Raw genomic sequence first — 256,823 nt, forward strand, 5'->3', positions numbered from 1 at the left:
GCTGACATCAAAAATGCAGTTTTTGAGGCAAAACCAAAAAATGCAGAGGAACTGTGGTCTGTAGTGCGATCGTCCTGGGCTGGAATACCTGTTCACAGGTGCCAGAAGTTGGTCGACTCCATGCAACACAGATGTGAAGCAGTTCTCAGAAACCATGGTTATACAACTAAATATTAGTTCAGTGATTCACAAGAAAGCTAAATCTTCAAGTATTTTTCAGTTTATACAGTAAATGTTTGACTTTGTAAGGAAAAATGCAGACACTGCTATTTTTTTGAACAGCCTAATTTACCTTTTTCTACACTTTCTATAAAGTAAAAACAAATTTCATAAATTTTTCTTTATGTTTTGATCTTGAATAGAATGTGCAGTGTTCCCAATGCATTTTTGTGTATTGAAATAAAAGTTGTTTTTAGGATTTTGAGCTTTACTCATTTTTTTTGAACACACTGCTATTATTTTGAACATAACTGTACATCCAGCTGCAGAACTGCAGCTCCAGCCATTTCAAACCAGTATACAAGAGCTTATGCAGTTAATGATTTCGCCAATCTCCGATTGCGCAAACATACACATCGTTCTTTTGTTAAATGAGTCATTTTCACGTTTTACTGTAAGTTCTGCCTCTCACTTCTGTCCTGTGGCTGCTGGTCTGGTGCTGTCGTTCTGCAGCTGGATAATAGAGGGCTATGGTAAAATGCGTAATTTGTGCTATGTATCAATCTTTTGCTTGACGAAGATAAGTTTAGATGAGAGGAAGGAACTACAGCTGTGTTGATCTGCTTTCATCTGGACTGGAAACAAAAAACAGGGACTGTTTTATGTATAAATGGTAAAAAGTAGCCTGCTTAAAACATTTGTGGTATATTTGTGCTGCCCACCATACACTAGGTCTATGCTGCAAATGTTATGGGTCATTCTGTGAAATTCAATTTAGTGCCTTTTGAAAAGGTGCTCTTAAATTAAGATTTCAAGAAATCTATCAGACAGTGTTGGGAAACAGTACGGTGGGTTTATTTTATTTGTTTACATATTAGCATTTCCCATGCTAAAATTATTTATCAGCCGTTTACTGTGCAAAAATAGGACAATAAGTGAACTAAATTTTCACCTAATATCTTTGTGGCATGATGTATAGCAAAAAAAATTGCATAGAGTAAGCAAAAGTTTACACAAAAAAAATGGTATTACTAATTTACATTGTTGTAATTTTTATATATATATATATATATATATATATATATATATATATGTGTGTGTGTGTGTGTGTGTATATATACACACACACAAATATATATATTTGTGTGTTTATATATATATAGAAAACAGTGCCATCTGGCACCAACAACCATGAGTTTGAAAGAGGCATGGTTGTTGGTGCCAGATGGGCTGATCGGAGTATGGCAGAAACTGCTGTTATACTGGGTTTTTTATGTAAATAAATTTCTAGTTTGTCTGAAATTGTCAGAAAAAGAGAAAAGATCCAGTGAGGGGTAGTTCTGTGGGTGAAAATGCCTGATGGTGTCAGAGGAGAATGGCTGGACTGGATTGTTCTGATAACTCAAATAGCCACTCGTTACCACCAAGGTGAACACACACGTCGAAAGTTTTCTTATTTTTTTATTATTATAGTTTTCTTATCAAGAAAGTATTTTCTTGAAACTCTTTGGGTTCCTTCGTACTGTATAATGGAGCATTGTTTAAAAATCCCACAGCCCATATATATATTTATACAATTTCAACTTGGCTTTAAGCCAAATTGTCGGTAGAGACAAGGTTCAGATCCTCTAACAAGTTATTTTAAACCACAGCCTACCCTTGAGACAAGACTAGCTTATTACACTTTTTCCATGTATCACATGCACAGTAGTCGTGGCTTCTGACTGCTGCTGAATTAAAGATTTTCTCTTCCTCCAACTGTGCTAAAAGGAACATCGCATTGTGGTCATAGCTTCTCAGCCTTGAAATGTTGAGGTTTTAATGCCCTTACAGCACTGGCAAATTGATGTATCATTGTCAGAGCAAGATGGCAAATCCATGTGCTGTTCAATAGTCTGCTCGATATAAAGGAAAGCATTAATTCAGAATGTGCTTTCCTAAGCTTATGTTTAGGAAGCCATATAAGCTTATTATTAAACCATTGTCCATGGGGTGAATAACATGTTTTCCATTATATTATCTCAGGTGCTACTGACTGCATTATAAGTGACAAGATGATAAGTTCTTAACCCAGAGAATGAAGATGTATTGAAACATCATCATAGATATGGCAGTCAGTTTAAACATTCATTGCTTAACCTTCAAATGGTCTTCGTTTCTTGTTTATATTTCTGGGCTTCGGGGTCTGTACTACCCCAACAATTGAGTAATTGTACAAAAAATATACATTTTTAATCATACAAATAATGCATCTTTTTTTTTTCTTTTTTTTTACTTCTCATCTATTCATTAATGCTGTGTTTTTGGAGATATTACGTACTTTTGTATCCATGAACCACACAATTCCTCAACTACACCATTAGCTTGCATATGAAATATAATTTTTTTATGATACATTGCATTTATGCTCTAGTACTAGGCTTTCATTTTTGTGTAAAAATATTCAGATTTATGCCTGATTTGGGTTGTTGTTGTTTTTTTGACACATGAAGAAAATATATTTAGTTTTCTTCACATTTCCCATTCATTTCAATGTGGGGTCATATTGACCCCGAAGACCAGAAGTGTAAACATTTTTTTTTTCATACCTTCAGAACAACCGAATCAACCCCAGTTTTTGAAAACTCGATTGAGGGCTACAATATGTCTTATTAGGTAATCCAATAGTGACAAGTGTTTTAATAAGTCTGAGTCTCGATAACAATTGTTGTATCTAAAGTTAGTCACTTAGGCCTATCTATTAAGTAACCATAATTTCACATAGGAAGTCCCCCTTATGAACAACAACTTCTGGCACACGATAAAAACTCCTTGTGGTTTGATCGATTCAACTAACCATAAATGACTCAAAACTCAGACATTTAGAGTTTGTTATAGTGCTTTCTAAATGCAGAAAATCTCTTCCTGCCCTCCATCTGTATTTTGCATGGTATTTTGCGCCATGGCAATGCAGTGGCGTGACATCACATGAAAATAAGCTGTGACCCTGTCCCAAATGGCATGTCGTGTTGACTTGTGGACAAGAGCTGCCGTCAGAGACTTGTCATTTTAGGTTTCAGAACATCAGAAGGGTGCTGGGTATAAATGTTAAGACGGCTTGCCATACAAGTTGCACTCATCGCTCAGGCTCTGTGTGCACGAGACTGTGTCTTTAAGAGAGCCGCATTACAGGTGGGATGACGCTGTCTGAGAGATTCGGTGTGCTGGGGACGATGTGTTTCGTGGGTTAACAGCAGCACTAATTTTTGCCCCTGTCTCTGATGCTCAAGAAAAGGTGGTGTCTATTATTCACTGCCGAAGAAACACGGCTCCGCGATTCTTCTCTTCAGACCCAATACTAATGCTGTATCCATGTGCAATGCTTCTGACAGCTTTACCCCAACTAAATCTAAAGGTACGTGTGGATTCTAAGTCAAATGCTCATCGATGCTCGCTCGCACCATCAATGTTTACGGTTTTTGGTTACTGCAATGCATGTGTGGTTGCGTTGGTTGGTATTGCTGAGATCGCAATAGGCCGTCATGTAATGCGTGAATTATATCACTGCTCGCCTGTTGCCAGGAAACAAACGCGTAGAGTTCTGTTGCTTTACTGTTGTTTATGAAAATGACCTGCTCGTCAATCAAGCAGTCAATTTTCCGGCCGCTAATGGACTTCGGGTCTTGTGTCCTGCCGTGTCTCCCTCAGTTCTGTGATGGGGTTCATTTATCAGGGCCTGATCCGTCACCTTAAAACGTTTGATTATCCGCAAAATAACTAACACGTTAACACTGTCGTGCACGGGCTTTATAGACACAGATGGCCATTTCAGATCACTGCATTCGTATAGAATGATGCCACTTTGGTAGCCTATGCAGAATGTAACAGTTTGAGGGAAAAATCAAATCGAACCAACCAAATCACAATAAACCCTAGTAGCTCGGATACAGCGGCACATTTCACAGAGCTGTGCCTGCGTGTTGTGCATGGTCAATGGGAATTAATGATGCTCAGGGACAGATGGTTCACGGGTTACCTGTTGCTATAACGACCGGTCCTTATTATATTGCGTTAACTGCATTGTGTTGCTTTCCATTATTGAGCTCAGGTGGCCCATTTTATGCGTTCTCCTTCACTGCAACTACATTTTCTGTTGCAATTGCTGCAATACATTTGACCTTACAAGGCTAATTATGTTTAGGCAACATATTTATTTCATTTACAGACAGGCTACTGCTCGCTCGAGATGCTGCAGCTCATTTTTAGATTTAAAACAAATCTCATTGCACGAGCTCGTTCCCTCTATGACATATCGGTGTGTTATTTTTTTTTTTACTGCTTATTGTAGGTCCTGTATAGCCAATTCAGACTAATTATTATGGCATTGATTATATAATCATAAAATAATTTTGACAGTACCAAGATATACCATGTTTTTTGTTTGTTTTGGACAGGTATCATGGTATGTTTTTTTTTTTTTTTTTAATTATTTTTATGATATAAGTACCGTGTTATATTTTAAGGAAATGTACTTGCAGGTAACTGTTACCATACTAATACTTTGTTTCTAGATAGTGCCATGTATTGGAGTAAAGTAAAGTAAAGTATGTTGCTTTTGTATTGGAATTGTACCTTGGTTTTTGGACAGCATCATGGTAAACTATCATAACGCAACTGACAATTAGAATAAGCACATTCTTAATAATATTAGGATAGAGGATACCATGCTTTATTGTACATGTAGGCTCTGAAAGTAGAATCATGTATTATTCTTACCACAGGGCTTCCAACTTTTGGTTACTGCTGGGGAATAAGTTGGGATTAGATATCGATTCATTAGGACATGTACTTAATGAAAAAAAACAAAAAAACTTTCTCAACAAATCTTGTAAATGATACAGGGAACCCTTATGAAAATTGGTGAAAGGTGAAAATTAACAACTGATTTGTATACAATTGCATACAAGACCGTTTTTATAATAACATTGCTAATTATATATATTTTTAAAAATAATAATTATAATAATTATACATATAATTTTTTTTTACAAAATGCTAAAATAACTATAGATTATGGTCACTAAATGACTTTTCTGAGGTAAATTTAACATTACGTATTGTTTACAAGTTGTTTCATTGACGTCTTTTCGCACTGATTAAGCAATTACATGAGACATGAATGATTCAGTAAGTTGTACAGTTTCTTTTAAAATGAACATTGTTGTTCGGATGATCATTCATGTTTATTTCGTGCTATAACTAGTAATAAAGAGGAAGAGATGATCAGTTACACGCTCCTGCTTTGCTTGAACTGAGGGGCTACAGCAATCGTTCACGCCACATTAAAGAGCTGAATTTAAATTTGCATTACTAAAACTGTATTTCTGTCAGGACCAATATCGTCAAATACGATTGACAATTAGCATACAGTTAGGATTGGCGGTATGGTTCTGTTCTGGGCAAGAGGATCTATTCTCCTTGAATAAGAGCAGGGAGAGCAGCACCTTAGGTTAAACAGAACCAACATGAATGTGTATTGCAGATATCATTAATTCAAGATTTTAAAGTACAACATGATTCGAGAATTTATTCTAATTTAAGGGGAATCAAAATGCCATACTGAATGACGAGAGGAGGAGCTGGGGATGGAGGAGGGTAATTAGCTCATGAGAAACGTGATAATGCTGATGATAATACTGAAGGAGCTCATATGAGTACAGTGAAAGGCGTCGTATTCCTATAGGTAGACGTGGATCAGCTGAGAGTCACTGATGCGTGCTTGTCTAACGTGACGCTACGCTTAATTTATCGTTTGAATTTTGTAATAAATCTTACAAAACTTAAAAGCTGAGACTTTGTTCATATCAAAATCACCCTGTGCTGTCTTGTCTGTCAGTGTGTTATCTGTGTCCTCTTTGCTCCGCAATGTTTTTCACTGCATGAGAAAATAGGAGAATAGATGTTTTGGCTTGAGAGTGTGAGAAAAGTGTCAATTGCGTGAGTTGGCACTGGCAGCCCTGTTTACCATGTTTCTGTGTTTCTGGATGTAGTGCCATGGTAATAACATGTTTATTTTTTATTGTTTTATTCAAGTAACTTGAATATAGTACTGAAACCTTGTTTTTGTTAATTTTGGACATGTATCATGGTCTTGATTGCTTTTTTTGGATGTAGTGCCATGGTAATACCATGTTATTTTTTGTAGGACACCATGTTTTTTAGGTCTGTATAATGTACTATTCTAATATTATGTTTCTGGACAGTGGTAATACCATGTTTGGTTCTTCTTTTTTTGTATGTTTTGTGGTAATTCAACACTTTTTGGACAAAGTACCATTGTAAAATGCCAAAAGTGTGTCTGGGGATTTTATTTTTAATTGTCCTGAAGCTCTTGGAAGGCTGAATGACATGATGAGCAGAGTGAGTGTTACTCAGTGCCATGGTACTGAATCATTACCATATCAAAATACCATGGTATTATCATATGATAACAGTCTAATGACGTAAAATGAGCCCAAATCTTGTGGTTTAAGCTTAATTGACCTCATTATGATATCCGTGGCCCGTTTCTGTCTCTCTCTGCTGTGACGACTAACCCCAAATCACGCAGAAATTTTTGACCCACATACGGCACTAAAAAATGGCAGGCAGTTGGTGGCTCTGCAAATCTTCTTTATTGGCAACTTTTCTTACGGGCTTTAGCGGACAATCTGTCTTAAGCTTATCTACCTTCGTCCTAGACATTGACGTCGGGCATTTGCATGTCAGAACCACCTGTGTGATTAATTTTAGGGTGGATATATCTTAAATGCTGCATGTTATGCCTGGCACCGTGGCCTACTTTTGTGTTGGTGGTTTTATGTATCCTTTATCTCACCTGATTATTTGAAAATGGCAACTGGATCTGTGTTGCTGAAAGGTTTGCAGTACAAGGACTACAAATAGCCGCCTCATCTCCCATCAGACACATCAGTTCTCTTTTTAAACCAATGGATGTCACTTGTCAATTCAGATTTCCATCATGTAAACCATTAAAGTCAAATGCCAGAGGTCATAAGCCCCCAGCTGTGGCCAGATTTATTTATTTTTTTATCATCTTGAGGGCTGCAGGCTAATATTATCTGACATGGCAGCGAATGCTGTTTGCAAATTAACAAGCCACAAAATAGGCTTGATCGGCCAAATATGTCTGAGCCATCAGCTGCTTAGATTATTAATGCAACAGTGTGGCTGATCTCTCACAGAACCATTTGAACAGCCCACGCACCTAACATATGCTTCAGCTTGAAGTGCAAGTGAATTGTCAAAGGGTTAATTGTGGATTTGGCATCTGATTCTGAGGCGGAGCTTGAGTCTGCACTGACTTTAGAGCCTTTACATTCATGTGGAGCTCTTGTAGCTTGGTATTCGTGTCTTGACTGGAAAACTTAGCCTTCTTAATGTGTACATTCATACAGCAAGAGAGACATGGCAGGAGTCATAGGGTAAGAGAACCAATTGGTGGGGGTATTGGAACCAATCCAATTTATGGGGGTATTTGCTATGTTGACAATAATTTCCAACCGGGGCGCACATATTGTTCCCCAGTGGGTATTTTAGCAGAATACAAGGGACACTTAGAAAGTAATAGTGAGTTTGTTTATTCACCCACCACTGTATTGATTTTTTAAGGCAGGTTATATACTATATATATATATATAATAACATATCAGTGTCACATGATCCTTCAGAAATCATTCTGATATAATGATTTTCTGCTTAAGAAACATTTCTTAGCTATCTTTAAATTACAGGAATGTGTGTGTGTGTCTGTTATTCACATATCTCTCGAACCGTTAGTCCGATGGATATCAAACTTGACAGGTGTCTTGCTACGGGCATGAGTAAGTGCAGGGCCAAGTTTGACGTTGTTTGGATTAGAAATGCAAAAGATATCGTTAAATATATCGGTAAAAGAAGCACACGTTGAAGATGTTTAGATGATGTTTAGAGGGTTGCGGCTTAGAAATAAACATTCTGACATAAACACTGTTAGCTAACCATTAAGTCAGCGTCGCTTCTGAATATACTTCTGGCCATCATTTGTTGTAGCCTATTCACAAACTGTTTTTTCAGAGATCATTGGGTAGCCTGCTCCCTGAATCGTCATTCATTTGTGGATGTTAACTGAATCTGTAAGTCAGCTACGCTGTTTACTTCTGAATATTATATTTCATTCTGGTGCGCTTAACGTTATCGCACGCTGTTTAATAGCAGCCTATGCTATTCACCAGCTAAACATATCTTATTCAATACGTTCACAGTCTCTTTTACGGCCATCATTTGTGGTAGCCTGTTCACAAACTCACGTACAGCCTGGTCTTCAATGCTAAGTTAACACTGTGTCATGCGCGTTGAAGTTACTCTGTAACTATGTGATGTTGAATATGCTGTTAAATTGATGTTATCTAATGTAAATTCCTGCTACTTGTACACAGATACCCAAATACATGTCGCCTAATATCACCATTATAAATAGTTATGCAAACATTAGTTCAATTTTCCATATTTATTGTATGTCATTATGTCAGTAAGTATTAGTATTTGCTTTCTACTATGCACAACTGAACTTTTGCTGTGTAATTTTGACAATGAGCACTCAAACACACCAAACCAACAATTACTTAAAACACACACACAATACACTAGTTATTATCCATTTTGAAATCAGTTAATGAATAGAAAGTTCAAAAGAACAGCATTTATTTGAAATAGAAATATTTTGTAAGGCAAAATAATGAAAGACCAAACATGAATGAAACATTTTACCACTTCTTCCATTTTGTCTTTGACCTTGCTTTCTCAGGTTGATGACCCTATTGATATGCTCCCCAAGTCAAGAAAAGCTCTTAGCATCCAGGAAATTGCAGCTCTGGCTAGATCATCATTTAATGGTAAGGATTTAAATACCTGTAGCTTCATTCATTATAAGCCTTTATGCATGTTAGCAACACTGCGTTAATTAGTCTTTACCATCAATCCCCTGTGTTTTCCCTACCAGGCATCTCACAGGTGGTGAAGGATCACGTGACCAAACCCACGGCCATGGCTCAGGGTCGGGTGGCTCATCTGATTGAGTGGAAGGGCTGGTCTAGGCCTTTAGACCCTCCATCTGCTACACTGCAGTCCCACTTTAACTCCTACTCCCATCTCAGCGAGGGCGAACAGGAGGCCCGGTTTGCAGCAGGTGGGTGTTTTACGGCTGTGTATCTCTCACTGCTGATAAAGTGTTTTTTTTATAACTCTAAATGTACAAAGAGATTGCTGCCTGGGTTTTTATACATGAGCTGTTGCCAAATAATGTGGATTTTAAAATGTATTACTCAACATCAAGATTTTAACATTTGTATGAATGTATAAGGCAAACTTTATATCATATGGATTATCTAAGCATCTAAGTCTGCATTATTAATTATGAAAATGGTTAATGTTATTCTTCTTATTATTAATTAATGTAATTACTGCAATAATTGTAACAATGACTACAACATAATATTCTTCATTCTCTTCCATAATTTTAAAAGTTTGGTAAATAAAATAGTTGTACAAAATGAACCTTTGGTCTAATAACACATTGGTACCTAGTCAACCGTTCTCTGAGATTTGTTTTCATGATAATCAAATGTAAAGAGTTTTATCTCTAAAAACGGTTACACGCTAGTATATGAGGGCATAGAAAAAGTAAAGAGAAATTGCTAGTTAATACCACCAACAAGGCTCAAAATAGCCCCACACTAACACAGTAACATAATGAGGGTCCCTACATGCAAAATGAAGCATTAAGAACTTTGTAAGTGTACAGCCCGTTTAATAAGAAGATATTTTATAAAGACAGTCCACTTCGTGTATACAGGCTGGAACCATCTTGGAAAACAGTCTCGATAAGTCGAACCACGAACCGCAAAACACGTTACAGTTGTCTAATTTTGAGCTAATAAAAGCATGAATAGCTTTCTCAAGATCTGAATGATTTAAAAATGGTTTGACCTTGGCCAATAGACGTAGCTGAAAAAAACTTGGAGAAAACTTGATTGATATTATTAATGCAATTATCATATATATATATATATATATAAATTAATAAGTGAAGAGTTCAGATGCAAAAGCCTCTAAATGCCATTTGAAATTTTCTTCTTTAATGATGATTTTTTATCAAACTTGTGTATTTAAGTTCAGTAATTTCACTTAAATGGCAATGATAATTACCTATTAATTGTTATTTAAGTGAAATTACTGAACTTAAATATACAAGTTTGATAAAAAATCATCATTAAAGAAGAAAATTTCAAATGGCATTTAGAGGCTTTTGCATCTAAACTCTTCAAGTGCAAATATATTTATAGTAAGCATAAAACAGAAAATATATTTAATGCAACAGGAATTTGATCAGGTGTCAGTCAACTTTGGCCCCTGTGCCAGCTAAAGGCTTTAAGACTCAGCAGATGGTGTTAAATAAGATTACACAGTCACACAGTTCCACCTTCTGCTGATCCTGCATGTCAGTTTACTTCATTCCTCTAGCTCTCCTCCTTTTACTTTACTTTTCCCCGCAGCTTTATACTCTGATACATCAGTTTCCTGACTGCAGTGAATTGGGCCACTGAGATAGGATGGCATTTAGCACAGCAAAACTCGAGTCTCAACAAAGAGCCTCACCACAAAACTTTGTCAAAATGCGTCATCGCTGTGTCAAAAGAGATTTTGTTGCACTGTCGTCTGTTTAATTAGCGCCTTTTTGTAATGTCCAGTGTCATTCGATACGATTCTTCTCCTTTTCTTTAGGTGTGGCTGAGCAGTTTGCTATTGCAGAGGCGAAGCTCCGTGCCTGGACCTCTGTAGATGAGGAGGAGATGGACGAAGAGTCTTATGAAGAAGATCCTCCTCTATATGACCAGCCAATCACAACTCTGAACTCAGGTGAGCGTCACCCTCAAAGTGGCCCTTGCCACAAATACACATCTACACTCTAAAAATGCTGGGTTGTTTTAACCCAACTTTATGGACAAACCCAAACGTTGGGTTAAAATTTCATTAAATGTAACCCAATGGCTGGGTTTGTCCATATTTGACCCAAAGTTGGGTTAAAACAACCCAGCAATTTAGAGTGTATGAACAAATTAAAATATCAAAGCGAATGTTTATACTGTAACATTCAAAAACTTTTTTTTTTTTTTCAGCAAGGATTTACTACATTAATCAAAAGTGAAAGTTAAGACATTTATAATCTTACAAATTATTTCTGATTAAAATAAATACTGTTCTTTTGAACTTTTGGGTCTGGGTATATATCCTGGGTTTCTCAAAAAATATTAAGCAGCACAACTTTCTTCAACATGGATGATACTAAGAAATGTTTTTTTTTGTGTGGCAAATCTGCTTATTAGAATGATTTCTGAAGGATCATGTGACACTGAAAACTAGAGTTTTGGTCTGGACTTTTCCATCACAGGAATAAATTCCATTTTAGAATATATTTATGCTTCTAAAGCATAAAACTAATTAAGAACCCCAAATTTGTATAACATTTCAAATAATGAACTACACCAAGCTCACTTCATACTTCTGTATGCAAGAAATGCATTTCAATTAATCATACATTTTCCCTGATATGTCACCAGACATTAAGAAATCATGTTCATTTCATGTATTTTCATAAGCCACTTTTAGTATTTTCTATGTTATGCAGCGAAGTGCCAAAAAGTGTCTATACAGTTTGCAAACTTTGTATATTTGCATTTCCTTAGATGTCACATGCTTTTTATTGAGCATAACTTTTAAGTCTTGTCTTTTCATGACTCTCTTGTCTGTTTTTTCTGCTTAATTTATTCTTTTTTAGTACCATTTTGTCCTTCATGTCTTGTTTCTGTCCGTGTCCGTCTTCTTTTCCACTTCTGTCCTCTCCGACCTGTATCTATAGGCTATACTTACACTTTGCTCCTCCCTCAGACGCTGTATTATCCAATCAAAGCTGCCCAGTGCCAAGTCAGGCTGAGACAGATGTCGCTGAAATCCCGCTCAATCAGTCAGACACCGAGCGGAGTGTGAAGGGACCCTGCTACGCCCAAACAGACACCGACGACCTGCTCTTCTCAGAAGAAGTGCCACCACATGCCCAAGAACTCCTGCTTTCAGAAGGGGAGGGCGACAGGGCGATGTGTGCGGTTCACAAACCAGACCGCAGGCCTTTGTGGAGCAAGGGAGACTCCTGCTACTACTCCACCTCCTACTCCGAGTCTGGCCTCTCACCCGAGGAGGAGGATGGAAGAGATGTGGAGGAAGGGGAGGACAACGTCTTTCAGGAAGTCATCCGCTGGTACAGACACTGCCGAAGCATCTCTGATACCTCTGGAGCCGTGTCTTTTGACGAGGAAGAGGAGGAGGAGGAGGAGGAAGAGCAGGAAGACGGCTCCAAGCAGTGACGCTTGTGCTCTCGCTCGCCCTTTTGTCTCGGTCCCTTTGTAGTAACCCTTCTGTGAAGTGTTTGTCTAGTCTGTTACGCATTCAGACACGATGGCTTGTTTTTCTTCTCCATACTTTTAAAGGTATAGTCTATCTAAAAATGAGAATTCAGTCACCATTTACTCTCCCTCTTAAACATGTCCACTTAAATATGGAAAATTCTGCCTTGGCAACTAGCCATGGTTCAAGGTAATTTCAAGCAATTAAAATGAGTGTATGGTTTTAATGATAACAACTGCTGAAAGTGAATGGTGACTATGGCTGTCAAGCAAAAAATTTTAGCAAACAATGACTTAAATTTTAGTCTGTTTGTCGCATAAAGATCCATTGGACAACTTATGATACTTTTATGGTGCTTATTTGAAGGTCACCGTTGACTTTCATTGTATAGAAAAGAGCAGCGTGGACATTCGTCGAAACGTCTTCTTTTGTGTTCCACTGAGGATAAAAACTGCAAGTAACTGAGGACAGAATTTCTATTTTAGAGAGAACCGCCCCTTTAATCTGTTCCTCTCTTTCCCTGCTTCTTCGTTTGAAATGAGCGTTCGAGAAATCTACGGTACTGTTTCCTCATTCAAGCGGCGAGTAGGATGATAGTGACATTATGATGACAGTTTCCAGTGAAACGCTCATTACCTGTGCTCTTGGTGTATTCAGCAGCTTCGCCGTTTGTCGCATATCTGTGACGACACATGCATCAAGAGACTGGAATATCTCTGTGAGGAACATGGTTTTAAACGTTTTTCTTCTGTGACCATTCAAAAGTGACATAATGCTCATGGTAAGATGTCTTTAAAACTTCAGGGCCGCAGGTTTCCTAGGGGACATACAAAGCCCACTTCTTTATTTTTTTGGGGGGGTTTAGATGTGTCTCGGCTTATTGCTCCAGAACGGTTGAGGTGCAGGAAGGTGTCTGCTTTGATGCAGCGTTGTAACTATGAATAGAATGTGCCTGTTATTATGATCACTGTGTGATGTATATTACCAAACTATGGAAGGCTGTTTCTGCCACAAATGGAAAAAAAGACATGCTTTGGTAAATCGTGCCATTAGAAGTTAAAATTATGACATTATGACAGACTAATTATGTACAAATTTACCGAAGTTGAAATTGAGTCGGAATCATGACATCATTTATGAGATGAAAAGTCAAATTATTACAAAAATCCTAATTATGAGACATAAACTAAATTATAAAAAGAGACTAAAATCATGTCATTATGACATTGGCATATATTTTTGTCATAATTATTCTAATTTAGACTTTTTATCTCATAATAATGCCTTAGTATCTTACTTAGTAACTTATTTTATAATTATGTTTTTATGTCGCAGTTGATTTGCCAAAGCATTATTCTTTTCTTATGTGGCAGAAATGGCCTTGCATACCAAAATGAGTGAGAATCCTCTACCATATTTCTTTTCCTTTTTTTGCCTTCCCTTTCCTCCCTATCTGCACTTCATGTTTGATTTGTGATTGGCTGCTAAATGAACAGGTTTTTTTGAAGATAGTAGTTTAACCTTGACATGCAGCTACAGTAAAAGAGTAGACAGAAAGTATATGTTGCCTTTCCGAACTGCATTCATTCATTGCAGAAGCATGTGGAAGGGCAGTGTAAATTCATAACCAACCACGTTTTTGTCATCTTTATCCCATATATGGACCGGTAATGTCATGATGTTCATTGATGTGAATGTGTGAATCTCCCCAAAACGTTTTATTATTATTATTATTATTTTTTATTAATGTTTGTACAGAAAATGTCTGAGGTCAAATGTGAGAATTATGATTGCATTAAAGTTATGTGTATATTCATACGTTTCACTGCTGAATCCTTACATACTGCAGCTACATCTGCTGCAAACCTTAAAACTGAAAATAAAAGTATTTTTTGTCATGTTTTCTAGTAGAAAATATCACCCCTAACAAAAAAGCAGCAAAAAAGCAGCAAAAAAAAAAAAAAAAAAAACGATTTCAAAGATTGTTCATTATTAATATCCTTGTTTATATGCTGGTTATGGTTATATAGTACAATCCTAACAATATGAATGGAAAAAAATAATTTAAAAAGTCCACTCACTCTATTGGCTGTACAGCTGCAGAAAAGTTGACCAATGTAAGCTGTCTGACTGGACAGCTTACATTGGTCAACTGCTCTCATCCAATCACCAGCTCCACTTGAAACTCCACCTGGCGCTTGCATCTCCAACCCAACCGCACCCGACCCCGCCCCCTCCTTGCGTGAGCAAACAGCTGACATACAGTGTATGGTAGCTAGCTAAGTCAGATCAGCAATGGCTAAAGCAATGGATAAAAATATAAACAACAGCAGCAAGCGGCCACTGCTTGCCCCTACTGTAAAGTTTGGACGAAAGAGAAAGTATGTAGAGGAAAGAGCAGAGATAAAAAATAAAATAAAAAAAATGTAACGCCGGAGTCCCGCCCACAGCCGGTGCCGGAATTCAATACAATTTATCCATTGACATTTGAGATATAAGCCATAAAAACATAACCATACATGGTAGACTTAAAACCAGCTACGGCTGTACTAAGCGATTGTATGTGCTCATAAACGCCAAAAGTTCATGGGGCACTAACATTGTTTTAAGATAAATCCCTTTTATTCGCGATGTATTGGATAAGTACTTCATTACCCAAAATCCTGAAAAATCCCACAATCCAACAGTGATGCATCTGATTGGTGGAAGTCGTGTCACGTGTCTGAAACCCCCGCGAAGGTACGTGAAGACTGAAGATCGCGTGATGACGTAGGGCTAAGTTCATTGGTCGCACTTCTGAGACGCCCGCGCGCCATTGGATGTGCAGTTGCCACAGCTTAGCTAATGAGCGAGCCAGAAACTTACAATGTTTTTGCATGTTGAGCTGCAAATGCGTTTGCTTCAGTAATTCGAGGAAAAGGGGTTTCCCTATACATTCACTGTATAGAATTCACTGGAGGAAAAAGTTCACGTGCCCGTCGTCAGATTTGGAAGTCGCTCAAAAGGCTCTTTCACTGTGGTTTTCAGACGACTTCAGTGAGGCGCGGTGGTTTATGGGAGGAGTAGTTGCTTTGCTCGGAAATGAAAACATGTACACAGGTTTGTACTTTGTACCCTCGACTTTTTTTGTATTTTCTCTTCGTTTTTTCACTCGAAATGATGTGTTGTATGCTTATGAGTTCAGCCGTAGCTGATTATCCTCTGACATGCTCTAATACTCTTTAGATATGGATTTTACAAAATGTCAATGGGAGAAATGAATGGGAAATTTACTTCCGGCACCAGCGCTCTCGCGGGCTGTGGGCGGGACTGTGATGCTCCACCATTGACCGTTGGAGGAAGCTTCAGGGAGATCTGGGACTGAAAACCGACGCTGACACGGGCACGGCTGACTTTTGGTTGAGCAGGTAAACATTTATTTATACTTTTATGGTGTGACGTGTTACATAAATAGCTTTTGTTGTACTGTACAATGGGCTTTATGCACAGCTGCACTACTTCCTGGACTTCAGCCAGCTCCTTGTTTCCTGTCTGCCATTATTGGGCAAAATTGATTAATTCAGGTGTGTCTGATTATTGTTGCCGTGACTACTGAGGTCAAGCACACCTGAATTAATCAATATGTCCAATAATGGCAGACAGGAAACAGGGACCTGGCTGAAATTCAGGAAGTAGTGAAGCTGTGCATAAAGCCAAATTTCCTCAGTGTATGGCCAGCAATATTGTAATAATGACATGAAATGAAGATAATGTCTGTTCTATGTTATTATTGTACTGTACAATTAAATACAATAGTTGCTGAGTCTGCCGTCTGAAAACTTTAACTTACCTCAGAGCATCCGTTAACTGAATGAATTGAGAATCTCACCTGAAAAATCCAATAACATAAGCAATTGTCATTCAAGCATTCAAATGTATATTGCAGCATAGGGCGAAGTCGATTTTTTTAGCACTTCCGTCCCTGACGCGCAGACTCAAACAGAGCTTGACGACGTAGTGTGACGAGAGCAACCCGACTGTCTTCTTCTACTAGTGGCTGTGGCATGAGAAATCTGAATCATTCCCTTCTGAAACTTGCAGAGGCGGAGAGTGTGAGTAGGAACTGTCCATGAGCTAGGAGAAGGAGACAATTTTGCTAGGTATTCTGATTAATTATTTTGTCATTTTGCCTCCACGTTTCCCCGATTGTGTGTGAGCTTCTTCTCCTGTTCATACGGTAATCTCTCTACTGTGCGACAGAGAGTCACGTGGGTATGACGCAATCGTTAGCATACTTTTACTAAAACTGCTTCTATGGGGCCATGACATAAGCTACAAGGTAATGGAGCATTTTATACATTGTCGTGTTTCTTTAGAAATAAATAAAGGACAAATGGGGTCTTCAAACACCTCATATGTAAAGTTATTCGCTGTCAAAGTGACGCCAAAATAAATGGGAATGCTAACGCAAGTGAAGTTCTGCTACAAGATGGCAGCTCCTGCCAGGCTTCAACTTCCGGTCGATGGATTTCCCCCTTGGGTGTGTTGCTAATCTTGCGTTGACGTGAACTCAAAAGTGACATAGGTCAGGGATCAGGTAGCACAGAGGGGAGGGGTGTGTGTGGACGGGCGGGATGAGTTTTTTAAAACTTCCCTACCGTCTCAGGCTTTCTCGACCGATTTTTAACATCGTATACCATAGCTTTAAAGGGATAGTTCTTTTTGAAATTAATTTTTGATATGTTTTAGCTTACCTCAGCAGTATTTTCAATTTTGATATTTTTAGGTCAAACCGTTCTTGTCTGTCAGTCATATAATGCAGGTCTATGGTCACCACCAAGAGCATGCACAGAGAAGTCCAAATTAAACATTATTTAATGACTCGTAAATGTAAGTACGTATTGATGGCCTAAGACATGAAACGAGCGGATTGTGTGAGAAAATGAACAGTATTTATATCGTTTTTACTTCTTGGAATCACAGTCACGTCCAAGTACTCTGGGGGGAGGGCGCTTCTATCTGCACAAGCGCGACGGCAAGCGCCGGAAGTGATCTCTCGTGCGTGCGTCACTCATTGTTTACACAGAGATTTCAGAAGTGTTATCATTCACTGTGAAGATCTAAAGATATTTAGATGCAATGGAAGACGATTTCGATATTTCGATCTTCAATATTTTACTTCAGTATTTATTAAGCATAAATCGAACAAAAAATTTAGCTTAATTGTTTTTTGAGAGTTTCAACATTTTACTGGAGAACAAGACAAAAATATTTATTTAAAAAAATAAATTCCAGCTTAACCACACACAACAAAGTATTTCCCTCACAAATGAGAAGCATAAAACAAAGCTTTAAAGTTGAAATATTTATTGATGTACAAAACAATTCCATGTTTTCTGAAAAATAATGGTAACAGCTGATTCAGTATGCTTATCTCTATATGTACAGGGTATGTGAGTCGAGTTCATATACATACCGCTTTACCCTGTATTCTGTACAAGCAAACGATTTATAAAAACCATTTACGGACATGGGAGCAGATTTATTGCTTAACTCTACACTGAATGTGCGGCATATTAGCAGACACTTTACACATCGTGGGCTGGACCTAAACTGCACAAGAGGCAAACAGAGACAGAACATGACACAACATATCTAAAGATCATTAGCTTAAGTTATTCCTGTCCCACAACAGGACTGGTTAATAAAACAGCTGATTGGTGCATGGCGAGGCAGAACCCAATGCAGGCGTTTCTGAGAGAGTGAGAAAAGGCTGTGTCAGGAAGTCAGTGTCATGGTTATGGGTTTGGTCCACTCTCCTTGATCAGTTTAAATCAAACCCGTGGCCTCCCATTTCTGCAGTGCACAAGAAAAAAAAAAAAACTCATTCTCTTTTGAGCTCTTCTCATAGGCTGTGTCTGGGGTAGTTGTGCTGTTCTTGACCATATTCTGCATAGCGTCGTTCAGCCACAGTTTTGATGCAAACAGAACAATACAACATCATTTCTCAGGCTGAAACTAGAGAAAAGTCCACCGCTGAGGTCTAGTAAACACTTTGCAGGCTGTGAAAGCGAAATTTAAAGGCATTAAAAATATTAACTCGTGTTTGTTTCAGTACATGTCCTATTCATGATGTGCAAACAGTTTTAAAACAATAGTAGGCTATGCACTGTAGAAACAGAGCCAGTGTTTAGTAAAATAACTCTATTCGGCAAGCAGTAATTCTAATATTGCACAGTTGACAGCTCAAAATCAAATGTAAAAAGCTTCACACACACACACACACATATATATATATAGCCTATAAAACAATTCAGATATGACACGATTGCAGGTACACAGAATATCCATCATTGTAATGATTTACATTTTAATACTTTGATGATTCAAATTTGAACATTACTCGATGAGATCTGCACACTTGACTACAAACTCCCTGCAATGGTATTTATACAAAGGCTGATTCTAACACGTTATCATTCAATCTACACTGGTGTCGTACATGTCTGCGACGTGTAACACCTCGTGAGCACGTGCATAAAAAGTATTGCGCTCTGGACTTGAAAAAGCAAAAGGGCGTGTAAGTAAATCTGATGAAGAAACGTACTTGAAACAGGCATATGCAGTCTTTTTAAATGGCTGTATTTAAGCTGGCTGGAAAGCAATACAAATCGTATTGTTTAATGCGAGTGTGTGAGCATGCAAATGATTGCGTCGGGGTGCATGCATATAATTAAGAATTTAAGAGGCTCCGAGTCTCTCGGGGTATTTCGAGCTTCTAGGGAAGATGCTTTGATACATTTTAAATGGCCAGGCAGATATGCTGCAAACAGGTCCTGATTTGTGCATGCTTAACGTACGTGCCTACATATCGTGGGATATCATTACTCATAATTACAGGCAACACTATCCAAACCATGTGCTGTCAGTATGGAAAACTCTGTGTTGTTCGAATGATAATTACAATGTGCTTCAAAACTACCCTGGTTGGAAACTCCACTGTGAGACTGTGAATCAGTGTTGGGTTTGTATGGGAGAGTGGCGTAAGATGTGCCAGCAAACTGTGAACATTTTTCAACATATGACCATATATTTTGAAAAGGTGTATACAGAAGCATGTTTGCATGTTAAAATAAATTTCCCACATGGCAGGTCAAATGTTCAAATTGTCAAAAGTCTTAGGTACCCCCCAAGGTTTTAAGGCAGTTATTTATATCTTTTGCTGTAGTGTGTCAATAGGAAATATCAGTTTACATTTCTAAATACTCATTTTGCCGATCATTGTAATAATCCAGAGAGATTTTTGTATGCACAAGGAGTCTGACAACAGCCGGTGCTCCACACAGAGATCTGATCTCACCATCATCAAGTCTGTCAGTGATTATGTGAAGAAACAAACTAAAAAACCCTGACAGACTAAATCCAGAAAAACTGTGGCAACATCTCTTAGAAACCTAGCTCCGTTTTTTCTATTTCTTCATCACAGATAGACTCCATGATGGTGAGATCAGATTATACTGGTTTGTGCATACAAAAATCTCACTGGATTATTACAATTAATTGCAAACGGAATGTTCAGATATATGAACCGAACTGAATTTCCTACTGACTCACTACAGCAAAAGATCTGAATAACTGTCTTAAAATAGTTTTTATTTATTTTTGAGTAGTTCACTTTTTAAAAAAAAAAACATTTGCTGATAATTTACATCCAAGATGTCCATGTCTTTCTTTCTTCAGTTGAAAAGAAATTACGATTTTTTATGAAAACATTCCAGGATTTTTTCTCCATAATGCACTTTACTGGGTATCAAACGGTTCAAGGTCCAGATGAGAGTTTCAGTCCAAACTGCAAACTGTTCAAAGGGCTTTAAACGATTCCAGACGACGAATAAGGGCCTTATCAAGCGAAACAATCGCTCATTTAAAAAATAAATAAGAAAGTTTAAGTTTTATAAGCACAAATGCTCGCCTTGCTCTGTTCTGTGATACGCGTTTGTGACTCTCCTTTTCGAACTCGTGAAATGTTCAGAAATTAACTAATCCTTTTTCGAGTCATTTCGTTCGTTGAGTTAACCAAATGACTCGAAAAAAGTTTAGTTCATTTTGATGAAGAGTTCGAGCAGGAGAGTCACGAACGCACATCACAGAACAGAGCAAGGCGAGCATTTGTGCTCATAAAACTTAAACTTTATTTATTTTTGAAATTATCGATCGTTTCGCTTGATAAGACCCTTATTCATCGTCTGGTGTCGATTAAAGCCCTTTGAACATTTTGCAGTTTGCACTGAAACGCTCATTTGGACCTTTAACCGTTTGATACCCAGTAAAGTCCATTATATGGAGAAAATGTCTGTAATGTTTTTATCAAAAACCTTAATTTCTTTTCGACTGAAGAAAGAAAGACATGGACATCTTGGATGACATGGGGGTGAGTAAACTATCAGCAAAAGTTTTTTTTTTTAGTGAGCTACTCCTTAAAAGTGCCCAAGACTATTGGACAGTACTGTCCATACATCACACATTTTGATGAATTGCGAATGTATAAAATAAAAGCTGGAATGAATTATTAAATCATGTCATGAATAATAACTATATAGATGTTGTTTCCCCCAAAATCTTAGCTTTGGGGGAAAGTGTGTCAGGTGCTTCATGGTAAAGGGTGACAGTGGGATTGAAAATACATTAAGGATGAATTTTGCATCCAAAGCATGAAAAAACAAATAGTATGATAAAATGTTGATTATTGTTCTACTACATGCAAATACACGTTTTCTAGTTATTTTATGAAAATGTGAATCCCATTCCGCAAAATAAAAATTTGAATGAAATAATATAAAATTTTCAAAATATATAATGAATATAGTTCAAACGTTCCCTAATGGTTCAACTTACCCCTTATTATGACGCATCTTACTCCTCATGTGGGGTAAGTTGTGCCAATGGATAATTTTTCTTGAGAAGTCATATTTCTGTGCCCCTACTGTATGTATTCTGAAATATAATCAGGCATATTCATTTGCCTGATTACTTGTTTCTTCTTTCCTAGCTGACAAACTTAGTAAAAAGCACCACAGTTTTACCCCACTCTCCCATCGTTCTCCTGCCTTTCCACGACTCTTTCTTTCTTACTTTCTTTCTCTCATTTTGCATCATGTTCTTGTTCTCTCCATGTCTTCTGTGTACTCTCTTGCCGACCCGCTCCCTTTCTTTTCCCCCCACTCTCTCCCTCCGTGTTTCCTTGCAGTGTGGGTTATTAAGGGCTATATTTAGAGCAAAATTGTAGTTTGGCTCTCGGAGACAATTTTATTTGGATTTAAAGTGTCGGCACCAGATGGGTGCGTTGGCTAGGTGCAGCTGAGTCACTCTCGCACACACACTCGGCTTTTCTTACGCACACTCTGTCGCTTGCGTAAAGAAGGGAAAAAACACACACACAAACAAATGTGGCGTGAAGCCACAAATCAACGAACAAACACACTTATGATGAAAACCCGCACGAGCAACAAAAAGCTAGAACATAAACTGGTTTAAATTAATCTAACCCAATGAAATCAACTCACAGACACAAACAGAAATGACCCACAAGGCCATAAACGAACAAACACGCAAATTTATGAACACACGCGTACGAACAGACAATCGCTCATGAGTCCCGAACATATCCAAAGCCACACGGCACTCAAACTGCAGCGCGTATCTATGGCACCCCACACACGGCGTGTTTCGTGTGAAGGCAGGACCAGCGATTGGGGTTGGTTTGATTGGTACGGAGCAGAGAGTGTGCTTCACTGCGTAAAAACTCCCTCCAGGTTCTCCTCAACCTGACTTCACAATCCCGCTTATGGTGTAAATGGAGTGTGCGTTACCAACCGCAAGCAGCTGTCATTCCGGCTGACCGGCTGACGGCGAGGGGTCTCCCTCTTTCTCCGCTTCCTCATTGGGAGCTGGGCACTGCTCGCTGACCGCCTCCGAGTCTCCGTCCTCCATCGGGAGGGTACAGTCACAGGGGAGCCGCGGTAGCTGCTCCTCTTGGGGCGTAGCATCGGTGTAGGGCAGCTCTGATTGGTCGTCTGTGTGAGAGGGGCTGTTCTGACTGGACAGCTCTGTGCACTCCGTCTCATTCACAAAGCTGGCCTCAGACGGCTGCTCCGTTTGGTCTTCCAGGTCGGGGAGGTTGGGTTCCCGCGGCAGTGACAGGCTCTTGTGGCGACTCCAGAACTTGTGGAGCTCTGTGACCTCCGAGACGCTGCTGCTGTTGCCGCTGTCGCGAAAGCTGGCCAGCGGGGGACGGACTTTCACTCCGGTCACAGTTACAGAGCCCTCGATCGCCTTACGCAGCTGCAGACAGACACAATTTTTTTTTGAAAAGTAAGCATTTTTACAGGATCTAAAGAAGAGCTATACAATCACGCACCTCCTTCAAAGAGACGACGCCTACTAGACGTCCGGTGCTGGTGACGTAGGCATGATCCAGGCCAAGCAGTGAGAAAATGGTGTGTGTCTGTAATGCAAAAAGGGACAGAGAAAAGGACTGATGTACACTTTTCATTAAGAGGCAAGCCTTAGGCAGCCTATGTAGCAGTGATCCACCTCTCAAATTTAATCAAAAACATCTTCATTTGTGTTCCGAAGATGAACGAAGGTCTTACGGGGTTGGTACAGCATGGGGGTGAGTAACTAATTAATGACTTAATTTTCATTTTTGGGTGAACTAACCCTTTAAGCCCTTTCTGGAAAAATGTCAGTGAGTCAAAAGCTTAACAGTGGTGATGTTGAAGTTATGCAACCGTTGTGTAGTTCATTTATAGCTTTTTACTTCTGGCTGTTGTATTTAAGCTTCAAAATTCATAAAAGATCAAACTTTTGCTGGTCTCAAAGCCATTTTCTTAATTTTCTTCAACAATCCAGAAGCCAAATGAAAAAATCCTATTGGCAGATACAGCAGATGCAGATTTTACCTTATGCAAAGATGTTCGTTCCACCAGCTGAAAGGGGGCGGGGTCTATTTTACAGTTGTTGAAATTAATAGCCTCATCCAACTGTTGCTCCTCCCACTCTGTTATCTGGAAGAAAAAAAACCAAAACAAAACATTTTTTAAAAGGCAAAATTTAAGTACTAAAGTTCAGAGAACAAATATAATTTAAACTGAGAAGGGGAAGTATCCTCCTAGGTTTTATACTATGACTTGAGAATGTCCACTTTTATGCTCTTTTTCATACAATAATGAGAGGTGACCACAGTCACCTTTCAAGGGTGATTTTCAAGGTCAGCTTTTCAGTGAATAATATCTTAATTTTCAGTCTTCCTCATAAAAATTACGATTGTATGAAAGAGAACCATGTGTACATAATTCAGAACTTCTCCTTTTGTGTTCCATGACTGAATGTTTTTTTTAAGAAGCTACAAAATTCGCTTTATTACACATTATCCAAACCAGGAGCAACACAGTTAAATGTATATATAAAAAATCTCTTCCATGTACTCGAATAAGCAAAATTACATTTTGGCAGTGATTTGGTGTCCCGCGTCACAGTGAAATCTCATCTGCTCCACATAAATGTATATTAAACATCAATTTATTTATTTTTTGAAAGATGGCTTTGTAACTGACTAATTGTTGCATGTCATGTAAGCATAAGAGAGAAGCAAAAAATATGAAAACAAATATACCTGACTGTCTGTACAAAGAGTCACATGATCAGTCACAAATTGACTTTTTGTTGTTTTCATATTTGTTTTATCCCAATAGTTTTCATATTTCAACATTATAAAATGATTAATTTCCACATTATAGAACACACCTTAGTTACAATAAAATGGGAAGAAAAAAAAACTCGCCGCATGAATCATGATACAATTACAACATAATTATGCTACAATATTTATACCTCTGCAGTTGACATGTCATCTTCTACATCAGGTGTATCCTGAAAACATTAAGTCGAGAATTAGACACAGAAACGCACAAATGTCCCTTTCATACGTTCTCGTCCTCACAAACTTCATGCATTTACATTCAGTTCACAAGACAAGCTACACATACTAATGTAATCTACCGAAGCTAAACATCAGCAAGCTTAAGCAATAGATTTAACGCAGCCTAGGGGAGGGTGAGGTAGATTGGATGCCATTACGATAGCAATAAAGAACTAAAACAGGGAATAGCTTTTCGAAAGGTCCTTAATTTGATTGGAGAGTTTATGGCTAGAGTTGAAAATTGGACTTGAATCAACTTTGTGAAGCTTTGTTCAAAAGAAATGGGTCCAATTACAACATGCCTTGACGTCTCTCCGTTGGTTTACGAGCATGCCCGTTCTGAATCTGAACCTCAAAACCAAACCATGAGTGCGTCACACAAACGCACTCATCCCGCGAGAGACAAAAATATGCTTCATAACTTGGCACGATTCATCTTGTGACTCAGCTTGTTCCCCGTTCCCTAGAGGGGAAGTACTAAGCAGGAGGATTGTATCAATACAGCACACAGGCAGAAAGCAATAAGGCCTCTGAGATGCCAAGGCCCTATTGGCTGTGCCACTGCCACCCCCGTTGATACGTGTTTGTGGGCGAGGGTCCCTGCGGCAGCGTGCTTACCATCATGGGTATCTTCACACGCTTGGGCCTCCTGCTCCTCTTATGAGCCTTGGGGCCAGCATTACTCTTCCAGACATAACAGATAGAAAAGGGAGGAGCATAAAGCGTTAATGCAAATCTAACGAAAGGCTCCCTCAACATCGACTATTATCAAGGGACACTGTTAGAGCCATCAGTCCTCCAAGGAGCAAGGCAGAAAGGGGTGTTTAACAGTAAATATTATATTTGGGCTTTGAATCAACAATTGTTCAAACAGACAACAACACAGAATACAGCCTGTCTGATCAAAGCCTAAGACAAACATTGAAACATTAAAAATAAAAGTCAAAACAGACGCTTAGGCTAATTGTGATGCTGGTTTGGCAAATGGTTTCTCGTGTCGCTCGTCACATATTCAGCCTCTGGGCACCTGTAAAATCTACAGCTACATAAGTGCTGCGTATCACCCACAATCCCCCCAGAGAGCCATCATACCTCTACTTGCTCCTTCACAGGTTCCCCAGAGGAGAGATTTGGAGAGCCTGCAGAAGAGGAGTGATTAGATTAGCACAAGATGGGTGCGTACCAGGGGGTCGCAGACAGTTCGCAACACGACATACATGAGTAGGAGTTGAAATGTGTGAGTAAGTGTTATATACACACTGTTCAGTGACTCTGTGTTGCTGATTGCAGACACTGTCTTCAGAGCAGACTTGAGGGGGATCTGGGAGTTAGTCAGCGTGGGGCTGTATGAGGACTCTTCAGTGGAGATCTGGGAAAAAACAGTATTAGATAGATTTATCAGTATGGTTGATTACTAAAACAGACTTCACGTACTCCCAGATGTATTAGTTAGCGCAAAGATGACAGCTTGTCGGGAAGGAATTCTTTGGGATAAAACAAAAAACATGAAGACGAAAAAAATCGCCTGATGGTGATCTGACAATCCTTTGTTGTTCTTGAGAAATACAGGCAAGCTGGGAATCACAAACTCCAAAAACAATGGCACACCAACATTGAACATAATTAAAGAAATACTTCACTTGGAATTGAAAATTATTTATAACGCTGCCCGTGTCATTCCAAGCCTGTTTTCACTTGAACTATTTATAATTACCAGTATAGCTCAATGTGATCACTAAACACTTAAAATACAATAAAAAGAGCCATTAATGGAGACCATGAGACTCATACAGTGCATTTAATCTTCTAAATCCATACTAAACAGACTGAACATCAATAACAATCTTATTCTCCACAAATCGTTTTCTTTATCCCACATTCTCAATAACAGTACCATGTTTTTTTACAAGCACAGGATCAATCTGTACCGTACTGGTTAGATTTTTGATTTATCGATATAGGTTGAAAATTGCATTATTAATTCTAATCATTTAAAATTTAAACCACATTTGCTGTATACTCACTAAAAGTTAATCTGTAAAATAATAATAATTACATACAAATAATAAATAAATACAAATAATTACACTTAACAATCACAAGAAAATTGAACATGATTAAATTATAAATAGAAAAAAATTAAAATTGTATTTTACAATAAAAAAATAATAAAAAAATAATTTTAGGGATATACTTTTTTTGTATTTAGATGAATATAGTATAGAAATAAATAAATATCACAGATCTTTATAAGAATTTATTTGCCATAATATAAAAATTATTATCAGCTTATTGTTATTGACTATAATGTTAATAGCAGTGCACCCTAACTGGTTTTTGCCGTCAATAACGTTAAACCTGGTGCAATTTAAAAATTATTGCTAAGTTTATTATTATTATTGCTAAGAAAATTATTAAGCTGCACAGAAAAATATTATTCAGGTTTAGAACATCATGCGGACGAGTAAATAATAACAATAATGGTTGAACCAATCCTATAACCTGGTGTTGTTTAAGTCTGTGTTTAAATATATGTCATCTAATTTAATATTAGCTGCTGCTTCAGATTCCTGTCTTGTAATTAACACTAGAGCCAGACTGATTTATCGGCAGGCCGATATTATCGGCCGATATTAGGCATTTTCCGAACTATCGGTATTGGCAGTTATAATGGCCGATAAATGAATATTTGAGAAATAAAATAAAAACGGACAAAACGCGCTTCAACCATGTCACGAGTGTTGGAGTTTTATAGTTTGTCCACCAGAGGGCACTCTACACCGTCCTTGTTGTCTCGTTGGTGTGGTCACGAGACACACATTGCTTGAATAACAATTAAAAGAACATCCCCATCAGTTCTCTTAACTCAAATAAGCATGACAAAATTTGTGACCATTCCAGTTTTGCTGCTGTTAAATAAGCAGAGAGTGAAGCGGAATTTAGCTAGTAATAAGCTAGTAACCTAGTAATAATTACGTTAGTAGATTATTACTAGAAGCTACTAATAATTACATTACGTTGTTACAGGTTAGTTGACTGACTGTCGTGTAACAGTTATACTGAAAATGTATTTTTTTTACAATTTGCAGTATGACGTTATCCATTACTAAATTATGGCTCATCATAGACTAGCTAACCACAAAGCTAGCTAATGCCACTATCATCAGTCTTTTCTGTTGTGACAATAAAAGAAACAAGTTTCTTTTTAAAATGCATTATCAGATTATTTTAGTTAAAACTCATAAATAACTACAAATAACTAATGTTAGGGAAATCTGTTAATGTTTTGTTGCGCGTTCCTGAAAATAAAATATCGGCCGATATATCGGAATATCGGATTTTAAAACCAACAAATATTTGTATCGGTATCGGCCTTCAAAATCCTTTATCGGTCGGGCTCTAATTAACACTAGCATTTTATCTCCGAGGTTCATACCAGGAAACGTACGCCATGCCCAGTCTTGGGGGGAGAGTCTTGGGGGAAGTTGGGCACATGGGTGCCGTTGTCCTGAGCGCGTTCTCTCAAGAAGTCCATCCTGCGAGGTTGGCCGAGCTGCAGCGAGAGCAGCGACTGTAGCTGGGAGCGCTCTATAGAACCCAGCAGGATCATGGACTCTGGATCCAGGTGGTGACACGGGCAAGGGAGACAGCAGAGAGGGAAAGAGAAGTGAGAGAGACACAGCGGGATAGCTGGAGGAATGGGGGATAGCAAAGGTCGGGAAAGGAGATGGAGAAGGTAAAGAATGTGTCTGTCACAGGGAATGAGGTGGAATTGTGGGAAAATACAGTATTTCCAACTGTGAGCTTTCATTTGGGAACTTCAAGAAAATGGCAGGAAAGGAAACTTTACTGAAATGAAACATCAAAAAGTGTTTTCATCCTTATTTTTACACACTTATCTGGTTAACTTCAAATTCAAGGACCTTTCAAGGACATTCCAGGTCCAATACCATCAAATTCAAGGACTTAATATCGGGACACATTTCAAGTGAGAGCAAGCTTACATCGTTTCAGCAGTTTCAGATTGTTTTTGCAATTTTTCACGGCGTGAGGTATCATCGTAATAGTTTCGTGCATATGTGAATGTCATGCCAAAAAACAACACAAAGTACCTCACACGGGAAACACTTAACGAAACGCGAACTAATGTAAACCAAGCAAGCTAGTATGCTAAGGCCAGGAAGTGTTGGCGAAATAACAGGTTTGCGGACCGGAGGGAATAAAATGTAATAATAATAGTTTTTTTGCAGAAAGCTTCTGGCACAAAATAAATCCAAGCGCTTTCAAGGACCTGTAAACATGCATGTTTATTTTCAAAAACTTTCCAGGGCCTTGAATTTTTGTGTTCAGAATCAGATTCATAAACTTTTAAGGATTTCAAGGACCAGTGGGAACCCTGATATGCATGATTTTTTTTACGATATTGAAAAATATGAAATGCATAAAAGATTAAATAATTCAGAAATATTTCAGATTCTGCACTACTCAAATGATCATGTGACTCTTTGAGATGATCAGATGCTCTTTGGATAATCTCAAATCATACTCCAGTATTATTATAAATGTTTAAACCAGTGCAGCTTATTTTTTTATTTATTTTTTGTTGAAACAGTTATTAATTTTTTCAGGATTCTTTGATTAAAGGTGCTATATGGATTTTTTAGTGGCCTCTATCGGTGATGTTTCAGATTGCAACTAATTTTTACAAGAGCGCTCGTGCTCTTGCTCGAACACAAGAACAATCACTCATGGTACCGGCCACACTGAGACTTTCAACACACCGGAGAAAGCATTACACAACATGCTGGAAACTCATGTAAACTCCCTCTGCAACGTTACAATAATAGACTACTTTTATAGGCTTGACGTTGAACTAATGCTCCATGATCAAAAGCTCTGCCGATGTTGATCCGTGTTTTCATCCGAAGTCGATCCGATTCACATTTGGCCTGACGAGCTTCAGCAGATACTGAGATTTTAGTTTCATTTTGTTTTTAATATTTATGTGGACTTTGTATTAGTCTGGTAATAGAGGTGAACCTCTAGAGGTGTTTTTTTTTTTGGCGTTAGGCATTTTTTTGAGGCAGTTTCCCAGACAAAGATTAAGCCTATTCCTGGATTAAAGTGACCTTTTAAACCAGATTAAAAGAAATAAACTTCACTTCCCTGGCCTCAAGAGTTGCACTAGTGACTGACACTGGAGACTAGCATCCTTGTTAGCGAGTCTGTTTTCAATGCTGGACACCCTGGTTCGAATCCTGCTCGGAAAGTTGCATAAGTATATCGGAAGAACACAAAGCATTTGTCGGCCTTAGGGGCTTCGTAGATTCCACAAGTGATGTGTTCAATTTTTCGTTGCTATTTGCTTTAAAATAATTGTCTCTTGTTCAGTAATTTTTGATTGCAGTCTCGTTTTCTGTTGTCATTGTTTTCCTTGGATTTGCTTCTCGGTTCCATACAATTTTAAGCTTTTCTTGGTTCGTACCATGTTTTCTAGGCAACCTTGGTCATGCTAATTCATATTAGCACAGTTTATCCAAAACTTCATAGTCCAGGTGTTAGTAATATTTACTTAATCTGTGTTTGAGAAAGACATTTTTTAAGCCATGATTAACTATTCTAGATTAATAGCTTAATTTAGACCCTGTCCAGGAAACCGCCCCATATAGTTAAATATATACTTCGCTCTCTGGATATTGGCATCAGCCATTGAAAACCCATTTTGATGAAAACCTCATTTCTTGGCAAAAATGATTCAGCAATCAAAGACTGACATTGCAGAGACATTTCATCAGAATTGCTTTTCCAAACTGAGAAAAATGAGGAAAAAAGACACTTTGGGTTAAAGATTGCCCGAAAATTCCCAATGTGAGATTGTGATAGTGGTAAGATGGATGTGTAGAAGGTGGACTAACAACTTTTTTTTGCGCAAAATATAGTTATTTTATGCATGTCTCACCTTTGGACTCCACCAGGGCCAGGGTTTTAAGATGGCCTGTTACGAGAGCTTCCTGCAGATCCCGGTAAGAGGAGGAGAGCGTGATATACCGCACGTCTCTCACCATTATGTCCTCCACACGGATATTATATTTTCTACAGGCAAAAAAACAAAAAAAAAAACAAGATGGGAGTGAGCATTCAAAAAGCCAGGGGAATAATATGAGAGTGATAATTTGAAAAGGAAGGAACGTAATGGCCCTCACTCCTGTCCCCAGCCCAGCTCTGGCAGGTAGGGAAGTTTCTGGATCCGGATGATGGAATCATAGAGGGAAGGCTGTAGACTCTGAGCCACGGCATTGGCCAATATCACAGCGATCATCACGGGCAGGATGTGGGAGATTTGACCGGTCAGTTCGAACACAATGACGGCGGTGGACACGGTGTGAGTGACTGCGCCAGAAAGAGCCGCCGCCCCTGTGGGAATCACCATTTGGTCCCGCATCAAATTACAGTAGCAGTCACCCGCCTCAAGCCATCTGATTTCCTATTGTGCTCCTGACAAGCTTTCTGCTCCACTGCACAATGCAGCGCTACCGCTGAAGCCATTTCCAAAGGCAAGATCTAATTTGGCTGTTGGTTTGTGTGGGTTAATGAAAAATGTATGACTCTTGCATACAACACCCTGCAGGTTCAATTACGTGTGTGAATAAGATACAGCCACGACGGGTTGAAACTGATGGCTTTTGAAAGAAAACAAATGGACATCCACGAGAAGGCATGCACAATGGTTACTCTCACCAACGACCGCGTATCCGCCGGGAACTATGGGATATACAGTGTTGTCGGCGTGTATCCCTTCGGGGAAGACAGCGGCCATACTCTCGCCGACCAGTCGACCGAATGCAGCCCCTGTGTGACACACAGAATTCAGATTTTAGTTTTGATGACATTTTGGGGCTGACAAAAAAAAAACTGTCAAATTTGTAACACCTGATTGACGTATACTTACATGAGGCCACACACATTGATTCCAGAATAAAGCTGCAGTGATTTCACAAGTTTACACACACAGGCTTTAGTGACTCAGACAGTGATGAGGGATGGAAATGGAGAACATGATTGCGGGAAAAGGAAAACAACCATTAAAAACAAACTCAAATATGATGGCTGGTATGAATGCATAAGCAAAATAATGTTCAAACGTGCTCGCTCATACACTGCCAGACAAAAGTTTGGAATAATTAAGATTTTTGAAATAAGTTTCGTATTTTAGAATTGAATGATAGCATATTCAAATGATTTCTGAAAGATGTAAAGATGCTGAAAATTCAGCTTTGACATCACAGAAATAAATTGCATTTTAAAACATATACAACAATTCACCATGACGTCACAACAGTAATAGACGTTTTTCCGGGTGGCAAAATCCGAAGTGTTCCTATGGCAGCGCTAGTAAATTGCTTGGAAGGGAGACCTACCGTCAAATGTAAAAATTTAACATTTTTTTTAAATTAAATATAATGGTTTTTTTTATCATAATAACAACTGTTTTTAATGATATATGTAAAAAATATAATAAATAGGTAATATAGTAGACCTACACATAATTAGAAAAATACTCTCTAGCTCATATTTCTTGCCAAAATAACGTGCTATATAGCCTATCATGGTCATTAAATGGCTTTCCTGAGGTAAATGTTATGTGACAATTGTTCTCCAGCTGTTACATTAACCTGTTTGCGCGGTTGAAAACACTGATTGGTCGATATTATATATGAGGAATATACATTTCGGTAAGTTGCGTGAGAAAATGAATGTGAAAAGTGACAATTGCGTGAGTCTCACAGTCAATGTGTGAGAGTGGGCAGCTCTCTTTTACTTCAGGCAGTGACTGGCAATGGGTCTGATCTTCAAAAGAGACAAGTTTACTAATATTAGTCTCGAATGATAGTCCCGGCTGAAGATATTGGTACTATGATATTGTAGATGGACCGTTTTGAGAATACACAAAGCAGAGTTGAAGGGGTTGGCAGCAGAAATAAACATTGGATGAATGAATCATATAATTTAGGACATCATTAAGATTTCCTACTTTTGACGACACAACCTCCTCACCCACAAGAAATCGATACAACCCCTAGACCTTTTGCTGTAAATCTGGCAGCGCAACCCCAAACACAAGACGTTTTCATCATCGATTCAACTTTGATCAACAACAATGCGTTTCACTATGTAACTGTTACAGAAGCCGGCTGGATCTCTTCAGTTAGTCAGTAGAAGCCGCTCGCGTTCTGCCACCCGAAGTATCGCGGCACCTATTGTTTAAAAACATTTTGAAATGCCGTATTAAAATAACAGTTAAATATTATTATTTTATTGTATTTTCAATTACATAAATGAAAGCTTGGTGAGCATGAAAGAGTCTTATTTCTTATCATTATCTTATAAATTGTAATTATATCAAACTTTTGACTGGTAGACCACAATAATGGCTTGAAATGAAAAAAAAAAAACCTTTCCCACAGTGTTGACTTTTAAAAACAACACACGCACTATAAATCACATACCAATGAGGAAAACCGGCATGAAAGCCCCACAAGGCACAGGCATTGTTGTGGCCACAGCTGACATCCAGAACTGAAGAGAAACATTCAAGAGCCACAAGGTCACACACGAACAAAGGCACCCTTTAATAATTAAGCACCATCACACACGCAATTGTGATGCTGCACTGAAAATCAGGCCGAGTGTGATTTATCTGAAGCCGAATCGAAACTGTGCTGATTTTCAGCACAACAGCATGATGGCAACTTTTTATACAAGTTATAGTAATATAACAAGTTGAGTAATATTGATATTGAGTAACTGACATTTCAATATGACCAGATTTTTATTGATTTTTGCAGCAAGAAGCCAATCAAATAATGTTCACATATTGCCCATTGCTATTCACATTCATGGTCTTTATAATTTACAAAAACATGGTTAGACCCACCTTCATGACAATGAAGAGGAGGAGTGTGATGAACACACTGACTTGTGGGTGCTTCCAGGCCTGAGGTACATGAGTTGAGTATGCAAACTCCTCCGCAACACCTTGCTTGTACCAGGTCAGGTTGTCAAACAGTGCCACTAGAGACTCGTGTTGAGTAAGCTAAATGAGGAGGCAATGCAGTTTGTTACTGAATGCATGATTACTGATCCGGAACAAATTAATCTATCCCCATGAAGCACATGTGAAAGACTGAAAAAGTTTGGTTGTATAGAAAGTTATAAAGAAAGAAACAATTTTGATGAGACACACAATACATCTGAAACATCAGACCTGGCCTGCCATGAACTGTCCAAACCCTGGAGGAAAGGTCAGTGTAGAGATAAGAAGAGTGACCACTGCCGGATACACTAGTCTTCTATGGGAAGACAAACATGAGAGAGAAAAATGACTGAATATCTGAATATAATAATAAATAAACATTTTACTATTTAATATAACATTAATCATTTATTATTATTCATTTTTAAAAGTCCCAAAAACAGAAAATATATTCAATTTGTTACATTATTTAACAATTAAATAAAATAATCAGGGCTGTCAAACGATTAATCGCGATTAATCGCATCCAAAATAAAAGTTTGTGTTTACATAATATATGTGGGAGCATTGTGTAGAATTATTTTGTGTATATATATATATATAAATACACACACATGTATGTATATTTAAGAAGAAAAATTATTATTTATATATAAAATATTTATAAATATAAATTATATATAAATCGTAAATATATACAAGCATGTGTGTGTATTTATATATGTAAAATAATTATACGCAGTGCACCCACATATATTATGTAAACACAAACTTTTATTTTGGATGCGATTAATCGTTTGACAGCCCTAAAAATAATTCTTAGCTATTCCCTAAATAAAATACATGGTACAATAAGGAAGATATTTTGAAGAATGTCGGTAACCAGACTGTTGATGTAACAAAATAATATGCAAGTCAATGGGGTACATCAGGCGATTAAATGATGACCGAATTTTAATTTGGAAGTGAACTATTCCTTCAACATTGTAAAAGAAGCACTAGAAAAACTAACTTTTTCAGCAAAAATTTGTTGATGGTTTTCTGTTTTCTCATAGACTCCACGATGATCCTGTTGAGGTACACAAACAACGCCCCTCCAAAACCACTGGCAATTCTGAGGAAAAACATGAACAACATCTGAAACAGTAAGCGTGTCCATTGCACATTTATTTCACAGCAAAGAACTAAGATTCACAAACTAGTTGGATTTAAAGATTAGACACACAGTGTTCATATAAACAGTGCTAATGAGATTAGACATTTTAACACACATGTTCCTTGACAAGGATGTTAGTTTGCATAAAATCTTCAAATTATGCTAATAAAATTAGTTTTTGGTAGAAAGGGGAGACACAAACCCGAGCACAGCAAAAGCTGGAAGCTCTTGTAGGTCAAAGGGAAAGTCCAGACGAAAGCGTGTTTTAAAGAGAGCTGTGATCGTCTCTGCAATTTGGCGAAGAGATTGACAGTTAGAAATGTATGGCGACTGAATCATCTGACAGCATTGGCTATCATAACGGGTTCCTCCCTTACCCTCATCGTTATTCCACACTGCCAGCACCCTGAAGATAAAGGCACTGAAGGTTGCGGCAAAGAATCCTCTCCAGTAGTTCCTCACGGCAAAGAACGTAGATGTGACCTCAATACTAAACAGCACTCCTGCCACAACACAGCAGATCGTCAACAAACAACTTTGCTCAAAGCTGGAGGTATATAGGGAAACGTTACTGTCGTGAATGTGATATGGCGTTATCTCCAGTGGCCAGCTATGATCACAAAGTGTCTGGTCTTACCTCCAATAGGGGCCGCAAAGCAACAGCCCACCCCCACGGCACAGGCGGCTGACAGCATCTCTGTGTTTCTCAGCTCATTCTGTCAGATTAACGAGAAAACCGAATACATGCAAATCCTGTTTCAAATGACTGTCGCGGTGGCATTTTGCAGGCAGCCAAGAAACAGGGTAATTACACTGATGGATACATGGCAACGACATGCTGAACAAGGTATCGCTATGAACACAATTAAAAAATGGACAAACACTGCTCTTTCATTCACTATACGCTATCTTTGGGAACGGTTTTGCTATACGGCCAGGGAGGATGAAGTCCAGTGGACTCTAGATTGCAATGGAAAAATGGTAAACTTGAGAAATGAAAATTCACAAAATGGGAGAAGAAAATAAAACTGGCTTTTTCATTTATTTTAACACTTTTAATCAATCTGATCACATGGACACACCCAAACATAATAATACCTGCATCTTACCTTGTTTCCCTCAAAGGGCTCTTCCTTCAGCAGTAAATCAAAATAACACATATACATGTGAATATCGGAACTTGTTCAAAGGCTATCAATAATTTAAGTACTTACAGTGTTGTTTAGTTGTTTCAAGTCTGTATCTATAATTTTTTTTCACATTTATTGTAATGGGAATGAGATCTATCTACCTATCATCTATCATCTATACTCTGCCTCCTGAGGGCAGTACGTATATGGTGTTGATATGTGATTGGCGAGAGTCTTCATTAATTGATTGATTTTTGGCTAAAAGTATTGCCGTTTCTCATTTCACCTACTTATACTACGCTCTAAAAGTATTTACTCTTCACTCAAAAAAAATAAACAAGGAAGGTTGTGCACTTTACATAATATATTTATATTTAGTTTACTTATAATAATTGTGTTTTTTGACTTTAAAATTTTTTTTTTCTATTAAGGTCCACGTAATAATGTCTCAACTAAACAGTACAAAATACAATGCATTGCCTAAACACAAACGATTTATGTTAAAGGAGTAGTTCACTTTTAAAAAAACTTTTTACACTTTTTACCGTAGCTTTTTACTCGTGTTTGTAGTTCCTCAAGGCAATATTAGCCTTTAGAGTGTGCACAGATTCACACTTCGAAAATCTACTATTGACAATCTAAATTGACATACTCTTTTCAAAATAGGCTATATGCTTTGGGACACATTTATTATAATCTCACATTTTATTTAGGATGGATATGGACATTGGGATGCAGGGTATAAAAGTTTGTGGTGTCCTTTTCAACATCACCTCTGGAGAAAGAAGTACGGAGGTTTTCCAGAGAAGTAATTTGCTCTGCTTCTTTTCCTTTTGTTTAATACTCACCGATATTTGTCACACAAATGGATTATTATTTCCCCCTTTACTTTGTTACTTTTGAAATATATAGTTTATATATAGATAAATCTACATAAGAATAATCCAAACAGTTTGTTTGTGCGAGTGATCCTCTTTATGCGATGGTCAAAAATGAGCTGGCCGTGACACTATCTATCTATCTGGAAAAATGATCCCCTTTATACTTTTTTCTTTTACCCTGGCCCTAATTGGAGCTCAACATTGATATCCCACTATCAAAAGTGACACCCACAGGTATGAAGTGTCAGACAAATAATTATTTGCACGGCCCGTTACCCCGGACCTCCCTGCCTGATTGACTATGTAAACATGCCATTGACATTTGCCCAATTAAAGCGCATTAAATTACAGAGGAACAGTTAAGATGTGTCAGAATGTTTATGGCCTCCGATTTTCTGTCAGATTCACTCTGCGCTAACAACATGTTATTGATCCATTCCCCAGCATGCAGTGATTTCTCAGGTTACTTTGTGGGCAAAGTCCAGAGGGTTGATATGGAATCGCACAAAGGCCGTTCGACTCATTTTTAGCACGATTTACAAACAGTTCAATTCACTGTGGTTGCAAATCCCAAGAGAGCCGATACCTTACGCATTCTGACTAATCGCAGCCTAGCAAAAAGCCCTAGAGAACCCTCAGCTGCTTGTTTGTATGATACACGCAGATGAGACTAGAAGAACAAGGCCATGACGTTTCAAGTGCAGTGACATGTAAAGTGATAATACAAACAAGTCATTGGTAACGCTTTATGATATCTCTCATTAATAGGTGATTATTAATAGGACATTTCATTAAGAGGTCTTTAACAATCATTATATGATGCAATAGTTAAAGTCACATAGGCTCATTTCCTTTTGTTTATCACTAAGATGTCTGAAAATATCAGCTACGAACTTGATGTTGGAGCAAATTTGTTATCTAACCCAATAAAATTCATACATGTTTTAGTGTGACAGTGTACAAAATTGTTGTGTGTTGACCACTGTGTATGAAATTTCTAATTACTTGATTATAAATGATTTTATGTAAAGCATAATATGTTGTGATAATGTTTGTTAATGTTCTTAATGCAGGTTATTATAAAGCGTTACCAAAATTTGAAATGTCAGAAACTTATTGACACGAGACAGGATCACTAGAAAGCCTCTCACCATGTAGATTCCTCCAAACAAGGCCATGAATTTGCTTAACAGAGCAGCACACAGACTGGCAACATGAACAAATGGTCCCTAAAGGATGCAAGAGGAAAAAGAAATAACAGATGTGATCACGGTATTAGCATTAGAAGGCTTATCTAGGATCAGATATCCCCTCTCATTTACCTCTTTGCCCAGAGGCATGCCACTTCCAAGGGCACAAGTTAAGCCAATCACTTTGGCAACAAAGGTTTTGAAAGTGAGGTACTCTTTCAGCACAACACCTCGGAGGATGGTCTTCATCTCTGGGATCCCAGATCCTAGAGGAAGAAAAGAGGAAAGAGGTTACAAAGAGATCAGGGAACATGTAAAGGCCATTTGGCTTAAGTTGATTACGTGAGCATGGGTCAGTGTGTGTGCGTATCTCACCCACTGCCTGTGGTGCCAGTATCTGTGTGAATCCGGCAGAGAAGGTGATGAGAACTACTGGATAGGTGACCCAGGCCAGGTATTGCAGCAGAATGTTACTGTGCAGACCAACATACATCCACTTCTGTGCTGCAGACACCGACACACAACACATAATTACATCTCTGTAGACACATAAGGTGCGTCCCAAATTGCATACTTATGGACTATTCTGTGTTCGCATAGAAAATTACAAAAAGACCTGGATAATGCACTTAGTTCACCAAAAAGTGTGGAATTTTGGACACTTCATGCACTCAACATGCACTCAACTGTCTAAAATTCGTACACTTGATGGTACAGCACATAGCAGGGGCGTTGCAGGGGCTTCTATTTAAAGGGTTAGTTCACCAAAAAATGACCATTCTGTCAGTAATTACTCAACCTCATGTTGTTCCAATCCTGTAAGATTTTTGTTCATCTCCGCAAACACAAATGAAGATATTTTTGATGAAATCATTCCTTCATGCTGCTATGTAATTGCATCTGCCAATCTAGAAAAGTTAGTGAAGACATTGTTAAAATAGTCCAAGTGACTACAGTGGCTCAACCTTAAGTTCATCAAGCTACGAGAATACATTTTATGTGCAAAAAACACTCTAAGAACGACTTTATTCAACTATTCATTTTCTTCCGTGTGGGCCTCTGACGTGAGTTCACGAGAGCGCCACGACGCATGTCCGAGATCTGAGAAAATGATGATCATTTGATGGGAAAGTGTTTCCCCCCATGATTACAACCCATGTTTTAATAGTGTTTCCCCCTATGATTAAAACCCACGAGGCAACCACCATGAGATGGGCTACCTACTATTTGGCCCTGTCTTGTATGGCACCCTTGATGTGTACAAGTGCTCTGGTCATTGTTTGCCATTTGTCAATTTATGAGTCAATTTATGAAAGTGTGGATGGACTCAGAGGAGAAACAGACCCTGTGTAATAGAAAATAGGCCATTATTATCACTGAGGTCTTTATTTCATGTAAGTGTAAATAATTTTTGAACAAATCTGTCAAAAGAACTAGTTGACATATTTGTATATTTCTTGACCCTTCACTTCATGCTCCTTTAGCTAATGCTGCAACATAAAAATAGTCGCCCTTGATATGTGCCTTTTTGTTAATTGACTGAACTGCCATACCCCCAGTTCTTGTAAATAAACTCATTCTTTTGCAAAAAGAGGTCAGTGAGTTGGCACCAATTCGTTCAGGCATTAATGCACCTTCCATCCCAGAAAATATACATGATGATGATACCTCACTGAAAAAAACAATACATGACTAAATGACACCATCTGTACTTTCATGGGACCCTGTCAAGCAGAAAATTGTCTTTTTCTTTCTTTTCATTCTTTTCTCTCTCTCACCTTGCTGGCAGAAGGCAATAGTGTAGTCCATAGCCCAGCTGACCAATGCCATGAGAAGCCCCAGGAGGATGAGGAAGATCCAGTCTTCACCCACACGGGAAATCAGGAACTTCTTACATCGTGATGTACAGACTGCAGACAGAAATTAAAGGGATAGTTCACCCAAAAATGACAATTCGCCTTTGGCCAAGCCACGCCCTAGAATGTAGATTGACCAATCACAGTGCAGCCAAGAACGAGCTTCCACAGAGGTCCGACACTTTTTCAGAGCGCTCCATTGACTTTCAACACAGGCGTTTCAAAGTTTTGGTCTCGGCAGGCTATTACCGTCGTAGTTTTATCAAAAATATGGTTAAACGTTGTGCCTGGGCCATTTAACACAGATGCGCGTTTCCCAGAGAGGTTGGAGGGGGGTGTCCGTTTTTTTTCCTTCCCAAAAGCGAAGTCAAATCCTGACATGTGTCGTTTTTGGATTAAACTCTATGGACGTCCTCAGTCAGCTAAACCCCTCAAAGATCAACAAGCACATCTTTTTTGCTTTAGGTTGCAAAAATGTTTTAGGTTGTGATTTCGGTTCTCATACCGGTTGTTGATACGCTAGCTAGCACACGCTGCTAATAAATACAATGTTTGCTTTGTAATAACGATTATAGAAGTGAATAGAGACCTACACAGCTTTGCATGAACAGTGTTGCTCCCTGATAGTGTTAGTCCCAGCCTCCGTCTCGATTAGTAGGATATGCGGTGGTTCATTTTTGACTGTGACCGGTAACGTTATGGTTTTGCCTCTATTTTGGATGCCTTGTTGTTTCTTGCGTTTCACCTGTATATGTCTTGAATATAGCCTTCGAACGCATATTGCAGCCCCTTTTGCCTACTTCGGACACTTTATTTGCTGCTTTGTAAAAGTTTGATAACATTTCAGCAGGAAGAGCTGTCACAGCATAAGCCATGTTGATACCAAACCAGAGCCCAGATGAAGTTTGACGGATGTAGCAACCAGTAACTCATCTTTTGTGTTATTCCAAACTTGTATGACTTTCTTTTGAGGAACACAAAAGGTAAATTTATAATAATAATAATATGCTGTTTGATATTGTCCAAGTAGTTCTAAGTAATGAGCACCAAGCCACTGAAACTTAAAAAAAGATACAAAAGCAACATATAAAACAACGTATATGCTATACCGTATACACTATTGTTAAAAAGTTGTGTGGGTATGATTTTTTTGTTTAAAAAAAGCTCACCAAGGTTGCATTTATTTGACAAATACCGTGGAAAAAAAGGCTCGAAACATGAAAGTGTGCTGCCTGTGGGTTTCGTGATTTGCGCTCATCAATCTATACATGGGCTTTTTATGATGCATTTATGTAATTGCAAGAGCAAGCAGAAACATTCTTTAAAATGTCTTGATGTTTGACTATTTTGGTTTCGTGAGATTGAGTAGATCGATGTAAACAGAACTTTCTATTTTTTGAGTGATCTAATCCATTAAGCACCTATATTCTGCGTTTTTCCTTTTCTTTATAAGTCAGTCTGTTCACAACATAGAGATAGGTTGTATGAACAGGAAATGAACAACCCAGAGAAATTACCCGAACCCAGCAGTAGGTGCACAGTATGCTTTAATGAAGTGAACAATTGCTCATAAAAGAGCTTGTTTTCCTGGATTCCCACATTTCCAGACTCATGAGAGTGTGAACAATTGCGCTGTTGCATAGGTGGACCGGGGTTGCGGAGACCCAGACAGGAAATGGCTTGTGTGTGTGAAGATAAGACGCATCTGAAAGACAGCGGAAAGGGATGGGTCACGGGAAGTGATGGGACAGAGTCGCTGCCACGCCAGCCTCAGTACCTGCTAAGTGGCCCTTTGCCCGGTTCCTCTGAGCGGGAGTTGGCACGTGGGCCGATTTGTCCACTGAAGTGGCACAACAGATGCTTTGCTCTCAAAATAAACCCTGTAACAATCCACAACCGAGAAAGCAATAAGCCGAACCAAATTTATCGCAATTCAAGTTGCATTTTTGGACAAGCAAACCTGCAGTGCTTATCTCCGAACTGCACCAGACAGAAGTGCTGAGATGCAGCATATTTTTGAAACTTAATTGGAGTTTGAGGAATAACCGTATAAATATGCAGAGCCCATGCTTCCCCACACAGATTTTAGTGTCTTTGACAAGTGAGTCACAGGCCAGCAGTGGAAGTGACATCCTTATGTGGAATGCCTGCATAATATACCAATGTATTATACATCCAAGATCTATTTATATTCCCAGAGCGAGTAGAAAGGTGTAGGAGGTTTGGTGAAAGGCAGTAGTATCTGCCCTCACTCTGCCTGATATGACAACTTATGCGGGATTTTCTACACTGAGCAGTACTCACAATTTCCCACGAGGGCGAGCTGGTGGACTGCTGCCAGTTCTCTGTTTTCATCCACAGATCCAAAACAATTAGCACTGAAATAGACAGATTATGTCAGCTATGGAGGTAGGATTTCACTCTAAAGTTGCAGAAAGAACAAACTGCAGGATGCTGACAGCTTGTCGGCAAATCTACCCCCCTCTGTCATCTTAAAATTCACAAATAAAGTCTAATTACACCAGGGAGAGCAGTATGTGTTTATATACGCTATTCGGCATGGCTATATACACTCTTATGCCAGATCTCTCAAGACAAAACAAGCCCAAAAATATGCCAACTGAGAATAAGCTGATTTCAATATGTTATTTATTGTAGCATAAAGGCATAAAAATTATGAACTATTTTGCATTATATAGCATCATTTTTTTTAAAGTATTTTATGATAAGAGGGCATAACAACAATAATTTTTAAAACATCATAATCACAAAAAAATCCATCATTGTGGACATGGTGAGTGAAATTATTGTATCTACCTTTCTCAATACATAAAAGTGTTGACAAAATTATTAAGAGTGAATACAAATGTATTATCTATTTCTGTGTGCTATGTATTTTAATAGAGATGCACCAACATAAATTTTCTTGGCTGTTTCCGATTTCAATTTTTTTTATTTTTTTTATTTTGTGAATACCATTTTCCTTTAAAGAACTATAATTGACAGCGAATACAAACAAAAATCTAATTTTCTTCAACGCAATTTTTTTTTTCATAAAAAACAAGGAAAAAGACAATAATAAAATAAGACTGTAAAAATATACAGAAAATTAGTTACAAAAGTATTTCAGTCAAGAGCAGAGAGTGGTTTTCTTTGTCTTTTCTTCTTATTAAAGGGTTAGTTCATCCAAAAATTAAAATTCTCATTAATTACATGAAAAGTCATTAATTACTCACCCTCATGTTGTTCCAAACCTTCAAGAGCTTTGTTCATCTTCGAAAACACAAGTGAAGATATTTTCATTAGCTGCCAAACAAACCAAAATAACAACTTTATTCAACAATTTCTTCTTGCGCGTTTGGAACGACACGAGGGTGAGTAATTGATGACAGAAATTTCATTTTTGGGTGAAAAAACTAACCCTTTAACATGAGAGCAGCAGGAATAGTAGGCTGCTGTCACTTTAAGAGTTAACGCACGGACTCAATACCGCTACACATACACAAAAATTTGGTTCTAATACTCACCAAGATGGGCATTTTTACATAATTTTGTGTGTATTTGACAGTTTAAGTGCAGTAAGCAACTCATTTTGGTACTTGCGACCACTAGCGGTGCCAGGATTTTGATTGTAGGTGGGCCTCCAGAAAACTGGATGGGCCAGTAAAAATAAGCCACAAAAAAAAAAAAGTTTCAGCGCTTTTCTGTGTTTCTGTGGCACAAACAATCTGCTTCGCATTGCTTTGCGTTTCATATTAGCTAATAGTTAGCTACCGTCTGTCTCATTGAGCTTGCTTCAAAAGCTTGCGCACCAATGTCCTTCATTTCATTGGATCACTTTCTGGTGACGATGCAGCCTGTAGGCAGGCTTAAGAGTCCACAAGTGGGGTAGAAGCCACTGATTGGCTGAGAAGCGTTCACAGAAAGCGTTGCTCAGGTTGCTTTTTGAATGAGCTGCTAGAATGAAAATCACTCACCTGGGTCAAAATGCGTGGGCCCGGACCTAAAATGGGTCCCAATCACAGCGCCGCAGGTGCTTTCGACTCACAAGCTGCTTAAGGACCGAGACATTGCTTGTGCACACCACTTATAGGCTATAGATCAGGGATGCACATGCTTTTGGTGTGAGTGCAAAACCTGTGGGAATTAGGTAAAATGATGCGCAATATAAGCATTTAATCAAAGAAAATGAGACGAGAGACACGGGTGTGTGTCACTTTGCCGTCGGAGAGACGAGAGTGAGAACCCTCAGCCAAGGGCGCAGATGGCACTGGGGATGGGGGGGGGCATGACCCCCCCAGATTCATAGTGACCCGATCCGTCCCCCGCCCTCACCATCCCTACGAAAGTTGATAAAAATCGGTAAACCAGAGGATAACCAGTGTTATCGCTAGCCAAAGTTATTATTGTTCCCATTATTTACATTATTGCCTGTGCTGCTGGCAACAAAATGGACCAGCTTGGAATCTGAAAGACGTGAGACCAACCGTCCAGTTACCGGTCCTGGCCGAAAATGCAAAAATTACTCCGATACCGGTCCCTTGCCGCCCAGGTGATCGGTGCATCTCTGTATTTTAATGATTATTATTAGTGTGTCAAGCGCTTAGCTTAGCAACAAGCAAATAGCAAACTCTTATTTAGTCATAAGTCAAGTTCAATGCATTTCAAATCAGTCACTTATGAGGTTTAATGATGGAACACCGCAGCCTACAGTATGTAGGCAGAACCCGTGTGGCAGCTCGCTAGGTTTTGGAACGGTACTAGATGGAGGAATACAACAGAAATGAGACAGACACACACAGAGAGACATATGATGTAGATATCTGTAGACCAGTGTGTAGGTAGTGAGCTGACAACCCTCCAAACCCCTCAAACTCAGTCAAGGAGGATCAGAAGACCTCCGCTGCACGCTGTGCTGATAGATTTCTCATGCTTTTCACACTCAACAGGGAGGCGGGAAGGATGATATAGAGACAGATGCTGTGTGTCTTTGGAGATTACACAAGGCCAAAAGAGCAGTCTATTTATATGACAAGAAACCAATGAGATACCTCATTAGCACTAAAAACATTGGACTGTGAGACACTGTTGCCTATTTAACGAGGACCCGGCCGGCTTCTTTTAATAGTTTTCTATGAACTGCCACTGCTTTTGTTCAAAGCTCAAAGCTGTCGTACCATTAAACGGAAATAAATTGTTACTAACCGAATATAGATAATCTAACAGTCCATATAAGACATATCCTTTGGTGAACAGTGATGTATTTCTAGATACAGATGCACAGGCACACACAAGACACAGTGGCTCATTACAGATACACTGCACGTCTAAGTGTCTCATCTATCACCCCTAAACAGCACAGACTGATTATGCTCCCTGCTGGTGAATGGCGAGCACTGCACTGAGGTGCAGAGGGAATTGAACAGGCTGATAAATGCTGCAAGTTGTAGTTTACAGGCTAGACAACAGCAAACGTTCAGTGTCAATGCTTGAAAAATGATTGGGAGAAAATATCTCTGCCATTAATGTGAAGACCATCAAGACGCTTTTAAGATTCAGGTGATGGCCAAACCTGTGGAATGAGCGTGACAGATTGATAAACAACGGCAGCTACGCAAGCCAGGGACAATTAATCACCAGCAGAGGGCAATCTAGAAAGCAGTAGGTAAACCACCACATCTGCAGGCATCAGACCATATCCTGTCTCACTGAACTGCTTCAAATACATGAGCAGAGCCAGGCGGACCTTTCACGTTATATTTTCCAATTTTTTCATATTTTCGCAGAAAATATTTGGAATCGATTTCAATATGGATCTGAATATGATCAAATCTATGCTTTTTTAGGTAGGTGCTGATCTTGTCTTGCGTAGCCAGAAGGTCTGGTCTCCATCATAACATTCATTGGCCAAGGACTGTCCTAGAGGGTTTGACTGACATGTCAACTCTGATTTTGACATTTAGAACTTGGCTTTCCGAGGAAGGCTTGCTGCAAAATCTCTGATAAGTGTATCTTTATCCAGCGATCTCTTAACATAGTTTAATTGACATCTAGGCATGTGTAGACAGTCTTTCTTGCAGTATGGTGGAACGCAGGTAAGATTAAAATTTTTTTGAGTGCATGAGGGTGGAACAATAATACCTCTCTTCTAGCAACTTGTCACTCACATGAGATCGCAGCTAGAGGTCGACCGATATGGTTTTTTTCACGTTCATGCTGATACCGATCTTTTGAAATCCGGGTCGGCCGATGGCCGATTAATGCTGCCGATTTATTTTGGCCGATATTTGCTTGGTTTTTAACCTCTATTCGAAAGATAAAATGTAAAAGAAATAATAATTACTTAACATAGACAAACTTTCTCAACAAAAACATTTTATCCTGAAACGTGCATTTTTTGGTTTGTTTTGTTTGTTGACGGACAAAGACAAATGGACATAATTATTATCAAATAGACATAATTATCACAAAAAAAGGAGAAAAAAAAAACTTTAAATGATTTAATTTTTTATATATAAGATTTATTATATTTTATTTAATTTAACTTCTAACAATAACGTATTTCACTAGTAAACTGCTGTTGAACGACAAAAACAACCACCAGATGGGAACTTTAAATGCACCACAACGCACCGTTCGTCTGTTGTTCTTCAGACAACGGCATCCTGCTGTTAGACCTTTCAGTCTACAGTGAAATAAAGTCAAAATTTACACTGTTTGGCTAGCATTTTAACCATTTTTAATCCAGCTACTAACTAACGGTCAGTGTTGTGCCTGAACGTGTTAAATGAACGATAGTTCATTAATGCCTTCATATTTAGGTCTGCTGCTCACTCGACTGGAAAATGACTATAGCGGCAGCGTGCGTCAAACACGTGTTCCACGACAACACTAGGCTGCCCACAGATGCGCCTGCGCCTGCGCTCGGCTTCATATACTCGGATATTGGCCGATGCCGATTATGTTAAAAAATGCCAATAATAGGCAGATTATTTGGCTGACCGATTAATCGGTCTACCTCATATCGCAGGAATAGCAAATGCCAACAATCCAATCAATTCCTGATGGACAAAATGCTTCTGCCCAACATTTTTTCTTCTCAATATTGTTTTTATTGTTTTATTCTCACACTGACACCAGGATCCAAAAACAACATAATGCTATAACATTTGACATCAACAAATGATGCAGGAAAATGATGCAGGAAAGCTTCCAGAGGAGCCCCAATAAGTCTTAAAATGATTCAAATTTACGTGTCAAAATTAAGTTTTTTGGAATGACAACCGCATTTACTTACAAGTGTGAGTCTCAAAATATCCTTTATACACAGCAATTTACAGTTGTGTCTCGATCGAATACTGTATGCGTGAACGTGCAACAGGAGTCAAGCCCGAATTCTCTTACCATAACCTTAGCGACAATGATCGAAGTAATATCAAAGATGGGTGCATCCATAAAACTGAACATTTTCATCACTTTTGACACGACAAGAGTCTAAGCAAGTTAATTCGTCAAATCTTCATCAACCGACAACGGGGTTTATATCTGGGCGAAAGGCAGAGCATTTGAGTCACGCGTAGAACACAAAACTGATGGGAGCAGCTCCGGTGGAGAACACTGGTTGGATTTTTGAAAATGGAAAATTTACGGGTAATAGAATGCGGTTGTCATTCCATAAATAACTCAAATGTGTGTGAATGCAACTTCATTAAGGACTCAAATACAGGTCTGACAACCGTATTCTGCTGCTGTGTGAACGTGGCATTAACCATATTACCATAATCATAATTAAATTAAAGCTAAAAACTAAAAAAATAAAGATGTAAAACGTTAAACTGACATGCTTTTGGGTTACAGAATTACTACAGGTACACATATCAGCTTAGATAGGAGGGGCACTGAATATTGGCCTTGGAGTCAAGAAGGTTGAGAACCACTGTGTTAGAAGGAGAGGAAAGTACGACTGGTCCAGGTCTGCAGTAAAAATCTGAATCTTCGTGCAAATTTCTGCTGTCGCTAATTTCATGAGGGCCTGACCAAGAGTGTAGATGCATCACAGCAGCCAGAGTAAAGCTCTAATCTACAGTCTATTCGCCTCATCAATGGCCTCACCTAATCCCCAATTCCAGCACATTCAAACTCCATCGCTTCCTGGCCTTTGTGACCCTTCTCCTCTTTCAATCCCTGCTGCCCTTCATCATTGTCTATTTGCTGGCTCTGCTTTCATAGCTTTGCTCAGTAGCCATCACTGCAAATAGCAAGCTATGACTTTAGCAGAACAGCCAGCAAGCAGTTGGCACACACACATGTATTTACAGTATAACACACCCACCTTGACACTTGGCACATGGATTCTTCTCATACTCCAGGAGTTCTGGAGCCTGGCCGCGCACACTGGTGGTCCTTCGCAGTGCTCCATCCTCACGCAGACGAGCTGCCTCTTCTTTGGCATAGGCCCCCAACTCCTGTGTGTAGCGTCCATACATCTGAAAGTGAGACAGCAGTGAATGAAGATATTACTTGGGAAGGAAATGAAACGAAACCAAGCCGAGAAGTGCTTCGCTGAAATAATGTCAGACTTAACAGGCTGTTCAAAAACCCTTTAAATAAATTGAGGTAGTCTGTCAGTTTCCTGTCCCCGAGCAACATCCCTGCTTCACTGAAACGGTGCTATTTGTCAGATTTAAACTTAAGCATCCACATTTGGCCTAATTGGTCCATATTAACATCCTTTTGAGTGTTGGTTCACTTATTCCTTTGGGGAAAAAGTCCACCTGACTTAACAAGACTACAAGAGTTATGCATTGTTCATGGTGTTTTTGTCTCATGCACATGTTCTTCAATCTTTCATGGAGGGCTGTAACCCTTATATAGTTACTGAGAGCATTTTAGTGGTCTCCTTAACATACTTATTCACAGCTGTTACACGTTTTAAAGAAATACAGAGTTTATTTTTCTTCAAGGTATGTTCAATGCTTTGGAATGGTCCTACGTACTTGCCCCGACTGGTGTTTTATATGGACTTGGCGCAGTTCTGCTTTGAAAGTGCCTTTGCCCTGATGCAGATATGCTTTCTTTAGAACTGCACAGAGATGCTCCCACACACACCCAGGTGTGCTTTATTTTGATTCACGTACCTCATACCTCAGAGGCAGATACACAGATTCCAGTAAAGTTAATGTGCAATTTCTGGCTTGTTGTACTGGTTAGATTAACGATAAGTTACCAAAACAAGGCACTAAAATCTTATTTATTCAAACATCAGTTTAAAAAATCAGATTAAAAGTAGAAACTTTGCACATTCCAAACGAACTTTGCTGTAACTTTGTAAAGTAGGATTTTTTCAAAGACACAAACCGTCTCATTTCAAATGATGCGTCCTCCAGAGGTTGCATTTGTCAGCCACAGTCATTATTGAGGCTGCTTCATTTCAGAAAAGTAACCATTACACTCCAAAGTAATGGTTAATTTACAATACACGTGGAACTGGAACGATTTACATTACATTTATTCATTTAGCAGACACTTTTATCCGAAGTGACTTACATATGAGAACAATAGAAGCAGTGAAACTAACAATAGGCCAACAATATGCAAGTGCTATGACCCAATGGATACATTGAAAAACAAATAAGTTACGTTAGTGTGTCATTAAATCGTTTACTTAAAGCTGCAGTCTGGCGTTTTTCCTCTTTGTCGCCATCTCTGTTCGAAATCTGCAATTGCAGTCATTTGCGGAATTATCAACTTTATGTGAGTTGTAGTTCAACACCCTTGACACTGCACAGCGTGGATGAACACAATGTTTGAGGAGAGAGTGATGCTGGCAGTCGCCGAGCCGGTGTGGATACTGTCATTCACAATCACAGATTATTCTTTTTGGAAGTATAACCAACATAAGATTTTTTTTTTTACCAGAAAATGTCTGAACAAGTCAGAAACATCCACTTTTGTTCTGGTTCTGACATTGCAGTAAATTGCGCTGATTAAATCTAACAATCGCTTATAAGTTATCATATCACGCAAAACTGTGCAAATTATACTTTATTCTCAAATTGTTAATGTTAACAAGTCAGCAAGCATTGTCCACCAGTACCACTGGAATTAAAAACATTATTACAAGCTTACCACTTTGAATCAAGCTACGGCAAGCAGATAGTTTTGAAAACTGGTTGGTTATGTATTTTCTTAAATATGTATTTTGGATCATTTTTAACCCAAAAGAGCTACGGACTGCAGCTTTAACCACTACTGTGTGTTGCTTGGATATGCTCAACAGTTATTTCGGATTGTGTGACATTCTATCTAGACATACTAGTCAATAATGCAGTGCTTCAGGGATGAGAAATTAATTCCTTCAAGGCAAAAATGTGCATTTAGTGTTTGTGCCTTTTCTTTGCAATGTCTTGAAAATCACAGTTATTATTTTTAACATTTTTTTTTTTTGCTTGACAATTTGATTGGAATTTTAATAATTTTGACAGATTTTAGCAAGCTCACTCTTCTTATTTGTGAGTTACATGATTTTTTATGTCAATATAAGTATAATATAAATCTAAATATTTGTTAAAAATAAAAAAAAATATTAAGTTCAATGCTGTAATAAAAGTAAATGTTAAGAAAGTCAAATTCAGGTAAATTATCTCTAATAGAAAATAAGTGCTATACTGTGACTGCAGTTTTCAAGTAGAGAAGAATAGATGAAATGTAACCTTTTTCTAAGCAGCTGAAAAGGATGTGTTTCTAATCTCCTGGGGCTTTGCACATTAAAGCTAACAGTGTCAGAAACATTGCTGGTTGGCTGTTTCACAGAGATATAGGGACATAATACACCATCAGAATTTAAACTACTTTCTCATTTTGCTGCATTGAGCTGTGATTTGTGCTAATGTCAAATTGTGACAATACGCCTGAGCAAATCAAACACTTTAAAACAGTATGGTTTGTTCTGTGAATGATTTTCATTTTTTAAACTGAAATCAATACTTTTATCCTCAGACTGCCCAACACAAATTTTCTCAGGCGTTCTCGAGGAGAATGTGATTTAAATAAGCAGTGAAACTGTTCTTCTCCTCTAAACACAAATTATTGCTTTTTGTTAAAAAGATGATGTTTGTTATTTGTGTTGTTTCTCCAAAATCCACAATAAATGACAAAGTCTGGATAATAACTTTAGAGTTATAAGTTCTGTTCAATATACAGGGCTTTCAAGGACACCACCTGAGACATATTGAGGGCACTGCAAAAATATTATAAAGATAAATTTACAAAAAAAAAACTGATCTACAAAAGTACCTGTAATTTATGATTTTAGCCATAGAGCATAGCATTATTTGGGTCAAATATGGACAAACCCAAATGTTGGGTTAAAATGTAATTACATCTTTAACCCAACATTTGTGTTTGTTAATATTTGACCCAAGTTTGGGTTGAAACAACCCAGCAATTTTTAGAGTGCAGATTTGAATTTAGCAGTTCACCACGTGATGCACTGAATTTCCTAATACACCGATGTGTTTGGACACATCAAAGGGTTAATGGATAGGACAAAAAGCAAGAGCTTCAGTCTTACAACAGTTACTGAATTGGGGATTTTGCACTGCCAGACCTGACTTCTAGTAGTTGTGTTCAAGAATAGAAAAACGCACCCGGTAACTTTTACAGAGCCCTTCCTGGTTAATAAGCCGCAGGTCTGTTTGACCACTATCCTGAAGGGAAACACTTTAAAGTCTTATTGTATCGAGTAAGCGTGCTCTGAAGTGTTGACGGGGTTGAGCATGATGTGATGAGGCAGCATCTGTTGGGTAAACCTTGTTTTTCACAGCTTGTCGCCTAAACCCTTTTCCTATTTTCGAGGAGAGGTCAGGAGCTCACCTGTGATAGGAGCGTTGCACTTCGGACGTGCCATTTGATTGGTCACAGCAGCAGGTCATTGAATGTGACAGCTTGTGTTGCTAAGGTTAAATGTCACTGTTTGGAAATGGTGGGAGAGTTTAATTGGGCCAGACTAATATATCAAGCTGTCCAGGATGGACGGGTGCCAAGCTGATGAAGACGATGACTTGCGATTAGGCGTCGCGTGTCGGGCGATGGCTTCAGGTGGGAAGCTGTTTAGAACGAGTGACAAAGGGGTGCAAAGGTTGTGTGAAACGAGGCAGACGGAGCAGAGGAGGAAGAGGAGGCTAGGGATCAATCTGTGCTGGGCTGCTTTGCTTTTTCTGAGCTGCACCTGCTCATGCGAGCGAAGAGAGAGTCTGCTGAAATCGTGATGCTCATCTCAATGTGCCGCTGGCGGCAGAGCTCCTCAGATCAGAGTGCCGTGTGTTTATAGAACAGAGAGAGAGGGAGAAACAGGAGGAGGGAGTGGGAGAGAGGGATTGTGGCGCTACACAACGGACCTGCCAATATTCCCGTCTCTCCATCTTTAGCACCGTGGGCATGTGCCTGTGTGGGAGCAGCTGACTGTAAGAACGAGGGATGGGAGAAGAAAGGAATCGGGAAATGCAGAGGACAATGGGTGGGAAGGGCTGAAAATACCCCCTTACGTCACCCACACAAATATCGGAAGACAAAATCATGTCAGGATGATACAATATGAATCCAGCTGAAAGATAGCAAATTGTTGAAAGCATTGTTGGGTTGTTTTAACCCAACTTTGGGTCAAATATGGACATACCCAGCCATTGGGTTAAATGTTTTAATTGCATTTTTAACCCAATGTTTGGGTCTGTTCATATTTGACCCAAAGTTGGGTTAAAATGACCCAGCATTTTTCGAGTGTGCTTTGACTGAAGCTGAGCCAAAGACACTGAGCGTTTCTCATATCACGATTGTGCAGTGTTTTTCACACAATATTTATTTTAGGTTTCAGACCTAGTAGTCACATAGTACTAGCATAATAACATTTATAGTTTGTAAAATACACACTGATGTCGATGAAAGTGGCAATAATCATTTCAAACATAATTTGACGACACGTTTTTATGTGCACTGTGTGGATGACAAAAATTACGTCACAGGGTCTGTTGGTGAGCCAGAGTAGAACTAGTACACAGGAGTTATACTTTAGGCTTGATAATTAATGTTATTTGTTAAATAAACCAAATTGCTTTAAAATATTCTATTTATTCTAAAATATTTATTTTAAATTATTAATATTCTATTTATTTTAAAATATTCTAAATATTCTATTCAAGGCCTAAGGAAAATGTTAAAACAATTATAAAATATGCTATATAATTGAAATATGCTATACATGTGTCCTATTGGATGAGTGCTATGCTTTTTACATTTTCTACTTGAATTATAGTGCTGTTTGATCATGAAAAAGGTCTGCAATGTTACAAAGTACAAAGCACTTATTCTCTATATCAGTAAACACTAAATACATTTTAAATTTAAATAATTTCCACTGAAATCAAACACAAAAAAAGAGGGCGAGGTCTGGTTGAGATGTGTTAGTGTGTTAACTCACGATTATAAGGGACCTGACATTTCCAAAACACGCTTGAATTTGTTGACCAATCACAACACACTGCTCCAGCCAACCAATCAGAGCACAATACACTTTTCCAAAGAAGGGGCTGCTTCATAGAGACCAGAACTAAATGACAGACTAGGCAGAGGGGTGTTGCAATAGTGTTAAATATGTGGAAAATATTTTTTTAAACATCCAAGCAATTAAACCTTTAGTAGACCCAACAAGGGCATTATAGAGGTCCCCTTTAAATTTATTTTCTTGAAAATGGTGTAAATGTGATTTTTATACCACATGGAACCTACATTCATTTTAAAAGTGAGTTTCTAAGAACTTGTAACATATTTAAATTTTTCCTTAATTTGATCAAGAATATCATACTGACCTGTTAGCCTACATTTATTGGTACACAGCACGTATGCTAATCAAATAGACTCACAGGCACACAAGCTCAAGGAATATTTCAGGTGAAAATGAGTGGCCTGTGGCAAAGAGCTCTCTGAAGGGTTTTGGAGTGTAAATGGAACCTTTTACCACTTCTGCCTCAGAGCCTTTCGTCAGCCGTCTGAGAGCATCAAGTGCCATGTCCTGTGTCGCTAAGCCAGGTGCACCACTCCACTGCAAGCTAAATGAGATGTATTACCCACCGCAATTAAATATTGCTGTAGTGTATACTGCAAAATATTTGCTGTCCAATTTGATTGCTTCTTGTCAGACTGTGCAAGAGATCTTCCACAATGTTCACAGTAGACTGATTTTAAAAAAATGTTTTTTAACTGTACATTGTGCACCTTAACTCAAGACTGACAGGCATGACTGGGTGTTTTACAGTCCCTATCACATTCTGACATCCTTATTGACATGCAAAATTGAAATAGGCTGCTCAAGCCAGACTCAAGAGTCTGTGGCTAGACTAAACATGGCATTCTTCAAAGCAGACACAAGATAATTTTGACAAAAGATACCTTGAAGGCAAAAATACCTTTGTGTTAGCCCTTTCATATAAACAAGTATTTTCACCCAAACATCTCTATTCTGCTCTCTGTCTCTTTAGGTATATATTGGAAAAAACCAGGTACACACAAACGCGCAGATAACGTCATCAATTGCTGTGCTCCAGTTGGTTAGATGGGTGTCATAAGGGAAGTAAAACCAGAACAACCCCCACATATGAATGAAATATATGGCCACATAATATATCCCACATATTTCAGCCCATTCTCATCCCAAGGCGTCATTTATTGACGCTTTTGACAATGCGTATACATCCAACGCACATGGCACCCTTTAGCGTCAATAGGAGATGCAGTCATGCATATATGGGCCAAAAGGCGCCTCCTAGTGGTCTAACCCTTACCCTACCTCAGACCTGAACCTACCCATAACCGAAGCGTGTTATGTGCGTATAAAGGGTGCCATGTGCGTATTTCTTTGGAAAGTCCTGAAACAACTATCTTTAGCAAAATTACAGATGATGTACTGTCACTTTTGATCAGTTTTATTAAAAAAAGACTAAACAACTTCTGACCCCAAAGTTTTGAAAGGTAGTGTATACACAGCTCTAGTTTTATTTTGTAGTGAAAACAAGGCAGACACTCCTGAAGTTCATAAACAACATCTTACATAAGCTCTTGGTTTTAAAATACATTTTTGAAGACATTCTTGAAAGGATGCTATCAAGCCTTTTTGTACAAATTCCTTCCCCTATCAGGGCATTTGATGTCACTCTACAAGCAAGCTTATTAAGATGAGTTTTAGATCCGCCACGTCAGACCTTCTTTAATTTATATAATGGAAAGGATGTATTGGATTAGTATTTAACAGAGCCAGAAGATTCACGAAACCAACCCCTGTCAGCAACCAGAACTTTCCCCAAAACATCCATTGCAAGGAAAAAAAAGAGAATTAAGGCATTGATCCCATTACACTAATGACTCCACCGCACCTGATGTGAGGCGGTTTGACATTGAGCCAGAATGAAGAATATTAAAGAAATGTGTAATATCTTTACCTAAGGTGTTCTATTAAATTATAGTGGTTCAGGGCCAAAATGGTGTTTCCATTGCTTGGATGGTGATCATGCGACTAAAAGCTGATGTGGGATTAAACTGCCTTCTTTAATCCAATTTGCAATCAAGCAGGTATGGTTGTCATTAGAGCTGTTGCCTTGCCTGCTTAAGGTTATTCATCGCTTCATTTGTAGAAAAAAGTTATAAATGGGGTAGTCAAATCATCTTGGGGAGTGATGAATAGCATATCTCTTCAGCATATCATTCATCTAAGAACGTATGGACACTGCTGATCAATTTACATGCATGAATGACAAAACCACAGGCAGTACCACTGGCTATTAAAGACTTCCAGCTCCTACATCTCTCTCTTGCCATGGTTTGCAAGTAAAGTGTGATGTCATTACCATCTTCCTGCTTTAGTAAGTGCGCTGTAAAGATCCTCTAGCGATGCTAAAAGCATAATCACATGTCTGTGACTGTGGGCACCATGCTGGTTAAGTGTGTGGTGAGGCTGATGTCACACTGTAGGACTTGTGTCCTCAGGACATCTACACTCTTTGATCTGATCAGTGGCCGAAATCCTCCCCCTTTGGTAGAGGAAACTGGCAAGCTATCTTGAAACACACCCAGAAAGGTCAAAAACAGGGGTCACACACCTTCACTACTCAATCTGAGGCAGAGTTTTTAAGAGACAGTTCACACAATAATTAGAATCATCCTTTACTTGTCTTATATCTTATCATATCATCTCATTTCATTCCATGAAACACAAAGAAGATGTTAGGCAGAATTTCAAAGCTTAAACCCTTTCTGATTTCACCCGTGTGATTAGAACGTTCAGTGAATCATACAGACTATATAAATTGACACAATGTGTTTTATTCATGTCAGATTCACATTTTGTAGGTTTGTAGGGAACTATAAAACTCACTCTATTCTTCTCCTACTTCACAACGAGAACGAGACATCTCCATTCCCTCCATTCCCAACGTCTCGCCGGAGGAGTTTCCAACTAATTGGGATCCCTAATAACACGCAATGGTGCTGGCCCCTTCCAGCACCCAGCTTAGCTTCCCGCCAAAGCAGTTTCTTATAGTTTTCTTTTTACGGTGGGAGCTAGCTAGGAAGAATCATACAGCTGTTCCGCAAGACCCACTCAGTGGATTTGGAAAACACTGGGGAAGCGTGCCCAACCTGTAGGAGGGAACGCTGCGGAGCCCCTGCCCGCCCGAAGGGAGGTACTGGAATACACGTATGTAATAGCCCACAGAGTAGTGAAACATACGGCAGTCCTTGAGGTAGTCCCAGCCCGAGGGGTGGGAATGTACTCAGCAAGGACGACAGAACGGGTCTGTCGAGGGGAAGACACGGTGCTAACCCGGAGGGTAGCTGGAACGTGGAAGAAATGGGTCACCGTAGGGACCACTGTTAAGGCCACCCAGTCTAATAACAACTCCTACGAGAGGTAACAAACCTGGCGCCGGGTGATCCACCTCGCCTGGTGCCAGGGGTGATGAAGGAACTCACGAGGTTAGCCGTTTGTTGGGGAACCAACTGGCTGTAGAATCCAGACCTCATCTCGGCTGGAGGGACCGGTTCAATCGCGTCCTTCCTCAGCAGGGCGACGATATCCTTCCTCAAAAGAGAGGGATCGACACTCCGTACTTGGGTGAAGAGGACGCCCCTGTACCTGGGGGGGCGGCGGGCAAACTGAATCGCATAGCCGAGCCAGATGGTACGGATGAGCCAGTGGGACAGACTCGGAAGCGCTAGCCAGGCTTCGAGAGACAGTACCAACATGCCGACACGGACCACCGGCGTACCCGCGGAGGGGCAGCGATGTGGAAGGCAGGGACCAGACAGGACCAGAGTGGGTGGATGCACATTATCCCTTACTTACTCCATGTGGTTTTTGCATTATACTCCATGTGTTCTCCATGAGCCATATGATAGCAGATTTATATAATAAATCATGATGCATTTTTTTCAGTATTCTTTAAAGAATGATTTAATGAAATTTTATTAGCATTTTTTTTTTACTTTTGTGAGACTATAAATGTCTTCACTGTCGCTTTTCACTAATTTAATGCATCCTTGCAGGATAAAAGTATGTAATTAAAGTAAAATCTTACAGACTGCAAACTTTTGAATGCAGGTGTATAAACAAAACATTTGACACACTTCTTGTGTCATTTTGTAGTCACCAACCACTTTCTTTTTATGAAAAAAACCCCATCTCAGTTTGTTTCACATAAAAAAAAATGGAATGACATGATGACGAGTAAATAATGACAAAATGTATTTGTTATTTTTGGGTGCACTATTCTGTAACTGCTACTGCTCTTGTAGTCCTGACTAATGTCTTCTATGACTCAACCAGTTTCACCAGAACACTCAATCCCTATTTCCAATCCTTCGGCAGTACTATCAATTTTCCATTCTCTCAGCTAAGTAAACAGAAACTCTTATGATTTTCCCTTAAAATAAGGTACACCTGGTTTCTGCCTCTGCTTGCCTCCAGATGGACACCTGTCTGTAATCTTTAATCAGCTCATCTCATATCAGCTCTGCAAGGGCTGCAGCATTTCAGCTAGAAATACTGGATGGATATTTTGATGGACTGAATGCTGCCAATGATCAGACAGGGTGATAGCAGAGACTCTCCACCACTCCATGCAGAAGTGCCAGTGACATAGAGGAGTGATGTGTGCTAAAGCCAGGAGGAAAGTTTCCCCAGGCATGCTATTTTTGCTGAGAACTTGGGGAAAGCACATTTGACCTGGCTCTCTTGAGGAAGCAGAAATGTAAGCTTCATGGTTCTTTTCCTTCTTATATCGAAAAAATCTTTCAATTTTACTACCAGTGCAGATTAAAGGGTTTCGATAGAAATAGATTCTTTCCGCTGAAGGGAAGAACATCACAAATAGTGTGGGTATGTGCAATCGAGAGCTGCAAGATACAAAAGGCCACTAAAGAGCAGACTAACTGCCCTTGTGATGCCCTTACTTGCAAGACCATTTAAAAGGCTCTTTGTGGCGTTAATATCGCCAGTGCAATCATGAGTTTCAGTGCAAACATGAATCACTGAGCAAGATTTCTTAAAACTGACGGTACCTGCCAGATTTGAGCATTTAAACAAAAAGGGGAAAAAAAGAAAATATAGAGTGAGCTTGTGCCTCTACTGAAAGAAAAACAAAAATGGAATGTAAAAACACTCATCACAGTCTAATCCTCCTTTGGCCAAGAGTCTGGCAATGCAGCGAAGCACATCGTGAGGACAGTCAATGATAAAGATATCAATCAGAATGGGGTCCAACCCCTGGTCAAAGAGGAAAAAGGTGTTGAGGGAGGCAATGAAACCGTGAGTCTCCAGCCACCATTTTGTATAGCGCTGTATTGATCCTCTCGCTGATAAGGAAAGCAGGGCCAGAAAAAAATGTCCCAGTTTCATTCATCACACACATAGATGCTGTGGAACACATCGTCTGGCCCTGCAGGGAGAAAGGCTGCTCAGAAATAGCCTGAACTCAAAAAGACAAGACACGAACGCAACACATGGATCCGAGTGTGGCCACTTCACGCCTACCTTCATTATGCAAACACATTTGTCATAACAGTGCAAAAAAACTTGCTCAGATAGATGGATGTTAGTGGGAGGGGTGAAGCAGGGGATTTTGGTGCAGAATGAGAAGACTGTACCCCATACCAACCGTTTGAACGTGTCCTTCTACAGTTCTCCTCCTCTTCACATCTGCCTGAATATAGAGACATCCCTGTCAAGTGCTCCAGGGTTCAGCTGTCAATCATCATGTGACAGAGATGGGGGGGAAACTGGTGCATGAGTCAATTAATATGCAGAGTGGATGGATCTACATTTAGTCCACAAGAGCGAGAGCAGGAGGAGGGGCACTGAGGGGATGAAGTGAAATGAAGGGAGGACTTTGATGATGCCCTTAAACTTGAAACCTGTTAGAACTCAATGCAAATGATGCTATTAGTTGCTTCAAATGTTATTGTGGACTCCACAGAATTATTCTACCACCTATAGCCTATCAATATACAGTTGATAATTAGCTGGAAAAGGCATATGTCCTATGTTTGATATAAATGTTCAGCAACAGACAGTATTTTACACTCCTGGCCTTAAACAATTTTAATTGTTGATTGTGATTACATTCCAGCCATTCAACTTAGCCTGTATTATCCTCTACTTAAGCAATTCAATGGAAAATTTAATTCATAACTTGAATAAATCCACAGTTTTACACAATCATATTTCTAAGTCCCTCTAAGTTCATTCGTTTCGCGAGAAAACAAACAAACAAAAAACAATCACGTTGGCCAGAAATACTCACCAGAGTTTGCTGGTACTGAAGCACGCGATGTTGGACTCGGTCTCGCGCCATAACGTTGATTATAGCTAGAATTAAGTATTTAAAGGCGATACGGTATTCCAAACGCCACAAGATCACATCCGCATCACTGGCACGCTATTCAACAAGCTGCATGAACTGAGTAACAGGTCTTTCTCCGCAGAAAACAGCCCAGCTCATCCAGCTGTCGAATGAACACTTCCATGTGCCCGTGCGCGCGCAGCAATAAATGTCATAACGCGCCGAAAACCAATCTTTGTGTGGGAAGACAGGGGTTACACTCCATACCTGTTGACTCGACTGTCAAAAATCAATATTTTCTCCCGCTGTGTGACTAATCGCTATTTTGCACTACCGTGAACTCAAGCACTTATGCGTAGATTACGTAGGCTAAATCAGGCTGTTTTGTTGTTTTATGACTAAGTTTTAAACGAACCATGCAATCCAGTAAGGCAGAAAGAGAAGTAGCCTGTTTTCAGTTCATAGAAAGTTCATATTAAAATGTGTTATTTCAATGAATGAAAATAGCCTACTAAATGGTTTCAGTTAGCCCCTTTCTTTTGCCAATAAGGATAAATGAACTGATCTGTAATAACACAAAACATCCTCTCTTTAAAAACAGAGGAGAGCCATGTGGGCAGTTCATTACACTGCTCATTAACATTACTTGTGCTTACAGTAAATACTAAATATAGATGCATATAGGCTGCATTTCAAGCTCTGCCTACAAGCAGCTAAGGCTTCATGGGATGAAAGACAAAATTCCTTGGAGAGAGGGAAAGAAACCAATAGGTTGTTAAACAGATTTCCCTACAGAGATAGAAACTGGTAGGCTGCTTTTGGGCTCAGTAACAGGTCCACTGCCAGCTCAGGGAACAGCAGGAACACAGGCTGGGATGAAATATGAATGCATCACTGTGAATTCTGACAGTTTTCTTGCAACACTGCAGTGTTTTGTGTATTTCTTCAAGCTCTTTCTCTCTCTTCCATCTATGCACACTCATACACAACACAACTCTGGACTCTGCTGATAGAAACATGTCTTTGTTTGCGGTCTTTAAAAAGATGATTGCAAACACTGTTATATCTGGCAGTCACTGCTTAACAGTTTTTCACAGATATAAGCTATTTATTTTTAAAGGGACACTTCATGTAAAAATAAAAATTCTGTAATCCTTTACTCACCCTCGTGTCCTCTTTAAGTTCTCTTTTCTGTGAAACATAAAAGAAGATATTTTGAAAAATAAAAAAGGTTTTGGGTGGGTTCCAATGTTTAATCCATGTTATTGTGTCATGTTGTTTGAACCTCAACGTTCTTATATTAGGGCTGTCAAACGATTAATCGCGATTAATCGCATCCAAAATAAAAGTTTGTGTTTACACAATGTGGGTGCACTGCATATAATTATTGTAGATATATAAATACACACACATGCTTGTATATATTTAAGAAATATTTTCATATATACACTGTATATAGATTTATATATAATTTATATTATATATAAATATAAATATTTTATATATAAATGACATTTTTTTTCCTAAATATACATGCATGTGTGTATATATATATATATATATATATATATACACTAAATAATTATAGACAGTGCACCCACATATATTATGTAAACACAAACTTTTATTTTGGATGTGATTAATCGCAATTAATCGTTTGACAGACCTAATATATATATATATATATATATATAGAGAGAGAGAGAGAGAGAGAGAGAGAGAGTGTATAGTGTATGTGTTCCAAGAAAGAACGGTTTGGATATCAATCTTCATTTTTGGATGACCATAATCTTTTTCAGATTATTAAGTAAATAAACATGAGACGTTATTTCTTTCTTTATACCTGCACATCAGACTGCATTGTGCAAACCATCTTCAATTGGCTACACACATCATACAAATATGATTTGGACAGGTGAGCATCCTCACCCACAGCATATTTCTTTGAATTGGGTGTTCCAACGCCCTCAGCGCACACTGACCCAAATCGATGCATCTTCCACAAAACTTTCAGTAATGTTTTAATGAAACGTGGAAGCCCAGAAGAGTTAAAAAGAACATCTTCCTCATCGACTATTTAAATAAAGGGTATGGGTGAGAAACCGAGACGTCGATAGGGGGTGTGAAACAAGGGTCGATATTAGATTACATGCATGTACATTACCATCCCAGACAGGGAATAAGACGTGGTGTGCATTCAACTCAACAGCATGCTCAATACTGGCCTGCAATAAAATGGTTTTAGACCATTCAAAGTTAAGTGTGAATACATCTAGCATGGAACTGTGTTTGTTTTTTTTGTAATTTGAAGAAAAAAGAATGGATAAATGCTATAAATTGATTGTACATTTAATGTTTATTTGTCTTATATATTTTGATGAAAGGGGGCATTCCAAGCATTCCCTGCATGATCAATCACATTTGTTTTTGCTATTAGTTATGTGCATTGAGGTGTTTAAGTAGCTTGTTTTGTAATTTAGTTATAATGTTTACTTCATTACATTAGTGTCATGTTTCCTTTATGGTGTTTTGTGTTTGTGTGGGCAACACTGTTCTCTGTCTTTAAGTTATTATTAGTCACTGGTGCTGGAGAGGCCAATGTTGCTGAACTTCAAGTCATAATGTGTTATCTGAATCTTATCAGCAACATTTACTGTAAAAAAAAAATAAAAAATAATAGCTCAATTAGGCTGGTATAATAACATTATAACATTTAATGACACACACTTAGGAGTTGTGAAATATGGTCACCAAAATCAATGCCATCATGCTTGTAATATGGTCAAAAGTATTTTATGGTAAAGTTAGTAAACACAGCTGCCGTAGATTTGCTAAATTTAGTATCAAAATTGACTGATTGATTTATCAACTCTAAATGATGCCACATCAAACAAGTTAAGAAGATAAAGTTTCTCTCCAAGTTATGTGATTGTGCCCACTTCTGAACTGTGAAGTGAATTTGTCCTTTAAGATGAATGCAGAGGTGAAGGTATTGATTTCTGTTTTGAATGTGGATGCAATATCATTTTTTTTTACCATTTGCTCTTCAGATTCCTCCAACATAAGAAAGGACCTTGAAGGGACATTGGATCTAGAAGCATAAACGACTGATTCCACTGGGTTTCTTGAAAGAGATATTAAGACATCATCTTACATTAAGCCTATTTATCCTCGTTAGCGGATCTAGACAAGAAAATCAGACGTAGCCTAGGCTATTTTCAACTCCCTGCACGAATAACACTGTGCCCTTGAGCCCCACAAGATAACCACGTCGATTAAATGTCCTTCGGAATAAGAATGACAGGCAAAAGCTTTAAACAGATTGTTTTGATGGCAGTTGAATGACTTCTGGCGCGCTTTAACAGCGCAGTTTATCAGCAGCAATATTGGACACCTTAACAGGTTGCTATTTCGTCTGTGGCGTCTACTTACATTTTTCCGCGCCGGCTTTTAGTCTTGAGTAAGAGCTCCTTTCGAACGCAACAGTCCAAACGTCACCTACGCCGCTCCATTTAATGACGCAAAAAATGTTAAGAAATCTCCACACAATTAGAGCAACGCAATCAATATCCAGTAATGACGTCCGTGATGTTCGGTACCAATTGCTCGATTGATGATCGAGATACTTTCTGTGTAATTGTCCACGCCGGTGAATTGTCAGTGCCCTGTTGCTGATGCCTCTTGCTCGTCTTTGAATTCGCCTCAGACTGGAAGCTAAACTTAAAAGAAAAAAGAAAAAAAAAGAAACAGAAAAAAAGCGAGCGCTTTCCTTAACACATAGGCTACTTGACGGTGTTAATGCATCACTTAAACGGTTCCGATTAGTGTGCACAGCACGCGTTGAAAGGTAAAGGAGTAATTAAGCCGGCAGAGCCTGGGGCGCGTGCACTGGCCAGGAATTGATTCTGTGATGCAATGCGGGTTCCGTCACTGGTTCAGTTACAGCGGGTTTGACTCCACTTCTGTTTCTATTTCCCGTCATAAATGGCACATTTGATTGACAGAATGTTACATTTTTGAGCAAAATCTATCTATCTATCTATCTATCTATCTATCTATCTATCTATCTATCTATCTATCTATCTATCTATCTATCTATCTATCTATCTATCTATCTATCTATCTATCTATCTATCTATCTGTCTGTCTGTCTGTCTGTCTGTCTATCATCTGTTTGTCTGTCTGTCCATCATCTATCTGTCTGTCATCTATCTATCTATCTATCTATCTATCTATCTATCTATCTATCTATCTATCTATCTAATCTATCTATCTATCTATCTGACATTTTCCACATACGCCTATATGTGGTGTTGTAATCATTACTGATGCTGCTGTTCAGAGCTTGTCGTGATCACAGCGACTTCAAGGCTTTTAGCCCTATTCTGATTTTTCACAGCTGTGACTTGTGGGCTGCTGCAGGGTGACTGAGCGTAAGACTGTTTCGGCACTGGGAAAAAGAGAGGGTGGTGAGATCCTTTACAGTAATTTCACTGTGTGTTAATGTTCAGAACAAACACTCATAGCATTTAAACATCTAACTATCATCATTCTGGCTCAGCGTTCTCATTTGCAGCGAAGAAAGAGTGAATGCGCTATGATCTCCTCATGTTTACAACAATTCGCCAAATCCAAAGACAACAGGTGTGTTGTTAGGAAGATATACCCTGCTTTATTTCAGCACTGTGATGCATTTGAACATCAGGCAAACAGGTGATGTGCTAAGACTGAAAAATGTGAATTGAAATTACAGTTGAAGCTGGTCTTAAGTGGTGTGTGTGTGTAATATGGCAAAGAGATAGGCTATGTTGGAGGCTTGGCACTGAATAAAACAAATATTTAGGGTAACTCGCAAAGGGACAGAGACACAGGCTGGTCATGAAAGTAGGCCGTCTGAGCACTCTCATTCAGCTCTGATGATTCACCTGCTTTCTTTTAGCCCCTGACAATTAAAAATAGAGATCCTTCAACATATTTGCATTATTATAGGCTGTTACCGTCCAAACAGGCAGACTGACTACATCTCAAAATTTTATACAGTTTTTCTCAGTCGCCTTTTTGGCACGTTTTTCAAAACGGTCTTAACATTCTCTAAACTGTAAGTGCAAACGTTTGCCTGGACATTAGAACTCTTGCATGTCTGCAACATGTAGTTACTCACCTAAAACATTTAATCTGTTATAGTGTCAATGAAATGCATTTTTAGCATGGAAATATTTGCTAAATAAATGTCATGTTTTTTTAAATACTTTTTTTTTTGTCTGTATATCACATTGAGTATTTTAAATACAGATTCATTAAGTAGGTGAAAATTGACTGGGAAAAGTCAATACTGTCATACACAAAAGAATTAGTTTTTACATTTATTTTTGCAAAACTGTGTTACGTTGTAAACTGAATGCAGGCACATCAATTCTCTAACGATTCACCCCGAGTGGCGTTTATATCCCTGCTGTCCGGCAGAGCTCTCCAATGGGCCCAATCTCTCTGGAACTCAGATTCTCCTGCAATTAAATCCCTTTCAAGTTTCATTCAGCATTTCAAGGAAGTGTTTGGTCAGACAGTTTCCAATCTCCCTGTTCACGATCAGCTCTTCAACCTTCGTTAAGGAAAGTCTTCAGTGAGTACATATGCCCATCTATTTTGCCTGCTGACGGCTTCTAGTGGTTGGAATGAGACAGCTTTGACAGCTTTTTGACATGGTCTCAACCCTAACATCCGTCAGCTGGTGGTGGTGTATCAGGATTCCTTGGGAATTAAAAACCTCATTCAGAAAACCATTCGAGCATCTCAATGCTTATCTCTCTGTGATGTTTTAGAAACCGCTGTAAGTCCTCAGTCCTCGACTCCATCAGTCGCCCCTCCAGCACCCGAGCCCATGCAGATTGACTCCGCTCATCTTTCTTCTTCAGGGCGGCAGTGTAGAATTCAACAGCGTCTTTGTCTATAGCCTACTGTGGGGTGATAAACATTTCATCAACTCCTGCCCAATTCGACCTTGGTAAGCACCATTCAGATTCCTCATTAGATTTCAACCTTGAACTGCACAACTGTTCATTTATTAACCTCCAGTATATATGTCTCAGCACAAGCCCTCCTCGACTCCGGCTGGGCGGGGAACTTAATTTCCTCTCAACTCCTACATACATTTAACCTTAGATGGTCCAACATCAACCCATTATCGTCTGGAAATCCGCGGAGGTCATTCGCTGGGGAGAAGACTGCTCGCATTCCTGTCTAGCTTCGGTTGAGAAGGTCCAGAAAGCCTCCTCTTCATCTTCTGTGGGAAAGTCCGAGTTTCCTGTGTGTTCCACGTCCATTCAAAGTCCGGAGGTCCATCACCAGGAGATTCCTGTTGAGTATAACATAGGGCATTCCAGGATGTGTTTAGCAAGCAGTTGGCGACTTAACTAAGTTGGAGCAGTTCTATCACAGCGGCAGGGTGATCCTCCCAAACTCCATCCATGTAGCTGTCCCCGGTGGAGCGGATCTATGATATTGGGAATCGGGAGCTGCTCGCCATCAAGCTGATGTTAGAGAAATGGAGGAATTGGCTTGAGGGAGCTAATCACCATTTTGAGGTTATAACCAATCATTGCAAACTTGAATACCTCAAAGAAGCGAAAAGGCTGAATCCCTGTCAGGCTCGATGGGCTCTCTTCTTTACCCGCTTTGATTTTACCGTGTCATACCGACCTGCACTCTTAGAAGAAATGGTTCTATACAACCAGAAATGGTTCCATCCCCCGCTTCATATATGGAACTCCAAAATGGTTCTATATAGAACCATTTTTTTGGTAAAAGGTTCTATTGGCCAAGTATGGAACCCCAGGGTTCTATATAGAACCCAGAGGAACCCTTTTTTTTAAGAGTGTATAGAACCTTTTAGGGGTTCCAAATATGTAGCGCTGATAGAACCTTTTAAGGTTCTATATAGAACCTTTTCTTAAGAGTGTGGAAGCAAGAATTGCAAAGTGGATGCTCTCTCTCGTCTTCATCATGCTTCAACCGAAGATTCACTACCAGAGCCTAACACCCCCAGAAAACTCTCGGAGGGCAAGCCCGTGCCACTTCCTATCCCACAACGGCCATGGCCCCACCTCCGAACTGATTTCATCACGGACCTTCCCAGATCCAGTAACCACACTCGTCGTTGTGGATCGCTTTTCGTAGGCTTGCAAGCTGATCCCATTGCCTGGACTTCCAACTGCGTTTGAGGTCGCAGAGGCCCTCTCCAATCTTGTGTTTCGAAACTATGCCCTAGTAGGACATAGTGTGGACACTAGGACATAGTGTTGGACAGAGGTCCACGGTTCATTTCAAGGGTTTGGCAAGCCTTCTTCAGACTCCTCGGTGTTACTGTTAGCTCATCTTCTGGATACCAACCTCAGACAAACGGCCAGACTGAGCGGAAGATCCAGGAGATCGGACGACATCTCAGGACCTATTGCCACCAGTACCAGGACAGCTGGAGCCGGCTCCTTCCCTGGACAGAGTACGCCCAGAATTCCCTTTGGCAATCCACCACGGGCTCACCCCCTTTCAGTGTGTCTCTGGTTATAAACCTCCACTCTACCCTTGATCGGGTGAGCCCTCTGAGGTTCCAGCTGTCAATTACTGGTTCCATCAGAGCAAGAGGGAATGGGACTCGGCTCACGTGCACCTCCAGCAGGCAATGCGGAGGCACAAGGACCAAGCGGATCGTCGCCGTGTTCCCAGTGACTCTCCATCCACAACTGTAAACAAAGACTTTGGTTAACATTCAGCTAAGTTCCATCCTGAATATTGTCTGCTTGCATTCTTACCATATCTCTGTCTGGATCTGCAACCTGTAAACAAACACTATTTCACTTACCACCTGTCTGTCTCCTGTTCCATCCGTGACATGTTCATTACAACTGAAGGCCATTTGCCAATTTATAAAATTTTACAAACCTTCCATGTCATGAATATATATGGAATATGTCTGACAGATTTTCATCTGAGATTGTTTTGCATGTGAAGGCTCACACGATGAAAGAATGTTTAGAAGTTGTGAAGAGTTTGACAATTTCACTGAGAATCAACTCATCAGTATTAATAAACATGCTATGTGTATTGTGCAAATTAGACAATTGTACTTACTCTTTTGAAGATATGTGCCAAAACACATGCAATTTGCTCAAATCAAGAAATTTAAATTTGATTTGAACAAAAAAACGTATTGTGAATTGAGGAAAAAAACTGTAATAGATTACATAAAATACCCTTGATTATAGCCTATATTCATTTTTTTATATTTTACTACCTGATATCAGTAAGCACATTCAATGTGGTAAATCACTATCTAGGATGACCAATAGTCCTGTTTTCACCCATCTGAATTCGTGTCTTGTAATATAACAAATTTCTATCCATACAAGCATAGCGTACTTTAAACATATTGAAATGAATCAGGCATCTTTGAGTAAACTTCGAGTATCATTTGAGTATCTGTTTGCCGGGCCAATTGTCCTGGTTTTTGGTAATTAAAATATTTTCACCCTATCACTATTAATACAGATTGTGGCTGGTATAGCTCTTTGATTTTATTTACAAAAAGGCACAATTAATCTTAATGTTCAGTTTTGGTTGAATTTTTTAATGAATGGTCGGCGTTTATGTACAAGAAGTAGACAAGAACAATGGATCTTACATTCAGTAAAACAAGAAATATTTGATAGAACAAGATATTGTGTAAAATATGAAGTGTGCATAAGAATAAATAAGTATCCTGAACTTTTTTTGTGATAGCCTACATCTATCCCCTGTGAACTTTGTTCAATAAAGAAATAAAATAAATAATTATAGCGGAAGAATACATCCAAAAGTATGTCCTACTAAATGTGGATCACATAATAAAATATTAACCCGAGGAACTAAAATATGTGGGCTCTTTGTGTTTGTTCAGCCTACCTTTTTTTCTCTTTCCAAAAGCCGTGTTACTTGTTTATTTATTTAGAATTGCACAAGTATCCCCTACAAACTCAGGGTTAGCCTCTTTTATCCTGGCTTCAGTGCACAGTGACTCACTGAAGGGACGTCAGTGCATGCTCAGAGACGAGATAAAAAGCGTCCCAGCCGGGAAAGGAATATCTAGAAAAGGTCAGAAAGTGTGGGGGTGATGCACATGATTGGAAATATAGTGGAGAAGCGCACATCTCGGTGGGCGTTTTTTGCATTACTTCTTCAGAAAAGACGATCTCCAATGGAAAGAAACGCGACTGAAGTTCTTTTGTGGTCGTAGGGCATGGATTTAAGTAGTAAGTAAGGATGATTATTTTCATTATAACGGACTGATCAATGCAGCGCTGTGTTAAAAAAACGTAACTCTTTCTGTAAAGCATGTTGCCTACCTTTTCGCAGTTATTTTGAGAATACTGATAAATTTGAGTTTTGAGGTGCCTATAAAGCCATTCATAAAAACTTTATATAGCACGTGCGTGCGTGTAAAGGACAATTCAAAAGGGCGTTACTTAAATGACCAGCTGTTTGAATGATCTTGCTCGCCTAGGCAAATATACATGGATATAAAATAGCCTGTTGATTTTTCTTATTTGTAGATTATTTAAAAATATCCACTAGTGTAATTCAATATTATAGTCCCAAGAGTTACATAATACGGACAGGCGTTTTCTCACTGGACTGGTTGTCTTATAGGAGTTCTGGTAGTAGTCTTCAGCATGGTTGCCTCTGAACTGTCTTACGTTCACACTAGACCAATTGAATTTGTGTGTGACAGCGATGTCAGAAGAATGTTGAACAAGGTGAAGGACTTCCAAGAGGAAATGGTAAGACTGTGACATCTACTCCTGATTTAAATCGTTCTTTCACTTCGTTGTGTGTTTCTGTTTTTAGGATGATGTTGCCTACCACAATGTTTACATTCCTATCTTAGCCTACACCATAGCTAAGAGATAACTGTTAAAAGGGAACCGTTTAAATTTAGGCTCAAGGAGTTTCCATTCTTTCCAATCTAAAATGAGTTATGTGCTAAAATCAATCTTTTTTTTTTTTTTTTTTTTTTTTTTTGTCAGGTTATATAAATTCAATTAAATTCCTCAAGCCACCACCATTTATTGGTGTTCATTTATGTTTGTAAACTGCAAAGAAAAGAAATAAATCAGCCTCATTAGATGTTTGCATTCTACTCTTCACTTGACCGGTTATCTGTCAGTTTAAGTTACCTGTTTGCATGTTAACTGATTCTCTGCTGTCTGTCTCTGTCTTGGCGTCTCTGTTTGTTTTGACAGTTTGCCACTCTGACTCCTCAGTGTCTACATCTCTGCTTGTCTATCCACCGGTGAGACATTTTATAGGCTTTTCACTCCCTTTACAGAAAACCTGCAGTGCCGTAGATGCTCTACCCTTTTCTATTCAATTACCATGCGTCGGCATTCACAAACCAACCTGGGAGAGAAAATCAGTGAGTCGTTCAATGCAGCTCCCACTCCCTCCACTCCAATACAGCACCAACCCACTCACGCTGCTCTGGCACACACACTCATTGAGACACCTGTATGTGTGTGTTCCAGGTGCACGAGTGGAGGGCTGAGATCCTGCTGTCTTTGTGGACTCTAGCGCAGGATGTGCAGTCTGCCAGGACACTCAGCCAACCTGGCTGTAGATTCACTCTGCTGGAGCGCTTGGAGCACAATATCAACAACTACCTGCTTATAGTCAAACGGCTCCACATTGAGGTGAGAATAGACCAGTTCAACCTTGTGCTGCAGCTCAGATAGATATTGGCACAGAGACGAATGGCATCATTCTGTGTGTTTAAAAAAAAAAAAATATTACAAAAGTTTTGCATGCAAGCAAGAGTAATTTACATAGTAAATCATATATTAGGGCTGTCAAACGCGATTAATCGCATCCAAAATAAAGTTTGGGTTTACATAATATATGTGGATACACTGTGTATAATTATTTTGTATATATATACAGTATATGTAAATACACACACATGCATGTATATTTAAGAAAAAAAATATTATTTATATATAAAATCTTTATATTTATATAAAATATAATTTGTAGACACATATTATGTATTACTATATATATATATATATATATATATATATATATATATATATTCAGTATTAGTATTTCATATAGTAATATTAATTAGTAATATAATATTCAGCTAATATTACAAAAGTTTTGCATGCAAACAAGAGTAATTCACATAGTAAATCCTATATATATATCAGAGCTATCAAACGATTAATCGCGATTAATCGCATCCAAAATAAAATTTATATAAAAATTATTTATATAAAAAATATTTATATTTGTATATAATATAAATCTATATACAGCATATACATGAAAATATTTCTTAAATATATACAAGCATGTGTGTATTTATATATATATATATATAATAATTATGCAAAGTGCACCCACATATATTATGTAAACACAAACTTGTATTTTGGATGTGATTAATCGCAATTAATCGTTTGACAGCCCTAATATATATATATATATATATATATGTATGTATATATTCAGTATTACTATTTCATATAGTAGTAATATTAATTCACATAGTAATTTAATTACTAAAATGAAATGAAAGTGAAATAAAGATAAATATTCTACAATATAATAAAGACAATAGCTCTGACATAAATATAGTAAATAGTAAACACAATACAGTAGCATTAGTTAAATGACAGTATAAATACTGTATAAAAATATATTACATTTTAAGACTTGACTGCAACTGTTTCAAAATGAATAATTTAATGATGTAATAGCAATAATAATCTAATTTTGCAACATTTGTTAGATGTACTTTCATATTATTTTTAAATTCCTTTAAAAAAAGACGTGAATGGAAGTTTCCCCATATTTCCCATATACGTAGTTCTCAAGGAAAATATCCTGCCTTCCCGGAATCTTTGTTGATCCGTCACGTCATCTTGGTGACTTTGACTCCAGGTGACCTCTGCCTTCCTTCCCCAGGAAAGAAGGGGAGATAGCGACACATACTTGACCCGTGAGAAGGATGGGAACATGATGCTCTCTGAAGTGCATTACAGCCATGCCCTGCTGATAAAATATACATACCGCCACTCCTAAGCGCGTACTGTGGGGACTATGCTGGACTGTACTTTTGCTGATTTCAAAACATAATTATTATGATAACCAAAGAGTGTGTGTTTTTTATCTCAATGATGACCCACCATCTATCATAATAGAGCTTGTTAATTTCTATCACACAGTAAAAGTCGTTTCTTTTTGTCCCTCGTACACATGACTATTTTTAGCTTGAACACTGTTTTATTTTCTGTCCATCTTCGTCTCATCCACCAGGGGGAGCAAGTAGAGCACCAGGCAGAGGGATGCCAGGGTCAGCGCTCTACGGATTTGGGTTTGGTGTTGAAGAACTTTGGGCTTCTTCTCACAGGCAAGCTGGAGTGGCTCATTGCAGAGATGGAAAACGGGTGCTAGAGACTGAAAAAAACTGACTTCTAATCTCTGCCTTTCTTCAATCTTGTGTAATTGAACCAGACAGGCCAAATCAATTTTAACAATGGTCCACCTTCAAGACAATGGTGGGCCAAGCACTTTGCTGAGACCACAGATTTACATGCCGTGTAAATGACAAGACTCTGCCATCTACTGGATCATAGCTGAACTGACTCACCTGTTGACGCGCAACCACTAGAACTTTTAAAACAGACAAGAGTGATAACTGGTGAGTCGTAAAATTGGTTTATACCACAGATTATATTTATTTATTTTATAGTCTGCATGAAAGTGACTCTGCAGGGTGTGATGGCACATGGAAGGCAACCTGAAGTCAATAAGAAGGGCAGAATGTGTGACACAATGCAGTTCACACACAGGAAAGGTCACTTGATCTATACACTCCAAGTTATGGGATAACTATAGGATATGGGATATTTGTGCATATAATATATTTTGTATACAAATAGTATTTACAATATTTTGTGAACAAATAAACACCTATTTTAATATTTTATTAAATTGAAATGCTGATGCTTTAACACAAAACAATGTAAATAAACACAGTGAGCAATGTGAAAATATGTTATTTAAATCACTAAATATATTCTCTTTTTGATATGTGATGTCCCTCTCTCTTGAAATGTTCCCCCAGTTTTGTAAAATGTAAATTTACTAAGAGTTGTTAAATGAACATATCTATTTCCCTTTAATTTGTTGTGTGGATTAGAGTGTTTCATCTACACTGACTTTGAACATCACCTTTATATCTACTTTTAAATGGTTGTCTTTAACAAATGCAATATGCAGGCAATGGCTTGAATATAAAGTCTGAGGTCAGACACATTAAATTGATCAAAATTGACAGTAAAGATATTATATTAGAATTTATATTACAAATAAATGCTTCTTTTGAACTTGAACTATTCATCAAATAATCCTAAAAAATTCACCACATTATACAAAAATATTAAGCAGCATAACTGTTTTCAACCTTTATAATAAGAAATGTTTCTTGAGCATCAAATCGGGATATACGAATGATTTCTGAAGGATCATGTGACACTGAAAACTGAAAATTCAGATTTGCCATCACAGAAATATATTACATATTAAAAATGATAATTAAAAAAACAGTTAAAATGTATATATGTATTTCAACATATTACTGTTTTTACAGTTTTTTTCACTCTCAACATCTGAACAGTAGCAGCACACAAAAGAGTGGAAGAACAAATCTCAGCATTGTTTGAATGATTGAAGTCCCCCTGATAGCCTATTTGAAGGTGATATTTCAATAATTTAATAATACATTTTATATCTTAATAATTTTAATAATATATATTATTTTCTATCTTTATATTTACTGTTAAAGTGTTTTTTTTTTATTTTGACTGTTTTTTATTTTAAATTATTTATTCATTCATGATTTTTTTTGTTGATTGGGGAACCCTGGTGTAATGTAATGTTTAATGTATTTGATGATCTACAATAGTGGCCAAAATTTATGTCTGGTCACGGAAAATTGCAATTTTCAACAAATTCTGTAAGACTATTTCATACTTGTGCTTGGAGACAATTGTTTTATTTGTGATTACACAATTCTGTGAACGTATATTTTTGGCTAGACTATCATAGAAAGAATTATATTGATAATAAAAAAAAGAGAACCAGCAAAATGATGACAATAATTGACATAAAAATATATATATATATTTTTTGCATAGTTTTAAAACCATGACCATTGTTTGCCTTTTTGGTGCTATTTTTTAACTAATTTTGTCAGATAAATACTTTAACTATGCAAGTAATCAGAATAAATGACCTAAATTGCATAATCCAATACAGTTATATCCAAGTATGTAACTACATATAAAAGGTTTAATCTGTGTTAGGGCCAGCAAAATTTAGATTTACTATATGTCATTGTAAATCTTTGCTGATTTGAATGTAGTGACGTATCTGATTAATGCCATCTCTGCATCTGTCAGTGTTGTGTTCATGCTGCTTTTCCTTCTGCTCGTCTTCTTCTTCTGTCCCTCTAGCAGCTGGGGCTATATCTCGAAGGCTTTTTCATCAAGTATATACAGTATAGGCAGGCAATTACCTCCAACACTTTAATCAGTGTCGAACATGGCTCTTTAAACCCTGCTTCTATGGCAAACTTTGCTTGCTTTCATTTTTATTAGTTTAAAAGGGTCATTTTAGTTCAGTGGTCGTCATTGTAATTCTGGTAATTTCCACAAGATTGTGGACTAGGCTTTTCAGATTCTGGACTTAACATAACAGTCTGATAGCCTAGGTTATAGTGCCACCAAGTGACTACATTGCACACATACCTACTCCATAAGGAAACGGCATTGAAACGATTTTAATGAGTTTAATGGGTTTAAAAATGTTAAATAGTAAGCTAACAACGGCATAAATATGCGTAATATACATTTGACTGAACAAAAAAAAAAAACTTCTGCAGCATGCAGCTCATCCCAATGAACACTTGGTGTCGCACTTTAATCAGAGAGTGAGACCAGGGGAAATGAAACGAATGTTAATAGCTCATGAATATTAATAGTTTTAAGTTGAAGTTGCTTGGTAACCTTCCTGGAGCGTCCAATCAATTGATCAAATTATTATTAGAATAGCCTATTACAATATCATTGAGACAAGTAGCCGATTCCACATTACAGAAGGATTCTCTAAGGGTGGGGATGTATTTCTTCACCACAGAAATAATGTTTAATAACGTTTAATTTAGGCCGCATTACGCCTAGTTTCACTTTTGTATAAAGGAAATAAAACTGTTGATAAACCCTGCTTCAGGCCACTTTGTAGCCTATCCTTTCGGCCCACATGTGCCTAATAGTAAGACTCTTTAAAATACGTATTATAACGTTTTATATTTGAGAACTAAATGCTTGAGCCCACATGTTTGAATATTGAGAAACTGATGGCATGTCAGTAGGCTAGTAAAATAGCAGCAAGTGCAATTTCTTTATTTATTTTTCTCCAAAACATTCAGGATTTTAAAGTAGGCCTACCAATTCATTCAGCTCTTGAAGCTTAATTAACTCACGTAAAAACAAAGTGGGACAATAAAATAAAATATAATAAACTGTACAACTGAAAGTGACAGAGAAATTAATTCAGGAATTTTATCTACAATGACACATTTGCAGCAACTACTGATTCAGATATGATTAAAATGTATGAAATCTAAAGTCACACTGCCCAGTTTCACAAGATCTGTGAAAAAATGTTTATTCCTTACGAGTTTATTGCCAAATGCCAATGTGAATCTAAAAATCTAAAGATTATATATATATATATATATATATATATATATATATACACACACACACACACACACACACACACACAAATGTATCAAACAGTACCTACATGAGAAGAATTTGATAGCTAAATATAATACATTGTTGCGTTGTAACGACGTCACGCAGACTCGGGTGCCGCCCCGCGGTAATGCTTCTTCTAGCCTGAATCCAGAGCCACGGTGGTGTCACCCGCTGTGAAATGCTTAGCACACAAGGTTACGAAACAGACGCCATCTTGGCTCAACCGTAAGTTGCGAGCGTGGGAATCTCACGCCACTTCAGTGTAGCTTGAGCCAAGATGTCACACCCTTGCTGCAGTTCGTAGTAACCTTCTCCATTAAACCTTTGGGGGAGGGATATACGAGAGCTGTCGCGCAAACTACTTCTTCCTACACTTCTGTGGAACACAGGAAAATGGCCTAGCTGTTCCTGGAGATTTCCTGCAGATGTCAAATACATTATCTCTTGATTTATATGACGCGAAGTGTGTTGGATTGTACCCGTGGAGTGGAGTTAACGTTACATGGCTGAATCGTGCGTGAAGATGATGGTGATGGTGGTGATGATGATGATGATGGGGATTCCACCGGTGAGTAAACGATTAACCCACAAACTGTTATTCGCTGATGACATCTGTGGTGTGTTTACTATAGAAACCCAACGAATGCAGCATTTCATACTACTTGGGAGATTGAAGACGGAACATTTGCGAGATGTAAACTGAATCGTTAACGCGTGTTTCTTGCCAAATATTAATTTATCTCATGTGTTCACATTTAAATCACTACGATTATCCTCTGATGCTTGTGAAGCGTGTTCAAATAGCTGGTAAGCAGGTAAACGCATATATTGTTTGACAGGCTAATGTTAGTTAGCTAACGGTAATCAAGTCTTTAGACTGCAGAATGAACTTCAATACTCTGTCTGTAACGATACATGCGACTGTTGTTTGGTTTAATAATATCATATTACGGTAATGATGAGCTTAATTATTGATGAGTTAACACTTTATAACAATTAACATTAATATAAGTAATAAATATATAACTTACTGCTTAAGTAAGTGATATTGCGAAAACGAACCAACATGTCTAACCCACTCCAATAGCCTATGGATATGGCACTTAACTGAGTGATAAGCAGTTAAAAGTTTTGAAAGTGTTAACTATTTGTTTATATGGAGAGTTTACTTTTTTTCGTGGTAGGGCGGGAGTAGTCATCAGGGTTTGGTTCTTGCTTTGTCAGAGTGAATCAAACTTGCAATGCAGAAGTTAAAATGACTCATTCAGCTTTCTAATGTGTGACTTAAAGTAGTTGTTTGAGATGCACTTGGGAAGAGAGGGAATTATGCAGTGGAAGCTTTTGAAATCCAGTGACCGGTTGACAGATTCCTGCTTAGCAACAGATAGTCCTTTAGTTGGCCCTGCTGTCCTAGACATCTGAGCTACTTCTAATGCCTTTTCTCATAAATATGGCACTGATGTGGGAACAAAGGCTAGTTCCAATGCTGTTTTCATTCTTCTTCTTTAAGAGTAGATGAAAGTAAAATCCTGGAGTAGAAAGTAGAATCCTCTACTGTGATGTTCAAATTGTGAGAGACACATGGCAGCTGTGCGCTCTAGGATACCCTAGCTTTTGGAGCATCGCTGTATATTTCCTTCCTTTATGCAGCTTTTATGTTGATAAGCAAAGCATGGGTGAAATGCCACAGCAGTCAGTCGCAAGAAAGTGAAAACATTCCTGTAGTGTGGAAGCTTCACGTCAACAGTTAGCGGCACAGTGTGCTGCAGAAAAATGCTTTACATAATGAACAATAACAGGAAGAAAGTGAGTGAAAACTACAGTGAGATATCTCAACATTCCAGAGTCTTGCAAAAGTGATCAAGTCCAAACTGATCTAGTCACATGACACTATTTAAATTTTAGTGGTTACATGAGTGCCGATGTGTGGAAATATTGAAGCCTTCAGTACTGTGATGTGAATTTCTAAAAGGCCTCTAAATTATTAACATGATCCAAACTTTGCTGACAAACCTGTTAAAAACAATATTCTATATTTATTGTGCCTTCTGATTGATGGTTCTTACTTTTCTAGCAAGTAAAATTTTTAGGCCTTGTCCCAACTCTGAAATGGCACCCTAAACAATCTCAGTCTTCTTGTGAGTCTGCACTTTTGCGGCATAATGCTGCTGGCAGAAGTGTGCTGCGGAGCTCGCTTCAGTGAGGGCATATCGACCACAAAGGGTTGTGCTAGGAGTAGGTTTGAGTTTGTTTGAATTTTAGCGATTTTGATTCCACTTTCATTAAAATTGACCATTAGCTGTCTACAGTATGTATTTAGATCAGGATAACCATTGGTAAAACCATGCACATAGCACCTCACTATCATGGTAAAATGTAAAGTTAAAGTTCTAGATGGTATTTCTTATGAAAAACTATAACTTAAATAAATTTAATATAAATACAAATGCACAATAAGAAAATTAAATTCATGTTCTCGAGTCAGTATATGGTTTTTGGGTTTATATTGTGTCGCACATGTTCATGTGAAAAAATATCCACATGCTCAGGTGATTAAAACACGCCGCTGACATACGTTGCAGAGACATACGTTGCAGGTCTGTTAGAAACTGTTCTTTGTGAGAACTGTGAAGTTTCTAACAGACTTTGTGTTTTCTGTTCTTAAACCTTTACGATAACTGGCGGAGTCTGCTTTATTAGCGTTTTCCCGTTTGTGCTGTTTGAGCTTAAAGGCTTATGTTCTTTATATTTTTTTCAGTTTCCGGCTCTCATTGAAAATGAATGACTTCCGGCCACTTTTTTCACGCTCTTGCCGGCGGCGGTGTGAATGCACAGTTAGCGTTTTGAACGAATTGGTTAAATGAATCACTCAATGACTAATTTATTAAATGATTTGCTACCACCTACTGGTGGTTTAGTTTCATATTTAAAAGTATCATTGCATTTTTTCAACATTTCTTATGATTTATTCAAAAATGTATTTCATTTATTCAATAATGGATTATTTATTGTAGTTGTAATTTTGCAGCGTAAATTATTTTATTTGTTTGGTAACAGCCCTATAGTGTCTTATTAATAAAATTTAATTTATTGATCAAATGCAAGAATTTGGCATGAAAGATGGCACATACATTTAATAAGGTTAAAAAATTGGCTTTTATAAAGGAAAATAACAATGGAACACTGAAAATATTGCATCAGAATAAGTTATGTTTAAACCACCAAAATTGTTCCCCCAAGGCAAGTAACTTTTTTCCGGACAAGTGAATGACTGATTTACTTGTCTGAAGGATAAGCACATGAACAAGGCTTAATGTCGAGCATGAAGAGCAACTTTTCATAGCAGACCTACAAAACTGAAAGTGTATGAAAGTGTGGGATATATTGGGTCTCTCTCCTTATGGCTTAGTTGTGTAACAACACTCCTTATTTCTGATGGGAACCCATTTCTGTTTTCAGAAACTAAATGTTTACCTTGAGTAGGTATAAATGAAAAAGTTATATCAATGGAGCCACATGTTGCTTAAATATTATTGCACTATTTGGCAATCCCAAAAGGATTACAAATTGCTTTAGATTTAATATTGTATTACTCAGCACATGTGAAAAATACAACACCTTAGTTGACTCTGACTGTGCATGTATTATTTAAAGTGTCTACCAAGTAATTCAATCTAGATCAGGCATAGTCCCTGGTTTCTTGGTTGCAACCAGCTTGTCTCCAATACATTTTATGTTTATAGTTGCTTCAAAAAGCAATTAAAACATGCAAAGTTTAACTGTTTGCACCATGCATTCAGTCTATAGTGGATTGTGCAGTGCTCCTTGAACTTTGACTATTAGCTGTGAGTGTGAAAACAGCTCTTTGTATTTCAGCAGGGGTGGAGTCACTGTGCGGTTTAATGGAAACTTTGTTTTTTAAAGGGTTTGTTTCTGCGCTGCCAGTTATCTATAGCAACGGTTGCAGATTGTAATTAAAGACTTATAAACACAAGCACAACCCTATAGTTGGTTGTAGAGGCTTTGGGGATTTTACTCCTGATGCAAAGAGTTTAGTTGGCTGGCTTTAAAATATTGCATGATATCGTGTAAGTTTGGACAAGTCCAAAAACACAGCGGTGGCCAAAATTATTAGAACGGTAACATTTTTAAAATGTTTTAAAATAAGTCTCTTCTGCTCACCAAGGCTTCATTTATTTGATCCAAAATACAGCAAAAACTGTAATATTGTGATAAGTTAATAAGTTTTAATAATTCAAAATAAATGTTTTGAATTTGAATATTGAAAATTTGCAATTTGTTTCTATGTTGGTAAAGCTGATTTTTCTGCATCATTACTAGAGCCAGACCGATATATCGGCAGACCGATATTATCGGCCGATATTAGGTATTTTCCAAACTAATCGGTATCGGCAGTTATAATGGCCGATAAATGAATATTTCAAAAATAACATAAAAACAGACGAAACACGCTTGAACCATGTCATAAGTGTTGGAGTTGTATAGTTTGTCCACCAGAGGGCACTCTACACCGTTCCTGTTGGCAACACTCGTTGAATTGTTCACGATACATACATTGCTTGAATAACAATTAAAAGATCATCCCCATCAGTTCTCTTAACTCAAATAAGCATGACTAAATTTGTGACTATCATGCCCAGTTTAAAAAAATAAATTAAATAAAATATCGGCCGATATATCGGATTTTAAAACCCAAAAATAGTTGTATCAGTATCCGCCTTCAAAATCCTTTATCGGTCGGGCTCTAATCATTACTCCAGTATTTAGTGTCACATGATCCTTCAGAAATATTTCCTACAGTCTCCATCCAGAAATATCTCCTCCAGTTTAAATTGTAACAATTTCACAGTATTATAGTTTGTTGTTGCTGTATTTTGGATCAAATAAATGAAACCTTGGTGATGAGCAGAAGACTTCTTTAAAACAATCTTGCCATTCTAATAATTTTGGCCACCACTGTATATACAATTGAAAAGACCTCCAAAAGTCACACAATAGCATAAATGAACCAATCATGTATTTTTTTCTTATACTAAGAAAACAAAGGTTTTCCCTTTCTTTTAGTGTTTAAAAAGACCCGGTACTTCAGTACCAAGTCGGTACAAAAAAAATTAAACCGCTACGGTACCAGCTTTTCGGCAAATGTGGTTCTTGTTGTGCTGTCCGAAAAGTGCACTGTTGCGTCCTCTTCATTAAAACACTGAGACATTGCGACCTTTACTATTAGTTATATTCATGGAGATGAGAAATAAAAAGCCGTCCTGTACAGTTATGATTGATCAGCTTTTCAGCCGAGCTTTCGATGTTGTTATGGAAAGGCCGAAGCTGATCAGTTGGTTTTTGTCACATGACCATGTTTTCATAGTTACTTTCCTCTTTATTACCATTTTATCTAATGATGTTTTCTGGTCTAAAGCAATTTCAGATGCTATTCTAACACAGCAAAAAAGAGAGCAAATGCATAATCAGGTGTCCTGTTCCCCAACCTCACTTAAGCAGTTTGCGTGACTGGTGTTTCTTATTCCCCTCCTCCGTGTCTTCTTAGCTTTGTGCTGACAGTGTGGCAAAGCATGCATCTTTAACTAAGTGTAAAATGTGTCTAGTCTGCTACTTTCAGAGCCCTTTGCTTGGTGGAATATATTTTCTCTGGCGTAATCCTCGGCACACTCATTCTAATGTGAGATATCTAATGCAATGGAACAGAGGCAGCCACAACTTTGTGCTCCTGATTTTGTCCATCTTAAAAGTTCAGCAAATTATACTGGAAGTTGAAATGCTCTTATTTTAACAATATTTGGTTACCTGGAAGATGTTGGTTTTATTTGGACCACAAGGCATCCATTTAGCAAATTGCTGAATCAGACACGACAGGGTGAATTCAAACCAGTGGAGTTTGTATGTCATTAGTTTTCTTATCGTACTGTTCTGTTTCAGGTTTGGCTGTCCAATGTGTGTGAGACTGGATGAGGCAAAGGCTCTATCAGGAGCCTTTGTGCAAATTGACCTGCAATTCCTCAAGAGGACCTCTGGGCAGGTGAGAATTATCATTACTCTTGTATGTTTCTTGAATGTGATCTGAGTTTACCGATTGTTTCAGAGTGTTACACACCACTCTGCTGTCATTTCATGTGTGAAGCCAGTAACTTAATCTTGTGGTCTGTGATGAATCGCTTGTTGTATTCTTCATTTGTAAGTAGCTTTGGACAAAGTGCCTGAGTGATCTTTAAATATTTGCCATGATCTGTTGCTATCCCTAAGTTAGTAAAAGATGATGGCAAAGGTAATCCAAGTGTTAAAATAGATGAAGATTTAATTTGAAATGTAATTAAATATTTAATATCAGCTAATAAATAGTGAAAAAAAACCATCAACCACTAGGGGTGTGACGAGACACTTGTCTCACGAGACGAGACACGAGATTGGGTTCACGAGAACAAGATGAGACAAGATTTTTGCACAATATTGTATAGAAATCCTCAATGACAAGTCATGACTGGAAAAATACTCTGCAGGTACATTTTGAAGTGTTTTAACTAATAATCTTGTAATGAATGTCATTTCAGTTCTACTTTATGAATATGCATTATCAAATGCATTGAAAGACAAAAATATTTAAGCACTGTAAAAGGTTTTGCCATAAGCTCAACCGAAGGAGAAAACAAACTGGCTTCTCTCCTGTATGATTTAAAGGAGTAGTTCACTTTTAAAAAAACTTTTGCTGATAATTTACTCATTCCCATGTCATCCAAGATGTCTACGTCTTTCTTTCTTCAGTCGAAAAGAAATGGTTTTTGATGAAAACATTCCAGGATTTTCTCCATATAATGGACTTCAATGGGAACCAAATGGTTCAAGGTCCAAATGAGAGTTTCAGTGCTTTAAGGGCTTTAAACGACACCAGACGATGAATAAGGGTCTTACAATATCACTTTTTAATGAATCAGATCTACAACCAGACTCTGGAAGACTTTCACAGTTCACTCACTGTACTTTTAAAAGGTTTTTAATTTGTTAGCATTCTATGTTCCTGTGCATGTGATAATATTGTATTTATGTGCTTACAAAAAAAGAAACTTCCCTTTCAGGTTCACTCATCATTTGGCAGGGTGGAGTTTTTTGACCCATGGAGAATTACTTCCAGGCTGAGGCCTTTAACCTGGACAAGGTGCTGGATGAGTTTGAACAGAATGAAGGTAAGAGAACTGCTAACTTACAAAACCTTGAAAGAATAAAGCAGGAGCTCTGACATTCATCTTCTGAGACCATACAACAAAACAAAAGAAATTCTCTTAACTTGGCATGTTTACATTATCTTCAGATAACCCACTTTGTCAGGTGAATTATTAGAGCATAATGAACTATTTGGAAGTACAATAATGAGACATGTTTTTGAAACCAAAATGCCTGTTGAATTGCACTACTTGAAAAAAAATGTGCATTGCATTCACTCTGCTTTAATTTTAATGCATTTTATTTTTAGGGCGTGCATTTTTATGGGCTGCAATTCAACATGGTTGTATATTTAAGCCGTGAATATTTAAATTCAAAACATTTCACACACATTTACTTTTTTTAAATATTCAATAATCCATATATTCATCTTTCAGATTTCACTTCCAAAATATTCATTATGTTTAAAAATACAAACCATAATTTTCGACAGCCAATTGTCTTGTCCATTTTATTTTGCTTTACAAATTCGACAGAAATTTCAACATTTGACATCCAGAAACGACAGGAATATCAGTGGATTGCCTATTAATAATCTCCATGGCTAAAAAAAGCGAACTTTTTTAAAATAAATAGAACAAATGTTTGGCACTGTCGAGCCGCCCACAGCAGGGCTAGCACAAGCAGGTAACTGTGCTGGTGGTAGCAGTCTGTGGTGTAAATGGGGTCAACTGAATTAGCATTTCCCCTCAGGACTTCTGCCTCTCCCTGATTTTCCTGAACACGGTTTAATTGGTGTCACACAGTCAAGCACATGTAATTTACAAGGTTAAGCTTGTATGTGCGTTTTGAGTTATAGCAGGAAATTGCAATTAATATTATTTTGATTACGGTTCTGGGACATGCGCTGGGACAACAGCTCCTGGTGCACAGTCGTGTAAAATTGACATTGGGATTTATTGATTGCTTTGTCCTGTATGTCACAAAGAACATTAAAAGCCACACAAACTTGGCTCACACACAGCCACCCTCTTAGTGAAGCCATTGAACGGTTGAATGAATGAATATCCCCTCTCCGACACTAATCTTGACAGATTAATGGGGTGAAAGGAGACTTTAAACTATTAAATGGCCTCAGAACAAAGCTGAATAGTGAAGGAAAGCAGTGCGAGTATGTGTCTGCTTGATCACGCTTGGATGTAAGAAAATGTATGTAAGATAAAAAGGCAATGCCTGCCCACATACCAAAGCATTGATGTGTCAGTTTGACAGATGGATCCCAAGGCAATGGCCAGATTGGCCCACTTCCTCAACATTTTCCAATCTAGCCTGACCTAATTTCTCAATTTATCTGTTTGTTTCAATCTTCTCAGAAAGGAAGCTAATGAGCTCTTTTTTTTTCACCCTTTCAGATGAAACGGACACGCCGACTCTCTCTGATGCCAAGTGGACTCAGATTCTGGCTCCGCCATCACACCTCCTTTCCCTGAATCCAGCACTGACCCACTCTGACCTCAGTCCAAGGGACAGCCCTATCGGCTTCAAGCCGCTTCTGGATGCCCAGATGTCAGATGGCCCCTCTTTGGCTGAGGTCACCAGGTTAGAGGGGAAACAGGGGCTGGGGCAACAGCCAGAAGGCAGGAGCGAAGAACGGCCAGCAGATGTTCATAGTCCCCCTCTGCCCCAGCCCAACATTGGCAAGCTGGTGAGCACTGACGGGCAGTTGGCGGAAATGCCGTCCTCCAACAGCGTGGTGCTGGAAAACGGCTTCCCAGCTAGTCCTGATCATAGCGGCCGGTCTGACGTCCTTCTGGCCAATGATGATGAGGCAAGTCAAGCTTTTACAGATCAGCAAAGTATTAAGGATAGTGGTGCCTGTGAGCTTAAGACGGAGCAGAATGGTACCAATGGTGGCCTTGATGAACTTGGGAATAGGCCACCTGCTTTTAAGAATGACGTTAAGATGGAGGCAATCAAGCCTGAAGCTGGTTCACCTGTCCTTGAGGTCAGAATGAGGGACTGTAATCTGGTATTTCCAGAAGGAAGTCATCCCCAGAAAGGAGAAGCAGTATTGCACAGTTCTGTGAACGGTGGCGGAGAACTGGATTTTGAGAGGGAGAATCATGAGGGTGCTTTTCAGAATGGTGGACTGGTTGAGAATGAAAGTACAGGGAAAGATACTTGGGTGTTAAATCAGGAAGAGAAAGAGAAAACAATCGAGAATCACCACAAAGAGATTCACAGAGACTCTGAAGCATCAGGGGCGGAAAAGTCCCTGTCCAATGGTCTGAATGTGGACTTTGATGGCGATCATGCACACAGCCAGCCAGCGGTCCCTTCAAAGGAGGACTCTGTGACGGAGGAAAAAGAAATGGAGGAGAGCAAACAAGAGTGTTGTGATCCAGTTCGAGGATTGGAATCTGGCAGAACAGGCAAACTCAACAACAGCCGGCTGCAGCCTGTCAGCGTTCCCTACGGTGGTGCCCGCCCAAAACAGCCTGTCAGTCTGAAGCTGCAGATTCCCCAGCCTCTCTCGAGTCAACTTAAGAATGAATTTGGCTCTACTGGCAAGAACAAGAACCTTGAGTCGCAGAGTATGACAGGAGGCCTTGAGACGTCGAGTGGAGTAACCGAGTCTGGGCTTGTTCGAATGAATGGAGAGCATGGAGATGGCTCACCAGGCTTACTCATCCCATCTGAGAGTCCAGACAATGATCTCCAGGCAGACCAACAGGGAGCCTTCTCTAAGAAACCCTTTAGCTCCTTGGGGGAAGTGGCTCCTGTTTGGGTTCCTGACTCCCAAGCACCCATTTGCATGAAGTGCGAGGTCAAGTTCACTTTCACTAAAAGAAGACATCACTGTCGGGCGTGTGGCAAGGTAAAGCATTTTGTTCATTACTGAGTGGTATATTTGTAAATCCTTGTATTTAACTAACATGGTGTTACTTGTTTGTGGTATATTAAATCATGCTGCTTTTTGAGCATTCAGGTTTGTGTTAAACTTTTTTGGTAGCTAATCAAAATTCCCTAGCAACCACATAGCAACATGCTTAAAAACCTCTCATTACACTTTAATAACCGCATTGCACAGTGCTGACAACAGGCCACAGCATCCTTGCATTGTGGAGGTGAGTTTTGAATGGGCAAGCAGCATTCTTCAGATATTTAAAAATCAATTTAATATTGACTTTTAACAAGTTGGAAGCTGCAGACCATTTTTTTTTTACTTTGTCTCATGATGTTGTAACTATTTAACATAATGTTTGGATAGCCATAACACTCTAAGGCTGACATCCACTAGAGTTTGATCCACCATTTTTATTCATAAGCTTTATTTGTTTTATTTTTCACACCCCTCTTCCATTCTTAATCACTAAATGCGCTAGACCCTCGAAAGAAGAGGTTGAGATTTCAGGGAAAGTAGTCAGTGGGTGTGACAGCTAGTGGAACACTGGCTTACAATAGCCGCGTTTCCACTGCCGGGCTAGGGCTGGGCCAGAGCTAACAGCGAGCCGAGCCGAGCTAGTGGCCTCGGGCCTCAAGCACCGGGCTTGCGTTTCAACTGCCGGGCCAGTAGCCCCACAGCGCTGCCCCAGACCCCACCCCTAACACGCCTTTCAGGATCAAACGTCATAAAACCCAACCCATTTCAGCGGGTATTATGAATTAATTTATTTTTTAAATTAGGAAGATAGCATGTATATTAACTCAACTGCCGTAGTGGCTGCAATAGTGCCCCGAGACCAGTACAGGCGATTCTCCATTTCAAGCAGCGATTTTTTGCGCGATATAACAAGTAGGGCTGCGGGCACGTTTTCAAGTTATTCATTAATCGTTAACCGAGGCCCATCGGTTAATACTCGGTGCAGTGTGCGCGCCGCAACCTCGAGATACGGAGTTAATTTTTAACACATTTAATAACTGATTGGACCCCATTTGAAACGAAATTAATTTATAGAAATAAAACGCAGCAAGTACGGAGCAGTTAAAGCCCCATTTCCATCACCCTTCAAACTGAAATTGCCAATTGAAAATAAGCAAAACGTCCATTTCACAAAAACTCCGTGTCTGCAAATAATAATAATAACCATCATCATCATTATTGTAACATTTTATTAGGCTGCATATGTAGAAGACGCCTTTATCCAAAAAAGGAATAGAGCACAAATAAACACAATATTTTTGACAAATAGCTATCAGCGCATATATCCAGTGTGTGTGGAGCACGCACTGATGGCTGCGAGACGCCCATGTGAACAGTTTCATTGCATTTCTTTCAGTGCCAGTGGAAACAACTTAAAATACTCTTTCATTTCTGGTCATACAGAAAATAATAATACATTATTCGCAAATAAATTTATTTATAACAAGAAAACGTTGTGCTTTAACAATTAATCAAGGCGCGCTTCATGATCTGAACTGAAGCGCGAGACCTGAAACAGCCACCGCATTCGAATTTGTTCGTTTTAAATTGGACATTTAAAGCTTAAAGCTTTAAATGTCCAATTTAAAACGAACAAATTCGAATCGAAAGCCAATATCTTCTATGTTTATAGCTTAATTTCTCTCTAAATGTGCATCCGGAGATGGAGATATGTTTTTAGCCGAAAATCATTTAGAAAACAATAGTTTATTAATAAACAATTAATGCCTCGTTATTTTATATTATTTTATTATCAGACACATTTATTATAGCCTATAAATCACCCATAAATCCCCTTTCTGTAGGCTGTGGTTACGGCTCTTCTCATTCAGCACTGCGGGGAAAATATCATTTCCAGGTTCTAATTTGGCCTCAGAAAACCAGTAGGCTAAAATATATATTTTTTCATATTAATTTGTCAAATATTTTAAATGTTTAAGGGGCAAAAAAATCAAACAAATATCTGAAAATTCGTCGATATGTAGCTATATATAGCCTATATATTGTTGCGCAGCATTTGGCATAGGCCTACAGTTCATATTAAAATGTTATGCAATTTTAAACGGTTAATCGGTTAAACATGGACACCCCTATGTGCATCTTGCTTCAGACCATAACGTTCCATAACACCGATAAACTCCGCCTTTTACCTTGAGCACGCCTCTAGCCCGAGCTGGCCCCCTCTGGCCCAAGGTATTCGACGGGCCAGAAATCCTGGCCGTTGGCCCCGAGGAAGCCCCGATCAAGCCCCGGAAGTGACAGTGGAAACGCGACTGGCCCTGGCACGCACTAGCACGGCCCGGCCCTGGCCCGGCAGTGGAAACGCGGCTAATGAGAGAGCAGAATTTCAAGGAAGAATGGGTAATTGTCGGGCAGCTCTAAACCTGAAGCTGTCAAATTTCTTCTGGGAGAAATGTTTGTCTATGCAGCACTCGTAAATAACTGCAAGACTGCTGGAATAATGTCTTAATTTCCCTTGGTGATAAACTGCTGTATCGTTGATGACATTTTCACAGATGTGGGCTGGAAAGAACTAATGAAAAGAACTCAGTGAAAATTAAACGTATCTGTGGTGCAAAATGGTTTAATCTGACAGACCATGTCCTCATCCTGATAACTGGTTCATGAGTCTGGTTCATATAGTTTCATTCCATTATTTTTGTTGCTTATCATTTTCGGGATAGATTGTTTTTTATCAAAGCAAATGTTTTTTGTGATGTGTGTCTGGCCAGGTGTTCTGTGCTGCTTGTTGTAGTCTGAAAAGCAGACTGATGTACATGGACAGGAAAGAAGCCAGGGTTTGTGTTACCTGCCACCGTGCAATCATGAATGGTGAGTGAAATGAAACTCATTGGAAAAGTTATAAATTTCCCTAATAGCCGGGGAGTTTTTGACCTCAAATGTTCCTAATTTGAGTTCTGGTTACATTTATACACTTGTATATGGTACTAATATAATATTATTTATATGGTATTGATGTACTATAATGCAATATAAATGCATTATAACATGTCTTCGTGTTTTTTTTAGAAGGCTACTTAATTACAAATTCAGGTTTGACACACAAAATAGCATAACCAAGTGGCTACTAAAGTGGCTGGCATTTGTTTACATCCTTGATAAAACTAAAACATTACATCTGAAATTATACATCCAAATAGGTTTAGAAATATTAAGTCTTATTTACAGGTTGTGGCCCAACAACTGCTGCCTCTGGTTTTAAAGTTGGAACTGCTTCATGTTTTAGTAACAGTTTCTTGTTGAATCCGGCATTGAATTTGTGGACATTCTGCAAGCTGTCTTCTGTAAAATGTGCAGCACAGAGAGCTAAATTATGATTGTAATTTTCAGGAACATATCAAACATAAGTTTAGCCATTGTTGACCTACTACAACGTCCGTAGGAAGACCTGACCACACACTTTCTTTCGACGGCATATGGCTGTAGCTCTCCACTATAACTCTTCCTCTCCGATAAAGCCGCAGAAATATGGCCATGCCCCCTTTTTTGCATATTCCAGAGGGAGGATTGATGTAAATTTATGGGTTAGTTACGTATAAAACCCAGGAAGTATCTCGTTGTAGTCCCATTCAAGTCATTTTTGAGGGGAATTAAACTTCCTGATTTAAAAAAAAAACGATATCTCTGCTTATGTTGAACTTTCAGCGCAGCAACTTAGCAGATACTATTCATGCACCAACAGCATTACACACTATTTAAAATGAAAAAAGTGAAATCGCAATCAACCATCCCTTTAATACATAATCTTATGGTCAATTTTTCAGAGTTCAATTGAAGCCTTTGTTTTGAGCAGGTCAGAGAAAGGTTTTGATATTTTCCAAGACTTTAAGGATTATATAGAACAAGATAACTTTGTTTCCAAGTAGCTTTATGCAGAAATGAACCAGTTAGCACTTGAAATTAGTGTTTTACTGTGTAACCAGATCCTTTGAACTCATTAGCTCAAGCATGGGAGAACATGGGAGGTGGTGGCAACCAGAGCCCAAATCCCAACAACCCAGCTGAGTACTGCTCCACAATACCTCCTCTGCAGCAAGCCCAGGCATCGGGAGCACTCAGCACCCCACCACCAACCGTCATGGTGCCTGTTGGTGTCCTTAAACAACCAGGGTCTGAAGGTAAAGTCTGTAGGATATTACCAAAGTAAAATGTTGTTAATTTGCGGATTTTTTGGACTTTTCAGCAGTGTTCAAATTGTGTCAGGGCTCAAACATCCTTCTAGGTCTGTTTGGTGGGAGCTTTACTTACACTAACGCAGTGGTTCCCAACCCTGCTCTTGGAGTGCCTCCAACACTGCACATTTTTGGTGTCCCTCTTATCTAACACATATTTGAGGTCTTGGAGCTGATGAGTTGAATCTGGTGTGTTTGATTAGGGAGACATCTAAAATGTGCTGTGCTGGGGAATCTTATGTTGTCCCAAACCTGCATGATTTTTTTTTATTTTGTTGAACTTAAAAGAAAATATTTTAAGAAATGTCTCTCTCTGAATTTTGTGTCTATAGAATGGAAGGAAATGGTCACCGAACTCCTTAGGGCTGTCACATTATAAGGTTTTTAGTACATTAATATATAGTGGCCAAAGGAATTCACAATAACAATCATCTAGTATAATGCGACCAATATTCTTAAAATATCTTTTTTTTGCGTTTCAAAGAACAGATTTGAAACAACATGAGCATGAGAATTTCCATTTTTATGTGAACTCTCCCAGTAACACGGAGATAATAAAGTATCTTGAGCACTTTACATGTGCATAGAACCTTCCGTCACAGCAAATCAATTTCTGATAATTTATTGAAAATTGGATTGAAAAAATCACATTATGTCAGAGCAATAATTTGACCATTTTTTTTGTTTGTTTTTTTGACCTTATACAGGTATGTGACGGTTCCCTTTAACTCTACTCTTGATTTGAACACTGGCTTTTCAGGCTGTTTATCATTTAAAGTCCAGAGTTAGCTGTTCTTAAGCCTCACCGTGTGCATGCACTTCCAGGTTCTCTTCCTCGAGAGCAAAGAAGGGTTTGGTTTGCTGACGGTATTCTACCCAATGGCGAAGCTACAGACTCTTCTAAAGGGCCGCCGGCAAACCCCAACCCCTCACAGCCTGTGGCAGCGCCCCAATACTCAAACAAATCCTCAGGAGCCAATTCTTCTGAGGTGACAATTTACTTTTTTCCATTCAAATTCGATAAACTGTTTCAATGCATCTCTAAAATTGAGTTTTTTTCAGGCATAGGCTCATTTCCAATCGTTGTGCTTACCCTGAAACGGCCATAAATGTGTTTTTTTCCCGCTGCTGTAGACGACCCGTGCCACTGGAGCCTCGACCGCCAGCCCTGTGGGCAGCTCTCTCAGTCTGATCCCAGAGGACGGACTTCCTCCCATCCTCATCTCCACAGGCATTAAAGGAGGTACGGGAGGCCACATCACAGGTGCTTGCCCATCCTCACCATTCAGCTGTCTCCACTATTGGTGCTTGTTTGAGCATGTCTGTGTGCATATATCTGTGTTTCTGCTTCTGTCTCCACCACTCATGCTAAGGGAGGTCTTTCATTGGGTTGGTTCCTCATCTGGGTTGGACCATGAGAGGAAAGTGTCTGTCATGGATCAGTTTGTGGCTAGTTACAGTAGTGATATTGTTTGCCTTGTCTGCAGACTACGCTGTGGAAGAAAGACCTGCTGAGATTGTGCTGATGCAGCAGCTTGAGGAGGGTGGCCCTGATCCCCTTGTGTTTGTCCTCAATGCCAACCTACTGGCCATGGTCAAACTGGTCAATTGTAAGTGAGCCATTCCTCGCTAGATATTTACGATAGTTTAGATTTAGTATTAATGGAGTGTTTTTTGGGGCGAAATTCTCATTCATGGGTGTTTCATCAACTATGGCCATTTTTGTCCCAGTAGACATTTCTCATTATTAGCAATGTTGTGTGGGCAATGTTTTTTTTTGGAAAATTCAAAAGAGCAGCATCTTTTTCAATTAGAAATCAATTCCCATGAGCCATAACAGTCATCTGTGCCATCTTTGTTTTAAGATGTAAATAGGAAGTGCTGGTATATGACAACAAAGGGTATGCATGCTGTGGGCCAGGCAGAGGTTGTATTGCTTCTGCAGTGCCTCCCTGATGAGAAAACCATTCCCAAGGACGTCTTCAGCCACTTCATCCAGCTGTATCGGGAGGCTCTCACAGGTAAACTGATACGCCTCCACCAGGGGGCCCGTACTGGTAAACTGATCCAGACAAAATGAGAGCGTGGCCTACATAGATAAAATTAGACCTTTCTGTCAGGAGGCCCTTAAAGGTAAAATGAGGCCGCTGGCCCCAACGGCATTGAGGATCCACTTCAGCAGAAATTGTTTTCCAGACACAATCCTTGTCACCCAGTCGTACTTCAGCTCAATAGGTTCCGCCTCAAAACAGCTCCCATGTCTTCTTACTCTGAAAGCATTTCCCTGTTAGCCTAATTTAGGATGTGTGCCAAAAGTGTGGTGACCAATTCTGGCGTGTTGAAAGAATGTTATCTGACTGGCCAGATTCAGCGTCCATCAGCTGACATAAGGGGCTTTCACACTGTGTAGTTACAGGAACTTAGTTCTAGGAACTAGCCTTTAGGGGGGGTTCCCCGAGAACTAATGGTTCTAATAATTCGTGAACATCCCCAGTAACTACATGTAACATCTGTAGCAAAGACACTGTAAAATAAAATGTTACCCAATAACAACAATTGTTATTGTTTATGGTATTTACATTTTTGCAAATGTGTTTAGCACACTATCTAATGCTGTGTCCAAAATCTCCACTCAAACCACTACTCCCTACCCCCTATGTTGGGGGTAGGGAGTTGAGCACTATACAGTGAGCTCACCAGCATAATAGAAACACAACTTTCGGACACTACTTGATCGTCTCTCGGCGCCGTTGATTACATCATCTGTCAGTTGGTGCCGAGCCGGCTCTGGGCTAAATAGATATTTTAAAATAAATACATTACATTATATTGAGCTTATTTCTCCAAAATTTAAAAACTAAAAGTCATTTCTGGCCGTTTCTGTTATAATGCGCTACTCCACACATGATTACAGCTTATTTTTACGATCAGCGCAATGCATGATGGTATGTAGGGATTGGGTTAGTGACCATCGGTTGTACACTACTTTTCAAAATGCATTCTGGGATACATTGAGTGGACTATATAGGGTATAATAATCATCACTATACATTCGGACAGCACTACAAAATGGCGAGTTCACTATATAATCCACTATATAGTGAGTAATGGGTGATTTCGGACACAGCATAAAAGTTTTATTTTCTCCTTTTATCTTAGTAGAAAAAGCTTAATCGTGAAAATAAAGTGGTTAAGCCTGATCTAATCCCACACTTCCTTCTGTGCAGGAAATGTGTTAAGTCACCTGGGCCACTCCTTCTTCACTCAGAGCTTCCTGGGCAGCAAGGAGCACGGCGGCTTCCTTTACATCAGCCCCAGCTTCCAGACCCTGCAGGACCTGCCGTTGCCTAACCCGCCTTACCTCTTTGGCATCCTGGTGCAGAAGTGGGAGACCCCCTGGGCCAAGGTCTTTCCCATCCGACTCATGCTCCGACTAGGGGCAGAATACCGATGTGAGTTTGTGGTTTGATGCTGAATTTGAGGCTTGTTTAATGGTTTAGCCGTATCGGACGTTGAAAGATCTGGATTGTTCCTGTGGTTTTTATTGAATCTATGACCTCTTCACATGGAGACGTGTACACTTACAGAATAGTGAGATTACAGAGCCCCTTTCTGATGCCTGTATAAGAGCTGTTTAGGAAGCTACAATGCAGAAAATGTCTTTTTCTGTGCTGTCTTCTCACGCAGAGTTTCCTCTGCACTAATTCGTAAGCACTGCCTCCTGTGGAGATGGAATATATTATCAGTGTGTTTCTCAACTCATGATTCCTCATCCATGACATGCAAGCATTCTCACATTTAGAAGCACCATGTACGGTTCTATTCTCATGGTTAGCCGGGGTGTGTGAGGACTTGGGAAGCACACAGGCCCGCGATTTTACATTAAAGTAATTGCAGTATTACATAAAAGGGGCCACTGAGTCATTTGGAGTGTGAAGGAGCTTATTGTGAGCTGCTGATTTAAATAGCGTGACTTAGCCTGGCGTGTTCTTATCGTGCACTTGTGTTGCAGTCTACCCCTGCCCACTGTTTAGTGTTCGCTTTAGAAAACCTCTTTTTGGAGAAACTGGTCATACCATCATGAACTTGCTGGCAGTAAGTATTCTTATTTCACTTCTTCTTCTGCATTAAGCACATGACCCATGTCAAGTCGTCTTATGGCGTTTGAATTTTCCCACGTCTACAGGACTTCAGAAATTACCAGTACACATTGCCGGTGGTCAAGGGACTGGTGGTGGACATGGAAGTGAGGAAGACGTGCCTCAAGATACCGAGCAACCGTTACAATGAGGTGAATGAAGATTTTTCAAAATTCCAATAGAGTTCATGGAAAATGTATTTGGATTCACAGCATGAGTAACTGCCAGCTCAACAGATTCATGACAAATGTCCCATGAAACAAGTGAAGCATTGACAATCGCTTGTCTTCTGTGTCCTAAATACCAAAAGTTGGAGACTTTTGGTATTTAGCTTGTGTTTGAAAAGCGTTTGACGGAGCAGAGCTTGTAGTGGCAGACCTTTGACATAGCAGGGATTATTTAAAGCCTTGGCTGCCTTGTATCTTACTCTTTAAAAGCTGTCATTCACTCATCTAGGACTTATAAACCCTTAAAAACTTAATTAAGTTTTCGGATTATGCGTAACTTTGGAAAGTCATGACAAGTTATCTTTCTGCGTTCTCTTTTCTCAGCTCATGAAGGCAATGAATAAGTCCAACGAGCATGTGCTGGCGATGGGCGCATGCTTCAACGAGCGGGCGGATTCCCATCTTGTCTGTGTTCAGAACGATGATGGTAACTACCAGACGCAGGCCATCAGTATTCATCACCAGCCTCGCAAAGGTGCGGCACAATTACTTACATTTGCAGAAAAGCTGCACCCAAAGATTTTAAATAAATGCAGCCTTTGTGAGCTTAACAGACTTCTTTCAAAAACAAAAAACGGTAGTGTACGGCAATGTAATGGATTATTTTATTGAAAGATTATGATGACATCGAATCAATCATGATATGTTGATCAAGTAATGAAATTCTGTTCTGTTTTTTAAAAAAGTGAATGAGTAACATTGGATGAGGAAAGTATGTTTTTGATGTATTATTTCCTTTTATCCCTCTTTTAGTTACTGGTGCCTCCTTCTTTGTGTTCAGCGGGGCTTTAAAGGCTTCATCGGGCTACTTGGCTAAGACCAGCATTGTGGAAGGTACAACATTTGCAGCCTCTTTCTCTAAATGTAGGACATCTGATCCCCCTGGAACAATGTCTAAACTGGACATAATCTCCCTTTTAACGTCTTTGACCCTGTCCCATCAGGCTGCGTTGTACCACTTAGTGGTAAAATACTCAGATCACTTGTTTAGAGAGGTTTTTGGACTTTCGATAAAAAGGCTATCATGCTGGAACCAATCCCATAACCTTTGATTGCTTTGAGATATCAACACAAGATTTGGCCAAACTTGATTTTTTTGACTTGTCATATTATATACCATGTAATAGTCATCACTCATCATGTCAAGCATGAGTAACAAAGTAAATCAACTAATTGCTTCACTTTGTCTGGGGTTTTCTCACCAGTGTTGTAACATAAGAACATTTGCAATTTGAATTTGAAAGGATTTCTATCAATTGAGACCATGTACTTGATGATACCTTGCTTTTTGTAGAGTTATAAATCATTGCGTTTAACACTGCCACTTGAAATTACGTTAATCATTGAAAATGCCTTCAGGGTGTAAGGGGTTAACATTGGACTTTTTGTACCTGATTCTAATTTAAAGTGCAGATTTGTGTGCTCACTGTAGTAACGCTGAATGCTTGTACCCCAGATGGCGTGATGGTGCAGATAACAGCTGAAACGATGGAGGCCTTACGGCAAGCCCTGAGAGAGATGAAAGATTTCAGTATTGCCTGTGGGAAAGCTGATCAAGACGAGAACCAGGAGCACGTCCATATCCAGTGGGTTGATGATGACCACAACGTCAACAAGGGGTGAGCAGACAACTAAAACTGGCTCGTTCACTGACATCGTTCCCTATCTGCAAAGTGGGGACAAAATCCATATTAAAGCCTGTTTTTAGAATGTAATGACATTAAAGTCCCTGTATGTGCAATGGTCATGTGTCCACTGGTTTGTGGTTTGTCCCGCCTCAGACTAGTACTGTTGGTAAATTCTGACCACTGCTGACCCAGTTGCTTTGCCATAACAATTTGGCCTTTGTTCATTTATTCCTGCCCAGACTGATCTCATGAAGTAGCGTGTGTATGATACACCAATTCGTATTTCCATTTTTGGCGTGCTATCAACACGCATAATCGCTTTTCAGCGTGTTTATGAACGCCGATGACTTAACGTCATTACTATATATATAAATATATGACTTACCTCAACCCCGTCCCTAAACCTACCCGTCACTGGGGTTAATCCCATTTATGAGTCTAAAAGTCATGATGTCATGTCGTCCTGCCCATTTCTCCTGCATCCAAAACATTGATTCCTGAGAACTGATTGTTTTCTTACCATCTAATCTACCCACACCTATTATGTGTTTTTTTTTTCAACAACATTCGCTTTCCATGTGACTGATCATAATGTTTTGGCTTGTGTGTGTGGCATTAGCTGCTTTTGTGGATATCCCATCAAATAACCTGTTTACAAAGGAAAATATTTAATCCCAAAAATCATTCTCATCCCACCTATGTACTTTTCTTGTTATAAGAGTGATCAGTCCCATTGATGGGAAATCCATGGAGTCAGTCACCAGCATTAAGATCTTCCATGGCTCAGAGTATAAAGCCAATGGGAAAGTCATCCGTTGGACAGAGGTATTTATTCATCATTTATCTTCATTTAACGTTATGAATTCTATTGTAATGGCATTTCAAATCTATAAGCCTTTCTTTGTTGAAACACAAATTAAGATATATTTGAAAAATCATTTTTGATCATACATCGAAAGTCAGTGGGCTCCAATTTTGATAACTGTACATCAATTGTGCTGTTTGCTTAGGTGTTCTTCCTACGGAGCGAGGACCAGACCAATGGCCTGAGCGATCCTGCAGACCACAGCAGACTCACCGAGAACGTGGCAAGGGCTTTCTGTATGGCCCTGTGCCCTCACCTCAAACTTCTCAAAGAGGATGGGATGGCCAAACTGGGACTGAGGGTTACATTGGACTCTGATCAGGTAACAATGATGATAGCTCCATTTAATTGTTGATTTCTGGCTACATCTACATTAATCTGGATACATCTATTTCTCTCTGTTCTGGCATTCTGTCCCCACTTATACTGTTTCCACAAAGTAGATAGATTAAAAAAAAAAAAAAAAAAAAAAAACAGTTTTCAATAATGTTGGTAAAGATAGTGTTGACTTTGTACAATCATCATCATATTACATTCCTGCTAAGATGACAGAAAATTTAGTCCTGCAAAAAAACATGAGAGCTGTTTCGTTTTAGACCATACATGAAGTGGCGATTGAGTGTGACCTGGACAGCATATTTTGCTAATAAAATGATTGGACCAAAAGAAGTGTGAGAACTTTATTATGTCTGGTCTCTCTATATTATCTCAGTAAAACGTTTTATTAGGACTTCAAGTGATAGTTCACCCCAAAATTTTGTCATTAATTACTCACCCTCATGTCGTTCCGAACGCGTAAGAAGTTCGTTCACAGCTACGCAACTACCACTTTGACCCATCAAAAAGTTCATAAAGAGGTCGTAAAACTAATCCATGTGAATTGAGTGATTTAGTCCAAATTTTCTGAAGAGACACGGTCACTTTATATGATGAACAGATTTAAAGGAGAAGTTCACTTTTAAAAAAAACTTTTGCTGATAATTTACCCACCCCCATGTCATCCAAGATATCCACTTCTTTCTTCAGTTGAAAAGAAATTAAGGTTTTTGATGAAAACATTCCAGGATTTTCTCCATATAATGGATTTCAATGGGAACCAAACGGTTCAAGGTCCAAATGAGAGTTTCAGTGCGGCTTTAAACGACACCAGACCATGAATAAGGGTCTTATCTAGGACCCTTCGAGTCATGACTCGAAAAAAGATTTGTTCATTTTGATGAACGAGTTTGAACAGGAGAGTCACGAACGCTCATCACAGAACAGAGCAAGGTGAGCATTTGTGCTTATAAAACTTCAACTTTTTTATTTTATTTTTGAAATGAGAAAATTTGGACTAAACCAATTCATATGGATCAGTTTTACAATCTCTTTATGAACTTTTAGAAGCGTCAAAATGGTATTTGCCTAGCTGTCAATGGAGGGACAGAAATTTCTCAGATTTCATCAAAAGACTAATGTAAATGTATCCTCAGTCATGTTAAGATGACTCCTCCAGGCTTACTCTGAAATGTCTTACAGGTGGGATACCTAGCAGGCAGTAACGGTCAACCGCTGCTCCCCCAGTACCTGAGCGATCTAGACAGCGCACTCATTCCAGTGATCCACAGTGGGGCCTGCCAGCTAAGTGAGGGGCCTGTGGTGATGGAGCTCATCTTCTACATCCTGGAGATCATCTCTTAAAAGGAGGGAATCCATCCAGTCTCAGACTCATGCCTCCCACCAGCTCGAGTCCCTCTTCACTCTCTCTCTCTCTCATTTGCACTTCAAAGAGCCTGAAAGCTGTGCAGGAACAAGTCCTCCATACCACCTATGCACCATCTCCACTGGGACGCCCTCTGCCCAGCCCCGCTGATCATGGTGCTCTCTTTCCTTTCTTCTCACCTCTCAACTCCACTGTGGAAACCATTGGCCCTGTTGAGTCAAACGGGGTGGCGACCCTGAATTCGACCGTTGTAGCAACACTAAGCTCCTGAAACACTAGAGGGCGCTCTACACACTCAGCCCTAATGGAGGCTGTTCAGATGTTGATGTTGGCTGAGAGAGGAACTGTATAGGGAAGGTTTGTTCTATGAAATGGGTGCTGGTGCACAGTGCCTGGGCCTCAATAAGAAACGAAGAACGAGTTTCGGTTTCGCCTCTAAGCTTTATGAATCACCAGATGCTTTATTTCATGAATATGGACCTTGTTTGTTTTTTTGGTAAGATAAAATTGCTCCAAAGCTAAAACAATGTAGCTTCCTCAGAGATGGACTGCTTTGCTTGGTAGCGGAAAGATTGTGGAACAGTATTAGGAATGTTGCCGATTAAGTTACTGTTACAAGTATCAAGAACGGACCTCTTTCACTGACTTTATTATCCTTATGAGACAATACGATCGAACAATAATTTCAAGCGGCCTTCAGGAATTCAACTACAACTTCAAGTTCCTCATAATGGTAGGTTTTGACATGACTGAAGGTCCAATAAAGCTTTTGTTTTGCATTGGTTTGGACTGTGATGGGATGAAATGTTATGAAACGCTGCATTTAGCGTCCTGTCCCATCTCTTCTCTCACCCATTTTAGTGGCCCATGTTCATTTAGTGTTCCGCCAATGTTTTTAACATGTTATCATATAAAGGATTGTGTAAGGAATAGCAATGCAGTGCACGGGATATAAAGCCATCATTAGGAAATAAAAGGAGAGAATAAAGAAGAATAAGTATTATTCAGAGATGAATGCTATTTTTTTTTATTAATGAGGAAAGTTTGGATTGTGGTATGTGGTTTGGAAGCCCTTAATTCAGCTGTTTGTTGGGTTGGGGCCATTAACTCTGTTAGTTTTTCACTGTGTTAAGGTCTGGTCACATTAGAGGGATTTCGCGAGCAAATAAGTTCTATTTTCAATATTGTAGTATTATATGAAGCACAGCTCACGCAAAAGTCACTTTCAAACCAAGCAACTTGGTCAACATGGTAAATCCGTCTGACTATCTTAAATTTGTGAGTATTGTCTGGATTTTGCTTGCGAAACTGTAAATGTGACCGCACTTTTAAAACATGTTTTATGTCCTTCTATAATTTGACCATTAACAATGTGCTTAAAGCAGGGCTCCAGACTGATTCTAGGATAATCGCAAATGTGACGCAATACAAATTTACTAGAGTGTTTTTGTGTATCTCAGTTTCGTACGGAGCCCACATAAACGTAAAATTGTTGGAGGGAAAAAAATGTATCTTTAAATGTTTATGCATTCTCTTGCAAAACTTTTTTTGTTCCCCCTAAGAATGCTCTCAACTTTTGTATACTATAAACTATATTTCAATGCTTTTGTGATGCAAGTGAATGCAAAGATTTTCGGGTGAACACAATCCTTTTTGCGAGAGAATGCAAGCACGTGCACGAATGCAACATTTCTTGGGGAGCGTAGTACTTTTGAAAGAGAACACACAAAAAAATCAAAATAAATGTTTGTTTTTTTCTGTAATCTCAAGTTTTTTTCAGATCACCATGTCCCTAGGTCTTTATTTCGTTATGTATAATATCGTGAGGTGCCGTTATTCCAGTAGCACCTCAATGCAGTACACGAGATCCAGGGGGCGGAGTCGGATCCGGATCTGAGGGGAGGGGTTGGGTAGGTTTAGGGGTGGGTTTAGGGATCAGGGGGTGGAGCTGGGTAGGTTTAGGTATATGTAAGGTGGGAGGAGTTGGATCTGGATCCGACTCCTCCCCGTGGATTTCATGTTCTGCAGTGAGGACAATCTCCGTTATTCACGCGCAATCGATTCTTGAGAACGAGTTTATCAATCGGTTTTGATAGATAGCATGTTTAATCCGATTCTGTCAGTGAATCATTCAGAGCTGTTGCAGAGTTATCAAAGCTTCTACTTAACTGCAAGTCAGTTCTCAAATATGAACCTTAAGCACTTCAAAAGAACCAATTTTATCGAGCGGTTTCAGTTTATCGTCTAATTTATAGCTAGCCTATAGATTCCCAGTCACGTTTGTTAGTCTGGAGTCCTGCTTTAGATAAGGAGATTTCCTAATTCATCCTGTTGTTGTTGTTGTTGTTTTTTTGACTGATGTAATGTGGTATTAGATAGGAGAATCCTTTACTTTATAAGCAGGAGTTATTATTTTAATGAACTTTTTGTATTGATTTTTCACTCACATGGAGAAAATTGATTACTACAACGGTTAGCTAGCTAATTATGGAATTCTTACACAATGGAAAACTACCAATATAAGGAGTGCTTTGAATTTGGGAAATCACTGTGGATGACTTTTTGAAAGAAAAGGGCTTTGCCTCAATTTCATGATCCGTCCATCAAGACATTCCAAAGGTCAACTAGATTGTCAATCACATCTAAACTGATGTAGACATTCTGACTTCAATGAGTTTAACAAGGCCTCTTTAGCTAACTAGACTTCAGCTGAAGTAGTATTTTGACATGACAATCAAACTGTGTAGTTCATCTTTTAGTCAAATAACAAAGTAAAGGTGGGATGGTTTTGCATAACGACTCTGAGATATGGTTGTTTTCATCAGATGGCCCATGCATGAATGAGGACAGCAGCTGATATGAAGATCCACAGCACAGCCCTTTATTAGCAGGTCAACAGTTGTGACAGAAAGCATGTGTTTCTGGCTTTTGGTGAAGTGCCGACAGCTTTGGAAGCAGACTGTTCATGAAAAATAAATGGCATCACATGAAGGCTGTATTGTCTATACATAAACAGTTCGAAACAGCCTTTTGTTACTCCCTGCATCCACCTTTGCCATTGTTTATCTAGATGTGCAGTATTGTATATTTTGACATTTATATATTTTGTTAACCATAGCCTTTTTCCATCGTTTTTTTTTTTTTTTTTTTTTGTTGGCCGGCCCAAAGAGTAACAGCATGCATGCTGAAACAAACGAGAACTTGTAGTTCTCAGAAAATCTTTGCATTTTGACAGCATTTCAAAGAACGATCTGCTCAGTTTTACATACTATTGGTTTGATGGAAATAAATTTGCAATGTATGAAAAGCCAAAAAAGAAAAGGAAAAAAATACCACCTTTCTTTATTGTACACTACAAATGTCAATAAAAGCATTATTTATCAAAACTGTTGAATATACAAAAACGTCATTGTTGTACATCAAACTGAAATCGATTTTTTTATGTTAATAGTTTCCACTAAAAGTAAAATAAAATGATTTATTTCAGTCAAGAAATATTAGGAGGTAGAGGTCTTTGTTTCTCTTGTTTAATAAAACATTAACAGATAATGAAAATACATGGCAGATTCAGCAGGGAAAGAGAAGAAAGATGCATTGAGAACATCATGGCTAAAGAGAAACATGGCATGTGTAATGACCAGACAATTGAGTCTAAACCTTGCGATGGATGAAATAACCACTTAATGAAAAACAGACTGGAAAACGTGCTAAACCACACAATTCACATGAGATGGGAACATCTGTAACTGAAATGAAAGGACAGAGTAAGAAGTTGAACTAGTATGATCGCTCTAGATCGCACATTGTCCACACTTGAAAGCCAAATGTCAGTCAGTTCTTTGCAAATTGTAATCCAAAACACCACAAAATACAAATGGGCCAAAATTGAGGTATTTTGTAATTAAATGTTACCAAGCTTTGATCGCTTTGGCAAGTGAAACCAAAAAGGTATCACGTCTGTCGGAATATAATAATTTATGGGGATTATTATTATTATTACTATCATTTACTCACCCTAAAGTAATACACCCATATAATTTCTCTTCTGCTGAACATATGAGTAACCAAACAGTTGATGTGCCCCAATTGACTTTAATATATTTAAAAAAAAAAATACTATGGAAGCCAATGGGGTCCAGCCACTGTTTGGTTATAGACATTCTTCAAAATATCTTTTATGTTCAGCAGAAAAAAATTAATTAATTTAGGTTTGGAACAACTTGAGGGTGAGTAAATGACATAATTTTTAGTTTTGGGTGAACCGTCCCTTTAAATGCGCACTAGACCACAATGTAAACATTGACTGTGCTTAGGAACTAGTAAAGATAAAGACCATAGACTGTAAAAAAAAGATGGACGACGCCCCTTCGCTCTTTTCCATCAGAGAGGATTTTTTTTTTTCCATCAGAGAGGATCGAAGCCGCCAGTCGATATGACGCTGACATCTTGGGACCTGAGTCTGCGCACTTGCGTGTTTCGGGACTAGTCATGCGCAGTCGTGAGCAGGAAGTAAAGCCGCGAAATCAAGGCCGCGCCCTCCTTCGCGCTGAATCAAACGCAAGCACACGCCCCGCACTTTCATTAAGTGTCCTCTGTCTGCTTCGTTCTTCTCCAATGATGTTTGCTGATTGCAGAACCTCGTTAAAATAAGGTAAATACAACTACTAACCACATAATCAACATTATGAAAAAAGTCCGCTGGTGCTTCAGTGATTACCTCGCTCAGAGAACCTGTCAACCACAGCTGTCAATCATGATGTCAGAGCACCGTTTTTATCATCACATAACTAACTAAAAACAAACTTATTTTAAAAACGAACACTTGAAATTACATCAACGTGATAGAAACTACAGTAAATGACCGAAACTATCTTTGGAAAAAGGATATGTGAAGTGTAATTTAATTGTTTAGTTGGTCTCGCGTCCCATTGAATAACATGGGGAGGCGGGGGTTATGAGCTATACTAGGACCGGTCACAGGGGGGCGATCGAGACGTTTTGGCTTCACTTTTGAGGGCTTGTGCGGCACGCTCGATAAAGACCGTTAAGTGCAAGAAGAGCAGTAATTAAACAATTTTTCTCATAAATTATGTAAGGGGCATTTTATATATATATATGTATATACAAACAAACACACACACAAAACAGTGCAGAATCGCTCGAAAATCTACCTTTGCTAACTTGTCAACTTTTGCTAACTTAGCTTATTGCTAATGCTAACTAAACGGGATCTTCTGATCAGAGAGTGTACTCAAATCTTACAGCACCAGTTCTAATCTGAGTGATTATCAGCAAAGTGCTGAAAACTTAAATTTACTGAAAAATAAAAATACATTTTTCAACAATTTCAAAACATGGTACAACACTCATTTACCCACTGAAGCAGACATTAAAAAATAGACTATTCAGAACATTTGGTGAATAATTTACATCTGGATCAAGTAGTAATAGCTGGTTTATGGCATTTATAAGGAATATAATATTTAACAGCAGTACTTTAACACGACCTATCTTATACAATGCGGTGTATTCACATCAGGTGTAAACAAGATTTGAAATGTCTGACAATGTTTGGGATTCAAACTCGAACCTTTTTGCATAGCTGGTCGCATATAGCTCATTTGCATAGCAGTCATACATTAGTATTGAAGATATGACAGGAATAGGGAGAACAGATTAAGTCATTCATCTTACTGCAGCAGCAGTGATTACTTTGGCATTAGTGCATAAGTGCATCCCAGAGCAGTAAAAAAAAAGAGGAGTTAGCTCTCGACTCATTGGCTTCAGCTTCAATGTTTAATGTACCAGTTGGGGTGAGCAATCTATCTCAAAAGGCCCATTTAAAAGGCAAATCAATCTCACGCAAGTCTGTGTAAATTTTACAGCTCCTTTTAATAAGATCTCCTGTATTTTTAATAACCACCCCAACTGTTACATCCTGGTCCAACCTCTTTCACCCTGATGGAAAAAAAAAACAAGCTAACGGTCTTTGTCAGTGACCATGTCTGTCTGTGAACGGCTTGAGAAAAGTTCCTCGCGATCTCAGTCGCTCGGTTTGTAGCCAAGGCTAGCAGCACTGTTGAGCTTTCACCGTCCATACCTTCTTCTGCTCTGATAAACCCACTGACACCTAGAAGAAAAATCCACTGTGAGGTGAAGTGGAACACGGATGTGATAATGTCATTAGAAATAGAGAAAACTTCTTACTTTGTGAAGATGAAATCACAGCATCAGTTACAGCAGTAGCTAAAACAGACAACAGATGGCAGTCAAAACCAAATCACTGTCAGAATCATGAAGTACTTTCAGACTATTAGTTGTCATACAGATTTAATTATTTTATGTAACTTACAGTAGCTATGTTTCCATCCAAAGTTGCAAATTTAACATGCTTAAAATTGCTATATCGCATAAAACGTGTAAATTAAGCATTTTCCATCCCATTATCTCAAGAAAACTGAGAAATTATGGTAATTAGGAAAGCCACTGTGGCTCTTTTTCAATACGTCACAAGTGACTTAAAGTGTGCAAACGAAACGCAATAAAAGCTGGCATTTCAGAATGTCTAAACCAACATTTGAGATGTTGTGCAGTGTGCAAAGAAATTGGTCCATTGGTTAGACCAGCTATCCAATCACATCCTCTGTTTTTTGTTGGGTGTCCAGAATATATTTCGTAAATGCATTTCCATCTTATTTTATGCACTTTTTTTTCAGATTTTTTTTCTGCCTCAATTGAGCTAATATGTTTTTTTCCCCTTTTTCTGAATGTATCCTAGCGTTTTTTTTATGCGATATCCCAAAATTCACATAAAAATAGCAGATGCACTGCAGTGTAGTTTGTGTAAGATTAATACATACAGAACAAGCATTTATTCACACTGAGCCTGAACTAATACAATAAAACAGTCTTGTGTAATGAGTAATGACAATAATAATATTTTTTATTAATTAATTTATTACTTTTTAATATTAATAATAATTAATTAAAATGTCTGTTCAAACTCTTATAAAAGTGAATATTGCATAATAGGTCCCCTTTAATGCAAAAATATTTGGCAAGTGTGACACTAATCACTTTTAATAGCAAGAGAACAGGAAGAAATGAGTAATTGAGCAGATTGTTCGTCACGAGACAGAAGCACTAACCTGTGGCTCCTCTAACACCACCCATCGTTCTGTGACCGTCTGAAGGTCCTGCCCACCCAGTGGCTCTCTGAGACGCACCTTCACCTCCAGACGACTACCTGTGGCCTTTCGCCCATCCATAAGCTGCATACACAAATGTAAACATGGTTATGGGTGTTCATGGTGTGTGAATGTCCTGTTTTAGTTCAAGTTGATCTGACACATGTTTGCTATCACATCTGAGGTTTGCAATCTCGTCTCCAGCTCCAACGCACATGCTATTCGAAAACAGCCCTGCTCACCTCCACTATTTCTCTCACTTCACTTTCAGTTTCCAGTTTCTCCAGTTTGAGGTGGGCGGTTCCTACCAGCTTGTCACTCCTCAGGAAGCCACTGTAACAAGACAAAGAGGTCAGTGTGAAGCTCAGCTCCACCTACTCACATTGACCCAGAATGCACCACAGCCAGTCACAGAGTTCAATCAGGTCAGCACAGGTCAGATGTTTCTCTAGACCTGTGGGTCCCTCTTAAACAAATGAAGCTTAAAGAGCATATTGCAGGTAAAAAAAATATATATATATATGTATGAAAAATTTCTTGTATGAAAATACCATATGAAAAGTTATTGCAGGATTTAAAATGTTTTAAAACGACATGAGGGCACTAATTTAGTAGCTAAACTGAGCGTTTCTTGGACTGCTCATGAAAACTGCTTCAACATCGTGTCATTTTAGGGAGGGAGCCTAAAACGATTCCAGAAGCTTCTGTAGCGTATTTATAAGTATATTTTAAAGAAAATGTAGTTCCTACATTGCTTTTCTATACATTGACCCATTGGGTCCTCTAACCTGAAATATACCCTTTAAAGAAACTATGTACTATATTTTTTGTCAATATCCTAAAATTTGGATTATTTGGAGATAATTGTTGTCTGAGGAGCACTCACCCTTTGTGCAACACTTCCAGCTTCAAGCCTTTAGACTGTACAACTCTCCTGAAGCCACGGTGGTTACGGTTGATGTTCAGTTTGAAACTCTGGTTGTACTCTGCCAAAACACCAAATTATTTGACACCTTCAGTAGCAAATATTAATTACATGGCTCTCTATAATACTTCATTTTGGTGACCTGCGGTCAAATATTTTTGTGCAATGATCACTAAATAACTGTACATGTGTTCCAGCCAACCAATTTCCTGCATAGTTGCGTTAGTTTCATGTCTCTTTTATGTCAGTGGTCTCCTCATATAATAAAATCTAAATTTGTATATATTCATTTCTATTTATGTATTTGTTTAAGTATCTGTGTATAAAGCAGGATAATATAGTCAGAATGTCATAATTGCAAATCCAAAAAAGTCAATTTTCCAAATTAATTCTTTATTATGTTTATTAAACAAGGATGCATTAAATTGTTTAAAAGTGACAGTGAAGACTTAATGTTACAAAATATTTATATTTCAAGTAAATACTGTTCTTTGGAAATTTCTATTCATTTTTTTCAAATCCTGAAAAAAATGTATCATGGTTTTGAAAATAAGCAGCACTTAACATTGATAATAATAAGATATTAAAGCCTCTTGAGCAGCAAATATGCATATTAGAATGATTGATTTTAATTGTAATAGTATTTAACAATATTACTGTTTTTACTGATTAAATTAATGCAGGCTTGGTGAGCTTAAGATGATATTTAAAAAAAAAAAATTACCCAAAACATTTGAATGGTACTGTATAATACCATAATAATAATATATAATAATATATAATTATTTACTGATACAAAAATGAATAGCTAAACGTTTTACCTGGGTTGTTGGTATTTTTGATGACTGATGTTTTATATTTCTGAGGTTGATCCTAAAGTGAACAGAGACATAATTACCTCAAATGGATGACAAGGTCAAATAAAGCCTAGAGAACTAATACTCACTGTACTGGGGTACGGGAAATCAAACTTAACGTAGGCATCCAAGTCATTTGTTGCAACACCTTTCAAAAGAAGCAGAGGGGAAGACTTTAAAAGCAAGATATTTCCTTACTTCTATGAGGTTATTAAAGATGGCATAATTTTGTTGAAATTTTAAGTTCTGTTAGTCAACCAGAAAGTTCCCAGGCGACATTCATACTAAAAATGTAAAATGTATGCCTTAAATTGACTTTAAACAAATGTATATTATTTTTTTAATATATTTATGCATACATTGTATCCAAAAGTGACTTAGTTTAATTTTTCAAGACCAGATGTTTAAAGCTTACCAGAGGGAGCAGGAAGGTTCATCCCTCTAACAATAACCACAACCATGTCTGTGCTACTGAGCTCCGGAAAAATCCTAGAACAAAAGAAGTCAAATAAAAAGAAAACAAATTATACTTGATGAAACTTCACACATTTCCCCTGATGGTGGTGTAGAACAGTAGTGAACAGAGGGTGCTTACTGTATTAGGTTTTTATTTTTGTATTAATGCGAGATCTGCAGAAAGAGTGTCAAACCTGACAGTGCGATATGTTCTCTCCTCAAAGTGATGTTTCGGAGGCTGAAGCCCCCTGTTCTGCGCCAGTTTAAGAATCTCCAGGCTCTTTTTACACTGTTCACCCATCTTCTCAAATCTAAAAAAGGGAAAATGGCAATAAATGAAATGCCTGTTGAAATTGCTTGAATTTGACTAAATGAAATTGGGGCATCGATGCGATACATACTTGGTTGTTTCTGCAACATTCCCCATGTGTGTGAACTGCTTGGAGTAGGTCACACATTTCTGAAGAAGAAAGGAAACATGTCCAACTCACATATCCACATACTCTTAAAGCTCCTGTCCCAAAACCTAGTGAGCAACGTACTCAGACAACATTTTAAGGGACTCACAGGTGTGCTCCCAATTGAAATGCTATCCCAGAATCCTCTGTTACAAGCTCAGTGGAAAAAAATCATAAGACGAAGTAAGATATTGATTATAAACACTTATTTAAACTAAATGAACGTTTTACTATTTCACACAATATGCATTTTTATTCTAATAAAACTCTACTAAAATCAACAAAACAGCATGTGCTTCTTGTGAGCACGATTTGGAAAATTGACTTTAAATATACTTAAACTGAATATATATTGACTATTTTACCCAATGTGTATTTTTATGCTTATTACTAGAGTATAGTTGTTGACTTAGCAAAATGCTAATATCAAACTCTATTAAAATAAACTGTATAGCATGGGAGCACAATGTCACCTGTGAAATATAGACTATATAATACATTTACCTGATGTTTATTTTTGTTTCATATATTGTTGTTTGCATAGCAACATGCTAATAGCAAATTATGTTGGAATCAAGTATAGCATGTTTCTTGTGAGTGATATTTGTGGAATATTGACTATAAATATACTTTTGTTGATTATAACTCGACTGTTTTACCCACTATGTATTTTTATGTTTTTTAGAGTATCAATCTGTTGAACAGAAAATGAATATTAAACTTTTGCAATCAGAAGAGAAGCTATTTGCGTGCATACACAACGTTCACTTTCGTTTCAGAACAAGTTCAAAGGTTGCTGCCTATGTAGGCAGTAAACAGCAAGGCTGCTCACTAGGCTTTGGCACAGATCCGTTCTCTCCGTTTCACCACCTTCTTGTTACCTCATGTTGCTCTTTGAGTAGTTTGGTGAGTTGAGTGTAGACCTCCTCAGCCTTCTCTGAGATCTGAACATCACTGTGATGGACTAGAATAAAGTCCTCATCCTCATCTCCAGGTGGTGAAGGCACCTGAAGCATAAAAGCTGATTATTAATCATTACTTCATTATGGATTTGTTAAAGTGCCCCTATTATGCTACCGAGTCGTCAGTAATTTAGTAAAAAGTAGGTTTGTAAAAATTTTGGTTTTCATGCATAAAGTCTACTACTCAAACACTGTAGTTGTAGCTGGGACCTGGAAGAGTTTGGCTCATGTTGTCGACATGTTGAGAAGACGCTGTTTTTTGCACTGGAAAAGCAAATCCACTTCCAAAGGATGAGGACTGGAAACTGATAGGGTAAAACTGAAGCCATTGTTACTGTTTACTGTCACTGTGTGTGTAAGTGCTGAGGAAGTTCAGGAACTAAAAAATTATTTGGTTTCTGACACGCGCTGTAAGCAGTAGACCAATCAGACTGGGCCATCTGACCAATCAGAGCAGAGTAGACTCTCGGAAAGAAAGGGTTTAGAAAGACTGAATGGTTTATCAAACAGATTGACACTGTGAGAAAAAGGTGACTGCTATTTATTATAAATCTGGGGGAAAAAAGAGGTTTACATGCATCCAAGGTCAAAAAAAAAAAAAAAACAATGGAAGGAGACAAAACAAGCAACTTTTAAAGGGTTGTTAAAATGCCATTTTCACAAGATGTAAAATAAGTCTCTGATGTCCCCAGAGAGTGTGTGTGAAGTTTTAGCACAAAATACCCCCCAATTATTTTTATATAGCATGTTAAAATTGTCACTTTTTGAGGGTTTGCAAAAACGCAACATTTTGTGCCTAGCCCTTTAAATGTAAATGAGCTGCAGCAGAGGGCGGGGTTTCAAGAGCTTGCGTGTCTGTTCTCCCTTTAATGTTAAAACAGAGTCAGTCAAAGATGGAAAGACTCAAGAAGAGGTGACAAAATGTAGAATGCAACAGGATGTCTCTGAATGGTTAGTCGATGTGGAGTTAACTATCTTCAATTAGGATATTCTGTCATGGTAATCTGTTGTGAGATGCACACAGAGTGACTTTCTATTGCATGTGAAAAAATGGATGCTGAAGTTTGAGCTGACTAACAAATGTACTCTTATACAACAACTTTTCCTCTTCTCAACATGGAGTGCGTTTTCCCCGGGGCGGGGTTTATGTACATTTTGGGGTTGCTGATGTCACTAACCCTGGAGGAATGTCGTGTAGTCCCTACCAACTGGTTGTTGTAGTCCTTTTCTTTAAAAGCAAATATCTACCTTTGCTTTTAACTTTGAGCGTTGTAACTTTGATACTGTTGTTTATGCTCAAACAGCAACATTTCACACTAACTAAAGTTGGAAAAGTGAAATCATACTTGCATACCACCCCTTTAATATAGCATAATTAAAAGAATTTGTTATAAAAACAGGGACACAGTGTGGTTACCTTGCTGACATCCACAGTCTTGCCGCTACGGGCGGCTTCTATCATGGGGTCTAAACCCTTTGCTGTGCGCAGGAGTGTCTTGGCCTGCTCTAGCTCATTCTTCTGCTTTGCCTGCAGAGCTGCTTTCATGTACTGCTTCCTGAGGCCCTCCAGAAACTCCAGCTGTTGCTGAGCTGAGGACACAATAACCAGATTTAAACCTGTTTGTAGAGCTATATATATTATATATCAATAAAAAAAGGTTGGGTGGCCTTAGAGAACAAAGCACTTGCATCTGAGGTTTCTTTTTTAAGAAAAGAACATGCATGAATGAGAAAATAATGTAGAACAGATGTGTGAAGCGCAATCAGCCACGAAAAAGATCTGCGTCACTTGTACTGACTGACACACACCCGAAGCGAACACACAGAAAGACGCCGTTCAGACAGCATGCAATCACAAATTCAGTTCTCTATGGAGGCGTATTGCACTTCAACAGACAGATACACACAGAATTATTACAAAATCTCTCTCTTGGCGAGTATTCACGTAAATATTGTTCCGTTTTAAGTGAACAAATCGGATTTGTGACATTATATTAGATCCGCGCATTAGGTCTTAATATAATAAACCCGCAGCTGTCTGTCATTAATGTTAACCAAGCAACAAAACAAGGGAATCACTCACTGCTCTTAACTAAATAGCCTTTTTAGCTTTAAAAATAATCTGTTAATTTTCAATTAGTACACTAAAGGCTATGCATTGATATTTTGACTATTAAATTTCTTTACTATATCTTGAATGCTTCTGTTAAAACAGATGTCAATTTAATTTGTTTCTTTCGCATATTGTATTTGTTCTACTGCTTTTTATGTGCATTTTTTTAATAAAAAAATAACTATATTGTGATTAGTAAAAGATGCATTGTGATGCATTGAGAATCTTTTCCCTCTGAAACGTAATCGAGTCAAATCATGAAGTAAATATGTAACCTCTACACGTTTAACAGGCATTTTGCATACACTTCTTACATTAATCAGTTATGAAAACAACAGCACCACAATTAAAAGGCCATCTTAAATCACAAGTCTACCGGTGTCAGGCACACTTCCTCTTTTGGATGTTCTGTCTGGGGAAGGTGAAGGAGTCCTCTTGGGCTTCTGTACTGTAGGCTGTACTGCAAGAATGGGCTTCTTCTGGTCTATTGCTTTTGGAGCCTTAACCTAAAAATCAAAAAACATTATGGTCATTACGGTACTTTAAAAAAGGAAGAAGAAAAAAAAATGGAACTTATTGTAAGAACTGCTACAGAATTTAGGAAAATACCTTCTCCTCATCATCATCCTCTTCAGCATCATCAGCTTCATTAGATGTCAGCTTATTGGCAGTTTCTAGGACAGCAGCCAATCCCTGGTCAGGAGAAGCGGCCTTCTGGCCTGGGATTGGAGGAAAGCCTATAGGGAATGCTTTAAGTTAATATGTTTCCTTGTTTTCTCAGCATGCATATCATTCAGAAAGTTTCTCCGGTGTCCCTCTCAGCACCTTCTGAATGTGTAACGTTTGTGTTGCGTTTCTCGTTAGGCTGAGCATAGACTTTTCAGATTCAGATTCATACTTTTCTTCAGCATGGATGAATTAAATTGATCAAAGTGGCAGTAAAGACATGTATAATACTACAAACGTGTTCCACTTAATAAATGCTGATCTTTTGAACTTTATATTCACCAGAGAATAATAAATATTAAAGAAGCACAGCTATTTTAACATTAATAAGAAATGTTTCTTGAGATGCAAATCATCAGAGTGATTTCTGAAAGACAACTGGAGTAATGATGCTGAAATTCAGTTTAACCATCACCGGAATAAATTACATATATAAGATATGAAGATATATAAAATGGAAAAAGTTATTTGAAATTGACTTTCAAAAACATTGAACATTCTGTCTGACCCGGAACTTTTGAACGGTAGTGCAGATATACACAAAACTATGTAAGCAAAATGTCTAAGGTCTTTTTTTACAACAAAAGAGTCAGACTACTCAACTGACCTGGAGGGGCTGGAAGTTCGTCATAATTGACAGGTCGACCTGCTTTATGGGCACGTATGGCAGCCTGGTATTGCTATGGGCCACAGAAACAAGAACATACTCTGAAATCAACAAGTCTGTGCAAACACCCCGCTATGTGTAAAATGTGGTGTGGAATGTTAACATGAACTTGAATGGATTTCCACAGAAATAAACTCTAAAAACTAAACGATGCAAGAGAAACTGAAAGTTCTAGGACATCCAGTGGTGACAATATACCATTATTTGAGGTTTAGGTGTCATTCTGACAGTTTTACTAACTTTAGCAATGCGGTCATGCATGCGGGCTTTGCGCTCGTCCCCACTGGCCTTCGCTTGTGTGAAGGCCTCTTTGTACTTGGCCATCCTCTGTTCCAGAGCTTCAAGAACAGTCTTGGGCTGAGCCAAGCCAGAAACACTGTCTGCTGATATAACAAAAACTCAAAATCAGACGAGGAGAAAGTAATTCGACTACTAGCAAGTCATTAACTTCACACACAGTTCAGTTATTCACAGGAGTGACAACCGCATTCTCGAACCAAACTCCTGTAAATCCACGACTACATTCTCAGAAAAAATGCGCTATGTGAATCGACGAAGTCGCCGCTTGATTGGACTTTTGTAGTGTCAAAAGTGATGAGACTTCTCAGTTTTATGGGCGTTTCCAGAATTCGGACTTGACTCCCGTTGCCCGTTGCACAGACAGTATTCGAGATGCTACTATAAGGTGCTTTGTAAATGGGACATTCCCTTTAAATGCGGTTGTCAATCTGAAAACTGAAAGTGTTAAAGCTGTTTTTGAAAGTGTTTTTTACCTTAACTGAATAGCTTTGGAGTTATTGCAATGGTTATATAACTGTTATAGACTGGTTGAATGTTGGGCGTCTCGACCCCCCCCTGCATAGTGCTGCTTTAAAGGGATGCTCCACTTTTTTTGGAAATAGGCTCATTTTACCACTCCCCTAGAGTTAAACAGTTGAGTTTTACCGTTTTTGAATCCATTCAGCCGATTTTTTTGATATTTAAAAGATTATCAGTAACCAGACAGTTTCTGGTCTCATTGATTTCCATAGTATATATTTTTTTCCTACTATGGAAGTGAATGAGACCAGAAACTGTCTGGTTACTGATATTCTTCCAAATATCAAAAAAATCGGCTGAATGGATTCAAAAACGGCAAAACTCAACTGTTTAACTCTGGGGGAGTGGTAAAATGAGCCTATTTCCAAAAAAAAAGTGGAGTATCCCTTTAACGTAGACTCATAGGTCTCTGAAAATACTTGTACTAACCAGAAGCTGAAGGTATGATTTTAACAGCAGTCTGAGCTGCGGCTTGAGTAGATGCTGTGGAAAAGAATTAAGCCTTTACTCTACAATGCTACATGCATTGGAAATATATAACAAATATGTGCCACATCAGGGCTTATATAGTGTTATCCTCTTGACTGATGACAATTCAGTTCTTACCTTGAGACAGAGGGGGCGGAAGGGAGCTCACATCCACCGGCTGTCCTTTCTCCAAAGCCTCAATTGCTCCATCGAATCCCTGAGCAAAACAAGCAAACAGCATAGAGCTACTCTTTGTCTACTTCCTACAAGTCTTGGATACCCTAAATACCTTAGCACATTTTTGTTACAAGCGAGTTATTAGAAATCATGGTTTACGGGAACAAGACACTCGGTTAGGAAGAATATCCAAACTTGCATGACAACATAGCTGAAGTGGTTGATGCCACGAATTGAAACAGTACTTGACAACAGTAAAGTCTTTGAGTTGTAGACTCTTTGGAAAGTTGAAGTCAAAATTTCCATATTAGAGCAGAAGGCAAACGGAAAAAGACACATTAACAGGGTGTGATACATGTATAAAGCCACGTCTGTTACAAGAGTGTGTAAAACATAAAAAACCAAAAGAGTTTACATGACAATGAAAACAACTACATTTGCAAATCTCTTCATACATCAACTGTGTAAAACTAATTAACTAATTCCAACACTGCACAATTAACAAAAATAGAGGAGAGGGGAGGCTGAATTTGGACATATATGCCACTATTTGAAATTAACAGCACAGACCTAGCAATACATGGCTGTATACATTTGAATAGAAACCACATCTTACCTTACTGGCCTTTATATGCATTTTGGCTTGGTCAATCTCTCCTGCTTGTTTGGCCTTGAGAGCTGCCATCCTGTACTCTTTCTGTAGCTCCAGCAGAACGCCTTTAGTGGGCTGTCCGACTGTGGAGACTGCTTTAGGAGCAGAGAAAACCACAATGCGGTCTTTACAAGAACAGCTATGCAGAATGTCAAACTTTTAGTTAAATTAGTAAGTCAGGAACAACTTAAAGGGGAACACCCTTATTTTCAACATAGTTTGCCTTCCACATCCAGCCTCGATGACCCAATGAACAAAACAATGACCTTTTTTTCTATATATATTTTTTGCATTTGTACATTGAACTCTGACTACTAGCATTAATGAAAATGACAAATGATTCAAATCAAATGATATGATCAACATATTTTTAGGGTTGTTCATTAACCAGGAAAGCCATATATAAGCTCCACAAGTAAAGCTTGTGTACACAAAACTGGTAACTGCTGTCAAATATTAATAAAAAAAAGGAATATTGTATTATGAATTTAAATATGTATTAAAATAGCGATCAATAGGTAGAAATTGGTATGATCTCATAACCACATAAAATTGCATCCAATATTATAAAGTCCAATATTGAAAATGAGAAAAGTTTCTTCACAAATTATAATATAAGGTTAACAATCTAAGTTATGTAACTGAACATTTTATGTGAATTTCTGAAGATTTTACATTAACATTCAAACGTTTAGGGTGAGTAAGACTTTTCAAAAAAAGTAAGCTCAACAAGGCTACATTTATTTAATCAAAAATACAGTAACAACAATTTAAAATAACTATTTTCCATGTTCATATTTTATGAACCATGTTCATATTTTCATATATTTTAAAATATAATTTATTCCAGTGATGGCAAGACTGGATTTTCAGCATCACTCCAGTCTCCAGGGTCACGGATTTGGTGCTCGAGAAACTTTTTTTCAGGATTTTCTGAAGATTTATGAATTTATTTAAAATAGAAACTCAAAGTCATGAAAAAAAGTCATATTATAAAATGTATTTACATAAATTGAATGTGTCCTTTTCTAAAGTATTTCCCTTAAGGAAATAAAAGCATCTTAATGACCCCAAACTTTTAAACAGTTGTGTATGTTCTCCTTTTGTGATACGACAAAAGCACTTGACTGACCTAAGTGCAATTCAGTGCCACTTCCAGCGTGTTCCCCTTCTGGAGATGACAGTGAAGCTGGAGACGTTACACCAGAAGACTCGTCTCTATGGTTTAATGCTGTATCCATGACAACAGGGACGGCTTCCGAGGAAACGGGGGAGATCTCTACAGCGCTGTCACTCTCCCCGTGCTGATCCGGTGACACTGCAGGGGCAGGGGGCCGAATGGGACCATCAGATGCTCCACACGCAACTGGAGGGGGAATCTCAGTTTCGTCTATCTTCCCCCCTTTTCGCACTGATGCCAGCATAGTCTGTAGTGTCTAAACAAGAATATGAGAGCATCAATTATCATGAAAAGTTATTTTCCTTTATCCAAAGTTTGTTTTAGCAGTGACACTAAATCTGCACTGACCTTGAGGCCTCTCTCATATCTCCGAGCTTTAGAGGTTTCTCCTGTAGATTTGGCATTGGTAACAGCCATCCTATACATGTTTATTCTCTCCTCTAAGGTGTGCTCAATGCTCCCAGGAACTGAAGAAGCCTTAGTGTCCTGTGGGTGGGGGAATTGTATATGAAGTGGCATATTACTTACACAAAATTCAATTCACATTTATTTGTATAGCGCTTTTCACAATACATACCGTTTCAGAAACAGCTTAACAGAAAATGAATGTCTATATTTACAATTTAGAGTGAGACCCCAAACTTTTGAACGGTCGTGTATATGAGCTCAATCTCTACGAGCAATTGAATGGAATTACCAACATGATAAAAAAAAATAAAAAATAGGGGCCAGTCATGGCCTAATAGTTAGAGTGTCAGACTGATAACCCCAAAGCAGCGGGTTTGATTCTCAATACCGACAGGAAATGAAATAACTGAGGTGCCCTTGAGAAAGGCACCTAACCCCCAATTGCTCTCCGGGCGCCAACGCAAAAATGGCTGCCCACTGCTCCAGGTGTGTGTCCACAGTTTAAGTGTGTGTTTACTACTCACTGCTCCTGATTGGTTAAATGCAGAGGACTAATTCTGAGTATGGGTTACCATTACTATAGTTGGCCTTCACATGTCACATAAAAATAACATGTATCTTTAAAAAAAAGGATTAAATCTAACTTTCATACAACAATTGTACAAATAGATTACAGCTTCCTAAATACATTTTAGATGATACCTGGGCTGCTGGTGTAGTTCCTGCTAAAGGAGTTTCCGCACTAAGAGGGGAGGTTGGGGTTGCGGCACCTGAGTCTTCCGTTTCCTCCTCATCAACCACTTCCTGCAGCTCAGCCTAACGAGAAACGCAACACAAACGTTACACATTCAGAAGGTGCTGAGAGGGATACCTGAGAAACTGCCAAAAAACGAAACTAAAACACACAAGTTTCATTTACCAAGAGGTCTTCGTCCTCCTCCAGACTTTCATCGTCATCATCATCAATGTCTTTCATGCAAGCCTCTGCCATTTTTTCAATATCCTCCATTGGTAAAGGAGCTTGAACATAAAAGTTCAAGTTAAATTCATTTTAAACGTTCACAAAACATTTCCAGGACCTTCAGAAAATCGTAAATTCCAATCGGAAGTGAGCATCCCTATACCCTACTCACTTCGAATGGCCATAAATTATTCAATTATTTCCTTTAAGTGACCACTGCATGTTCCCTTCATTAACAGACCTGTGGAGGGGCCCTTTGTGGAGTGATTCAGATGTTCACTTACGTTTGGAACGCTCCTACAAATGGCGTCCCCTTCCAAAAGTGCAAAGGTGCAAAAACACAGTTTGAAATTTGTATCTGTTCATCATATAGAGCAATTGTGTCTCTTCAAAAAAATGTGATCTCGATCAATTCAAATTGATTCGTTTTATGATCTCTTTATGAACGTTTTGACCCTAACCCTAACCTTTTAAATAGAGCATTTACTTAAATTTCGTTAATTTCCTGACCAAAGCTTAGTGTTTAAGGCCATTTTTGCCCAGGAATGTGTGTATACATCAGCTTTGTCATTAAATAAGTACGTTTCCTGTCATTATGTCATTCTGGGGAATTCTGCATCAGCTGAGCAACAGCCACTGAGATGAATGGGAATGCTAATGTACATCTCTCCAGGTAATACAGACCTTGGCACAACCACAACATGTAGTAGGTGATAATATTTCAAATTCTACATTTAGAATTTAAGTTTGGATCCAACAGATCCAGTCTGTATTAATTTCATGATGTGAATTTTACCATTTGAATTTCAAATGAAGAAAGCGGAATCATGATGCCCACCTTTGCCAGCCTTTTTCCCCTTGGCAGCCACATTGGGTTTCTTCCCAACAATGGCAGCAAATTCCGCTTCTAATGCTGGATCATCCAAATCTTCCTCCATACCCATCATATCATCAGGCTTGAAATCAAGCAACAATCCCATCTTAAACGAAACAAAAGCTTACATGTCACATGATCCAAATAGTACCATTATTACAATAATGAGATGGACAGATCATTTGAGGGTAACTAACTCACAGCCCCTTTCCAATGTAAACAACAGGTATGAATGGCAATCCAAAAATTAAACTTGTCGTCATTTAGTATAGATTAGTATTAATGACAGGTTTCTTTTTTAAAGTGAACTGTCGCTTTAAGATGTTTTACCTCACACCATTCACTGTCTGACAATCATATGCAAAGCATTTGAACACTGACCTGTTTGGCTGCAGCTGCTCCTTGGCCTTTAGGCGCTGCCCGCTTGTTTTTCCGGGCAAACATCCGGACCTACTCCCACTCCTCCACTCTTTACAGGACAGAAAACACTTAAATGTTTGAGATCAGAATGTGATGTATAAATATACAAGGGTTTTAAGGAAAGATTAATCTAATGGTCTTGAAATAAGTTTTCATGCAAATACGAAATAGCAGCGTGAAGGTTGATTATCGTTGACTGACAGCAGGCTCAGAGGAAGTTTATCACAGCAAACGACAGTCACATGTGCTGGTAACACGTGGTCTGTGCTGACTCACCCAGATAATCCAGAAAAGAAATGTGGAGGAGTTTAGTTTCTTTTCCTCGTCAACAGCAAACCCACTCTACTTCCTCCTTCCTACCGAGCCGTACGAGGCGATTCACAAACCTGACAGTTTATGTAACGCAAACAAAAAAAAAACATCATGTGGAATTAGTGACAGCATCAACACGACAATCAACACAGACAAGAAAACTACATGTAACGTTACTTCAAGTCAACAGAAAAACATGCATTAACATTTCATTCGCTGAATCGTGATACTGGCGAATTAAAATATCCGTTTGACTGTAAAAAATAAGTAAATAAACGATCATTTATTTACCTCAGTGAATTTCTTATGAAAACTCCGCGCGGCACATAGAAGTACACATAACATTGGATTTGTTTTGACACTGCAACAAAACATGAAGACAGGCCACGCCCAACAGTGGCAGACCACACCGGTCTTTAGCATTTTCAAAATAAAAGTTCTAACCCCTAAGTGACGGACTCCGTTCTTCTCACCAAAAATAAAAGTCATCGTTTCAATATTTCTAACATGTAAGTATTACTTCAGATGGTCCGCTTATGACAACCTCAGTCAAGAAAAAAGCAGCTACCAGCATTCACTATTTTGAAAAAGATGCATTAATTCCTCTCATGCCATCTCAATATTTCCACTGAATGCCAGGCCAGACGTTGTGCAAAACATAAATTCACATATATTTACATATTCAAACACGTTTCCTTTTACAAATTTATAAATGGAATATTCAGTTAATTGTTTTTATATTACTTGATTTATTGCACATTCCGGTGTGTAATAACTTAACTTGTATAATGTGTTTTTCTTATTATTTTCTAAATTATCTTGTAATTCTGCCAAACTGGAGTATTTGCTGTAATTCTGTGAGCACATTAAAGTCTTACCAGCACAAAATAAAGTGAATCTCATTCCAGTTAACAACTCAATAAGAATGCTTTTTTTTTTTTTTAGAAACATTAGTTTGTCATACCTTTTTCTTTCTCAAAATAAAAATTTGTAAAACCAGCATTGAGCGACAAAACAGATTAACGACATAACTTGAAAAACGGGGCTGGAGGACTCTTAATATGTAACACTGTCAGGAAGTTTTCAATGATGAGATTCACCAATCAGCGCGCAGCATTCTGCCTGGCTGCCTTGGTAACAGCGAAAACCTTTGTTTTTTGAATTGTCCAATCACGGCACGCGTTTAAGACATTTAAACTGGCGTTCATCCGTTAGTTGTCTTCACCTTGCTGCACCGCCGCAGATAAGTCTTGACTCTGCTTGTGGAAGGACGAAAAAAAAAAATATCACAAAAATTGCACGTTGACGATAGCGGCTAAATTGTATTGGCAATTTTGTTGTGCATCGGAGGAACGAAGTTGCTGGATTTGTGGTGAGATTATTTTATAATTAAGCTAACGTTAGTTGTGGACACTACAGTAACGTCAATCATCTTTTACTTTGTAACGTTATTTTGCGTTTATAACTAACTTATTTACTAGGGGTGTAACAATGTATCGTGTCACAATACAAAATCGCAACAATATAAGTTTTCAACGTTTTAGTCTTAGTACGGTAACGTTACCATATTAAACTACTAATGCAACGGGGGAGTATTTGTGGGTCCTGACCATAGACTCTGTTTATTTATATTTATCTGTCTATCTCATAAAATTTGGTCAGATTCCATACCCTGTCTTGTTTTCTCCATCAGAGTGACCATCTCTGTAGCAGTAATGTCACAGTTTGGGTTTGAGACTGACATCCACAATGTTCTCCGGCTGGACATGCCTATCACAAATGCCCCGATGGCAAGATGGCAGAGGAAAGCCAGCACATCCAGCTCCACCAACACAAAATCCCTCTCACCAAACAAGAGTGTCAACCGATCAGTGAGCCTTTCCAAAACCCCCTGTAAAACACCAGGTAAGAGTCACATCATGTGTCCAGCTCCTGATCATTTGTCAGTGGTGGCTGGTGGGTTTTAAAATGGAGGCACACCATTTTAGCGGTCCAATTCACTCCCAAGGGTTGTAGCTGCTTTAAAATGCCTTTTTTGGTCACTTTGAATACTAGCTATCACTTTACAATAAGGTTCATTAGTTAACATCTGTTAATATATTTGAACTAACAAAATACAGTAACAAATGTACTGCTCATAGCTGATGTTAATAAAAATAGAGCTGTTCATTGTTACTTTATAGTGCATTAACTAATGTTAACAAGATTTTATTAAATTGTTTGTAAATGTTGAAATGAACATTTAACAAAGATTAACTAGTGCCGTATACGTGAAGTTCATGTTAACTAATGAACCTTATTGTAAATTGTCAACAGAATACTTCTTGAATTTAGAAAAGGACACGTATACAGCAAGATAATATAAATATACGTTCACTTACCTTGTCCTAGGGGTGGGAATCATGGGGTACCTCACAATAACAATAATATCCCTAAACACCAATTTTGTGACTAAAATAGTGCTTGACAATCCTATGACGCATACAATATCGGACTAAATATGAAAACCATCTAGTAAAGCTGAATGCTGTAGCCTATATGCAATTTGGCCATGGGGTCTGTCTTCATTTTTAATTTGTAGCTGCTGTTCGAATGGTACTTCAGCGGTAGCAGTTCAAACTAATACCATGTAATTTACACCTCGCCAATGATTGATATACCAAGGGAGGCTAACCCTCTTCTGCCCTGTGTCTTTTCTCGACATCCCAGTCGTTAAAAGTAAAATACTCTGGTGATGGGTTTTTTTTCCCTCTCTCTTAACTATAGTAAAAAATACTACTAGTAGTATTTACCATAGTCTCTGGCTATGGTTTTGCCTCCCCCTTTTCCCCTCAGACTCGCGTTACACAGATTCAACACAGTTGGGGAAGAGTCCTGCGGTGGTTACACTTCCAGTTGCGAAAGAAATACACATTCCGAGACATGAAATGAATAACTGGGAATTTTATTACCATTAAATCATCCTTCTCCCGTTTTCACCTCACAATTTTGGCCGTTGAGCTGCCACCGGTCATTGTTAGTTGTAGTGTTGTCAGTGTTAAATATTCAATGTCTTCTAAAAGGAAAGAACGGCAAGACCCAAAACACACCCTCAAAGGCAGGAGGAGATCGATTCATCCCAACAAGAAATAACAAGCAGTTGGATGTAGCAAGTTTTCTTATTTCCAAAGAAAATGAGCCGGTGGAAGACCCCTCTACAGCAGTAAGTTCCTAATAATAGCAATTGTGTTGTTGTAATTATATTTTACAATAAAACATCATAATAAATACAACAGGTTATAGATGTTTTCTGACTGTCAATTAATGTCCTTTCAGCCAAATCAGAAAGCTTGGTCTGTGACACTAAATGGATATGACATTGAGGAAGCAAAGATCTTGCATTTAGGAGGAAAGCCACTGAACGCTCCTGAGGGTATGGTTTTTATTTTTTAGTAGTAATATTAAATTGAATAACTTGGTTTTGGCTTTTTGGTTTAAAGGGATAGTTCGGTCAACTGAAAATTGTCATTTAATCACCTTGTTGCGGTTTCAAACCTGTATAAGTGTTTTTTTTTTCCCCCTTCTGTGTAACAAAGATGATATTGTAAAGAATGTTGGTAACTAGACAGTTGATGGCGCCCATTGTCTTCAATAGGTTTTTTTTTTTCTTCCCTGTTTCCCCCTATTAGGGAAGTCAATGGGCCTCTGGTTACCAACATTCTTTAAAATGTCATTTTGTTACACTGAAGAAAAAAACCTACAGGTTTGGAAAAACTTGAGTTGGTAATGACAACTTTTATTTTTGGGTGAACCATCCCTTTAAGTTTAATTTGCCTGGTAATGTCCTTTAAATGAACCGAACATCTCCCACAGGTTATCAGAACAACTTGAAGGTTCTCTACAGTCAGGTTCCCACACCGGTTTCGATCAAGAAGAGCCGGTACATTGCCTCCGTTCCAGAGCGGATTTTAGATGCCCCTGATATCAAAAACGACTTCTGTGAGCTGACAGTTTTGCATTACACCATGTAGCCTAATTTGAAGAGATTTATTTATGTGAGACTAATGTTGAAATTTATGTTCAGATCTAAACCTGATGGATTGGGGAAGGCAGAATGTTTTGGCAGTTGGCCTTGCCAACCAAGTGTATTTGTGGGATGCTGGCATGGGGAGCATTGTTTTATTGAAGAAAATGGAGGATGAGAATGAATACATTTGTTCTGTCTCATGGAGCAAAGATGGCAATTTCTTGGCCGTTGGGACCAGTGATTGTAAAGTCGAGGTAATTGATTTTTCTCAAACTGGTTGAGTAATTTATACTGTGGTTCCCACTTTTTTGAGTCCAGTGTTCAGTTTCTCATGATGGATGTTATGTAGAGATTGCAGCTATTATGCATAAACCAGTCAAGGTATTACTCAGCAAATTGCCATCTTGTTTGCTGAATTTCTCAAGTGTCATACAATTTCTTGCAGTTATGGGATGTTCAGTACCAAAAGCGTCTCCGCAGCATGGATGGCCATTTGGCAAGAGTTGGTTGCTTGAGTTGGAATGATCATGTTTTGTCTAGGTAAGACAGCATCCCCTTGCGCTTTGCAGATTATATGCATTTGAGGGGTTTAACACTTTTTGTTCCCCACAGTGGCTCCAGATCTGGTTTAATTCATCAGCATGATGTTCGAGTTGCAGACCACCACATCCTCACCTTCGGTGGGCACACTCAGGAAGTCTGTGGTCTTACCTGGTCTCCAGATGGGAAATATTTAGCTAGTGGTGGCAATGACAATATGGTGTACATTTGGCCAATGACGACAGGTTCGGAATATCAAGCCATCCATGCTCTAAGTGAACACCAGGGAGCGGTCAAGGTAACTTAAATTTGGAATGTGAACCCCTCTTCCCTCTCTGATTTGCCACCGAGGTTATAGTAGATTTTTGTCCCTTTTGCACCCTTAAGGCTTTGGCATGGTGCCCATGGCAGCCTAGCATCCTTGCCTCAGGTGGGGGCACCAGTGACCGTCATATTCGCATGTGGAATGCCAACAGTGGCTCTTGTATCAGTGCATTTGATACTTGTTCACAGGTAGGCTCACCCACTGTATCCCTGCATGTTCTGGAACGGGTAATGTTATCTTAAGTGATCCATTTACTACATTTTCGCTTCCAGGTATCGTCTCTCGTTTTTGCACCGAATTACAAAGAGTTGGTGTCTGGCCACGGTTTTGCTCATGACAAGGTTATTATCTGGAGATACCCCTCTCTCACTAAAGTTGCAGAGCTTGAAGGCAAGTTTGAGTTTGTACTTTGTAAATTTGTGTGGTCACGCTTCAGTTAAACATTACAACTACGTTCAAATTCCTGTCCTTCCCAAATTATCCGTTTCAGGACATGAAGACAGAGTCCTCAACTTGGCTATGAGTCCAGATGGTTCAACTGTGGCTTCTGTTGCTGCTGATGAAACCATTCGACTTTGGAAGGGTTTTGAAAAGGATGCCATCAAGAAACCAAAGCCCACCAACAGCATAATTCAACAACGTATTCGATAATGTATTTTCATTTTATTTTTTTATATGCATCCAACAAATGTATTCATTTGGGAAGATTTAAAGATCTGAAGTGGTTTATTAGAAACTTCCATTGTGAATAGAATTGCCCAGCTCTTTGAAAGCCAAACCAATGTTAGGTGCTGTCATGCCTGCCAAAAGCGCTACACTAAGTTTTGGTAGACACTCCCTTATTCTTGTGTTTTCAGAGGTACGTTTTTAAATTAAAAATGAGATTCCCATTAAACCACCTCCTTTGACAGTTTAAACCCTTGAATAACGACTTGTGATTTTCATACTCAAGTTAACTATGAAAGTAATCAAAGTATGTACAGAAATGTAAATTTTCAAATAAAGTTTTGTAAGATTCTTTCTTTTGATATGCTGCTTTTGCCTTATACGTGTTCTCTACTGCATATTTTCAATTAGTAATTCTATTTAGCATTTTAATGCATGGGTTGTGCTATTTAGTGAAACCATGTATTGCCATGTTGGCAACTGAATGCATTGGATGTTTTGACTAGCTTGAACTCTTAAGTGGAAGGGAGGAATATTGGTGGAGGTATGTTTTATCCTAATACATGGCTTTTTCAGAACAAGCAATTAAACTGCATGCAGTATTTGGTGAGGCAGTGGTGCCAAATCTTGTTTTAGCAAGATTGGCCACCCCTTGCCTATGGTATAGTCTGAATAGATGATAGAAAGCTCTTTGTAATTAGGAAATGGTGTTACTGTATTGATGCTAAAGCTATGAAAACAGAAAATGGATTAGGATCAGTGCAATATAATACAAAAAAATAAAACATCCTTTTTTTTTTTAAATTGAGTAATCAAAAAATGAATAGAAAAAGGAAAAAATAATGGATCTAGTTTGTGGTTGTCTTCATGTGAATGAATGCATATTGAAGAGAAACTCACAAACTGACTTAAGTGACCAGGAGAAGATCTCTTCATTTGCTCCATATAGAGCTATAAGACCATCTAGTGGCAAGAGTCATGAAATATCATGTTATATTATTTATTTTCCGCAAGAGGTCGGCAGAGACACTCATATTGACCCAATGTGATATATTGTGAGCTGATTATTACATCATGTATTGAAGAGTTATTTTGAATTTAAATTGAAGGCATGTGAACAATGATTTAAATTATATTATTTATTGATACAAATCTAGAACTTTAAAAGTAAAAAATCTCTTGCATTACTATATATATATATATATATATATATATATAAATTAAAATGTGCAATGTGTAAAAAAGTTGAGTATCTATTAACAGAAATGCAATATGACATCCATAACTATGTTTTCAATGGTGTATAAAGAACTTACTTAATTAACCGTAATGTTTTTATTATCTTAGAATGAGACATTAGCTCCATAACCGCGGGAATCCCCTTCTAAGAAGGTCGCCATGTTGTGACGTCATATTCCTACGGTAGCCGAACGCGAACCACGCGTTTCATCACTACCTTGAAAGAGAAGTAGCGGAAAGCTGGAAGCTAGCCATACACTCCGTGAGTAGTGACTTTTCCCTTGTGAGTGGTGTAAAATATGTAGTTGGGATTGTTTCATGTAACTAAGTTCTCCCTCGCTGTGTTATGGGTTTGTTATGTTGGGGATAGATGTGCTGTTACGTTCGTGAGATAGCTGATGATTAGTATTCATGTCATTGACCGTAAAACAGTACGTTACAGGAATCACTAACCCGACGATAGAGACTTTAAGATCACTAAAGTCGATCGCGAAGAGTTTTCAAAATCAGAGAAAAAAGCCTATTGTGTGTAGTAAATAGTATCTATGGGATGCGGAGGTGCGCGCGTCAAAATGACATGATTGTAACAGCGCGCGCACTTCCGACCTTTGGACTCATGCGGCCAGCTCAGCCACAGTAACAGCTCATATTAGCCAGCTAAACTATTACTACCCTGTTAGAAAAAATATATAGCTGCTCCCTCGCTGTATTATGGGTTTGCTATGTGGGGAGAAATGTGCTGCTGGTTACGTTTGTGAGACAATCAGCTGGTTACTATTATTATATTAAATTATATTAAAACCCTTGATTCTCACCTGACTATGGCTTTGTAAACAGTATCCATGATGTGGTTTATAATGGACTGTGGTACAGAAACAGTGACAATGTTACACACTCTTGGCTTACTCTGGCTATTCTTTGCTGTCTCAGCCGACGAGATGTTTGTCCCGTTTTCAGTGCCGGCGCTATGGGGGGGCATTAGGGGGCAATGCCCCCCCAAATGTATTTTGTGCCCCCCCAAATTGAATTATGATATAATTTACAAAATAATATCAGTTTAATTTAATTCACATTTCAGTGAGAAATAGTACAAATATATGTCTACAAACGGCTCATTAGCTGAAAATACAATAAAGCCAACATAAAAACCAGTGTGACGCTGTGAGGAAACCCCCCTGCCGCCCCCCCAATCACGCACGTTAATACTTGAATGAAATGATTTTCAGTTGGCGCGACCGCACAAGCTTCCTGCATTCAAAACAAAGTAAACAGATGAAAACTCTCCAAAAATGGAAATTAGAAAATGGTTCAATACCACAGTTTCTCCTTACACATCGATTACCCCATACAGCAAGACAACGACAGCCCGGCTTTGGTATTTGGTGCTTCTACCGTGCAGTGTTGTAGTCGAGACCGAGACCAAAGACAGTCGAGTCCGAGTCGTAAGTGTAGCTATTTATCTAACTGGCATGTACTGTAATGTTCACTATGTGTTGTCACGTGATGAAACTAATAGTTTAGTTGGCCTAGTTTTTGCGCTGCCCATTGTCCTGAAATGTCACTCACCCCCGCCATGGAGAAACAGGTGTTTAAGCCTATATTTTCTTGTAAATGGAAATTGTAGAATAATATCTGTGTATGTTGTGGGTGTTTTTTATTTGTTAAAGGTGTTAAAGGTTTTATTTGATAAAGGTAACTACATGATGCTTTTTTAAGGCTACGAATGTAAATGCTTATGTTAGAACATAGCAGAATAAAGATGAGTAACTTAGCTTTTTTTTTTCTCACTTCCGCCATTGAGATAGCATATAAACGGCTATTCTGTCAGTGAGAGACTGTGTACATGTTCGTTAGCTTTGCTATTATAAAGCTGTGGTCAGAGTCGGTCTTGCAATTTTTTTTTTGTATAGGCCTATTTAACCCTTGATCAAATTTCTTAAGAGTCGCTCGTCTTGCAACAATGTGTAATGTTTTATGTGTTTATTGTGTGGGTTGCATTACTTCATGTTAATAGCTAACAGAAAAGGCAGTAGCAATAATAAATATAGGATATCTAATATCGGAAAAAAGTCCCCATACCTACCTAGTGCCCACCCATTGAAAATAAATGCCCCCCTGCTAAAAGCGGTCTGAAGCCGGCTCTGCCCGTTTTAGCAACCGTAGCTTCTTCGAAAGGGAGGCGTGAGCAGTGGGCTGAGCCCTTAGTGCAAACCTGGTGCAAACTCGCAACCGAACCGCTAGATGTCGCTAAAAATTCCACATTGATATGAGCTTTCTGGACAAAAAAAAAAAAAAAAAAAGAGTATTATTTTTAGGCTTTGTGTGATTTTTACCAGCAAGGGAAGGATGTAAGTTGCATGGAGTGATTATAATATATACACACCATGTAAAAACTGTTTTGTTTCATTTCAACTTCACGAATAGAGCATTAAGCAAAAAAACAAATAAAAAAATTCAATTTATTATAAAAAGTGTTTATTAACTGATAAGTTACGATCAAACTCTAGAAAAATGGTCAACACATACATTTCCTATAAACTGAGGAAATATTTATATACAGTCAAGTTTGAGTTTGTGAGAACTGTACAGTGTGCAAACAACAGGGAGACTCATATGCCAGGAAAAAAGCCAAGGTCAACCGGATTAAACCACAGACATGCTATCAGGTTTCAGAGCGACGTCAACGAAGCCAACTTCTGTGGACGAATTCTCTTCATGCATAGTGCTCCCCGGCCTCCAACATCCATAAATACAAAGAAAGGGAGACCCACCGCCAGATCCAATGTGCCGCTTCATCTCCCGTGCAATTGTAAAAAAATTTAACATTTGAAAAAAATAATCTAACAATCATGTCTCTGATGTTTTGATAGGCCAACTTAGACCTCCTTCACTTTACCATTGTGGGCAAATCCATTAGTGTAGTGCACATTGCCGTTTTCCAAGTGTTTGCCATTGGTCACTACCACAGGCTCAATCACAGTGGTAATGCCATTCTGTTTGGGTTTGTCCTCAATAGAAACAGGTAGTCGCTTGCCCTTTACGTAGGCCTGGATCCAGAAGTTTGAGAAGAGGATAAAGAAAAACGTGCCGTAGATCAAGATGAGATGAATGAAGAGGGGAACTTGGAATTCACACTTTTCCATGAAGTAATACTGAGAGATATGGACAGTCACCAGCACAAATTGAATCTGTGGAAAACACATGGAAAGAAATTGAATTATAGCTCCATCATTTTAAAGTGCCCCAACAATGCTTATCATCTTTCAAATGTAGTGTGTAATATATAGCTGTTTGTGAATGTAAACGGTCAGCAGAGTTTCAAAGATCAGTGTGCACGATAAATGGAGTGGAGTTTCTGTCTCCCAAAAGAAAGAACCGATTCTGAATCACCTGAAACTAGTCGTCAGTAACTCCAGTCTTACTACTTAGGTTTGTAACAAATTTGCATAACGTCAGCCTATGGTCTTCATTGGCTGTCTGTAAACAACGTCTACTACCCGCCCTCAAACACGTGTTGTCAACATATCGGAAAAACACAATTTTCTGCGCTGTGAAAGCCTGTGCACTTTGATGCACTTCCAAAAGAAAAGGACTCAGGCTTGAATTGATATGGTAAAACTAATCCCATCGTTACTGTTTGTATCACGGTGTATATAAGTGTCGAGGAAGCCTCCGGAGCTGAAATTCAGATATTGTAACCGGCTTTTCATTTCCGACAACCGCTGTTAGCTTCCGTGTATTGATGGAAAGGAATATAAATCGAATGTAATGACAATTGGTGGTTGAGGACATGGTGGTTGAGGACACCCCCCCCCCCTCTCTATGTGAAGCGCTTTGAGTGTCCAGAAAGGCGCTATATAAATGTGATGAATTATTATTATTATTATTAATTGTAAGACAAGTATAAATGATAATTTTGCTTCAGTCTCAAATTATGGGTGCCATTTTGGTTACACATCGATGCAAATGCAGTTCACGTTAAATCACACAAGATTAAGAGTTTAAATGAGTTTCTACTAACCAGTTGGATAGCTGTCATGTACTTTTTCCACCACAGATACTTCTGGAAGCGCGGGCCTGCAGCAGCTAGACCGTAGTAGGTGTACATGATGACGTGGACACAAGCGTTCACCAAAGCATGGAAAGAACCCATGCCACCGACTGCCATTTTCACAGGAAAATAAATGGAAGTAATTGAAATTAGACATCTTTACACCAGTTAATACACCCTGTTATTCCATTGTTTATACTTTGCCAACATGCAGAAAAGAAACGTCTTTTGTAGGAACAAATAATGGCCCCTAATTTCACAGGCTTTTTTATTTTCATATGAAAAAACAGTTTAATCCTATTTGAGTCTTGAAGCAAAACCAGTTAATAACTACTGATCTATTAAAGTACCCAGCAGGCAATTTTGCATTTAAAAGACGTCTAATAGACGTCAGAAATTAGGCTGTCAGTGAAAAGCCCAAGTATAGACATATAGACGCACAGACTATGCATAGAACATGTTAAAGTCATGAAAACAAACACCTTGTAATCACTGTTGAATTTGCTTACATGATGGAATATTATACATATCACACAATACCAAAAACGACATGAAACCAGATTCAAGGTTATTTTGGCAAGAAGTGGGTTACTCATAGCTGGACTATATCGGGTCTATAAGTTAACCTAGACAGTGAAAAGATGGCTATTGCTTGCTGGTCAGTGACTACTATAGTGTTGATAGACTCACCAGGAGTAAGAGTGATGCCCCACCACCAGGTCCAGGGCAAGATGGAATGATGGAAGATATGGAGGAACGTCACCTGACTGTGCTTCTTTCTCAACACAAAAAACACCTGGATCACAGACAAAGTTCTTGTTAACTCTTGGAAGCTACTGTATATAGTGCCAGATGTCTTTGCATATCCTATTCTAAATACAGCATTAAAACACACAAATTTAAAGGGGTGATGAACTGAGAAATCAAATTTTCCTTGAGCTTTTGATATCTAAGAGGTTATCATATAAGAATATCCTGTAAGTTTCAGAACTGAAAATGTCCTTGTTAGTCCAATAAAAGCATTTATTTACACCAGCCTCTGAAAACGTCTCGTTGAAAACGAAAAGTGGGAAACTATGACGTCGAAGGGGTTAAAACACCACCCCCGCAGAAGAAGATCAACGCCTAGGCCGGTTTAGCCCCGCCCACCGATTCGCGCATTAGGCGCATAGCTAAGTAGCCTACGTGCCTACCTCGTGACGACAAACCGGATCGATCTAACGAGCAATACAGAATATTGTGCAGCGCCTGGTTGTGGAAGAAGACAGTCGCTGCATCAGCTTCCTCTGGATTCCAATAGGACTTCATGGATAAACTTTATTTTTAATGACGTTCCAGCTGATGAGGGTAAAACATCGTCGTCTGTTCGCTTCATTTCACTGAGGATAGTTTTGTAAACAAGACTGGATTTGCAGACCGCAGAGATTAAGAGTCAAGAACGTGCTGTGCCGTCTATATTGGATCTGACAGGAATTGTGCAACACACGGACTCTTGGTTGAACATGTATGGGCGAATCCGGTTGCCATTTGACAACATTGGACGTTTTCCCCCACATACACCGGCGGGTGAGTTAAACTCATTATAACATGCAAAACTATTATCCACTCACAGCAATAGGCGTTTATTTCCAAGTCTTCAGTGCGACACGCCCATAAAAACCGACTGTTTTTCAGGAAGGCTCACAACTTGGGTACAAAATAGCCTATTACTTATTCATACGAACGTCTTAAGTTGACCTCAGACAACAATATAATAACATTTTAAAAGCCAGTTCATGACCCCTTTAAGGCATGGAGACAAATTATTCTTACTGTATCTAGAAGTTCAACATATTTGGAGAAATAGAATAACCAGGCTGCTCGAACCATCTGGGGATATAAGGACAAACACAATTAGTAATATGCATTACCATTCAAAAGTTTTGAGTTTGTAAGATATTTCAAATATGTTCACCATGTCTGGATTTATTTGATCAAAAACACCATAACTAGCAATATTATTACCATTTAAATTTCTATTTTATAATATTATATTTTAAAATATAATTTATCCCTGTGATGGCAAAGCTGAATTAGTCCAATTTTCAGTGTCACATGATCCTTCAGAAATCCTTTTTATTTGCTGATTTGATGCTCAGAAACAATATAGCTTACTACAGTTGTGTTGCTTACTATTTTTGTGGAAACCGTGAGGCTTTTTAATTAGAATTCTTTGATGAATAGAAATTTTAAAGAACAAGCAGTAATTGGAAATATAATTTGAGCAATTGAATGTATTCCGTCTGAATAAAAGTATTAATTTCTTCCAATAACATAACATGTTTGAATGAAACAAACTTACTCTGAGAGCTTGAGGACTGTTGGTGGTGTCACAGAGATCACATCTCCAAGTGTACGTTGTTCCCCAGCCAGACATCAAGAACTATAAGTGTCAGACATATCGAAAAAAATTACACAAAAGCACAATAACATGGTTTGTTCATCTTTTCTCTTCTGTCATAATTTACTCACGCTCATGTCTTTCCAAACATCTGATTTACTTTCATCTGTGGAACACAAAAGACGTTTATCAGAATGCTCACGCTGCTCTTTTTCATATAAGAAAGTGAATTATGCCCATAGCTCAAAAAAGCACCATAATAGTATCATAAAAATGGACCATAATGTTGTCACGTCTGCTTTTATGATACTTTTATGAGCCTATTGGCATCATTCACTTTCATTAAATGAAAAAGAGTAACTTGCAGATTCTGCTAAACATATCCTTTTGTGATCTACAGAAGAAATACTAATGTACCGTGAGCAAATTTTCACTTTGAATCTCTAACAGTTCTCCTCAAAGACATCAGTTCAGGTACATGAATAAGTTTAGTTACTCTCCCAAACACACACAAAAAAAATGTAAAGGTTTCCTACCTCATAAACAATATAGGAGTTGAAGGCCACCATAGAGAAGTTATAGACAATCATAGTTGTTTTGAGGCTGAAAGGTTTGCGATTGGCCATGTATCGTGGTCCCACACATAAAACGAAGAAGACGTATCCCAGCAAGATGACCGTCATCTGAATTGGACTCTGCATCAGCGGATAATCACGCACTCTGGCATCTGAGAAAATCACAAATCAACCAATCAGCCACATGAAACAAGCCTGTATTACATCTTTCTAAAGTAGATTCTACTAGTGGCCAAACTCTAGTGCTGTTTACAATAAATTTGAAATGGTTTTTAATAGCATAACACATAAGCCAGTTGATATTAGTGGTTTTTGCTTATCTAAAAAGCTTGATGCATTGAACGCTTACCAGTTCTTTTCAGAAGAAAGTCGTAGAACCCCATGACGCTCGAATACACCTCTTGAAACATCTTGTCTTTATTTCTTCAGGCAACCAATAAACTGGAGGGCATAAGTAAATGTGTTAAAACTAGGCAAGCAAACAATGATAATCCAGCTAGCAAAGGGTTGGTCAGAGAAATATGCCGTTATCAGGAGGACAGTGGAGTCTGAGTCAACAATGGCAGCCCAGCAAAAGCAAACAAGAAACAGCTGGCCATGTGAACAGGATACAAAGCCCAACCTGAGTGGCTCATGGTGTTACCAAAGCCAAACTATTACGATTATCAACTATACAATTGAGTGTACTATAATATGTGTAGTAATCAGTGTTGTGCAAGTTACTTCCAAACTGTAATACATTAGGTATTACTTGTTACTGTTATTTAAAAGTAATTAATTACCTTACAATATTACTGTCCCAGAATTGTAATGCGTTACATTACTCATGTATTACTTTTGAGTTACTTTCACCAAAATAACTAAGTAGAACTTAACTTTTGGGCTGTAACGATATGCAATATGAAACCGAAATCGCGATTCGCCACACGACTCAGATCAACGAACCTACAGAATCGCGACACACCTCTTCCAACTCCAGCGTTATTCTCCTTACCGTCCATATCCAATGCTGCCTTATCTTTAAATTAGGCTATTAGTATTATTTGAAGTTAACATTATAAAATACGTGGACCTACACCACAAAACTAGTTGAGGATAAATTATTTAAAATTGGGGAAGTCCAGCATTATGGACATGATGACATTTGCAGTCAAAACTTGAAATAAAAATTCTCAGAAAATACATGTATTGAAACGTATATAGGCTACTTCCTTAAAGGACTCCAGACATTAGACAAATATCAGTCTATGTTTTATTTTTAATATTAAGGAAAAGACACACATTCATGCGTGACAAAAAAATAGGAGGCAAAATATATTTTTTGTAATTCTGTTAATTACACTGCGCAAATCGGATGAGGAAGGGTTGGCTCTCCAGTCTCCATATAACTTAAAATATTCATTTTATTTTAGTTTTCGTGTTCGTATTTATGAGGAAAAAACAATGTTACAGACGCGACCGCTCTGAACTGGCACTAAAAGACTGCTTTAAAACTTTCACATAGTCTGTTGTCTTTAAGAAGTAAAAGCAGACAATACACTGTAATACAACTGTAATACAAGCCTCACTGAACATGTAACGAGTAAAATATTACTGAAAATTGATTAGTAATGCCTTACACTACTGCGTTACAGCAAAAAGTAATATGTTACTGTAATGTATTACTTTTGTAATGCGTTACTCCCAACACTGGTAGTAATCACACATATGTATAAGGGAAATCAGTCCTGTAATTGATCAGGTGTCAACATTTTGCCTTCACTAGTTTATTCTAAATGGTCATCCGGTCACATTTTTGTTTTTTAATGAATAAAATATTAATACATAACTATAGGTACACTTTTTTATTGTACAAATATAAGAGACAACAAATATAGCATGTATTACTACACGTACAATACAAATATTAGTACTATTATAGTACTTTCTACAAATATACCATGAGGTCTCTTATATGAAGTTCTGCATGCATAATTGCATAAAAATTTGAAAAATGTCTAATTCAAAAGAGACAACAATAGTTTAGCAGCACATCAACTTTCCAAAAGTATTTCACATCTGTTTTTTCTCCATGTTATGCACATTACTGGTAACCAAACGGTTAAAAATCTCAAAGACAGTTTCAGTGCAAACTGCAAACTGTTCAAAGGGCTTTAAACTATTCCAGACGATGAATAAGGGCCTTATCAAGCGAAACAATCGCTCATTTAAAAAAAAAAATAACAAAGTTGAAGTTTTATAAACTAAAATGCTCGCCTTGCTCTGTTCTGTGATGCGCGTTCGTGACTCTCCTGTTCGAACTCGTTTATCAAAATGAACAAATCTTTTTTCGTGTCATTTGGTTCATTCAACGAACGAAATGAACGAATTGACTCAGGAAAAGATTTGTTCATTTTGATGAACGAGTTCGAACAGGAGAGTCACGAACGCGCATCACAGAACAGAGCAAGGCGACCATTTGAGCTTATAAAACTTAAACTTTTTTTTTTTAAATTGATCGATCATTTCGCTTGATAAGACCCTTATTCATCGTCTGGAATCGTTCAAAGCCCCTTGAACAGTTTGCACTGAAACGGTCTTTTGGACCTTGAACCGTTTGGTTCCCAGTAAAGTGCATTATATGGAGAAAAATCCAGGAATGTTTTCATCAAAAACCTTAATTTCTTTTCCACTGAAATAAGAAAGACATGGATATCTTGGATGACATGGGGGCGAGTAAATTATCAGCAAATGTTTTTTTCAAAGTGAACTACTCCTTTAATGGCAGTGACATATTTTAAGATCAGTGCAAGTTGCTTTCAGTTAAAACAGCTCAAGCATGCATTTTAGTCTGGGACTAGCTTAAGCCTTGTCCGTGAAACAATAGGATAGGATAGGATAGGATAGGATAGGATGACAAAGCACACTAAACAGACCCTTCACTGTTTCTCTGCCTACACATCTAATGCATCACCACCTGCTTCATCAGAAGAGAATAGAACCATCATAAAGACACATGAGGGAGACACACATTTGTTGTAATCAAAAAATCTACTAAAATTCTTACTGTCCTCTCACTTTTAGAATCAACACAAAGCTGATGTCATCTGTACAACCTAAACTCCAATGAATAGTGCAATAGTGAAAAGCCAGTCAAACTGGTGAGGTGGAGAAACATAGATATCTATCCTGTCATAGAATCAGATTAACTCACTAGACAGGAACTGCCAATGACAACATCACTAAACAGTCACGTCGACAGTCAATCCAACACAGAAAACATAATCATAAACAGAAGATACACACACACACACAGAGTTTCAAAGGTGGTTAAGCTGACCAGATCAAATGTCTCATCACACTTCTCAGTCACCTAAATAAGGAGAAAATTATCCCAAGAAAGAATTTGATAGAAGAGAGTGAAGGACTCATGCTCATAATACAGCCTACAAACAATACAAAAGTATGTTTTAAGCTTACCTGTTGTCTTTCTGTTGATACAGTCAGTCAACCCAGCCAAAAATAAATAAATAAATATAGTTAAAAATATATATATATATAAAAAAAAAATACTGCCCCACAGGGGCAAATAAATGGATGACAGACCCAAGTAAGCAGTCTCTGAACTTTAGTTCTTTTCAGTGTCCTTATCCTTTCTTTAAGCGGCCCTCAATCACAGCCGTTTCCCCCAGTGATGGAATAAATGACAGGCCAGTGGGAGTTTTGCCAAGGCAGAGACGGGCCACGCTCAGAGGAGTCACTCCCAGTGCCTAATATAAACCTGAGCAGCAGCTCATTGAAAAGAGACAACACCCACCTGGTTTCGGGACTGTAGCCTGCATTCAACTGGCAGGAACCGCCCTCTGAAACCCACCTCAAAACTCAATGATTGGCTCTCTCTAGAGTGAGGCTGGACACTGATTGGCTCCAATACTGGTTAGGTTTTTATTATGCAGTGGAAGTAGGCGAGAATTGAGCAGAGACTGCTCAACAATGAAAAGTCTTTTGTTTCCCTTGGGTCACAAATATGGGCCTATATGCAAAGACATATGGAAATGGAAATATATAGGCAACATATGAAAAAGAAAAATAAAGGGTATAGTATATATATATATAAGATATTTTTCATATACCTGATATTTTAAATAAACGACAGGGTATAGTAAATAAATAAAATAAACCATAATGTGTGTAGAATAAGTGTTAGTGTAAGTGTTTTTTATTACTGTTATTTCATATTATTTCATAAATTTAGTACTTCCAACTTATTATATTTTAATTATTTGCATTTTTTCATCTAATTTTTACATTAATTTACTTTAATTCTACATACTTTAATTCAAAGAACATAAAATTTTAATAGCTTTAGCTAACAATAACACATAAGATCATGTGGAAAAGTTACATTTTTCATATTATTTTTAGTCATTCATGTTTCAAATTTAGTTTTAGTAAATCTAGTACTTCCAACTTATTATATTTCAATTATTTGCCAAGGCATTTTTTTTAAATCTAATTTTTACATTTTAGATTTCAGCTTTATTTCTATGAACATAAAATATATTTTAATAGCTTTAGTTAACAATAACAAAACTTTACATTGTAGCCACCCTTCTCTAAGAAAACCTCCATCTTGATATAGTGTAATTGAATCAATTTAATTTCACGTGTTAATGTGTTACACTAATGGCTAATCTGAGACTATATTTAAATCTCTAGCTAGATGTGCTGTACCATGATGTTTTAAATCATAACAGCAACAGCCGACAGACATATCAGATATATATCTATGTCTATATCAGTGAGCCCTCTAGCTCTGAGACACTATGGTCCTTGTGGCACTATACACAGGGACACTACCAGTCAGTTTCAATGGATTCCCGTAGCACTGGTCTGACCCGTTCCTCAGACGTTGAGGACAGGGTGTGGGATCCTCAAACTGACGCATTCTTGTAGCAGTCCGGGAGGAGGTGAAGAATGACAAAAATCCCGACATGAGTGGGGAGTCTCTGAGCTCGAACCATTTTCTCTGACACAAAAAGCAGTTTGAGAACTGACACGCTGACTGTCATGCCAATATCGTGTTTCACGTCTACATAAATACATATTCTGACCTTGGTAATCTTAGCATTGATCGTTTTAGACTAAAACACCCCTTTCTACAGTAAAAGCTCTGATATTGTTATAACTAGTTGTCTGAACTTCCTGTGGTTGGGGACAAACGCTGAGCCAATCAAGAGATAAGTCAATAAGACAATCAGAAATAAGCATCCAATTATATACCTTCACACATATATGGATAAAAGACTCTTAGACAAAAGGTTCAACGCTGTTCAATATAGGACCTTAGGGTTCTTGATTCAATTTTAAAGAGCCCGTTATACCAATAAAGTTCGAAATATACTCATTAATACGTTCATATTGAGCCTCAAAATGTGTAAGTATTTCACTTATGAGAACATTAGACTACTGTTGCTACCAGATGGCGTGATAAAAAAAAAGAATCCGCAGATAACATTCAGTTTGATTCTGCGATATTAAAAACCACACCACTTGAAGGGGTGGATTTCTGACAGGGGTGGCATGGCAGGCATCCCCTGATAATCTTATATTTTATGCTATTACTTAACCGAGATTGGTGTTCTAAACCTATTTATGTAATCCAACACACAAAACTATATCATTTTAATGTTTTGCTGCCCACCAAGGTTGCATTTATTTGATCAAAAAATAGTAAATATTATTACATTTTAAGATAACCGTTTCTATTATAATATATTTTAAAATGTAATTTATTCCTATGATGGCAAGTCTTTTCACATGATCCTTCATAAATCAATCTAATTTGGTGATTTGATGCTTTAGGAAACTTTTTTATTTGTCCTGTCAATCAATAGAGGTGCGATTTTCTTTGTGTGACGATAAGTTGCACTCACAGGAATTCTTGTTACATTCCAGATGGTTATCATCACCTTATTCTTTATACCGGAGGATCATATACATTTCCTTCACTGTACTTTCACCCAATACCTGACTGACCGAGATAAACATGACTGTCTATTTGGCATCATCTGGTGACCTCTGACCTACAGTATTTTTCCCCATCGTTTCCCTTTCCAGTACTATTTATGCATCAACTTCAGACAGAAAACCAACTTCTACATCACATTGGACATTTGATCAATTGCGTCGCCAGCCATAGCAATGATGGAGATCAGGTAGACACCAAATGTTTCATAATACACAATTATGCAGTTAGATGTATTGATAAATGACTACCATCCCATAGATACTCAGAATATGTACATTTTTAGAAGATCTCTTTCGTTTAGCCAATAATGCGTGTTAGAAGAACTGTCCTCAACACACCTAAACCAAGAAAATAAAGGATGTCAACCCAAACCACAGCTATACTCAAATTGTAGGTCAAACTGAACAAGGAAACTTATACACTAATGACCCCGGAGAATCTGAGAGCACAATTGGTCAGACATGATTCAATTTAAAGAATCAGCCATCTCTCATTTCTCTCGTTACTCTACTGAATAAACCTTTGCTTCTCGTTCCAGCCCTTGTGACTGAAAACTGAATTAATGTAATCTCGAATTACATTAAATGGGCGTGTTTTCAGGAATCAAACTGATGACTAGACCTGAATGGAAGCTATCCATAAGAGCTGCTATGATGCTGGTGAGAGACTTTCAGAAACAGGAGGGTGCTGGTCTGCATTCATGTGCTAATACAGACACATCAGCAGATTCTGAATAGAAATGATGACTGATTCCATTCAGTATCAGTCTCACACTGGCTCAAAATAAGACATCCTTTAAATTGTATAGAGGGAATAACCACTATTATTCCCTAAAAACAAGTAGTGAAACTGGACAGTTTCTTTCTAGATTTCTTTTTCGGGCAAATTTAAGTAGCTCATAAACCACTAAAGGTAAAAGTTGGATTGTAAATGATAGGGACTGATAACACACATTAGATTTATCTTTAAATATTTGTTAAAAATTGAGAACTAAGACTCCTAAACACTAAGATTTTAATTATTTTATCTATTTAAATGCGACATTTTTTGTGTATACATTTGACATTTCAATGGATTTTTTTTTCTATCAACAAAGATTTTAGGAGGAATTAATATAAATATACACTATAATTCAAAAGTTTGGGGTTGGTAGCCTATTCTGTAAGATTTTTTTTAATGTTTTTGATGCACACCATAATTTCTATGCTTACCCATGGTTCATTTATTTAAAAATACAATAAAAAAGATTTCAGAATTTATTTTAATAGGCTGATTTTTATATTTATGTGGAAACTGTGAATTTTTTTCCAGGATACTTTGATGAATAGACAGTTCAAAAGATCAAAATTTATTTGAAATAGAAATCCTCTCTAATATTATAAATGTCTTTATCTGAATAAAAGTATTAATTTCACTAACTTAACGGTAGTGTATAAGAGAAGGTGTATTAGGTTATGTAAATGATCATGGTTTCTTTTAAATCACATTTTTTGCTAGTTCATTTTAAATAGTTCTCTAGTGTGGAAAATTATCATTTTGTGATCTCTTAAAGTCATAAAGCTCCAATCATGCCGTTTAAATTAGTTAGCAAGTCACATGTTTATGCATTTGTTGTTTATTCTAACTATTTAGGCATTACAGTGGATTTTTAATTTTAGCCAAATGAATTGATGTCATCTAAAAGACACTTTGTTCAATTCACAGGTTCTATTGCACAACCTCAATTTTGCAACACTTCACTTGATCTGAAATCTTGTAAATCACTGTGAACAACAGATATTGGAGTAGCCGTGTCAATCAACGCAAACACAGCCACCATTAAAAACGTCACCAACTGAAACTTCAGTAATACAACACCATGAATGAATAATGAACTCAGTCAGAAGAGCAAAGAGGATGTCTGACGACTGCAACCACTGAGAACAGAGATCCACACCTCACTCAACATTTATGCAGCAACGTCATCAGCGACCCAAAGCGATTATGTCACTAGAACACACGGAATGTTTTCTATCTTCACGGAATGTTTTCTTTCTTCACGGAATGTCTTCTAAGAAAATCCGCCACACCACTTTAAGCATTGCAAAAGTCAGCATGAAACGGAAGTTGTGATATTTTTTTCCCCTATTGTGACATGTGCCAGAGTATGGAATCTTGGGTCGGCCACAGAATAAATCATAAGAAAGGCATCTCTCGATTCTGCCCTTTTTTTTTAGAATTGCGTGATATAAGCACAATTGCAAGTTATAAATTCAGTAATGGGAGTAATAAACTCGCAATTCGGAGTAGAAAAAAAAAGAGTCAGAATTACATTATATTAACTCACAATTGTGAGTTAAAGTCAGAATTGTGAGAGCTTAAGAATTTTTAAGCTTATATCTCACAATTCTGAGCAAAGACGTCAGAATCATGAGATATCAACTCAGAATAGTGAGGAAAAAAAAGTCAGAAATGGCAGTTTATATCAAGCAATAATGGCTTTATAACTTGCAATTGAGCTTATATGAACTCTGAAACTCTGAAAACAAAAGTCAGAATTGAGAGATGTACAACTGTAAAGTGACACTCCCAATTGTGAGAGAAAAAAAAGACAAAATTGTGAGATAAATAGTCGCAATTACCTTTTTTTTTATTCAGTGGCAGAAACAAGCTTCCATAATCTGAATAAAACGGCTTTTTGAAAAGAAAAAAAAAGAAAAAAAATGTATAGGGCAAAACCTGGTTTCAGGAATTGATAAGATGGTTATGGTTTGCTATTGGTTGATCTCATGTGAGTGACAGTAAACCCAGTAAAAACATCATCAGAGAAGAATTATTTGATTAATAAACGTGTATTCCAAAATATTATGAGCACAGATAAATCATTTATAAGAAAAAATACTGTAATTCCATAAAAAAAATTACAATAGTACATTTTGATTTTGATTTCATAGTGACTTTAAAGCAGTAAAGTTAAACTTTCTTATGAATCTGAAAGGCAGTACTGGTCCCAGAACCAAAACCAGCAAGTGGTCACGCTTGATAGTAGGACATGGGTTGCTACTTAGACCAGCTAAAAACCAGCTAGAACGTTCTAGAACACAAAGGCCAGCTTAAGCTGGATTTTCCAGAAAAGAGGACATTAATCATAGCCTACATGTGTGAGTTGACAGCAAATTTCTTCATACTCTTTTCACCACTGCAAAAGACATAGTAACATTTGCTGAATCTGAGAAACATTTAAGTCTGAAAAGCAACTGAGCACTTAATGAACTTAAAAGATGCAGTTCTTCAAATCTGTAACACCTCTACCACCTAAAACTCAATCCAAATCCATCAGCACTCAAAAATTTACTCAAGAAACTGTTAAGTTACATTATTAGTGTTCCAAGTGTCACATGGTAATGTTAATTAGCCAGTTATCTGTGATTTTAGAAGAAAGTAAAAAGTAAGAAGACTATTCTACATTCAGAGAGATGAAAATAAAGAAAATACCACGAATTTTCTTGCATTTTAAATTAATTGACTGAAAAACATTTTGTGGAAAGTGCATCGTGGGTTCATACACAGGTCACCAGAGTTCACCGAGTTAGGCAAGGCAACAAGGCAAAATATTTAACCCATTTGTGATGTAGGCCTATTACCTTGCTGATACAGTATTGTAAAAGCCACGAATGTCAATTTGCAGTATAAATTACGTAAAAGTTTACATTTACAAAAGATACATCAAATTCCCACCTGATCATTCAAGCGTCATGATGCAGGAAGCGGTCTGGTTGTCCGGAAGGTCTGGAATCTGGAATCTGGATTGTTTTTGTATCCATTATTTTCTGAGAAATTTCTTTTAATTTATTGTGTCAATAAGTTTGTATCAGGACACCTTTAAAGAGTTGTTTATAATGAGAGCCATTCAACATGATTTATACGGATAAGCGTTATTATAAAAATCAATATATATGACTTTGATGAGCTGAATGGTCTCTGTGTGCTGCTGCTACTCCGGTATTGTGTTGTAAGTGACACCCAGTAGGCGTCGCTGTAATACAGGGAAAAAAAAGTACACTTTCCACAAACAGTCTAAAACAAAGTACCTGAAAACAAGTATTATTCAATTATAAGTAGTCAGAATCGATGGCCTAAATAGGATAATATATATAAACATAGATATGTATGAATTTTCAGCATCATTACCCCAGTGTTGTGTCTCATGATCCCTTCAGAAGTCATTCTATTATTTTGATTTGATAATCAAGAAACATTTCCTCTTATTATCATCAATATTGAAAACAGTGGTGCTGCTTAATATTTTTATGGAAGCAGTGATAACTTTTTTCGGGATTCTTTGATGAATAGAATGTCCAAATAGAAATAGAAACCCTTTTAAATGTCCATACTGTCACTTTTGATCGATTTAATGTGTCCATGTTGATTAGAAGTGTGACTGATCCCAAACTTTTGAACGGTAGTGCAGCTATAGTTAGGGTTAAAATGGTAAAATATGTGATAACCAGTTTTGGCTAAAGTCACTTTTAAAAGTAATGCCTTAAAATATTGTTTTACTTCCTAAAAAAAGTAACAAATTGCATTATATTAGTTACTTTGTACGAGAAGTGATGCATTACGTTTCTTTCACGCTATTTTTAACACAACCTGGGCTGGGTTTGCTTGTTTGTTTTTTAATAACAAAAAAAGTTATATTTTTGGCAAATTTAAAGGCCCTTTCACACCAAAAGTGCAAAAAGGAAATGTAAAATACAAATCTGTACAGTAGAGGGCGCAGTGCAAACAAACCTTTCAGCTGTGCTGCAGTTCGGAATTGCAGAAGAATAGGACAGGAAAAGAAAGAAAAGTAATGTTTATCTAAATGATTGGATCATGGAAGGTCAGTTGCAAAGACATTGGTTAGTAAAGTGAGATTAAATTAAAAAGCAAATTTGTGTAATTTAACATAATTAATTATTTTGATTTATTTCGATTAATACTGAATCGGTTTTGTGCAAGTAAACGCTCATATTTAGTCAATAACTTCGACAACCACATCATGTTTACAGTGCACACAACTACTCCTGTTTTTCTCAACATGCGGACAGGAGACCCATCTGTCAATACATGGGAAAACAAAGTAATTTGCGTTACTTATTTGAAAAGTAACTTCGATATTTTATAGTAAACGTAACGCGTAGATTACGTAACACGCATTACTTGTAATGTGTAACCCCTAAAACTGGTGATAACTGGCCTGACATGAAAATTTTTACTATAATTACTACTTTTATCATATAGTTGGCCATTACCTACTTATTGTGGTGTGTTAATTTAAAGTATAACTTTTGTTTGTTTGTTTTTTAACCGTAACAATTATGCAAACTACCAAAATTGTCAATGTTTCAGACTTGGGGCCTTATTTTGTTAATGACACTGAATAGTTATAGAACAGATCATAGTTATAAAACTGATATAGATCTGTTCTATATATCTCTCAAAATGTTTGTCGCTAGACTTCACACAATCTCATTGTCTCTTGCAGTTTCCGCCTCCCAGAGAAAACAGCCTTGCAGACCTGTGATATGGATACAGAGCTGGTAGCTCACCTCTCTGTTAATTGAGTTCACAGCAGGTAGCTTTCCCTCAGTGGACTTCTCACTCAAGAGGGAACAAAGACCATCCTCTTCCTCGGCAGGTCAGAGTGGCTCATCAATAGCACAGACTTTAATAAATGTCACAGTTACGTGCCTCAGGTCCAACAGGCTAATTATTGTCGGGGGCCGTAAGCTCTTTAGTGATGACGGCCCACACTGTTCATTTATCCCACCGCATCCTCCTCATTTGGCAATGTTTCTGCTATGTTCATTCAGCGCATAGCATCATCACCCACATGCTCTCATTGAGAGCCTTCAATGCTCATTTCCTCCATGACAGTGATATTGTTTATACAGAGGTGGTTTGTTAATAATTCTGCCTGGTGTGAAATATTTCATGAATAATATCGTATTATATTAGGAATGGCAATTAAAAAATGTATGCTTTTAGTAATTACAAAATTGTTTTGTCATTATAAGAAATCTCTTAGAGGCAGATTACTTCCTTGGCATGAGTCAGACTGAGGAACATGTTTCTGTGGAGGAGTCTTTGACTATTTGCGTCAAAACGCCCAGATCTGTGATAGCGTACTCCTTCATGCAGGTCTGACTGACAAGAAGGAGGATGTGAGGGGATTGCTGGAGTCGAGGATGAAGATGTCGGTGGTAGACCAGGAGGGCACAACTCCACATCTGAACAGAATGAAAACAACCCAGTACATGCAGGGTCAGGAAGCTGGAAGAAAATCTTGAAAAACAGCAAAACACTAAAGGTACACTATTAAAGATACACTATCAGACAAAGTTACAAAAGCTGTCACTGAGGCAGTACCCTTTCAAAAGGCACACCTTTGTACCAAAAGTGTACATATAAGTACATAAATGTAAATATTAGAACCTTTTTAATGGGTTCTGTCCTAGTGACAGCTTTTGTACCTTTTTTTCTGAGAGTGTACATACTACACATACCGAATTTTGATGGAATTGTTCATCAAACTAATAGTGTTGTAGTGCAGTATGGCTACAGTTTTATGTTAAAATTTCTTATACAAATATGCACTTCATAACTGTGCTTGTTATTTTATTTATTCACAAATTTACACTTTGAACTAGTAAATGTTGGCCTGCTGTTATATTCAGCTTTGCTTTACCCATTATTGACATGTTGTGTGAGATAATGAAATGGTAATGTGTTATGAATTGAATTACTGAATTATTTAACAATTATCTTTATCCGCGGCAGTACTCCAAACAAAGACTGCAATTTAGCAACAAAAAATGATCACATAAACAAACCAAATCAGTTCATTGTAATTTTTAGCAGTTTCATTTTACTTTTCACAATCAATAGATACATTTAAGTATTAACATGGACATTTAATTACCAAGTATGCAATGTATATACTATATAATATACACACTAAATACAATACCGGTAGCGAGGAAGGATGCATTTAAGTAAGAGCAATTAAAATGAACTAAAATTAATTTAACTATGTATTTATTTCTTTTTTTGCTAGAAAAGTAAAGACACAACGTGCCTTACAGACACAAATCATTTTCCTTTAAAAAAAAAAAAAAGTATATGATTTATAAGTTGTATTCCAACAAATGTCCCCCCATGGGGATTTCAAATATCGCCATCTTTCATTTTGTCCCTGTAACGTATGGTTTAGCATGACCACACACACACACACACACACACACACACACACACACGCACGCACACACACACACACACACACACACACACGCACGCACGCACGCACGCACGCACGCACACACACACACACACACACACACACACACACACACACACACACACACACACACACACACACACACACACACACACACACACAAACTGAAATGCCCAAAGCAGTCACTTTTCTTTATTCTGTCAATTTCATTGACGTGTGCCATGGTGTTAACAATGATGCTGTTTTATTTTATTTTATTTTAAAAGATGATTTAAAATGATGGCTCTGATTTAATTTTGCTCTCAATTGTGTCAATGAATTAGCCTATTGTATTTGCACCTTCTCTAATGCTACTTGAGATGCTTATGTCTGAATTGCCACCTGTAGAACTGACAAAAAAGAGCACTATTGATGTAATTAATTCCATTACATAACTTCATTGAAGTTTTGTTACATAAGTTCCTCCCTGTGTTATTTTGTCTAGTGAGCATATATTTTTTAAATTGAATTTTATGCTTAAAGACACTATGTCGTATTGAAAGGCCCAGCACACAACAGGAAATGTGTCACTTCTTCTTCTTCACCCGTTAACATCATTTGTTACCCAACTCTCTGGTGTTAATCCCGCTCACCCCCGGCTCCTTCTGTTGCCATGGATATGCCATCCCTATGGCAACTCGGGGCCTTTGTGGATGGTCTTGGGTCCTGACGGCGGAAGACTCATTACACATTCCCTTCCAGCTCCAAGTCAAATCAGTCAAAATGGGCGAGCTCATCTGCCTGCTACAGTACAGGAACCTCTGTAAAAATGTGCCACAGCACGGCTTCACAAACACATTAGGGGATTTGATCATCCGTCTTAAGCGCATCTACGTATGTTAAAGAGACCTAATGAAGATGACCTTTCCATTCCTAATATGGAATATGGAAGAGATAAAAAACTGTACTAAAGCAAACACTGCTAATGTCCCTGCTGAATTTGAATTAGCCAAATGACACAGTTGTTTTACAATGAGGAACAGCATCACTTGTCAGTGTTAACATTTTATATGAAAATAATTGGTGTCGAAACAATTGCTAGTAAATTTCAGAATTAATTACAAAGAAATGGCAAGTAACAATTAATATTCAGATATATTATCGATTTAACTGCACAGTCATCGAATGAGAACATATTTGTACTGAATTGAGCTGGACAATGGACAAACTTTGTAACAGTGATATAGTTATTTAACTGAATTGAATGAACATTGAACTGACTTGAGCTAATAATGACACTATTGCCTTTTGTAGAGCTGCTTATAGCTATTGATGGACTTTGCCAGATTGATAGTTATTGAACTAAACTGAGCCGAATAATGACACACTGTAAACTGTAAAAATTGTATTTTATTAAATCAGTTACATCAAATTTTTTTAAGTTGAGAAATTCAAAGTTTAAGTAAGCAGAACTTGCGTATTTTTATATTGTACTCAGACATTATAATTGGTTTTAACTTGGAATATTTGAGTAAGCCAATTCATTCATTTAACATAAAATTTTCATGTAATCTCAATTTAAATATTTTAATAGGGAAAACTTGGATAACTTTAATTTAGGGCTGTGCAAAGATTAATTGCCATTAATTGCATCCAAAATAAAAGTTTGTTTTTACATAATATATGTGTGTGTGCTGTGTATAATTATTTTGTATATATAAATACATATGCATGCATGTATATATTTAAGAATTATCTGCACGTAAACACTGTGTATATAAATACATAATTTATATTATATATATATAAATATAAATATTTTATATATGAATAACACATTTTCTTAAATATATACATGCATGTGTGTGTATTTTATATATACACTGTAAAAAATATTGTTGGTTTAACTTAAAAAGTAAGTAACCTGGTTGCCTTAAAATTTAAGTTGATTGAACTCGAAAAAGTGAGTTAATACAATGAAGGAGATTGATTTAATCATCAGAAACTCAAAATAATAAGTTATCTCAACTAAATAAATTATTAAAGTTGATTTGACAAAAGAAAAAACGTTGTGAAAACAAATCTTGAAAATATTTTGTTTACAGTGAATAATTATACACAGCACACACAAATATTTTACGTAAACACAGGCTTTTATTTTGGATGCGATTAATCGCAATTAATCTTTGCACACCCCTACTCCGTATTAATTAGTTAATTCAGGAAATGCTAACTTGTTATTTGGTAACACAATGCTTTGATATCATTAGCATAGCATAACAATTGCTGAATAAACACAACAAGAACATTTAACATCTTTTGTCAAACCAAGCTCCCCAAAACACCCCAACAGAAACTTCTAAATTAGCAGAGCTACGCATGCAGGCTAAAATTATGGCAAGTTTCTCTCAAAGTTATGAACAAACGTTCCCCTTGTAACGTTAGAACGTCAGTTATCTGGTCTTTAATAATGTTCTCAAAACATTAGTACAAAAACATCGTTCATGAAATGTAACATTCAAAACACTCTTAGAATTGTTAGCCGGGATCTTTTTATAGAGCTGCAAATTGAGTTTGTTTCATAATTGATGAATGTAACATTAACAGTCTTATTAGTGTGAAGCAGCTTTGAAACAATCTACGTATTATGATGACTCATCTTGACTGATGAGGATATATGCTAAAGAGCCAGCTTCATTCATAAATAATATTGCAGTGTCTGTTAGTGACCTCAACCCATGTTATGCAATGTGTTTTTGGTTTTATTACAGGTATATCTTTTGTCCCCAGCCGTGACACTCTGACTCCTACGTAAACAGCACTTGAAAAGATTTCAAGAGATTGGGACCATCAGGTAATTTAGTCCTTTATGCAAATGAGTACTTTAAAATCACACATCTTTGATGCTTTGGATTAGTTAAAAGTGTATTTCTAAATGGGTGACAAAAAAAGAGTCTGCCTAACAGTTTTCTTTGTGCATGTTTATTAGTTAAGAATTAGCAGCAGAGAAGAGACATTCTGAGTCGATTTTTAAAGCTACACTGTGTAACTCTTTTAGTTTATTCTTAGCTAAAAACACTTAGTTCTTTCAAAAATATATGTGCTCATTAATGTATATTTACTTCGTTCAAGTAATAAAGTATTCTCGTGAGTGTATAATATGCCATTGAAAATACATACGGGTAAGGGGTTCTAATGTCGGTCGCCATGTTGTCCCTCCATCTTGAAAGTACATTAGCCAAAGAGGGACATAACGGTTAATTCAAGCTTCGGCTTTCGCATTTACGTTTGAGTTAACACTCATGGACGAGGTCGAACTGGACGCCATGTTAATCTTGGACTACATTGGCCACCGTAGAAGTTAAAATGAAATCGGAATTGAGAGGAACAGACACTAATATTCACTTAATGATCATAGACCTTTTCACCGCTAGATGGGGGTAAAAATCACACAGTGTAGTTTTAAGGATCAAGCACACTATATTGTTCAACACATTTAACTGAGTTCATTTGCTTACAAATGCATGGCCCTTTTGGCAATTCAGCGTAAACCCTCAAGTAGCATGAGTCTGTTATGCCTGGCTTGGCTTTCCTACTCAAATGATTAGTCGCCTTCAATCAGACCTAAATTAGTTTGAAGGGACCAAGCATGAATCCGGCAAGGTAACCAGAGCCCATGTTTAAAGATGTATGAAGAGCCTTGAGGAGAAAGTAGAGTCTCTGTTAACCCATTTCACAAACAGTGAAACTTCCATACAGTGATCTGCTTCTGTAAGCACGTGTGGGACAGCCAGACGGGGCAGGTGGGGCGGTTCCACCTGCCGAATGAACGCCGTCAGTATTGGGGAGTACCATGGGCTACGGGTGGGCTCAGCCCTGCTCAGTATCGTAGCAGGTTGTATCATCATTGGCGTGTCAAAGGACTGTGATGCAGATGCGGTAGGGGGGATTTTCCTCGGGGCAGGGGGGCTTGGTAAGTTGTGATTCTCTCTGTCTGACTGGCCAAATCCACCATAGAAATCTAAGGGAGATGCATCACCCTAATATTTAGATTAGCGCGGAATTTTCCAATGATTGATTCCATCACTTAATACTGTACATTCATCTTTAATTGTCTTTAATGCATGGTAAATTCAATGTTTATTGAAAGGATAGTTCAACAAATATTCACCCCTATGTCATTCCAAATGTGACTTGTTTTCTTCTTTTGAACACAAAAAGAAGATATTTGTCAGAATGTCCAAGCTACCCTTTCCCACACATTGGGAGTTAAATGGTGAACATGGCTGTCAAGATAGATTTATTTGTTAATAATGACTTAAATGTTAGTTATCATGACTTTTGAAGATTCAATATATAACATTGAAGTAATTTTTGTCAAGCTCTAAAAAGCAATTTCTAAAACAATTTCCCCATTCACTTTCACTGTGTGGAAAAAAATCAGCTTTGACATTTCACAAGTTTAAAATGAAATGAGTGTGAATGACATCATTTTCTTTTTTGTGTGTGTGAACTATGCTTTGAATTTGCTGCATGAATCTGAAGGGGTTTGCAGTTAGTTCTCTGCTGCTTCACTGACTATTCCACAGTGCATGGCTCTTTTGCATATCATGCATTTTTAACACTACATCTAATCTCTGCTTCATATCATCACACTTCCATCTCACATCATTATTCTTTACCATATGTCAACAATTAATAAACCTATATCAAGAAGGATGTTGGAAATGGCTGCATACTGTAGTATCATCCTGCAGTCACTCACTGTTGAGGTTCCTCAAAAAAAAAAAAAAAAAAAAAAAGGCTCATCCATCATTTGATCCAGGTCTGTAATCCAAGCCACCTGCTTACGATGGTGTAATCTACACAGGACCCTGTCACAATAGAGCTGCACAACACACGCTTTGATCTATTGTTTACTGCTGGAGAAAAGTTGGCATTACCTGTATAGGCCCTTGAAAGTACATTTAACTGTCAAGTCAGATGATCAAGCTGATTGGCAGCAATGAACCTTTGTCAAAGTAGAAGCCATTTATATTTGAATGTGAATGTGGCATTGTTTTATAATATTAGTATTATTTATATCACTTTAAAAAAATGCTGGTTTGTTACAACCAGTGTTGGGTGTAACTAATTAGTAAGTAATTAAATAAAATAAATTAGTTAGCCACATTAATCAAAATCAAAAGTTGTATCTGTTCATATTATTCAATGGACCTGAGCATACATGAACTAACAATGAACAGTTGCATTTGTATTAACTAACGTTGTCAAAGATTAATTACTTTAACAATTGTATTGCTCATATAGTTAATGTTAGCTATACTTATCGAAAAATAATCCCAACATATATTCGGTGCAGTTATTAATTGTTATTATTACTAAATCCTTGTTTATTGAACTTGTAGCATCACACTTGCAATCTTGCTGATGGTTTGAATATTGAAACGTGTCAGCAACAACCTCACAGTACAACTTCATTCGTGTCAAATCTACCTAGACTAAAGTCCTATTCTTGAAGCCATCTCATTGCTGGCATGGATGCACACATTGGCTCTGAGGTCTTTATTGGTGCATGAAGATCTCTCCTGTCAAACTGGACAGATCAACCACCGTGATGGATTCATAAGTCTGGGGTGAGTTAGGAGAGAAAGACTGGAGGAGGTTAGAGAACAAAAATGACAAAGAAGAACCAAAAGAAAAAAATTGTAAGAGAGGCACGTGGTAAAAGAAGCCCCTCAGCATGCCGCAATCATACCTGCCAGTGGCCTCTCATAAAAGAAATTGGCCAAAACACAAAGCCAGCAGAGGTGCCTCGTCCTTTGAAAAACGGGAATTGATTCGCAGCTTGAATAGTGGTTGCATAATCAAAATCCAGCACAGTCCCTGCAGTTTGTCTCGCCATCAGCCTCAGACCTCTCGAAAACACAAGGAGATTGACAGGAGAGAAAGAACTCAAATGCACACTTTCATTATAGCCACAAGGATACAAGAGGTTTTAGGGAAGGCATGTCAAATTAGAGTGAATGACTTTTGAGACTTAGAATAATCTTAGCATGAAACACATTAGCACCCTTTTTGTGGCAATTCACAATTGCTTGGTTTCTGTCTGCATGCCTTTAATAATGTGCAAATTTCGGTTCAATTTGCAGTGTAATGCAATATGCATGGGGGGGGGGGACGTCTTTAGTGTGCAGCTCTAGCTCAGCAAGCCAGTGAACAGAGATAAATCCTGTAATATTAGAGGTAGACTCTGAAAATGTGAAAATGGTATTATTATGCTGGTTTGCATGTCTGTCTGGTTGGTTAAGACAATTAAGACAAAAAACAAGGTGGGAACATTCAGGTCTTGTCAGCAGGACATGAAGGACGATGAGTGAGCATTTCAGTTCTCTGTGTGTGTTCTGCAGGTCTCCTCATTGCCGTCTACCCTTTCATAAGAGCATGGTTCAACTTTCATCACATACTGCCCAATATAGGTAAGACTACATAATATTATATTTTACAGCAGCCATAACACACAGCTGTCCAAAATTCAGAATGCTATTTAGAAAAATTTAGCAGGTAATTACTTTTTACAAATAAGGTCAATTTGTCAATTGGTTATATAGTATACACTGTAAAAATGAATACGAGTGAATATGTTAAATTTAACCAATAAAATTGAGGCAACAGATTCCAATCAATATTATTAATTAAATTTAACAAATTAGAATTAAGTAATAATTAACCAAATGAATTACTTAAAAGTTAACCATTTAAAATGAGTATAATTTACACATTTTTTAAAACAAAAATATCACAAAAACAGACTAACGTCAAAGATGAATTGACGTTAGTCAGGAAATAAAAGCTGAACTTTTGACTCTTGTCTCATACTCATCTTTTGTCTTCAGATGGCTTTTTCATTTGACACCCAATTGTCTTCAGTGAACAACAAAAAAAGGAATTTGCCTTACCGTTTCAATACTTTTGGAGGGGACTATACACTCACCGGCCACTTTATTAGGTACACCTGTCCAACTGCTCGTTAACACTTAATTTCTAAGCAGCCAATCACATGGCGGCAACTCAGTGCATTTAGGCATGTAGACATGGTCAAGACAATCTCCTGCAGTTCAAACCGAGCATCAGTATGGGGAAGAAAGGTGATTTGAGTGACTTTGAACGTGGCATGATTGTTGGTGCCAGAAGGGCTGGTCTGAGTATTTCAGAAACTGCTAATCTACTGGGATTTTCACGCACAACCATCTCTAGGGTTTACAGAGAATGGTCCGAAAAAGAAAAAACATCCAGTGAGCGGCAGTTCTGTGGGCGGAAATGCCTTGTTGATGCCAGAGGTCAGAGGAGAATGGCCAGACTGGTTCGAGCTGATAGAAGGGCAACAGTGACTCAAATAACCACCCGTTACAACCAAGGTGGGCAGAAGAGCATCTCTGAACGCACAGTACGTCGAACTTTGAGGCAGATGGGCTACAGCAGCAGAAGACCACACCGGGTGCCACTCCTTTCAGCTAAGAACAGGAAACTGAGGCTACAATTTGCACAAGCTCATCGAAATTGGACAATAGAAGATTGGAAAAATGTTGCCTGGTCTGATGAGTCTCGATTAGTCTCGATTTCTGCTGCGACATTCGGATGGTAGGGTCAGAATTTGGCGTCTACAACATGAAAGCATGGATCCATCCTGCCTTGTATCAACGGTTCAGGCTTGTGGTGGTGGTGTCATGGTGTGGGGAATATTTTCTTGGCACTCTTTGGGCCCCTTGGTACCAATTGAGCATCGTTGCAATGCCACAGCCTACCTGAGTATTGTTGCTGACCATGTCCATCCCTTTATGACCACAATGTACCCAACTTCTGATGGCTACTTTCAGCAGGATAATGCGCCATGTCATAAAGCTGGAATCATCTCAGACTGGTTTCTTGAACATGACAATGAGTTCGCTGTACTCAAATGGCCTCCACAGTCACCAGATCTCAATCCAATAGAGCATCTTTGGGATGTGGTGGAACGGGAGATTCGCATCATGGATGTGCAGCCGACAAATCTGCGGCAACTGTGTGATGCCATCATGTCAATATGGACCAAACTCCCTGAGGAATGCTTCCAGCACCTTGTTGAATCTATGCCACGATGAATTGAGGCAGTTCTGAAGGCAAAAGGGGGTCCAACCCGTTACTAGCATGGGGTACCTAATAAAGTGGCCGGTGAGTGTATATCGTAATAGGGAAGAAAAAACATTGCAACATGCATTTCATGCCGACTTTAAATTCAAATGCGTTCTTTATGCTTCCATACTTACAAAAAACTTCCAAATTTAATTCTGAATGGTGCCTATCAATTATATTTAAAAGCTTTAATAGATTTCACTAAAGAGGCGATCTTGATTAAGATTATGTTGTGTAACATGAGATTTGTTTGCTTTTGTGATGAGAGACCATGCATGTTGCAACACATTTAGGATAATCGGGATAATCTTATTTTCTCAGGCAACTTCAGAGTGCACCCGTTGGCTACAAATTCAAATCCAGTCCCTGAACAGCCTGCGGCTTCACTCACACGAGAGGGTAAGTGACTGTTACATGTCACGTGGATGCGCACACACAAACCCATTCAGACATATCTCTCTGGTTCCAGTCACACAATTGAACACTGATAACACCATTTTAGAGTAACTATATTTTCTCCGGGTCAATGTAGAGCTGTCCACTGCTTCTCATTTACACTCTCTCTGGCTTGCCGGATCTGAGGCAGGAGGCCGTGACAAAGTCCTGAGCTCTGTTCCAAGCTAATATAGAGCCTTGCCAGTGGGTTATTTCATGTGAAATGGTATTATGGATTTAATGGGTAATAGCTAAAACTCTAATTCCAATAAAAATGAATTTTAACATTCTAACCGTTTTGATTGATAATAGCTGCAACTCTTGTTGAACTTAGCCGAAAACAGCAATGTCGGTACCCTAGTGGAAACACAACCACTGCCATAAAACAGATTATACTTAACACAGTGTTCCTGTAGCTGAAACAGTGGAGCATGGGTTTGATTTCCAGGCAACGCATGAATTAAAAAGCATATATAGTTTGGATGCAATGTAAGTGCGTTTGGATAAAAGTGTTGCCAAATGTGTAAATTTAAACTTTTGATCAGTATGATACACATATGTAAAGACACCTTAACCACCAATTAAAAGCATACAACTAAACCTATTTTTTGTTGAATCAAATGTCTTGGTTACACTTCATTTTGATAGTAGACTTTAGACATTCTACTAACTAAAAGCAACTGTCAACTAAAGCCGCATATCCACCAAAATGACCCGCAACAATTTGTCCCAGAAAAAAAAAATGTGTAAAAAATCAACATGTTCAGCACCCATGTCCTGCTTCTGAAAATTCCTGAACTTTAAAAAGGTGCTATCCCCTGAGCAGAGACTTTCTGTGGGGGATTTTTTTTACCCGGAACTCCATTTAGACCCTCGTTCATGCGGTTGAAACACACCGAGTACCACCTCAAAGTCCCTAGCTCTTGGGGAAAGTTCCTGCAGTGGAAACGTGGCTTAACTCTCGTTAATATGCAACAACATGTGAACTAACTCTCATTAGAGTTTTAGTAGACTGTAAGGTTAGGGTTGGGTGTAGTAGAAAAAGTTAACATACTTAGAGTAGCTGTAAGAAATTTATTTCAAATAAACCTAAAATGGCCCTGATATGTCACTAGACATGTTCATTTCAAATACTTATATCACTGACAACTGTAGTCCAGCCAGGATATTGTCATTTAAAAAGTGAAGTTGTAGCCCTTGTGTTTTGGTCTGATGCTCCACCCTCCACCTATCCACCAATCACGCTCTAGAATCCGTGGGTTTAAAACACCTCTTGCTCAAGACCGTTTTTCTGGTAGCTCTGTCATCATTAAAATGTGCAGGGGATCTACACGCGCTGTCTACCAGCCCATCGTGTCTCGAGTTCGGACCAAATGACTCTAAAATCATTCTCAAACCGAGACATGGTTAAAATTTAGCGAGATTGATTACGTTGCTCAGAAGAGAGAATGATGCAAAATTTGTGAGCAGTACCTCAGCTGTTTTAAAAAAAATAAAATGTAAAACTTTACTATACACTGTAAAAAATTATTGTTGGTTTAACTTAAAAAAGTAAGTAACCTGGTTGCCTTAAAATTTTAAGTTCATTGAAATTGAAAAAGTGAGTTAATACAATGAAGGAGATTGATTTAATCATCAGAAACTCAAAATTATATGTTATCTCAACTAAATAAATTATTTAAGTTTTGACAAAAGAAAAATTGTTTTGATTACTAATACTGAAAAGATTTTTTTACAGTGTAGATTTTCAACATTGATAACTGTGGAAAGAAACGCATCATCATCAGTCAGTGAAAAGGGTCCATAATCCGACAGCGTTTGTGACCTCTTGTGGAAGAAATTAGTGAACGAGCAACATTATTAAACGGTACTTTGAAACTTTTGGAACAGTGTTTTATGCACTTTAAGTTATGAAATGACAGCAGTCATGAGATAGGCAACCAGGAAACCATCAGAAAGCTCACTCTTTGCCCTGCTGTGGAAATTACATTGACACGTAATCCAAGCAGCCCAGCGTCCCTCATGCAGCAACTGTGTGTCCTTGTTACCTCCTCACCGGCCATTTCCTGCGTCAGTCCGCACATCTGTTTCAACTCTATACATAATGCACAGTCGTTATAAGATTTGTGCTCCGATGAATAGATTGATGATCTGGGAAAAAAATTCTAATTTGATATGATGCCTAATTTCCTACAATAGATTTTCTTGTTTTTTGTTTTGCAAAGAAGATACACTTATGTTATCAGACCGTAAGGTTTTATATCTGTGTGCATGTGGCTTGGCAGCAAAAGGCTATAAAAAGAATGATTATGCAGTAAATTTTCGCGGCCTGTATTATGCCCTCAGAGCACATGGCAGTCATGCACTGAATTATGTAAACAGGCAACAGGGATGTGTTCAGCAAATGAACAGCAGTCTCATTCTGTGGTCTCTGTCTTTCTCAGGCATGTGATCACCCAGACAAACAACAGAACAATTAAACTGTTTTTCCCCATTCAATATGATTGTACATTATTACTAATACTACTACTACTAATAATTATAATGGTAATAGTTACATTGCTGTGCAATCCCTCAGAATGTCAGTATAAATTTATGTGGGTCAAACTTCAGGTCGGAAAATACTAAAATCTGTGTAAAATGGAAAAACCCCATGCCTGCTTTTTCTGTCTCATTCTTAGGGACTCAAAACCAGCTTAATGTAGAACGATCGAAGAGCCGGATGGGGACATTTGTGGAGACAGCAGCTTCTACAGCAGCCGAGAGCTTACAGGATGATGGGTGAGACAAGTGTTTACAGCCTCTTCTAAAACAACTCTAATGTTTAAAATCAACACAAGAGCTTAAGGGTACGATGTGCTAAAAATTGTACACTTTTTTCTCGTATAGACGGCAATGTTGTCAAAACGATACTGTTCAGATAGATCCATGAAAACGACTAAAAACGCTGTATTATGCATGTCAGGCCAGTAGTTGGCGATATCACTTTGAAAAGGAACACTCTGTGCCTATAGACTGAAAACATCGCTTTCTCAAATTCACTTTTTTGTTGTTTACATGGGGACGAAATTGGTATCGTTTTCAAAAACTTTACTTAAGTTTGCCGTTTTTAGTGTCGTGCAAACGGCCCTTAAAAAAGCAATTTCATCTATCCAGCTTTTGACCTGCGTAAATCATTTTTGTCACTCACATATTCATAACTTTACATTAGTGAGGTATACCAGATACAAATTAAACTCATTACATTTGCGACACAGTGAATTCCCTCTCTCAATATGGCAGTCTTTCTCTAGGGCCAGAGAGTAATTTGATTCTTCTAGCAGGCAGTAGTGCCAAACACCACACATCTTTGTGGTTCACTGGAGACTGAGAGGCTTTTTGCTCCCTATTGAGCTCACAAATCATATTCTATGCTAGGAGCCAATCACTTTCAGGACATTATTTTGATCGACCCTCTTTGTGGCATGATTTTATGGTTATATAAGAAATGTAGCGAGATTTGCCAATTTTCTACAAATCTTTCACCTGCATGAGTTGGATTTTAATGTGCATTGTACAACCCGAAAGTCTTTTCAGATTGAATACACCCTCTTAAAAAAGTAAAAAGGAAGGTGTTGACCACTTAACACTGACTTACACTACTGCCTTCACTCATAATGACATTTATGTTGCATGAGGACCCATACTTGGCGCTGCCTCTTCAACTTAGAAAAATATGCATACAAGCTGTAAACATGCACATACACTGTAAAAAAATGTAATGATTAATAAGTTATGACAACATGTTTTTTACATTGCTTTAACTCATTTAAATAAGTTAATCATTTTTTTTAAAGTTATACAAGATTCAACTCATTTTTTAAAGTCAGTTTAATGTCATTTACGTTGAATGACTTAACCAAGTTAATGTACTTTATTTATGGCAGCAACTTTTTATTTTATTTTATTTTTTTACACTGTACATTTAGACATTTTGAGCATTGTATTTTTTCCTCCTAGGCCTTCTGCAGATGTTCCAGATATCTTGGGCAGGCGCAAGTTTAAGGTGCCATCTGATCAAGACCCTTCATAATGGCTTCATAAAAAAATCAACGAGCAAAAAATGAGAGATCGCCTGAATTCTTAAAGTGATAGATCTCCAAAGAAATGAAACCACCGTCATCATTTCCTCACCCTCATGTCGTTCCAAAGCTGTATGACTTTGTTTTTTCAGTGGAACATTAAAAAAATATTTTGAAGAATGTTTCATCTGGGTTTGTGCATACAATGAAAGTCAATGGGTTTTAAGCATGAAATGGATCAAGAGGCATCTTTGCCATCTTGCCGGTCTTTGCCATCCTTGTTAGCGTGCCCATCTCCCATCCCCAAAATGCCGGTTTGAATCCAACTCGGAATGGGTCGAGTAGGACCAGTTAAATTTGGTGCCATGACCCAGATGGTAGTCAGGTTTAAAGGGGTAAATGTAACAGAAGAAAGCAAGAGCTGTGTGATTAAACCTCACTCCCCTGGTCTCAAGAGCCGCACTAGCGACTGACACTTAAGGCTGAGGTCTTTTGCGTCCTTGTTAGCACACCTGCCGCTTAGAGCGGGTAGAGTAGGACTGGCTACAAGAACATCATCTGTCATCATTTATTGACCCCCATTACGTTCCAAACATGTATTACTTTCTTTTCTCAACAGAACACAGAACAATAGTTTAAAGAACAATGGAAACCAAAAAAACAAGATTGAACCCACTGACTAAGAGCACTGAAACACTTCTCAAAATATCCTCTTTTGTGTTCCACAGAAAAATGACTCTCATACAAGGTTGGACCCACATGATGAGTGGATGACTGAAGATTGAATATTTGTATTAGTTTTGAATTGAGTTCTGAATTCCTCATTGCACACATACGTCTCAGAGACAATTGTTTTGATGTACATGCATTTTTTTCAGCGTTCGCTCAACTGAAAAACATCTGTAAAATGTTTACTGTCACGTTAAATAGACATTTAAAAAGTGTCTTTAAGATGTTAATGACTATAAAACTTTTTAAAAGATCAGATATTTGACATTTACATTTATTCATTTTGCAGATGCTTTTATCCAAATGAGGAATACAAAAAGTGATTCATCTTAAGGAGTCAACGACAAGAAAAGTGATATAGCAATACAAAGTTTGAAACATCATTTCATCTAGAACAGAAAAAGCTAGAAAGGAATTAGTTTTTTTAAGAGTCAGTATGGATGCAGTTAAGTGCTCACTTAACAGACATCTTGGAGATGTATGTGTGCTATCTGGGATTGCACAAACCGAAATGCTTTTTTGCTGGAGACTCAATGAATAAAATGTAGAAACTCAATTATTACATAAAATTCTATTAAATGTATGTCTCAATTCCATCTGGTCTTGTCAACACACACTTATAAACACTAGTTTTTCTGATCTGCCTTCTCACCGACATACTTTTAGCTTAACGGTAGTTCTTTTGGAGCACTAGAAGTGACTCAGACGCTCACGTACTGTGTGAACATGTAACGTGCACGGCACAGAATCATTGTGCATCCCACGCAGACCATCAGTGACACTCTAAGGCTGAATATGCAGTATCTGTCCTTGCATGGTGACAAGGAAGAGGGACACTGCCTGCTGTTGCTAAGAGCTCTGACGTACGCTAATGACTGAATTATACACCATTGTACCGGGTGTCTCACACAACAGCACTATAGAGAGAAGTTAGTTTCAGGCAAATAGGAAAAAAATAATTGCACGATGATCTGAAGAAACAGTACAGCTTTTTCAAAAGGCAGTAAATGATAACTACAGAAAGTCATTCACCAAAAATTGTACTGATAAAATGAGAAGTGAGCTGTGTGACTATTACAGTGCTCATGGTGATATTGTGATGTATATATAGTGACATGCTCATGGCCAACACAACTATCTAAAGTACACTAAAGGATAATGAGGTTTCATAATGACGTATTTTGTATAGATGACCTTACACAAATGTACCACGTAACCATAGCTGCAGACAAAGTATGATGACAATTCAGGCATCGATTAAGTCTCATGTTCACAATGTGAGTATAATATGATTGGTCCTATAAGGCTCCTTTTACAAAGTAAAACCTTCACATCATATTTATATCATGGTAACCATCCCACATGAATTTATTATTATTGTACACAAATAAATTAGGCCTAACTACTGTATTTTGCTGGAAATGATTAGACTTGTAAATGATGGTAAATTTTTGTGAGGGGAGATATATCCTGAGAAAAACAATAGAAACCATCACAGAAGTTCTAATGGTCTCCACTTAAAAAAAACATAACAAACCACTAAGCGTTAACCATTAAAACCATTGCCTAATCAATGTTTTTGCTAATGCTGTTGCTAAGTTTGTGGTTTTCCCCGCAGAATTGGGCTACTTAAACTACTATACGGGTGCTGACCCCTCGCTGTTTAGAGAAAATAAATACAATTTGAATTTTGTGAGAAAGGGGCCTTTGAGCTCCCTTATGAAAACAGGCCACAAGTGATTGTTTTGTTTAATTTGTTTATAATGCATAACAGTAAAATTTGTATTTTAGGTATGAGATTGGGATTGTGTTGAGTTGTGATATTATTGGGTCACTGGGCTTGTTTTGGTCTGTTTTTGATTGGCCTTTGGGCTGGTTTTGTTACACAGACAGACCTGGCAATATTCCATTAGGAATGGTTATACGCCAGAAGGCAACAAATTACCAGTAAAGAACCATATGGAACATTACAGTTTCTAGTAAAATAATACATTTTCCATTATAATCATTAAAATCATTTGAAATTCTACACTGTTAAAAAAATTATAAAACAAAACCCTTGCCGCCTTCAATTACAATCAACTCGGATGTTTAAGTCATTACAATTTAAATTACATTAAACTGACTTTAGAAATTAAATGAATCTTGTATAACTTATAAAGTTATTTTGATAAGTTAAAGCAATGCAAAAACATATGTTGTCATAACTTATTAATCATAGGCCTATTTTTTTTTACAGTGTTTAAGGGTTTTTTTTTCCAGAGGACATCTAACCATTTTTTATTATGCCCAAACACTATAGATCCTGCTTGTAAAAAAAAAACAAAAAAAAAAACAATATTGGTAACATACCACTATAAAATAAATGACACATTGTATTTTGTCAGAAATTATGGTTAGCATTGTACATTTTTTGTAAGAAGAGATACAAAACATATCTTAAATGTTTCTTTGCAAATTTACAGAATAATAATTTACAGCAAAATACAGTTGCTGGATTTTTAATAATGTATTGCTACTACTAAAATCATAATAAATACATGTGGGGTGTCTCAAACAATGCGTGTTTATTTTTATTCCAGTAGGCTACTTTAAGCAGTAGGCCTCTGATATTTTGGGCAGCACAATCTGTTTGACGGATTCGTCTGTCCTACTATCATAAGCGATGTGAGAGCTGAGAACATATAGCTGATGATCATGATGAGAGGGTTCCTCCTCCCTACACACTCATTGAACACATGCCCACCCGCTCATTCAGTCACACCACTGATGCACTGATCAACACGGGCTCCTGTGCAACCTGTTACTGCCAACACGAATGGAAAATATCACAACTGTGAATTATTATTTTTTCATTTTGTAAAGAATATTGGTCTAGAGAGAGAAATCTTGTCAGTCAGAATCTGCCGAGACTCGAATCCAGCGCGTGGAGCGCGGCTGACGTGCATTGAGTGACAGCGGTATTGATCTTAATAATATGACTCGGGTAGCGGAACCCGCGTGAAAGACGCCGTATTTTTTTTAAAAACGGCTTTTTTTCGACTTCGGGAATTAAACGACAGGCTTTGCACGTATACCCAGCGAAATTCATCATCAAGCCTGTACAATTCATCTAGACGTCGACAAAGCGGTAAGACATTTTCTCGTTCAAGAAGAGACGCTGACAATATTTCTAAATCACTGACTGACTGTCTGTCTTCATACACCATGAAAACCTCGCATGTGTTTGTTTAAACGATGTCTTTCACCTCATTTTATCGTCTCATGCGCTTATCACAACCGGTAGGGGTAACACACGCATAGAGGATGCTCGTTGCTCCAATTAGTACCTACGCATTTAACAGATTCATCACACACAGACTAGTTAATGAAACAACGTGATTTAAACGGGTATGTGTGAAATTATTCGCTTCCTAAGTCTTCAGAAAGTAAAATGTGACCTTGTTGTTGTGAAAAGCTCCAGTACAGCTGCATATAAGGGAAAATGGGACTGTGAAAACATATTTTTTCCCAGTGTCATGAGCCATTGTCAAAAATATGTAAAATTATATAGTAAATGGGAAATATTACAGTATTAATTAGTTATCTGCAAGTTAGTTTAAGATATTGTAACACAACTTTTACAAAAACTTAGTTCACCCAAAAATTCTGTCATCATTTACTCACCCTCGTGTCATCCAAACCTCTAACACTTTTGTTCATTTTTGGAACACAAATGAAGATATTTTTAATAAAATCAGAGCAAAATCTTTCTGTCACTCCATTGACAGCTGCGCAACTGACACTTTGATGCTTCAAAAAGATTGTAAAACTTGAGTTTAGTAAAACTTGAACTTAAAACTTGAGTTTAGTGAGATTAGTAAAACTAATCCAAATGAATCGAGCAGTTTAGTCCAATTTCTTTGAAAAGACACAATCACTTATGATAAACAGATTTAATTTAAGTTTTTATTGACATAAATATCCATCAACTCACACATTTGTGGTAAACAGAAGCTCAAGCATGTTCGCTTGATGTGTGAGAACCAATGAGGTTCATTCTCATGTTACGTAGCGTTTCAGCTTCAGCAAGAACCAATGAGGTTCATTCTGTTGAATGAGGTTCACCCATGAGATTCATTCCGCAAGAACCAATGAGGTTAATTCTCATGTTACACAGCAAGTTTGAGCTTCTGCAAGAACCAGTGAGGTTAATTCTTGTGTTACTGGGCACGTTTGAGGTTCCGCAGGAACCAATGAGGTTCAGAAGTTTGAGCTTCTGCAAGAACCAATGAGTTCATTCCGCAAGAACCAATGAGGTTCGTTCTAGTGTCACGCAGTAAGTTTGAGCTTCCACAAGAACCAATGAGGGTTGTTGTTATCGCGGATCAAGCAAGTTCGGTTAAGCTTCTGTTTTCGTTCGCTTATGTTTACTTTAGGCTATATGAAATGATCGTGTCAAAATTTGGACTAAATCGCTCAATTTAAATGGATCAGTGGTAGGAACTGACTGGCTTAGATTTAATTAAAAATATCTTAATTTGTGTTGCAAAGATGAATGAAAGTCTTACAGGTTTGGAATGACATAAGGGTGAGTAATTAATGACATAATTGACATTTTTGGCTGGACTAACCCTTTAAAGGGATAGTTCACCCAATTATGAAAATTAGTCGATTATTTACTCACCCTGAAACCATCCTAGGTGCATGACATTCTTCTTTCAGACGAATACTATTGGAGAGCAGAGTTGTGCTTCAAGTTCAAGGGTTACTCTTTTGGCGTAAATTGATGTGTAGGCCATCTGCCCGAAGCTAGTTATTTTATAGTCGATAAAGTTTTGAATATGGATATTTTTCTTACACTAATGCATCACTTTGCTTCAGAAGGCCCTTATTAACCCCCAAAGAGCCGTGGAACTCTTTAACCATGAATAGATGCGATTTGATGGACTTCCAAAGTCATACAGCCATTCACTCCTATTATCAAGCTTGGAAGAATACTCAGATTGTATTTGTCTGAAAGAAGAATGTCATATACACTTCAGGGTGAGTAAATCATGGGCTAATTTTCATTTTTGGGTGAACTATCCCTTTAATTTCAAAATTCTACATTACTTTATAATTTACATTAAACTTACCACAGAAACTGATTTTGCCAAGTACACGTTCCACGTTTAACATCTTTGTTGATCCTGGAATAATATTCCATTCAACCAATCAGATTTGAGGGTCATATGTACTGTTTATGTCAAATTTAGTCTTACGATCAGGGTTAGGTGTTTCTACATTGTTTCACCTATCATTTCCCTCTGATTTTAGGGATAAGTTACACGTTTTAGTGTCAGTGTTTGTCTTTATGTGCTCTGTGTTTATTATCATTGACCACAGTTGCTGGAGAAGTCAACTTTGATGAAGTTTAAGTCATCGTGTGGCCTTCCAGTGTTATTCCCAGTAATTTAATTACATTCAACACTAACAAACTGAACTAATAGCTCAATATATAGCATCTCATAATGCTTGTTACATTAAAGCTTGCAGTTTATAATAACACTCTGTTTCTTCACTACAGGTAGCGACCCAGCCGTATGAAGCAAGCACCCATTAAGAAGCAATGCTCTTTTCGTACAATTTGCTGATAAGGACTTGGCGGTTGTGAGTGGGGTTGTGGCAGCAACGCTGTAACCGTGACCCTCGCCGATATGGTTTGCAGCGAACAGAGTTCTGGCACGTCAGTGCCCAAAAAGGAAACGCAGACCCGCAAGAAGCGTAAATCCCGCCCTCAGGGTCTGCCTTCTCCTGCCCTTTGCTGCGCATGTGGATTGTGTATTATGTTGGCGGGCATCAACATCACCTTAGTTGGCGCCTTCGCCTTCAGCACGCTTGTACCCTCTAGCAACCCCCCAATCATCATCGGACCAATACTCTTGCTGGTGGCGTTCTCCTTTTTCGGAGCTTGTTGCATCTGCAGCCGCTTGCCCCCGCCTCAGAGTTCTCGTCGGTCCAAAGCAGGTGGCGGTCTGGGCTTTATGGGGAGGGGCGGAGGGGGGTTAGGTGGAGGGGCGGCATTTGAGATAGAGACCAGCGAGCACACAATGCAGGACACCACAGCCGTGCAGCTCAGCCCCACCAACTCCCCCTGCTCCTCTCACGCCTCCAGCCCTGAAAGAGAGGCTCCCGCCACTGCCGCCAACGCCACCGTCCCCGCCCCGGAGTACGTCCCTCCACGAGCCTGCAAGCTCTTCACTATGGAGGCCAACGGACCGAGCTCAGCAGCCTTTTCTGCATCGACAGGGGGTGGAGGGGCGGTCCGGCTCACTTTGCCCTCAGACTGCGCCGCCACCTAAAGCCGTCAATTTCGGTCGCTCTCTGGAGAAGGGCTGGTATTACGTTATGTAAATAGTTTTTCAGAAGGGAAGACAAGCACTGTGTGAGAAATTCATTTGATTAGCACAGCTGGCTTGCACCACAAGGTGCAATAACAATTGAAACGATTGCGCAAATCCAGCAGGTTGCTTTTTGGAGTCCACGAGGCCAAAACCCTGTGTTCCTGATAAAAATGACAGAGGTATGTGAGAAGCATATGAAGAGCTTTTTGTGTTCTCTTATGCTCTCGTATCAAAAGAGAGAGAGAGAGAGAGAGCCTTGAAAGGTGAATCACTGTGGCGTGCTTCACATATTCATACTGTGCCACTGTTACTCAGAGCATTCACAGTTACTGTGCTCAAAAGAGACAGAATCAGCTGTTGTGTAAAGATGGCTTTGGAGACGAGCCTAAGAAACAGAACGGAGAAAGACATTAGACTGCGCATTGTCATATGTCAGTGCACAGACCAAAAAACAGAGATGTTGTATATTTTGCTCTTAAATATTTTGTCTTTTAAACATTAAAATACATTCAAGGGTAAGCAGTCTTTTTTTTTCCCGATGACACTCCCTGGCCAAACACTTTGGATTTTGTCTTTATTGGATGTTTAAATAAGCCGCGACACTGTGCGAAAGCACTGATGTTTTTTTCTTGTGACTTAGAAAACGAGGTTGCTAAGCAGTGCCATACAGTAGGTCGAGTTCAAATTGGATGACAGACGGAATAAACACTTTTATAGAGATTATAATTATATTGAGCTGTTATTTATATTTATTATTTAATGAACCAACAGCCCATTTTTCTGTAAAAAAAGAAACTAGCCACAAGCCTTCAGTCTTTATTTTACACTGTGGTTTATAATGCTGCCAAGTAAAACGGTATTTCTTTCCCTTATGATTGCCAAAGGCTGTTTTCTCCTCTGAGTATCCCTCTTCTGTTGTCAATACTTGTCTAACGTCAACAGCATAGAAACATCTGAATATACTGCCTGCATCTGCTCACAGTATTCTTCCACAATGTCTCGCTGTCTCTGTGCCCCATGGTTTTCCTTTGCCATTTGAAATCAAGAGCCAGAATTGTTCTCAAACATGCCCTCCATCACTGACCCACACTGATGGTTCAAACCAAACAGCGAAATCATTTCCCTCATGTTGATTCTACCAGAGAGGTCAGCTAAAAGCAGCTTTCGGCCGCCGAAAAAGCAAAGGGCGTTATACAGTTATACTAAAAAAAAAAAAAAAAAAAATGAATAGGATCTAATGAAGTTTTTTAAATTAGCTACGGTTTTAGATTTTCTCTCGTTGTCATATTCATCAGTTCCAACCAGATAAAAGAAGGGCTGATTTTTAATGTAATAATTCTGTACTGGTGTTTATTTTCATTTGCATCCATTTATGTACTTTCAGCTGTGTAATATAGTGCTGTATATTTATTATAAGTCAAATGGGTGATGATGAGTGGAGAAGAAAGTGCAATATGTACTGCATGCTTACAAAAAGTGCATCAAGAATCCTCAATGAATTTAAGAGAAACATTAAACTAATTGATCCGCTTGTTTGTCACAGGATTGTGAGCGTTCCATGTAGTTTTAGGGGAACAAGAGAAGTTGAATGAATGAATTGAACGCTGCCTTAATAATGACAGTGATCTCAGGATCAAATCAGTGAGGGCTACTCAAATGTCAAATGAGAACATTTGGTTATGTGATATTAATGTGTTTATAGAGATGTGTTGTTCATTACTTTCTACCATGTGTGTTTTCAAACAGGTATTTAAATGGAGGGAAGTGCAATGAAAAGGTTTTGCTAATGCCGATTTGCGTTATTGTTATTAATTTGGCAAAAGGCCACGTTGAGTAAAATAAAGAATAGTGGGTTGTTTTAAGTATTGTTGGCACTGAAAAATTTAATTGTGTGTTTTGTAAGTTGTACACATCATAATTATACACTGTTTTACTCCCACATGCATAATTCAATTAGAATTGTGTCCACACTTGTTTTGACTCCTGTCTTTTCTGAACCCTTCTCGATCTTTTGACTATATCTGTGTTGTTGTTGTTGTTTTTTTTGTTTTTTTGCTGTTTGACATTTTGTCATTTCAAGCAAAACTGCATTTGATGTAACATGGCTACATGGTTGCGAGGCCTATCCCGTTTACTTCACTGGACTGACATGCTATGTGGATTGCTCTCTCAAAGAAGGTTCAATTAATTTTCACATATGAAGAAAATATTATGTGAAGAAGCAAGCTCATAGCTGAAACTGTGTTATGAACTGGGATGTTCACTTTCTAGTCACAAAACCAAATTCAGCCACTAGAAAAAAAAAACATGAACATAAAAATTATTTCACAAGGTTTAGTGTGATTTCGTACAATGTGATTCATACAGATTAAAGAAAAAAAGGTAAGCAAGAAGGTCCTCCCCTATATGTGGGCTAAAAGTGGGGTGAAAGCAGATACAAAAACGTACAAGATCGTACAAATTCATATAAATTAGCCACCAATTCACCAAAACATAAAATGGTTACAAATTGTTATGAGTGTTGGCTTTATAAGAGGTTTACAAGATAGATGTACTTACCATCTTTAAAGTTCCCAACAAATTCACAATTCTTTCATTTTTTATGGAACACTGCATTCATCATTTCATTCATTTATTTATATAGCTTAAATAAACAAACACATTGTGTAATGTAATCATTATTAATGATTTATCTGTGCACATGATGATGTATTCACTGGTGTGAGGGGACATGAAAAAATCACAAGCTGGAAAAAAAGTGTTGTCAGTTCAACTTAGAAAATGTAGCCTACTTCACGTGGGAACATCTAAAATAACTTGTTTTCCACCTAGATGTAAATACACTTAAAAGATGTATTCATTTTCCTTACTTAAATGAAGATTTTTTATCCCTAAAAAATTACCCCTAACTTAACTTTCCTCCACATAACTTGAGACAGGGAAGTTCAAGGATTGAATTAATTATATTACTGTCAACATTAAGTGTGACAGGTAAGAATGAAGTGATATCAGTTCATAAAGTTATAATACCGTTTCCAGGAGATACACTGCTACATACAAAAATAAGTTATCAATGAAATAAATGAATTCAGCAAATAAATTTAATTGTACTAAAATGTAAATGTAAAACATGTTTAGATATACAGGAAATCGCAATGGAAGACGATTTCGATATATCTAAATATGTTTAGTGAAAATCAAAATTAAACCTATTTATTTTGTTAGCGCATATTACTAGTCTTGTGGTGAACAATTAATCCGTGCAAGTAAATATATATTAAATTTTTTTTTTAACTTGGTAATCTTTAATTAAAATCTGAATAGTTACTTCCGGTCTGGAACGGTTTCTTTTTCTGATGACGTAGGTTTCACAGCTTGGGTGGGGAAACGCTTAACCACTCCCCTCAAACCGTTAGTTTGCTATGAGCGAGAGATGGAGAGGAGGAGCGCTAGAGTAAAACCCTGCCCTCTGTTCAATATTCCGTTTCACTTGGAAATACGTCACAGCACTGGAGAAAAATCGTTTGCAACTTCCGGTTCACGGGGACTTGAAAGGTAAAACTTCCGAAATCTCCATGTAAACAATGCTTGACGTCACAGACGCGCGAGAGATCACTTCGGCGTAACGTGTCGTTGGACATGGTTCTTGGACATCAGATCAGTTCGACGGCTGTTAACAAGAGGTAAAAACTATATAAATACTGTTCGTTTTCTCACACAAACCGCACGTTTCGTGTCTAAGGCCATCACTGTGTAGGCTACTTACATTCACGAGTCATTAAATCATGTTTAATTTTGACTTCTCTGTGCATTGAGGTGGGCTCCATGGACCTGCATTAATATGACTGACAGACAACAACGGTTTAACCAAAAAATGTCAACATTGAAAATCCTGTAGAAACAGACACCTACATCTTGGATGGCCTTGAGGTAAGCTAAAACTTATCAAAAAATGATAACATTAGGGGTCAGGGGATCTCAGAGATCCCCTGACCATTAGGCTACACTCTTATGGTTGCTCGTGAAGCTGTCCGTATTGTGGAAAATCGTTTTCAGCTCATATAAGTGCAATGTTCCAATCAATCCACCCCGAAATATTGAGAAAGAAAAAGAAAATGTGTTATGTGTGCGCCCTCAGTCGGTCTTTCATGAAACTACAGGTCAGAAGCATCAACTAATATTGAAAATCATATGGTTCATAACAATCTGGTTATTAAACAATACGTGCCTACTTCATTATTTAAAAAAAATTAATATAAAAAATATTTAGTTTGCACTTCCACACTCCAGTCCTTAGGCATCTCTTAGCTCAGCTTTTTTGGTTCAAAAATATTCTCAGTTTGTTTCAGTAGTGAAGCCTTTTTTCCACCAGAGGGTACTAGTCACAAATTTATTTGAACATTAAAATCATCTGAAACTACACAATATCTCGACCAGTTCCTTTGAGTTGAGTCTGTTAGAATAGACCAAATAAAGCTAGTTCCTAATCTCTGACGCATATGTATTGTTCTAGTAACAAATTGTCTGAATGACAATGAATTTGACAAACAATTTGCATTATTACTGTAACATATTTCTCTCCATTGGGACAAGTGCAAATACCATGTGTATTACATTTTTGCAAATGCATTAATATATCTGAATCATATGCCATCTTAAACATTGGTAAATAAATAAAGTATGTAAAATAAATCTGCTGCTAGTAACGACAAACCAGTCTTGATCTGTAGTTTACCTGTATAATTCACCATCCATTTTTCATTAACATTTCCCAGAGAAAACAAGACAAGACATTCCTTTATCTCTTTTGATATATCAGAGGCGTACTCTACAAGATGTCATTGTGTTCATTTAATGATTACACATTCACTTTGCTATCTCGTTTGACCTGAACCCCTGTTTTACATTTGTGATGCAATAAACTACTCACAAGCCTCGCATCATACAGCTGTTTCTATGTCAAGATGATCTGATCAAAGAGCAAAGTTCTCTTGAAGTGCAAGTACAAGTACTTCTGTGTAAGAGACGAGTTTATCTAGCCATGCTTTAGCTTCCGACTGGAATTAATTAACGTGTTTATCAGCGTCTATCTCTTAGTTCAGCTGTCCTCGGAAACCTTTCTTAGTTACTAAACAGAGTCACTCGCGGGGTCAGTTGGACTGACATAAAACACAGCCTGTTTTGAGGTTTGACTTCATGTTCCTTCAGCCAAAAACAATGATAGCTGGTACTACTCAGCATGAGCTCTTCTGAGAATGTGTTCATGTGTTGTTCCAGATGTTTGCAACATGTTGGAGGTGTTGTTTTATTACAACAAGCGTAAATAGATGATTAGTCACATGCTAACCCTGAGCATCATACATGACCCGGCATGACTAAAATGATTTACTGTCTGTGAGGATGGCAAACCGTGCTAGTGAAATGGAGCAATGTAATGTTATTGTAATGTGGAATGCAGAGGTCACAGTGAAGGTCGCCCTCCTGATCTACAATGGCTAAGCAACTGAAATGCAAAAAATAGAGCAAAAACAACAATAATCACAGTGTTGAATGATGACTATGATTTTTTTCATTCATTCATTTGAACCAGTGATTTACTGAAATAGCATAGTTTTATGCTATTATAGTGCAGAATGCTAAAGGGCAGTGGAATGAATGAATGAATGAATGAGTCAAAATATGTTTGGACAGTCTGTTACTAATTACCACTGCATATGCATTTTTGCAGAAGCAGGTTTTCATACACAATCGCCTAATATGATAACTGGCACCCAGTATTGGACGGCCCTTTCATGCAACCACATATACAGTAGCTAAAAAAATGTAAGTGTCATGTATACTATTTGTTAGAGACTTGTTTGTAATACGAATAGGCCCCAAAACAGCGATTGTAATGACTAAAGAGTTGTTATGCTGATCAGGAAGATACTTAAGGAGTCACTAATGAACACTGAGATATTTTATTCACTAACCTCTGCTTTTAACCCAGATTTGACCAAACCTACCAAATGAAGTAGAGTAGGAGAGTTGCACTGTCTGCAGTTTGTGTGTTTGTGTGACAGTATGGCGTGATTCTCTTGTCTAAAATCCCTTGCGCTCCCCTGAGGGACAGACGGGGTTCTTCAGCTTTCCTGATCCACTCGGAACTGGACCATGGCGGTTTCTCGGGAGAGAGAGTGTGTGTGTGTGTGTGTGTGTGTGTAAGAAACCTCGTCTGTGAGCTTGTCCCCAGCTTGAGTGCGTCAGGGAGGGGCTTAGAAAGAGAGAGAATAATCAAGCAGAAGAGATTAAGGAAAGACGAGCTGCAAGAGTTCAATGCAAGCAGACAGCGGTTATGTAACCGTGGCGAAACTAACCCAGCTCTTTAATACAGAGTATACTGGGAAAGACCAGTGGAGACTGGCGCTTTCACATGAGAATGACCTCACTGATGTGAATCAGTTTACCATTATTTGAAGACAAGAACATCTTTCTTTGTTCATCTGGCATATGATAATATTCATAATGTTCATATATATCGATATGTTATCTTTCCTGTCTGGATCAAGATGTATTAACATGTGCAATTTTATGCACACCATAGGCTACATATTGTTTTCATGTAAATTTGGGTCACAACACAAAACTGAGGCATTTTTTTGCAACTCCAAAGCTATGCAATGAAAATATAGATCTTCCAATATTTTAACATTTATTAAGTGCATTTTCCTTTTAGTTTTTGTTATTGTAAATGTAATTGTTATGTAATTTTTTAGATTTTTATTTGACTGTCACTATGCAGCAGTGTTATTTTGAAAATAATTTAAATATTATTATAGTTTTTAGTAATATTTTAAACTATGGTTTAATGTTTTATTTCAATTATAGTTTATTTTTTTAGTAATTCTTTTATGTGCTTTCGCATTTGACTAGTTTTAGGTTTAATATTACTATTTAGTTTCATTTATTTCATTTTTAGTGTTGTATTTTCAGTTAGTAATTCCAGTACTTCATTTTTTGTTTAAGTTTTTCATCTGATATGTTTGTTTTATTTTATTTCAGATTTATTTCAATAAACAAAAATGTTTTAAATTGTTTTAACTAATGATAATAACCCTGCTATGCAGGAGTCATAATAATTTCTTTAAAATTGATATAGATAATATTCACATCATTTTTCGCTGGTGATATTTGTTTAGATTGCAACATCACTGCTATAATTTAAGGTGTGGTTAAGTTGCACAGAATTTTCCAGGAATGACATTGCACAGGCTTCTGTTGCAGGGAAACACTATGATGGGAATTAATGAGGGTACCCTGGCACAAAAAAACTAAATGTGTGAGAGTTTCAAATAAACTGTTTAATAGGTTTTTTTTTTCATCCAAGCCATTAGGAATACCAATGACCCTAAACAAAGAGTAACCCACAACTCTGACCTCCCTCCAGCCCATAGTAAGCACAAGTTATACAAATGATCCACTGCTGTTGCGTAAGCTTCTTTTCAGACCCCTCAATGCAAATCATCAAAACACATCCTGAGAAATGCCAGTGATGTGACTGACTGCACAGAAGTGCTTTACTACGAGACGAAATGGTTGGCAGAGATTCTGTGTTGCTCTGGACATTAATATCTTATATGGGCTTTCCTTTGCAAAGAGAAACTGATCTATGACGTTATACATTGTCTATATGATGAGGTAATGGTTCTTCCATGCGTGCATGCATGAGATTGATCCGTGACCCTTTGACTATACATTTTCAAATAGATAAATCGACCGTGCAGCCCTAAATAGATTTGGTAAGAACAAAGTACACTTTGCATACTGCCAAGTAAAATGATTTAAATCTTATAAAGTCCATATTTACTAAACATGCTTGTGTACTTACTTTTGTAGGCCTATACTTGGCTCAGTGATCTAATATTAACTTACAGGACGTTAATAGAAACACAGGGTGACAGCATTGATTGAACTATTGAGCATTTTGCTTAATATTTAGCTCACACCAAACGCGAAGAACCGGTGCCCCATTCTTGCAGGAGATTCTCCCGCATCGGATCATGATGGATGGGATTGGTAAACAAGTTGCATTACCACTGCTCACCAGTAGAGGCCTCCACCACAGCACAGATCTGATGCGATGAATCAAACTGCTTCAAACTGGTTCACAGCTGTATTTTGTAACGATGCCTCTTTTCTTCTCATAAATTCGTTTTCATTATTATTATTAGACTGAAATATGCAGTCATCTGAATCAGCCATCAAAATCCCAAAACATTTAAATGTGTGTAGGATAAAATAATATTAAGATAGCCTATTATTAAAGGTATATTGTGTAGTTATGGCCCAAAAAAGTTGCTGCTTGTATTTAAGTAGGCAAATGCTTAAGACTCTATGATTGGATCATTATTGCAATGATTATTATGTTTCTAGCATGTAATATGTTTGGCAGGAGTTCTTCTAATCCCAATTGATTAGGAGTATGTAAGCTATGTAGAAAGACACACTATGTCTATTTTCCAGGACGCCAATGTCAAGATTCATCAGGCTCAAATTCTGATAGAAAGGTTAGGGAAGTGCATGAAGAGTCATTTTGACGCATGAATTAGCACCTCTGAGTCCAGACCTTAAATTCATTGAAAGTAAGATATTTGGGATGTGCTGGATCAGACTTTAAAAAGTGCTTGACTCTTGCATTGTCAATACAAGATCTTGACCAAAAAATGATGCATCTCTTGATGGAAATAAATGTTGAGATGTGATGTCTAATGTTCATCTGGCCATTTTAGATGATTTTTTTTTGCAGTATTCTCCACCTTTCATTACACACTTCCACAGCGGATAGGGCGTCTTTCTTTGCACGGGCGCATGCAGGTCAAGGTCTCTGATTCGCCTGTTTTAAAGCACTTCGTTCTCAATTGCTGAGCAGTAAACTGGCTAAATAGATGGTGGCAAGCCTCCATTAGCTCATCAAGATGGCTTATGCAACAGGTGTGTGGGGGAGCCACTTAAATAAATGATCATTTGATGGGCTCTGTTGGAAGAAAGAAGCACTGTAATAAAATATCAGTGAAAGCTGGTGTTTGAGAGCAGATGAGGAGCACAGATCAAACAGTGTAGTGTGTCTATTCTTCCCAGGAGATGGATTGAATGGATGCCACATCGATGGAGAACTGTGTCGGTTTGCTGGTGTGGTCAGTTCTCCGCTCATTACCAGCAGGATCTCATCATCTTGCTCTCTCTTTTCTAAATGGATCCCTCAGAATGAAATAAAAGGGGATGCTTTACACTTTAATGACTTTCCCACAGTGCTCCCCAAAAAAACAAACAAGCTCGATGCTGTGACAAGGAGGAGTTCGTCTAATGAGGCCGAAGTATACAGAGTCCAGTGTCTGACCAGTCCTGCCATTAGCTTGCCTTGCCAAGAGGGGGAATAATCATGCCTTTATGTGGACAGAGACCTCCAGGGGCACCTTTCTCATTACGTCCCCCCTTCATCACCCCACGCCGCAATAGCCACTCGGGTCCACCAATCTTTGGTTCCGATCTGGATCCCCCCTGACAGCAGATTGTTCAAGAGAATGTACTTGGGGGAAACAGGGAGTGCAAACAGCCCCGTTTCACTTGGCACATAATTCTTAGCTAAGCATCTTTTAACAAGACCACAAGTTGGGGATGGTCCGGCCTTTTCCGGCCTTCACAGAAAGAGAGAAGGCCCTGCTTTTAAGAGCTGTGATTTATGTGTGTAGTTGTTGAGAGTTGCACTCTTGTGACTTGGTCACAGGAGGCATGCTGGCATGTAAAAAAAAATGCTTCATTCAGTTTCACTGAGGCATGAAAAAACGTCAAGTCAACTTAAAGGAGTAGTTCACTTTTAAAAAAAACTTTTGCTGATAATTTACTCACCCCCATGTCATCCAAGAAATCCATGTCTTTCTTTCTTCAGTCGAAAAGGAAATTAAGGTTTTTGATGAAAACATTCAAGGATTTTTCTCCATATATTGGACTTCAATAGGAACCAAACGGTTCAGGGTCCAAAAGACAGTTTCAGTGCAAATTGCAAACTGTTCAAAGGGCTTTAAACGATTTCAGATGATGAATAAGGGTCTTATCAAGTGAAACGATCGCTCAAATAAGTTTTAGAAGCTCAAATGGTCGCCTTGCTCTGTTCTGTGATGCGCGTTCATGACTCTCCTGTTCGAACTCGTTCATCAAAATGAACTAATCTTTTTTCTTGTCATTTGGTGTATTCAATGAACGAAATGAATGAGTTGACTTGGGAAAAGGTTCGTTCATTTTGATGAACAAGTTTGAATAGGAGAGTAACGAACGCGCATCACACTCTAACCATAACCCTAACAGAGCAAGGTGACCATTTGAGCTTATAAAACGTAAACTTTTTTTTAAATGAGCGATCGTTTCGCTTGATAAGGCCCTTATTCATCGTCTGAAATCGTTTAAAGCCCTTTGAACACTTTGCAGTTTGCACTGAAACTGTCTTTTGGACCTTAAACAGTTTGGTTCCCATTGAAGTCCATTATATGGAGAAAAATCCTGGAATGTTTTCATCAAAAACCTTAATTTCTTTTCGACTGAAGAAAGAATGACATGGATATCATGTCATAAAATTATCAGCAATTTTTTTTACCAAACAGAATGAAATAGTGAGATAGTATTTTGATCATTTGTACGAAAATGAGGTGTTAAAATGTATGAGAAAAACATTATGCTATAATAATAATACTTTAATACACTACTGTTCAAAAGTTTGGGGTCAGTAAATTTGAAATAAATTACAGTAATACTTTTTTTTGAAAAAGACGTTTCTAATATTACAAAATATATTTTTTATTATGTATAAATAAATGCTGTTCTATGCTTTATAAATTCTTTATTCTCATTAAAGAATACAAAAATGTGTCACCGTTTCCGAAAAATATTTAAGCACAGCTTTTTGTGACAATTAATAATTGATAGCGGCGCAGCAGTGATAATAATAAGAAATGTTTCTTGAGCAGCAAATCATCATATTAGAATGATTACTAAAGGATCATGTGACACTGAAGACTGGAGTAATGATGCTGAAAATTCAGCCCAGGAATAAATTAAAATTTAAAAATATTCGAATAGAAAACAATTATTTCAAAATGTCATAACATTATTGTTTTTACTGTAATTTCCATACAATGAACTGTTGTCTTATATCTGCGTAATACACAAATGTTATGTGACTTGTGAAGGTTTGCATGATGATTATGTTCTATTTTAATTGGAATAATATGAAAATTATTTGTATGTTCCGCACGAATCCGCAGTAATTCGACAATGATTGTCTTGATGAGGATTAGGGCAGCTGGAATTCCTCACACACTATGCTGACCATACCTGGATACTATTACTGCATTCATTTTCATTGTTGTTGTTTTTGGTGGCTTGTTCTGTGAATGGAGTCTGTCTACAGAAATGAAACCAGAACAGAATGTGTTTCTGAAACTCTCAGTGTGTAGCTCATAACAACAAGAGACAGCCAGCCAAACTGCCACAAGGATAACCTTGCAGTTGCTAAGCAACAGAGTATGTCCCAGTTTTACGTAGACCTGGCCATTATACTACAGATCTTTTTAAAAGTGTAAACACATAATATTTACAAAATAAAAGATCAACTCAGTGACCCCTTCAAAAATGAGAGGACTGTAAAGCTGTAACCCGTAGCAGAGGTTGACTTTTGGAATGTGGGTGAAAGCAGAGACAATTTATATAGAGACATGCCACTTCCTCAATCCTCAATACAATTATATAGACCATTTTGCAAGATGTAAACAACACTGGTCCAAAAGTTCAGTTTTTTAATACTACACAAAAGCTGGGATAAAATACAACCAACAGAACATATAAAACAGAATCAAAAAGTTAAACAAACATCTTTAAGATGTTTTCTTTACATGTGAAATAAAGAAAACAGTTACCAACTAAAACATGACGTGTTTCTGGACCAGTGTTGTTTACATCTTGCAAAATGGTCTATAGGGAAAACCCATAACGCCAAAGATGGCGGTTGTATGCACATGCCCCGCCCCTTCCGCTGGAAAGCCAATCGTCTGCTTTTAACAGTCAAGCCGGGAAACATAAGCCTATCGTCTGGTTCCACTGACGCATGCGCACAGCTGAGGTTTGTGACAGCGGAGACGAGAACCCTTGCGCATGTAAACGTATAACCTTGTAGGAGAAAAAACCTTCATTTAAACCTTATTTTGGGGCAAAGTCATCAAACTTTTTCAGCGATTTTTATCATATTTTACTGCTGTTTCTATACAAGCAGTTTTTATGTCCGTCACCAGTGAAAGTGGAGTTCTGACTTCGTGCCCATTTATTTAGATAGGAGCCTGGTCTTGTTAGTCCAAAATAGCTGACTATTTTGAGGCGTATTTTGAGGCGTTGCCAAGATGGTGGCATGACTTGCCAAAAAAGGACTTTGGTGAGAGTGAGAAAGCACGGGCTGGCGGATTAATGTGTGAATGAAACACACTCTGATAAAAATAATTTTGTGGTGAAGTAAATACTACAGAAAAAAACAATGTTCTTACATGAAAAAGTTAGTTCAGGCAAGAATTAAAAAAAATAAGTTAATTCTATAGTAGTACTCAATTCAATCGTGTAGAAATGAAAGCGTAAATGTCAACATTATAAAATTAAGTAAAATTACTCAACTATTCTGATACTGGTGTTCCCATCATGCACTGGGCCATGAATAATTAATGCGGTTTATTTTCACTGTTTTCCAGCTGTATTTACACTATTTTATCATTGCTTTTGTTGTTAGGATTTGTAATTTGCCATTTTGTGACATTTGGAGTTCATTTTCTGCTTAAAAAGACACATTCAAACACAAAAACGATCTATCAAATGTTACTGTCATTGTGTATTGTCTACCAAGTATTGAGGTCTGCGTTCACACATTCAAAATTACACATGAAGATGTGATGATACACACTATTGTATTGTTTATAAGTATTATAAGTACACACTATTTATAAGTATTGATTACTTAAACATTTCTGAGTAAGTCATATTCTTAAATAGTGTGGTCTAATTCAATGTTATATAGTTTGAGTGAAATGTTGTACAAAGAAAAATTCAAATAGATAAAATAGATACAGTATTACATAACCTTTAATTAGCTAAATAAAAATTACTTACTTTGCGTTTTGTGTGGCTATTTTGTTTTTAGCAGTCAATTCCCTAGGCATTGATAATGTCTAGCAGGCATCAGGTGTCCACAGACACAGCCCTGTAAACATTTAACGCATTCTCATCCCAAGGCGCTAAAGGGTGCCATGTGCGTTGGATGTCTACGCTTTGGCAAAAGCCTCGTATATGATGTTGTTGGGATGAGAATGGGTTTAAACATTACAGAGACAGAACATCTTAGGCACCACCTTCTGTAAAGCTCACCTACACAGACATACTGTACTACCATGGAAACTTATCTTTCCCTTAGTGAATTTGGTTTTGAGAGGTGTACTGCAAGATAAACGTATTGTAACGCTGCCAGTCTTCTGCATAACAATTGTTCACTAGCTCTCTTTAGGGTTGACATTTAATGAATAGACTTTTGTCCAGATCATAATGTACCCAGCCATACACTTGAATTGTGGTCAGGTCAGACAGGAGTGTTCTCCCTTTTCATTTACTTTTCTATGGATAACTAAAACTCCAGGTTTACACTGCAACAAAACACAATACTTTGGCTTTGTTGACCGAGTCAGCCCTGCCTACATAATACAGGGGTCTGGTTCAGTCTTTCCTGTGAGATTTCTAGCACTCACAGAACAGTCTCTTGTACAACAAAACAACAGAGTCCACTGAGAGTTTACAGGTTCAGTTCCATAAAGCGGCAGTGTTTAGCTTGCACAATAGCCTTTCATATGAGGTTTCCTCAGTGACGGCCTGGGCTGTTACGGCCCACTCAGTCCTGTCCCTTTCAGCCCTTACCAGGACTTCCTAATCCGTTCACCGATCTACTTAGTTGGACTTCCTGAACAGAGAAAAGTTGTGAAACGTAAATCTGCTCACGCTAAAATGTGCTGCAGGGCTCATTAAAGGTACAAATTGGAGTTGGATTTGTAAATTCGGTTTTGGGATTTGTAAAATACTGCACTAGGATACTACAGTAGGGTTCATATCAGATCTGAGGGGGCACAAATCAGATATTGTGCTCCCTCGTGCCTTGTGACTCTGGGCCTGGAACGCAGGAGACCTTCTAGTCAAAAAGGTTAAGAACCAATGATCTAGCTCATTAACAGTCAGCAGATTGGTGTATGAGAAACATCCTTTGTAACCATGAAAATGTATAAAATGATGGTTTACTGCCATGTTATTGCCCTTTATCTAGTATCTGAGATAGTTATGCCATCAAGAATCGTCTAAAAATCAACCACTTTTTACTCATTGGTAACGACTACAGAACATTTTCATTTTCATTGCTGAGCATCAGAGCAGTGGTTTGTTTGATTGTGAAGGAAGCAAAGGCTCTGCAGATGAGGATGTAGATGTGTCTGGTGATGTGTCAGTGTCCCTGTGCCAAACATCTTCCCTGCCATGTGATTCAAACAGCGTGAGGGTGATGTCAGAATCCATCATTCACAAAGAAACTCTCTAAAGCGTACAATCACTCACTTAATAAGCACCCAGAGATATTTTTAGTCTCACAAAGGATTTTATTTTTAGCGCTATATTACATTTGTATCTTGTTTTAGGGATGTTTTGATGACTTTTTTTATTTAAAAACGTAGCAAAATTAGGATCATTATTGTTTTTTTTTTGTTTTTTTTTTGCAGTGCAATTCTTGATCTAAATATTAAAACTCCTACTCATCATATTTAAATAAAAAAAAAGAAAACATTTCTGTAAATATGGAAATACAGGGCCTAATGCATAAATGTAATTGTAGATATAAATGTGGGACTAAAATAAATAAAGATGGCAGTGGCTGATAGGTCCTTAACTCTGTAGGGCACAGCTGATTGGTTCCTGCTGTATCAGTGGCCAATGGGATCGCTGTTCAACCTTCAAATACATGGTCAGCATTTGCCTTAGTAGTGCAGCGTGCTTCAGAAACCCTCCACCCTCCCCAGCTCCACCTGTATAGATCTGCTTCGGGGATTCATGTATCCTATATTGTACAGAAGCAGCATGTCTTGTTTGCTCAATTCATTATTTCAACTATAATATAGCATATAACTATAGTTTATATGTCTAATAAACATTACATGATGGTTGGTTGCAAAGAAATGCTCAATAAGAAGCACACAGACTCATGCAACTGTTGTTGAAGCTTATCTTGATGTTTTCAGCACACCCAATAGATTAACACCAGCCATGAAAAACAATTGCTCTGTATTTCAAAGCTTTACAGTATTATGTCAGAAGATACAACCAGCATTTTAACTGTAAATGTATTTGGTGTATCTCCTTTAAAGCAATATAAAGGGTCAGGGAGACTATTCTGTTTGTGTCATTCATTGCTTTTCTCCAGTTATTATGAAGTCCAAAGTAATCTTAATTTTCAAACTCCTCTTGAGTATTTTTCGAAGAAAAGGGGCTTAGTTACAAATGGTCAATATATCCATTCTTAAACTGAACAGCTTTGCAACACAAAGACTGCCTGGGTTCTTCTGCTCCATGGCAATTTTTGGCTAGTGCCAACTGTATACCTTGTTTCAGCTTGGCAGCACCATCCGAAAATTGCGTTCTCCTGTTGGCTCATTGTAAGAGGCTTACCATTCACACAACTGCCCAACACAAACTTTCCACAAACATGCCATGAATTACACACTTATATAACAAGGCATGGATCTTTATTATTTAACCCACGTACAGCATGATTTGATTTTACTCTAGCCTGCTTGGCACGCTACCACATGTGAATCGGCAGGACAACAACTGTTTCAAGTTTCAAAGAGGCTTTAGCGTGTTTTCCATAATGTAGCCTTTCAAATTCTAGGGGCCTTGCACAAACTGAACCCTATATGAATAAACAAGCACCATCTTACGTACAGAGACAAATCTGGGAAGGACTAATTATCATAGAAGCTCACAATAGGCATCTGAATGCCCTTTCATGGTGTCAAGCTCAGTTTGGAAATTTCAGCCATAATGACTTGAGGCATTTTGTGCCATCACATGCACTATCCATACAGTCCAATGCTCCAGTACATGTTCTTTACGAGAGCTTAGGTTAGGGAGGCTGGACTCCAGAACGGATATTAGAAGACCACCGCTTAGGGCTATGGATCTCTCATGTTCATGAGAGCATATTGCCTTTAACAAGGCCTTCAAATTCTGAGAAAAGATAATTCTGCTTTGTTCTTTTCTTTTGAACAAGGCACTCATATTAGTTTCTCACAGTATCATATTGTTACTGGAAGGCGTCCAGGTTTAGAACACAATGGCCAACAAGTTAAGTTCAGATGAGTGTCGCATTTTGCATGATTACTGTTCAAATGACTATAGGGGCTGTTTACACCAGGCCAATTCATGCGTTTTCTCGGATCGGATATCAGATGCTCTCTGATTTAATGTTCAGCTATAGACCTTATGCACCAGAGAAACATGGGCGCCGTCATCTTTAGAATATTGTCTTTGAACTTCCGTTTTTGCGGTCGCTCTGTATATTTCTATGGCATCACTGTCGAGGAGTAATTAACTGGTGAAGTGGATTTACTTATTGTAGAGTTAACAAAAGGTATCATGAGCATTGTAATGTTTATCATAAGCATTGTAAAGCAGATGTCTTAACAAATTTTTTTACGAGCAGTTTATTCATACCTATGCAAGATCGCTGTGAAAATACAGACCGGAAGTCAAAAGACAACGAGCGCAACGCTGAAAAGGGGCGGAGCTACATAAGGTCTATAATAATAAATCAGATGCTATTTGATTTATCAAAACGATTTCATTTACACCTGGTCAGGTCACATAAATGTGTTTTTTGCAAAACCCATGTAAATCCGATCTTCAATTCCCGCTGCAGATTTAATGGAGTGCACGTCACCGAAAGCAACAGATATTGCTAATTTGTGAAGACATCTCCACTACAAATAGGAAAAAGAGGCTACAATTTGCAAGAGCTCACAAAAATTGGACATTTGAAGACTGGAAAAATGTTGCCTGGTCTGATGAGTCTCGATTTCTGTTGAGACATTCAGATGGTAGAGTCAGAATTTGGCGTAAACAGAATGAGAACATGGATCCATCATGCCTTGTTACCACTGTGCAGGCTGGTGGTGGTGGTGTAATGGTGTGAGGGATGTTTTCTTGTCACACTTTAAGCCCCTTAGTGCCAATTGGGCATCGTTTAAATGCCACAGCCTACCTGAGCATTGTTTCTGACCATGTCCATCCCTTTATGGCCACCGTGTACCCATCCTCTGATGGCTACTTCCAGCAGGATAATGCACCATGTCACAAAGCTCGAATCATTTCAAATTGGTTTCTTGAACATGATAATGAGTTCACTGTACTAAAATGGCCCCCACAGTCACCAGATCTCAACCCAATAGAGCATCTTTGGGATGTGGTGGAACGGGAGCTTCATGCCCTGGATGTGCATCCCACAAATCTCCATCAACTGCAAGATGCTATCCTATCAATATGGGCCAACATTTCTAATGCTTTCAGCACCTTGTTGAATCAATGACACGTAGAATTGGGGGTCAAACATATTAGTATGGTTTTCCGAATAATCCTTTAGGTGAGTGTATATCATTCTCACATGTTTATCTTTTTAGCATTTTTGGGTTGGAGTAAAATTTACATATGTGGTTTCAACAACCAGATGCATTTACACTTGATTTCATCCGGAATGAGGTCCAGACCTCCTCCTGAAGTGGTTTGAGCAATCGGATTCAAATCAGTCTTGAATGCATTTCGGAGGGCATGGTCTTTTCACAATCGGATAGCTATCCGATCACAGAAAATGCATGAAGTGGCCAGGTGTAAACAGCCCCTAAATGACATGCACAATTAGGGCGGGTTCACACATAATTATTTGCATTGCACTGCACATCTTTTAAATTGTTTTTAAATATGCATCTTTTTGCATATCTTCATGCTGGCATCTTTTTGTCTGTGCCACATTTTTAAGAAGCTACGTCTAACCTTGCTCCAACATACATACCACTAGTTTTCAAATAATCAAGCTCTAGACATGAATATTACATTATTACATTATACATTATGGTATGTTCCCTTCAAGTGGTTTCAGAAATATCGTAATTCTGAGTTCTGAGCACTTAAATGACAGAGTGAAGTCGTATTTATAAGTAGGACTCGTGGAATTCTAGCTCATTCATGAGGTGCCCCAAAGGGGTTGGAACTCCACAATGGTTTTCACTAAGTAGTTTGCAAAAACCTCTTTTCTGTGACCTAGAATGCAATTTATGTGAGGATAAGAGGCCAGTTTACAGCAAAAACATTGTTTTCAGAAATATTGTATTTGTATGGATGGCCAATCACACCCTATACGGTCATTCACTATTCCCTAAATTACTCCACTCATTTAGTCCACTTGAAGAAGTGATTGAAAACGAGCGAGTGAATTGAATTCAGACACTAAAGAGCCGGAAGTGCTGTCGATTTTGCATAGTTTTAACTTGCTGTTTAATAATCATTTAAAAATTAGCCAACTAGCAGTAATGAAAATATTTATCTTGAACTCTACAATGAAAACTAGCATGTCTAAACCTTAATTAAGCAATTTAATAAATTAAAAAGGAATTACTTTTGGACCATCTCACTATCTTATGGATAGACACGGGAATTAATATGACGCATGACTCTCACAGTGCATTATATACACGGGATATTCTCTGTTGAGTGTACATTGGTTGTGCACCCGTTATTGCAGTGCATTGAGGGATTGAATGAGTGCACTAGATAACGTCCATGGTTTCAGACACCACTACAAATGGCTGCCCCCTCAAATAGAGTCTAGAGTATAGGGGCGACTTCGGACACAGCCATCGTGTCTCAATATCAGCTATTCAAATATTAGCCTGGTTTTTGTATGTAGTAACTGTAAAAGCTAGTCTAAAACGTGATGTAAGTAAGTCAAGAGTAATAAGGTATTATGATGTAGCAATGACAAAGACTCATTAAGAAGCTCAATGGTTCTTAACTTAAAGTATATGGATTTGTATGGGTTCCATTCAGATTGAGGCTGAACGAAAATAAAGCAGTTGAACACAAAGACCCAGTTCTAACTGAGGCTGAGCAGTGTTTGTGTTCTCTCAACATAAGCGACCAGGTCAGAGCTTATTCATGGACTTAATCCAAATGGCTTTATGACAAACTTTGAGCAATGAAATGGCCATTGTTCACTCTGAACCAGAATTATAATTAAGACCGGTCAGCCTGATCAACAAAACCTCTAAGAGAGGAAGAAGGGCTTTTGATGGGTCCTCATGGTCCACTGGGAATAGTGATAGCCTCATCAGCAACGGACTGAGCTCGAATAACATGAAAAAGACAGCAGCCTGCCAGCATTTGAATTAGGACCCATCCGGAGTACAATTCCTGATTTATACTTGGTTCAACCATTGACCTCATAGTACTGCACTAAATGTTCCCACAGAATAGATGCCTACCTGCGGCTGAGGTAAATGTTCCCGCTCATCCAGGGGGACCTGTGTGCTTAAAAAGGGCTTGCACATTTTGTGAGAACCAAGCGCAGATAAAAGGAATGAAGGTCTAGCCTGGTCATACTACCACAACAGGTAAAAGTCTGTAGGAACAGTTGTCATGGTGCCATTGCGCACTTTACAAATAGGTCTCAGTGGGAATAATGTGAAAGGCAATCCGTTGAGCACAAGAGAATTATCACAGGATAAGGTCAAGAGATAACAAAGATGCTTGTATCGTCGTCTCTTCTGCTGTGAGGGAAAGACCTTCCTCTCACAAAATAATTATCCCACATCTCATCCCATATTCATGCCAAGCTCTCAACTCTCTTCAGAGAAGAGCTCAATCATTTATAAAGCAGTCAATCATGCATAGCTTGTCCAAAAGAATGATTTTATTGATTATTTAAAAACACCTATTTGTTTTTAAAGGCTGCCATAATCTTTCTATTGAAACTTGAATGTCATGTATTAAATATATTCGTAATTATACATTTAATATGAAGTTGTAATTTAGTAAAACATTTTTTTGGTTAAAAATGATCCAAAATACATAATTTAGAAAATACAGTGTTCAAAACTATCTGCTTTCATTAGCTTGATTCAAAGCGGTAAGCTTGTAATACTCTTTTTAATTCCAGTGGTACTGGTGGATTTCCGCGGGAGATTCGTGCTTGTCTTTGCTTCATTACGTTACATCTGTACACATAAAGAAGGAGTCTCGGCTAGTATTGCGTGTGAGGATGCTGATAGCCTTTTCTCACTGCACTTGACTTGATATAATTAAACTTATCAATTTGATGCTGGATCCAGAAAGGTTCAAATGACAATCACCAGTGACAACAGATTCGCCCGCTGTAAAATGCAAAAGACTTCGTTCAGAGTGGCTATACAGAGAGAAAGAGACTGCAACCGGCCCATGCGAAAACAAGGATACATATCGGAAGGACATGTAGTCACTTGTTGCTGCCGTTGTTAACATTAACATTATATTATCTGCAAGCACTTCACTTTTGAACATATACTTTTAAGATTTGAAGTACAATAAGCATTTTTTTTCACAAGGGCAGTGCAGTATAAATTAATAGACACTAATGCTATCCAAAATAGTTAGTCTTGCAGTTAACATGTATGAGAGACCATCAACACGAGAGGAAACTCAGTTAATATATGTACTGTATCACACGCTAGTTATTTGTCATGCATAAAATCCTCCTCAAGCTATGATTCTATCTTTACAGTGACCATTAATGCTATTATCCTTAGCTTATAGAGGGATCTCTCTCTCTCTCCCTCTGTGTGTGTGACTCTTTTGACTGTGTTCTGGAGCAGTACTAGCCTGGTTAACGTCAGACCATGTCTCATTGACATTGTTCATTTTCTTGTATTTGAGGCGTGTTTTATGAATGCCCAGAGCCGTTTATTGGATGCTACGAATGTCTATCAAATGCACCTTTACGTAGCTCATAGCCAATCATTTCAATTATACCAGATGTGAGCGAAAGAAATTAGGCGAGGAAGAAGACGATGGGTCAGAGATTTATTTGCGTTCTACAATAGGCTACATCGAAAGGTAACTTCGGGTCTGCTGCCATCTTTGATGCATAGGTATAAACAAACTGCTTCGGTGTGTCGCATTGGCGTCGTCAGTGTTGCTGCTCCCTCCCCGTTCTGTGATTGGTCCTCTCACTGAGGTGAAAATTTGGTCCATGGTATCCAGACTGTATATATAAAATCACGCTGCACTAAGGCAGTACCTGGCTAGAGCTGCAGCACAGTTCAAGTGACCCATCAAAAGTCATCCCAATCATGCTAGCATCCTGTTTATATAACTAATGCTAACCTCAGGCTCAAAGCACACAGGGCCTTAGCTAATCTCACTCAAGGCAGCCGACCACTTTCAGGTCATGCAGATGTCTTTATGACATGCTTTCTGATAAAACAGGGTCATAAACATGGTGTGCATTATAATCAAGACAGTGTAATCCATGTTAACAAGGCGTTTATCGCTCATAGCCTTGAACAAAACAAAGAAAGACAGGCTCCATATCAAGAACTTTTTCAATTTTATTGAACACAGAAGAGGACATGTTTCTTGTTGAGTGAGTTGCCTTCTTTCCCTCAGGCATCCAGCATTTTGTCTTTATTTTAATTGAGGTGTAAGAAAGAAAATAGTATGTTTAAAGTATGTTTTCTATTTGTCCCAGAACATTTGTGCAACTTCCTGTTTACTGTTCTGTCTGCCATCTTTGTAGTCGTTTTATAGATTTTTTTTATTTGTTTTCCTCTTGATTGTCTCCCCCAGGTCTGTCTGATCTCGTTATCTTCTTAAGCTTATTAGCCCCTGTCTATATATAGCCCGTTTCTCTTATTGCTTTGTCAGTTGTGCGTGTAATGATTGCCTGTTTGCTAACCCCTTCAGTTATCGCTTGCCTCTGCCTGCCTTTTCTCGCTCCCGCACGTTACAGAACAATTGACCGGCAAAAATGGATCTAGCAGGAGCATACTTAATTTTTCTTCGCCAGGACAAGCATTCCCTTGAGGAACACACCTGCAAGTTTTTGGATCCTGTTTACTATAATGAGGTTTGTTAAAATAAATTAATAAATAAAATAAACATAAACAACAAAACAAAGTTAAAGCGCCAGCCCCTCATGCACAACATGTGACGTCCGTTAAAGGGACCTCCACTTTTTTTGGAAATAGGCTCATTTTACAACTCCCCCAGAGTTAAATAGTTGAGTTTTACCATTTTCAAATGAATTCAGACGATTTTCTGATATTTAGAAGAATATCAGTAACCAGACAGTTTCTGGTCTCATTGACTTCCTAGTATGAAAAAAAATATACTATGGTAGTCAATGAGACCAGAAATGGTCTGGTTACAGAAATTCTTCTAAATATCAGAAAATCGGCTGAATGGATTCGAAAACGGAAAAACACAACTGTTTAACTCTGGGGGAGTTGTAAAATGAGCCTATTTCCAAAAAAGTGGAGTATACCTTTAACATTCGCTCTCACTGCTCTCGGCTCCACCCTTCCTCACGACACACTTACCATACACACTTTCCAGACAGTTCACTCATTGCTTTTTATTTCACTGGACTCGGTGAACATCTTCGCACTCAACATCTCAATGATGGTCCTCGAGGGACTTTACCACCACCACTATGTTCTTGCTATATTAAAACAAAATTAGCATTGTGTCTTTATTTAGTTGATGCAGTGTATTATTTATAAAACCTACATGTTACATTTGCATCAACCCTGTTACCATCATATTTTGGCATTTTTCAATTTCAACAAGTCCACATAATCATATAAAATCATAATGGTCATCCTTGTAATATCTCTTTTTACAAATTACTCTTACTCTTTTTAACCACTTAGTACATTTTTAACAAAATATCTTTTTGTTTTTATTTAAAACTCTTTTGTCAACCCATTTTTTTTCTATAATTTTCTAGGAAACAAAGGATGAACGAGTTGGCAAAAATCTCATGAGAAGCAGTCGAACATCCTTGACCACCAGGTAATATCAAACTGTAAAACTGTCAACCCTGTTTGACGTATTAGTTTGAAATTGCACAGTGAGACGCATACATTTATATTGTATCACAAAGAGTGTTTCCTGTACATATGAAAATAAACTCTCTTGTATCTTGAATAAAAACTTATATACCAACAGAATTTAAAATGTCACACCATATTGAACTGAAAAAAATACTTGTTTAATGGAATAAAACAGTTTGCTTATACGTTTTGACAAAAGACTCAGACCAACTCTTTTTTAGCATCTAGCTCTTTTTTCCCATTCTGAAAGATTGAAATGTTTAGCTGATCAGCAGAACTTAATATCCTTCCTCGGTCAGGACAAAAGACTTTGAAATTAGGCTAATTTCAGCATTTCTCTCTTTTCCTGTGCTGATGGAAACAGATGCAGAGTTCCTGATTTGTACTTTTTGTGGGTCAGTATGTTCTTACATTGCTTTTTGTACACCCTCCGTCTATGCAACATTTTAACAATATATTTTATACCACCAGTTGACTGCTGGCTGATGTTTTTCCAACTGAGTCACACCAGAACAGCAAAACGCAGCAGAACTTTGAGCTGAAAGAGAAGGCGTATGACAGTTATGAGATTTTTATTTATTTATGAAGCACTCTGACTGTTGTGAAGCTCAGACTGATAACGGGTCACTTTCAGTGGCATCACGTTGATTGTACATCAAATTTGGCCTGACATTATTTTCCAGAGACAATAAAATATACAACAGTTTGGATGAGCTGTATGACAGAGATGAGTCACACCAAACTGGTTAATGATTATATGACCTGTTGATTTAATATTATAGTGAGCAGTATTATAGGAATTATGTTTTTCTAAATAAGTCATTAAAGCCACTCCTATGCCTGACATTTCTATTTTGTTGAAACTAAAAATGCTGGCATTTTCACATGGCATTAAATAACATTTTATTTACATGTGGTGGAAAAACTTATTTGTCACCTAACTAAGACTTGACCCTAAGCCAGTAAAGTTCATCATTTGAGTTTTTTTCTTTCTTTTAATCTCTGCAGCTTTGCGTCATAACATTAAGTCTATGGGCATTGAAGTAATTTGTGCTTCTTCATTTAAAAGATTGTCCTGTTCGGACATGTACGCTGATTAAAATATCATTTGTGCATTGCGTTGCTCACTAGTGTGATGTCATGCAAAGCTAAAATGTTACTAGTTTGTTCATAATATCTTGGAAAAGTTTTTGAATTTTGTATTTTTAAAATCAGTACATCAGTATCTGCATCTGATCTCTGTGTTGTAATATATATATATATATATATATGTTGTTTGCATTTAAACATTTTTTAAATGTGATACTAAATGCAATTAGCTGAACTTTATATGTAATTTCATATATGCTTCGATTGTTTTTGAAATGGTTCAATTCAATTTAGTACACTACATTTAAAATAAATAAATTATAATAATGAACAGCATACTACATTAAAATTATAATCAAGTTTACGTGTGTTTTATGATAATTAACAGAATTATTAACTACGATTTCAAAATATAAATGTAATACACATTTTTTTTAAACTTTCAAAATTAAGTGTAGGAAGGAACACAGCAATGAACATGTTCTTCTTTTAAGCTATTTTTTTGAAGTACACATTCAAAATTTAAGAGCACTTCTTTCTCACAAAGCTTTCACTATAGACATGACATGAAAATGAAATGTCTATACTCCGTTCTAATTTTCAGTGCATGCGTGCATGACTAGCACAATTATGCAGCTCTGTTTCTCATATTTCCATAATAGATGGGTAAATGAAAACAGATTCCTCAAGAATTTCATGCAAACATTTTCCATGTGTGTGACTGCATAGGTCAAACTGGAAAATAAGCCGAATTTAGACGATGCCTGGGACAAAATAATAAGGATGGCTGCCATACTTTTACCATAGCAGTGTACCCAGAGTGTACAGATTCCGTACAGTGCTTTCAGACTGACACAAATGTTCACCAGTCGTCCCCTGCCCAAAAGACGCAACACTTGTGGACACTTGTGGACACTTGCGTCACTCGCTGTCTTTCAAGCATCACTGTTTTTTGATTATTTGCTGAGGATTATACTGTTGATTCCACACATGACAATCTTCTGAGCGCAACAGTTTGTCTTGACGCTGCGTCCTCTTAGCCTAGTTCATTTATTTGTCATTTAAATGTGTAAATCTGTAAACCCATACACACTGTTCTGGGGAAAATAAAGGATTTACAAGGATTAGCACAGAACAGCAGATGCGAGGCACTGGCCGAGTTCAGTTGGCACCCTCCTTCAGATCTCTAGTCAACCTTTAATCACAAAAGGGGAGGCAGAGGGCAGGTTGGCTACACTATTATTTCTATAAGCTTTGGGTCTCAAACTGTTTCTTTTTATGACTCGACTTGTAGGGGTATTTTAAGCATCATAAAGCACAGAAATCCCTATGTATTATGAAATAAGCATGGGCTTAAATACACTTGACCTATATGATGTAATATATTTATACATTATACTATTTTTGGGGTAACAAAAGTTTGGGGTTGATAATATTTTTAAAATATTGCTGCATGAATTAGTTCAAAAATACAGAAAGAAAGTATTATTGTGAAATATTTTTACACTTAAAAGCATCTGTATAAAATCCAAGGCAAAGCTGAATTTTCAGCATCATTACTCCAGTCATCAGTGTCACATGTCCCAACTTCATTTGGCAGCTTCTTTTAATGAGTCCAGGTAGACATTTCAGGACATAGCCAACACGAACGAGTCATCTTATCTTGTAAAGGTAGTAAAGAATCTCAGGTCATGCGGGGGCTGTCATGAGTCTGACATGCTCTCTCATTACCAGACGTCATGTGATCACTATCCTTATCACGTCTCACCCCATTCCTGCTGACTACAGTGGATGTAATACAGTATCTTTAGCTGTTTGATAGTTCTACAAGATTATTACCGAATCAGTGGTACATTTGTGAATTTGACGTCATTTCCACAGGTGTGTCATGTCACTGTCCCGCCACCAGAGGGTGCGCTTTGAAACGGGCACAACGTTTTTGATGATCAGTGTTCTAGATCTGTTTTCAGTGAATGCAGCCTGCCAATTCAAGTTTAGTTGGACATGTTTGAGGTAAACAATAACCATTGCCTTCACGTGCTGGTCTGATGTCACCAAATTGTGACCATCGTGCTTATTCACGTGCTGTTTGAATGCAGTGTCTGGTTAAACAGCCATAGTGAGCCCATGGATGGAGACATTTTTCTTAGTGTGCCAATCAAAGTTGCAGCTTTTTGATTTGTCTCATTAGAAATAAATAATTGAAAAACAGAGATTGAAGCACTGCAGCCAAAATGATGCAATAAATTATTAGATTGCATTTCATGTTTTTGCCATGAAATAAGTGAAAATAAACCTGTAGACTTGCATTGAAGGAGGAACTTGAGCCATATCTACAGACTAGAACATCACAGAGACTTGTGATGGTGGTTCAGTCTTTTATAGCCATATGCCTTTATCAGGAACATCACACATTCAGCAATTGCCCCGTTACATTTAGTCTATTTGTATAGCAAGATATATTCACGTATCATGGCAACACAGGTTATGCTTTCTCAGGGGTATAAAGACGTGGTATTTTCCTCTCCGTGAAGATTATTGTAACCTGGTGACAGACTAATTCTTCTCACCACAAACAAACTGTACAGCTTACTGGAACTGCACTCAAAACAGGTTGAGGTTTGTAGGGTTTGAGAGTTGAAGTTTTATAGCCTTCTGTCTGAGATCTAGAATGAAAATGGAATCACAAAATCATTTGACAGTTATATGATTTGGGGTTCAAAGGTATTTTCAACAACTGACGTAGGCCTAGAGTGAATCATTTTACAATGATGAGTTCAGTGCTGGTAGTAACTGATTAGTAATCTGGATTAGGCCTATATGTAACCAGATTAAAAAAAAAGTATTTGTAATTAGATTAGGCCTACATTATGTTTTAAAATACTCATAAATAGACAATTAGCTCTTTTTTTATTGATCACATGATCACATATTATTCACACAATGGCAGTAAATCATTAATAATTAATAATTTTTCATCTTTTGCATCTTCTTTTCTAAAAAGCCTATCATTTAGTAGATGCGTTCAGAAAGTCTTAGATTTGTGGAATTGCACACACAAGATGGGTTAAACTAGAATGTGAATAATCTTTTTCCTTGTAAAAGCCTTGCATTTGGTGTCCTGTACTTTCAAGGGCAGAACATTTTGTACAACACAAAGTAAAAAAAAAAAAAAACATTAACATGAACTCATGTTGGGAGGGGCTCTGGAGACCCTGACTGTGCTGTTTTAATTTTAAGAGTGGGGTTTACAAAAAAGGGAGGGGCGTGAAAGCTCAGAGACTGAGCGTGTGATTAGCAGGAAATGCCTTGTTCCTCAGTGCCAGCACTTTTTCTCCATTCTTGCAACCGAAGCGTCTGACCCTTGATTTAGTGCATATGTTCCAGTCTCAACCAGTACCCACACAAGACCTGCTCACTTGAGAGCAAGACACAGACTTGTTTTTATTCTCCCATTTACTTTTTGCCTCTCATCATACTGTACTCCATAAGGATTAAATTATAATTATGTCCTGTTGGCATTGGGGAAATGGTGCATAAAATTACCTCACTGTCAAAAAGAGCCAATAGCACCAGTACACAAGATCCAGGGGACGGAGTTGGATCCAGATCTAAGGGGTGGAGATGGGTAGGTTAGGGGTGAGGTTAGGGATCAGGGGTCGGTGATGCGTAGGTTTAGGTATATGTAAGGTGGGAGGAGTTGGATCCTCCCCCTGGATTTCATGTTCTGCAGTGAGGACCATCTCAAAAGAAGAGTATTTTCATAGTCAAAGACAAGTATATTGCTATCTTGGTTTTAGTATGTTAGACTATCAAACCATATCAAGGCACTGGGACTGCTGTAAAGTTAATTGATTATCTATCCTACACATATGTTCTGTGTGGCCTTTACCTTATCAGCCCTGATTCGCCACAGGTCAAAGGTCACTCAGCTGTCTGCATTCTATGGTATTTAACAGAATCCATGAATGTATCCCTTTGTACGACTCTAGGGATAAAACTGACTCGCATCATTGCGCTCGACCCCATACACTTCAAAACAGGTTCCGGTAAGATTTTTAAAATGTTTTTTGAATGTTTTTGAAAGAAAACAATTGTGCTCCTTGATATTTCAGGGAGACTGTGACCATTAGACTGCAACATTAAATGAACTTACTATCACCTTTTTTAATGTAATGCATTCTTGCTGAATACTTTTTTTTTTTTTAAATCTCGCTGATCCCAAATGCTTGGTCTGTAGTGTACATACAACATACATGCTCTAGAAGTGCAAAACAATGGCTTAGTGTGTATGTGAAGCTGAAAAACATGCCTAAAGTGTTCACTACATTTGCCAGAAAACAATGTTATATTCTGACTTGGCTGTTTCAATTGACTTGAGTTGCGCTGTCCCCTTTCATCAATACAAAAAACCCCACAAAGAACGTATGAGTTCTCTAATGTTAGCATTGCTACTGTATGTATGAGAGGGGAAACTGTGTCACTGTGTCATAAAGAGAGGCTCGAGCTTAGCACATGACAGGTAAAAGTCTGAGGGCTAAGAGGATCTGGAACAAACCAATCCCAACCAGGCGATCCACGCACGAGTGCTGAAAGAAAGAGAGAGTGAGCGGCTAAGTTCAGAATACAATACTAACTTCCTACTAAATACTGCGCACTTGCGCAGTATATACTATACTGTATAATAGGTAGTTTTGTAGCATGAATCTAGATTAAATTATGCAACTCTTCACCTAAATGCTGTGTTGTTGTCACCTCACCTTTATAAGTGAAAATATAAACACTTACAGTACTTTGCAAAAATCGAATTTGTGTAAAAATTTCAATATTTGACTGACTCATTTAGATAATGAGTCAGGCAACAGACGTTAACATTTCTGAGTTAAATTTCTTGGTTCATTTGTCACACTGGAAATAGAAGATCAAGACAATTGCATCGTATTGTGGGATACCATACCCAGAAATGTATACCGTTGTATCCACAAATTTCCAAGGGGCGCTCCTGTAAAAAATAAAGTGGGTGAAACTTCCGGTGAGGCGGCGGAAGTAGCATTCCAATGGTGTTTTGTGTGTTAGTTAGCGAAGAGGCTAGCTGTTTTTCAGAGAATTATTTTACTATTTAAAGACGCAAATCTTTATGAGAGACGATGTTACGGAGCTCAGGGACAACATGTGCTGTTCGCGGTTGTATGTATAACCGGACTACACTAATTCAGTGGCTTAAACGTGATTGTTTTGAACATAAGCTGAAAACGAAATCAGAGTGATCCTGCCAACGACTGTAGTTTCCATCACCTCCCAAAAGACGACGAATCTTCCTGTGTACATTTGTTTAAATTCTTAATATTCTATAAACTCTATCAGCATGTGATTGGCTGTTCGCTACTGTTGTTACACCTAAACTCAGGATTAAAGCCTGTGTTGACAGAATACCAAAAGTGCCAGTTAATGTATTCAAGTAGAACATGCATTTATAATTTTGAATAAACTCCAAAGCACAATGACTAAGTGTGTATTTTTTATTTTAATTGTTTGTCAGCTCGCACAACTGTCTGTCACCATGCCTTGATGAGTTTTGATTATTAATAATGTTATTATAATATTCCCAATCAACTACTGCGGAGGGTAAAGGTACTGTTATTTCACCCTTTTTAATTTCGTTGAGGTTGTGTTCCCACATCGTCAGCTAGTTTGGATCGTTATAACTTGAATGACTGTCAACTGTTGAATGAACGAGTGTCAAACATGTCAAGTCGCGCTTTGTTTACTTCCAACCGGAAGTCGCGCCCACTTTTGACGCAAGGCCTCATGGGCCGTAGGAAACTTGTGGATAGAAATAGGTTATGCAGGAATTCCATGCGTATAGAAAATTTGCATGTAAGCATACCACAGAATATCCTGTAGAAAAGTTAGTAATATTTTATTTCGAAAACATCCTGAGAATTGAACTATATGCCGAATAAGAGAGGGATATTAAATTTCATGGTGTTGGTGTTTATTTTTTTACGCATGTATTCACACCCACAGTAAAAAACACTGCTTTGCTGCCTTTCCCCATCTTTAGTGCAGCTGTGGTGCCAGCAACCAGTGCTGTAATTAAGGATACTAGCAGATGTTTGGGTGGTTGAGGGCATTTATGTCCCACGAGGCTTCACAAATGTTGCTCCCTCCTCTGGGGTGTTGTTCTGACTTTACACACATCATGGAAATCTCCAGGACTTGTAGGGACTTCTCATTAGAAAATAATGGACATGTTTGAGAGGTCTGAGCCAGCACGGAAGAACTGGGATTCAAAGAATCCACAACACAAATAATTCAAATGTTTTTTCACAGTTTTTATTACCCTGTTGTGGCTTACCAAGTTGTCAGCCCTCTTTAGTTTTCAGATATATCATATGCGCACACATAGACATAAACTGCATTTAAAAAAAAAAAAACATAAAACAAAATTAAAAGAAATGTTTTCTACTTGAATAATCTATTTTAAAATGTGATTTATTCCTGTGATGGTAAAGCTGAAATTTGACGACACAAGTCTTCAGTGTCACATGATCTTTGAGAAATCATGCTGCGTTCATGTACATGACTGGGAATTATGTGCTTCTGCAATGTTATCAATGCCTAAATCAATCTGCAGCGGTCACATGGTACAATAGGAGCTCTCCGAAAATTCTCAGTGTACAAGTTATGAGTTCTACATGAGTTCTGAGCATCATCATTCTAATATGTTGATTTGCTGGACAAAAAAAAACATTTATTAGTATTATCAATTTGATCAAATTGTGCTGCCTAAAATTCTTGTGGAAACTTTTTTTTTCTTAGAAATCTTTTTTCAGGATTCTTTGATTTTTTACAAATATATATTTGAAATAAAAAAAATTAAATAAATAAACAAAAAATGTTTGCCTACATTATAAATGTATTTACTGTCATGTCTTTACATGTCTTTTGATCAATAATGTGTCTGCTCAATAAAAGTATTAATTTAAAAAAGTAAATTAAAATAAATGAAATAATAAATCTTATTATCCCCAAACTAATTTTAAAGGCAATCTTTGGGTTTAATGTTGGATTAACAATTTCCTTGTAAAGTCCCTGTTTCGTCTAAACTCTTGTTCGGGTTGTGAAATTCCAGATATTTAATATATCTAAAAAGGATTGTATAGCATTTCAGAGTTTATGCTATGATACATATTTGCATTTGCATCCCCCCCCCCATGATGATAATATAGGTTATACACATGCATTAGAGCATGTGATCATGTGGATGCATCTGCATTTTGTGTAATATGCATGACTGTTCAAATTCAATTTGCACCAAACCTCTCTCACATGAAGTTCTTCAACATGAAATGTAAAGGCATGCATTACGAATATGCTCAGTCATACAGCAGAAACCTTCAGTCGGAGAGGAACTGCAGCAGAACCCCGTCCTCTCCCACTCCTGATTTCACGCTGCCTTTTCATAGGATTACAGGCAGCAAATAGCCAGTCAGAACCAGTCTACAAACCCAGTCTGCAGTCCTCCGTTTGGTTCATTACCTCCTGTGTTCATTCAGCCTCTGGGCAATGATCACTTTTTTTTTTTTTAATTAAATTTCTTGTTTTTTTTCTGCCATATGTGGCCTCATATACGTTTATGTATACGTCTATTCACTGACACTCATGCATGCATAGTTCAAACACACATACTGAAAAACACATGTGTGGCAGTTATAGATGCGAATGGCATGATTGCTGTTATATAACCTCAAACCTAAGTGTGCATAAAAGTAGCTGCTCTGCTAGTCAATCGATCACCAATGATGCAGTTGAATAACGCCAGCTGCTGTAAACAAAATGATTGCAGAAAAAGTAGATGTTGCGTATAAAAGTGCCCTCACTGACGCATTGGATAATCCAGTTGTTGATACCTAGGTGTAACAAAGGCCATTATTTAGTCAGATGTTGGTTTCACGGCTTTGTTTCCTGCACCTGGTGATCGTTTCTCCTTTCTGATTGCATAACCATGTTTTTTCCCCTCTCCCTGCTAGAACCGACTCGGTTCAGCCTGAGCATTCCGGTGGTCGCTATGGCAACTGAGCATCATCCACACCCCCAAGTCATTGTTGAGTGGCAAGAGCATGTTATCTAAGGGTTGCAAGTGAGATTTGGATAGATGGAGAATATGAAGTGGATTAATCAACACTTACTCACTTGGTTATGGTTGTAATGTTTTTTTTTTTTCATAGCACTTACTGATGCATTGCATGCATGCAGCATCTCATATGTTCTGTTTGAGGAGTTATTGTGTTATAAAACAGCAGATAGAGATATCAATTAGAAATCCCCATCTTCATCTTCCTAAAACATGTCTCTGCTTCCACTGTCTGTTTTTACAAGGCAGGAAGGAAACTGGGTCAGCAGCCTGAAGTGTTTCTCTCTGCATATGATTCATGATTCATGAATGTGCTATTATTTGGCCTAATGAGAAATAATCTCAATTAAGGTTCATTGTTATCAACACATAAAATCATTGCTTATGCTCAGATTTATTCATGACCACCAAATGGAAATGCCTGTGCCTGGTTTTGTGCTTTGCTTGGAAAAATAATAATAGGATCAATGTTTTTTTCTTCAATCAGACTTGTAATTGTTCACCATTCACCACCACACAACCTACATTCATGATATTGACTTTATATCAGAGAGTGTAAGTCACTTCCTGAAGATTATTATATATTTTTTTTGAACAACAACAAGAAGAACAACCAAAATTGGCCATGTACATCAAATGAAATGTCTCAGACTTCCTCAAGATTCATGTCAGAACATTCTTGAAAAGTTGATGATACCGGGAAATGCAACAACAGAATGAAGCAACATGTTTGAACATGATAATGATTACAGAAGCATATTATTCTTATAGCTAGTTATTCCAATCTCAGAATTTAATCGTTGAATGTTAAATTAAATTAGCCTACAAGTTTACCTGTTGATTCAAATAAACCTTCTTCTGAAAAGGCTTTTGGAATAAAAATAAATAAATAATGAACAGCTGGTTTTCATCCCTTTTTTAAGTATATTTTAACTTCAGATAAAAAAAAATAAAAAAAACATCTTTTAATTTACGATATCTATATATATATTTGCCCAGCAACAACTTCCCCAAGAACTAGACAGAACACCATTCTAATTTGTGATTGGTTGGCAGTCATTTTGGGGAGCCAATCACAGGGCATTATGACTTGTCTGTCTGTCAGGCATGGGAATGTAGGTAAAAGGTTCCACAACAAACTTGTTAACCCTGCCCCCACCGCGCAGGGAGAAGCACACATAAAGTAAATATTTTTGTCCCAGGGAAAATGTGATGTTCCTACACTTCATATAATGAAATAGAGACGCCCTTTTGTTCCTGTTTGAGATCCAACACGTGTGTAAACGTTGGCCGGCTTTGTGTTTATGAGCTCCTCGCAGAGATTAGTTTATCGACGACGTTGCAAAAGTCTGGCTAAAAACTCTGCAATAACACAGCGATCCAGGTTTAAATAGTTGTTTGCACAATACGAGGTTTCAGAAAGAAAACATTTTAATCTCTCCATTGAACAACATAGTAACACGAGGCCCCCTGAAGTATGGGTTTATGAACACTAGTGATTGTAAAACAGATGTATATCTTTTTAAAATTAAAGGTCTATTACATGACCATAATGTGTTGCACAGGCAAAAAAAAGTTTTGTTTTTGTAATTAAAAAGTTCTGTCAGTATACTACACAATGTTCTCTTGTGCAGATGTAAAGTTAGTGCTTAAATGGACATTTAACAAATACTGAACAGTTCAAATGTTTTGTATTCTTGAAAATGAGAGGCAGATCTTGGAGAAAATGGAGTCCATCATGAGTCTGTGTAAAAGTTGTCCAAGTATACTCACCTTGCCCCATAAATTCCAAACTTTGTTTCTTGGGATGCTAAAAGTATGCAAAGCAAGTCATGGCTACTGTACAGTTAGAGGAAACACACAAGACAAGTTTGTGGTAAAAATAAAAGTTTAAGTCTCTTTTTTTAGCAACTTCTGGTTTACCAAAATGGGTGCAGTTACATCATAGTAGACAAAACAGGATCAAATCCTCGATGAATCAGGGATTTAACATGACAAATAACAGATCCACAAGTATAAAAACAGGACAGTTATTGGACCTCGACTGAAGTGTACCACACAACATGAACAGTGTGTAGTCAAAATGGATAACAAAATTTGCCACTTAATACACTATCAGTAAGACGCATTGAAACATTACAAACTTGAATAACCAAGTCAACGTATGCAACAACTAGCTATTGGTTTAAAAGAGATTAGATGTCTAGCCTTGGCAACCCTAGGTTCTTCTGTGCACCTGACAAACATCTCAGTCCATCTTAACTACCACAAGGTAGGATCATGGGATCAGAGCTTTCAATGCTATTGTTAAACATCCACTCCCCAAGAAACAATTAAAATGAGGTGGGGAAAAGAAAAAGGGGAAAAAGACATGCCCTGCAACACCACGTCCCCATTCAGATCAGGTTAACGTCAGATTTAATCTTAAAATGTTAAGTTGACCAGTCAACTTCAGCGATATTAAAATGCCAGGTTAAGACCACCCTGAAAGAAAACAAAATACAGTACTAATTTGGCTTGATGGCCATTTAAAAAAAAAAAGAAAAGAGGGATGACAAGGGGAGGGAAGTTCAGTCCAGGAAAAGAGGGGTCTAGTAGTCCACAGGTTCTTCACCCTCTTCATCGAGCAAACATGTGCGGATCAGGGCCTCAGTGACCGCATAGGGGTCGCAGTTGGCAGATGGACGGCGGTCCTCAAAGTAGCCCTTCTTCTCTTGTCCCACTGTTCGCGGGATGCGGATGCTAGCACCACGGTTGGCTACGCCTGCGGAGAACTCATGAATGTTGGAGGTTTCATGGTGGCCAGTCAGTCTACGAGCATTGTCCAGGCCTCCTTTTGGATCATAGGCACGGATGTGGTAGTTGTGCCGCTTTCCAAGCTTCTCAATACACTCCTCAATGCATCTAATTAGGAGACGAGATGTAGTCATTTAATACTATGGGTTACAAATATTTTTGAAAGGCAAGCCAGCCATCTATGATTGGTACTTACTTCAGCCCACCATCTTCCCGCATTTCCTTGGTGCTAAAGTTAGTGTGGCAACCAGCGCCATTCCAGTTGCCTGATATCGGCTTGGGATCAAATGAGGCTACCACGCCGAAGTCTTCACAAACTCGGTGCAAGATGAAACGAGCTACCCACAAATGATCCCCCATGCTGATCCCTTCACAGGGGCCAATCTGGAATTCCCACTGCAAAATAGGAGTCACATTATAGCGAATAAAGAATTAACAGAAGAATTGAAGTCATAATCCAAATAGGCAATCTTTGGATGGCTGGGACTGGGACAGAGGTTACCTGGGCTGGCATAACTTCAGCATTGGTTCCACAAATCATCACACCAGCATAGAGGCAGGCTTTGTAATGTGCCTCCACAATGTCTCTGCCATAGGCTTTATCTGCTCCAACTCCACAATAATAAGGTCCTGAAGATACCAGGGGAGCACATTAAAGACCAGACATCTTCAGAACATCATTGATGATGGTTAAATGTGACGGTAAAGGAGCCGTTTTTACCTTGGGGACCAGGGAACCCATTGGAGGGCCAACCAAACGGATGTCCATCTGTACCAAGGATAGTGTACTCCTGCTCCATTCCAAACCAGGGGACCTGATGGTCTACCATTTCCATGACCTTTTTACATGTATGACGATGGTTGGTTTCTGTGTTTAAGACCAGAATAGCAATACGTCTTAAAAAAACCCCAGATCAAACATACACTGATGTCATCTTATCCTCAAATAAACATACCAGCAGACTTCCGGTTGTACTTTAGAACCTCACACAAGACCAATTTGTTGGGGTCTTTGCGGAAAGGATCCCTAAACATGGCAGAGGGGATGAGATACATGTCGCTGTTGGAGCCTTCAGATTGATACGTGCTGGAACCATCAAAGTTCCACTCAGGAAGATCTGAATAACAGAACATGTGGATGCCATTAATTCCAAATCCTTTAGAATTCCAAGACTTAAATAGAAATGTATTAATGCATTGTGTACGGATGTGGAGTTGTCCAGGTTACCTTCAATGCTTTTAGGCTCCGAGTCCAGCGTCCTGGTCTTGCATCGCAGTCCTTCCCCAGTTCCGTCTATCCAGATATACATGGCTTGTACTTTGTCTCCCTGAGGCAGTTCCATATACTGCCCTTTTACCACTTTACTCAACTGAGCACTGGCAGACGTGGCCATTTTTATTATAATAAAACACCTAAAAAGGAGGAAAGCGGAAAGTTTAACGTCAAGAAGTCTCACAGGAATACCAAACATATTGCACTTCATTAAACTTGGATAAGTATTAAAGCATACATTCAGGATCAATAGCTTAAAGGAATAGTTCACCCAAAAATGAAAATTCTGTCACTTACTCAGTTGTTCCAAACCAGTATGGGTTTCTCTTCCACTGAACAAAAAAATATATAAAGATATATCCATTTTGAAGATAATTGGTGACTGTAGCCATTGACTTCCATTGTATGAAAAAAACCCTCTGGAACTCAATGGGTACCATTGACGGTTTTAATACAGACATTCTTCAAAATATCTTATTTTGTGTTCAGAAAAAAAAAAAATAAATAATAATAATATATATATATATATATATATGGTCGGAACAACTGGTGAGTATTGACAGAATTTTCATTTTTGGGATAATTATCCCTTTAAGTACAATACCAAACACAAACAGAAAGAAAAGATGCTTTTCATTAAAAAAATGTAATCTCAGAAGAAGCCTAGAAATAAAACAGCATTGATTAGATTATAGACCATTTGTTGCCAACCAGGTCATTTGGAACGATTTTGATTTTGGCATCTTAAAATGACAAAGCAGAAGATAACTTTTCGCGATTGATTGCTCTTGGCTTGTGTCGATCGAGGGGTACCTACCTGCATCACAAATAAGGCGTTGGGAAAGACTAGACCACGTGCTTTGCAATCTGCATTGGGAATTCTCTTTACGTTCACTTGTGAAAGGGTTGATCGATCAGTATGATAAACCACTATCAGTATTGATCGCACAAATCATTAGGTCAGCGCAAAAAGCATCATTACTGCTCAAAGTCGACGCTTGCCAGCGCATTCCCAGGACCCAGGCTAGCCGGTAACCATGGTTACAACACGGCAGTATAACATCATAGCATGAAGTATAGATAAACAAAAGGGAAGTCACAAAATTCACAAGTCAATTTTGTTTAAAAAAATCAAACTCCCATTCAACAAAAGAATTGAGTTACATAACCATATTAACATTTACAAAAGCCCATTCGTGCATTGCACACAAAAGGCAACCAGATGAATAATAGGAAGTTACGTACCTGGACACCAACAGAAATTAAAATGTATGATATCAGACTGGCAGGTCCAGTTGCTTGACTGATAATTTTGCGTTTGGTGTCCTCTCATTCTCTGCCCAGGAGTTTGGACTGTCATCCTGATTTATATGTATGGTCGCAGGATCCTAGCGCGTGTGATTGGTCAGCGAAAAGGGTGATCTGTTTGCTCTCAGGTGATTGAAGGCACGCGCGGCTTCATCATTGGATGCGAGTTCTTCCAGCGCTGAAGTGAAGCCCCTCCCTCAATTTCGGCGAGGGAACATTTGCGTGGGATTAGTAGTGATGGGAAGTCCGGTTCTTTTCCGCGAACCGGTTCTTTCGGACAGTTCGTTTTAATGAACCGGTTCAAAAAACCGGTTCACCAGTTCTTTTACGTCATCACGTAATGACGTCAATTCTATCATCCCGGCGGATAAAAATACTTCAAATTAAAGGGCATTTGTAATCACAACTTCAGTTAAATAATAGTATGCATTGTCATAATCATTTTGGATAAGTTTCTTACATTTACATTTTGAAAACGAACCCTGCTGCAGCCTAGTCGATGTGCTAACGCGGATGTTTTACATGTTTTAAATATATAAAATGCATAAATGGTCTTCATCATTTTATTTGTTATTAAATAAACTTACATTTCGCCGATTCGCCCTCTCATTTAAGTCCTGGGTTCACCCGTACTACTGCGTGCTCGTATATCAGCACGGGATCAGCCGGCCGAAAGAAAGTTCTGTTCAGAGACGGTGCTATCACGCATGCGCAGTATCTCCAGCTCATCGGTTCTCCGTATCGAACGTGTCCGAAAGAAACAGTTCTTGGTTCTGTACTAGTGATTCAAGAACTGCAACAACCAGTTCTCGACTCGAGAACCATAGCATAGGCCTGTGTGTGCTGACCTGAAACCTGAATATACAGTCGACAAAACTAAAAAATAGATGCATGTCTGTCTCCAATATTCTGTAGTCTATACAGTGTTTATCATGTTTATAATGTGTTAACATAACGAATTAAACTAATTCGTTATGTTAACACATTATAAACATTTACTAAGCAGTGCACCAAACCTTGGCAAGAGTTATCAATGATTTATATTGTTACTTAGAAATTAAATGAGCTAGCTGTTCCTGGAAATATTATTTAATAATAAATGTTTAGTAGTTTGACAGTTTTAGAATCCAATCATTATTTCCAATCGTTAAAATAATACAGTGATACAGTAATGTGATAAACATGTTTCCAAAATGTTTTATTTTGTTACACTTACTGATGTTCAACTAAAGACATGGAAACGTATTTCGTCCCTCAGAAAAAAATGCACGCATGCTCAGCTCATCAACTCATCAGTTCTCAGTATGTCGAACGTGTCGGAAAGAAACAGTTCTCGGTTCTGTACTGGTTATCCGACCGCTGTACCTGTATGTTCGGTAGTACACGCATGCGCAGTATCAGCTGCTCGTGCTCATCACTTCTCTCAGCACCAATATATGTCTCCGTTCAGTGAAGTTTTTGAGTTACTGAATAAAATGTACTAATGGATATTGGTTTATTTCGATTCGGAGGCACTGTCAGGCATGTCTGAAAGTGAGTAACTTTAGTAACTTGTGGTAAAGCGCTGACGCAAGACGCGAACTGTTTCGAACGATTCAGTCCGATTTAGTGTACTGGTTCGACCGGTTCACTAAAAAGAACCGGTTCAAAAGAACGATTCGTTCACGAACCGGCCATCACTAGGGATTAGTCTTTTGTTGTTCTTGTTGTTGTTGTTGTTGGTGGTGGTGGTGGTGGGCATTCTCTGTTCTTGATAGAGCTATAAAGGAGTTTGTCCCACCGAAGTGAAGGCACGACATTGCAAGCCTTTTAAACAGGAGCTCAAGAAGAACATTGTGTTCCATAATTTAGTCCACAGAGCAAACCCCGATAAATGAAGCATTTATGGAGGAGAACGCGAGCCTCGTGTTTCACGAGACGTTAAATGCCCCCATGTGGTGTAAAATATTGTTCAGACTGCTTATCTCCTCTTACAAACTGCTGGGACTTCCTCATGGTCAAATGTGAAAGGCTCGAATTATAAACAAACTGAGCAATAGTTAATTGTATTTTCCCCCAACAAAAGCGAGCATGTATGTTCATGGGGCACTGACAAATAAAGCTTAATATATATATATATATATATATACATACATACATACATATATATATATATATATATATATATATATATATATATATATATATATATATATATATATTAAGCTTTATTTGTCAGTGCCCCTTTATTTTATAAAAATATAATATATATATATATATATATATATATATATATATATTAATCTTTTGTACTGATGTAATGCATAATTTTGAGTCATGAACGATGTTTTCAAGTTTTTTTTTTATTATTATTAAAGAACTTTTAACTGGTTTTTGTCCGGCGGTAGGTAGCTACAACCAAATATAATAGGCTAATTAAATAGTTGTAGGCCCTACCACCGGATATGGAAAGAGTCCCAACCTTCCCAATACTTAAAATTAGCAGTTTTATCCGCATTTGAGAGAGATCTACAAACCTTTTCACTCTGCCACAAAGATGGGCTCCTCTGGATGACGCATTATCATGTTTTCCAATATTACCACATCAATTCATAATAAAAGAGGCAAGTTTGCAGATGCCACCATGACTTCTGAGAATATGCAAATTGCTGGGCAAAGGTTTTTCCAATGATCTCAACAGGTTTAAAACTACTGAAAGGTATAAAATGTGTTTATATGGAAACCGTCAAACCTAAAATGATGCCGTTGTAATTTTTGACCATTTAATTTAAAACATTTTAAATCGTTTTGTTAGTAATTTGTTCGGACAGTTTTTCCACCAGACATTTTGTGGGTTAAAGACAACAAAGCATAAAATATTATTCCAATGACTTAAAATAAACTCAAACTAAGGTTTTATAGAATAAAGTGATGTCATGAATTTATCAAATTGTTTAGTAAATAATGCACTTATCATCACAAAATAATGACACAAAAATAAGCATGTCATGTCTTTGATGCATTTGTCAATTAATTTTCTTGAACAAATACGTCATTCTATCATTCATTCTTGGCTTTCCTAGAGCAAGATCGATATCTGGATTTTCATATGGCTCAAAAAAGGTATAGTCAGTAGTACATAGTTACCATAAAAGTTGCAAAAAGAAACTCCTAACCATCTTACCCAGGATCAGTGTGCAAGGAAGCAATAACCCTATATCTTTCATTTAGAATTGCTATTTCACTCATAACTATGTGATGTAATTGCTTTAAAGTCATCAAAAATGATGAGATCAGCACGCCTTGAAGACAGTGAGCCTTAAGGAATGTAAAACAGCTGAGTAATCTTCACAAAACAACATATAGACAAGGTGAACTGAAAAGGCGAAAGGGCGTTTGAATTCAATTTGTTTTTAACAACATGATAGCACAAATAATCCAGTCTAGATGCCTACTGTATCTTAAGATCTTTTGAAAGGGCTTTATTTTCAATCCTTTCCAAAAATAGGCTACTGCCTATTGTATGCACAAAGTTGAAACTTTTTTTTTTAAAGTTTATTGATCCACAGGACAGCCAATGGTGGTATACTAATTCAAAATGTGCATGTAATCAAAAAATACATTTAAATAATCACAACTGTTACCTGAAACTATAATTGTTTGTTTGTTGGGACTACACTATCCAAATTCCCTTAAAAAGGCACTAAAGTCAAATATAAGGCCAGTGTTTTACTGTTTACAGAAGGATTGTCATTTTCAAAACATTATATAACAATCATATGCAATGTAGGTCCACTTTACATGGCCACTACCACAGGTGTCATGATGACATTCCCCCTGGTGAGACCATGAATGTAGGCTACATGTACAAAATGTGCTCATATTTGCTCATGCTAAGTGCAATCTGTTTGCCATAGGTGACTTTATTTTTTTAATAACTATGCCAAAGTTAACCTTTGTTGCTTTTGAAGTGAGAGTAGTAATATGCTGCCTCAGTATCTGCTGTGGCCAAAGTAACGCTATAGACAGCTGATGCCCAGTATCAGTTCTCCCAAGAGAGACCATTGATGACCTGGCACAGAAATGAAACATTGAGAGGCAGTGTGTAAAGACACACCATGGACACTCCTGGTGGTTTTCCTGTGCAGTGGAAATGGAGGTCAAAGCGCACAGTTGTTTCAGAGAATAGAAACCACGCAAAAAAGTTGAAAGCCAGAGCACTCTTCATCCTTAGAGTTCAGCTTCGGTGCTTGTTGAAGCAGCTGGAAAAGTTGAAGAAAACAGTTAGCAGTTTAGTTAAACTGTTAAAAATGGCCTAGGCCTATTGTCATTTAGAAAAAAACTGCTCCATATGCAACTATAAAATAACTAACTACCTGCACGAACCAATGTGCATGTATGTAGTTTGCTTCTTTGATATGTCCAAAACACAGATTGTATATTTTAGAAATGTCTCAAATTCTCTTTTATATGTCGATCGGAGATGCTTGGAAGGTGTATGCGTATAGCTCCCTCTAGTGGGGAAAACATTTCAGTACAGCTGAAGATTATGGTTTTGTGGTTACAGACCTTGGCAGGACTTTAGTGGAGGATTTTTATTGTTTATGAAAAAGATACTGTACCGTACTGTATCTTTTCAGACTGTGAACGTAAAAAAGGGTTAACCAGGTCGTTCTCTTTGTGGCAGTGAAAATCTTGGATTCTTTGTAAATCTAAGGCTCCTCCATTGATCAAGACAGTATTTGCTTCAAGATATTTCTATACAAAGCCGCTTGCTTGTTTAAACAGTTGACATATAATTCAATTAAATTTAATAAAATAATAAGTATAATGATTTAGGAAATTCCCGAAGTTTCAGGAAGTAGGCTAAATGTTCTTCAGTTCGTCATTTTTATGACTAATAAATGTACGTGATTATTTAATTCATTTGTGATTACAGGATGTGGTTGCTGTCGTCAGCTATAAAGGCTCTTAATTGGAATCAATGAGTCCATGAAGAACCTTTAACATCCATGGAATCTTTTCAGTGCAGCAAAGCGGAAAAAGCTTCTTCAGATTATTAAAAAAAAGTTATTTTAATAACAGGGTTTTATTTTTAGGAGCGTATACAGAAAAACATAAAAATTTCCTTTAAAAAAATATACCTTTTCATATACCAACGAAGGAAATGAACAAATTGACTCGGAAAAAGATTCGTTCATTTTGATGAACGAGTTCGAACAGGAGAGTCACGAACGTGCATCACAGAACAGAGCAAGGCGACCATTTGAGCTTATAAAACGTAAACTTTGTTTTTTGTTTTTTAAATGAGCGATCGTTTCTCTTGATAAGACCCGTATTCATCGTCTGGAATCGTTTAAAGCCCTTTGAACCGTTTGCAGTTTGCACTGAAGTGTCTTTTGGAGCTGAACCGTTTGGTTACCAGTAAAGTGCATTATGGAGGAAAATCCTGGAATGTTTTCATCAAAATCTTCGACTGAAGAAAGAAAGACTTGGATGACACGAGGGTGAGTAAATTATCAGCAAAAGTATTTTTTAAAAGTAAACTAGTCCTTTAAGCTCTTGTGGTCCCATTGGAAGTGTGCTGAGGCCCCTAGTGGACACTGGCTCTCTGGTCGAGAACTGTCAGTGGATAGGTAATGTTAGACAAATTGAACATCATGCAAGATAGAAAATCAATTTAAAGCAAGCTATTACCCATGATACTTTACAACAACACACCCTTCAGCAAGGGCCTCTTCTCCTCGATTCCTAAAGGTGATTTTTTTATGGCCTGCTTACAGCAGAGTGTCTGGTCGTCAAATCTGTACTGAACTGTTGGAGCGCAGGTGTGCCATTATTACATCACATTAATTCTAGTAGGGACTAACATTCATATTGCAATGGCACATCATTATCATTTTATTAATGTAGTTAAATTAGGCTAACTTTATTCAGAAGAACATTCTGGATGTTCTGTTGCGTTGGTGTTTTATTTCACGAATTTCACTGTAGTGCTGGGCATCCTGGCCTTGTCATCTCTATTTACGGCATATTTCTGGATCGTAACTTGCCCATAAACCGCACATCTCCCAGCAGATGTTTGGTGGACGAGTTTGGAGAGTGTAAACATTTAATGGACACAGATGTGTTTGTGTGAGACATATTGAGCTGTTTGTATCAAGAAAGAACATTTTATGGTATTTACTTGTGTATGCATGCAGATGTTGTCTGGGTACCTTGTTTTTTTACCCAATGTTTCAAAGCCAAAAAGAAAAGAAAAAAGTTAAGAGTTCCTGTATAAGATTAGTAGGTTGAAGGTATCGTGACAACAGTCGTGCTGCTTAATATTTAGCATTTATCTGAAATAGAAATTGTTTGTATTAATGTCTTTACATTTTTAATCAATTCAATGCATCCTTGCTGAATAAAATTACGCTATTGATTTATTAAAAAAAAATATATCATTATACCATGAGAAAATGCATGTGAAAAGGTGGGCTGGCACCATTATAGTGATTATGGTGAACAACTCATTCTTTTTCCCCCTTAAAGACATGATACACTCCCTCAAGGGACAAATGTTGTCTTGTTTAAGGCCTTGGGCTCTGTTTTATAACACCCCTGTCTCATCGATAGCTCTAAAACGATAGGCTGTTATCGGTTAAGGTTTATGGGCCAGATATTTTGTTTTTGTTTACATAAAAATGGAATTATAGCTTTCGTCTGATAGCTTCAGAAACAATTTGGATGTAGTTATTATGTAGGTCTCTGCAAGGATGTGTGAATACAGCAGACTCTTCTGTATTCAAGCTCCTGAAACTAATTAAATAAGGAGGCCAATGTTTTATTATGCATGGCAGGACTCTTGATAGGGTTTTCCAAAACTAATGTGCCTTTATTGTCATTTTTACTGAAGCATGTCTTGAGGATCTTTTAGCGCCTCAGTGGCAACTATAATAATACGCTTTTAATTTTATTAGTGTTTTAATACAGCTTATTATAATGGCTGAATGGGTTTTGATCCCCCAAGTAATTCAGTTTATGAAAAGTCATTTTGGGGTGTGTGGTGAACGTCCAGCATTTTAAGTGGCATGTGTGACGAAAGTAATAACACAAAAGTGATAATTTATTAAATGAATTTATTTAGCTTTTTTTATTTTATTTATTTTTAAGAATTAGTAAACATAATTTAGGTCTGAGGTATGTTTTCAGCAAATAATTAAAAATATTATTTAATATTATTATTATACAATTAAATTTTTACATATATTTTTATCATCATCATCATCAACAGCAACAACAACAATAATAAATATACACCAGTCAAAACTTGGGAAAAATTATGGATAATCAATGGAAAATAACTGTAATAAAAGTATAATAATTGAGCACCAATCAAAATATGAGTGAATTCTAAAGGATCGTGTAACACTGGAAAATTCTGCGTTGCCATCACAGCAATAAATTACATATTAATATCTATTAAAACAGAAAGCATGTTATTTTAAATTATGATATTTCACATTTAAATCTGCGTTTATATATATATATATAAATAAATACATGTATATATGAATACTGTGCATATATATATATATATATATATATATATACACACACACACACACACACACAACATTTTAGCCTTGCACTTATTTGTCAAGTTCAAGCATTTTACAATGTATAATTTGATTATAAAAACTTACCTCTCTAATTGGTTGTATTAAACATGATATATTTGTAGCATTGCTTACAATCAAATTCAATTCAAAACCAAGTATATGCTCGGATTGCTCAGTCCACGTTCTAACCAGCCTGCTTTGCAGCACTCCAGTAGCCACGTGGACATATTGGAGTACACTTTACAGATGGAGCAGTGTAAGCGACCCAATAAAAATCATCAGTGAAAATGCCACATGTGATTTTGAGCATGAGATGGATGACAGGAACAGAGAGTGTGTGTGTCTCCGCCTTGCTCTGGCAGTAATCACTGTTGTCGAGGCACTAATTGGTCTTGTCTGTTTGTGAGGCCACACACTGTGACGTGAGGCTTCTCGCAGATGGGTCGTGCGACTAGTGCACGCTGACTTTAAGGCACAGTTGTGAAACAAAGGGGTCTAAAGTCTCTAAATATATGCTTAAATGTCTTTATTTTAAGTTTTAGATGCGTACTTCTTTGAGAAGATAGGCTATTTGTTTCAGCTTTATTTAAAAAGGTCTCCTGTGATTTGACACCGAAGTAACCTACCTTTTATTTTCATCCGTCTTTCTATCAGTGAAATATACATTTATAATTAACACTCAAAACATACATAATAACTCAATGAAAAATCAAAGCTAAAGGTAAACTCTTTCATCAAAATGAACAAATCTTTTCCCGAGTTAACTCGTTCATTTCGTTCGTTGAATGAACCAAATGACACGAAAAAAGATTTGTTCAATTTTTGATGAACGAGTTTGAACAGGAGAGTCAGAAACTCGCATCACAGAACAGAGCAAGGCGACCATTTGAGCTTATAAACTTAAACTTTGTTATTTTTTTCTTGATTAAACCCTTATTCATCGTCTGAAATCGTTTAAAGCCCTTTGAACAGTTTGCAGTTTGCACTGAAACTGTCTTTTGGACCTTGAACCGTTTGGTTCCCATTGAAGTCCATTATATAGAGAAAATCCTGGAACATTTTCATCAAAAACTTTATTTCTTTTCGACTGAAGAAAATATGACATGGATATCTTAGATGACATGGGGGTGAGAAAATTATCAGCAATTTTTTTTTTTAAGTGAACTACTCCTTTAAATTATAATTTCACTATTATTATGTTTTTTATTAGCCTGTTATATTGTCAATATAAACATAAATGATTACCAAATTATTTTATTTTAATGGAATGGTATGCAGGATAAGTCAAATAATTTGTCAGATCGTTTTTTCCAATCAGAAGGCGTTGCCTACAGTCCATATATGGAAGTCGGAAGCTGAGAGCGCGATAGAACCGGATAGAACTTGTCTTGAAGTGATTTTTAATTTCCTTTTGTCAAAAGTAGACAAAAGTAAATCCTGATAAAGCTTTTCACCGCTGGAGGAGAGAGCTACAACGCGCTTGAAAACTGAGGTCGTGTTGCTTAATAATTTCAGATGCCATCGCCACTTTAAATCTCCCAAATTATAGCATGAGAGTTTTGCTTAGTTTTATGATCTGACCTCTGTTGTATTGAGTGGGGAAAACATATAATGCAATGCAATAAAATGATGACTGAGAGATATAGCCTAACACAAATAAATAAACATTCCCCAAAAGTTTAAATCAAATCTGATACATTTTAACGTTATAATCAAGTAAACTTATGTTTCTTCATTTTTTATTAAATGATCTCCTTGAAAAAATAGTAACATAACAGATTTTTGAGCTAAATTTGTATCAAATGTGACACATTAGGCTTTATAGGGCTAATTCACTGGCTAAGTCTGTGTTCAACAAAAATATCATCACTAATATAAATTAAGTGTATAATAATATCTAACAGTAATCTCTATATGGCACTGCAAATCAATAATAATCAAAATCAGCATTAATGGACGAGCCTATTGGCCTGCCAATGCATGATCGTGGCAGCAGATGGCAGTGTTTACTACCAAGAGAATCGCAGAGACACCTTGACAATCAGATTGTCGTGTGCCTTTCTCCATATCTTTGTGCTTTTGGTTTCTTTAAACAAGCGTTGGCTGAGTCATATACACCATCAGTTTTGCAATAGAGGCTTATTGTTGAATGGCGTCAACTAAGGGAGACTGTCCATGCATATCTACCCAGTGTGATTGAGCACTTCCTCTGAATGAAAGAACTGGCAGTGGACTGGTTTGATTTGTAGCTTTATAGCAGGATTATGATAACATGTCTAGCTCTGCTCTGACTAATGTTAACTGCATGGCAGATGCCACATTTATGGATACAAATGCTTCTTAACTTATCTTTATTTTAAGTTTTAAAATGCATGTTTCTTTAAAAAGATTTTTAGTTTCAGCTTTTGTCACCTTAATTACTTATTTTATTTTCATTCACGCAGCAGTCAACATTTGTAGCGTTATTACACTAATAATTTATATTATACAGAACAGATAAGTCTAATTCAGCCAGCCTTATTGCAGTGAAATTAATTTCCAGAAAACTTACGTTTACTTTGGATGGACAAAAAAAAAAAAAAACCCACAGTGATAAATTCATAATTGACTGCTTATTATTCCCATGATGAGACAGAAGCCTTATTGCCAGACATGTTTGGAATATGAAACGGTTTTTGACACATGGGCAGATGTTTTGCTTTTTATTTTCCCCTTTCTCCATAATCCTCCCTGAAAAGGTTACTCCGATCCCCACTCTTATGTTTATTAATGAAAAGAAAACTCTCTTCACCTGAGAGTTTGGTAAGGAGCACAACAGGAATACTAATGCCTTGAAGTGAAGCACTGCAGTGATGCAATTTACAATAGACTGTTCCAATTAGGCATAATATTCAAAGACATTTATTCGTAGCTCTGGAATATTTATAATACAAAAACATGAATCGCTGTAACGCACTACGTTTATTCAAGAATTATCATATCACATTTGTTAAACAGGACTAGCTGTGGAATTAGAGATGTTTTGAGACATCAGAGTGCTTTCATGTGTAAAGACATTTTTTTTTTTTTTTAAGCTTTATTTAGGGACTGTAAAATTCCCAGTGGGACAACCTGCTGACAACATAAAAAATTGCCCTGGATTTGGAAACCACATTTTAAAGTCTCCTTCCTGCAGTTCATGTACTGTTTATGTTTCAGCAACATTGATCTGACCCTTGGCCTTTTCCAGCACAGCAGTTTTTCTGTCCATATTCTTCCCTAAAACGTCTAATCCTTTCTGTCGAAGGGAGACTGAGTGTGTGACGGTACAGCGTACGTGTTCCTGTTTATACGAGCCGACGCAGTTATAGACAATCTGCACTGAGACGACATCTGGTAGCGCTGTCACTCAAACGCCCAGGTGACACACTCTTTTTCTCCCTAATGTCATGTTTTGCATCATGCAAGATAAATATTTATAGAGCCTTGACAGTGAATTGAATAAGCCACACTCTTCCAAGAAGTGAGCAAGAAACATGTCAAAACAGGTCTTAAAAAATCAGTCTCGTCATCTGCATTCTCTGAACTGTCTCCATCGCTACCAGATGTTTATAGTAGTCTGTCGCAGGATATAGCGCTTGTTATTTGAGGTACAGTACAATCAGTCGTCAAATTTCCGATCAGGCCATAAATATCATCGTCGGATGAAGTGTGGATATTATTTGTAATTTCCAGACTCACTTGTTTCTTTTTGCGTGTGAAAGAGAAGAATGTGACAGGACTGCCATTTTGACAGACACTGCGATTCAACAGAGTGCATGCGGTTCTTACTTGAATCTGTGTATGTGTGGATCCAGGCAAGGCAATATGCTTTGTCCAGCATGAAAAGCTCCCTGTGGGGAAATTGGTCTTCTTTAACACAGGAGATTGGCTCTGAGATTTCTCTCTGATAGCCGGACAGGGACTGCGGTAAAACCACACGCATGGAGTTTTTTCTGCCCCTAGCAGACCCTGAGGACACAGGCAGGGCTGTAAATATAAAGATATGATTGGGGGGAAAAGGAAAGAACGTGAAGCAGCTACTCCTTCATACATGATTTGCTACTGTAAGGGAGAATTATGTTTTACTAGTATTTTGTGTGTAGAATCGCTTAAGTTAAGGTATAATAGCTTGAAATCAAAATGGACAATTCTTGTTTTTTTAACGAAATATTTCAGTATTTGTTGTAAATGATTTATCCGTGTACATCATTATTGTTTTAATTTCTCGTGCATCCCCTCCAAAATAACAGTGTCATCTCCTCTTTTCACTGATGTGTTTACTGGTTAACGCCCTGTCAATCACAAGAGATTAACCAATAGCAAACCACAACCATCCAGTCAATCCCATCCTACATTTTTTTTTACATCACAATAGGGAAGCAAATCATGTGGCAACTTCCATTTCATGCTGACTTTAAATATGTTTATCTGTTTTAAAGACTTGCCTTTATTGCCGTGTTTCCCAACCTTGTTTGTCTTACGTACCCTCACAGCCCCATTCATCATCAACACAAACTATGTGCTTCTTTGAACTCATTCTACAACAGTTTGCGAGAGTATTTATACACAGTCCAACAGCCCTGGGACTTTTCCTGGCACGTTCTAGACAGATTGGCAGTCTTTGCTTTAGGCTCACTTGAAGAGTTTAAAGGGATACTCCACTTTTTTTTTTTGGAAATAGGCTCATTTTACAACTCCCCCCAGAGTTAAACTGTTGAGTTTTACCGTTATTCAATCCATTCAGCCGATCTCCGGTTCTGGCGGTAACACTTTTAGCATAGCTTAGCATACATCAAGAGCAGACGTAATAATATGATGCATTGCTGAAAATTGTCCCCCAGCTCGGTAACTTCCAACATGACCGGGACTGAGTTGTGTAGTTATGTTGATGGAAGGTAGCCTATTTTCAGGCACTGCGTCATATCATTACACCTGCTGCACTCATGGTACGGCAGTAAAGTTTCTTGATTGTTACGCAGGAATGAGAGTATAGTTCCTAGCCAATTTTTTCCTAGAAAATCGCAACCAAATCGTCGGTCTTAGTGCACGACGTAAGTGTAACTACAGAAGAGTCAGGTTTTAAATAGGAAAAATATCGAAACTCTGTGGACATTTTTTTTTGGAGAAATGCTAATGGTCTTGTCCACTTCAATGATGTATGCTAAGCTATGCTAAAAGGGGTACCGCCAGAACAGGAGATCGGCTAAATGGATTTAAAAACGGTAAAACATCATATAACTCTCAACATTATAACTCTGGGGAGTTGTAAAATGAGCCTATTTCCAAAAAAAAAAAAAAAAAAGTTGAGTATCCCTTTAAGCTATATTTTGGGCCCGATTTGCAACCCCCAATAGTCGCAACCAACTTTTTGTCCAAACAATTCTCAGTTGTGTGGTGTTATACGATTATTTTACTGCTCTCGGAGCCCACACAATCCCAGTCTTGATCAGGCCACCTCTGACGTGATACCTGCGATAGCCAATGGTGAGCTAGCTTAACCAACAGGATGTTGTGTGCTTTAGCTGAAACTTGGCAGCCACAAACATGCCATGAAAGTGGTGAATTGAGAAAGAAATCTGTGTTTCTTCCTCTAAAAGACCACTCACGCCAGGAGAACCTGCAGCCAACGACGTTGATCGTCCTCCATGTGTTTTTCTTCAAGCCACGTTTTATCTTAAGTGTCCGTGATCTCGTCTCGCTGTGAAAATGTTACTACAATGGACAGGTGTGTAGTCTCGTGGTCCAGACGAACCTTTTAGAAGATATGAAGTGAAGCTTACATTGGATTCGGGCGTGCCTTGATACCTTTCTTACTTGGAATGCTTACTCATGAATCATGAATGAGTCACAGGAATCAACTGATTCCTTAATGGTGATAACGAAACTTTTTTTGTTTGCCGATGTAACCGTTCTATAGACAAAGTGTGGCAATATTGTGTGTTAATCTTAAATGTTGAATAAACTGTTGAATAACTCACACTCACAATTGTGCTGTTGGTGTGAACTAGTAATTTTCAAACAAAAAATATTTTCTTTTGTGATCACTTAATAATAATATAATATACTACTGTATAAAAGTAGTGGTCAGTAAGATGTTTTTGTGAAAACTAATTAATACGATATTTTACAATATTACTGTATTTTTGATGAAATAAATGCAGCCTTGGTGGGCATAAGAGCCATCTTTCCAAAATATAAAACAATCTTACCGAACCCATATTTATTCAATGTTAATATGTGTGTGTGTATATATGCATTTGTTCGTTTTTACCGGTTTTATAGTCCAAAATCAGTCTTTTCAAGTACCTCCTTAAAGGTATCTGTTCCCTGGTTGGGAATCACTCTGCCATTGTACATCAACCCGTAGATTTCACTTCCTGTATTAGCTGTATTATCTGAGCCAAGGCCTCATTTCATATGGAAATTTCAGGAGATGCATTGAAAGAGCGGCTGAAACATTAACTATCTCATTATGTCTCCGGGAATATTATCTTGATGGGCTGCAGAAAAATGGTCCTGTACTGAAGCAACGTTAGTGTGGCAGAGTGTGTGATGGTGACACAGCAGCAGTGAAACTAGAGTTTTATTTAATCCAGCGCCGTCTCCCTTGGCCTGATAACTTCACAGCCCATCCCAGGGCTTGTCTGTCAGCGTTGACACAGTAATATCTCCCAAGCCCTCTGTTTCCTAGTCACTTTCATTTATTTTAAAATACCATTTCACACACTGCTGCCTTTAACTAGGCATTATACAGTGTGTGGGGAGAGAGGCCTAGATTGAATTGTGACAGAGACAGCGGCTCTTGCGGTGAAAAATATCAAAATATTGTAAATGGCAGCAGACTCTATAAAATGGCAAGGCTGGAGATGATGATCTTTCTCCGTTGTTTTTTTGTTTTGTTTTTTTTGTCTTTCATTTCTATTGTGTATGTCTAGGCCTATATAGGCTATCTGTATATGTGCGTGAGTGTGTCGGGCTGCATGTGAGTTTACTGGGCAAGACAATTTAGATTCGCTCTGGCTATCAAAACAATATTTCCCAGTCCCACACTTTTAGTCATTTTAGCAGGTTCAGCTTTTGTAGAATGATGTTGTTTGGATTAGACATTTGCATTGTCCGTCATTTTGACATAAAAGTTCTATTGTTACCCATAATAATTTTTCATATTTGAATGATAATAAGACATTTAATAGCTTTTTTTTCACATTTTCATTTTTAATCATGAACTCACTGGATGAGCATACAGGGTAGATTACGCATTTATTTATTTATGAAGAGAACTTTTTATGTTCAACACCACATGAAGCAGATGAATGTGAAACACTATTGATTCTTAAAACCGAAGAATCAATCCTTTAGTCTGCAGTTGTCGAAAGAACCCAACATTGTTGCTCGTCTCGCATCCAATAAATCGCAATAAGATTTGTGCTTTTTTATTTTTGATATAAAACAAAGTCTCAGATTTCAGATTCTGTCCATTTTATAATGAAAATAAAAAATAAAATAAATAAAAAATACAGTTTTGGCTCTCATAATGTGGCAGATCGCACGACATGTGACCAGATCATCTCTTCCACTTTATTACCTGTTACAGCACAAAATAAACACAAATGAACATCAGACAGTATGTTTAAAGATACAGTAAAACTTACCAAAATCCGTATCAATCGGTCAATCAGTGTTTCAACCGTGGAAAGACGTCAATCTTTAAACAATATGCCATGTAACATTACATTTCAGAAAAGCTATTCGGTGACCATAAACATGGTGGTCAGCTAGAGAAATAACTCTAAATATGTAAATACTCAAATATGTTTCTGTCCAGTTTTTATAACAGCCACCATTTAAATGTGTATATTAAATAAAAAAGCAACTGGAGTAGAAACATAATTAGGCTTATGTATTAAGTATTACAGCTTTATAATTATAACATGACTTAAACTGGGTGCTTGTCTGTGTGTAATCAAACGCATCAAGGGAGACGTGATGCAGACAGTGGCAATTGTTTTTTTTGCATCTTTGGGTGCGTCTCAATCATCTCCCGAGCTGGTGAATCAGTATATCGTGTAGGCTACTGTACTACATCAGCCATGTTGTTATTATCACATGACCCTTCAGCTTCAGTTGCGCCGCTTCACTGCCATTCATAAATCCTCTCCCCTGGCCGCACAAGATTGTTAAAGTGTCCTGTGAATGCGCACTTCAAGAATACCACCGGAAGTATTAGGTCATCCGAAGACTGTTTCTCGAATATGCATTCGCACATACTACTCAGTTGGTATACTGTTTTTTTTGCACATGTTAGGGAAGTATTTGATTTTGAGTGCATCGTCAATAATCTGTCAAAATGACAGACTGCCTTTAGATTTATCCATCACTGCTAAATAATTCAATCAGTGATGGAAAATATGTGGTTAATGCAACCTCTGTATTTGGGTGAGGATGCACAATTAAATTTTTAATGTAATTAAATAAAAAAAGTTAATATTGTTTTATTTATTTAAAAAAAAAACTATAATATAATATAGGGTGCTTTATTAAACGACTGAAGATTTTTTTTGGTTGTTGCAGTCTGATTATCTGTATATGTCATTAGTCTGTAGTTTCTTTATTAGAGTGAACCCACCGGCAAACAAAAAAATGATATGCTAACTTATTCGTCATTTCCTCGTGTCTCTGCATAATTTAGGCTGCATCCCTGCAGGATTAATCTGATTGGACAGTTATGTAAAGAGACTGAGGCCTGAGCTGTCAGTCTGAAGCCAACGGGTACAACAGCAATTGCTTTTGACATCTGGGCATATGGCATGTACATTTTCCAACCTGCTCCTTAAACTGCTAGAAATATTTAATCTACATGAGATTCTTATAGTATGATGGGGTCCATAAAATGGCTTCATCAGTGGTCTTCATCAAATTCAATACGTACTATGAAAATTATTTAAAAAATGATTGGAAATAAAAAAACAAAAAAGTTTCTATACTATTGTTTGTACACTAAAAAACATTTTTTTTCGAGGTTGTAAATGATTATTGGAGTATGCTTTAATTGTGAAGTCGTTGATCCTTAAAAAGATCAACTTTGCCAGCGCTGTCTCAGTCTGTGCTCGGCCACTCTGAGCTTGTTTTAAGGGTTTGGGGTTGATGGTGCTTCCTCTGTGTCTGGGTGGGTCCACCTCAGGCTGCACTGCTGCTACTGCTGACATATCTGTGGCGTTTATTAAGAGAATGACAAGTCTATCAGGCCCCATAAGCAGGCTCTCACGGGCGGTAGATCTTTTGTTACTTTCAGGGAAGGGATCATCAATCTTGTCGGCGCTCTGCTCTCTTGAGTTGTTGATGGCAAACACAGATTCTTCCCACTCCCTCTCCTCTCCTCCTCGCTTCAGCCGTTCTCACGCACTGAATTCGACAGATATGACTTTCTCGGCTGCGGTGGAGCTCAATGATGTGACGGCCCACCGGCCACCGAAAGGTGGAAGCCTGGGAAAATGCAATACGTTGACAGCAGGTACTTGGTTTGTGATGAAGAGCTGGAGAGAGATCAAGAAAACACATTTCACTGAGGGGTGTCTCTGTACTCTCCGACTGATTCGGTTCAATTCAAAGCATTATACAACTTTACACAAAGAAACGTAGTGGAACGCTGTTGAACTAAAAAGCGCCATTCAGACGAGGACCATTGAGACTTTTCCAGTATTTGAAAGATTTACTGGAAGCCCGTTTCCACCTCAAGAGTAAAAAAATATAATAAAAGTGCATTGTGAAATAATAAAGTTTAAAATAAGAGTAAAACTTCACACAACAATGTTCACTTTGTGAACAGTAGTTAATGCATTAACAAAAACAAAACGATGAATGTTTACTACATTTTTAACATTTTATCATTAGTATTTTAAACAAACAATAATATACAGTGAACAATACTATTTTTCAAAAGCTTGGATTTTCAGATTCCCAAAACGCTGTTGTCGAATAAATGAATGGCCAAAACACAAACGTTTTCAGTTTTTAGTTTTTACTAAAGGGATAGTTCACTCTGAAATTAATTTTTGACATGCCTCAAGGGCATCCAAGATGTAGGTGTCTTTGTTTCCACAGTATTTTCAATTTTGACATCACATGAGTCTAAGCAAAATATGACAGGATTTGAATTTTTGGGTGAACTATCCCTTTAGCTCCTGGTTGTCAAGCTGTCATAGCATGCATACAGTTCAACACGGGACTTCGCTTAGATAAACTTTTCCTCCAGTCTGACCTCAGTTATTAGCTCTCTCCGAGACTCGTACAGTATGTTAAGCCCAGCTTGCTTTGCAGAGAAATGGGGAGCTTCATTAAGTGAGAGGTAGTAGATTTATGAACTCCAGTCTCTCTGCAGACTCCTCTGGAATGGCTGAGGTCTAAGCGAGCACAGATATGATGAATATACTCCACTCTGGGATTGGCCAGGGTCAGTGAATCCAGAAATGTGAGTCTGTAAGATAACTCTGCTGTGTTCATTATTGCTGGTGCGAGGATGCTTTGGGATAGTGCCCAATCAGTGAATACTTCATTAATATGGAATATAATCTGCGTTACCTCCGCAGACAACATCTAGACTTATCACCCAAGGGTCATTATGATGACTGCACACACTCCCCTTCCAATCGTAATTACCTGAGTCTCATTTAATTTGGCTTGTGTTATATAAAATACCATAATGAATAGCTATTCAAGACATTCAACTGCTACAAGTTGATGAAATACAAAAGTCTTTTCAAAGGAACACAAGTTTGAATCCTCCCGGACTCTTGCTAGTGATTAGCACGACAATGGCAGGGTTTGGCAGCGCTACAGAGTCGAGGCGTATTGGTCGGGCTTAATGAAAGAGGAAATGAGATTTTTCTTCTTTGATCACATCCAAGCTCTTTAATTTAACAGTCAACAAAAGGAGTGGGAGCGAGAGGACGGGCCTGACTTTGTGCTCTCAGATTGCCAAAAATATCAAATCAATCTCCTCATTAACATTACTAATTCTTGCCTAGGCAGTTTCCTGCAACTGCAAATTGGCCTGGCAGTATTGTTAGTTCAGGTGTTCGATTTAATTGATTTTTTTTTCTTTCCTTTCAGTAATGAAAAGCCTGAATGAAATGGAAAGCAAATGACTGAAGGAAGAGTGTATTTGAACCGAATATAATAGAATAATTCCATTTTATTGAAACCTATAAGGCTTTTAATTAGTTATGTAGCGCTTGGATATCTTTCCAGCTAATTGTTGAAAAGATGCATTTTGTCTTAATGGTAGTGGCACTGGGCTTCAGGGGTCATTTTCACAACTTTCTTGACTTTCATAACTTCTCACAATCTTCTGTTGGGGGTGGGCGATGCTCACCTGATTCTATCATCTCATAATTTCCCCCATCTAACAATGCTTGTTCGATTTGTTAAGGCATGTAGGGGGAGGGAAAAACGCTTTCTTTCTCTGCTTCTAACTCTTTTTATTACACACAGCTGTGGTGGTGTGGTAAAAGATGGCTGTGATAATGGTGGAGGAAATCAGGCTGTCAGGGGGTGATACAGGCTCCACATACTGACCCCTTCACCCAGCTCCTATCAGTCAGCCTGGCCTTGGTTCGACTCCTCGCCTCCTGATCCCTTTACTCAGCTCCAAAGTACCTAGAAAATAACAAACCACAGCCAGACCTAAATACTTAGTCTGTACTCTGAGAGGCCAACATCTCTCAAGGCCTTTCTAATGAGTGTTGCTGACCATATAATACAAAACCTGTGATATTGAAAGGTGATCAATACTTTTCTGTTTCTTTTTCATCAAATACATTTATTAGTACAAATGTCATTATTAATTCATACAAGTTATTGGCACCACATGACATGTTTACAGTGTTGCCGTGTCATGAAAAATATCAATTTATGTGATATTTCAACCCAATCTCGCACCAATTCGTACGAATTTTACGAGGTGGCTAATTCGTACGCAAATTTTTGCTAAATCCTACATATTTTATGAGTTTGCCAATTCGTATGATTTCATACGAATGACCTGCCCCTAAACCTATACCCGTCACTGGGGTTTAGACTAATACGTGGATTTCTCGGCAACGTCATTACTGCTTGCGCACGCAACCGGGAGGCATAAAAAAGACGTGTTTTGTGGTTTCATGTAGTAGGCTAGTAGCATATTGGTGGTGTCTTAAGCATGACATAACTTAATATAAAAGCAAATTCAAGCTGTCCACTGTGCACTGCTAACATTGGCTCTTAGATTACTAGCCTAACATGGTAATTTGTACATGTATTACAGTAACATTGCAAATTTAAAGACAGACAAACAGATCCAACTAAAATCACGTTTTATTGAGCAGTTTTATGCAAACAATATACAAACAAATAAGGAAAGCTTCAATACTTAAGGTTGTTGCAGTAGCGGACCAGCTCACCAATTGGTCTTTCTGCCTCTTATGCGCACACTGTAATTGTAATCAGGAAAACCGTGTATTAGCCACCTTTTACTCACTCGCACGAATTCGTTCGAATTGGTCGTGAGATAGCATAGTGGTCGTGGATATTTCAAGATATTTGTTGACTTGCAGTGTTTTTCCTGCATTTTGTGCCACATGACTTTTGAATAAGCTGTGACGTAGTATTAGAAATAATAATAAAAGATTGTGTCAAACTACTTTTTACATAGACTGTTTTTCCATTCAAAATAGATTTTAATTGTGTCATTGAATCAAAAGACTATCTCAGCAGTGTTTACGACTATCTGAGAATCACGGAGGACACAAATTTCTTTATTAAGTTGAATTTTGTATATAATCAATTGTCATGAAAATATGAAAAGTCATGAAGTGTCAACTTGATATTTTAGGGTTTTCTTTTAGCTATTAAAAGGGGATCTCAGAGCCCAAGAAGAAGTATAATGACTCATAAAAGCCCTTTTCCCCCATCATCAATGCAATCACTTCCCTGACTCTCTTTCCCTTTCAAAATGCACAAGATGACAGATCAAGACTTCTCCCTTTATTGACTGTAACTGACATCTTCATCCGATTGCCGGCGTCTTTCCTTCCTCCATTGTTGGTGCTCTCATCTGTGGTGTTTCCACACGGTTGCGTGGCGGTGCGCTGGGATTTCACAGCGTTCTGACTCAAGCTGACACCGTGACAGGCGAGCAGGTGGGAGAAAAGCGCACTAGTCATTCTCAGACAGAAAGCGCAATAAAAGGGAGCTTATCGAAAAGCCCCATCATGGCAGAAACATTTCTTCAAATGAAATGAGTTGAATGCAACTTTGCAGCAAGAGGAAAGGAGAAGAAAATAAAAATGCTAAGTGTTCAACATTCACTCCATTAAATCCTGCAGTGTTTGTGCATTCTCAGCTAGCTTGCATAACTTAATTAAATCCCATCTTGTTTTCGAGCACATTTGAATATGATTTATTTCAATAAGGGAGAGGCAAGAGGCACCAGACTTTATAAATAATCATTTCCGATTCAAAACATTACCATGTCTAAGATTTGTGATCTTCAGCTCAATGCTGGAAAATAAAAAAAATGTGATGAATAATAAGTAGCCCACTTTTGACTTGTAGGCCTAATCACTAAAACATGAAAAATGTTTAGTTTTTTTTGTTGATGCAGTGTTTTGAATTCCAGACTTCTCTATTTTATATTGTTAATTGTTAGTTTGTCCATATGATTTCAAGCTTTAACTGGTTAGTTTCGACTGTAATCACTGCTGTGTGTGGATAAATACACCATCCTGCAGCCAAAACCATATTTGGTCATTGACGACCATAAAAAAATAGTTAATTTTTTTTGCATTCAACATTGAGAACACTGTGGATTTACTTTCAAACTTAAAATATTTAGATATAAGTTTAGCATGTGGGGGTGGGGATTCAGTTTGCATATAATCAGGAAACGTGAAAATGGTAGGAGTTGTGACAAATCTGGACTCCTGAAACGGTGGAGGATATTCTTCAAAAATTTTCGTCATTGTGTCAGAGACTACCATTACCGTTACTGTCGGACACGGACGTGAAAGGACGCTGGCGCTGTTTATTCGTCTGGTTCCCGAAGTCACTTGGGCATCTCGACCGGATTGTCACTTTGTTGGTTAGTCGGTAGCTGCCAGCCCTCGTTCACCCAACGCATGGCGAATTGCGATCTCCTTCAATTCAGTTCTCGCGCGTGCGTCGTGGAAAACTCAAAAGAAGTTTCCATCTTTTTGAGTTAAAAAATAATAATTATGGTTTTATTGCTTGTAATTGCGACTGGGCAAAATGTACTTTACGCTTTAGCGATATTTAGTTTAGCGACTGTAGTTTTATAGCCTTAATTCACAATATTGCTATGTGTTACAATTAAAGTGCATCCTGAATTAGCTATTTTCATGCAGAATTACAATGTGATTTCTTGTAACGGTGACTTTATATTCACTTTGTTCACGACTATTTCACAATGTGACTTTTTATTAGTTGTAGCCAGGTTCAGAAGAAGGAGGCAGGAACTGGATATCCATCAAAATAAAACTTTATTGAAGTGAAATAAACAAACAAAATACCTCACGGAACTGCTGGCTACCCAAAATAAAACATAACTACCGGCCAGCAGCCCCTCGCGGACGACTGCTGGCTTACCAAATAAAATATAACAAAATACAATCAAAAGCAGGCCTGATCCTCTCCCGATCATCCACTCCGTCGCTCCCCCTTTATGGCGACTTTCTCTCACGTCCCTCGGCCGTCCTGCTCACCACATTAGTTTGATCTTTTTCTTACAATTCCCTGTTTTATTTTGTTCTCTGAGGCGGGAATGTATTTGTTAGTGGAAGTAACTTATGCAGTGGAGGGATTTGGCCAGGACACAGGGGTTAAGAAGTGCCATTGGATTTTTTTATTGACCATAGAAAGTCAACGTCTCATCTGAAGGACTGTGCTTTCTACAGTATTAGTGTCCCCGTCACTATATTGGGGCATTAGAACCCAACGGGTTAGCCACCCCCTGCATGTTGGCCTCACTAACACCTCTTCCAGCAGCATCCTAGTTTTCCCATTAAGGCAATGCTAATGGATAGCTTTCTCTTTTAGACCTCTTTGGCTGAACATATGAACCTTCATAATTGGACAAACTACTGTGGAAATTCCAACAGCACTGGGTGGACAAGTATCAAAGATGCATAAAACCAATACTTCCTCCAGTAATGTGCGCAGAACTCACAACTATAGGCAATAGGCACATCAATGTACGGCATTAAACAAACAGCAGCCAATGTCAACCATGTGCTTATCATCGCATTTGATATCGAAAATGCTATTAAAACTCTGACTTGTGCATTTGATAGTGTCTGTTTTTCTCAGGATCTTGACATGCTGTAGTCAGCCGCTCATCCTTCAACCTGTTTCCTGAGGGAGCAAGACAGAGAGAACACAGTTAGAGAGTAAGTCAGAGAGGGAGAAACTCGGCTCAGAGACTCAGAGAATGAGAGAAGAAGAGCTGGAAGATGCCTCTGTGAAGTCGAAGTGTGACTCACGCTCGCTAGTGCAGCTACAGATGAAAGACTGTCATTCCGAGGAGAAACTCAGCGGGGAAAAACTCCACAATACTTTAAAATGAATAATACCAATAGAATAGTCCTGCATTTACATTTTCTCTCAATGTTTTCTGTTTCCGCGGAATAGGAATAGCAGACGTACGATTTCGGCAGTGTTTTGTTCACGCGTCAAAGAGGAATCGAATGCGTACCGGGTGCCACTGATGTTCTCTCTCTCCGCCAGGCTCACCGACTCCCTGCACCCGTCTCTCACAGACAGTAAAGGGCAAACAATAAAATCATCTGCAGTCTGTTTGTGTGGCGGTGCAGGAGAACAACAAGGGTCTTTCAAGGTCAGTCAGCTCAAGAGACAAACAGGCTTCTGGAATTGCCTACCTGAGGATGCAGCATTGGCTGCCTCAGATAAAAACTGGCCTCAGCCTTCAGCATTATTCACAACTAATCCTTTAAACAGATGTATGCGTTTCTTGGATTGGAGGAGATCCAGTCACAGATATGCTAAAACGTCTCTAGGGATGGAGGAGTGAAAAATAGATCCACCTGATGCATTTCTAATGCTTAGTTGGTTTACCAATAGGATATGATTCATTTTAAGAAGAGAATCAAATGCTCTTCCATACAGCAAAACAATAGATATTTTGTTTGTCATTTTTATACAATTTAAATCTAAATATGTTTATATTGCCCATGTCTAGATTGGAAATGTTTTCTTGACTCTTATTACAAAATGATATTTTGTAATATATTTTAGCATTTGAACCTTTAAATCATTTTGAAAACCTGTGCATTTTACAGCCTATTACAGCTGCCTATTACCTTTAAGGCAAAAGTCTCCCAATAGACTCACAATTTTAACCAAATTAGGTTAACAGAATCACAGGAATTCCAAGAATGATTGAGTGATGTAATGCATCCAAATTGGTAGGAATGTTGGGAGAGAAATGTTGGTTGAATAAAAAGAACGAATAAAAAAAAGTTGAATGCAATTAAAAATGGAATTCATCAAGAGTATCTGAATCATTTGCAAATGCAGATGGTTTGTGGTGTGTGTGTGTGGAGTTTAGCTTTTCAAATCGTCACATAAAGTGTAATTAAATCATCCCTTTTATTACACTTTTATGTATATTTCACCTCAAAATGAATATTCTATCTGAACCTTTCTTTTATCTTAGATATTTGGAAGTGTTGGGAACCAAACCGTTTTAGTTAGTAACTTCTAGTGAATGTACAAAAACAAAAATCTTCTCAAAACATTTATTTATTTCCCACACACTCACAAAAAAGGATACAGAAGCTGTCACTGGGGAGTCACTCTTTAAAATGTTACATTTTGTACCTTGTTTAACCCCATTTTTTTTTTTGGAAGGGGGTACCACCACAGTGGTTCATTTTTTCACTGTTTTTTTCTGAGAGTGCAGAAGAAAGAAAGTCAAACAGGTTTAGAATGACACGAGTGTGAGAAAAGAATGACAAACGTCTAGTTTTTGGATTAACTATCCCTTTAAGATGCTGCCTCAGAAGGCAGCTGTCTATGTAGGCAATGAGGCAGCTCACTAGGTTTTCTAAATCCTAACCTCACTTCAAACTGTGAGGTAGAAATGAATTGCATTTGAAAGGGTTAGGCCGTATGTGAATAGTTTACTGAACCAAATGTTTTTTCTGAGGTATCTTGGCTGGGTTATTGAAATAGTTCCTGTCTGTCTGCTGTTTTCTAAATGACTTTGATGCCAGGCATGCTGTGGTTTGTTTTTCTGCCTGTTCTTATAATGGAGGAGATGTTTTATACAATTGGAGCAACCACACTGTGGCTTTAGTGGGCTGTTGCTGCCCAACAGATTTTGATGAGTATGTTCAAGCTCCCCAGGAGAAATATTGGACTGGCTCTAAAGTGAGCTACAAAATAAGGGAACCGGAGACAGAACCATTTTAAAAATGTTTTGATCCACTTCTCCCTCTTGGGGTTGTCTGCTGGTAATAAGGGAAACAGAAAATCAATCTGACACAAAATACAGAGCCCCCAACAAGATGTATTTTCTTACTTTTCCTACCTCTTTCACAATTACACAGAGCTAGCCTCACTCACAAAGGTATTTGTTGGGAATATGACTGTTTTCCTGGCCATATCTGTAAGCCTGAAATAATAATTCAACAGAACGGAGAGAGGAAGACAGTTGGCTGCGGCACGAACCGTTGACACGACCGAGATCTCTTCAAAAACAACAGCTTTCAATGCCCCTTCTCCCCTGATAATTATGAAAGCCAAGGAAAGAGAAAGAGATGGAGAGAGAGAGAATAGCAGCAGTGGTCACTGAGAAAAGAGTGAAAATGAGCATGAGGAAAGGCAGCAGCTGGTTTAAATAGATTGCGTGTAGGATGAATTAAAAAGTTGAACCTTTTCGAGCCGTATTCAGATGTCTGGCGCGCGGTGATTAATCATGCCCGTCAGGATTCGCAATCCCCTTTTCAATGAAAAACAAATGCGGAGACGGTACATTTCCGCACCTACCCTGTCCAAGGGCCCTGTGTCCTGTTTACATGAACACAATACCAAAGCCACAGTGGGCAGGAGGGGACAGAGGGGATGCATTACAGATACAGCCGTTTCCACCCCAAGCTTTGTGTCTATTCATACTCGTTTTTCATTTAACCAGTCAAAGAAATTATAATTATTAGATGAGTTTCAGTTCAGCTTTTGCATCTGGGCATTCCTTTATTGAGCTGCGATAGCTTTGTAAGTGGGAGGAGTGTTTTATGTGAATAGGACACTGCAGACAAGATTGTCAAGAACAAGAGACTTTATTCATACGTGTTTTTTTTTTTTTTTAGAAATAGTTTCTGAATCTGTTAAGAATGTATGAATTTCGGTATATCTTAAAAGGTATAAGTCACCCAAAAACTAAAAAGGTCATAATTGACTTGTTCCAAACGTGTTTGACAACACATTCTCATCCCAAGACGTCATCTAATTGACGCTTTTGACCCTACATCAACATCCAACGTTTCAGGGCACCCTTTAACGTCAGTTAGATGACGCTATCCTAGGGCGTTACCTTTAGCATCAGTTAGATGACGCACCTGGGCTAGGGGTTGGGTTAGGGTTCGATAGCGTCATCTAACTGACGTTAAAGGGTGCCCTAAAGCGTCGGATGTTGACGTATGGTCAAAAGTGTCAGTTAGACGGCGTCTTGGGATGAGAATGGGCTGTGTTTAACGTAAAAAAAGTAATTTTTCAGGCCTACTTGTTGGCTACAAGTGCATTCTTCAAAAATGTACTTAGTAATTTACTTTTTGTTTTAGCAATGTCTGGTTTTTAAATTAATAATTCAGATGTTTTGTGATTGAAAATATTTGACTTAAATGGTAATAAGAGAAGTAGTGATGTCCATTTAACCGGTCCTACTTGACCCGCTCTGAGTGGAAGAGTGGGATTTGATTCGGGGTCTCTGGTGTGGGGGGCAGGTGTGCTAACAAGGACGCTAAAGAACGTAGCTTACGCGCGAATGATTTTATTTGGTGCATTCTCGCATTTGACGCAAATTCGGGAGTTCGCGTCTGATGCCAGAGTTGAAAAATCTGAACTTTGGCATCAGTTCGCAGCGCGTTAACCAACCAGGAGCCTGCTTGCTTCTGTCACGTGGTGAAATGACGTGATAAACGTGGACAGGCCTGCTGTTCAGTTCACTTTATAATGTTTGGCCTCAATAAATAATTTTATATGTTTGGCCTCGGCAACTTATTTTATATGTTTGGCCTCAATAAATTATTTTGTAACTAATAACTAGTATAGTGTGGTTCTAATGCACAGCAAAGCAAATAAAAAATATAAAAACATGTAAAGACAACTGACATACTTTAGTGCATTATGCATAAGAACATAGTTTGTGTCTGAGGAAAAAAAAAGGACAGATTAATTATTTTGGAGGCTGGCTCCATTTCTCATCCAAACAAAAATTAATGACAGATTCGGTGGGCGAGGGCAAGGATGCTCCTTGCTTCAATGCTGGACAACAGGTCATCAAACTGGCCATGGGACAGGTAGAAGTACCGCTGAAAGCAGCCGTCATCCAGGCGCAGCTCCTGGAGCAAATGGTGAAACTTGCCTAACTGGAAACGCTTCCGGAGGCCAGTTGGACCCAAGTACAGCGAAAACAACTCCTATGCCGCTGTTCTGCTGTCCAGAGCAAATACAGAGTGGTGACTCTCTCGATGAATGCTCAATCAACATCAGCCATGTTGCAAACAGACAAATGCCTAGCACTGGCCCCTCCCACAAGAAGTGGATTTTGCCTCGTATGCTCGTCAATTTCTCTTTAAACAATTGCTTTTTACACGCGTCAATTTCACTTTGGACTCGCGAATGGATTCAAAATGTTCAAGCGTCCAACTAGACGTGGTAAACTCAAATTTGACGCTCCATTCGCATTTGGCGTGAACGCAGCATTGACACACCTCTTTAGGCCAGGGGAGTGAGGTTTACTTGCACTGCTCTTACTGGTACGTCCATTACACTCGCCCTCCTAAACCTCACTCCCATCTGGGTCACGGCACCAAATATAATCTTCCTCAACACGCTTTGAGCGGGGTTCGAACCAGGGCCTTCTATGTGGGAGGCAGGCGCACTAACAAGGCTCTAGAGGCCACAGTCACTAGCGTCAGTTGCTAGCGTGCCTCTTGAGGCCAGGGGAGTGATGTTAATACACACAGCTCTTACTGGCCTACGTCTGTTACATCCAATTCCTTCATTCTTTCATGGAGTTAACATCTTCTAATTTTAAGTAGCAGCTCACCTTGCTCTGGCATCAGCTGTTTTGGCATCTGTTGTGACATTGGATTTTGACTTACCTTTTTGCCTTAGGGATGCAGCCATAGAATATAGAAAACGTCTCATTATGTAATGTTAATGTATGTAATGTCTTAATGCAATGTCTCCTTGTGATGTCATGAAGGTGATTAAACAATGAAATAGTTTTTTTTTTTGTTGAACTATTTAAAAAGTTAACATGAAATGTTAAGAAAAAAACGTAGATCAATAGACATTTCCTTCAATCTCTAGTTCCAGGCATAATCAAGCTACTTTAAATTTAACCATTTTCCACAATGTAAAGTGCAAATCAGATTCATCCATTATGCCACTGCCACCGTCTCCCTGAGGCCATTGTGTTTTTTTTTTCTTAATGAACAGCGTGTCACATTTCTCGTCGCTGTGGCAAAGAGCTGATCTAGTTTGAGAAGCATTTGAGAAAGTCAAGAGCCAGCAACATTGGGAGAGAGGAGAGAAAAGTGTGTCATCAGCATAAAAATAGAAGCCTGCTAACGAATTCCTAATCATATCCCCCGTTTCCTCAAGGGGACATGCTAAGGAGGTTAGCACACAGACTCTTAAATGAGAATTTCAGGCACATTAGCCTCAGATATTATTTCTTGCCATTTTAGGGGATATAAGTATTATTGATCACTGAACTCACGTCCTCCATATTCTGAAACCAGATTGGTCTATTGTGTAGAAGACACTACTCGAGCATCAGAACTTGGCACTTTACAAATCTAAGGACAGAAAAGATTATTAGAAATAGAGGAAATGAGGTATAGAAATGTGGCGTTTTTTACTGCTTTGATGATGGCAGATTTTCTTGGACATCGTCCAGCTATGAGTCAGACTTTCAATGTGTAGCCCAACTCTCTATATTCTGAGATACAGAGTCATACAATGACCAATAAAGTAACCTTTTAATTGCAATGTCAAAGAGGAGCTATACGAGCTTCAATATGTTGTTTAGAGATATGGCATAGTGTAGTTTTGTATAGCAAACACAAATCAGTTAAACCCAATGCTATCTCACGACCAATTGGTACGAATTCGTACAAGTGATTAAAAAGTGGCTAATTCGTACTAATTCATATGTCCTCACTCGTACGAATTCGTACGATTTGTCTAAACCCACATGATGGGTAGGTTTAGGGGTGGGGTCAGGGGGAGGTCATTCTTACAAATTCATACGAACTGACCAATTCGTAAAATATGTACGATTTAGCAATAATCAAACTAAATCGTACGAGTGAGGTCGTACGAATCGTTACGAATCAGCCACCTCGTAAAATTCGTACGAATTCCCGTAGGCAAAAGGTGTGTGTGTGTGTATTTATATCATATGTATGTGTCTGTGTGTGTATAATGTCTGCAAATACATTGCCTGTTCTATATTATTTAATTAAAAACAAATAAATAACCATTATAAAATGTGTGTAATATATATATATATATATATATATATATATATACACACACACACACACACACACACACACATATATATATATATATATATATATATATATATATTACTACCACACATAATGACTTTAAACCAAGAACAAATAACAGGAAAAAATATCATTATCAAATAAGCGAAATATCTCAATTAACATATCTAAAATTACAAAGCAAGTCTGTAAAGCAAATATGACAAAAATATGAATTTTATGAATGAAAAGGCACACAGTATGATTTCCTTATGCCTCAAATGCTGTTCAACCATAAACATCCGAAAGCTAACTCTATATCTTGGCGAAGAAACCATTAATTCTGATTATTAACGTTCTCTGTAAAAAAAAAAAAAAAAAAGTTTTATAGAATTATTTTTTTTGTAAAAATGCTTCCGTATTATACTATGAAAACATATAAATGCTTAAAAAATATATATATAAGTAATTTCACTGTAAAAGGCACAAAAATGCCATTCCATAATACCTATTTTTATTAATTAATTTATTTATTTTTGGTACGATTTTTTGGAACTAGATATAAATTAGATTTTATAGATTTTTTTCTACTGTTTATTCATTCATCATTGATGTATTTTATTATTTTGCAACATCATATTCAGTTTTTGGACTGGTGTTAGTCAAAGATGCAACAAATAAAATCAATTCGTATTTTGTTGAGTATCAGTCACGTGGCTGTCATTTATTCTTGTCTTTCTCAGCTCAGGGCTTTAGGGATATCCTTTATGCTGGGCTTGCATACTCCTCTATTCATGGATTAGGAGCGCTCATATAATTTCATGAACCTGGCCTGTAATAGTAACCTTATTTCAGCCCAACAATGCTGAGCACACATCGAAGAACGGCAGCACGTACTAAAATAAAACCACAAAGACACCCTGACTGTACCGGTGCAGATATCAGTCAGAGTTATGAGCAAATAACACCACTGAGACAGTTAAAGAATTACAGGCGAGCAAACACATCAACCACTTTTTATCTCCTCACATGTTCAGCGTTTATCGAATTCAGCCCTTGTTTTTCAATATGTTGAATTGAGGTTGAAATTAAAGATAAGAAAATGACTTTGATAATGCTGTTGTGAACGTACAGGTTTGTGTGCATTTAATAAATGCATAGAGCGGTATTGCAGCGATGCTTCAATGCAATTTAAGCGCTGAGAAATTCTATATCCCAGTGTTGAATGTTGAATCTGATGTGCTGCGATAGGCATCCATCTATTTACGCGCTCAACATCACATTAGGTGAGGATGTGAAATGAAAGGCATTTTTTTTAAACCGCATGCCCACGGCACAATAGTTCCTCTTCAGAAAATAATTTTCTCCAGAATCTCTTGTTGCTGTGGTTGTTTCACCAGGAAAACAATACACAGGCCCATGAATCCTTCAGAAATCAAACTGTTGAAAGACATTTGTACTAAATCAACAGGATCTTGTGATAACTTGAATTCTCTTTCAGTTACTTCTAGCAGCATGTAATCACATATCGCTTGGACCGTCTTACACTTCAGAAGTGTTTCAGTTGACATTGAAAGCCAGTAAATAATACAGTGAGGGATCCATTGGGCAGCTGCCATATGTGTGTGTGTGTGTCTATCCACCTTTCTTCATGAGAGATGTGTTGTTTATGCTCATCACAAAATAATGAAACATTTTAGCTGCATACCACCCATTTTTGCTCTTTTGATATTAAAACATGTTGGGATTATGATACACTTCCTCCCACCTCACCAGTCCCGGTTGAATATCTGCACACTCTTAATGAAGTTTTAAGTTAATTCTGTACGCAGCGCAGGGTCTAGTATAGCATGCAACAATAAAACTACTTTCACAACCTAATACTGATGCATTTAAAGGCATGTTTATGAGCTTGCAAACACTGCATAGTTGGAGAAAATCTTCATTATAGGTGGCAGGTTCTTTTGCTATCTTTGAAATCCCTGGAGCGAAATGAATAGGGACAGCTACACTGCTTAATGCAACGTAGCCTAGCAACAGAAATTGCCACGACTTCAGGAACACACTCTCATATTTATGTTTACATGAGAGAATGATTCGTATGTCAAGCTGATGGGTCCTAATGTCTCCAACTCCCGTAGGAGTGCTCCTTCACTCGCTCTCTCCATTTCTGCTCTTCTCTATCCTCCTTTTTTTCTTTCTTTCTTTTTATTCTCTGCTTCTCAACATGAGCAGACTGGTAGTGACCTGAAAGACGTAAGATTCAAAGTTGTCAATATTTACTTCACTTTTTTATCAGGTATATCTTTAAAATGTACTAACATTTAAATGAATAATTTGATACAAAGCATTTATTGTGTACATACTAGAGCTGTCAATCAATTTGTGTGTGTGTGTGTGTGTATATATATATATATATATACAGTGCTAAAAAGAAGCTATTAAACAAATATTTATGTAGTTTCTATGTTATTTTGAAAGTATTCTAACATTCAATTAATTTGGATATATATATATATATATTTTTTTTTTTTTTTCCCCAAATTATTTAAATGTTGGAATACTTTCAAAATAACGTAAATACATAAATATGTTTAATAGCTTTTTTTTAGCACTGTGAATGAAGGCCAGTGTCACTGATACCAGTAATGATGTCTCTATTACATGGATAGTTTTTTTTTTATTTTGTATCAATAGTAGCCATTCAACATGACAGTACAACTGAAATCTATAATTGTAACATTTAATAGGCTTAAAAGCTTAAATAGTGGGAGCTTAAAGGGATAGTTGACTTTGAAATTAATTGTTGGTATGTTTTAACTTACCTCAAGGGCATCCAAGATGTAGGTGTCTTTGTTTACGCAGTATTTTCAATTTTTTATATTTTTAGATCAAACCGTTTGTGTCTATAAGTCATAAAATGCAGGTCTATGGTCAACACCTAATCCTTGTTAAAGCTACAAAAGTTATTCAGTCAAGAGCGGTGAGCTATTTTCTCTTAGTCTTTTGTTCTTTGATTAACATTGACACAGACAGCAGCAGATGTATTAGGCTGCTGTCACTTTAAGACGCACATGGCGCGGATTCCCCTTGTCTTGTGTGGACTTTTATGTTATTGCCTGTTAGCATTTATCACTTCATCATAGACATATTACATATGAAGAGTTCAGATGCAAAAGCCTCTAAATGCCATTTGAAATTTTCTTCTTTAATGATGATTTTTAGCAAACTTGTATATTTAAGTTCAGTAATTTCACTTAAATAACAATTAATAATTAATAAATGGTAATTATCATTGCCATTTAAGTGAAATTACTTAACTTAAATATACAAGTTTGATAAAAATCATCATTAAAGAAGAAAATTTCAAATGGCATTTAGATGGCTTTTGCATCTGAACTCTTCATATTATAGATTACACAAATAATCGACTTTTACATGCTTTTCTAACCTTGATAGTGCCGCCAAATGACAGTTTGTGTAGCAAGAAACAAACCCCAACATATTTCCCCTGAAAAATACCTATAAAAATACCTTTCTCCCCATTGGATAGACTTTATGGACTGTATGCTGCCTGGGAGTGGCACACTGAATTTCATTTCTCTTTCGACTGTTGTTTACAACTTCAAATGGCTTGCAGTATAATAGCATTAGGAGCTGTGCTCGAATAATAATGCTTTCAAATTGCACATCACTGATGATCCAGCTCACAAGATGGGCGACAAGCAAAGATGGTTTCAAACTTCATTGGAGGGTTCAGTCATCAACATTTAGTGTGGGTGAAAAAAAAAGTTATTATGAGCCCATAAAATTTGATAAGTGCTTTGTGGTCTTATATCGATCTTTGGCTGTGTATCATTTCATTTCTCCTGTTCGCTTTTGTCACACACTCATTCTTGCTGTGTAAAAAATATCCTTGATTCCTTTCACCACATGTGAGACAATGGTGGGCCCTCCAGCCTTGTTGCCATAGTTACCAAGCAGTTTAGGCAGACAAGAATTGTGGGTGCTGACAACAGTGAATCAACTGATACTCCAGTGACCTCTCCCCATTCTATCAGCGATCACTGTTAATGGAACGTCTTAATGCGGCAGCTCTGAGAATAGTGCACAGTGATAAAAACCAGCAAAACATCCATATGTGTTGAAGAACAGCATATCTGACCATGTATAAATGAGCATTTAAAGTCAACATGAAACCTTTTCAGGATATCAGGATATTCATCGTTGATCTCATTAGTAATCGCTGGTAAAACGTGGTTCTAGGACGCATATTTGTATATAAAGAACTTTAGAGATGAACAAATGTTTACAAATCTTAAATATTTTATATTATTTAATGTTTTACTTAAATTTAAATCTAAAAATCTTTCTATAGTTTTAAGTGTTGTGGGCCAAGCAAGAGACCAGGCAGTCAAGCAATAGTCAAAATGAGAAATAATCATTGAATAATAATAATAATAAAAAAAATGTCTTAGCTGCACCCATGGTTAAATTATTTTGAATTTGACTACCTGTGCTACTTTTTTACATGACTTTTAAAGCAAAGTGTTGGATCAAGGACTACCCCAATGTATTTAAATTCTGAGACCAGGTCAAGTTCCACTCCATTCAGAAAGACATTTGATCTGGTTATTTTGACATGGCGTTTTGAGAAGTACATCCACACAGTTTTTCTGGTGTTCAACATGAGGCATGAACCCTTGAGCCAGTCCTGCACATAGAATAGAGGCGCTTTCTGCTTGAGTGTAAATTACGGCGTCATCTGCAAGAAGACGTTTGGACATGAATTTGGTAGGTTAATGATAAAAAGAGAGAACAGAACTGGCCCAAGGATAGACCCCTGTGGGACCCCAACTCCAGAATCTAGACAAGGACATTTGACACCATCTTCTACCACGTAATGTTTCCTGTGGGACAAATAGGATTTAAACCATAAAAGTGCTTGATCAGAGATGTTAAATTGACTCAACCTAGATATTAAAATCTGATGGTTTAGAGTCAAAGGCTTTCTTCAAATCTAAGAAGATAGCCCAGACACATGGACTCTTGTCAAGCAAACCTTTAATGTTTTCTGTTAAAACACACAGGGCACTATCGGTGGAGTGATGCGTCCAAAAACCAAATTGTTATGGATGTAATGAAGGTTCTAGATTTTCCAGGTGGGAAATGGGTAGATGGGTAAATGGACAGTCAAGAGGGTCCTTGTACTCTTTCAAAAAATGTGTATTAAGGCCAAATGCATCAAGAGCTTTCGAAATGTTCAAGCCAGTATAATTTGAGACATCAGTAATTTTGAATCGATAACATTGTCGGAACACAGAGATGAAGCAAAATGCTGCTTCATGTCTTTCACAGAATTTGTTAAGATACTGTTGAGATTGGTGGCTATGGAAAGTGGATCTTTAATAATCGTGTCATTAATTTGAAGCTCCATTTCCGTTTAATTGTCGGCCAAGCTGTTTATTTAGGTTTTGCCATACCAATTTTCCATCGCCGTTTGCATTCTCTATTACTTAAATGAAAAAGTTAGCTTTGGCTCATCTCAGACTCTGTGTTACCTTGTTTCACATGTGAGTAACCTTTTGACGGTCTGTTGTTAGACCTGATTTCAAAAATGTCTTTAATAGCAGGTCTCTAGCTGACATTTTACATTCTTTATTCAGCCATGGCAAGTGGCACCTTTTTTTTACGTTTATATCTCCCTCTGCTCGAATGGGTTGAGATAACATCCTTCAGAGATTTAATACATTTCAGGATTGTCACCAGACAGGATTGTATCAATTGACGACAGGGATGTGGCCACATTATGTCGTTGGCTGTTCGAACTCGAAACGAGACCTGTTATTTGAAGAATAAAAAAAAAATCGTTATTAACCCTCGACTTAAACAGTTTCCTGGAAGAAAAGTATAATATTTCGGTCTGAAAGACCAGTCAAAAAATTGTAGGATCTAATTATCCTTTCAGGTCTGTTGCTGAAAAGTAGATCTTAACAGCAGAAGTAATTGGATGATGTCCAATTAGTGGACAGATGATTAATCAGAATTTCCTTTCCTATCTAAAATCAATACTTGAATGTTTAATAATGATGTGACTCTTTATATGATACTTGATATTACAAATTTTTTTCCCCCTGCAAGATTCTTCTAGAATAGAAGAAATGGATTGATATTCCGGCTCAACTTGGCTGTCGGCCATCTTGGTTTGGAGAAAAAAAAGATTTTCTGGTTGCAGTGTATGGGTGATGTCCTATGTCCACTTTGGTGGTTGATGTCAAAACCCATATGCAAGAATTGGCTTTTTTATTAGCTGCCCACTGTAATGAAAGGGTTAACTGTAATTCGTTTCCCTTCATAGTTTTCATGTAAAGGTCAATTCGCATTGCACCGACAAGATGCTTTGTCAGTTTTTGTCGGATCAGCCCCTGTTGGCGTCTGTTGGACGTTGGTTGGCACTTGTTTCGCAACGAGAGATTGTTATGTGCAAATACTTACAAATATTAATGAGACTACATTATTCCCATCAATAAATAATAATAATAATAAAAAAACGGGCATGTATATTACATTAATGGGCCAGTTGTTCAAAGGTAAGCTGATCGGATTTTGGTTATCGGATTGGATCAAATCTTGAAAATGGGTTGTTCAAAAGGGAAAGAAGGAATATGAAAGCAGATTAGATCAGGGAATCCAATCCTAGTTTTAATCTGGATCAAACCTTCAGTTTGTGTTGTTCAAAACTTTTCAGTGGGATTTGGATAACTTTGATCCAAAAAACAGGATTATCCTGATCCCAACAGGGGGTAGGATTTCATGATGGATTTCAGGAAGAAAATGTAGTAAAACATTAAAATTGGTCAAATAATACATTTGTATCATTTGTGTATATACTTTTATTTACATTTTGCACTTGACTTGTGTAACCGTTGTAACAGTGATAAAGTAGACGTAGGCTAACAATTAAGCTATTCAGTATAGTAAAGTAAAAATAAAATAAAAATTATCTTGTCCCCATTTGTGTTTTGTCTCAAAATAAGAAACACTTACAGTGACCCCATGTTGGCTCTTCTACCTGTTCTTTACAAAGCTGGTAGCCCACATTGTGATATGTTGTCCCATTTACGTAGAGCACTGGTAATCCGGATTCGGTAAACTTGAAAAATGTTGCTTTGAAAAACCGGCATAAAAGTAAGACGGATTACCTGATCCTGGATAGGAAAAAATGGGATTTCCAAATCCGGATCATTTTGATCCAGATTAAATGTTTTGAACAACTGGCCCAATAAAGTAAAATATATAAAATATGCTTCATGTTACTTTAAGACTTTCTATTTTCAGAGGGTCATATCTTGGTTGATGGATGAGGGTTTGGAAAATTTAAATTGATACTATTTGTTAGCATGATAGTGTGTGATGAAGCTGGATGTAGGCGGATAATTAGGCTACTGTCAAAAGCTGCTGCCAATCAAAACTGCTAGTATGTGAAATACCGTTGCTATAACTGCTAGTACATTTGTCCCCTGAGAACTTTGAACTACTATAAAAAAACCAAGTATACAGCCAAGCATCTATTTTTACTCAAACTCAATCCATTGTCTCCTTTGTTAGCACCTACTGTACATGCCGTGTGTCAGATGGGATGGAGTACGAGCTTGCCCGTGAACAGTTTTGACTGTGCACTAATGGTTTTATGAGAGCTAATCACTGCTCTGCTGTTAGCCACATGCTCGTCTCTGGCTCAGCTTTGTGTTTCAGGGGTTAGCAAAATACTGGCGGAACACATGATGGCTCTTTACGAGGTTGAGGCCAGGAAGAGGGGGTCCGCAGACACCGCTAAAGAGACAATAATGACAGCTATTCACCGCAATCCAATTATGCAAAAGGGAGCCTAAACAATTCCATCATCCCCCAAATTAGATTGTCCTAACGAGATAAAGGCACCAATTAATCCTGAATTAATTTCTATAGCTCATTTTCCCAGAAAACACTCTAATATGCTAATGCAAATGAGAGACAGAAAAGAGAAAGCCCTTCAGCGGGGGTTGCCCAGAGTTCAGGTCGTTTAGTTTCGCAGAGTGTTCCCGATAAGTGCCAAGGTGCTACATGAGATTTTTAACAAACGGAGACGAGATTGCAAAACTCAGAAGTGCAAAGCTGTCTTTGAAAAGTCCGTGTGGAGCTTGTTGTTTGGTGGTTGAAACCCCAATGGTCTACTGAAGTTAAACTAGGAAATATGGACATCTCTTTGAACAAAATGGGCATCACTCCACAACTATTGCACTGTAAAAAAAAATATTTTCAAGATTTGTTATCACAACATTTTTTCTTTTGTCAAATCAACTTAAATAATTTATTTAGTTCAGATAACTTATTATTTTGAGTTTCTGATTATTAAATCAATCTCCTTCATTGGATTAACTCACTTTTTCTATTTCAATCAACTTAAAATTTTAAGGCAACCAGGTTACTTAATTTTTTAAGTTAAACCAACAATATTTTTTTTTGAAAATAGGATGATTCACCTGGGTGGCGTTGCTCCAAAATGAACATTGGCCAAGTAAAATTAGACTTTAGTTATAGTAAATTGACTAAAACAGACTCATTACCTACTGAAAAAAATATTTTCATGATTTGTCAAATCAACTTAGATAATTTATGTAGTTCAGATAACTTAATATTTTGAGTTTCTGGTGATTAAATTAATCTCCTTCATTGTATTAACTCAAAATTTTAAGGCAACCAGGTTACTTTTTTTTTTTTAAGTTAAACCAACAATATTTTTTTACAGTGTAATGCTGCAAATGACCTGCTGTAATGCTGGGTGTTCTGTTTTTGTTTTGTTTTTTTCTCTGTATGCCATTTGCCTATTAGTTCCCTTACTCATTCACGCTCTAGTTTGTTCCTAAACTGATTTTGTTCACTTTTTGCCTTAGTTCTTCATCCATTATTGTCAAAGTTAAGTGTTTGTATTGACGTGTCCCAGACAGCAACATAGTTTCGGCCCAGATCCGGGCCAAATCTGGTACTTCATTTGCTCCAGATGTGGGCCGGAACGTTGCTGTCACTGTCAGGGGTACTTTTGAAGGTTATATTAAATTCTGTTTTCCCTTCTACTCCTTAATCGTGTGATACTGGCAGCAAGCAAGCATGACACCTGCGCTGTTTGTCACAAACATGTAGGGAAAAAATAAATAAATAAATATATTCCATTGTAACAGTGCCAGATATATTTGTATGCAAGTCACTGCATGTGGAGCAAAATCTCCAAGATGCATAAACATAAATGAAAAAATGTAATTTCATGGTAAGAAATATTTGTAATAAATAAATATATAATAAACAAATATATTTGTTTTCAATAAATTTGTATCTAAATCACTGTTGATAAAAGTCTGCCAAATGCATAAATGTAAATATTAAATGCAATGTAAAAAAATAAATACATTTAAATAAATAAGTACATTTTCATGGCTGGTAAGAAATAAAGTAATTTATAATAACTTAAAATATTTGCATTCAAAACAAATATATAAAATGTATTTGTATTTACGTCACTGGATAAATGTCAAATACATAAATGTAAAATTAATAGAGCAAAATATGACTGCAAAGCCATATTTAAGATCTCTTTTCATTTTGGACTCCGGTTGATTTTAATCTCATGTTACTAAACTCTTTTTTTGTGATAACATTTATTTCCTCTATATATCACCTCAGAAAAAGGGCAAAAGAGCCCTTTGAGAGCGAGCAAATCAGCCACCTTTCAATCATTGATTAGAGAAAGACTCACCTCCTTCCTGTTGTCTAAATCAATCTACAGCAATGGACTCCCATGGCTCCAAAATGTTCAATGGAAATGCTGCTAGATACTCAGTGGCCTCAATTCTTCAAAAGGGAGCCATAATTAAAATTGCATAATTACCATTATCTGTCGTTCCAAAATTACCTTATCTGTCCCAAATCAGCATCCGACGGTGTGATCTGGACCAAGCCTTGCTGTATAGGGGCCCATGCACAAGCCCAGGGTCACGGCAGAAATTCTTTTGCTTTGTTTAAAAAAAAAATAAAGGCATTATAGATTCAGTTCATCATCATCATCATTATCATCTTCACAGTCCTAATTGTTTTGCCTGCCAGCTGTCGGGTGGTGGGATAATTGAGTAATCTGACATTTTTGCAACAGCTTCCTGAAACAATCTCCCCATCAGCACAGAATGTTTGTTTACCTAAATGATGTGCTTATTTCATAAAGAGAAAATAAAAAAGGCTTCATTTGGTGAATTGGTAATATATACTGTAGCTTGTCCTTGTCAGTCATGAATGAGCTTGCTGGAAATGGCACCAAATATATATGGGACAAGAGTGTTCTGATATTCTCTTTCACATTTAGAATGGTTTATAAATGCAAAAGGGACAGTGATCTTAATAATCAGTAAAGAGGTCTTATCTCATAGAGCAAAACTTACAAGTCAGGAGTGCTATTGTGTTACTGAGTGCTTTCTTTAAAATGGTAGGTTTTTATGATTTCTTTAACGATGTCTTTTTAAACTCTTAAAAGCGCATTAGAAAAAGAATGCAGATTTATGGTACATCAAGTAATTTGGCTTTATTTGATTTGCTAACGACAGCTGCTGGGCTAGAGTGGATAATTAACAGAGAAAGAAACAAATCGACAGGTGCCAGCCGGCCTATTGATTGAGAAAGACTTCTAAATTTAGCTGTTCAATAGTAAGCTCTTTATATTTGTCGAATAGCATTTGAGTGTATATAAATGTGAAAAACCAAAGAGATATAATGGGAAACATATTTTGGATCAATTGCACTTTTCAGTTTCAGTTGCAGAATAATAAGTTAAAGTTAAGTTAAATAAGTCAATTCATTATAAACAATATAACAGGAAAAAATAATACAATTATAAAATAATTCCTGTTTCCCATACATTTTTTTTTGTAAAAATTGTTTAGGGTCGTGTAACAGTGCAAGTATATGTTTTCCGTGCAACAATAATTTAATCTTTGATGACTGCATATGTGCAATTCACCTTTATTTCACAAGTTAGCAATGTCTGATACACAATGATGTGCAGAAGTATCATCAGCAATAATTCATGCTACCCATCGAGATTTCCTACTTACTGGTTATGCGCATGTGCAGACTCACAGTTTTTTTTTTTTTTTTTTACAAAAGGTACATTTTCCTGTTATAATATATAATTTCCCTTTAAAAAATGCTTACTACCATATGAATATTTGTACGGTCAGCCAGCTGAAAAGGAATAACTGAAAGTTACAGTTACTATAAGAAAAGGTGTACTTTGACAAGTCAAAGATGAATATTTTATAATTTTTTACTTTTCACACAGTTTTAAAAATAAAAACAGTAGTCTACAGGATACAGTAGCTACTCATAACTTAGAATTGTATTAGAATTGTATTTCATACGACTTTAATCGGCATTCTGTGATCAATTCGCGCTACGGTAGCATTTTTCGACAAGGCAGCAAAAATCGACAGAACACCGGCTCCTGATTGGCGAAACGTTCATGCATTCAAGGGTTAAAAATTATTTTGAAGCTACATTTACAGCTCCCCTTTTCTACCTTTATTATACAGTCAAGATATTATTTACATTTCAGTTTCCGTGTTAAACAAAATTATGTAAATTGTCATTTTTGTGTAAACTATGCCTTTAAAAGTTCAGTTCAGTATGATCAATAGATAATGATCAATCGAGACGCAAATGCTATTCTACAGTAATAATGTGTTTTTATACACATGACCCATCCTGCACGCGCACCGATCCTCTCCTCAAAGCTTTTGAGTGCTTGCTGACAGACATAAACACCCCCCCCCCCCCTCACACAGACACACACAATCTTCTCCTCATCCTCACTAAGAATCCCTTTCTCTCTCTCTCCCTTCCTCACCTAGAGTTGTTTTTCATTACGGTGTGAGCTGTTGCAGTAAATACGGCGCTCCTCAGACTGCGGACCTGGGCTGAACCGCTGACCCTTGCATCTCAAACGCCAGTCCCAAGGTCCCTCGCCTCCAAGGCCTCCCTCTGTGCGGCTGTGGCCGGAGTGCGGCCTCTGTAATTCACCCGCTTGCTAGATCGCCTGCCAGCGAGTATTGATTTTTGTTTCCCCAATCTCCAGGAGAGAGGGCAAGAAAAGATTAAAAACACTTTGTCAGTTTGGTGGGGAATAAGAATTCCACGCAGGGGATACCTTGGAGTGTGAAGGGTCAGGGCTGAGGTACATCTTTATGGCCTTAACTCCTTCCTGACTAGAGACGTTTTGCTCCGGCTTCTGCAGCTTCTCTCTCCCACATTCTCTGTCCTCCCCATTTTTTTCCTATTTGTGTTTTCCCCTCTTATTGTGTGGAGGAAATATTTAGCCAACAGGGAACTGGCCTCATCATTATTAGGTTATTAAATGTGGCTGCGTATGAAAGATGAAAACTTCCTGGAGAGACGGCGGTCTGCTTAGTGTTTGTGGTGTTGTGTCCACCGTAAATCAAGTAAATAATCTTGCTGGATGAACGCTGACCCCAGGTGTTAATTAACGGCTGATTGAGAAATCATTCTGAGTAGGGTGACCGTGACCACCCACTTTTTTCGCGGCCTTTGTCAAACTATTTTTTCCATATTTGTACTGCAATTCCTTCATGCACATGACATTACAATAATAATGAACAAAAAACGACTTAAAGAGATTATTTCGGAGTTGATGGCATTGAAACGCATAAAATGGAGTCACAAACCGCTCAGAGTATAACGTCATGGGTTTGCATCTCTTCCAAATGATGCAGTTATGGCGTGAAGGCAGTATCGCTTTGGTTCAGGAGGAACTGTAAAAGGTAGCTGTTTTGGTTGCAGATGGGTGCTCAGTGACTGACGTAAATCTGCAGAGTGCGTATAGATATAAAAATACATACGCTTTCAGGCAGGTAGGACATTGTATCATTGCATTCGGACCAATTAAAATGATTGGACGAACATTTTATGGTCCTACGCCTTCCTAGACGACACATAAATACATTTAGACCTCTTAACTGATGAGGATGTGAAAAGACTTTAAACCAGCAGAACAACAATTTCTGGAACAAACGACCTACCCTGCATGATATAAATAATAAAATATATAGAAAAATATAATATTTAATCATTGCCTTGGTACTTATTTGTAAATATTGTAATATACTATAAATATTTTTTTTATAAATATAATTTTAATTTTTATTGTAAACGATTTTATATTAGTGCTCGCCGACTTTTCGAGCGGCCTTGGTTCTGGAAATATTTGACCTTTTTTTTTTATCCCTATATGGATTTTTTAAAGTGTTCGTTAATGAATTAAACGGCATTAACCAAACACAAACGTACAAACTTGCTTGATCTAAATTTGTACAAGACTGCTTTAATGAGGGAAAAACTACAATGCCATGAAGCATTGGAAAAGAATATATACATATATATATATATATATATATATATATATATAGAAACAACATATTTTACCTTTATTGCACAATACAAAAAACACTTTATTGCAAATACATTTATTACATAAGTATACTAAGTATTATAATCAGTAATTCTTTATTTCCCAATGCACATTTCTTAATATTAAGCATGTATCACTATTAGTAGTGATAGCATGATCACTATAATATCAGTCTTCAAATGCCAGATATTTATAGTATACCTAAAGTATACTTGCAGTAGTTCCAGTTTAGCACAATCAGATAGCATAAAATAAATGTACTTCAAAAACATTTTAGTATATATATTTTTCACTATGGTACATAAACATTTAAGTTTGAGAGGGACACTGACTTATGCAATTTGTATAGCCCAATAGGAGTGAATTGGTACTAAAGGTTTCCTTGTAGCTTGATTTGCTTTTTTCGATTGGTGGAAATTTCTTTGCAGAATTATGGGTAATGTAGTTTTGCAGGAATTCCACGATTAAATATAATTTTTTAAAGAATAAGTTAGTAATGCCAACCAACATTAATTAACAATCTTGGAGCCTGCAATAGACTTTAAATGTTTTTTACAAAACATCAATTCCACAATGGAGAAAATTAGTGGGATTTTTACTTTCAGAACCTGACTGTTCCATAGGTTTTATATCTAGACCTGTGAAATATACTGTAACTGACATTGGCAACCACAGACTGTTTTGTAGTGTGAACAAAACAGCAATTTGACGACTGTGGAAGTCATGCAGAGTATGGGCAGCATTAAACAAAAATTGTTAAAATGTCAAAATGTGTTCTTTGAACCAGCCTGAGCCACACACCTCCATGCGCGGTTTTTCCCAACAATCTTCATGCTGATTGCGCTGCACATTTAGTGCTTTTTTCAAATGATGCCTCTTGTTTTCATCTGACATTTCTTCAATATTTGATGGCCCATTCATCTCTAACATCCCCTCCCCCGCCATGCTCTTACTGCATTGTCCAGCACCTAGAGGTTCTTCAGCCCTAACCTGAGGGTAAGACATTTTCTACCTTGCATCACATAGTCCATTATAACAAGTATCCCATCCTTAAAAGCCCCCCCCAATCTAAACCAAATATGGTTGTGGATGATGGCCACAGCTGCCAGACCTAATCTGGATCAAAACTGTACTCACCTTCACGTCTTTCCAAACCTGTATGACTTTCTTCTGTGGTACACAAAAGAAAATGTTTTTTTTTTTTTGTCCATACAATAAAAGCATTCGGGTCCAAGAGTGTATTGGACGCCATTGACTTACAAAGATTCAAAACATTCACTGTAAAAAATAATCCTGTAAAAAAAAAAAAAAAACGGTAAAGCTGTGGTTGCCAGCATCATACCGTAAAAATACGGTTTGTTACTGTTTTTGAAATTAACAGCTAAATACCGTATTGTCAGCTACAGTATAAAACTATAATTGAACAGCTATGCTCTAACACAAAAACAGTAACACACCGTATAGTTACAGTATGATGCTGGCAACCACAGCTGCCAGTAGTTTAACGTTTTTGTTTTTTTAGAGGATTATATTTTACAGTGTTCTTTACGATAAATCTTTTAATTGTTCCACATTGGAACAACAGGAGTAATTGTTGACAGAAATGCAATTTAAAAAAAAAAGACATATCCCTTTAGTGGCATTCTGTATACTTTTACATATTTAAAAGGACAATATATACATTAAATGCAGTATTTAAGAGATAATGGGAACAACTCAGGGATAATGACAGGGTGATTGTATATGTGAGATGAGAGAGACTGAGTGATGAGAGACATTAAACCGGATGGTAAAAATCATTGTTTTACAAGAAAATACTTTTTTTTTTGTCTTCAAAATGTCATTTCAGTGCTTCAAATTGGCCCATTTAATTCACTTGCCTTTGTAATTATTTGTGAAATCTATCTGCAATTTCTGTGAGTGTATACAGAATACTGAATGTTGTGATTGACCAGCCAGAATCAAGTATAGACAACTGTGTAATAAAAATGTGCACTATTGTATCTATAGTATAGAAGTTAGAACTGCTCTTGAATTTTATGGATTGCAATTGCAGATATCTAATCTTTCTCTGCATTGCCTGAACCCTCTGAGGCTCCAGTCTGCATGACATTGAATGGTGTCATGACATTTACACTTGGCCGAGGGCTTTTTTATATGGCCGTATTTGCTATTTGATTCCACAGTATATTGTCTTCATATTCAGCTGTACCTTTGAAAATCCTCTGAGGGTGAACACACACAATAAGTGCCCCGCTTAAAGGCATATAATTTTATTCTCTCATGCATATTCATTTGCTAAGCCTTTGAGCATAAAGATTTGTCACATTTAGATGCAGATTTCCTTTCCATCACTAGCTATATACTCTTTGCCCTGTAGGCATGGATGTGTTTTCTCTCTTTCTCTCTTTCTCTCTTTCTTTCTTTCTTTCTTTCTTTCTTTCTTTCTTTCTTTCTTTCTTTCTTTCTTTCTTTCTTTCTTTCTTTCTTTCTTTCTTTCTTTCTTTCTTTTTTTCTTTCTTTCCTCATTTCTTTCAGCATTTTCTCTTTTATCCTCAGCTCTTTTCAGCACCAGCCAGTTCTATTACGGGAGCCATTGTTCCTCTGAATCTTTATTCCTCTTTTTTTTTTTTGAGGCTGGCCAGGTGAGGTGTCCATGTGTGTGTCGCCGGGGACCCGTGTGTGTGCATCCATGCCTGGACACGTGGCTTTGTCTTGTCCTGGCAGCCCTCTGCACACACCAGATGTTCACATACATTATCCTGTTCCTTGTGGGCCACAGATTCCAGGGGAGGCTTTCCCTATTGTTCCAGCGCCATTTACACCTATTTAACAATACGACTGCTTGGTTATCCTCATTTTTAAGGGATTTTGTTTGCCAGTCTAAAAGGTCATTAGTTACGGCAATTAAAGCAGCTGCTTCTCTGCAATAAATCAATTCGGATTGTGGAAAATTGTTGCGACAGACATATAGACTCCTGTTTGTTCTTTATGATATTATGATGCTATATTGAGAAACAGCATCACACACACATACACTAATTGTGAAAACTGTAAAACTAGAAATAAAACTAATTGTGTTTAATAAACTATTTTAACCAGAGGCGGACAGAGGACACAGCTTTATTACTTGAGTAAAAGTACAGATACCCATTGCTAAATTGTAGTAAAAGTACTACAGTCAGATGTCTACTTAAGTACTTGTTTTTAAAAGTACTCGAGTATCAAGAGAACATTTTCTAAATATTGCATTACTTCTGCCACAGTGCTTATACATTTATATACAGAAATGTCCTACATGGACTTATGAAAAATGTTAATACCTTGGAGAATGTAAAAGGAATTGAAAGTAAAATCAAGTCATTTTCATCTTTTTACCATGTTACTTTATTTAACATTTAAGAAAATTTAAGAAAATTCAGAAATTGAAGTAGTCTGGCGAGGTGGGGCGACGGGTCGGCTTATTCTCAGGATGGACCTGCTGCGTCTCCATCCATTGTGTCAGATCTAAATCTGACCATGGAGTTGACTTTGGCAGAAAACTGAATGTGATTGCTGATAGGCTGTCCCAATCAGTGGCGCCTGCACAATCCAATCACATTTGAGAGGGAAACAACAAATTGAGGGTTTCCAAGATTTTTCTTTTTTCCATTTTTTTTTTGTTTGTTTTTTTGAAGTAGTAATGAAGTAGAAATGTAGTGGAGTCATGGCATGTCTTGGGGGTTCTTTAACAATGTTTGTTTTATCTTGGTGCTTTTTTTAAACAGGAAATCATTAAATGCAAAATCCACATTGCAGCTGCTTCAGTGACACTTGACTCTCACTGCTGGATGTTGTGGAAAAGTGGAGAGCTTCCTCTTTTTTTTGTATGTTTTTTGGAGAAACACAAACACAGACAGACAGGAGGAATTACGGTTAGCTTGTCTTCACTGTCCACCTCGGCCACTCACTGGGAATGGAAACATACGGCAGAGCTCCTTATGATGAGAGGGGAAATATTTTATTCAGATTTATTAATTCAAAACTGAAGCATGCCTGTCGACAGAGGGACAGTTCTTCTCAATCTGTCATCGTTGAAGTCAGACGCGCCTGACACCGCGATTCATTTGTCTTGTCGTCACTGACAGTCGGATTTTCCCACAGCACTCCCGCGAGGAGTCGCACAGGGATTTTAGAGACGGCATAAAGAAAGGGAGGGGGAATAAAAGACAACACACTGTGACAAGGAACAGCCATTTCATTAATGCAAATAAGCCTGTAAAATGCTATGAACAGCACTGAAAATTCATTCTGCATAGTTAGTCCACACACCCTAACACTCTATTCCCTAACACTTTTTACATTTCCTAACACTTTTTAAAAAGGAAAGAAGAAAAATAAGTATTGGTCTAAAATGTCATTTTAACACTTAGGGATGGAAATCATAAAGAATTGAGACAATTCTGGTTTAGATTCCTCTGAACAATTGTTGCATTACAGATTTTTGTTTTTAGTATTTCTAAAGAATAATATTGGAAGAAAAAAGAAAGAAAGAATAATTGACAATCTCAGTAATACATAGATGTAAAACAAATAAGTATTTTTCTAAAGGAAATGCAATGTAGTGCAGTAATTGGTCTTAACTATATATTAATATAATAGGGTAAACCTAATTAATAATTTTTTTTTATGTAAAATACTACAAAACTCATAATATCAATTTTAACTAGAGGTTTATCTACTCCCTAGTTCCCAGGTCGTGGACCAGTAGCCTATATCATGTACATAAATGCAGACACTGGTAAGGAGAGTAAGAAAAACATAATGAAGAAGGGATATCTTCATTATATTTTTTTTAATGTAGATTATGTTAAATACATTTGATTGTTACGTATACGTGCAACATTACAGGCGTAAATAAATGATAATTGTTAGCTTGATTAGGTTCATTACTTGTCTAGTGTTGTATGTTTATATTATTTACATTTTAAACAACGTGGATTGTGTGTCGTTATGTGTGGGTTGGCTCATGGGATTAATGTTTCACACCTCCATTAAGGAAACGATGGCTGCATCCGAAATCAGATACTTTTACTAGACCTATATAGTAGGCGAAAAACAGTTTGACAAAAGAAGTAAGTCCGAAGTATGTTCTTTGATACCCGGATAACCTACTACAGTACTTCCAGTGAGATTATGATGTATGGACACTTCACTATCCCATGAGGCCACTGGAGAAGATTTATGAATGGCAGTAAAGCAACGTAACTGGTCACATGATAATGACAACATGGCGAATGTAGTTACACACATATAGATACACTCATACTATATAGAATGTACTTTTTTAGTGGTCGTGAAGTAATTACTTAAAAATGTGTATGCTATTTCGTACGACTTTTTAGGGAGATAACGTTCGACTTTTTAGGGAGATAACGTTTCCGAGCATTGGTAGGATTTTGAGATTGAGGCCCCGTTTACACGAAGGGAAAACGCAGATATTTCCCTGCGGTTTGGCCTGTCATTTACACGAGAACCCAATCACAGAAAACGATTGTTTCTAAAAACTCCGGCCAAAGAGGAGATATCTGAAAACGCTGGTTATGTGTTGTCGTGTCAACTGGTAGAAAAAGGGTTTTAGGTTCTCTCTTGTCAATTCTGAGTATTCTGATTGGCTTGCATGGTTTTATCTTCTCCCTACACTGCCGCCAATAGGTTAGGCATAGTTATGATGGCGCTCGACGGCGTATTTATGCGGGTGTGTGCACGATGTTATTATTGAAAATGGAGTCGGGGGAAGTACCCACTTCTCTAAATACCCGGCTTTGTGTAAACGTGGCCTGAGACAGCCCTTAAAATGGCCAACTTTAAACTTTCAGTGTGTCTACCACTAGGGGGCAAAATGCGACAGTTGTATGCAAAAGCCGGAGATCGTGGAAAGGAAACGTATTCAATCGTTTGGGGGGAGTCAGACAACAGTTGAGCTCTGTGGTTTAGATTCAATAAATAGTACCGACTCATAAGAGTTGTTCATTCAGAAATAATACCGCTTTTATGGCATATATTTTTTGACAGAACTTACCGAAAAGGCGAAGCAATGCTGTTCGCTGGGCTAAATGCGCTCACATGTGCACACTCCGTACATAGACATTCATGACATCCTATTTTTGGTTCGTTTACGTGTCTTTGGTCAGGTTTCAGATGAACTGCACTAACAGAGCAATCCCACTACAGGTTGTTTTAACCAAACCAAACCTGCCAAGTGTGAACACACACTTGTTTAGTTTAATTGTTGAGAATTGAGTTCTTATTCAGATGCTCGGTCCCCAACTGTAAGCTAAGGTGGATGATGTGTTAAACATGTTGGTCTCTGTTAGTCCTGTTTATTTCTTTTCTCAATTTCTCTCTCCTTCAATGTCTTTCTCATTCCCCAGCCTCCCCCGGCCCAGCCCCTGATATTTGTAAGTTTGATTTGGAGCGCTGGGTCAGCACATAAACTCAGCCTGCTATCTGCCCACTGCTCTAAGTGGCCTTTTCGCATGGGAGGCTGGGAGGTGCTGAGTGGCCTTCCAGTAGCATCTCTTGACATTTACAGTAGTGTTCTCTCTCTCTCTCTCTCTCTCTCTCTCTCTCTATTCCTCCAAGCATCCACCCTGCAGCCGTAAATGAGAATGCTTTATGACAGGTCCCGCTCCCTTTTTACTGTGGTCAGGAAGAGCTGCGTGGTGTGTGTCCTCACAATGGCCTATAGGAGGGACAGCCTTGTGGAGGGATAATCGGGAGAAACACTCAAAAAAGGGACATTTAGATGAGCTAAAGTTACCAGTAACCAACGTTTCAGCATTTTTCTATGGAAAACAGCCTTTTGCGTATGAAATAGCAGGGTAACATTGATTTGAAATCACTCAGAGCATGGGGTTTGTGTGTTTGGCTGTATTTATAACATTGAAGGTAATGACTGGGAAAAAAGACAGCTTTTTTCTCAGAGGTGCGATGCTAAGTGAACAGGTAGATTTCTTATTGTCCCCAAAGCTTTAGGAAAGCGCAAAATGCTGAATCAACCACTGACCTGTAACCCATTTAAAGCTCAATGAAAGTTTAATTCCTCTAGCTCCACCTGAAGTCTTCAAGATGGAGAGGTTTTCAGGTTTGCACTTGATGCAGACTCAAGCTGTGTCCAGGTCTCTCTATTTCACACAGCCTTTTATACATGCTTGGGGGATACGGCGCCCCAAACAACTGAATATTTCATCACAGCCTCCCCCTGAGAAATGTACTTGAAGCTTGCAGTGCTGCAATGTCTTCTAAACCTGGTCTGCACTCACCGTGCAACATTGATCAATAGACGTGTCATGAAGTGCTTTACTCAGCCTCTGTTACAGCGTGGCATGACAGAGGATATGAGAATCTAATGTCTTACTTAAGAATAATAAATGATTGATAGATTAAATCCCAAACTTTTTTTATCTGTATTTTTTATTTTTTTTTATGAAACCCAAAGCTTCTGGAAATCCTTCACAATGTTGCACGCCTTAAAAAAAAGTCGAAGATCACCAGTGGTGAAAATGCGAAGCCGAAAAAAAGGAGCTAATTCTTAATTCGCTGAGAGTATGAGTCATGACTTGTGACAGTCTTTTTTTAATTAATAAAAGTGCAATTAATATAAACAATGACTTAAAAGAGCATCTATTATGATGCACGTTTTTAATTTCTAATAATAAATTAAAGTAAAAAATGTCAGGGTGGAACAACTGTCCTGATATCATAATAAAGAAAAAAAGAATAAATAATTCTTCAACTTTTTAATCTTTTAATAATTCAAAAACAATAATTGTGAATAATAATAAATATAGCCGCAAGCAGCTATTAAGAGGCCATGCACAAAGAAGGCATTATAAGTCATGCCATCATGACTGGGAGCATCAGACGAACTCCAATAATGAGCGATTTAAGACTTATGTCTTTGTGTATTTATATATATACAAAATAGTTATACACAGTGCACCCACATATATTATGTAAACACAAACTTTTATTTTGGATGCAATTAATTTGTGATTAATCATTTGACAGCCCTAATTAATATGCTAACACACATGCATTTGTTTATTCTTAATGGTTTTTCAAAAGATGTTCTTTTCATGTTCGAGTCATTAAATTAAAACTTTTCTTGCAATTTATATAAAAGTTTTTCAAAACAATGACACCAATGTGAATAAAGAGTACATGTCTAAAACTTGCCACGTGTTTTACAGTAGAATTTTCCTTTTCTTTATCGTGGACTCTCTTATTTTTGATTGACCCAACTATCCAGCCTCACACCGCACAACCATTTATAACTATTTAAATGTTTCCAAAGCTTTGAAAAAGATGAATGTGCTTGATATAAGTGAGCGTATGCAGATCACACGTTATTAGAAAGGACAATTTAGATGAGCTGGCATAAATATGAATGAAACGAGTGAGCTAGAAAAGTGTTCGGCAGCAGCACAATGTGCTCCTCTCACCGCTGGGAATACAGAAGTGCTGATCGGTAGGGAAAACCAAACTACTCTAAATTCAAACCACAAGAGTTCAAGCGTCTACAAGAGAATGTCAAATATCAGTAAGTGTGTTATTTGCTGCGTGAAGCTCATTGTAAATTCAGACTGGGCATCGTTTTTTTTTAATGTGCGGGCAATTTCTGATACTGACCGGGAAATGTTTAAAAATGGCAAACTATATCAAAAGGCTATATTCAAGCCTGATGTTGCATTTTTCTTCATTAAAAAGAGATGTTCATACTGTTTATGCAGCAGTTACTTTTTTTGCAAGCATTTCTGGACAAATACAAGCAGCCAACTGTGTTTGTGAGTCAATACTTTTTTTTTCCTGTTTGGATTGAAGATATTTGACATTGAGCTGTGTGTCTACGGTATACATGATGCTGTAGAGTCTGTTCTGGCTGTAGGCTATAGCTGTGAAGAGGTCAGGCAATCAGTGTGGTCTGGTTTTACAGAGGAAGGTCACTTAGCCTATACATCTGTTCCAGCCCAGCAGTCTTCAGATACTATCACAGCAGCAGGGCTGATTCCTTTCATCATTAACTAGTTCCTTCTCTTCTTCAACTAATGAGAAATCTGATTGATCGATTTAACTTCTGCCACGATGTGAAAAATGTCTTTTACCAAGAGTGATCCCATTTTGCCATTATTCGCAGAGAAACATCACGTTATTCCAATACACCATATACAAACTGCAATAGCCGCTCTATTCGTAACTATTTTTTTTTTTGATGACTAATTCGTATAAATTGGTATGATGCCATCCATGCATTTTACAATCTGCTTATACCCCCTTGATGGTTAAAGCTGCAGTCCGTAACTTTTTTGTGTTAAAAATAATCCAAAATAAATTTTTGAGCAAGTACCAAAGCTATCGGCTTGCCTTAGCTCGATTCAAAATGGTAAGCTTGTTTTAAATTCCAGTGGTACTGGTGGATTTACGCTGGAAATTCGAGTTAGGATGTTGGAGGTGGAGATTTATAGCCTTTTCTCACAGCATTAATTTGATGGCGGATGCAGAAAGGTTTAAACGACAATCACCAGTGACAACTGGAGACTCACCCGTTGTAAACTGCAAACAACTTTGGGCTGAGAGTTTTGGAAAATAAAAGAGACTGCAATCTGGCCCATGCGAAAAACACATACATATCTGAAGAGCTTTAAATGTAGTCACGCAATGCTGATGTTGTTAACATTAACAAAGTATAATTTCGTTTTGAAGTGATATGATAAGCGATCGTTGGATTTAATCAGCGTGATTTACATTTAGCAATGCTTTTAACCCTTAGTTGGATTAGATGTTACTTATTTGTTTAGATGACACTCTCCTCAAGCATTGGATTCATCCGCGCTGTGCCAAGCCGAGGTACAACTCTCATAAAGTTGATAACTCCGCGAATGACTGCAATAGCAGATTTCGAAAAGAGAGGGCGACAAAGAGGAAAAACTGTGGACTACAGCTTTAAAGGCCTCCTGAAATCAAAATTAATTTTTTTTTTAGCTTTTAGAATGAATAGCTATGTTGGCCTTAAGATTATTGCTGCGTTCACGTGCTATGGAAAGTAGGATATTTTCCACTTGTGAATTGGTATTTACCAGTGTGTTGCGTTCAAGTGCTTTTGTTGTCATAATGTGGTAAAAAGATGGAGATCCAGACCTGTTATTTATTTTAGGTTGCTTAAGTCATCTGCAACAGCAAGAAAAT

The 256,823-nt window shown here is 37.8% G+C and overlaps 10 protein-coding genes and 2 long non-coding RNA genes across 28 annotated transcripts; 8 read left to right on the top strand and 4 right to left on the bottom strand.

Moving 5' to 3' along the window:
- Positions 1-3,325: 3,325 nt before the first annotated feature.
- On the top strand, positions 3,326-12,719 carry fam131aa (family with sequence similarity 131 member Aa). Its single transcript, XM_039675345.2, has 5 exons — positions 3,326-3,553; positions 8,984-9,071; positions 9,179-9,364; positions 10,960-11,094; positions 12,124-12,719. Exons 1-5 carry the CDS (start codon positions 3,500-3,502, stop codon positions 12,594-12,596), a joined length of 936 nt encoding a protein of 311 aa, XP_039531279.2. The 5' UTR covers positions 3,326-3,499; the 3' UTR covers positions 12,597-12,719.
- Positions 12,720-21,733: 9,014 nt separating this feature from the next.
- On the bottom strand, positions 21,734-63,665 carry clcn2a (chloride voltage-gated channel 2a). Of its 5 annotated transcripts, none has more exons than XM_039677364.2 (25): positions 63,158-63,665; positions 48,175-48,328; positions 39,765-39,896; positions 38,362-38,490; positions 38,119-38,252; positions 37,948-38,025; positions 35,895-35,924; positions 35,423-35,501; positions 35,163-35,288; positions 34,988-35,072; positions 34,642-34,743; positions 33,861-33,945; positions 33,531-33,689; positions 33,103-33,172; positions 31,334-31,444; positions 30,799-31,009; positions 30,555-30,688; positions 28,032-28,210; positions 25,856-25,964; positions 25,688-25,734; positions 25,214-25,279; positions 24,508-24,546; positions 23,577-23,681; positions 23,033-23,119; positions 21,734-22,956 (listed from the first exon to the last, which is right to left on the bottom strand). In XM_039677364.2, the coding sequence occupies exons 2-25, from the start codon at positions 48,326-48,328 to the stop codon at positions 22,501-22,503; spliced, it is 2,907 nt and encodes a 968-aa protein (XP_039533298.2). In that variant the 5' UTR covers positions 63,158-63,665; the 3' UTR covers positions 21,734-22,500. The 5 variants fall into 5 exon arrangements, with proteins under 5 accessions (XP_039533298.2, XP_039533296.2, XP_039533295.2 ...); XM_039677362.2 differs by lacking the exon at positions 63,158-63,665 and adding an exon at positions 59,687-60,020 and having other exon boundaries at positions 35,895-35,918; XM_039677361.2 differs by lacking the exon at positions 63,158-63,665 and adding an exon at positions 59,687-60,019.
- A 1,430-nt stretch (positions 63,666-65,095) lies between these two features.
- Positions 65,096-73,586, top strand: thpo (thrombopoietin). 6 transcript variants are annotated; one of them, XM_039675364.2, is made up of 5 exons: positions 65,096-69,006; positions 69,404-69,534; positions 70,083-70,169; positions 70,279-70,443; positions 71,720-72,160. In XM_039675364.2, the coding sequence occupies exons 1-5, from the start codon at positions 68,994-68,996 to the stop codon at positions 71,834-71,836; spliced, it is 513 nt and encodes a 170-aa protein (XP_039531298.2). In that variant the 5' UTR covers positions 65,096-68,993; the 3' UTR covers positions 71,837-72,160. The 6 variants fall into 6 exon arrangements, with proteins under 6 accessions (XP_039531298.2, XP_039531301.2, XP_039531297.2 ...); XM_039675367.2 differs by having other exon boundaries at positions 65,097-69,006; positions 71,622-71,813; XM_039675363.2 differs by having other exon boundaries at positions 68,412-69,006; positions 72,071-73,586.
- Positions 73,587-75,744: 2,158 nt separating this feature from the next.
- On the top strand, positions 75,745-101,833 carry zfyve9a (zinc finger, FYVE domain containing 9a). 2 transcript variants are annotated; one of them, XM_039676450.2, is made up of 19 exons: positions 75,745-76,147; positions 81,535-81,634; positions 82,686-82,793; positions 84,183-85,648; positions 88,426-88,525; positions 89,656-89,832; positions 90,712-90,875; positions 91,021-91,129; positions 91,374-91,496; positions 91,752-91,907; positions 93,114-93,338; positions 93,899-93,981; positions 94,073-94,177; positions 94,577-94,727; positions 95,006-95,086; positions 95,709-95,871; positions 96,600-96,705; positions 96,891-97,067; positions 98,264-101,833. In XM_039676450.2, exons 3-19 carry the CDS (start codon positions 82,724-82,726, stop codon positions 98,423-98,425), a joined length of 3,618 nt encoding a protein of 1,205 aa, XP_039532384.2. In that variant the 5' UTR covers positions 75,745-76,147; positions 81,535-81,634; positions 82,686-82,723; the 3' UTR covers positions 98,426-101,833. The 2 variants fall into 2 exon arrangements, with proteins under 2 accessions (XP_039532384.2, XP_039532382.2); XM_039676448.2 differs by having other exon boundaries at positions 75,746-76,147; positions 91,021-91,150.
- A 1,892-nt stretch (positions 101,834-103,725) lies between these two features.
- cc2d1b (coiled-coil and C2 domain containing 1B) lies at positions 103,726-120,052 on the bottom strand. 4 transcript variants are annotated; one of them, XM_089131377.1, is made up of 27 exons: positions 120,034-120,052; positions 119,034-119,143; positions 118,719-118,806; positions 118,302-118,443; positions 117,422-117,522; positions 117,205-117,318; positions 116,443-116,580; positions 116,047-116,350; positions 114,879-115,009; positions 114,224-114,302; positions 114,047-114,100; positions 113,039-113,181; positions 112,739-112,811; positions 112,015-112,142; positions 111,782-111,911; positions 110,710-110,882; positions 109,212-109,337; positions 108,274-108,332; positions 108,067-108,183; positions 107,832-107,905; positions 107,506-107,564; positions 107,381-107,432; positions 106,521-106,620; positions 105,877-105,967; positions 105,596-105,718; positions 104,655-104,693; positions 103,726-104,577 (listed from the first exon to the last, which is right to left on the bottom strand). In XM_089131377.1, exons 3-26 carry the CDS (start codon positions 118,779-118,781, stop codon positions 104,682-104,684), a joined length of 2,586 nt encoding a protein of 861 aa, XP_088987503.1. In that variant the 5' UTR covers positions 118,782-118,806; positions 119,034-119,143; positions 120,034-120,052; the 3' UTR covers positions 103,726-104,577; positions 104,655-104,681. The 4 variants fall into 4 exon arrangements, with proteins under 4 accessions (XP_088987503.1, XP_039533205.2, XP_039533204.2 ...); XM_039677271.2 differs by lacking the exon at positions 120,034-120,052 and adding an exon at positions 119,361-119,492 and having other exon boundaries at positions 114,879-115,006; XM_039677270.2 differs by lacking the exon at positions 120,034-120,052 and adding an exon at positions 119,361-119,492 and having other exon boundaries at positions 113,039-113,178.
- Positions 120,053-120,292: 240 nt separating this feature from the next.
- Positions 120,293-124,958, top strand: cdc20 (cell division cycle 20 homolog). Its single transcript, XM_039677992.2, has 11 exons — positions 120,293-120,441; positions 120,763-120,974; positions 122,132-122,271; positions 122,385-122,481; positions 122,922-123,047; positions 123,133-123,329; positions 123,521-123,615; positions 123,688-123,913; positions 124,003-124,128; positions 124,213-124,330; positions 124,431-124,958. The coding sequence occupies exons 2-11, from the start codon at positions 120,785-120,787 to the stop codon at positions 124,589-124,591; spliced, it is 1,476 nt and encodes a 491-aa protein (XP_039533926.1). The 5' UTR covers positions 120,293-120,441; positions 120,763-120,784; the 3' UTR covers positions 124,592-124,958.
- A 3,329-nt stretch (positions 124,959-128,287) lies between these two features.
- Positions 128,288-142,735, bottom strand: elovl1a (ELOVL fatty acid elongase 1a). 2 transcript variants are annotated; one of them, XM_039677280.2, is made up of 8 exons: positions 142,579-142,735; positions 133,201-133,292; positions 132,813-133,003; positions 132,238-132,318; positions 131,709-131,765; positions 130,587-130,692; positions 129,867-130,006; positions 128,288-129,033 (listed from the first exon to the last, which is right to left on the bottom strand). In XM_039677280.2, the coding sequence occupies exons 2-8, from the start codon at positions 133,259-133,261 to the stop codon at positions 128,722-128,724; spliced, it is 948 nt and encodes a 315-aa protein (XP_039533214.2). In that variant the 5' UTR covers positions 133,262-133,292; positions 142,579-142,735; the 3' UTR covers positions 128,288-128,721. The 2 variants fall into 2 exon arrangements, with proteins under 2 accessions (XP_039533214.2, XP_039533211.2); XM_039677277.2 differs by lacking the exon at positions 142,579-142,735 and adding an exon at positions 136,311-136,637.
- LOC120482710 (uncharacterized) lies at positions 131,326-141,707 on the top strand. Its single transcript, XR_005623484.2, has 3 exons — positions 131,326-131,462; positions 138,951-139,048; positions 140,566-141,707. It is a non-coding gene; the product is annotated as an uncharacterized LOC120482710 (long non-coding RNA).
- Positions 142,736-143,635: 900 nt separating the features above from the next.
- Positions 143,636-160,091, top strand: kncn (kinocilin). 2 transcript variants are annotated; one of them, XM_089131379.1, is made up of 10 exons: positions 143,636-143,722; positions 144,368-144,520; positions 145,024-145,192; positions 148,870-148,952; positions 149,858-150,071; positions 152,509-152,577; positions 154,592-154,669; positions 157,387-157,486; positions 158,705-158,750; positions 159,785-160,091. In XM_089131379.1, exons 5-10 carry the CDS (start codon positions 149,924-149,926, stop codon positions 159,800-159,802), a joined length of 459 nt encoding a protein of 152 aa, XP_088987505.1. In that variant the 5' UTR covers positions 143,636-143,722; positions 144,368-144,520; positions 145,024-145,192; positions 148,870-148,952; positions 149,858-149,923; the 3' UTR covers positions 159,803-160,091. The 2 variants fall into 2 exon arrangements, with proteins under 2 accessions (XP_088987505.1, XP_088987504.1); XM_089131378.1 differs by having other exon boundaries at positions 158,705-160,091.
- Positions 160,092-162,216: 2,125 nt separating this feature from the next.
- Positions 162,217-167,833, top strand: tmem275a (transmembrane protein 275a). 2 transcript variants are annotated; one of them, XM_039677282.2, is made up of 3 exons: positions 162,217-162,625; positions 164,359-164,520; positions 165,044-167,833. In XM_039677282.2, exon 3 carries the CDS (start codon positions 165,174-165,176, stop codon positions 165,816-165,818), a length of 645 nt encoding a protein of 214 aa, XP_039533216.1. In that variant the 5' UTR covers positions 162,217-162,625; positions 164,359-164,520; positions 165,044-165,173; the 3' UTR covers positions 165,819-167,833. The 2 variants fall into 2 exon arrangements, with proteins under 2 accessions (XP_039533216.1, XP_039533215.1); XM_039677281.2 differs by lacking the exon at positions 164,359-164,520.
- A 19,702-nt stretch (positions 167,834-187,535) lies between these two features.
- On the top strand, positions 187,536-190,316 carry LOC120483126 (uncharacterized). The gene is made up of 5 exons (XR_005623543.2): positions 187,536-187,620; positions 187,987-188,103; positions 188,986-189,050; positions 189,456-189,486; positions 189,563-190,316. It is a non-coding gene; the product is annotated as an uncharacterized LOC120483126 (long non-coding RNA).
- Positions 190,317-200,187: 9,871 nt separating this feature from the next.
- On the bottom strand, positions 200,188-203,758 carry glula (glutamate-ammonia ligase (glutamine synthase) a). Its single transcript, XM_039677265.2, has 7 exons — positions 203,632-203,758; positions 202,342-202,526; positions 202,070-202,231; positions 201,835-201,981; positions 201,616-201,743; positions 201,310-201,509; positions 200,188-201,221 (listed from the first exon to the last, which is right to left on the bottom strand). The coding sequence occupies exons 2-7, from the start codon at positions 202,505-202,507 to the stop codon at positions 200,909-200,911; spliced, it is 1,116 nt and encodes a 371-aa protein (XP_039533199.1). The 5' UTR covers positions 202,508-202,526; positions 203,632-203,758; the 3' UTR covers positions 200,188-200,908.
- Between the last annotated feature and the right edge of the window lie 53,065 nt (positions 203,759-256,823).

The sequence above is a fragment of the Pimephales promelas genome, chromosome 5 (assembly GCF_988280905.1).
Source record: "Pimephales promelas chromosome 5, fPimPro1.hap1.1, whole genome shotgun sequence".
In the NCBI taxonomy this organism is placed as follows: Eukaryota; Metazoa; Chordata; class Actinopteri; order Cypriniformes; family Leuciscidae; genus Pimephales; species Pimephales promelas.

What these genes read in the sequence shown, in the direction of transcription:
- kncn (XM_089131378.1), top strand. Translation starts at nt 149,924, where the DNA reads ATGAACGCCGTCAGTATTGGGGAGTACCATGGGCTACGGGTGGGCTCA. An exon ending in TCACATACTGCCCAATATAG is followed by an intron (nt 152,578 to 154,591) that starts GTAAGACTACAT and finishes TTATTTTCTCAG; the next exon opens with GCAACTTCAGAGTGCACCCG. An exon ending in GAGAGCTTACAGGATGATGG is followed by an intron (nt 157,487 to 158,704) that starts GTGAGACAAGTG and finishes TTTTCCTCCTAG; the next exon opens with GCCTTCTGCAGATGTTCCAG.
- glula (XM_039677265.2), bottom strand. Translation starts at nt 202,507, where the DNA reads ATGGCCACGTCTGCCAGTGCTCAGTTGAGTAAAGTGGTAAAAGGGCAG. An exon ending in GGAGCCTAAAAGCATTGAAG is followed by an intron (nt 202,232 to 202,341) that starts GTAACCTGGACA and finishes TCTGTTATTCAG; the next exon opens with ATCTTCCTGAGTGGAACTTT. An exon ending in CTGAAGTTATGCCAGCCCAG is followed by an intron (nt 201,510 to 201,615) that starts GTAACCTCTGTC and finishes CCTATTTTGCAG; the next exon opens with TGGGAATTCCAGATTGGCCC.
- zfyve9a (XM_039676448.2), top strand. Translation starts at nt 82,724, where the DNA reads ATGGAGAATTACTTCCAGGCTGAGGCCTTTAACCTGGACAAGGTGCTG. An exon ending in CCACCGTGCAATCATGAATG is followed by an intron (nt 88,526 to 89,655) that starts GTGAGTGAAATG and finishes TGAACTCATTAG; the next exon opens with CTCAAGCATGGGAGAACATG. An exon ending in AAGTCATCCGTTGGACAGAG is followed by an intron (nt 96,706 to 96,890) that starts GTATTTATTCAT and finishes CTGTTTGCTTAG; the next exon opens with GTGTTCTTCCTACGGAGCGA.
- fam131aa (XM_039675345.2), top strand. Translation starts at nt 3,500, where the DNA reads ATGCTGTATCCATGTGCAATGCTTCTGACAGCTTTACCCCAACTAAAT. An exon ending in TACCCCAACTAAATCTAAAG is followed by an intron (nt 3,554 to 8,983) that starts GTACGTGTGGAT and finishes TTGCTTTCTCAG; the next exon opens with GTTGATGACCCTATTGATAT. An exon ending in GGCTAGATCATCATTTAATG is followed by an intron (nt 9,072 to 9,178) that starts GTAAGGATTTAA and finishes TTTCCCTACCAG; the next exon opens with GCATCTCACAGGTGGTGAAG.
- cc2d1b (XM_089131377.1), bottom strand. Translation starts at nt 118,781, where the DNA reads ATGTTTGCCCGGAAAAACAAGCGGGCAGCGCCTAAAGGCCAAGGAGCA. An exon ending in GAACTACACCAGCAGCCCAG is followed by an intron (nt 116,581 to 117,204) that starts GTATCATCTAAA and finishes CCCCACCCACAG; the next exon opens with GACACTAAGGCTTCTTCAGT. An exon ending in TGGCACTGAATTGCACTTAG is followed by an intron (nt 115,010 to 116,046) that starts GTCAGTCAAGTG and finishes CTGCTCCTAAAG; the next exon opens with CAGTCTCCACAGTCGGACAG.
- tmem275a (XM_039677282.2), top strand. Translation starts at nt 165,174, where the DNA reads ATGGTTTGCAGCGAACAGAGTTCTGGCACGTCAGTGCCCAAAAAGGAA.
- cdc20 (XM_039677992.2), top strand. Translation starts at nt 120,785, where the DNA reads ATGTCACAGTTTGGGTTTGAGACTGACATCCACAATGTTCTCCGGCTG. An exon ending in AACACCAGGGAGCGGTCAAG is followed by an intron (nt 123,914 to 124,002) that starts GTAACTTAAATT and finishes TGCACCCTTAAG; the next exon opens with GCTTTGGCATGGTGCCCATG. An exon ending in CATTTGATACTTGTTCACAG is followed by an intron (nt 124,129 to 124,212) that starts GTAGGCTCACCC and finishes TTTCGCTTCCAG; the next exon opens with GTATCGTCTCTCGTTTTTGC.
- clcn2a (XM_039677361.2), bottom strand. Translation starts at nt 59,737, where the DNA reads ATGGCGCGAGACCGAGTCCAACATCGCGTGCTTCAGTACCAGCAAACT. An exon ending in TTCAGTACCAGCAAACTCTG is followed by an intron (nt 48,329 to 59,686) that starts GTGAGTATTTCT and finishes TCTCACTTTCAG; the next exon opens with ATGTATGGACGCTACACACA. An exon ending in GTGTGAAGATACCCATGATG is followed by an intron (nt 24,547 to 25,213) that starts GTAAGCACGCTG and finishes TAATGTTTTCAG; the next exon opens with GATACACCTGATGTAGAAGA.
- elovl1a (XM_039677280.2), bottom strand. Translation starts at nt 133,261, where the DNA reads ATGTTTCAAGAGGTGTATTCGAGCGTCATGGGGTTCTACGACTTTCTT. An exon ending in ACTCCTATATTGTTTATGAG is followed by an intron (nt 132,319 to 132,812) that starts GTAGGAAACCTT and finishes TGACACTTATAG; the next exon opens with TTCTTGATGTCTGGCTGGGG. An exon ending in GGGCATCACTCTTACTCCTG is followed by an intron (nt 130,007 to 130,586) that starts GTGAGTCTATCA and finishes TGAAAATGGCAG; the next exon opens with TCGGTGGCATGGGTTCTTTC.
- thpo (XM_039675363.2), top strand. An exon ending in AGGACTTCCAAGAGGAAATG is followed by an intron (nt 69,535 to 70,082) that starts GTAAGACTGTGA and finishes CTCCCTTTACAG; the next exon opens with AAAACCTGCAGTGCCGTAGA. An exon ending in CAACCTGGGAGAGAAAATCA is followed by an intron (nt 70,170 to 70,278) that starts GTGAGTCGTTCA and finishes TGTGTGTTCCAG; the next exon opens with GTGCACGAGTGGAGGGCTGA.